The following is a 276,208-nucleotide window of genomic DNA, read 5'->3' on the forward strand; positions in this document are numbered from 1 at the left end:
AGCAACAGGACTCAGGAGATGGCTCAGTCAGCATCAATCGGGCTTAGAGCAAATCCCAGAATCCACACCTTAAAAAGAAAAAAAAAAGAAAGAAAAAAAGAAAAGAAAAGAAAAACACCTGTAATGCCACTGCTGGTGAGGTGGGGACAGATGGGTGTCCCCAGCGCTGGATGGCCAGCCAGCCTAACTCCAGGGCTGTGAGAAACCCTGCCTCAAACACAAACATACAAACAGCTGCCCCCATCCCCACCCCAAAATACAACATTGTGACTGGACCTGAGGTCACTCTTTGCCCACCATTCAGATGCTCACACGTGTGTGCACACACGCGAACCCACACACACAAATGAAAACATGACAGTGACTGTTGGAATCCTGGCTGGAGCCTGAAGCCAGATCTGTGTTTAGCAGCCTCGGTCCCAAGGAGACAGATATCAGAGATGTCTAGTCGCTAGCCTGGGGCCACACAGCAGTGACTTAGGGGTGTGGGTTTTGAAGTGAACCCTGAAGACAGTGGAAGGAAGAGGGGCTGGGAGAGGGGAAGCTGTATCCCAGATCCATTCCTACACCCTAACCTGGAGAAACTTAGGTAGGAAGCCTCCTTTATTGTTTCCTTTAGCTGTGTACACACAATCTTTGCCTGGGTCCTCACACCGAGGTTGTCGGAGTTCATTATCAATGTCCGTGCCAAAAGGCCACCGACCAAGGCAACTTAACAAAGAAAAAAGAAAGCATTAATTTGGGGCTCACGGTTCCAAAGGGTTAGGGTCCATGAACATCACGGCGGGGGCAGGGGGAGGGGCGTAGTGTGTCGGGCAGGCACGATGCTGGAGCAGCAGCTGAGAGCTCACGTCTTTATCCACACCCAAGAGGTGGAGAGCGCTAATCGGGACTAGGGTGGATTTTTGACACCTCAAAGCCCAGCCCCAGTGGCGCAGCTTCTCCAACAAGGCCACGCCCCCTGATCCTTCCCAAAAAGTCCCACCAACCGGATGCCAAACATTCAGACATGGGAGCCTATGGCGCCGTTCTCACTCAAACCACCACAGACCTGAGAACAATAACTGAATAAAATATTTACGTGCTATATGCCAGGAACTGGCCCATGTGCCTTACCTGTCTTTAAGTCCCTTGAAAGAGGCACGCACGGCCATTGTCTTCACTTTACAGATGAGTAAACAGAGATGTCAGGTGAGTCGCTCAAAGCCACACAGCTTTAGTGTAAGTAGCAGAGGTGAGATTCAAACCCAGACCATCCAATTCCAGACCTTTTGCTCTATTATTATTATTATTATTATTATTATTATTATTATTATATTGATATTATTACTATTATTTTATTTTATTTTTGGAGTCAGGGTCTTACTCTGTAGCCCAGGCTAGCCTTGAAGCCACTGCAATCCTCCTGCCTCTGTTTAAGCGAGCTGGAATTACAGGCATGGGCCATCGTATCCAGCCAAGGCCTATATTCAGCCTCTCTGAGATGAGGAAGGATCTCACGTGGCTCGGGTTGACCTCCAGCTCTCTAGTAGCTGGGGATGACCTTGAACTCCTGACCCTCTGAGATTACAGGCATGAGCTGCCACATGAGCCGGTTCTGCTGGGTGCCAAATCCAAGGTGCATGCTGGGCAAGTCCTCCGCCAAAAGACTCCCAGAACCCCCGATCCTGTTTTTTTTTTTTTTTTTTTTTTTTTGAGACAGGGTTTCTCTGTGTAATAGCTCTGGCTGTCCTGGAACTCTCTTTGTAGACCAGGTTGGCCTCTAACTCACAGACATCCACCTGCCTCTGCCTCCCAAGCGCTGAGATTAAAGGTGTGCACCACCACCACCCAGCTGATCCTGTTATTTTTTTATGTCACTGCCCATTTAATCAAACAGTTTCGCCTGCCCTCATTTCCCAGGCACAGAGACTGGGTCCCCAGCCAGGTCACACAGCCAAGATGTGCCACACCAGGCAACTTGGGCTCCTGACGTTTCCTTGCAAGGTGGGGGGTTCACAGAGAGGGGGAACTCCCTTGCTTCAAGCCTCAAAATCCGACTGACCGGAAGCGTCCGTCCGGCAGCTGGGCTCTTGAGTGTGAGACTTTGCATTCCCTTGGTTCCAGCGTCCCACAGGCCGCCACCATGCCGTTCGGCAACACCCACAACAAGTTCAAGCTGAACTACAAGCCGGCGGAGGAGTACCCCGACCTCAGCCAGCACAACAACCACATGGCCAAGGTGCTGACCCCCGACCTCTACAAAAAGCTTCGGGATAAGGAGACGCCCTCCGGCTTCACTCTGGATGATGTCATCCAGACTGGAGTGGACAACCCAGGTGAGCCCGCAGCGGGACAGACATACCAGAGGGCTAAAGGCCACTGGACAGACTGTCCCTGGCCTGCCAATCCCAGGAAGCCTTAGCTCCCTCCCGACTGCCTCCCCCTCCCTTCTCCTCTTCCCTTTTTTTCTTTCCCCTCCCTCTCTCTCATCTCTAGAATGATATCTAGGACCTCTTCCCTGAATGGAAGGCAGGGGCTCTACCACTGAGCCACACCCCCAGCCACTCCCTCGGGGATTCTAAGCAGGGACTCTACCACTGAGCCACGCCCCCAGCCCCTCACTGGGGGATTCTAGGCAGGGGCTCTACCACTGAGCCACACCCCCAGCCACTCCCTCGGGGATTCTAAGCAGGGACTCTACCACTGAGCCACACCCCCAGCACCTCACTGGGGGATTCTAGGCAGGGGCTCTACCACTGAGCCATACTCCTTACCCATAAGTGGGTCCTTCAAGCCTCTTGCCCGGATCCTCCGTGTGTTTCCTAACATTTTAGGCTAACATGCTACAATTTGGGGACTCCAAGAAGCCCTAACACCTCTGGACTCATTTACCTGGTCCCTGGCACAGCTCTTCTTCTTCTTCTTCTTCTTCTTCTTCTTCTTCTTCTTCTTCTTCTTCTCTTCTTCTTCTTCTTCTTCTTCTTCTTCTTCTTCTTTTTTAACCAAATTGGACACCTACATCCATCACAGACCCAAGCTTCAGATGCTGACCTCTGCTCTGTCCCTCAGGTCACCCCTTTATCATGACGGTGGGCTGTGTGGCGGGCGACGAGGAGTCCTACGTTGTCTTCAAGGACCTATTTGACCCCATCATCCAGGACCGCCATGGTGGCTACAAACCCACAGACAAGCATAAGACCGATCTCAACCACGAAAACCTGAAGGTCAGTGGCCCCAGGGCACGTGGCAGGGATGAGAGAGGGCAGAGAAACAGGCTAGGAGGAGAGATAGGGATACAAATCGAGACAGAAGGAGGGACAGAGGGAGAATACCGCAAGGAAGAATGGGACCTGAGGATCCCTAGGGCAGGTGGTGGCCAGTAAGGCACGGTGCGGCGCAGGAAGGAGCTCAGCGCTAACATAGGGGGGACCTGGAAGGATCTGGGGGTGTGTGTGTGAGGGGCTCTACGGAGGCTCTAAGCCGATCTAGGGCAGGCCCAGGAGTGGGGAGAGTGCCCGGGTACACGGGAGGGGGGGCCGGGGCGTGACACCCAGGAAGCTTGGGGGAGACCCTGGAGGTTCTGAGGCAGGACCCAGGAGGAAGTGTGGAGACCCTGGGGACCTGCCGTGAGACTTATGGAAGATCTGGAGTGAGACTGGGGACGGCCAGGCCTGCCTTCCCTGACTCAACTCCAGTGCTCCCCAGGGTGGAGACGACCTGGACCCCAACTACGTGCTGAGCAGCCGCGTGCGCACTGGCCGCAGCATCAAGGGCTACACGTTGCCCCCTCACTGCTCCCGCGGAGAGCGCCGCGCCGTGGAGAAGCTGTCCGTGGAGGGTGAGTTTCGCAACCGCTGCACCTGGTTCTGGTTCCGACGTCACTGGAGCCAGGAGAAGGATGGTTGCATTACCTGAGCTGGATGTTTGGGGGGGGGGGGGCATCTCGCACACTGAGGGAACCTGGGAAGTTCTGCACTCAGCTAACCCGGGGTCTTCACGCTCAGTGCTCACTCCTTCACTCATTGGCTCATGAAATTAGCAAACATTGCTCTGGCTGAGAGAGGAGCTGAGATTTCTCAGGATGGTCGAGGCAACACGGGAGAGAACTGTTCCTGTCAGTTGGGCTGGGCCTGGCACCCTCCACTTGTAATCCCAGTATTTAGAAGGCAGAGGAGAAAGACCACCACGAATTTGAAGGGCCAGCCTTTTATTCATAGTGAGACACTTTCTCAAAAAACAGGAAATAAAAACAGACAATTACAAATGTTTGTCGTAAGGGCAAGTTTCTTTTTCTTTGGTTTCATTGAGACAGAAACTCTTTGTATAGCCCTGGCTGGGCTTCTGTCTCAGCCTCCCAAACGCTGGGCTGGCACAAGGTGTAAACTCTATAGTGGGGAGTGGTTACTCTTTTATTGGCAGGGGATTGGGGTTTACTTTTGTTGTTGTTTGTTTATTTTGTTTGCAGCGTGGTCTTTCTACATTGCCCTGGCTGTTCTAGAAATTGTTATGTAGCTCATATGCTGGTCTCAAAATTAAAGAGATCCGGGGCTGGAGAGATGGCTCAGAGGTTAAGAGCACTGTCTGCTTTTCCAGAGGTCCTGAGTTCAATTCCCAGCAACCACATGGTGGCTCACAACCATCTGTAATGTGATCAGATGTCCTCCTCTGCCTGCAGACGTACATGCAGACAGAGCACTGTATACATAATAATACATAAATAAATCTTTTTTTTTTAAATTAAAGAGATCCGTCTGCGGTCTGGAGAGGTGGCTCAGAGGTTAAAGGCACTGACTGCTCCTCCAGAGGTCCTGAGTTCAATTCCCAGCAACCACATGGTGGCTCACAGCCATCTGTAATGTGATCTGATGCCCTCTTCTGGTGTGCAGGTGTACATGCAGGCAGAACACTGTATACATAAATAAATAAATAAATCTTAAAACAAAAACAAAAAAAAACTTGGAAAAAAAAAAAAAGAGATCCATCTGCCTCCGAGTCCTATAGTGAATCTTTTGTTTTGGGAGACAAAGTCTCTCTGTGTAGCCTTGGCTGTCCTGGACTCACTTTGTAGAGCAGGCTGGCCTCGAACTCACAGAGATCCACCTGCCTCTGCCTCCCAAGCGCTCGGATTAAAGGCGTGCGCCACCACGCCCGGCCTAGCATTTTTTTTTTTAATTAACCAGTCAACATTACATTAGGTTGAGCAAGGTTTACACTGCAAGCGCAGGTGTACATGAGATGGTACGCATCCCAAACCAAAACTTGGGGAGCAAAATAAGTAACAATCAAATCCAAAGCCTCAAACCTCCTTGATATCCAGGCCCAGGGGCGGCAAATCGGGGTCCTCCAGCCTCCACACCCCAGCTAAAGCGAGGCAGGCTGCTGACCGCTCTCTCTTGGCCCCTCAGCTCTCAACAGCCTGACAGGCGAGTTCAAGGGCAAATACTACCCTCTGAAGAGCATGACGGAGCAAGAACAGCAGCAGCTCATTGATGACCACTTCCTGTTTGACAAGCCCGTGTCTCCTCTCCTGCTGGCCTCAGGCATGGCCCGGGACTGGCCCGACGCCCGTGGCATCTGGTAAGTCTCTCTCTCTCTCTCTCTCTCTCTCTCTCTCTCTCTCTCTCTCTCTCTCTCTCCTGGCTCCTCTGGCTTCTCTCTGGCCACTCTGTCATACTTTTGAAAACTTGGGGGAGCTGGAGAGATGGCTCAGAGGTTAAGAGCACTGTCTGTTCTTCCAAATGTCTCGAGTTCAATTCCCAGCAACCACATGGTGGCTCATAACCATCTTCAATGAGGTCTGGTGCCCTCTTCTGGTGTGCAGGCAGATATTTGGGCAGAATACTGTATAAATAATAAATAAATAAATATTAAAAAAAAAAAAAAAAGAAAAAAGAAAACTTGGACCAAGGAAGTGTAGCGAATCCACGGTAGCCAGGCCTAGTGGCCATAGGGTGAGCAGGAGGCTTCAAGCACAGGGTCAGTTGGACTAAGGTGCGTTTGAGGCCAGCCTGACCTTCAAAATAAAAACTGAAAAAGGGAGCTGGAGTGGTGTGTGGCTCAGCGGTAAAGCACCTGCCTGGCATGCATAGGACCTGGGTTTAATCCCTAGTATGGCAAAGAAAAGAAAAAAAAAGAAAACAAAACAAAAACGTTTATACTCCCTGGATTCAAATCCCAGCTGGCGCGAGGTGTATGATCACACACCCCTGTAGTAGCTGCTACTCCAGAGGCCTGAGGCAGTGGGATCACTTGATGGCAAAAACTATGCCGTTCAATAAAGACTATTTTTAAAAACTCCGCTGTACAGCAAAATACAAATATGAAAATATAACAGCGACGACAACAATAACAAGAATAAAGCCAGGCTTGGTGGTGCATGCCTGAAATGGTCACACTGCACAGGTGCAAGCAGGATTACCAGTTCTAAGGACAGCCTGGGCTACATGCCAGGACTCCCTTTTGTGAATAAAAAATAATCGTAAATAAAATTGTTACGTTAAGGATAATTTCAAAGTTGTTTATATTTGTTTTATGTATGTTGGTGTTTGGCCGCGTGTTCGTCTCTATGAGGGCGTTGCATCCCCTGGGACAGCGGTCACAGACAGTTGTGAGCTGCCATATAGGTGCTGGGAATTGAACCCAGGTCGTCTGGAAGAGCAGTCCTTAACCACTGAGCCATCTCTCCACCCCCCCCCCCCCGCCCCCAGGGTAATTTCAATAAACTGATGATGGCTTGAAATCTCAGAATGTTGGGATGCAAAGCTTGTCATCAGAATGGATCAACAGGATTGGTGTGACCTGTGGTCGCAGGAGGGGCAGGGTACTGTGCCTCAGGTTGGCCTCGAACTCAGGATCTTCCTGCCTTAGTCTTCTGGGTGCTGAGCTTACGGGCTGATGAAGGTTTTCAGGGACCCGGACGCCTGAGAGTCCTCGTCCTCAGATCTGAAGTTTTGCAGACTTGCCCCCAGTGCCCAAAGGGAGGAACTGTCTTTGGACAAAGTCCGGGGCCACGGGGGCTCCTGCTGACTTCTAGGCCTTTGACTGCCCTTTCTTAGGCACAACGACAACAAAAGCTTCCTGGTGTGGGTGAACGAGGAGGACCACCTCCGTGTGATCTCCATGGAGAAGGGAGGCAATATGAAGGAGGTTTTCCGCCGCTTCTGCGTGGGCCTGCAGAAGGTGGGTGACTGGGTCCTGACGGCAACGCCCACAGTGTAAGCCACGCCCCTTCCCACACCCAGCCCCGCCCTTCCGAATCCATCACGCCCAGTTCCCAAGACTCCTCCCCCGCCTGTTTTTGTTTTGTTTTGTTTTGTTTTTCGAGACAGGGTTTCTCTGTGTAGTCCTGGCTGTCCTGGACTCGCTTTGTAGACCAGGCTGGCCTCGAACTCACAGCGATCCACCTGCCTCTGTCTCCTGAGTGCTGGGATTACAGGTGTGCGCCACCATGACCGGCCTCTCCCCTTCAACATTTACTACATTTACCAAACCCTCACTGATTTTTTTCCCCACCTACTTTCCAATCTCTGTCTCTTACACACACGCACACGCACACTCATACACCATATGCCTGCACACATATGCCCAGACACATGCGTGCACACACAGCAAACTCGCCCCTTTCTAATTCCACCCTTCCCACTCCCCAAGGACGTCCCAACCGCTCAGACGCCTCTTAACCCATCCTCACTTTCCGGTCCCAGCCCTAGCTAGCCTAAGCCCCACCTTTTCCGGACCCCACCTCGAATTCCCAAGCCTCCTGCTGCCCCCCCCTCCGAGCCCAGCCCCCTCCCCCCGCAGCCTGCATTCGATCTAAGCTCATCCCCACCCCCAGGGTCTGAAGACCGCCCCCATCTCTGGGCAGAATTCCTCCTGCTTGGTTCTCCACTCCCACCCCTGGGAACCCCCCACCGCAACCTATGTCCTTACACCTAGACCCTCAGAACCCACCTGGCAGGCTGCATTTACACCCCATCCCTGATGTCCTTCCCTCCCCTCCCCCCCTACCGCCCGTTGCAGATTGAGGAGATCTTCAAAAAGGCTGGTCACCCCTTCATGTGGAACGAGCACCTGGGCTACGTGCTCACTTGCCCCTCCAACCTGGGCACCGGGCTGCGCGGAGGTGTGCACGTGAAGCTGGCAAACCTGAGCAAGCACCCCAAGTTCGAGGAGATTCTCACCCGTCTTCGTCTGCAGAAGCGCGGCACAGGTGCGGCGCCCCCCCCCCCCCCCGTGCCCCGCCTCGCCCTGCCCCGCGGTGTCTGGGGAGGGCTCTTTACTGTGGAGGGGGCATCCCGGCAAGTTCTGGGGTCAAGACTACCTGACGTGCGTTTTGCTACATACATCTCTGATCCTCCACTGGAGCCTCAGGCTCTCCATCTGTAAATGGAATGTGGCAGCCACTCTTTTTTTTTTTGGTTTTTCGAGACATACATACATACATATATACATATAATTTATTTTTGGGATAGGGTTACTGTATGTACTCCTGGGTGTCCCAGAACTCGCTATCCAGGCCAGGCTGGCCTCAAAGTCACAGTGATCCGCCTGCCTCTGCCTCCCGAGTATATATATATATATATTTTTTTTTCTTTTAATTAAATTATTTATCTGTGTGAGAGGGCACTCCCATTCCAAGACACTTAAGTGGAGGTCAGAGGACAACTCTCAGAAGTCAGTTCTCTCCTTCCACCGCGTGGGTGCTGGGAATTGAACTTGGGTCATCAGGTTTGGATGGTTGAGCGGGGGTGGGGGGGTGGGGAACCTCACGCTAAAATCCAGGCATGTGGTGCGCAATACTGTGAGCCGGTGACTTTGTGAACAGCGAAGTCCCGGGGCATTCGCAGTTGGGCACATTCCCACCCCCGACCCACCCCACCCCACCCCCGCACCTCTGCTCTCTGCTCACGCCTCCGGGGTGGCCTCTGCTCCCGCGCAGGTGGCGTGGACACGGCCGCGGTGGGCGCCGTGTTCGACATCTCCAACGCCGATCGGCTGGGCTCGTCCGAGGTTGAACAGGTGCAGCTGGTGGTGGATGGCGTGAAGCTTATGGTGGAGATGGAGAAGAAGCTGGAAAAGGGCCAGGCCATCGACGACATGATCCCCGCGCAGAAGTAGGCACGGGTACCGGCCCCGCCAGCCCGCCGTGGGCATCTGGAGCCCCGCCCCCCGGAAGTCCAATCAATGGGCGACGTCCATTCTGGCCAATGAGAACCCGCCTCTCCGGAGCCCCGCCCACCAGCTGGAGCTCCGGCACCTGTGCGCTCCCGAGCGCTTCTGGAGCGCTTCCCTAGCCAAGCTTTAAATAAAAGTCTGTGGTGGCCTTAGCTTTGAGTGTGACAGCTACTGAGGGACGGGGGGCGGGGGTGGGGGTCCTTCTATTCTGCGTCTCACTTGGCGTCCTGTCTCTTCTGTCTTTCAGCTCACTCTAGATGCCAAGTTTTGGTTGATGCTGTTTTGAGACAGTCTCTCACGTAGCCCAGGCTGGCATCTTACTTTCACTTTGGCAGTTCTGGGATTATAGGCGGTTCACCACCATGCTTGGCTTCTGTGTGTATTTTAGGCATATATGCACGGGTATACATTAGGTACATAAATCTGTGCAGGCCAGAGGAGGAATTTGTTCCTTTGTTGCTCTCAACTCTTCTTTTTCTTTCTTTTCTTTTCTTTTTTTACTTAATATATTTTTTTGATGGTTTGGTTTTTTTGTTGTTGTTGTTGGTTTGGCTTGGTTGGTTTTTTGAGACAGTGTAACAGCTCTGGCTGTCCTGGAACTCGCTGTGTAGACCAGGCTGGCCTTGAACTCACAGAGATCCACCTGCCTCCCAAGTGCTGGGATTAAAGGCATGTGCCTCTTTTTCTTTTTAAAACAGGGTCTCACTATGTAACCCAGGCTGTCCTGGAATTCACTAAGTAGATCGGGCTGGTCTCGAACTCCCAGAGGCCCACCAGCCTGTGCCTACTGAGTGCCAGGTCTAAAGTGTGCACCACCACACCTGCCACCCACCTGTTTTGAGACAGGATCCCTTCACTGAACCTGATGCTCACTGTTCAGGATCAACCTGGTCACATGCTGGGGTCCCAGGCGCACTCAGCCATGCCTGGCATTTATTTGGATACTGATGACCCAAACTCGGGTTCTCTTGCTTGCACAGCAGGGCCTGTCTGTCACGCACTCAGCCACCTCCCTGGCCCTGGGTGAACCCAGGCTATCTCTGTGTACTTTAGGCTGGCCTCAAGTTTACTATGTGCCCCAGGCTGGCCTCAAACTTGCACTAACTTCCCACTTCCTCAGCCTCTTGAATCCTGGGATGACATGGAGACCCACCAAGCCCAGCTGAGCTGGCAGGCAGTGGAGGCGGCTGGCTCACCACCTGAAGAGTGCTCACTGCACTAGCTGGATGATGTGAGCCTGAGCCCAGAACCTGTGTCAAGGTGGGAAGAAAGAACCACCTGAGTGGGGATTTAGCTCAGTGGTAGAGCACATGCCTAGCAAGTGCAAGGCCCTGGGTTCCGTCCTCAGCTCTGAAAAAAAAAAAAAAAAAAAAAAAAAAAGGACCAAATTGTCTTGACAAAGGAGTACCTTACACAAATAATACATAAAGTGGAATAAGTTGAAATTTTGTCAGTTCCCATTTGTGGTAGGTGATCCTTCACAGTCAGGGTCTGATGTAGCCCTGGTTGGCCTCCAACTCACTATGTAGCCAAGAATAACATATATATATATATTTGTTTGTTTGTTTGTTTGTGTTTTGTTTTTTTTTGAGACAGGGTCTCTCTACACAGCCCTGGTTGTCCTGGAACTCACTATGTAGACCAGGCTGGCCTTGAACTCACGGAAATCAACCTGCCTCTGCCTCCCCGGTGCTGGGATTAAAGGCGTGCACCACCTTGGCTAGCTGACCTTGAGTTTCTTTCTAATCATTTGGTTTTCACCTCCTGAATCCTGGAGTTACAGCTGTGTGCCACGAGCCTGTGCTGGGGACCTAAACCAGGGCTTCTTGCGTGCCAGGCAAGCCTTCTGTCGGATGAGCTTGCTTCTTCTTCTCGTGCTCTCTCCGCCCAGCCACTCCTACCTTTCTCACTTGTCTTTGCCTAAGGAAGTCCTTAGGGTTGGGAATCTTTGCTCTCGGGAAAGAGCCAGAAGGGGTGCGGGAGGGCCTGTTTTTGAGACTGAGAGAAGTGCATAGAAAATACGGGAGGGGGTCTCACCCCCTTAGCCCCAGCAGTTAGGCGACAGATGCAGCTGGATCTTTGTGAGTTTGAGGCTAGCCTGGTCTACATAGTGAGTGCCCTATACCCACAACCCCAGAACTTGGAAGGTAGAGGCAGAAGAATTGGAAGTTCAAAGGCAGCCTCGGCTACAAAGGGAGTTTAGGGGTCAGGACTCCGTGAGATCCTGTCTGAAAACAAAAACTAGGCACCGTGGCAAACAAACCACAGACCTGGCTCAAAGCAAAATGGACAGCCCTTAGAGGTGGGTACAGTAGAGGCAACCTGTAACTCAGCTCTCAGGAGGCTGAGGCAGAAGGATTGCCAGAAGTCCACTAGTAGTCAAGGACAACAGCAAGACAAGGTTTTGTTTGTTTGTTTGTTTTGTTTTGTTTTTTTTTTTTGGAGACAGAGTCTCTCTGTGTAGCCTTGGCTGTCCTGGACTCTTTGTAGAGCAGGCTGGCCTCGAACTCACAGAGATCCATCTGCCTCTGCCTCCTGAGTGCTGGGGATTAAAGGCTTGAGCCACCACTCCCGGCGGCAAGACAAGGTCTTTTTTTTTTTTTTTTTTTTTTTTGGTTTTTCGAGACAGGGTTTCTCTGTGTAGCCTTGGCCATCCTGGACTCACTTTGTAGAGCAGGCTGGCTTTGAACTCACAGCGACCCACCTGCCTCTGCCTCCCGAGTGCTGGGATTAAAGGCGTGCGCCACCACACCCGGCAAGACAAGGTCTTAAAGATGGCTCAGCTGGGTCAGTCCTTGCTGACCCAGCAGAGGACATGTGTTCAGCCCAGCACTCACATCACAGCTCAGAGCTATGCTAACTCCACAGGACCCCAGCACCTTTGTCTGACCGCACCCGTGTGTGCATAGCACAAAAACAGACAAACCACCCAAAACAAAACAAAACAACCTTACACACAGTATACATAAACCTTCAAATAAGTAAATAAACCCATTAGAGATCAAGAAATTCATGTTTGTCCGGTGTGGTGGCGCACGCCTTTTAATCTCAGCACTTGGGAGGCAGAGGCAGGCGGATCGCTGTGAGTTCGAGGCCAGCCTGGTCTACAAAGTGAGACCAGGACAGTCAAGGCTACACAGAGAAACCCTGCCTAAAAAAAAAAAAAAAAAAAACAAACAATAAATAAGTTCATGGCCTGCCTTCAACTTAACCTGGGTCCAGGGCTGTCTCCAGATCACAGGGTGCTTGAGACAGAGGTGAGGTGACAAAGATGGCTTGCCAGACACTGGGCAATATCATCCTTGTTTGAAGACGTCACTGCCCCACTCCCAGCCATTAGTGAGGATGGTCTCGGAGAATTTAGTCTCTGCCAGTAATGTAGCTGCTTTGCCTCTCGAGCCCCTCAGTACCTACCCGCTGACCCATGACACCCCTTTCCCCACCACCCAGCACCCCATTTCCAGACTCTTACACCGTTGACAATGTCACTATGGCTCCCTACTGCTCTTGAGAGAATAAATACCCCAGCCAGCCCTGTTCTGCAATGCAGGTTCCATGAAGGTAAGGGCTGGGGCTGTCCCCAGTCTGCAAGTTCAAGGCCAGCCTGGGCTACCTAGTGAGATGAGCCTGGTGCTTTCAAGTGTCAAAAGCCAACAGATACTGCTTCGGCTCTATATCTGGACACTTAACAGGGCTTGCTTTAGAGCCCCAGGACAAACCCAAAGCCATCTATTGACCAATGGCAAGTTTCTATAAAAACATTTCTCAGGGCCTGGAGAGATGGCTCAGAGATTAAGGGCACTGACTGCTCCTCCAGAGGTCCTGAGTTCAATTCCCAGCAACCATATGGTGGCTCTCAACCATCTATAAGATCTGATGCCCTCTTCTGGCCTGCAGGTGTACATGCAGACGGAGCACTGTACATAATAAATACATCTTTAAAAACAAAACAACGGCCGGGCGCGGTGGCGCACACCTTTAGTCCCAGCACTCGGGAGGCGGAGGCAGGTGGATCGCTGTGAGTTCGAGGCCATCCTGGTCTATAAAGCGAGGCCAGGACAGCCAAGGCGAACACAGAGAGACCCTGTCTCAAAAAAACCAAAAAATAAACAAAACAAAACTGGGGGGGGGGGGGGAACGGGGCATTGTCCCATGAATCTCAAGCTGGCCTCAAACTCAAATGTTTTCCAGCATGGCCCTGATCCTGTCTCTACTTCCTGTGTGCTGGGATTACAGGCCAGAGACACGAGTGATTGTTTGCAAAATGAGGATGGCACCTGGGCCCCCACCAGGCAAGCACTGTACCCACTTTGCCACAGCCACAACCTGTGGTTTTTCTCTCTGAACCCTCCCTCCCACCCCAGGGTGCGGGTCACCGCCAGCCCTATCTATCCCATAGACGGATCTGTACGTCTCTCGTGTCCAGAACTGGGCCTGGCGTGGAGTCGGCACCAGTCATTGAGTGTTTATTGAATAACTGTATTACTGGAAGAGGAAGAGGTTCTGGGTCCAGTGTGGTACGGCCGAGGGGAGCGAGTGGCTAAGAGGGCCGCAGCCTCAGGGAGGAGGCCGGGCTCTGTTGTGCCCTCTTCCATAGTCATCCTGGACCCCCCTCCGCCCCCCTGCTCCCATTCTGCAGATGAGATAAACTGAGGCTCAGCAAGCAGAACCACAGGTTGGGGTCAAGTCCCCAGCTCCCTGGCTCCTTTTGCAGGCCAAGGGCAGGGGAAGGAAAACCCCAGGTCGGCCAGGGACGGGGGTTGGGGGTTGGGGGTTGGAGGGACTCTCCTAACTGTTTATTGAGTAACAGGCTGCAGGTGAGGAGCTGACAGAAGGGGGCGGGGCAATAACTTAAAAACCGGAAGTGACAGCAGCAGCTCCCCAAGAGACCTCTGCAGAGGGGACAGAAGTATATACAAGGATTTGTACAAAGTGCCCCGCGCCAGCCTGGGGCAGGAAGGAGGTTTGAGCGTAAGGAGGAGGGAGGGAAAGGTTTCTGCCTGTGACCCCCCCTCCCAGACTCCCTGCACCGCCCCCCCCCAAGTTCTGTCTCCAGTCATTATGCCTGGCAAGTCTCCCTGAACGGGAGAATTTCCTCAGTTTGCCTTCTCACTCCTGTCTCCACTCCAAAGTCTTCTCAGGCACCCTGCGGCAGAGCAACGTTTGTGTGTGTGGGCAGGTCCCACTAGAGCCCCAGGAGGGTGCCAGCTCCCCCTGATGAGCTCTCTTATCCTGTCTTGTAACCCCACACTGTCTCTGTCCACCAATCTAATCCGGGGAAACTGAAGTCACGATATGGGAACCCCCCCCCTTCTCTGTCCCCTTCCCCTCCTGGGGAAGTGAAAGAAATCAGAGAAAGAGGAAGGGACCCGGGCTGTGTTGGTGGCGGTGGCGGCGGCGGCGGTGATGGTGGCGGTGGCGGTGGCTCAGAGTTCGAGGTCGTTGGAGATGCGGGTGACGAGGGTGCGGAAGGCCAGGGCGGTGCCCGCCACACGGCGGAAGAGGACGCCCCTGAGGCCGGGCCGGGGCAGCTGGCACACCTCTACTTCAAAATGGGACAGGGGCTCGGGCCCGCCCGCACCCCCGTGCAGGCAGGCCAGCAGGAACGGCTGCGGCTGGCGGCACCTGCAGCGGGCTGCCGCCGTGGCCTGTCGCAGGGCAGCCATCAGGGCCTCAGGAGGACGCGAGCTGGTCAGCTTCACACTCCAGGGGAATCGGAGCAGCCGGGGGGCGGTTTCCGCTTTATCCCAAGGTAGATGGCAACTGAGGGAGGGGGTCAGCAGAGATCAGACAGGGCAGAGGAGGGGGGCACACAGCTCCACCCCACCAAGTGCACAGGGACGCAATAAGTACCACTGTAGATTGTGCTCCCGGCCTCCCTTGCAGCTCGACACGCCCCCCTCCCTTCCCCCCTCCGCAGCCCCTTGCATGCCTCCCACGCCCTGACTATGGTCAGAAAAAAACAGTGAGATTGTCGTCATCACAGGGACCACATCAGCACTAGCATGGGACAGAAGATAACTGGCTTCAAAGGGACTGGGCTGTAAAAATGGATTCAGATGACAGGGACCCTGTCACCCTAGCTGTGCCCCGTGACTTGGGCGAGGAGCCTGGGCTCTCTCTAGGGTTAACAGGGTCTCACGATGTGCACCAGCCTAATCTGGAACTCACAAAGATCTGCCTGCTTATGCCTCCCAAGTGCTGGGATTAAAGGAATGTGCCACCACGCCTGCCTACTATGTGGTCCAAGTTGGCCTTTGCTTCCCAAAAGAGGAAACAGCGTCCTTGGTGGCTCACAGGTGTCTTCTAGCAAAGCGTGATTGCCTCCTCTCTCGTGGGGTGAGCACATGACTAAAGCTGACCAGTCAGAGCTCCGAATTATTCTGGCCACAGGCATTGGTTTAGAGATGGACACGTGACCTACGCCCAGCCAATGAAACATCCTGAGAATTCCTAGGATGGGGGCTTCAAAACTGGCAGGGTGCCAAACTAAGCTGTGAAGCAAACTGTAACAGCTGCCTATGGGGGCTAGAGTGGAGGGTCTCTGGCAAGCTGGGTAAGCACTCACCACTGAGCCACGCCCCTAGCCCCTCCCTGGGGGATTCTAGGCCTGGGCTCTACCACTGAGCCACACCCCCAGCCCCTCCCTGGGGGATTCTAGGCTGGGGCTCTACCACTGAGCCACGCCCCCAGCCCCTCCCTGGGGGATTCTAGGCAGGGGCTCTAGCACTGAGCCACGCCCCTAGCCCCTCCCTGGGGGATTCTAGGCCGGGGCTCTACCACTGAGCCACGCCCCCAGCCCCTCCCTGGGGGATTCTAGGCAGGGGCTCTACCACTGAGCCACACCCCGGACCCTTTTTCTTCAACCTAAATTTTCAGATAGGAGTTTACTAATTTGCCCAAGCTCTTTGCCTTGAGCTCTTTGTAGCCTTGGTAGGCTTTGAAATTGCATTACTCCTGCCTCAGTCTCCAAGTTCCTGGGATGAGCAGACCTGTGTGATCAGAGCCACCTTGGATATGACCATTTCATTATGACACTGCGATATCTATTCAGGTTTTTTTGTTTGTTTGTTTTTTTAACAGAGGCTATGGGTTCTTTTGTCCTAGAATGGCAAGACCCAGTAGGTGTGGCCGAGAAAGAAAGGCTTTCAGAAGTATTTACAAGCTGGGTCTGTACAGACACGCTGAGCTATTCAACGCGTGGCTAGATTTGCCTACATACTGAGACAATGAGTAAGGCACTAGTATCGGAGGGAGGGACTCTGGGCTGCGGGTGGGACAAGGCTCAAATCACCGACAACTGTGGGACAGTGTGGATTGGCAGAAATCAGTCTTAGGAAACGTGGGAGGGTCCCGAAATATTCCAGCAAGTTAGCTTTGGCGTGTGATGGGTTTGGGGCCACAGAAAGTGTGTGCAGAGGCAGGCAGAGTGGGGACCTCACTCACCTTGTGACCTCAGGTCCCCCGATTCTCTCAGGTTCGTCTGCGACCCTAAGCAGGGAGGGGAAGGGACACAATGTAAGTCTGGACATAAGCCATCCCCTCCCCCTCCCCACTGCCACCAGACTCCAGGCAGCCCCGCGCCGTGGCTCGGCTCTCCCGCCTGCTGAACGCTGAGAGAGCAGCAGTCTGGATTTGATCCCTTCCATCCAAAGTGGGGTCCACATGGAAATGGTTAGTGCAGGTTGGAAGAGAAATACTGAAGGATTTGGAAGATGAAAAAGGGACAGGCAGACACAGCCACATAGAAAAAGGCACCCACACCCATACACTCAAGACACATACAGTGATACACAGGCGTTCAAATGACATCTCAGTGAGCTCTCAACTACTGAGCCACGCCCCCAGCCCCTCACTGGGGGATTCTAGGCAGGGGCTCTACCACCGAGCCACGCCCCCAACCCCTCACTGGGGGATTCTAGGCAGGGGCTCTACCACTGAGCCACGCCCCCAGCCCCTCACTGGGAGATTCTAGGCAGGGGCTCTACCACTGAGCCATGTCCTTCCCTTCCTCAGACACTCTGTCTGCTCTAATCTCTTGAAAATTTCAGACATGGTCTCCTTCTATATCCTGACTGGCCTTGAACTTGGGGATCCTCCTGCCTCAGCCTGAGATGGCAAGGCTTTTCCCATCAGCACGTTCACTAACTCATGGCCTATGTGTGTTACCTTGTGTCCTCTGTTAGCAGGTACGTCAGGGTAGGGATATTTTACCTTCGCTAGCCATGCTAGGCACGCAGTAGGTATCTGCGTGTAAGACTGAACGACAATAGATGTCTGAGTAACACACCCAGAAGCATTTTCCCCATGACCACACTTGAAAGTAGTTTCTTGGACCACTAGCTTCATGCTGCAGATGAACACACCACAGAAGCTTGCTCCAGGTCACTCACCTGATCTGATGTCTGCCCCATCCTTCTGCCAGCAACACTACATGCTTTTTGACACTCCACAGACCCTACATACAGACCGTGTACCCCACACGTCACACACACACACACACACACCCGTCAGCCATGCAGACAAGAGGTGGAGCCGTCGAGAGCAGAAGAGACTTACTGATCTTGGATCCCTGGGGCAGAGAGGCGCCCGAGACACAGCGGTTAGAGTTCTGCCGTTTAGAGGGATCGAGGGTAACCCTGCAGGGTGAGGAGGTGGAAGGGTGACAGGGGGTGCAGAGGTTCAAGAGGTCGGGCGCAGGAGGTGAAGCAGAGAAGACAGGTTAGGCCCCGCCCCTCCAGCCCGCCCTCACCCACACCCCACACCCGGCGCGGCTCACCTTCGGGTCAGTTTGGAGGTCAGCTTGGTGAAGAGGTTGGTGGTGGGGCGAGGCCGCCCGGAGGGCAGGGGTGCGGCCTCGTGGGCCAGCGTGGGTGAGGCTGGGGGTCCGTTCTGCACACCCCCGCCACTCCCGCCCCCTGCCCGCCGGTCTCGGACCTGGCCCCCGTGGAAGGTGCTACGGATGGTGGAGCCCCGAGCCAGGCGGCTCCTCTCACCCGAGGGGGGAGCCAGGCTGTGACTGGAGGGCGAGGCAGGGGGCACCCGTGAGGTACCGGAGCTGTGGACAGAGAAAGACAAGTCATGGTGGGGCCTAAAGGCTGTCTGGGCATTGGAGATCCTCGCATCATCTTACCCTCCAGATTCTTTCAACTACATTCTAACCAGATCTGACCCTGCATAGCTTCCGTGATGGATAACTTTCATAGTGACGTGGCTGTAACACTAGACCTCCAATGCGTACCCTCCCAGAGACCCTCAAGCCCAGCCCAGATCTCAAGAGGCCGGAACATCTCCCTTGGAATCCTCCTGCCCCTTCTCTCTTGCTATCCAAACCCTTAGGGCTAGGAGGTGTCATACACAGTGCCTTGCAGCCGAAGACTACATTTTCCAGCATGCATTGCTGAAGAAGTCACGTGGCTGGCCTCCAACCAATAGGTTGCCAGCAGCTGTATTTTTATGCCTTTTCTAGGCCATGCTGGCTGGGACCTCAGACCTGTGCAGCCAGTGTGGACACCAACAGGTCCTTGGTTTCTGTCTTAGAAATCAGAACCTCCGTCGTATTGAAACCATGGCCTTCTCGGCAGGTCAGCTTTCTTCCCTGACCAGATTTTTAGGTCACATCTCGGGCTCATTGCAAATAAGGATTCTGGAATTTTGGCTCCTTGACGCCCCTGGCTGTGCAACTTTAGGCAAGCTACTTAACTTCTCTGTGCCTCATTGTGTTTCAGGTCCATAAATGGTAGGATTAGGATCTACCCAGAATGCAGCTGGTAGTAATTAGCCAGTTGCTGGACACAGACCGGCAAGATAAGCCCCGTTATTATTTCGGTATTTTTGTTTGTTTGTTCGTTTTTTGTTGGTTTTTCGACACAGGGTTTACTTTGTTTTATTTATATTTTTAAGGGTTGTTTTTACTATTATTATTATTATTATTATTATTATTATTATTATTATTATTATTATTATTATTATTATTATTAATACAGTGTTCTGCCTGCAGGCCAGAAGAGGGCATCATATCACATTACAGATAGTTGTGAGCCACCATGCAGTTGCTGGGACTTGAACTCAGGACCTTTGGAAGAGCAGGCAGTACTCTTAACCTCTAAGCCATGTCTCAAGCTCACTTTGTTTGTTTTAATTTAGTAACTACCAAACAATCCTTGTCATTAAATGTCATCTACGGACTAAACCCCGGGTAAAGGACTATGGGACCTGGGAACAGTTAGTGCCACTTTAGAGAACACTGAAAGTGGGACATTTGTGCAATGGCCCCCGTTTACCCAGTGCTGAGCAGTCCCAGCTGATACCCACCAAATGGTGGCACTCACGACATTCATAGCTACATCCCAGAATGCTCTGGAAGCTGGCCAGTAATGCACCCAAAGCTTGGTTGGCAAGAGTTTTATGATGGAGACAATTCATGTCCCCGCCTCCTCCTTTGATTTTTCTTTCTTTCTTTTTAAAATAAATAAATAAATATTTATTTATTGTGTATAGAAAGTTCTGCATGCATGTACACCTGCAGGCCAGAAGAGGACACCAGATTTCCTTATAGATAGTTGTGAGCCACCATGGGGGTGCTGGGAATTGAACTCAGGACCTTGGAAGAGCAGACAGTGATTTTAACCTCTGAGCCATTTCTCCAGCCCTTTGTTTTGTTTTGGTTTGGTTTTTTCGAGTCAGGGTTTCTCTGTGTAGCCTTGACTGTCGTGGACTCTCTTTGTAGACCAGGCTGGCCTCGAACTCACAGAGATCCACCTGCCTCTGCCTCCCGAGTGCTGGGATTAAAGGCGTGCGCCACCACACCCAGCCCCCTCTTTCTTTTTATATTGAGACATAGGCCAGGTTAGCCTTAAACTCCTGGATCTCCTGCCTTCACCTTCCCAGCGCCAGGCTTACAGGGGTGGGGCATCTTCTGCTGTAGGCGGCAGATCCAAGGCTTTGCACATGTCAGGCAAGTGCTCTACTGACTTAGCCGCCTCCCCAGCACTTTTTTTTTTTCTTTCCAAGACAGGGTTTGTCTGTGTAGCCCTGGTTCCTGGAACTCACTTTGTAGATCAGGCTGACCTCAAACTCAGAGATCCTCCTGCCTCTGATTCCCGAGTGCTGGGATTAAAGGCACACGTCATCACCTCCTACCTCTTTTTTTTTTTTAAAACAGGGTTTCAAGTAGCTCAGGTTAGCCCTAAACTATCCACGTAACCAAGGATGGCCCTGAACTCTGGTCCTTCCTTCTCCACGCGAGGGGATCACTCACTGCCAATGCAATCGTCTCATTGGGTCACTGGGTCCCAGCTGAGAATCGCTTCTTACTCGGGCCACCCACCCCGGATGATGTAGGACGCCGGGTTTCTCTCTAGTTCTAAAATTGGATCGTTCAAAAACTCCACTTGGTTCCCAGGCTCGTGGGTGGAGGGATGGGGCAACCCGCCTCCTCGGCGCTGCTGTCTGGTTCCCCACACAGGAGCACCATCAGGAGAGGGATCTGCTCAGGACGGGGTACAGCGGCTGAGGCTGGGCATATCCACCCTGCCATGTGTGCCCTTCGATCAACTGTGTGTGTGTGTGCGCGTGTGTGCGCATGTGTGCGCGTGTGTGCGCGTGTGTGCGCGCGCACTCACTCACCCGCTCCCGGCGCTCCCCCTCATCCCGGCCCCTGCTTCACACACCTGTTTTCTTTGCCGTTTGACAACAAGGACGGGCGCTCAGCCCCTGGTCGCTCTGTGCACACGTAGGTGTTTCTGCGGGTCATCATGCTGGGGGGAAGGTTATTCTGTGGGAGACACACCAAGAGGGGACAAGAGGTAAGACGATGGCCCTCAGCCTCCCTCTGCCCTGTTGCATTCCGCAACAACTTTTTCTTTCAAAGATTTACTTTCATTATGTCACGTGTACAAGTGGTTTGCCTGCATGTATGCCTATGCGCTGGGTGTGTGCCTGGGCCCTAAATCAGCCAGAAGACGGTGTTGGATCCCCTAAGACTGAAGTTAGAGACAGCTGTTAGTCACCAGTAAGAATCGAACCCAGGTCCTCTGGAAGATCAGTTGGTGCTCTGAACTGCTTTCCAGCCTTACTTTTCTACTTTAAGTAAAAAAATTTGGGGGGGGGGGAGTGGGTTTCAAGACAGGGTCTCTCTGTATAGCCTTGGCTATCCTGGACTTGCTTTGTAGACCAGGCTGGCCTCGATCTCACAGCAATCCATTTGCCTCTGCCTCCCCGAACCCCCAAGCGCTAGGATTAAAGGTGTGCGCCACCATGCCCAGCTAAGTGATTTATTTGTTTATTTATTTTTTCAAGACACGGTCTCTCTGTGTTAGCCTTGGCTGTCCTGGACTCGCTTTGTAGACCAGCCTGGCCTCGAACTCACAGTGATCCACCTGCCTCCCAAGTGCTGGGATTAAAGGCGTGTGTCACTCTGCCTGGCTGTAACAGGCATTTAATGCATATACACCACATACAAATGACATTGCATTTCTATAGCATTTGCTCAGCCTTCTTTCCCTACTACTCCTGATCTCTCTCTCTCACACACACACACACACACACACACACACACACACACACACACACACAAAGTCCCACACCACAGAGATCATCCCCCAAGCCAGGCACAGTGCATGCCTATAATCTCAGCTCTCAGGTTCCTGAGTGGGAAATTTGGCTAGAGAAATCTGTTTCAGAAAAAGGAAATAGGGCTGGAGAGATGGCTCAGAGGTTAAGAGCACTGTCTGCTCTTCCAAAGGTCCTGAGTTCAATTCCCAGCAACCACATGGTGGCTCATAAGCATCTATAGTGAAATGTGGTGCCCCCTTCTGATGTGTAAGTGTACATGCAGGCAGAACACTGTTTGAGGCCAGCCTGGTCTACAAAGTGAGTCCAGGACAGCCAAGGCTACACAGAGAGACCCTGTCACAAAACAAAACAAAAAGCCTGTTATACAAATGAGTATCAGAGAGTCCCAGGGGCTGCTTTGGGCATGAGGATGGGAATTCAGCAGTCAGTTGGGCAGGGGTTGGGGGTGAGGAGCCCCATCCCTCCCCACCTGCCCCAGCCACTCACAGGGGTGCTAGTGCTGTCCTTCCGCCGCTCAGGGATCTCTGCCTTGTTGGGGTTGTGGGCGCTGCTGACCATGGGGCTGGACGGGGGCAAGCCTCGGCTCCCGCTCCCAGCCGCACTACAGCTAGCTTTCCGACCTGGCAGCCGCTCTTCTTTGAGGTCCGTCTCCCCCGTGCTGGTTGGGCTGCGCTTTGGGTGCAGAGGGGCAGGGGACGGGCCACCTGGTAGAGGGCGCAGTCAGTTAGAGCTGAGGTCACCAGAGACGTGAGTGGGGACCCTAGGGGGTCCCCCAGAACCTTAGGACACTTCACAGTATCTGCAGTTTCTCTCCAGGCCAGTCTGGTCTATACAGAGAGCGCCAGAAAAGCCAGGGCTACATAGTGAGTCTTAGTTTAGGGGAGAAAAAAAAAGGCCAGGCGTGGCGGCGCATGTTTAATCCCAGAACTCAGGAGGCAGAGGCAGGTAGACTCTGTGAGTTTGAGGCCAGACTGGATTACAAAGTGAGTCCAGGACAGCAAGGGCTACACAGAGAAACCCTGTCTCCAAAACCCAAAACCAAACCAAACCAAAAAAACAAAAACAAAAACCCCCCAAACAAACAAACAAAAAAGCAAAACAAAAGGCTGGGCGGTGGTGGTGTATGCCTTTAAACTCAGTACTCGGGAGGCAGAGGCAGGTGGATTGCTGTGAGTTTGAGGCCAGCTTGGTCTACAAAGCGTGGGCACCACACCCTTTCATGGCTCTGTGCTCCTGGCTGTCGATACAATGTGACCAGCTCCTGCAGCTGTGACTTCTGAGCCACGGCAGGTGGCCAAATGCACCTCCTCTTCTTCAAACTGCTCTCCTGAGAACATCTCAGCAAGGCAACAGAAAAGAAACTAAGTACCAGACTTTGGTGGAAAGCCACTGCCCGCATCAGGTAGGAGGGACAAGGCAGGCTGTCACCAGCCACATTGTACAAGCGGTCCTGTGTGCCTCGGGGTCCCGTGTGTCTAGAACCCTTGTTGCCTGTGAGGCAGGGTCTCCAGGTAGTCCAAGCTGTCCTGGTACTAAAAGAGTTGGCTCAGCGGACCCAGGTTCAATCCCTAGCACCCACGTGGCACCTAGCAAACCTCCCTGTGTGAGGCATTCCTCTAGAGCCAGGTGATGTGGCCCACCTGTCATCCCACCACCTGAAAGGCTGAGGCAGGAGGATGGTGAATTTGAGTCCAGCTTAGATTATCCAGTAAGATCTCAACTCCACCTCAAAATTTACTTCTCTGGCATCTGTAGTTACCCCCCGCTAGCTTCTGAGTGCCAATCACAGCGGGCTCTACTTGGTGGGGTTGGAGGTGGGGGGGGGGCGGATGGGAGGATGGGGTGGACAGGGGACGAGGGGAACTGGGGGTACTCACAGAAGTCGCTGTGCCGGCGCTGGCGGTGGTAGGTAGCGGAAGAGGCCCGCTGCCCTTTGTTGTGGCTGCTGCCTTTGCTAGAACTCGTCCCGTTGGTGGTGTCGCTGGGCGCCCGCACCCGTGCCAGGGCCAGCCCTGGGGCACCCCGGTCCCCACCCTCCTGCGAGAGAAAACATGCAAGGCACCTCAGCCCTCTTGTCCAAGCTGCCGGGCCCCCAAGTCCCCACCACCCCAGGCCTGAGGCCCCATGACCTCTGACCTCGGTCTTCCTGCCCAGCAGGAGGTAGGTGGCGGTCACCTCGTTGTACTTCTGGCTGGTCAAGGCCTCTTTGATTTCTTCCCGTGTGTAGCCCATACCCACCATCACCTCTGGGAGATGGACGGAGAGAAGAGTTAAGTGTCCCTCCCCAGGCTGTCCCTCCCCAGTAGGGTCCGTCCTTCTCCCCTCTGCCAGCGGCGTCCGAGTTTTCTTGGAAAAAATACTCCTTCACTACCTAATGGGACCAGTTTGCTAAACCCTGCCTGCTCTTACTCAGGGTAGGCGCGTGACCCGTTGCTCAAACCACAGAGACACATGGGGGAAGGTCAAGAAATGCACACCACTAAGTTTTGACAAATCTAAAAGTTCTATCCCCAAGGCCGTACTGACAGCATCAGATCTGTCATATGACAGGTGCTCTACCACTGAGCCACACCCCCAGCTCCTCACTGGGGGATTCTAGGCAGGGGCTCTACCACTGAGCCACGCCCCCAGCCCCTCCCTGGGGGATTCTAGGCAGGGGCTCTACCACTGAGCCAAGGCCACAGCCCCTCACTGGGGGATTCTAGGCAGGGGCTCTACCACTGAGCCACGCCCCCAGCCCCTCACTGGGGGATTCTAGGCAGGGACTCTACCACTGAGCCACGCCCCAGCCCCTCCCTGGGGGATTCTAGGCAGGGGCTCCACCACTGAGCCACACCCCCAGCTCCTCACTGGGGGATTCTAGGCAGGGGCTCTACCACTGAGCCACACCCCCAGCCCCTCCCTGGGGGATTCTAGGCAGGGGCTCTACCACTGAGCCACGCCCCCAGCCCCTCCCTGGGGGATTCTAGGCAGGGGCTCTACCACTGAGCCACGCCCCCAGCCCCTCCCTGGGGGATTCTAGGCAGGGGCTCTACCACGGAGCCACGCCCCCAGCCCCTCCCTGGGGGATTCTAGGCAGGGGCTCTACCACTGAGCCACGCCCCCAGCCCCTCCCTGGGGGATTCTAGGCAGGGGCTCTACCACTGAGCCACGGCCACAGCCCCTCACTGGGGGATTCTAGGCAGGGGCTCTACCACTGAGCCACGCCCCCAGCCCCTCCCTGGGGGATTCTAGGCAGGGGCTCTACCACTGAGCCACGCCCCCAGCCCCTCCCTGGGGGATTCTAGGCAGGGGCTCTACCACTGAGCCACGCCCCCAGCCCCTCACTGGGGGATTCTAGGCAGGGGCTCTGCCACTGAGCCACGGCCACAGCCTTAAAGTATTATTACTATTATAATGGTATTTTCTATCAGTTACAATCATGAAAGCTGACTATGTAGTCAGGTTCCTATGGTGGTCCATTTCATCAGCTGTGGAAAGGAAGGTTCTCAGATTTATTTTTGATTTTTTGTTTGTTTTATCCGGGATCTCAGGTGCTGCCCAGGCTTGCCTTGGAGTTGTTAGAGTTGATGATGACCCCCAAGTCCTTGAATTACAGGCACACTCAGCCATGCTGGGTTGACCTGCGGCTCACCTCTTAATTCTAATTATTTATTTATTTCTATGCGTATGAAATGCCATGCCTGTATGTTTATCTGTGAGCCACCCACACTGCATGTCTGGTGCTCTCAGGGGCTGGAAAAGAGCACTGGATCCCCTGGGATTAGAGTTATAAATAGTTGTGAGCCACCATGTGGGTGCTGAGAATCGAACCCGGGGCCTCTGGAAATGCTGCCAGGATTCCTTAATTACTGAGCCATCTCTCCAGTTCCTGTGATTTGTTTGTTAGTTAGTTAGTTTGTTTGTTTTTCGAGACAGGGTTTCCTCTGTGTAGCCCTGGCTGTCCAGGACTCCCTTTGTAGACCAGGCTGGCCTCGAACTCACAGAGATATCTGCCTGCTTCTGCCTTGGATTAAAGGCGTGCACTACCATACCTGGCTGCTGCTTTATTTGTTTTTTTGTTTTGTTTTGTTTTTACCTTCAAAGTCAAAACCACATTGTGACAGACATTTCCACAGCAGGCACTGGTGTGAGTGTATACGTTAGATCTCTGCCCTCCCCTAATACATAGAGTTCTGAGCTTGTCTGGGTGAGCACTGCCATTTCCTACACGAGAAACTAGAAACAGAGAGTGAGAAAAAGACTCGCGCAGGGTCGCACAGCTCGAACGCCGTGCAGGGACAAACAGTCCTCAAGCGCTCTCCCTAGCCCACCAGGAGCCTGAGGCAGCGGCTGCCAGCCTTGCGCCCCTGAGCCTGAGGCACCTGCTTCCCGGAGGACCCTCACCAATTCTCTTGGTGTCCCCGAAGTCCTCCTCTGGCTCCGTGTATGGCTTCAACTCCTCACCCTCATAACCAATGTTGATCCATTTGTCTTTCATGATTTGCTGCGGACAAGGGAGACAGGTGTTAGCCAGGAGAAGAGACTGGAAGCAGGATGTGGAAAGCTTCCCTTCTTCCAAGCGGGGCTCCCTGCCGAGCCTACCACTCGGAAACTGAGGGCTTGTCCAGGCCTAGCCAGCCGTTTCAACTCCCCCCGCAGCCCCCTCCCCCACCCCGCCAGAGCCTTCCCCACCACCCTCCTCCGCATCATCTGAGTCCCCTGTACCCTGTAATCATCCTAAGAGTTCATTAGCTTAATTACTGACATGGCAGGGACCGCCCAGGAGCCTCCACCTCCTCTTTGCTGTCTGTCTCCTCCTCCCTCTGGCCCCCCCCCAGAGCTGGGCCCAGCCCCAGCAGGCAGGCAGGCAGAAAGGGGCCACAGGGAGTGAGGGCTAACCTCTAGAGTACAGCGTTTTGCGGGGTTCAGCACCAGAAATCTCCGCAGAATGCTCTCGCAGTCTGTAGACATGTAGAAGGGGACTCGGTACTTTCCTCTGAGAACTCTCTCCCGCAGCTCCTGCAAGGACAGGGTAGGGCATGCTTGCCACTGCGGACAGGGCTCCCCCCACACCTCACCTCTGCAGACAGACAGGGCTCCCTGCTCCCCACGCCCACCTCACCTCACCTCTGCAGACAGACAGGGCTCCCCCCGCCCACCCCACCCCTCCACGTCCAGACCTTCTGGAAGTGCCCAATGATGCAAGTCCTAGCCCAAATACAATAAGGAAAACTTAGCTCCACCTTCTGTGAAATGGGCGCGCCCAGCACCTTTAAAGGCGTGTGCGCCACCCCCACATGGCAGAGACCACTCAGGAGCCTTTGAGACAAGGTCTCATGGAACAAGGCCTTGAATCTGCTGTGTGATCAGGGGCTGCCCTGTGTTTCTCCTTGAGAATGCTGGGATAGCTGTGGCCCAGCTGTGGTGCTCGTGGGTAGAATACAAGGCTTTGCATTTTCACAGGCAGTCAACTCAGCAAGGTCTGAAGACCTTTCTAATTTCTAGTTGTTTTTTTTTTTCCTGAGTTGTTTGTTTTTTTTTATTTTGTTTTCCTGTCTTGTTTTGTTTTCGAGACAAGGTTTCTCTGTATAGTCCTGGCTGTCCTGGAACTCACTCTGTAGACCATGCTGGCCTCGAACTCAGAGATCTGCCTGCCACTGCCACCAGGATTAAAGGTGTATGCAACCAGGCTCAGCTTAAAAGCAGCTTTTAAAAGTTATATGTATGTGTGTATGTACAAGTGTGTAGCTGTGCATGTGTGTGTAGTGCCCACAGAAGCCAGGAGAGGGCGCTAGACGCCCTGGAGCTGGAGTTACAGGAGATTGTGAGCCATCAGCTCTGGGCATCAAAACTGGGTGGGTCTCTGGGCCATCTCTCCAGCTCAAGTGGACACCTTTATGCCCTTGGACCCCCAGGTTAGAGACACAGGTACAAAGGCGGCCTTGCCTGAGGTAGTCACCAAGAACACGGCAGGGCTGTGAGGATGGCTCAGCAGTCAAGCAATTGGGTGAGGTCAGGGATTTGGATGCCTAAATGCTGGGTGGGCACAGCGGATTCTCTGACGCCAGCCTTGAGGACAGAGATGGGTCACCAAAGCAAGCCGGCCAGCAGGACCAGGCACATTGGTGAGCTCCGAGTGTGACTGAGAGACCTGACCTCACTGAGGAAGGTGTAAGGGTGACAGAAAAAGATGTCCCAACAGTACTCAGGCCTCCACACTCGTCCACATGCACAAAACGATACAGGCCTGGAGAAAGTGGCTCTGTGGCTGGTGGCGATTGGTGCTTTTGCAAAGGACTTAAGTTCAATTTTTGTTTTGTTGGGTTTTTTTTGTTTGTTTCTTTTTTGTTTTTGCTTTGAGACAGGGTCTCTCTGTGTAGCCTTGGCTGTCCTGGGCTCCCTTTGTGGACCAGGCTGGCCTCGAACTCACAGCGATCCGCCTGCCTCTGCCTCCGGAGTGCTGGGATTAAAGGCATGTGCCACCACTGCCTGGCTAGAAGACCTAAGTTCGGTTCCCAGCGCCCACAATCAAGCAGCTCACAATCTCCCTTCCATGACTCCAGTTCCAGGGGATCCAATGCCCTATCTGGCCCCTGTGAGCAGCCACATAAATGTGAGCAGCAAACACATACACATGAATAATTAGCCATGCACAAATACATGTAAGTGCAAACAGGAGGAAAAAAAAAAGAGCAGGACTGAATAGCAGACTCTAGCAGGACAGGGCACGCGACAGGGGACAAGGGCCTGAGGCAGCAGAGCTGTTAGCTTGAAGGTGTGGAAAGGCCTTAGCTTCATAGTGGAAGTTCACAAAAATAACTTCACGACACGGCCCATTTTCCCTGTGCTCCGGGATACCTCAAGTGCTTCAGCGAGCACGTGGGGCTGCTGCTGTGCAGAGGGCAGTATCAGGGTCTTTGATGAAAGGAAGGGTTGACTCAGGGTCAAAGGGGTCAGCCCTTCAGCCTGGGACAAAAAGGAAAAGGCACCTCCTGCTTCATTACATACTCCCCTGCGGTGGCCAATCCTCCATGGCTGAGGAATTCCTCCAGAAACTATCCACTGGGGGATGCAAGATCACCCAGACTGAGGGACACTCTGAAAAATAAGTGACCTGAAGCCATATCACTGAACTCCCCCAGTGAGGGGCTGGAGTGTGGCTCAGTAGTAGAGTCCCTGCCTAGAATCCCCCAGTGAGGGGCTGGGGGTGTGGCTCAGTGGTAGAGCCCCTGCCTAGAATCCCCCAGTGAGGGGCTGGGGGCGTGGCTCAGTGGTGTAGCCCCTGCCTAGAATCCCCCAGTGAGGGGCTGGGGGCATGGCTCAGTGGTAGAGCCCCTGTCTAGAATCCCCCAGTGAGGGGCTGGGGGCGTGGCTCAGTGGTAGAGCCCCTGCCTAGAATCCCCCAGTGAGGGGCTGGGGCCGTGGGTCAGTGGTGGAGCCCCTGCCTAGAATCCCCCAGTGAGGGGCTGGGGGCGTGGCTCAGTGGTAGAGCTCCTGCCTAGAACCCCCCAGTGAGGGGCTGGGGGCGTGGCTCAGTGGTAGAGCCCCTGCCTAGAATCCCCCAGTGAGGGGCTGGGGGTGTGGCTCAGTGGTAGAGCCCCTGCCTAGAATCCCCCAGTGAGGGGCTGGGGGCGTGGCTCAGTGAGCAGAGCTCACAATTTCTGAGACAAATGATGTCTAGGGTGGAGGCCTGCACTGTTTCAATGTTGTATTTCCTGTGTGTGACTAGCCACAGGAAAATGTCCCTAGTCTCAGGAGATAAGTACCCGCAGCCTTTTAGGGACCAAGGGACACAGTGTCTACAATGAACTGTCCAGCGGTCCATCAATAATGACAGAGCTACGTGCGTATGCGGTGACAGAGCCAGCTCTGCGGCTGGATGTCCGCCAGCGCGGCCACCCTGAGAAGTACTGGGTGTCTTTCTTCTGTCCCTGCAACTTCTCTGTGTACTGGCAATGTTTCAAAGCGAAAACTTCAAAGGAAAAAAACAACAGCAATCAAGGACATGACACACGGCCCACACTTCCTAGTGGCCCCCAGTTATCTGGTTCCGCGTGCCTCCCGAGCACTGGGCAGCGACCGATAAAGACGTTCTATTCTGCTCCTGGCTCCTTTTGTTTTCTGTCCGTACCCACCGCAGAAATGTCCAATAAATTCGGATGGAATCTGTCTATTTGTTTTGTGGGGCTGAGGGTGGAACCTAGCGCTTCCTGGACACTGAGCCACAGCCTGGGCTCCCTTTGGCTTTTCCTGAGACAGGGTGCCACTAAGATGCCCACGCTGGCCTTGAATTCACCATCCCCCTGCCACAGCCTCTTCGGTGCTGGAATAACAGTGTATAGAGTGGTGTCTCATTCTATATGGTGTTAAAACAAAACAATATATTTTTTTTCATTTTTCAAGACAGGGTTTCTCTGTGTAGCCTTGGCTGTTCTGGGCTTGCTTTGTAGACCAGGCTGGCCTTGAACTCATAGCAATCCGCCTGCCTCTACCTCCCGACTGCTGGGTATATGCCACCATGCCCGGCTAATTTTAGAATTTTTATTTTATCATTTTAAAAGAATACCTAAGAATGCTGCGGTATAACTCAGTGGTAGAGCCCCTGCCTAGAATCCCCCAGTGAGGGGCTAGGGGCGTGGCTTAGTGGTAGAGCCCCTGCCTAGAACCCCCCAGTGAGAGGCTGGGGGCGTGGCTCAGTGGTAGAGCCCCTGCCTAGAATCCCCCAGTGAGGGGCTGGGGGCGTGGCTTAGTAGTAGAGCCCCTGCCTAGAATCCCCCAGTGAGGGGCGGGGGGCGTGGCTCAGTGGTAGAGCCCCTGCCTAGAATCCCCCAGTGAGGGGCTACGGCTGTGGCTCAGTGGTAGAGCTCCTGCCTAGAATCCCCCAGTGAGGGGCGGGGGGCGTGGCTCAGTGGTAGAGCCCCTGCCTGGAATCCCCCAGTGAGGGGCGGGGGGCGTGGCTCAGTGGTAGAGCCCCTGCCTAGAATCCCCCAGTGAGGGGCGGGGGGCGTGGCTCAGTGGTAGAGCCCCTGCCTGGAATCCCCCAGTGAGGGGCTGGGGGCGTGGCTCAGTGGTAGAGCCCCTGCCTAGAATCCCCCAGTGAGGGGCGGGGGGCGTGGCTCAGTGGTAGAGCCCCTGCCTAGAATCCCCCAGTGAGGGGCTGGGGGTGTGGCTCAGTGGTAAAGCCCTGCCTAGAATCCCCCAGTGAGGGGATTACAAACATTGGATTTGAAAAGCCTTAAATGGGGCATGACCCAGAAGTTTCTAATGATTGCCCACCCACCCCCACCTGCTCCCCTAGTAGGCCAGAATTAGAACCCAAATTCACCAGCATTGAAGGTCACAGCTTGGGCCCCAACAGCCTGGCCACACTGCCTGGCCTCCAGGCAGCGGGCACCCCCTGCTCCTCATCTGACCATGTGACCTCAGGCCCACCTGAGCCTGCCCCGCCCTGTCCCTGGCACCTTGAGGTTGTGCCCATCGAAGGGCAGGGAGCCGCTGACTAGCGTGTACAGGATGACACCGAGGCTCCAGATGTCCACCTCTGGCCCGTCGTACTTCTTGCCCTGGAACAGCTCTGGGGCAGCGTACGGCGGGCTCCCGCAGAAGGTGTCCAGCTTCGAGCCCAGCGTGAACTCGTTGCTGAAGCCGAAGTCGGCGATTTTGATGTTGGCCTCGGCATCCAGCAGGAGGTTCTCAGCCTGAGAGGGGAAGAGAAGGGCCGGAGGGTGAAGACAGAGTCTTTCTGTGGAGCCAGGCAGAGGTCTAATTTACCATCCTGCCTCTGCCTCCCCTGCGCTGGGATTAAAGGGATGTGCCGCCAAACCCAGTTTATGTGGAGTTGGTAATAGAGGCACGGCTTTGTGCATGCTAGGCTAGCATTCTTCAGGGCGAGCTATGCCCGCAGCCTGGGAACATTCCCACCACCACCCACCCCCACCCCCACATCTGAGGTTCCACAGTTCAGCCTTGGGTATGTGGACCTGGGAAACCGCTTTGGTCAATTCCTGTCTCCTCCACTAGGTGGCGCACAACCTCCAGGTTAATTATCCCCATCAACTAAGCAGAAGATGCCTATCTAGGGACTACTGTGTGCCTCAGACAGAGCAAGAATCCAGAAGCTTCCACTGCCATTCCACAGCAGGCTTTATGTCACTGACCTCACTACATAGCCCAGGCTATCCTCCAACTCCATGGCAACCACCTCCTGAGTGCTGGATCACAGGCTTGTACCCCTGTGCCTGGCATGAGACTTCCTTTTTGAAAAGCTACCAGAGGCCGGGCAGTGGTGGCGCATGCCTTTTAATCTCAGCACTCGTGAGGCAGAGGCAGGTGGATTGCTGTGAGTTCGAGGCCAGCCTGGTCTACAAAGCGAGTCCAGGACAGCCAAAGCTACACAGAGAGACCCTGTCTAAAATAAATAAATAAATAAATAGGGGCTGGAGAGATGGCTCAGAGGTTAAGAGCACTGACTCTGTTCTTCCAGAGGTCCTGAGTTCAATTCTCAGCAACCACATGGTGGCTCACAACCATCTATAATGTGATCAAATGTGCACTGTATACATAATAAGTAAATCTTAATAAATAAATAAACAAAAACCAAAAATATATAAATAAATAGAAAATAAAGCACTTAATGCCCAGCACACAGTAGGCCCTCATGAAGGATAGCCAGACTGGCCTGTATGGAGCCCACCAGTCATAGACTTCTCTGACTGGGGGTCTGAGGCATGGACCCTCAAGACAAGCCAGGACCTGGCTTACAGAGTTTGGCTGCGGCAGGCAGCTGGGTTGGGCCCTAAGAGTCTCTTCCCACCCCCTGGTGCGGGGCCTGGGGCTCCCAAGACTCTCGAGTGAGCTGGGCATGAAGGCCAAGTTCTCACAGGTTCCCGAAGGTCGGAACGTCAGAGATGCGCCAACCCTCAAGGCCGGACACTGATACCTTATCTCATCCTTGTGTCCATCCTGGGGGCCATCCCAGGACACTCCCGTCCCACCGCTGTCCTCTCACCTCCCTCATGTCACAAAAGTCTGGGCAAGAACCCTGGGCGCTGGGTGAAGGCTGGGAAGGGGAAGCGGGGCTGGAGCACTGGGGGGTGGGGCTGGAGCACTGGGGGCGGGGCTGGAGCGCTGGTGTGCCTGGGGGGTCACCGTAGGAGGGACTTACCTTTAGATCCCGGTGTACAATGTTCTTCTGGTGACAGTAGTGCACGGCTGACACGATCTAAGTTAGAAAATAAGTGACACGTGACCCGGGACTCTTCCACAACCCTTGTGGCCCATGAAGCTACCACCCCGGCTGCTGTCCATGCCCAGGACCTACCTGGGCACAAGCTGAGGCCCTGGGGGTTCAGCCAGGTTCAGAGAGCATGGGACCCACGCCAACTTCAACACCCTGACAACTGGTATTCTCACAGGTAGAAAATACACACACACACACACACGCACACACACACACACGCACACGCCCATTGCTGCAGATCAAGACCTTGGGACTAGCCATGTTTGGGAACACCCAAAGTGTCCTTTGCTGGGAAATAGGTGCATGGGCCCAACTCACCAGGCCTACCGTCCTTACCCCCCAAAAGGTACGCCTGAAGGCGCTTACCCTGCACAAAGGCGGCCCTCACACCGGTACTAAATACAGTGGTGTCCACTCACAGGTCACACACCCTGAAATGCCTCTCACACCTGTGCATCTTCTCACTTCACACCTGCATCTGTTCTTCACACCTGCATGTCCACTCACCTCACACCTGAGTCTCACACTACATGTCCAGTGACCTCACACCTGGGCCTCACACCTGCATGTCCACTCACCTCACACCTGGGCCTCACACCTGCATGTCCACTCACCTCACACCTGGGCCTCACACCTGTCCTCACACCTGCATGCCCACTCAACTCACACCCAGGCCTCATACTGCATGTCCAGTCGCCTCACACCTGGGCCTCACACCTGCATGTCCAATCACCTGACATCTGGGCCTCACACCAGTGTGTCCTCTCACCTCCATATACACTCACCCACCAATGTCCACCCCCTGACTTGTGGCTCTCAGGGAATCTTCCACACCTGGCCATGGCCATGACATTCCCGATACCAAGCACAGACAGGTCCTGAACCTAGAAGCCCCTCCCCCATGCTGTTACCCCAATGTATACAGCTACCTCACACCTCCTTCAAGGAACCACATACCTTTCCTTGCATCTCTGAGTTTGTGTCTGAGTTTGTGTTATGTGCGTGTTTGTGCAAGCTCCCATGCATGTGAGTGCATGTGCACGTGCATGCGGGGGCCAGAGGTTGACACAGTGTGTTCCTCAATCACTCTCCACTTTATTTATTGGGGGAGGGCGCGTCTCTCAATGACCCCGGTTTGCCAATATAGCCACAGTGAGCCCAGTTGTCTCCTAAGTACGGGGCTGGGGGCTGGCCGCCACGCCCACACCACAGGTGTCAGGGACTAAGGTCTGGTACTCTGGTTTGCTCAGCAGCCACCTCCCCGGCCTCTCTTTATTTTGTGACAGTGTCTTGTGTAGCCGAGGCTAGCCTCAAGTTCTACACGGCTGAGGATGACGTTGAGCTTGCGATCCCCCTGCCTCCATCCCTCAGTGCTGGGGTTACCCACCCCAGCTTTGCCATGTATACTCTAGCACCTCCCCTCCACCTATGCCCCCAGGCCTCAGCATCCTCTCCTGCCCCCCCCCCCCGCCGCCATGTACCCGCATGTGCAGGGTAACCCTCTTATCCCTCACCCAGACCCTCTTCCCGGGGAGCCAGAGCACCCAGTCTCTCACCTGCCGAAACTTGGCTCGAGCCTCCTTCTCCTTCATGCGGCCGTGCGACACGAGGTAGTCAAACACTTCTCCTGTAGGGGGCAAGACGGCTGAGAGCTGAAGCCAGAGGGCATGCAGGTGTCGGGGAACACGTGAGGTCGGCATGGGGGTCTGGGGGTACGTGTGGGGTCGGCATGGGGGTCTGAGGGGTATGCGTGAGGTCTGCGTGGGGGTCTGGGGGTCCGCGTGGGGTCGGCGTGGGGGTCTGAGGGGTATGCGTGAGGTCGGCATGGGGGTCTGAGGGGTACGCGTGAGGTCTGCGTGGGGGTCTGGGGGTCCGCGTGGGGTCGGCGTGGGGGTCTGAGGGGTATGCATGAGGTCGGCATGGGGGTCTGAGGGGTATGCATGAGGTTGGCATGGGGGTCTGAGGGGTATGCGTGAGGTCGGCGTGGGGGTGTGAGGGGTACGCGTGAGGTCTGCGTGGGGGTCTGAGAGGGTATGTGTGAGAGCAGGGTGCATAGCAGGGAGCAATGTGAGGGAGCAGGGTGTGGAGATGTGGGAGCATGTGTGAGGACAGGGCGCGGGGCAGGGTCTCACCTGCGCTGGCATACTCCATCACCAGGTACAGCGTCTTTTCTGTCTCTATCACCTCAAAAAGCTTAACTGGGAGGGTGTGGGGAGGACAGGGAGTCAGGCGGGAGTGGAAGAGGCCGCCGTTCTCCACCCCGGCTCCACAGCCACCTGCCAATCACCACGTCCTCCACAACACTCAGTGGCTCCCGACTCATGGCCCGGGTCGGGGTGAGGGGGTTTCCACACCGCTCAGCCCTGCTTTCACTACACAAGAGTTTCTTTCATTCAGTTCCATGAGGCCTCCGGTGTGTACCCCCGTTGCTGAAAATCAGCAGTATTTACGCAGCCCGCCAGCTAGGCGGGGCTACACCGTATTCCCTTCAGTGGCCACCCTCTGTCTGGGTCACATGGACCCTGAATGTGACGTGTCACGTGGCTTGTCTTTTTTTTTTTTTTCCTTTTCTTTCTTGAGACAGGGTCTCTCTGTGTAGCCTTAGCTGTCCTGGACTCGCTTTGTAGACCAGGTTGGCCTCGAACTCACAGCGATCCACCTGCCTCTGCCTCCTGAGTGCTGGGATTAAAGGCGAGCGCCACCACTCCCGGCTACGTGCCTCTTCTTACGCAGTCATGGCCACCTCCATACAGATCCGAGCTCACACGCAGACCCTAGGTCACCCGCCCAGAGTCACACTGGAATGACAGCACTGCCGCTGACCCACCCTCCCTTCCCAAGGCTCCACCCAGGCTAGCTCCCGCCCTTTTCCTCACCGATGTTGGGGTGATTCAGTCCCTTCATGATGCGGACTTCTCTGAAGAGCTGGGCAAGGCCAGAAAGGAAGAACAGACAGTAGTGAGCGAGAGTGGTTTTGGGGATCCCTTTCTTCGCCAGGCTTGGTCAGGTCCCAGTTTTCACTGTGTTCCCATCCCGTTCCCCTCTTAGACGTCTCACCTTCTGCAGGCTACTGGGGTTCAGCTGGGTTTTATCAATGATCTTGATAGCGACCTAGAGGTGGAAGAAAGTGGGAAGGTCAAAATCCCCCAGCTCAGATCACACAGCAAGTTTCAGGGCAGCCTGGGCTATGTGGGACATACGAGACATCATCTGGCTGTCCTGGACTCGCTTTGTAGACCAGGCTGGCCTCGAACTCACAGCGATCCGCCTGCCTCTGCCTCCCTGAGTGCTGGGATCAAAGTCTATGACATCAACAATGTGGAGGCAAAAAAAAAAAAAAAAAAACAATGTGGAGGCAGAGACCAGCCTGCTCTACATGGCTGTCCCAGGCTATGAGGGACTAGAGAGGTTTTAAATAGTGACTGTGCTAGCTGAGGGCCCTGCAGAGCTCAGTTCCCAGCAGCCACCTCGCGGCTGGCAACAATCAGTAATTCCAGCTACAAGGTACCCAATGCCATCTTCGGGCCTCCTTGGCCCCTGCACAGATGTGCACACGTCTACCCACAGAAACACAGACACATAACTTCAAAAACTGAATCATACACCAGCTGTGGTGAAACACTTGAGAAGCAGAGGCAGGGGGATCTCTGTGAGTTCCAGGCGCCAGCCAGGGCTACATAGAGAGACCCTGCCTCAAAAGAGGGAAAAAGCCGGGTGGTGGTGGCGCACGCCTTTAATCCCAGCAGTCGAGAGGCAGAGGCAAGCAGATCGCTGTGAGTTCGAGGCCAGCCTGGTCTATAAAATGAGTCCAGGACAGCCAAGGCTACACAGAGAAACCCTGTCTCGGGGGTGGGGGGAGGGGGGGAAACAAACAAACAAAAGAGGGGAAAAAAAGCTAAAAATTTTAAATGAATATAATAAATCTTGAAGAAGGAGGAGGAGAAGAAAAGCAACCTCTGGAATGGAATTCGTGCCCCACATACGGGGAACAGCCTGTGCCGTTGCCAGATTCTCACACATGGATTTTTGAGAATTTTGTCATGCACTTTCCGTGCCAGTATTGACACGATCATATGGTTACTTTTCCTCTGTGCATGTGACAAAGCACAGGAATAAATTGTGGGACGGGAAAAAAACCTCCACGCTCCTGGGATAGGGTGGGTGCTGTCATCACTGGCTGGGGTTGAGCCCATCCTTAATATTGTGTTTGAGATGGGGGAGGGAAGGGGAAGGGAGGGAAGAGGAGGGGAGGGGAGGGGAGGGGCAAGGGAGTCAACACAGCAAGTAAAGGCCACAGCCGGACAGCCTGAGTTTGAGCCTTAGAACCCATGGGGTGGAAAAAAAAGAGAGAATCAGTTCTTGTGGGTTGTCTTCTGAACTCTACACATATGCACACTCCCAAAGTAAATAAATGGGAAAATTTTTTTTAAAAAGGCGGGGGGGCGGGGGGGAAGCGGTTTGATTTGAGCCTTGGTGCCCTAGCAAAACTCTATCTCAAAAAAGGGAAGGGTTTTAATTTGTATTTACACCGATGAGTAATACCAGCCTGCCGTTCTGTCTCTTAGGATTTGTTTTGCTTTGCTTTTTAAATGTGTAGACCACACTAACCTCTGAACTCACAGGGATCCTCCTGCCTCCGCCACCTAAGTGCTGGGATTAAAAGTGTACACCACACCGGGCGCACGCCTTTAATCCCAGCACTCGGGAGGTAGAGGCAGACGGATCGCTGTGAGTTCCAGTCCAGCCTGGTCTACAAAGGGAGTCCAGGCCAGCCAAGGCTACACAGAGAAACCCTGTCTCGAAAAAAACAAAACAAAACCAAAAACCTACAAAACTAAAAAACAAAACAAAACAAAAACAACAAACAAAAACAATAAACCAAGCATAAGGGTGCACATCTTTAATCCCAGAACTCACAAGGCAGAGGCAGGACGGTCTCTGGGTGTTCAAAGGCTAGCCTGGTCTACATGGCAAGTTCTAGGCTACCCAGGGTTAGATAGTAGACCCCGACTCAAAGAAAACAAAACCAGACAACAACAACCCCCCCAAGCAAACAGAATACCTTATATACATGTATGCAACTGTCAAATAACAAAATTGATCAGTAAAATATTTGAACGCAAAGCAACAACAACAAAAATAAATGGGCAGGCTTGGGCTAAGGTAAAATGCGTGCATTGTAAGCTGAGTTTGAATTCTCAGCTCCTGTGTTGAAAAAGCTGGACGTGGCCATGAGGGCACAGAAAGCCAGCGTTGGGGACACAGTGTGGGGCATGACAGAATGCGGGGAGCTTGCTGCTCGGCCAGCCCTGCTGAAGCCACAAGCTCCCAGTTTAGTGAGGGGACCCATCACAAGGCAAACAGGTGGACAGCAAAGCCACCTGATGTCCTGTTCTGGTCTTTCTCTCACATAGGCAGTAAACAAACAGCCAAATAATACAATAAAAATACACAAAACCCAAAGAGGAAGGCAGGCGGGGAGGGAACACCTGTGACTGCGGACATCCTCACAATTCAGTGAACCTGCTAACTGATTTTCTTTTCCTACTGGGGCTATTTTGGAAAAATCTGAGGAAGCAGGGCCTGGAGAGACGGCTCAGCACTTAAGAGCGCTTGCTGCTGGGTGTTTGGATCCCAGCACCACCTCACAATAGCCGGGCATGGTGGTACACACCTTTAATCCTAGGACTTGGGAGGCAGACGCAGGTGGATCACTGTGAGTTCAAGGCCAGCCTGATCTACAAAGCGATTCCAGGATGTCCTAGGCTACACAGAGAGACCCTGTCTTGAAAAACCAAAAAAAAAAAAAAAAAAAGGGTGGGTGGGTGGGGCGTGGCAGTGCATACCTTTATTCCCAGCACTCTGAAGGCTGAGGAAGGCGGACCTTGAGTTCACTGCCAGCCTGGTCTACAGAGCATTCCAGGACAGCCAGGGCTAAGCAGAGATACTATGTCTCAAAAACAAACCAAATGGGCTGGGTGTGGTGGGGCACACCTGTAATCCCAGTACTGCCAAGGCAGAGGCAGGTGGATCCCTGTGAGTTCCAGGCCAGCCTGATCTACAAAGCCAGTACAGGACAGTCAAGGCTACACAGAGAGACCATGTCTCAATAAAACAAAAAAACAAACAAACAAAAGAGAAAACAAAAACCCAAAAACAAATAAAATTAAAACAAAACCACCTTTAAATTCTGTGCAAGAAGGCCAACCAGGACCAGCCCTGACCTCACACTTTGCCTCTTAAACTCCCTGCCCCTGACACCCACCCGCGTCCCTCAGCCATGCCCCACTCACCTCCCGGCCTGTGAGGATATGCCGAGCCAGCTTGACTTTGGCAAAGTTGCCCTTCCCGATGGTCCTCAGCAGGCGGTAGTTGCCGACGTGGGGTTGTTCCTCGGGGCAGGAAGCAATGGAGTTCCGGCAACGGGCACCCAGGGAACGGCTGGACCAGGATGGCCCTTTGTCTGAAGACCGGCCACTGCCCAAGGTGCCATGCTATGTGGAGAGAAGCAAAGCACGTGAGCCATCCTAGTCCCTTCCCACTGCAGTGGCACCCGAGGGCCAAGGTGGCTCTCTGGAGCTCTGGCCGCTGCGCCCTCCTGTCCCTTTGCACTGGGTCCTCCCCATCTTATAAGAGGCCCCCAGCAGGGACTGCGGACTCGACTGTAGAAAGCATCACGCTCTGGGTCCCTTCCCAACACCACACCAACCAGGCACCATGCCACACACCTGAAGGACCATCCTCCACTCCACACTGAATTCCAGGCTAGCCTGGGCTACATAGCAAGATAGCTTCCTTTTGCTTTGTTAACACCGGCCCCTTTTGAAGCCCAGGTTGGCTTCGAACTGACTGGGTAGCTGAGGGCGGCCTTAACGCTCCATCCTCTTTTGCCGCCCCTTCAAATCGGCTGGGATGGAGACCACCACAGACCACCACAACGGGCTCCATGCGGCCCTGGCTCGAGAAGAGCCGAGCGCTGGGAAACCATTTTGGTGGTAGGTGAACGCTTGGTTCCCCGGCAGAAGGCTCAGGGCTCTGTTCCCAGCAGTGTACAAAACGGGTGGTGGGTGGGGTGGGGTGGTGGGATAGGGTGAGGAGGCTCTGAGACGGACTGCCAAGGTCTCAGAGGTGCTTGTCCGTCACCCCCTCCCTGCCCACCCCCTTCTCACTCCTGGTCTGCTGGCATCTTTACACCACGTTCTTCTAAACACTGCCGACCTCACCTCGACCCCCCAATCAGTGTTGACCTTCACCCCGATCCAACATCCCATCCGGCCAGCAAGAACCCCAATACCCTATTTCCTCTACCAATGCCCCTGGGCCAGCCCCAAGTCTGTTTTTCTTGAGGTAGGGTGGGAAAGGGTCCCATGTAGCCCAGGCTGGCCCTGAACTCCTGAGACTCCGGCCTCAGCCCCCCAAGGGCAGAGATTACAGGCCTGTGCCACCACGGCGAGCCTGTACCTGATTTAATTAGCCCTTCTCACCAGCCCAAGACTACAAAGGAAAGACAGCAACAGAGCTTGGAACGGCCACATCTCCGCGTGCTTCCGGCAGGGTCTTAGCTCATAGTCTGATGGGGAGGTGGGACACTGTCTCGTCATCACTGTTGCCCCAAATTCTCCCACACACAGTAGAACTCTTGATTTGGCCCCAACACCCCGCCCTGACCCTTCTGTCCACTTCTCAGGGAAACACTGTTTCATCGAGGCTGCCCTCCGCCACCCTGCCATCACCCACGCCGCCGACTCCTCGCTTCCTGCTGGCCCGGCCCGCCCCAGCCTCCCCAACTGGGTGACCTGCTCAGGCCCAGCTGCCCTGTCCTGATTGGGAACCTCCAGGGACTAGGCCTTTCTCTCTTGGCCAGAGCCTGAGAGCCAGACGGGAAAACAGGACACTGGGACAGAGATGAAGGGAAAAGTCCATAACAGCCAGGGAGCCGAGGCCTGGGCTGCCTGTGGCGTGGAAGCTCTGCCAGGCCGCTGCACAGCAAGCATGGACGGCGGGGTAAACTGAGGCCTGAAGCTGGGATCTGAACACAGCCATCTTTTACCAAAATGACAGTCCTTACAGATACTGCATTAGACTGACTCATATTTCTACACCTGTTTTTATCCTTTTTTGTTGTTGTTGTTGGTGGTACAGTTCTCATATACTAGAGAAGTGCTCCTGCACTGAGCCACGCCCCAGCCCCTCCCTGGGGGATTCTAGGCAGGGGCTCCTGCACTGAGCCACGCCCCAGCCCCTCACTGGGGGATTCTAGGCAGGGGCTCCTCCACTGAGCCACGCCCCCAGCCCCTCCCTGGGGGATTCTAGGCAGGGGCTCCTCCACTGAGCCACACCCCCAGCCCCTCACTGGGGGATTCTAGGCAGGGGCTCTACCACTGAGCCACGCCCCCAGCCCCTCACTGGGGGATTCTAGGCAGGGGCTCTACCACTGAGCCACGCCCCCAGCCCCTCACTGGGGGATTCTAGGCAGGGGCTCTACCACTGAGCCACGCCCCCAGCCCCTCACTGGGGGATTCTAGGCAGGGGCTCCTCCACTGAGCCACACCCCCAGCCCCTCACTGGGGGATTCTAGGCAGGGGCTCTACCACTGAGCCACACCCCCAGCCCCTCACTGGGGGATTCTAGCCAGGGGCTCTACCACTGAGCCACGCCCCCAGCCCCTCACTGAGGGATTCTAGGCAGGGGCTCCTCCACTGAGCCACACCCCCAGCCCCTCACTGGGGGATTCTAGGCAGGGGCTCTACCACTGAGCCACGCCCCCAGGCCCTCACTAGGGGATTCTAGGCAGGGGCTCTACCACTGAGCCACGCCCCCAGCCCCTCACTGGGGGATTCTAGGCAGGGTTCTACCACTGAGCCATGCCCCCAGCCCCTCACGGGGGATTCTAGGCAAGGACTCTACCACTGCATTACATTCCCAGTACCTGTCTCTTTTTGTATGTGTGCCTACCTATGGAGGTCAGAGGTCAGTTTTGGGCATCTTCCTCTAGTACCCTTCACCTTAGTTTTTGAAACATTCCCTCTTCGGTAAAGCTAGATACTGTCATCTCAGCTAGACCGGCTGGCCAGCAAGTACCGGGCATCTGCCCATCTCTATGTGCCCCACGCCCCCACCCAGTGCTGGGCTTACAGGCATGTTCCACCATGCCCAGCTTTTATGTGGGTGCTTGAATCTGAACTCGGATCCTCATATCCACACAGTAAGAATTTTACCCAGTGAGCCATATCCCCATCCCACCTACCTTCGTAGCCCTCATTTTAATTTTAATTTTGAGATAAGGTCTTGCAAATTTAAAATCCTCCTGCCTCGGTTTTCTCGGGTAGCTCACCGGCTTACTCCACCACGCCCGCCTGCTTCCCACGTGGCTTTTACTAAGAGGGTGATACCATCGGCCAGGTCCTGTACAAACAGGCTCCTCACCTACACTCGGTTCCCAAGCAAGCCCAGTGAGGGAGGCCCTGCACCCCCACAGTCCAGGGAGAAACAAAGGCTGGGGTGGACAGGGGCCAGCCATGTTCACACAGCTTCCTCACTAGAGGAAAAGAGATGATGCCCATCAGGCAATCCGATTTTAAAATTCAAGGCCTGCCTGAACAACAGAGTGAATTCAAGGCCAGCCTGGATAACTCAGAGGGATCCTGCTTCAGTGACAAGCGAAGGAAATGAGAAGAAATAGTTCAGCAGTAGAGCCCCTGCCTAGAATCCCCCAGTGAGGGGCTGGGGGCGTGGCTCAGTGGTAGAGCCCCTGCCTAGAATCCCCCAGTGAGGGGCTGGGGGCGTGGCTCAGTGGTAGAGCTGCTGCCTAGAATCCCCCAGTGAGGGGCTGGGGGCGTGGCTCAGTGGTAGAGCCCCTGCCTAGAATCCCCCAGTGAGGGGCTGGGGTGTGGCTCAGTGGTAGAGCCCCTGCCTAGAATCCCCCAGTGAGGGGCTGGGGGCGTGGCTCAGTGGTAGAGCCCCTGCCTAGAATCCCCCAGTGAGGGGCTGGGGGCGTGGCTCAGTGGTAGAGCCCCTGCCTAGAATCCCCCAGTGAGGGGCTGGGGGCGTGGCTCAGTGGTAGAGCCGCTGCCTAGAATCCCCCAGTGAGGGGCTGTGGGCGTGGCTCAGTGGTAGAGTCCCTGCCTAGAGTACCCCAGTGAGGGGCTGTGGGCGTGGCTCAGTGGTAGAGTCCCTGCCTAGAGTACCCCAGTGAGAGGCTGTGGGCATGGCTCAGTGGTAGAGTCCCTGCCTAGAGTCCCCCAGTGAGGGGCTGGGGGCGTGGCTCAGGGGTAGAGCCTCTGCCTATCATGTGCAAGATCCTGGCTTTGACCCTCAGAACAGTGCTACGGATGTGGTGGACAGAGCCCTGGTCTACACAGTACAGTCTCTAGCATGGCCAGTAGAAAGAAAAAGACAACACGAGGCCGATGGTTCTGATTTCTACCACTGTCCCTGTTCATGCCACTCATACCCCGACTCCTGTGAGTCCAGCCATGGTGAGCATCATCCAGCCCAGCCTCTCAGAGGTTCCCCCAAGGGAATACAGCAGGTGGATGAGAAGGCCTGGGACTCCAGCCTAGGCTTTGGGCTCCTGAGTGCTGATCTTCCCAGATGCCATCGGCTGCGCTCACAGTTCAGGGCCCCGGAAGGGGCAGGCAGGTGGTAGCGATGGAAGATAAGTTCCCTGCCAAGCTTAGAGCCTGGAGAAGACTCCCTGTTGGGTGTTGCCAGGGGCCTTCCTCAGACTCAGGAAGGCCCGCCACTGTAGTCTGTTTGGCTAAGGGACCCCCTACAAGGGGATAGCTGGGACAAGGGGGTGACGAAATCCCCAGGGGTTAGGGGCAGAAGCTAAAATTGGCTAGCACCACCAGCTGGCCCGGATCCCTCCTGGCCAACCGACAGGCCGGTGCCTGGACACCATGCCTGTTGCTAGGGAACGCAGAGAAGCTGGCCCCTGCTCTCTGCAGCTCTAGAACTTGGGGCATAAGAGTGTGACCTTCTGTGGCTATCGCCTCAGTCACCATGTAGCAGAGTTGGGGTCTGCAACCTCAGACTGCAGGAGACAATGTGACACTCCAGACAAGACTCCTCATAGGCTGGAGTCAGAGAACAAAACTACCTATCCCAGCCAGCCAGGCATAGTGGCGCACGCCTTCAATCCCAGCACTCGGGAAGGCAGGGGCAGGCGGATCGCTGTGAGTTCGAGGCCAGCCTGGTCTACAGAACGAATCCAGGACAGCCAGAGCTACACAGAGGAACCCTGTCTCAAAAAACTAAAAGAGAAAAAACAAAAAGCAAACAAAACAAAACAAAACAAAACAACAAAAAAAAAAAACCTACCCATCCCAGTATCCCCACTATGCGCTCCCCACTACGCACCAACCATTGCAGGGAAGAAGAAAACCTGCTAGAAATCCAACTACTATACAGATTTGGAAACCAAGGCTTAGAGAGGCGAGGTCACTGGCCCGAGGGTCACACGGCAGTGGGATGTGGGTCTGAATTTTTCTGAACGATTAAGGTAGGAATAATCCCAGCACGTGACCCGAGGAAGTTCCTGTGCAGGAGGTGCCACCGTCAACCCGCTTACAAGGAAACTGAGGCTGAAGCAGGCTCTGCGAGCTTGCCTGACAACGAATGACATCTGTATTTGAGAACGCCTTGCCTTCTGACTCAGATCCAACAGCCATGAGCGCCGCCTTCACCCACATGTCTCCGGTAATTCTTTGCGGGACTCAAGACGTTACCCCACCACCACCACCACCACACACACACACACACACACACACACGTTCCAAGGCAGGAATCAGGCTCAGAGCCTGAAGACACAGTGCAATCTGGCACCTGGAGGCAGCATTCGAACCCAAGACCGGAGGAACTGGGTACCTCCCTGGGATGACTGGGGAACCAAAGTGGGTGGGTCTGGTTGAAACCTCCTCCTACTTGAAACCTGGGCCAGCGCGGGAGAGGAGCAAATCTGCAATATGCCTTAAGAGACACAGATAAGGGCCTCTGGTTGTACCCGGGGAGGCGGAGGCAGGGCGGATCTCTATGAGACCAAGGCCAACCAGGTCTGCGTGGAGTGGCTGTCTCAAAACAAAAAGTGTGCGCCTGGCCTCTGGGGTGAAGGTGGTGAGAGGGTGGCCGCGGAAGATCCCACATCTTAGCCGGAATGCATCAATAAGCTGGTTTCTAAGACACCTGGAGAGCTGTCAGAATTATGGGAAATGCAGGAGTGGGGGCATCCTGCCTGGGGCTGCTGTGAGAAAAAGAAACCTCCTGGATGTTGGTGGGGTACAGCCCCGGAGTCCCTGGATCAAGGGTTCCGGGCTCAGTAAACTCCCCATAAGTCAAGGCTAAAGGGCCCAGGCCCTCCCGGGAGGTCAAAGAAAGGTTTGGGGAGGGCAGGAAGCAAAGGAGAGGGGCTTCTTCCAGGAAGCCTAACCTCTAGCAGGAAAAGGGAGCTCCAGTTAGCGGGAGGTGTGAGGAGGGGGGTTGAAGTGAGGCTGGGGCAGGCTCAGGAGGAGGTCAGAGTCAGCCTCGTCAGGGGCCTGGAACCCCAGCCTGGGATGGGAGCCCTCAGGTTGGAAACCAAGGCTTCCCGTAAAAGGGCCATAAGTGTCTGGGTCGCATCTGGAGGACCCCAGAGGCGCCAGTGATCCAAGGACAGGAGAGGCTGGTACAGCTGGGCCAGGCCGGGGAGTGCAGACACCTTGAACGAAGCGGGCAGGGCCCTGGGCCCAGGTGCCATTTGGCTTCCTGGGGGAGGCGGCTCGCGGGAGCCTCAGGCGGATCTGGGGACTGGCCAGGGGTGGCAGGAGGGGGGAGCCAGCACCCCGACTCTGCAGGAGGCAGGGAGGGCAGCAGGGCCAGGCTGAGTGTCGGGCCTTGCTGGAGAGGGAGCCAGGGCTGCGCCTCGGAGGAGCAGGGACTGTGCCATCCGGGAAGGGTCGAGCCCAGACTGCGGGCGAGCAGGGGGGGGGGGGGGGGTCAGACCGGGCAAGCCGGGGAAGGGAGGGGCTGCCGGCGGGCAGGGGAGGGGTCTTCCTGTAGGGAAGAGACCCGGCGGAAGCAAGCACTCTGCAGAGGGACAAGAGAAGGGTCCTAAGGCAGGGGCGCCCCTAGGGGTCGGGCTGGGCTGGGGCTGCGGGGAGGAGAGAGCAGAGAGGCCTCAAAGTCATGGGCTCTGGAGCCCGGAAAGGAGTCAAGACTGGCAGAGCCAGTGGCCCGGGAGGGGTCGAGGGGGTTCTGTGGCTGGACCAAGGTAGGGGTTCCCAAGGGGCTGGGCCCCACTCACCGTGTCCGAGTTCCGATCGTTGCCCGGGGCCAGCGCCGTCCTCGAAGACATCTTCTCTGGGGTCCCAGGAGGGAAGGGGACAGGGGTGGCCGGGTTGGGGGGGGTGGGGATCCCGGGGTCCCCTCTTTTCCCCTCCCCCCCCAGCCGACCTGGGGACGCGAGCTCAAAAGCTTGGGCGCCGTGGACGCCCGAGTCCTCGCTGAGCGAGGGCAGGACGGGGTGGGGGGGTTGGGGGGATGGGGAGGGGAGAAGACACCGAGGGTCCTAGTGGCCCCCTGCAAGGGAAACCCGGGGCGCCATCTGGGCGGCGGGCAGACAGGAGGGTGCACGGGCGGGGGCCGGGGAGGGGGCGCGGAGCCGGCCCGGGCGGCGGCGGAGGGAGGCGACCGAGGGGCCGGGGAGGAAGGGACGTCAGGGGGGGGGGGCGGGGGGGGAGGGGCTCGCGCAGACCCCGCCCCCTGCCGCCAGCTCTTAAAGGCACAGGCCTGGGCTGGCTCTGGGGTCCTGGGGGCGGAGGCAGGTCTGGGCGCGCCTGTGTTCAGCAAGTTCTCACAGGAGAACGGGAGTCACGGGCTGAGAGATGCTGCTGAGCAGGAGAGCCGAGGGAGATGTTGAGAGATGGGAGAGACACACAGACACAGGGACACACCACAGACACGAGGTGGGAAGTAGCAGAGTGACAAAGAGGGGCAGAGAAGCCAAGGACAGTGACACAAAAGGACGGAGGACAGAAAGGGGACAGAGAGAGGGAGAGAGATGGGGGGGCGGGGAGGGAAGAGAGAGAAAGAGAGAGAGACCCAGGCGTCAAAGTGGAGGAGGGAGGGAACGAAAGAGACAAAGAGGAACTCAAGGAGTTGAGATCTGCGGGGAAAAAAAGAATAAAGAATGACAGAGACAGAGAGAGACAAAGAGACAGAGAGAAAGACAAAGAGCCAGACAGCGAGTCTGGCTATGCGCCTGTCATCCCGAGACACGCAGGAGGTTGAGTTAAGTGGATTGCTGTGAGTTCGAGACCAGCCGTGAGTTCGAGACCAGCCAAGAGTACACAGCAAGCCTCTGGCTCAGAAAACAAGACAAAATTGAAGCCAGGCCCCTGGGTGAGGAGGATCAGGAGTTTAAGGTCGTCCTGAGCTTCAGGGGCAGAGGGTTAATGCCTGGCAGCGCTTTCTGGTCTCACTTTCCCAGCCGGTTCCATGAAGGGGAAGACGCCTTGCTTGCTTCCCCCTGGCTGGCTGGCAGCCCAAACAGGTGTTGGCTTGCAGGGGCAAACAGATCAGAGAGAGTGAGGGCTGTGCCTGAGGTCACAGGCCCCCCACTGCACCCCCTCCACCCGTGGGATGAAAGGAAGGGGGTTTTGCATAATCCTGGTCCAAAGCCAGGTGCCCCTAGGGTAGGTAGGTCTCCGTCTAGCTGTCTTTGAAAAGAAAACAAAAACAAACAAACAACAACAATTAAAAAAAAAAAAAAAAGAAAACCTCTAAGCCTCAGTTTTTCTTTGTGAAAAATTAGATGTAACAGCCCGGCATGGTGGGGCACGCCTTTAATCCCAGCCCTCCGGAGGCAGAGGCAGGTGGATCGATGTGAGTTCGAGGCCAGCCTGGTCTACAAAGTGAGTCCAGGACAGCCAAGGCTACACAGAGATACGCACATGGAGGCTCACAAACGTCTGTGACTCCAGTTCCAGGCACTCTGACGCCCTCTTCTGGCAACCCTCGGCATTGCACACATGTGGTGCACAGACAGACAGACACACAGACACACAGAGGCAGAACACCACATGAAATATATAAGCTATAAAAGCAAAGATCCATAACGACAGTTACATTTGAACAGCTGATTAATTTTTTTGGGGGGGGACGTGTGTGTGGAGGTGAGAGGACAAGTTCCGGAAGCCCCCACCTCCACCCCAGGATCAAACGTGGGTCTTCAGTCTTAAAGACAAGCATCTTCACCCGTCGCACCAGCCCTATGTATATATTGATTTTTGAGACTGGGCATCTTGTAACCCAAGCAGTTTTTGTGCCACTGAGGTTGTCCTTGATGCTCCTGCCTCCACCTCAGGGTGTGTTGAGGTGTGTGAGCACTGCACCCAGTTACCCAGTTTTAGCTCTGGGAGTTGTTAATTGTTCTTTTCTTTTGTTTTAACTGGAGAGGGAGAGAGAGGGAGAGAGAGAGAGAGAGAGAGAGAGAGAGAGAGAGAGAGAGAGAGAGAGAGAGTGAGTCTCTGCTATCACTCAGTCAGATCCCACATTTGGGGAAACTGAGGGGTCAGCAATCCCCGGAGATCCACCTTTGCCGTGGTGCTAACTTCCCTGTCAGGTAAGTATTGTTTGATTTTTAAGACAGGGTCTCCTTCTGTAGCCCAGGCGGACCTTGAACTTCAGGTCACCAAATCAAACTGCATACATAAATAAAACGCTGCGACCCAAGCATGGTAACACACACGTTAGGCATCCCAGCACTTGGGAGGCAGAAGTGTGCAGATCTCTGAGTTCGAGTCCAGCCTGGTATACACAGAGAGTTCCTGGGTAGCCTGTTCTCGAATAAATAAAAGTGGGGACTCGAGAACATTAAGGGAGGAGCTCTGCGTGGGTTTCTAAGAGCTTTGTGGCCACAGAGGGTTGTTCAGGGTAAGATGGTGTCCCTGAGGTGGAATGGGGTGCTGAGTACCCCCGTAAAGCCGTCCCTGGTCCAGCTCTGACAGATGCAGTACTCACATCCACCACGAGGGGGCAGAAGGTGGTCTCCCCATTCACTCAGGGTCTTTCTGTTCCGCTTTCCAATCCCTCCCAAATATGGGACGACTGAGGCTTAAGACGTGGATGAAGCTTGAAAAGGTTACACTTAGTAAAATGAGCTGGACACAAAAGGTCACGCCGTACAATTTTATTCTTACAAAATGTTCGGCGGTGGGGTGAGGTGAGTGGGTGGGGGGCACTCTGCCTAGAAACACAAGCCCTACCCTGCTTTCCCCAGACTTTGGTGGAGGCAGAGGGAGGCCTGCCAGGGCTCTCTTCAACGTGCTGGAGATGTCCTGGATTCAGATGCTGGCGCTTTCTGTTACAACCCTGTGAGTGCACCAGGACCCAGGAAATTGCAAGACATAAAAATGTGACTTTGGGGCGCAGCGGTTAAGAGCACAGGCTGCTCTTGCAGAGGACCGGGGGCTCAATTCTCAGTACCCATACTTGGGTGGATAACCGATTACCTGTAACTCCAGTTCCAGAGGAAATGACTCCTAGTTTATTTGGGCACTGCATGCGTGTGATGCACGGACATGCATACATGTAGTCACTCACACGCATAAAATAAATTATACTTAAAAAAAAAAAAAAGGCAGGCTGGGCGGTGGTGGCGCATGCCTTTAATCCCAGCACTCGGGAGGCAGAGGCAGGCGGATCGCTGTGAGTTCGAGGCCAGCCTGGTCTACAAAGTGAGTCCAGGATGGCCAAGGCTACACAGAGAAACCCTGTCTCGAAAAAAAAAAACAAAAAAACAAAAACAAAACAAAAAAAGAAACCCTGTCTCAAAAAAAAAAAAAAAGAAAAGAAAAGAAAAGAAAAAAGAAAAGAAAAAGAAACAAAACAAAACAATACAAAAGGTCAGATTGACCACATCGGAGTGGGAGAGATGGGAAATCTGTAAAGGAGACAGATATGGATTGGGAAACAGTACCACGGTTGAGCACGTGACCAGCGTGCTCAGGGCCCTGAGTTCAATTCCCCAGCGCCCATACACACATACAAAGAAGGGTAGGGATGGCGGCACATTCCTTCAATCCCAGCATTTAGGAGGCAGGATCTTTGTAAGCTTCAGGCAGGCTGGGCTACATAATAAGACAGATGCATTTGAGTACATCTGGCCCACAGCTGGACCAGAAGAGGAGTGATATAACCAGAGTTCAGAGGCTTTTAGGCATAGAGAATTACTTGTTTGTTTGTTTATTTTGGAGACAGAGTTTTTCTGTGTGGCTCTGGCTGTCCTGGAACTCTGTAGACCAGGCTGGCTTCGAACTCAGAGATCCTGCCCACCCCTGCCTGCTCCATCACCTCCTGACTTTTTTTGGGGGAGGGTTTCGAGACAGGGTTTCTCTGTGTAGCCTTGGCTGTCCTAAACTCACTTTGTAGACCAATCTGGCCTCGAACTCACAGCGATCCACCTGCCTCTGTCTCCCGAGTGCTGGGATTAAAGGCGTGTGCCACCATGCCCGGTCTCCTCCTGACATTTTTAAAGCCATGCTTGGGCCATCCCACTTGCTCCCCAGGCCCAGCCTTTGGGGCCAGTGGAATTTTCTTTGAGTCCTGTCCCCCTCTTGAGACCCTATCCACACTTCCATTACTCTGGAGTTTAGCTGCGGGCCCCTGTCCAGCTCAGAGAGTCTCCCCTGGGTACACAGGATGATGTTGTTACCTTGAGAGGCGTGAAAAGCAGGCAGGAGGGCGGGCAGATTCCGGCAAAGCTGGGAGGGGGGGGAGGAGGCCTGCAAGGGTGGGGACAGGGGCCTGTGGCCCTTGTCACAGCAGGGCCCAACCACAGCCTGGCCTAGAAGGGCAGACAGATAAGAGGACCTTCCAGCCCCTGGCCCCAGAGAGGGAGGGGCTTCCTGACAGGAAATTGTCCTCCTCCAAACCCCCGCCCCCCCCCCCAGATCCTAGCTCTCAGCAGTCCTGGCCCAAGTAGTCTGGGGACTGGACAGCAAGAGAGGACAGAGGGACAGTCCCGGACAGAAGACAGAAGGTGAGTGTCTAGGGGTAAAGAATGCGTGCCCCCAAGTTCTTTCCAGGAAGGAGAGGGGGGAATCATAAAAACCCAGAATCCTGAAGGCAGGAGGGCTGGGTGGGCAGAGGGCGGTTGAAGGCTGAGTCTGGTGGGTGCTGCGGGGAGAGGCAGAAAGACACAGAGCAGGGGAGGCCTGGAGGGCTCTGGGTTCCCAAGAGGAAGGACTTGTCGAGATCTGGGGGACCACTCTCAGAGGACGGGAGATGGGGATATTAGGTCTGATGCACTCTGGCACGCTGCTGCTGGAAGCACGTCGGGCATCCAGCGCTTGCTGCCTCCCTCCCGCGAGATGGCAAGACGAGGGTCCCGGCAACAGAAAGTCAGGCTGCAGGGGTTGGTTCACAAATGCAATTCCAGCACTAGGGAGGCTGAGGCAGGAGGCTGGCCAGTTTGAACAAACTTGGGTTACACATTGAGTCTCTGTCTGAATAAATAGATAGGTAGGGTAGGTACGTAGGTAACGGCTGTCCAGATGGCTCAGCAGGGAGAGGTGCTTGCTGCTCCTGAGGAAAAGGATATTTCATCCCCAAGACCCATAAGGCGGAAAGTGAGGACTCAGTGTTGCAAGTTTACACCTTACCTTCTCCACACACAGACCATGGCACTGTGCGCCCCTCACACAAAATTAATTAGCTAATTAATTAATTTTAATTAAAAAAGAAAAGCTGGGCGTGGTGGCGCACATCTTTAATCCTAGCACTCAGGAGGCAGAGGCAGGTGGGTCACTGTGAGTTCGAGGCCAGCCTGGTCCACAAAGGGAGTCCAGGACAGCCAAGGCTACATAGAGAAACCCTGTCTCAAAAAACCAAAAAAGAAAAAGAAGAAGAAGAAAAAAAAGAAAAGAGTGAGCCAGGAAGACTAGGATTCAGGCTGTCCCTACTGGTGATGGGATCAAGGTCTGCTATGTGGGTGTCAGTTCGAGTCAGGATTAGTTCCCGTTAGATGACCTTGGTGGGCGCTTAAAAAAACCAAAAAACCAAAACAAAAGGGTTTTTTCAGCCTGGCAGTGGTGGCGCAGCACACCGTTAACCCCAGCACTCAGGTGGTAAAGGAAGACGAATCTCTGAGTTTGAGGGCAGCCTCGTTTACAGAGTGAAGTCCAGGACAGCCAGCGCTACACAGAGAGAAGCCCTGTCTCCAACTACACCCCCACACACACACACACACCCGCCGCCCCGTGCGTGCGGGGTGGGGGTAAGGTGGAGAAAAGAAAAGAAAAAGAAAAAAGAAAGAGAAAAGAAAAGAACATTCCCACAGGGTCTTATGTACCCCGGGACGGCCGCAAACTGCTATATGCTCAAGGATGCTATTGATGCTTTGGTCCTCCCCTCCTTCTCCAGAGCAGCTGGATTATAGGCCTGTGCCACCCCACCCCACCCCCTCCCACCCCGTTGCCCAGTTGTGGGTTGGGAAGCTGGGGTTTCATGCAAGACAGACAAGCACTCTACCAACTGAGCTACATTCCCCAGCCTTGGCAGAGTGCCCAGTTGACCTCCCCGGAGTTGCCAGGATTAAAGACATGCTCGTAACTGTACCGGGTTTGCGGGTTTGTCTGTACGCAGGGTCTCACTAAACAAACCAGTCCTCAGAAATCTCAAAAGCATCTGGTCTTGTGGGGGCGTGGTGGCGCACGCCTTTAATTCCAGCACTCTGGAGGCAGAGGCAGGTGGATCGCTGTGAGTTCGAGGCCAGCCTGGTCTACAAAGTAAGTCCAGGACAGCCAAGGCTACACAGAGAAACCCTGTCTCGGAGGTTGGGGTGGGGAGGGAGAAAGCATCTGGTCGGTCCTCCCTCCCCAACCTCCCGGGCGGGCACTGGGATTACAGGAGGCTGTGGCACTGCACCCAGCTCCTTGCGAGGCGCGGCGGGGGTGGGGGGTTGGGTTTTGCTTATGGGGGCGTCAGGCTCTGTAACACGGGTCAGGGTTACTCAGGAGGGTTTGGGGAAAGGCTGGCAGCGAGGAAGAGGAGGAGGGGCCGGGAGAGGGAAGCGCTTGGTGGCCTAGACATCCTGCGGAGGCTGGGGGCTTGAACGAGGGAGGCTCGGAAGTGAGTCAGGGGCCTGGGCACCGGGAGGCAGCAGAGGGCGTTGGAGGGGGCAGGATGTGGGAGCCAGGTTGCAGAGGGAGGTGTCGGAGCCAGGAAGGGGAAAAAGGTGGGGCGGGGAGGAGTGTTGGGGGTAAGCGCTGCTGCCAGTTTGGGAGTGTGCTGGGAATATGTTGGGACTAGCTTGAGGAGTTACTGGAGGCAGGTTTGGGGGGGAGGGTGGTCAGACCCATTGGGTGAGCGGCAGATAAAGTCGGGGCATGCCTGGATTCCGTTGGAACCAGCAGTTACACAGAGGTCAGGGTACAATTTTCAGCACTCCGTTCACTCCTTCTATTCTATGGGTCCCACCCCACCCACGGCCCCCAAGGATCAAACTCAGGTTGTTAGGCTTGGTGGCAAATGCCCCTGACCACTGAGCCACCCCGCTGCCCTACCCACCCCACCTCCAGCCATTTTGCGGTGAGGCCTGCGGAGCCTTCCAGAAGAGAGAAGACTAATAAATAGGTGTGTGCGTGCATGGGGGTGTGTGCACCGTTTTTACACCACCGTGGGGGCTCCAAAGCAAGGCGTTGCTATGGAGACTGCCTCACTGGGGATAGGGACCACGGAGACTGGAGGGAGGTTTCTTGACAGCGGTGTGTCTAGAAACAGAGAGGCTAAGAGGCAGCCTTAGAGTCTGGAACGCAGGAAGACGCTCCCCGTCCTGTGAGAACCAACACTTTTACCCTCGGCCTCAGCCTCTCTCCAAGGCGTCCAGTCCTGTCCAGTCTTCCCTTCACGTACTTGCTCAGTTCAAAACTAGACCTATGGGTCTAGCCCACCAGGAGAAAAATCGGAATATTACGCAACCCTTAAAAATAAGTGAACCAAGCTGGTCTCGGGGCGCACACCTGTAATCCCAGCACTCAGGGAGGCAGAGGCAGGCGGATCGCTGTGAGTTCAAGGCCAGCCTGGGCTACGAAGTGAGTCCAGGACAGTCAAGGCTACACAGAGAAACCCTGCCTTGAGAGAGGAAAAAAACAGAGTGAACCAGAGAAGCTGCAGCTGCATCTTGGTTAAGGTCATGCGTTCATGACATAAGGAAATGAAAAAGCAAGCGCTAAATAGCAAGATATTTCTGTTTTTTGTTTTTGATTTTGATTTTTGGTTTTGGTTTTCCAAGACAGGCTTACTCTGTGTAGCCTTGGCTGTCTTGGACTCACTTTGTAGACCAGGCTGGCCTCAAACTTACCTCTGCCTCCCGAGTGCTGGGATTAAAGGCATGTACCACCACCGCCCAGCTTGTTTTTGGTTTTAATTAATTAATTTTCTTTCTTTTTTTAGTTTATCGAGACAAGGTTTCCTTGTGTAGCCTTGGCTGTCAAGGACTCCCTTAGTAGACCAGGCTGGCCTCGAACTCACAGTGATCTGCCTGCCTCTGCCTCCCTGAGTGCTGGGATTAAAGGCGTGCGCCACCACGCCCAGCGTTGTTGTTGTTTTAACCTTACGTGTATGCACACCACTCCCCTGTCTGGTACCCAAAGGGGCCAAAATAGGGGTGCTGGGTCTCCTCCTTTTCGATGGTTTGAGATGGTTGGGAGCTGTCATGAGGGTGTTGAGACTCGAACTCAGGTCCTCAGCCAGTACTCTTGCCCACTGAGCAGGCTCTGCAGCCTCCAGCTTTTGTTGTTTTGTGAGGCACCGTCTCGCTCTGCCTCCCAGGCTGTCCTGGCACTCACTCCAACATCTAGGCTGGCTTTGAACTCGGGGTGACGCTCTCACCTCGGCTTTCTGAGCTCTGAGGCTACACACGTGAGCTATCACACCAGAACATTAATTTTGTTTTTAATACTTTTCTAAATGTTCTGAGTTCCTTCCCCCCCCCCCCAATGCTGGGGTGGAACCCGGGGAGTCTGGCATGCCAGGAAAGAGCTCTTCCACTCAGCCACATTCCTTACTCTGGACGTATGCATTTTATTTATTTATTTTTTCTTTTCTTTTCCATTTTTTGAAACGGAGTCTATATAGGGAGTCCCTGGCTGGCTGGAACTCGCTATGTAGACCAGGGTAGCCTCAAGCTCACAGAGATCTGCCTCTGCCATCCTCCTTGACCTGAAGGGTGCATTTTACAAACAACCAAACGAACCAACCAACCAACAAACAAAGATAAACAGGGGTGGGGGTGGGGGTGAGGTTGGAGGGCTCTGAGAGGCCACAGCCAGTAGAGGCACTTGACACTAAGCGCTAAGCCTGCCGACCTGAGTTCAATCCCTGGGACCCACAATAGAAGGAGAGAACTGATGCCCTGCAGCCGTGGTGGCGCACGCCTTTAATCCCAGTACTCGGGAGGCAGAGGCAGTACTGTGAGTTCGAGGCCAGCCTGGTCTACAAAGCAACTCCAAGACAGCCAAGGCTACACAGAAACCCTGTCTCAAACAAACAAACAAAACCCAAAAAGTAGGAGGCGAGAACTGGTGATTACAATTGTCCTTTGACCTTCTTATAAGTGCTGTGGCATTCTAGTGACCCCCCCCACCCCCCCACCCCCCCCCCCCCCCCCCACACACACAGAGTACTGATAAAGCTAAAATGATGACACAACACTGAGATATATCTTAGTGGTGGAATGTGGGCCCAGCCTTCCCCAGGCTCCTGAATTCTATATGCACAATACTGAACAATCAGAATGTCTCCATAGCTCCCCAGTGCCCTTGGGAAACAATCCAAGTCCCTTGTCACAGACTTCAGGTCCCGTGTGGCCTGCTCCTCATGCCCTCCCCCACCCACAAGGAATGAACTGTCTGCCTCCTTCCTTCCTTTGCTTCCTGTTAGCACCCATTCCAGAGGGCCTGACCCCTGCTCTGAGTCAGGGACACTGGAAGGACCGACACGGGCCTGGCCCTGCCCTTGCCAGGCACTCAGTCCAGATGCAGACCTGTCCCCCAGACAGGGACAGTCACAGAGAGAACCTTAGGGAACCTCGGGGTTACAGGAGCCCCAAGAGTCAGGAGAGCTTCCTGGAGGAGGCAGCCTTGGGTCAGAGACTCAGAGAAAACAGACCCAGGAGACATATTAGCTCCAGTGAGCTGTATTGCCAACTGGCCCCTGGCCCTGAGCTTTGTATCACAGGCTCTGGGAAGCTATGGAGAAGGTTCGGGAGAGGAAGTGTCATGTTGGTGCTCCTGTGACGTCTTCAAAGCTGAGACACAAGAGTGAAGAATCTGACAGGGCATGGTGGCGCAATCCTGAAATCTGGGAAGTACAGGCAGGAGCATGGGAATTCAAGGCTAGCCTGGGCTACATAAGTCTGCCTCCAAACTTAAAATAAGTTCACAGCTGTAGTCACAGTCCGAGGCAGGAGGATCGCCTCAAGTTTGAGGTCATCCTAAGCTACATAAGGAGGCTCATGCCAGCCTGTACTGCAGGCTGAAAAACAAACAAACAAAAAACAGGAGTCTGGAGCCAGGTGTGTGATGGCACACGCCTTTAATCCCAGCACTAGGGAGTTCGAGGCAGGTGGATCTCAGTGAGTTCGAGGCCAGCCTGGTCTACACAGTGAGTTCCAGGACATCCAGAGCCATTACACAGAGAAAACCTGTTTTGAAAGACAAAACCAAAACCAAAACCAAACCAAACAAACAAAAAACAAAACAACAACAAAAACAGAGTATGGGGCAGAGCAGTGGTCATATGTTCCAACTGTGAGGGGTGTATAGGGAGGGACAAAGGACCACAGAGGGACGGGACTCAGTGCAGTGTGAACCCTGTGAGGGCAAGACTTGGTCTAACTTAGTTACAGCTGTATCCCCACTGCCTGCATAGAGCGGATCCCAGACCAAGTAAATTTCTTGCTTTTTGGCAGTGTTGAAAATCACACCCCGAGCCTTGCATGCTGGGCAGGGGCTCTACCACTGAGCCACGCCCCCAGCCCCTCACTGGGGGATTCTAGGCAGGGGCTCTACCACTGAGCCACGCCCTCAGCCCCTCACTGGGGGATTCTAGGCAGGGGCTCTACCACTGAGCCACGTCCCCCAGCCCCTCACTGGGGATTCTAGGCAGGGGCTCTACCACTGAGCCACACCCCTAGCCCCTCACTGGGGGATTCTAGGCAGGGGCTCTACCACTGAGTCACACCCCTAGCTCCTCACTGGGGGATTCTAGGCAGGGGCTCTACCACTGAGCCACGCCCCCAGCCCCTCACTGGGGGATTCTAGGCAGAGGCTCTACCACTGAGCCACGCCCCTAGCCCCTCACTGGGGGATTCTAGGCAGGGGCTCTACCACTGAGCCACGCCCCCAGCCCCTCACTGGGGGATTCTAGGCAGGGGCTCTACCACTGAGCCATGCCCCCAGCTCCTCACTGGGGGATTCTAGGCAGGGGCTCTACCACTGAGCCACGCCCCCAGCCCCTCACTGGGGGATTCTAGGCAGGGGCTCCACCACTGAGCCACGCCCCCAGCTCCTCACTGGGGGATTCTAGGCAGGGGCTCTACCACTGAGCCACGCCCCCAGCCCCTCACTGGGGGATTCTAGGCAGGGGCTCCACCACTGAGCCACGCCCCCAGCTCCTCACTGGGGGATTCTAGGCAGGGGCTCTACCACTGAGCCACGCCCCCAGCCCCTCACTGGGGGATTTTTGGCAGGGGCTCAACCACTGAGCCACGCCCCCAGCCCCTCACTGGGGGATTTTTGGCAGGGGCTCTACCACTGAGCCACGCCCCCAGCTCCTCACTGGGGGATTCTAGGCAGGGGCTCCACCACTGAGCCACGCCCCCAGTTCCTCACTGGGGGATTTTTGGCAGGGGCTCAACCACTGAGCCACGCCCCCAGCCCCTCACTGGGGGATTTTTGGCAGGGGCTCTACCACTGAGCCACGCCCCCAGCCCCTCACTGGGGGATTTTTGGCAGGGGCTCAACCACTGAGCCAAACCTCCATCTTTTTTTTTTCCTCCTTCATAGTCCTTGTTTGTTGTCTGTTTGTTTTGGGGTAGGGTTTTATCTAGTCTTACTGGCCTTCTGTAGGCCATGCTGTGAAACAGGTGTCTACTCCTGCCTCCACCTCCGCAGTATTGGGATTGCAGAGGTTTACTGGGACACCCAGCTCTGTCTTCATTGTTTTGAGATCCAGTGTCATCAGGCATCCCTGGCTTGCCTGAAACTCTTCAATTCTCCTGCCTTAGCCCCATATGCTGGAATTAAGGGTGTGCCAGGATGCCTGGTTTACAGCCTCTAATGTTTTTAAATGTGGAGACCTGTGCTTAGCACCTTTAAATCATAGTCCTTGGCAAATAGGGACATTGTCACCAACACCATTTTGGCCCACCATCACCATCATTTTTATTATTATTATTATTATTATTATTATTATTATTATTATTATTATTATTATTATTATTATTATTATTATTCCAGGTGCCAGCCTGTCAAAATGCCAATCCTAAAGAGCCTGGGAGTGGGAGACCCTAAGGTACCCCGGGCAGGAACTCTGCCCCTGCGGTCCTCTCGCAATCCTTTTGAAGATGTTCCAACGCTGGAAGAAGAGGCAGGGGAGCTGGGGACACTGCCCAATGGGACCTCGTGCCGCCGCCGGGCCACACTGGAGAAACTGGCCGGTCTGGCCCCCTTCCGGCTGGGCTGGACCTCGGGCCGGAGGGCAGGGAGCCCCGGGGACGGGCAAGGCCGCTCTTTCTTGGGCCGTGTGCTGGCACCGGGCCTACGGAGGAGCTCAGCAGATTTCGGCCTCCTGACCCGGTTTCAGGGGTTCCGAACCCATGGCGATGAGGAGTCAACGGGGGAAGCTGCTCGGAGGCTGGCCTTCCTGAAACTCGGGCGTGGGCCCAAGCCCCGGCGGGCATCCCTGGCGGAGAGGCTGGTACCTGCAGGTGAGGCGGCCCCTGAGCCCCCACCCAAAGTCCCGGAGCCCCCAAAGATGAAGGAACCACTGTCAGGTGAGTGGAAGACTTGTGATGCAGAGCGGGGCTGTGGGGGAGGGCTCACTGTTGTATTCATCAATCCTGGGGTCCCCCACCCCGTGTTTCTACTGAGTGTCATGAGTTGTAGAAAGAGGAAATGGAGTCCACAGAGTTTTCCTGTGACGGGGTCGGATGGGGTAGGGGGTGGAGGGGGGAGAGAGAGAGAGAGGAAGAAGAGAAGAGAAGGCGGGGGAGGGAGGGAAGGTCCACATTCCCCAATACACAGCAAACACACATATTCAGTGTAATATGCGCACGTCTTTGATCCCAGCAGAGGCAGAGGCAGGCAGATCTCTGTGAGTGAGTTCGAGGCCAACCTGGTCTACAGAGTGAGTTCCAGGACAGCCAGGGCTACACAGAGGAAACCCTGTCTCGAACTGACCAAAAGAAAAAAAAGAAAGAAAGAAATCACATAAACAAAGGAAGAGGGAGAGAGAAAAAAAAAAGAAAGGAAAGGGGCTAGTGCGCTGGGTTAGCTGATGACGATGATCTGGTAGAAGGAGAGATCTGGCTGTCCAGGTTGACTTCTGCCTCCCACATACGTGTCAGCAGCAACCACAGAGGCCATTGTCAACCTCTCGTGTCTTACAACAAAAGAAACCCCAGCTAGCATGACCCACAGTTCCTGAACTCAGAGCCGACCCGGGTCCTCCCTACCCTAGCCTCAAACAGCCTGGCCCTGAGCTCCGCCCCTCCCAGGCCCCGCCCCCGCCCCGCCCCCACCCCAGCCCTAGCTCAGGCTGAACAGCCTCATCCTGACCTCTTCTTCTCCGAATCTCATCTCCAGCCTGCACCTACACCTCAATGTCACGTCCAGGATGCTTTTCAAAAGCACCCACCCCTAGCCACTCGGCCCTAAGTCCCACAGCACCTGGGTTACTTCCTGTGGTCTCCTAGGTGCCTTGGACAGTAGAGACAGTTGGTGCCCGGGCTGTGCCCAACAGACAGCGTGCAGGGAACCCTTCCATGCCTCTTTCCAGCTCTGGCTGGCTGCTGGGAATCTGGGCGCCTTGAAATTGTAGACTTGTTATTCCAATCTTGCATCCTGGTGTGGGACTGTCTCATTCCCTGCACCCCCCCTCCGGGCTTCCCCCCCCCCCGTGTGTGTGTGTGTGTGTGTGTGTGTCACACAACTTGCAAGAGTCAATTCTGTCTCTCCACTGTGTGGATCCGGGGATCGAACTCAATTTGCCAGGGTTGGTGTCAAGCCATTTTCCCAACCCTTGATTTCTTTCTCCTCCTCTTCCTCCTCTTCCTCCTCCTTCTCCTCCTCCCCTCTTCTTTTCGACACGACAGTGTCTATCCTGGACTCACTTTGTAGACTAGGCTGATCTCGAACTCACAGAAATCTGTCTGCCTCTGCCTCCCTGAGTACTGGGATTAAAGGCATGGGCCACGGGTCACCCGGCCCTTTCTTTTTGCAGTACAAGGGAGTGAAACCATGTTTTTCTATCCTTTTGTAGTTGGGGCTTTTTTGTTTTATTGTTTCTATTTTATGGGCTTGCCTACATGCATGTATGCATGTGCACCCCGTGTGTGCAGTGCCCCCAGAGTGCAAAAGAGGGTATTGGATCCCCTGGAATTGAAGTTACCGTTGGTTGCGAGCCACCAAGTGGGTGCTGGGAACCGAACCTGAGTCTTCTGGAAGAGCAGCCAGTGCTTTTTCTTTGGGAGGGGGGGTTTGTGACAGGGTTTCTCTGTGTAGCCTTAGCTGTCCTAGACTCACTTTGTAGACCAGGCTGGCCTCGAACTCACAGCGATCCGCCTGCCTCTGCCTCCCGAGTGCTGGGATTAAAGGCGTGCGCCGCCACCGCCGCCGCCACCACCACCCGCAGCCAGTGCTCTTAACCCAAGTGATCTTCTGGCCCCTGTATGGCTTTGAGAAGGTCTTACTGTGTAATCCTGGCTGGCTTGGAGCTCACAGTGTGACTGATGCTGGCTTTCAACTCAAGGGCGATCCTCCTGCCTCTGCCTTCTGAGTCCTGGGACTACAAGTGTCCCTCTTGGCTCGTTTTGGTTTTTTTGTTTTTGTTTTTGTTTTTGTTTTTTTATTTTGAGACAGGGTCTCATTTTGAGATAGCCTTGAACTTAGGTTTCCTTCTGCCTCAGCCTCCCCAGTGGACAATATTATTATATATCTGCCCCCGTCTTGTTCAATCGACAAATCCCAATGCTAAGCTTACTCCGATGCTAAAAATGTTCCCCCATCTCACCGTGCTTTCCTCTGAGTTTCCCCCAAACTCCATTCTCCCTAGCCCTGTGCCAACCACCTCCACCCCCACCCCCTTAGTCTCAGCCCCACCCCCACTTCATGCTTCAGAGTCAGGGGTAGGGGGTGGGGGTGGGGGAACCTCTCGGCAGCCTCTTCTGTCCTCCGATGCCCTCCACATCCTGGAGAGAGGCTATTTCAGCCCTGTCTCCCTGGGGACTGGGAGGGCACTGCCGAGAGGTGAGGAGGGGGTGACTGGAGCCCCCGCCTTCTGGAAACGGATGGGCAGAAATAGCGCTGCGCAGGAAATAGCTTCTCTGCCAGGGAGGAAGCGGGTGGGGGGGGGAGGTGTTGAGGGTAACTCTTGGCCAACGGGACCCTCCTCCCTCTTGGCCTCCACTTAAGGCTTCTCTTTCCTGACTCCCATTCTGCAGTGAGTCCTCCCACTGTAGAGCAGTCTACATCAAAGACCCCATTTCTGCTCTGTTACTTACTCCCTGCACAGCCTGCCCCTTGGCCCCTGTCCTGCGGCCATCTCCAGCCTTTGCCTACCTGGCTCTGCGCACCCCTCTCTTACCCCCACAAGCAACACCCGACACCCTCCTCCGCATCCCAGCCCCTTCCTCCAACCCCAACATGTTTCCCTCTCTCTAAATTTCACACACCCCGAACACTCCTCCCTCCTGGCCACTTCTGTCCCCAGCCCCTTCCCCTAACTCTCTCATCTCCTGTTTCCGTCCTTATCAGAACTCCTGTCTGTGTAGCTCAGTCTAGGCTGGAGCTCAGAACCGTAGCCCAGGTACTCATGGCAATCCTCCTGCCTCAGCCTCCCAGTGCTAGGTTGTGACCACAGCACCCAGCTTTGCTGGGTCCCCCTCTTCTCACTCAGCATCTCTGTGGCCTCCTCCCCAAAGCTCCTGGCCCCAGTCCTCCCGAGCTCTACTGCCCCAACACCTTCCCTCACCTTGTTCCCTTCTGGGGTCTCACTGCTGACTTATTTATGTATTTGTTTATTATGTATACAGTGTTCTGCCTACATGTGTGCCTGCATACCAGAAGAAGGCACCAGATTTCATTATAGATGGTCATGAACCACCATGTGGTTGCTGGGAATTGAACTCAGGACCTCTGGAAGAGCAGACAGTGCTCTTAACCTCTGAGCCATCTCTCCAGCTCCTTTTTTCTTTTTCTTTTTTTAAGTTTATGTTTTGAAAAAGACATTTGTGTATCCAGAATGGCCTCAAACTTGCTCTGCAGCCAAGCTAGACCTTGAACTCTTTTGGTTTGGTTTGGTTTGGTTTTTGGTTTTTCGAGACAGGGTTTCTCTGTGTAGCCTTGGCTGACCTAGACTCACTCTGTAGACCAGGCTGGCCTCGAACTCACAGTGATCCTCCTGCCTCTGCCTCCCCCGTGTTGGGATTGCAGGCAGCCCCTCCCATTTTTTTCTGTCTGTCTGTCTCTGTTTCTCCCTCCCTCTCTCTGTCTCTGTCTGTCTGTCTATTTATCTGTGTGTCTGTGAGACACAGCACACATGTGAAATCAGAGGGAAACCCTGCAGGAATAAGTTCTACCACGTGGGTTCTGGGGATCGAACTTGGGTCCTTAAACTTGGCAGCATGCACTTTTGCCCACTGAATCATCTCACCTGTTTTTGTTTGTTTGTTGTTTTGGTGTGTGTGTGTGTGTGTGTGTGTGTGTGTGTGTGTGTGTGTGTGTGACACGTTCTCACTCTGAAGCCGAGGAGTGCAACTGCCGAATTTAAGGGCAAGTGTCACCAGGGTTGACACTTTTTGGGGAGGAGTAGTGGACCTGTCTCGAGCCTTTACACTTTCTCACTTCGGGTTCCCGCACACTTTCTCTCTCTCTACAGACACACACACACACACACACCCTTTGATGTTGAGGGTTACGGAGGACCTGCTCCCCACCCCTCCCACCCACCCGCTCTCTCCACTACAGTGCTGGAGATCCTGAGCCTGATCCAGAGGCGCGAGCTGGCGCGGGCGGACGAGCACATCCTGGAGCTGGAGGCGGAGGCGCCGGCGGAGGCCGAGGCGGGCGCGGGGCGGCGCGCGCGGGACGTGGCGCTGCTGTACGAGGCGCTGCAGCGCGAGCTCTGGGCGCTGGTGCGCGAGGCGCTGGCGGCCCCGGGGCCCGGCGTGGACGCGGTGGCGCAGCTGGGGCGCGTGTTGCTGCAGGAGGAGGCGGCGGACGCGCGGCGCGGCCCCGGGGCGGCCCGCAAGCTGCGCGCGCGCTGGGCCGAGGCGGTGGCGCGCGCGGCGCGGGAGCGGCTGGAGGAGGCGGCGGCGCCGGGCGCGCGCGGGGCGCTGGCCGGGCAGCTGGAGGCGCTGCGCGCGCGGCTGCTGGAGGACGTGGCCGCCGTGCGGGGCCGCCTGGCGCCCGCTTACCCAGCGGGGCTGCGCGCCGGCGCCGTCTACCTGCGCGGCTACCACGAGGCACTGGCCGAGTGGCTCGGGGCGGCCGCGCGCCGCAGGCTTCCGCTGGCCGATCGCTACGCGCTGCTGCACTGGCACCACCAGGTGTACCCTAGGTGAGCCTGGGGGCGCCCCGGGCCCCGCTTACCTTACCACTTCCCCCACTCCCAGACACCTTGTTTGAGGTATTGGATTTAGGGATAAGGTCTCGTGTAGTCCAGTCTGCCTTGAAGTTTTCGGAGACAGGGTCCCACTGTGTAGACAAGTCTGGCTTTGAACTACGATCCCATTGACTCTGCTGCTTGAGGGCCAGTATAAAAGCAAACACTGCCACGCCCAGCTTTCTTTCTTTCTTTTCCCCATTTTTGTTTATAAGCATGTGTTTCTGTGCATACGTATGTGCCCAGGCATGCGAGTGCTTGAAGAGACCAGAAAAAGGCACTTGATCCCCCCTGAGAGCTGGAGTTACAGCCAGGTGGAAGCTGCCCACTATGGATGCTGGGAACCTCTGCAAAAAAACAAAAAACAAAAAGCAAAACAAACAAAACAGCAAAGGCTCTTAACCACTGAGCCATCGCTCCAACTCCTCCCCCACCCCACCCCCAAATAATCAAGCCTCGGATACATTTCACTGGCTGCTGTACTGACACCTTGCAAAGCTGACCTTGAACCACTGACCCTACACTGCCTACCTCCTTTATTCTTTCATTCCGTTTCTTGTGATTAAAGCAAAACAAAACACGCTGACCAAAAGCAACTTAGGGGAAGAAAGGGTTTATTTCAGGACAGGTCACACAGTCCTCACTGCTCCTCACTGGAGGAAACCAGGGCAGGGACTTGAAGGCCCGCTGGCTAGCACACACAGCATGACCTCTGACAGCTGAGGGTTGCTGCTGGCCCCTCAGCCTACGCCTACAAAGCTACAAAGCTCAGGACCAGCGGCCTAGGGGATGGGACCACCCACAGTGGGCGGGGCCCTCCTAGGTCACTTAACAATCAAGACGCTCGCCCATAGACTGATCTGAGGAGTTTCTTAGTTGAGGAGTCACCTCTCTGGGTTCAGGACGTCCCTCGTGCTGCGATCACAGGTGTACACTACAACACTTGACTTAGGAGACAGGCCCTAGCGAATGTGGGACCATCTGTATGGTGTTGACCCTTACTGACTTTATCTCACTCCCGTCCACCCCTGCACCGGCTTTGTTGATTGTACCAGTCTCAGGCGCTTCAATACGGAGCCCTTCTTTATTCACCCAGTTCTAGAGTCTTCCAGCCTCTAAGTCTCCACGTGGACTATCCTTGTGGAGGACATGGAGGGAGGGATACAGGGCTAACTCCGCTAGGTTATGCATTATAACCTGAGGAAGGAAGAGGTCAGCCCCCTCCAAGTCACACATCAGAGAATGGAAGGTTGGAACAAAGTGGGGATTGCGGACCACGGCATAGTCACACTCATTTGCACTCTCAAGCAACTGAGAGGCAGAAGCAAGAGGATCATGAGTTCAAAGTGAGCCTGGGCTATATAGTGGGCTAGCCTGGGCTACACAGTCTCTTTGGGGGAAAATTTTTGTTTTGTTGCTTTTTGTTTTTTGAGACAGGGTCTCTCTGTGTAGCCTTAGCTATCCTGGACTCGCTTTGTAGACAAGGCTAGCCTCTAACTTTGTTTTGTTTTTTAAAAGGTCAGAATACTGTCATTAATAGAATAGGAAGGCAAAAGCTGGTAGCCTTTAGAAATCCTGTCGGTGAGGTCTCAGACTATCCATGGCAGGTAGAGGCTGGATATTGGCTCGGAAAGCTCTTGGAAGCGATAAGGCCTGGGCCAAAAATCAGAGGAAGATGGCATTTCTGAGCAGGAAGATCCCACAAGGGAAAATCTTGTGAGGGTGGGTGACGGGGGGGGGGGGATGGAGTGGGTGATGACATCACTGGGATCCCTTGAAAGGGGCGAGTGTGGAGCTGGGTTGGGAAGCCCCGCCCCCTGGGCTAGGTGAGACTAAGTTAGCCAGGTAAGGGCCGGGACTGGGGGAGAGGGGGCCTCTCCCTCCGCCAGGCAAAGCTGATCCTCGTCAGCTCATCAAGCCTGAACTTGACAGCTCCATCTTGCCCGGACACCATCCATCATGGCAACTAACTCAGAGTACCGGAGCCAAAGGGAAACATAATTCTAAACACTTCCTTTGAGGGATGCGAAAGGCTGGCCCGAGAGAGGAAGGGAGTGGCCCAGGGTCGCCAACACTGAGGGCTGTGGGGACACACGTGAAAGGGCAAAGCCCAGCCCCCACCTCTCACAGACCTCTCTGTCTCCTACTTCTTCCTCCCAGGGAGATCCTGGGCCTGGTAGATTTGGTTGCCTTGGAGAACGGGGAGCTGGGGCCCCTCCTGTCTGCTGGCACTCTGCGAGGTCTGGAAGATGAGTGTGTCACCGATGTGAAGGTACCTAGGACTTGGCCACTTGGGATGGGGAGGGACTCTGGAGAAAGAAGGAAGTCACGGTGGGCTTGGAAGGGAGTTCCCCCTGCTCACTCACTACTTTCATCTCTCCTTCCCTGTGACCTGAGTTGTCTAAAGGCATTGACACCAAATCCACGGCAGACCTTCCTTCCTTCCTTCATCTCTCTTCCTCCCTCCTACTCTACATCTTTTTTTTTTTTTTTTTAGAGACAGGGTTTCTCTGTGCAGCTCTGGCAGTCCTATGTAGACCAGGCTGGCCTTGAACTCACAGCGATCCACCTACCTCTGCCTCCCAAGTGCTGGGATCAAAGCTACCATGCCCTTTTTTGGTTTTTCGAGACAGAGTTTCTCCTTGTAGCTTTGACTGTCCTGGACCTGCTTAGTAGACCAGGCTGGCCTTGAACTCACAGAGATCCGCCTGCCTCTGCCTCCAGAGAGCTGGAATTAAAGGCGTGTGCCACCGCGCCTGGCCCGTAGGATTCTTTTTTTTTTTTTAATATTTTATTTAATTTTAATTTATGTGCATTGGTGTGAGGATGTCAGGTCTTGCAGTTACAGACAGTTGTGAACTGCCATCTGGTTGCTGGGAATTGAACCCGGGTATTTGGAACAGCAGACAGTGCTCTTAACCACTGAGCCATCTCTCCAGCCCCAGGATTCTATCTTAAACAAAACAAAAACAAGCAGTTAATGATGGGTCAGCTGGAACCACACATGTCAAGCTACTCTCACTTGTTGAACTGCAGACACTCTGCTGGACCAGAGAATCAGATGTGCAAACCACTAGAGTTCTTTTTGTGCCACTCAACCCATATAGTGTTGGGATGGAACAGGGGCATTTTGCAAAGGCTCTACCACTGAGCCACGCCCCAGCCCCTCACTGGGGATTCTAGGCAGGGGCTCTACCACTGAGCCACGCCCCAGCCCCTCACTGGGGATTCTAGGCAGGGGCTCTACCACTGAGCCACGCCCCAGCCCCTCACTGGGGATTCTAGGCAGGGGCTCTACCACTGAGCCACGCCCCCAGCCCCTCACTGGGGGATTCTAGGCAGGGGCTCTACCACTGAGCCACGCCCCCAGCCCCTCACTGGGGGATTCTAGGCAGGGCCTCTACCATTGAGCCACACCCCCAGCCCCTCACTGGGGGATTCTAGGCAGGGGCTCTACTACTGAGCCACACCCCCAGCCCCTCACTGGGGATTCTAGGCAGGGGCTCTACCACTGAGCCACGCCCCCAGCCCCTCCCTGGGGATTTTAGGCAGGGGCTCTACTACTGAACCACACTTTAACTTTTAACTTTTGGCTTGTTGTTGTTGAGGCAGGCTTTCTCTGTGTAGCCCTGGCTGTCCTGGAACTCACTCTGTAGAACAGGTTGGTCTCAAACTCAGAAATCTGCCTAGCTCTGTCTCCCAAGTGTTAGGGTTTTAGCATGAAGTCCTAGACTCCAAGACCAGGAAGATGGCTGGGATTTCTGGCCGGCTTCTGTTCCCAAGCGTCCTGTTGACCTTGGAGTGTGTGGGTTGAGCTCAGAACTTTATGGTGAGGCATCAAGGTGAGGATGGGTGGAAGGGAGAGCAAGGTCCCAGGCTGCCCCTGACTTCTGCTGGTTCAACCCCCCTGTTGCAGGCCCAGACCCGAGCAGCCCTTCTCCGCGTGCTGCAGGAAGACGAGGAACAGTGGGGCAGCATCGACTACCGGCCCAGCAACCTGGCGCAGGATGTTTGTGAGGTAGGTGGGAGAAGGGAATTGCCTGACGCCATGTGAGGGGAGGAAGGGGCACCGAACCCCATGATGTGTTTCTTTTTCTCCTCCTGGTCCACACAGCTGCTGGAAGAGCACACAGAGAGAGCACCCCACATCAGTCAGGAGTTCGGGGAGAGGATGGCGCACTGCTGTCTGGGAGGGCTGGCAGAGTTTCTGCAGAGGTAACAAGCAATGGGGTCTGAGGGAACTAGGCATTGGTTTCCGGTTCCCACTGAGCCGGTCAGGATGAAAGGCTGTTAAGAGTGTGTGCCAGAGGGCTTGAATTCAATCCCAGTACCCACGTGAGGTAGCTCACAACTGTCTGTAACTCCAGCTCCAGGGGGATCCGATGTCTATGGTCTCCCCAGGCACTGGCACCCATGGACACAGAGACACATGCATGTGCATAATTAAAAATAAGATGAATCTTTAAGGAGAAGAAAGTAAAGAAAGGCAACAAGAATCCTGGAGGCGTGGCTCAGCAGGGGGACATTTGCATAAAATCCCCTGGTGAGAGGCTGGGGCCATGGCTCAGTGGTAGAGCCCCTGCCTAGAATCCCCCAGTGAGGGGCTGGGGGCGTGGCTCAGTGGTGTAGCCCCTGCCTAGAATCCCCCAGTGAGGGGCTGGGGGCGTGGCTCAGTGGTAGAGCCCCTGCCTAGAATCCCCCAGTGAGGGGCTGGGAGCGTGGCTCAGTGGTAGAGCCCCTGCCTAGAATCCCCCAGTGAGGGGCTGGGGGCGTGGCTCAGTGGTAGAGCCCCTGCCTAGAATCCCCCAGTGAGGGGCTGGGGGCGTGGCTCAGTGGTAGAGCCCCTGCCTAGAATCCCCCAGTGGGGGGCTGGGGGCGTGGCTCAGTGGTAGAGCCCCTGCCTAGAATCCCCCAGTGGGGGGCTGGGGGCGTGGCTCAGTGGTGTAGCCCCTGCCTAGAATCCCCCAGGGAGGGGCTGGGGGCGTGGCTTAGTCCTAGAGGGGTTGCCTAACAGTCTTTGGCTTTATTCTCTAGCTCTTGGGGTGGGTGACAGCAAATAAGACGGGTCAGAGATGCTGGGGAGCAGGGTCTGTTTTGATTGACAGGCTCAGTGCCCATTGCCCCGTCTCCTGTCAGCTTTCAGCAGCGAGTGGAGCGATTCCACGATAACCCAGGGATCCGAGAGCTGCCGTCTGACACCTACATCAGCAGGACGATCTCGCTGGTCAACTGTGGGCCCCCCCTGAGGTGAGAACACCCATACGGACCGTGTGTGGGAGTCTTGGGTACCAGCTGAACTGAGGAAGTATGTTCCTGGGTGGGCACCATTGAGCTTGGTGCAGTAGGTTCGGGGGTCCGGGGGGCGGGGAGCACACATGGAACTTTAGGGGCATCGGATCTGGGGGACGGTGCGGGTGATGCCAGTGCCTGTCCAGGGTTTGGCACTCAGGCATTTACGGAGGCTATTGATGCGTTAGGGTTGGAGACATACAGAGGCTATACTCAATAAATGACTAATGAAATCGCTCATGAAGGGCCGAGCGCAGAAGCCCAGCAGCCATTGCGAAAGCCGGACATTGCGTCGCTAGGGTGGGGCATCAGAGTGCCGAGGCTCTTGTCTCAAAACATAAGGCTGGGTCTGGAGAGACGGCTCAGTGGTTAAAAGAACACTGGCTGTTCTGCCAAGGGACCAAGGTTCGATTCCCAGCACCCACCCACCCAGGCTCACGATTGTCTGTAGTTCCAGCTCCAAGGGATCTGACGCCCTCTTCCGGCCTCCAGAGGCGCCAGACACAAAGGTGGGCAGGGATATACATGCAGGCAAAACACCCATTCTCAAAAGAAAAAAGAATTTTTTTTGGAAATTTTTTTAATTTGGTTTTTTTTGAGACAGGGTTCCTCTGTGTAGCCCTGGGTGCCTGGTCTGTCTTTGTAGACCAGGCTGGCCTCGAACTCACAGAGATCCGCCTGCCTCTGCATCCTGAGTGCTGGGATTAAAGGCAGCATCACCAAGTCCAGCTTCCATTAAAAAAAAAATTTTTTTTTAAGCAATTGAAGAAGACACCTGATATCACCTGTGGCCCCCACATGTGAATGCAAATATATATATATATATATATATATATATATATATATATATATATATATATATATATTCCTGTGTATATATGTCATATATAAACATATGTACATAAAATATACACACATGTGTTATATAATATAGATATAACCTGCACATATATATGTTATATTATGTTTATATTGGTTTTCTTTTCTATTAGCTTGCTTTAAATTGCATTTAATATTTGGAACAGGGGCCAGGTGTGGTGGCGCACGCCTGTAATCCCAGCACTCAGGAGGCAGAGGCAGGTGGATGGCTGGCATTAAAGGCCCGTGTGCCACCACTGTCTGGCTACAGCTTCATTCTTTTTTTAAAAAATAATTTATGTAATTTTATTTTAGCGTGAGGGTGTCAGAGGCATTGGAATTAGGATTAGAGACCGTTGTGAGCTGCCATGTGGTGGCTGGGAATTGAACTCGGGTCCTTTGGAAGAGCAGACAGTGCTCTTAACCGCTGAGCCATCTCTCCGGCCCCACTCAAGCTAGTCTTCAAGTCACTCTGTAGGCCAGGCTGGCCTTGAACTGTGTGTACATGCCCTTGCGTCAGCCTCGTCAGTGACTGGAATCATAAACCTGCTAGCCCAGACCCAGCCGGTCCCAACAGGGGCCTTTGGGGGTGCTGGCAGGCCTTGCCTCTGACCCCCGTGGATCCTTGCAGGTCTCTGGCTGAGCGACTGGCCAGGGTGGGGCCCCCTGAAAGTGAACCGGCCCGAGAAGCTTCGGCCATCGCTCTGGACCGTGTGACCCGACTCTGCCATCGCGTCCTCTCGGAACTGTTGTTCCAGGAACTACAGGTGAGTGAATCAGGGGACTAGGGTGGGGCTGTGCCAGGGGATGTTGGCAACACTTCCCACACCCCGCAGTTCCTTCTAACCCGTGATTCAGTGTTCGGGGAAGCGGGGAGGGCTGGGGTTGATGGCCCTGTTGGAACTGATTGAGAGGGGAGGGGGGTATAGGAAGGAAGAGGGGGGAAGATGTGGCTGAGTGGGGTGGACAAAGCTGCCCGTGTGAGCTGGGCCTATGTAGTGTGTTCCCCGCCAAGGTCCCACAAATTCAGGCCTCTTTATGTCCCAGAGCCTCTTGAAATATTGTGAGCAAGCCGGGCGGTGGTGGTGCACACCTTTAATCCCAGCACTCGGGAGGCAGAGGCAGGCGGATCGCTGTGAGTTTGAGGCCAGCTTGGTCTACAAAGTGAGGCCAGGACAGCCAAGGGTACACAGAGAAACCCTGTCTCAAAAAAAAAAACAAAAACAACAGCAACAAAAAGGAATACTGTGAGGAAGTGAGTAGTGAGATGGGTAAGATGCTATGTAGACATCAGGGAGGCAAAAGCCATTCAGTAGATGGTACAAGCAGAATCGGCACGCCAGAATTCAGCCCAGACTCAGAGCCCTGGCAGAAAGAGCCAGAAGCCTTGCATGGCCCCCAGGCCCACTAGCGGGCTCTGCTGAAACCTCACATCCTCGGGCTTCTGAGCCTCCATTTCCCTGCACCAGCACGCCTGCTCCTTAACGCTTTCCTGCCCCCAGGTCCCAGGCCTCTCAGTTTCCTCTGCTTGGGTGCTTTCTCTCAGATAGCCCTGCGCCTCCCACTCCTCCCTTCTTTCAAACCTTAACTCAGACATCTCAGTTTTACGAAGAAGTTCTGACACTTAAAACAGCACCTAGAGCCCGGCGTGGTGGCGCACGCCTTTAATCCCAGCACTCAGGAGGCAGAGGCTGGTGGATCGCTGTGAGTTCGAGGCCAGCCTGGTCTACAGAGTGAGTCCAAGACAGCCAGGGCTACCCACAGAGAAATCCTGTCTCGAAAAAAATATAAAATAAAACTAGTACCTTGGTGGGCTGCAGAGATGGCCCAGCGGTTGGGAGCACTGACTGTTCTTCCAGAGGACCCAGGTTCAATTCCCAGCACCCACATGGCAGCTCACAACTGTCTGTAACTCCAAAAATCTGACACCCGTAGACATACAATGCACATAAAATAAAAATAAATAAATTAAAAAAAAAATACTAGTACCTTGGCTGCATGCCCGGCTGGCAGAGCACATGTATAACCGCAGCCTTCAAGAGGCCAGGCTAGTCTACATAGTCCAGGTCAGCCAGAGCTACAGAGACAGCTACTCTCTCGAAAATAATAAATAAATAAATAAATAAATAAATAAATAAATAAATAACCAAGATAGATAGTGACTTGTCTAGGAAGGCTGAGGCAGGAGGATCCCCTGAGCCTGGGAGTTCAGAGTCAACATGCCCAGTATAGTTCTACCCTCATCTGTTGCTGTATAGGAAGGAAGAGGAAGGAGGAGGAGCCCTGGAGTATGCCAGTGCTGTTGGTTTCTCACCCAGAACACTTACTGCAGCAGCATATGCCAGAGCTTTGCTTTCCTGCCCCTTTAAGGAGCTGGGGACCAAGCTCAGGGCTTTCCACACTAGGCAGGGGCTCTACCACTGAGCCACGCCCCCAGCCCCTCACTGGGGGATTCTAGGCAGGGGCTCTACCACTGAGCCACGCCCCCAGCCCCTCACTGGGGGATTCTAGGCAGGGGCTCTGCCACTGAGCCACGGCCACAGCCCCTCACTGGGGGATTCTAGGCAGGGGCTCTACCACTGAGCCACACCCCAGCCCCTCACTGGGGGATTCTAGGCAGGGGCTCTACCACTGAGCCACGCCCCCAGCCCCTCACTGGGGGATTCTAGGCAGGGGCTCTACCACTGAGCCACGCCCCCAGCCCCTCACTAGGGGATTCTAGGCAGGGGCTCTACCACTGAGCCACACCCCCAGCCCCTCACTGGGGATTCTAGGCAGGGGCTCTACCACTGAGCCACATCTCCAATTCATTCTCACTGAATCCCTGTCTCACTATGTTGCTCAGGCTGCCTTGGAACTTAGAAATTTACCTGCCTCTGCTTCCTCAGGGGGAAAATAAAGGAGTGCACCCCGATGCAAGGCCTGATTCCATTTTTGGATTCGTGGGCTTGAGGTGGGGTCAGGGACAGGGTCTCTCTATGTAGCCCTGGCGAGTCTCACCCTTCCCAAAGCCAGGATTCCAGCCCAGAGAAGTCTGTGGCCTTCATCCTTACTTACATTGTATATTTTGAGATACAAGATTAGAGGCACAGGAAGGTCTGAGAAAGCTGGTAGATAAGGGAGGAAGGGAAGGAGAGCGTTTGGGAGATAAGACTGGCATGGGATCACGGAGGAGGGACGGCAGAAAGGGAGTCAGACAGCCCACGCGCGTACTCAGCCTGTACAGTTGCAGAGCTGTGCTCCAGTACTGGCGACTGTGTGTGTGTGTGTGTATGTGTTTATGTATGTGTGTTTGTGTATGGATGGGTATGTATGTAGTTGTATGTATTTGCATGTTGTGTGTATTTGTGTATTGTGTGTGTACATATATGTGTATGTATGTGTGTGTATACGTGTGTGTGTGTGTGTGTGTGTGCATAAATTCTGGCATATGCCAGGCAGGGTGGGAACTTGACGCTCTCCCTCCCCTATTTATTACGTACCATGGGCCCCTTGTGTTGCCAAGGGAAAGCTGACCCTCCTCACACCCCGAGCGGCCTGTTTGCTCCAGCCCTGCTCTTCAGGCCAGCCTTATCCCTATAACCTCCATCATGCACCAGCCTGGGCTTTCGGGTCGCAGAGCTCCCAGAACACACTTACTGAAGGCCAGGCTTGGCCTAATTGTGTGTTGTCACTTTCGTCAAAGTCCCAGTGAGCTCATTTCCAGAGTCTGGAGACTTGAGACGCTGGAGCAGGAGGGCCCTAAGATGGAGACTAGCCTGGGCTGCACAATGAGACCCTGGCGCAACATAAAACATGTAACCTGGCGTGGCGGCACAGGTCCCTAATCCCAGCCCTTGGGAGGCAGAGGCAGCCGGATCGCTGTGAGTTCGAGGCCAGCCTGGTCTAGAAAGTGAGTCCAAGACAGCCAAGGCTACACAGAGAACACCCCCCCCCCCCAAAATACATAGAAATTGGCTATGGTGTTATCTGCCTATGATCCTAGCCCTCAGGAAGTGGAGGCAGGAAAATCAGAAACCCAAGATCACCTCTACTACATAAGAGTTGGTGGTTAGCCTGAGGTAGGTGAGATTCTGATCACAAAAAAGGACTAGGATAAACCGCAGTGCTGGAGCAACTGAATTAGAAATGATGATGAAGCCAGGGAGTGGTGGCACACGCCTTTAATCCCAGCGCTCGGGAGGCAGAGGCAGGCGGATCACTGTGAGTTCGAGGCCAGCCTGGTCTACAAAGTGAGTCCAGGATAGTCAAGGCTACACAGAGAGACCCTGTCTCAAAAAAAAAAAAAAAAAAAAAAAAAAAAAAAAAAAAAAGAAAAAGAAAAGAAAAGAAAAGAAAAGAAAAAAAGAAGAAGAAGAAGATGTTGATGAAGCTGGATTGGTGGCCCACGCCTTTCACCCCAGTGCTCAGGAGGCAGAGGCAGGTGGATCTCTGAGTTCGAGGCCAGCCTGGTCTACACAGAGAATTCTAGGACAGCCAGGGCTCCACAGAGAAACCCAAAACTATGATGGCGATGATGAAGATGATGAACAAAGCTCTGAAAGTCCTAGTCGGTTTTGCAGGACGATGCCCAGCTTTTGTTCTTTTGAAATAGGGTGTCACTATGTCTGGAACTCGCTTTGTAGACCAGGCTGGCCTTGAACTCACAGCGATCCACCTGCCTTCCCCTCCCGAGTGCTGGGATTAAAAGGCGTGCACCACCACGCCCCGCTATGGGTCTCCTGTTTTCATTTTGCACTGAGACCGGAAAACAATCCATTGATCTCTGCCCTGGTTCTCACAAGCTCACGGCTGTCTGAATTCTGCACCTTTGAGGGAGTTTTAACCCTCCTCTTCAGTTCACCTTCCTAACATCCCCCCAGTCCTCTAAACCAGTGGATTTTTTCCTTCAGAAAACCTTTTTTTTTTTTTTTTTTTTTTTTTTTGGTTTTTCGAGACAGGGTTTCTCTATGTAGCCTTGGCCATCCTGGACTCGCTTTGTAGACCAGGCTGGCCTCGAACTCACAGCGATCCGCCTGCCTCTGCCTCCCGAGTGCTGGGATTAAAGGCGTGCACCACCAAGCCCGGCTCAGAAAACCTTTTTTGTTTTTGTTTTGCTTTTGTTTTTATTTTTGTTTTGTTTTTAAGACAGAGTTTCTCACTTGGTAGACCAGGCTGGCTTCGAACTCACAGAGATTCACCTGCCTTTGCCGCCCCCCCGCCCCCCGCGGAGTGCTGGGATTAAAGGCGTGCCCCACCCTGCCTTTAAGTAAAGTGCCCCCAGCCCATGGTGGTGGTGCACTCCTGAAATCCCAGGATTTGCAGGCAGAGGCCCAGAGATTTAAGAATTCAAGGCCAGCCTGTCCCGCCCGCAATCAAAAGGGAGGGGAAGAAAAGTTCTCCTAAGAGAAGTGTGGGAGGGTAGAGGGGGGAGGGTAGAGGGGCGAGGCTGACATCCTCCCCTCCACACTGTCCTACCCAGCCGCACTTCAACAAGCTGATGCGAAGAAGGTGGCTGAACAGCTCCGAGGCTCTGGATGGAGTCGTGGGCACGCTCGGCGCACAGGCCCTGGCCCTGCGCAGGATGCAGGACGAGCCTTACCAGGTGCGCTGGCGGGGACAGAGATGCCCCCCCCCCCCCAATGCTCTCCTCCTGGGGAAGGGAGAGCCTACGAAGTGGGGTGTCGGTTTTCTGGGACCAGGTAGCTGGCTCCTCATCTTGAGCCTGCAAGAGGGAGGCGTGCCCCTGAGCGGGGCCAGGCTGGGGCCTCTGCAAGGAAGACTTTGGGAAAGCCTGGGCTAAGCCTTGGGTGGGGCACGGTTTAGGGACAGTGGTGTGTGTCCGATCTGATTAAGGTTAAGGTAGGATGAGGGGACCTGTAAAGGGTCTGGTTGTAGAGAAACTGGGCAGTATGTGAGAAAATGAAGGTTCACGTTGGAGGGGCGGGGTCAGGAGTGTCCCGTCTGGGTGGACATAGCGTGGAACGGGGTCTCCCCCACCCCCGTGAGCCTGATGGATGGGAGCGGTAGGGACCTTATCCTGGCCTCCCACTGTGCCCAGGTGCTGGTGGCTGAGCTGCACCGGCGGGCGCTGGTTGAGTATGTGCGGCCACTGCTCCGCGGGCGCCTGCGTTGCCGATCTGCGAGGACTCGCAGTCGCGTGGCCGGGAGGCTCCGCGAGGACGCGGCGCAGCTGCAGCGGCTGTTTCGGCGTCTGGTGAGTGCGAGGCTGGGCTGGGAAAGCCGGGGAGGGGGGGGTTGGCAGGTGGATGGGGGGGCGTAAGGGCTGCGGGAGGGGGCAGGGGGCACGGGGCGGGGGCGGGGGGCGCTTGGTTTGGCTGGCTGGACAGGGAAGGCAATTGAACCTGCGTGTGATGGTGCACACCTGCCACCAGGGTCGAGAGCCCTGGCTGCTCTTGCAGAAAACTCCCCGCGCACCCCACCCCTACATGGCAGCTCATTGCCGGCTGTAACTTAACCAACACTGGCTTCTGGCTTCTGGGGCCCCGTGCATCCACACAGAGAAAAGACCCATACATTTAAAATAATAATTTTTGTTTGGTGGTTTTGTTTTTTTTTTGTTTTGTTTTTGGATGTAGGGTGTTTCTGTGTAGCCTTGGCTGTCCTGGACCAGACTGACCTCGAACTCACAGAGATCTGCCTACCTCTGCTGGGATTAAAGGCATGGGCCACCATTGCCTGGATGGTTTAGTGGTGTTTTTTTGTCTTGTTTTGTTTTGTTTTGTTTTGTTTTGTTTAAGACACGGTTTCTCCGTGTTAGCCTTGGCCTGGCCTGACTATTTTTAAAGAGAAAAAAATACCCTAGGTATGGTAATCCTGCAGTCACAGCACTGAGAAGGATGAGGCAGGAAAATCATGATTCAGAGGCCAGCCTAGTCTACATATTTGAGTTCCAGGCCAGCCAAAGCTAGGGAGTGAGACCTTGCATCCAAAAAATTAAAACAAAGAATCTCCGAATCCAAGATCGCCAAATCCAAGAACTTCAAGTCCCAAATCTTATTCTTGACAGTTGTCAGGGCCGAGCGTGAACTCCCCAGCTGCTCCTAGCGGGATTCATCGCCTGTGTCCTTGGGATTTCCCCCCACCCCTATTTATTGAAACATTTTCAAGATAACTGCTGTGGATTTGCAGGCAGCCCTAGGAGAGCGCACAGGCAGTCCTTCCAGCCTTGTTAGCCATGGTTTTCTGCATGGTGACGCTTTGCACTTTTTTCTTTTGGTGGCAGTGCCGAGGATGGGACCCAGTGCCTTCCTCACACATGCTGGCCCTCAGCCCCCACTTGGAATAGCTCTATCTTACACTTCCCTGCCCCTTGAGGAATTGACCAACCCAAGGCCTCAGTTTACCAAGTGTATGCGCCCGACCTCTTGTTTCTTTCGATAGCCTCTAGATACCTAGAGTTGGCATTTGTGTTTGTTAGGTTTTGTCTATATGTTTGGTTTTTGGTTTGGGTTTCTAGAGCTCAAGATGGCTGAACCCTAGCCACCCCCGCTTCCAACTCCCAATGCTGGGACTATTGGTATATGCCACCAAATATGGATGGAATAGGTTATGTTTGTTTGTTTGTTTTGAGACAGAGTTTCTCTGTGTAGCCCTTGGCTGTCCTGAAACTCACTCTGTAGACCAGGCTGGCCTCGAACTCACAGAGATCTGCCTGCCTCTGCCTCCTCCCCAGTGCTGGAATTAAAGGCGGGCGCCACCACCGCGCCCCCGGTTTGCCAGCCTGCAGGTTTTAAATCCTGTTACCCAAGCCTGGATTATCTGCATAAACTCAGATTAGATTATATAACACGGGTTCTCCGTCATATAAGCAAGGGCTATAGCTAACCCCTCACCACTCTGCTTTCTGAGCCCTTAACACTTGGGAAAGAGTAGAGAGCCCTAGGCAGGAGCAGGCTCAGCACGGAGGCGGAACTGGGGTGGTGGGTGCATTGGGTGACCCCGAAGCTCTTGTCCCCACAGGAGTCCCAGGCTTCATGGCTCGACCAGGTGGTGCCACATTTGGCCGAGATCCTGCAGTTGGAGGACACCCCAAGCATCCAGGTGGAGGTCGGCGTGCTCGTGCGCGACTACCCAGACATCAGGTGAGGCGCAGGCAGGCCCGGGTCTCCTTGGCATCCGTCCCAGCGTTTCCTGGCTTGCGCCAAGGCAGGGTGGCGGCGAGCGTGTCTGACTGCTGTTTCCTGCTGGGACCAGGGCATTCTTAATACGATTTCCCTCCTGCCGCCCGCCGCCACCGCCACCAGGGCTCGCAAACAAACAAGCGGCCACAGGAAGCCCGGGGCAAGGGGGGGGGGGGTGGGGGGGCGCAGGCCGCCTGGCGGCAGGAAGGGCTGGCCCTGCAGGGAACCGCCGGGGACACGGGGACACACACGGGCATGTGGGCGCACACTCAGGGGACAGCAGCGGGCACGTCGGGATTTAGGTGGGCCACCTCCTTTTGTTGAGATCTTCCCGGAGTCTCACCCTCTTTGTCCGCTGCCCAGGGATGGCAATACCCCATGTGACCTGATTATGGGAATTACAACTTCATGATACAGTTTGACAATAAACAACTGCAGCCCGGCGGTGGTGGCGCACGCCTTTAGTCCCAGCACTGGGAAGGCAGAGGCAGGCAGATCGCTGTGAGTTCGAGTCCAGCCTGGTCTACAAAGGGAGTCCAGGACAGCCAGGACTGCACAGAGAAACCTTGTCTGGAAAAATAAAAGAAAACAAAAGCCAGGTGTGATGGCTCATGCCGCCCCCCCAAAAAAAGTCTTAAATGCTTAAATGACAGATAGAGAAGTGAGGGGCTGCGGGGCTCAGTGGTAGAGCCCTCACCTGGTATACATACACAAGGCAATGAGTCCCATCTACAGCACCACAAGGGGACTGTAAAATTGGTCAAAGTAAGGTGGTGGTTGTTATTATGATTATTATTTAGCAATGAAAAATAGGGCCTGGAGAGATGGCTCAGAGGTCAAGGGCACTGACTGCTCTTCCGAAGGTCCTGAGTTCAATTCCCAGCAACCACATGGTGGCTCACAACCATCTGTAATGAGATCTGGTGCCCTCTCTGGTGTGTTGCTGTACATGCAAACAGAACACTGTATACGTAATAATAAATAAATCTTTTTTTTTTTTTTAAAAAAAGAGTCACACGGGAGGCAGAGGCAGGTGGACTGCTGTGACGTAAGGGGAACTGATTCACCTAAGATGTTCTCTTAGGCAGCCTTTAATCTCAGCACTCGGGAGGCAGAGGCAGGCGGATCGCTGTGAGTTCGAGGCCAGCCTGGTGTATAAAGTGAGTCTAGGACAGCCAAGGCTACACAGAGAAACCCTGTCTCAAAAAACCAAAAAAAGAAAGGAAAAGAAAAAGAAATAACCTGCAGAATGCAGGAACTCCATCTTTCTCAAGTGACATAGTTAGAATGTGGAAAGCCAGGACCAGCAGACTGATTTCACACTCAGGACAGGCCACGGCCACCTATGAGTGACGGAAGGCGGGTCTAATGAAGTAGCAATGGGAGGCGTGGCTTCCTGGCACTGTGGTGCTGTGGGGGTGAGGTGGGAGCCCGTCTAAATTCCAGGCTTGACAGCTTGGGGTGATGGGAGAGGATTCTGCCCCAGAGGTCTATGGGGTTTCAAGGGCTCCAAGCATCCCGTGTGTGTGTGTGTGTGTGTGTGTGTGTGTGTGCGCGCGCGCGCGCGCGTGTGTTCTGAAGTTGAAGCAGAGCTTCAATCTAAGGCTGAATTCAGGTACAGTTGAATGGTCCCATGTTAAGATGCTAAGCTGGGCTTAGAGCTGGGCTATGGGCTGTGATGATGGTGATTTGGTTTTTTGAGACAGAGTTTCTCTTCTTTGAGCCCTGGCTTTCCTGGAACTCACTCTGTAGACCAGGCTGGCCTCGAACTCACTGAGATCCACCTGTCCCTGCCATCCAAGTGCTGGGATTAAAGTCATGCGCCATCCCGCTCAGCATCTTTATTATTATTGTTGTTGTTGTTATTATTATTACTATTATTGTGTCAGGTAGGAGCACACATGCCACAGTGCACATGTGGAAGTCACTGACACTTTGCAAGGGGCCAGTTCATTTCTCCCACCATGTAGGTCTGGGGGATTGAATCCAGGGGGGCCCTCAAGTTTGGTGGCAAGTGCCTTGAAACATCTTGCCAGCCAGCCCTGGTTTGGGGTTTGTTTGTGTAGCCTTGGCTGTCCTGGACTCACCTTGTTGACTAGGCTGGTGATGAACTCACAGCAATCCGCCTGCCTCTGCCTCCCAAGCGCTGGGATGTTTGTTTGTTTTGAGGCAGCCCCAGTTGGCTTCCCAATGTGCGGCAATCCTCCTGCCTCAGGGCTAGGATGAGGGATGAGGGGTGTGATCCGGTCACACCAGGTTGGGAGGTTTGTTTGGAATCAGGTAAGTGAAGTTTCTAGCAGCCTGGATCTAGGATGAGGGCTTCTAGAGTTAATGGGCTTCCAGCACGAGGTGCCTCGTTTGGGGGGAGTGTCAGGAGTGACAGGTGAGTGTTCTGGAGGACGAAAGCTCCAGGATGATGCATGTGTGAAGAGACAGTGAGGTGAGGGTTGGGGGGGGGAGGTGGGGGTCAGTGGTGGGAAGCTTCCAAGCCTGGCCTGCAGAGATAGAGGGCTAGGATTTAACGACGGGGTGACGCTCTTAGGCTGAGTGAGGACAAATGAAGCCACCGGGAGGAAAGTGACCAGGAAACTAAAGTGTTTGCTGAGGTGTCCAGCAAGTGCAAGTGCATCTGGAGACAAATCCTGTGTGTAAAACTCCCTACTCAGGAGACTGAGACAAGAAAATCAGAAGCCCATGCCAAGCCCAGGCAATTTAGTGAGACACTGTCTGAACATAAAACCTAAAAAAAAAAGGGGAGGGGGGTCGGGTGGCTAGACGCACAGTTTAGCAGTAAAGCACCTGCCTAAATTCCCCAGTATGGGGCTGGGGCGTGGCTCAGTGGTAGAGCCCCTGCCTAGAATCCCCCAGTGAGGGGCTGGGGTGTGGCTCAGTGGTAGAGCCCCTGCCTAGAATCCCCCAGTGAGGGGCTAGGGGTGTGGCTCAGTGGTAGAGCCCCTGCCTAGAATCCCCCAGTGAGGGGCTGGGGTGTGGCTCAGTGGTAGAGCCCCTGCCTAGAACCTCCTAGGTGTGAGGTTCTTTTGTTTGGTTGATTGTTTGTTTGTTTTGTTTTGTTGTTTTTTGAGACAGGGTTTCTCTGTGTAGCCTTGGCTGTCCTGGACTCACTTTGTAGACCAGGCTGGCCTCGAACTCACAGTGATCCGCTTGCCTCTGCCTCCTGAGTGCAGGTGTGAGATTCTTGCTTCAGTCTCCATTGCTGTAAAAAATTCTATTAAAAAGGAGACCGCTGTGGGGAATTAGGGTGAAGACTGAAAGCTAAATTAATGAGGATTAGAGACGTTGAACAAAAAGATTCTATTACTGGGCTTGCAGGTGAGGATTCTGGAAGATTCTACATGGAAATTTTGGGAATGTCTGCAGGAGATTGGGACAAGATGACACAAGGAAATGTGACAAAGAGTTCGAGAGTTCAAGCGGGGGTGGGGGTGAGGGGGGGTGCGGACTGATGGGCTGGGTACCTGTCTGGGTCTCAGGACTCTCAAGTACCTCTGTGTTTCTTTCCCACCAGGCGGAAGCATGTGGCAGCCCTCCTTGACATCAGAGGTCTTCGCAACCCCGCTGCCCGTCAGGAGATCCTGGCGGTGGCTCGGGACCTGGAGCTATCTGAAGGTGGTGCCCTGTCACCCCCTCGAGATCGGGCCTTTTTTGCCGACATCCCTGTGCCCCGTTCATCTTTCTGCCTCGGCCTCCCTCTGTTTTGGGGACGCCTCCCTGTGTCCCGGCTGGCTAGGCCCAGTCTGGCTTGTCTGCCCCTGCGGCCTCGTCCTCCATCGACGCCAGTTAGAAGCAGAGCAGAGCGCTGAGGTTCCCGGGGCGCCCCGGGTTGCTGCTGAGGCACCCTCCTTCCTTCCACATGACTCCCTCCCTGAGCCACAGAGCTCTGGGATGGCAGGTCCCCTAGATATCCCACCCAGCCAGTAGCATCCCCTTCGGAAGGGAAACTGAGGCCAGAACCATGGAAGAGTTAGTTCCCCCTAGGCTGCCGGAGTCATTCCTAGCACCCTCCCTTCCCCCATGGCCCAACATGGCTGGTGGGGAGCCTTCTGGAAGGCTCTTACAGAAATATCTCAGCCCCGCCTTTTCTCCCCCAACCTCAAGGTCTGGCCCCAGTCCAAGATTTTAAGAAACGGTAGACACTTAGAATAAAGAGGTTTCTATTTAACACTAGGAAGGGCTGAGTCCCAAGTGTAGGAGAGGGAAGACAGGGCCCGGGGCCAAGCACTCCTTGCACACACCCAAGGCCACCAGGGCTGGGGTCCAACTCCAAGGGAAAACAGCGAACATCGACAGAAGCACAGAAGGCCAGACACTATGTAGTTGATACCGTGTGGTTCAGAGGCCAGCGCTTTCTTGACCACTCTGAGCCAGACGCCACTATTTTATCTATCCCAGCGGCTGAGGAGGTTCTCGGTCCTGCTGTTGCCACCTTGGCAGGGCCCACCCCCACCCCGCCCCCATCCATGCTTAGCTGGGGAAACCTTGTCCAGAGAGGAAGGAGCTTGGGGTGGGGGACTGGGGGGACAGGGTTGGGCTGGCGGCATCCAGGGCGCCTGCCTCGGTTGATGCAGGCAAAGTCTCAGGGGTGGGAAAAATTCCAGCCTCTCAAGCTGGAGCCTAGCCGGATCCGAGTCCCCACAGAGTCCTTGAGGTCACCTCCCGCCTGACCTCTGCCCCTCCGGCCTCAGCTGGACAGCTCCGTGATGGATGCTTCCTGGCCTGGGCTGTGTTTTATTTTATTTTATTTTATTTTTTCCCCTAAGAAGTCAGAAAGAGGAGGCAGCCAGGGGTCAGCCCCTGGGGCCAGGGTTGGAACCTCACGCGAGTCTGGACATTGGCAACAAGAGGGGAGCTGTAGACTCTGGGGCCCCCATGCTGTGTGTCTGCAGAGGGAAAGCTGTGCGTCTCTGGGCTCTGCTTCCTGTCTCTCCTGGGAAATTGCTTAACTTCTCTCTGCCCAGGCCTCTGGTAAAGAGGCCCAAAGGATGTTGCTCCTCCTTCCTCGACCTTCTGAAAGTGACACCTCAATGTCGTTGAGGTACAGGAGAAGGGAACTGACTGGGAACTCTGCTGTGTTGGTAGGCACTTGCACAATTACACACGTATTTAATCTCAGTGTGGTCATCCTTTGTCTTTTTTTTTTTTTTGCCTTGCAATCTCATTCAAACTCGGCTTTCTATCTCATCATTCAAATGTGGTTTTCTCAGGGCTGGAGAGATGGCTCAGCGGTTAAGGGCACCACTGTCCGCTCTTCTGGAGGTCCTGAGTTCAATTCCCAGCTACCACATGGTGGCTCACAACCATATACAATGAGATCTGATTCCCTCTTCAGATGTGCGTGAAAACAGAGCCCCCGTAGACATAAAATAAAAAAAAGTTTTAAAAAGGAGCTTTCTCCTCAGGCTCGCCACAGCAGGGGGTGTGGTTCCCAGCAGTCAGGTGCGGAGGCAGAAAATACAGAAGCGTATTAAGGCCAGGCTGGACTCCACCTCAAGACTCCATCCGACAGAAAAAGGGTGTGTGTGGAATCAGTGAGATGGCTTAACAAACCGAGTGGGATCCCAGGACCCACGTGGTGGAGAAAACGGAGCCCTAAGTGTCCTGACCTCCTACACACACACACACACACACACACACACACACACACACACACCATGTAATAACAAGTACAATGTAGATTGCCACTGCACTTTTTGATTAAGATTTTACTATGTAGGCCAGGCTGGCCTTGAACTCACAGATCCGCCAGCCTCTGCCTCCTCAGTGCTGGGATTAAAGGCGTGTGCTGCCACGCCCGGCTTCTATCACTTATATTTACAGTCAGACTCCTGTCTCCAAGACCAACCATACTGTTTTGTTTGTCCAGATTGGGGATCTCAGGTAGCTTTGGCTGGATTTGAACTCACTCTGTGGATGAGGACGACCTTGAACTTCTGATTCTCCTGCCTCAGGCTCAAATTACTGGCGTGTGTCAATATCCCTGGTGTATTAGACAAGTAAGCGCTCTGTCTCCTGAGCCAAGACCCCAGCCCTAGAATATGATTTCTTTCTGGAGACAGGGTCTCTGTGTAGCCCTGGTTGTCCTGGAAGTCTGCGTAAACTAGGCTGGCCTCGAACTCACAGAGCTCTGCCTCCCAAGTGGGTATTAAAGTTGGTGGTGGGGTATCTCCACCTCTGTCACCACCACCACCATATCCGGCTACAGACAAGATCTTGCTATGTAGCCTAAGCTAGCTTAACTCTTAATTCTCTTGCTGCAGGCTCCTGCCACGTACTGGGATTATGGGCACGCCCCACCTTCCTTTTAGAGATCTTTATGTGGTCTTGGTTGGCTTGAAACTCTGCAGCCATTGTCTGCTATGTCCAGCTTTGTATGGCACCCGGCACACTCCACTCAAAGTTGAAACTACCTAACTGTCCAATAACTGACACATGGGTAAATAAAATGGGGCATATACTTGTGCCAGGCAGTGCCATTTGCCAATAAAGAGACATGACAAGCCAGCGGTAGGCATAGTGGCACGTGTTTAACTAACTTGGGCCAGGCGGTGTTGGCGCACACCTTTAATCCCAGCACTCGGGAGGCAGAGGCAGATGGATCCCTGTGAGTTTGAGGCCAGCCTGGTCTATAAAGTGAGTTCAGGACAGCCAAGGCTACACAGAGAAACCCTGTCTCGAAAAACAAAACAAAACAAAAAAGTCCAACTTGGAATGCTCAGTAAGAGAATTATGGGTTGGGGGCCGACCTGGTCTGCATAATGAGTTCTGAGTCAGCCTGGGCTACAAAGTAAGTTCAGGACAGGCAGGGCTACACAAAGAGACCCTGTTTCCAAAAAACAAAACAAAACAAAAAAACCCTGTTCTATGAAGCCAAGCAGTGCTGGCGCACGCCTTTAATTGCAGCACTAGGCAGAGGCAGGTGGATCTCCCTGAGTTCAAGGCCAGCCTGGTCTACAGAGTAAGTTCCTGGACAGCCAGAGCTACACAGAGAAACCCTGCCTCAAAACAAAACAAACAACAAAAACCTGCTAAATGATAAATAAATCTTTAAAGAGAGACAGAGAGACTAGAACCAGATGCAATTCAGATTAGCTTTGAAAATATCTCCCTAGGGCTGGAGAGATGGCTCAGAGGTTAAGCGCACTGACTGCTCTTCCTGAAGTCCTGAGTTCAATTCCCAGCAACCACATGGTGGTTCCCAACCATCTATAATGTGATCTGATGCCCTCATCTGGCCTGCAGGTGTACCTGCAGACAGCACTGTATACATAATAATAAATAAATCTTTACAAAAAAAAAAGAAAATATCACCCTAACAGAGGTGAACTGGTGATGCCAAATACAGAGCAAGTTTTGGCTCCGATGGGCCTGACCAATGCTGGTAAAATAAATGGAGGACGGAAGACACTGACTTCTCTCTCAGCTTTCCTCTCTGACTGGATTTGGAGCCACAATTGTTCACTCCATCAACAAACTGGAGCCAGGATCCAAAGACAGCTGCGGCCAGATGTCTTGTCATGCTAGAGGCTGCGATGGGAGAGTTTGGATTTGAAAGCTAGTCCTATCTCAAAGAAGCAAGTCAAAGATGTAATTTAGTGGCTACACCTTTACCTGAAATGTCCCAGTGAGGGGCTGGGGGCGTGGCTCAGTGGTAGAGCCCCTGCCTAAATCCCCCAGTGAGGGGCTGGGGGCGTGGTTCAGTGGTAGAGCCCCTGCCTAGAATCCCCCAGTGAGGGGCTGGCGGCGTGGCTCAGTGGTAGAGCCCCTGCCTAGAATCCCCCAGTGAGGGGCTAGGGTGTGGCTCAGTGGTAGAGCCCCTGCCTAGGACACCCCAATGAGGGGCTGGGGTGTGGCTCAGTGGTAGAGCCCCTGCCTAGAATCCCCCAGTGAGGGGCTGGGGGCGTGGCTCAGTGGTAGAGCCCCTGCCAAGAATCCCCCAGTGAGGGGCTGGGGGCGTGGCTCAGTGGTAGAGCCCCTGCCTAGAATCCCCCAGTGAGGGGCTGGGGGCGTGGCTCAGTGGTAGAGCCCCTGCCTAGAGTCCCCCAGTGAGGGGCTGGGGGCGTGGCTCAGTGGTAGAGCCCCTGCCTAGAATCCCCCAGTGAGGGGCTGGGGGCGTGGCTCAGTGGAGGAGCCCCTGCCTAGAATCCCCCAGTGAGGGGCTGGGGGCATGGCTCAGTGGTAGAGCCCCTGCCTAGAATCCCCCAGTGAGGGGCTGGGGGCGTGGCTCAGTGGTAGAGCCCCTGCCTAGAATCCCCCAGTGAGGGGCTGGGGTGTGGCTCCGTGGTAAAGCACTTGGCTGACATCATGGTTGTTGGAGGAATCTCAAGACACCAAGGGGCAAGTGGTAGAGTGGGGTCTGAGGTGGCCGTAAGGGGAATAAAGCCTGCAGACCGGGGCCTGGCGAAGGCACTTGCGTTAATGTCTTACAACCACAGTTTGAACCTCAGACTTCACCAAACAGGCGGTAACCCTTACCGGCTGTCCTCCAGCCTTCCTTCCGTGCCTTCTTTCGGGGCATCTAACAAGGCAAACTTCTTCCATAGCTTGGGCAGACACAAAACACCACTGCATCTGGGTTTGATGACGGCTGGCCTTCCCTTGCAGAGGAAACGTAAGGGGAGCCCTCCCTCCCCCCCCCCCCCCCGAGTGTCCAGCAGCCCCTGCCAGCCAGTTGTGTGCAATTCTGCTCTAAATGCTGTGGCCTTGAGGAGTGGTACATGCCTAGAAAGGACTGGGGGGCTAGGGGGGCTACGTCTACACAGCCCTGAGGGCCTCTCCATTCCTGCGGGGTAGAGGGTGGAGGGGCGGGGCAGCCCTCCCAGCGTAGCTACTGCACGTAGCCCCCTCACCCAGGCTCTGTAAGGAAGCCTAATAAAATTTCTGGCTCCCCAGGTAAACTTTGGGAAAATGTGCCCTCAGTTTATCACCGGGAGGGAGGAGGTAGACACTGCTTACGACTTCCTCATGGAAGAAATTTTAGAAACCTGTGCGCTTGCACTAAATAAACAAACAAATAAATACATTTCCTCCCAAAAAAGATTGGAAGCGACCTCTGTGTTCTGACCTAAAGTGTTCTGTAAACTTCCTATCTATGTGGAGGTGGCTACGTCACTGTTCAGAACCCTAAGGACACTCCCCGGTGTTTGCCCACTGTGCCCTGGAGCACCCACGAGGAGGGAGGGGTATACTGTCTTTCAGGTAAGTGGAGGTCTGTTTGGACTTAGAGTCTTTGGCGGTCTGTACTCAGCTGAAGCTGGCCTTGAACTTCTGATCCTCCTGCCTCCACCTTCCAAGTATGAGGAGCATAGGCCTGTACCTCAACGCCTGGTTTTTGTTTTGTTATTTTAGTTATCTATTTATTATGGATTGTGTGCAAATGGCTAAGGTCAGAGACAATTTCCTGGAGCGGGTTCACCCCTTTCATCTCCTGGGTCCCAGGAATCAAACTTTGAGCATCAGGTCTGGGGCATCTTTATCCACTGAGGAATCTCCACCCCCATCCCCCCACCCTCCACCCCTGCCCACTGAGCCATCTCACCCCAAGTGCCCTGGTCTTATTTTCTTTATCATTTCGTTTTATATAATTTATTTTCTTTCTTTTTCTCTCTCTTTTTAAAAAAAAACTTCCTTTTTGACCTCTGGGCTATTTACTTTCCAAATACTTGTGGGGTTTTGAAACATCCTCTCAATTTTGATTTCCGCTAGGGTCAGAGAAGATACTTTGCAATATTGCAATATTATAAACAGTGTCTAGCTGCAGCTTGCTTTTTTATTCATTTTTTTCTCAGCCGCCCAACCTTGCCCTTACATATCTGTGTCACTTTTTTTTTTGTAAATGTGTGTAGTATGGGTGCCAAACAGACCTCTGCTTACAGACCTGAAAGGTGGTATACCCCACCTTCTGCTTGTGTGCTACAGGGCGTGGTGCCGCATGCCTTTAATTAACCCCAGCACTCGGGAGGCAGAGGCAGGCAGATCGTTGTGAGTTCAAGGCCAGCCTGGTCTACAGAGTGAGTTCCAGGACAGCCAGGGATACACAGAGAAACCCTGTCTCGAAAAACCAAAAAAAAAAAAAAAAAAAAAAAAAAAGGGTTGGTTCCTTATTGTGTAAAATCTAGGGACCCAGCTCAGGTGTGGTGTGTTGAAGGCACCTTTACTTACAGAACCATCTGGAGACCCAATCAATTCATTAATTAGTTAATTAATTAATTTTTTCAAAGACAGAGACAAAATAGGATATCCAGACATACCGAAGGTTCAGGAACATATCTGCAGCAACCGCCTGTGGATGACAGGAAGGGCCTGGGGCGGGAGGAAGAGGTGCCAGATGGAAATGTGGGAGCCCAAGACACGACAGCAATGTGGATAAACACAAGCTGGCTCTTCAGTCTTAGAGTTACTTATGTTCCTTTTGGACCAAGTTAACTATTACTGGGTCTGGGTTATCTCACTCAGGATGATCATTTCTAGTTCCATCCATTTGCCTGCAAGTTTCAGGATTTCCTGGCTTTTAATAGCTGAGTAGTATTCCATAGTGTAAATGTAGCATTGTTTCTTCAAAGCCTGGCAGCACGCTGAGGAAGGGGAAGCAGGCTGTCTGGACGAGACCTGATAGGCTGTGGTGGGGGAGGAGGTCCCCTTCTGTCACAGGTCTAAGGGAGGGGAGTAGGGCAGAAGAAGGGGAGGAGGGGTAGAGGAAGATACAAGTGGGATAAAAATCGGGATGTAATCAGAATAATTTTCAAAAAAAATGTTTAGGCCAGGCATGGTGGCGCACACCTTTAATCACAGCACTTGGGAGGCAGAGGCAGGTGGGTCTCTGTGAGTTTGAGGCCAGCCTGGTCTACAAAGAGAGTCCAGAACAGCCAAGGCTACAAGAGAAACCCTGTCTCGAAAAACAAACAATAAATAAAGAAATGTTTTTAAAAATTATTTACTGAGAAACACGCACCCAGTGTGGTGGTGCCAGCCTATTACTCTGACATTCCAGGGCAGAGGCAGGGTAAAGAGGGGGACGTGCATCAGGGAGATGTGCATCAGGGAGATGCGAATCAGGGAGAAGTGCATCAGGGAGATATGCACCAGGGAGATGTGCACCAGGGAGATGCGCATCAGAGAGATGTGCATCAGGGAAGCACAGAGCCTGAGCAGGGAGACCGTGGCCTCAGTGTCCTGAGGGTCCCATGCCTTGTGTGAGTCTGTGCTGTGTCCCCTGCGGGTCATCTTTGATCAGTCATAGGTAGAGACTATTCATTCCAAAGGAGTGTCTAGAATGTCAGAGTCAAGGGTGCTAAGTGGGGAATCACAAGTGTGAGGACCAGAGTGCAAATCGTCAGGGAGCTCAGGTAAAGCCAGGCTCGGGGAATCTACAAGAAGCACTCCTTTGGTGAGACAGGAGGCAGAGGCAGGAGAATTCCTGGGGACTTGTGGCTCAGCTAACCTGGTGCGGGCAGCAATGAACCAAAGACCCCTGCCTCAAACAAGGTAGAAATTAAGGACCAACACCCAAGGTTGACCTCTGACCTCTACACAGGCACTGTGGTGCACCAGTGCCTGCACATACACAGGTGGACACGATTTTATACACACACACACACACAGAGATGCGCATACGCACAGACACATACATAACACACACATAAACACATGTACCCACACAAACATACAGACACACAGTAAAAAAATTTTTTTTAATAGACAGGGTTTTCTAGTTGCCTCCAGCTGTTGCCCTCAGCGTACTCACTGAACAATTTAAAAAATACACATCCTCTTGGGGCTGGAAAGATGGCTCAGCAGTTAAGAGCACTGGCTGCACTTCCAGAGGACACAGGTTCGAGTCCCAGCACCCACAGAGCCACTCACAACCATCTGTAATTCCAGGCTCAGGGGATCCGACGTCCTTTTCTGGCCTCCTCAGGCACCAGGCATGTACACGGAACACATACATATGCAAAATACCCACACAAATAACATTTTTTTAAAAATAAAATAAAATAAAGCTGGGCGTGGTTGTGCCACCTTTAATCCCATCACTCAGAGGCAGGGGCAAAGTGCTCTGAGTTTGAGGCCAGCCTGGTTTACACAGTGAGTTCCAAGACAACCAGAGCTAACGCAGAGAACCCCTGTCTCAAAAAAACCAAATATTTATGTATGTGTTTGTGCATGCGTGCATGTATGTATGTATGTACGCATGTGTGCATTATGTTATGTATATAAATTAGATGTAGGGCTGGAGGGCTGGCTCAGAGGTTAAGAGCACTGACTGCTCTTTCAGGTCCTGAGTTCAATTCCCAGCAACCACATGGTGGCTCCCAACCATCTATAGTGCGATCTGGTGCCCTCTTCTGGCCTCTGGGTGTACATGCAGGCAGAGCAGCCCAGGGTGGTGGAACAGGAAGTGAAGGACGAGGAACTCAAGTCTATCCCCAGAGAGCTTCTTGCCAGCTTGGAATATAGGAGACCCTGCCCTCACCCACTCAAAAAAAAAATTTTTTTTTTCAGATCATCCATACGCTCCTGGAGGCAGTACTGTCCGCCATTCCAGGTAAGTACATTTTTTTTTTTCTTTTTGGTTTTTCGAGACAAGGTCTCTCTGTGTAGCCTTGGCTGTCCTGGACTCGCTTTGTAGACCAGGCTGGCCTCAAACTCACAGCGATCCACCTGCCTCTGCCTCCCAAGCGCTGGGATTAAAGGAGTGCGCCACCACCGCTCGGCTTCAGGTTAGTAATTCTTGACAAATTAGAACCAGATGACTATGAAGGGTTGTGGCGGTGGCCGCTCACTGAGGACAGCGGTTTGTTACCGTGTGTCTTCTCGGGATTTCCGACAGAGGGCGGCAGAGAGCCAGGGAGCGGCCCAGACAGCTGGGCGCAGTCTGCCCTTTAAGGTTAGTATTACCCGATACCGTTGAGCAACCAGGCCTTGGAATCTACCGACGCGCCTACAGTGTTCACTGTGCAAGCGAGGAAGGCCGGGTCACTGCAGCCTTCTGGGGAAAATCGACTCAGAGACACCACGCACAGGAGGGAATTGGCATGGGCTGCCACCTACACAGTCGGGGACACCCGGTGCGCACACAGATCTCAGGCATTTGTGCTTCTGCTCCTGAGAAGGGATAAGGAGGCGGGCTCAGGCCCTCGGCCCCACCCCGTCCGGTTCTCCCCTAGCCCAGGCTTGACCCTAGCACCAGTTACAGGTGCTGCCCATGGGCTGGTTCACCTCCAAGTTGTACCCACCCTGGTCCAGCCCCAAACTCACTTTGTAGACCAGGCTGGCCTCGAACTCACAGCGATCCACCTGCCTCTGCCTCCTGAGTGCTGGGATCAAAGGCTTACGCCACCACTGCCCAGCTCTCACCTCTGTTCTTAACCAACTGAGCACTCTAGTTTTTGCCTCCAGCCTTGTCCAGGACTGCCAAGAGGGGTGATCCCCAGGGTTCCAGCCCAGCCAGGCCAGCTGAGATCCTGAGTGCTAGGCTTGGTGAGACTGTCCCAAGTAATAATACTAACAACCAATAATAATGCCGATATGCAGACAGAGGATGACGTTGCTATGTCAACCTCAAATTCTTTCCCAGGAGACTAATCAATGCCTGCCCCTCTCCTCTGGTCCCAGTGACAGACTGAGACACCATCCCACCAAAAAACCTTTTTTTATGTGCATTGTATGTCTACGGGTGTCTACGGGAGTTACAGACAGTTGTGAGCTGCCATGTGGGTGCTGGGAATTGAACCCGGGTCCTCTGGAAGAACAGTCAGTACTCCCAACCGCTGAGCCATCTCTCCAGCCCATCATCCCACCAAAGTTTACTCAAGGGATGCAGAGAGTTTATTAGGCTTAGTTACAGAGCAAGAGGGGAGGGGTTATGAGCAAGGCCAGCCCCCACTGGAAGGTCTGCACACACACACACACACACACACACACACACACACACACACACACGCTCGCACACATGCAGTAGGGATGACGGCTTCCCCATGGCTGCGTGCATGGAGCCCCCTCCCTGGTCCTCTCAGCGTGTATGCATCTGTCTATTCCCTGACACAGGTGGTGCTAGGGCAGAGCTACAGATAACTGCTTGGGAGGCTGGACACAGGTGCAGTGGCACGGCCTTTTTTATTTATTTATTTTTATTTTTAGGTTTTTCGAGACAGGGTTTCTCTGTGTAGCCTTGGCTGTCCTGGACTCGCTTTGTAGACCAGGCTGGCCTCGAACTCACAGCGATCCGCCTGCCTCTGCCTCCCGAGTGCTGGGATTAAAGGTGTCCATCACCACCACCCGGCGGCCCGGCCTCCTTATCCCCTCCTTCTGCAAGGGAAGTCAAAGGTCAGCAAGCCCAGCTGTGCTGCTCTTTTGCCGGCAGTCACAGCAGAGCTTCCAGAGGGGACAGGGCCTGAAGGACAGCCTTGTGTATCATCTCTGCTGTATACAGGCCCTTGCAAGCTGAGCATATCTCCAGGCAGGCACAGGAACACCTGCACACACCCAGGCACACCTGCATATAGCACACATACTAAGGGAGAGAAGCAAGATACCCCATGTTGCCGGGCGTGGTGGCACACGCCTTTAATCCCAGCACTCGGGAGGCAGAGGCAGGTGGATCGCTGTGAGTTCGAGGCCAGCCTGGTCTACAAAGTGAGTCCGGGACAGCCAAGGCTAACACAGAGAGAACCCTGTCTCGAAAAAAAAAAAAAAAAAAAAAAAAAAAAAAAGATACTCCATGTTAACCTTTAACCTCCACATGTACACCCATGGGCAAGTGCGCGTGTGTATTTGTGTGTAAGTGTGTGCGCGCATACACACACACAACTTTTTTTGTTTTGTTTTGTTTGTTTTTCGAGACGGTTTCTCTGTGTAGCCTTCCACCACGCCCGGCTCAAGAGACAGAGATAACTAAGAATGTTCTAGCTTCTTTGTTCCTTTCGGAGCGGGGTGGTACTAGGAATTGAACCCAGGGCTGCCCGCACTCTCAGCGCACACAATAGCACCGAGCCGGTCTTACCCACCATGTAAGGCCTTCCATGTAAGGCCAGGGGATCCTCACTGACACGGAGACAAAGGGGGTGGACGTGAACAGGATCAAGAGATTAAAAAAAGCCATACAAGCACAAAGAAACTGCTATCCCCGGTGCCCACAGGGGTCACAAATCCGAGTCCTTTTAGCATCCAGAAACCTACTCAGTGAGTGGGTCCTAGGTTTGTATTTGTGGAGTCGTCGTCTTACAGCGACCAGAACACCAGGGGGCGCTGCCCCACACCCAAGCGCCTGATGGGTGTCAGTCAGAGTTAGGGTTACAACCCAGGCCTACCTCGGTTCGCACGTGGCCACAGTGGTCTGTGGTGTGTGTAGGAGGAAGGTCTCCTTGGGTCAGGCGTGCTCATCATTTGGGGAACGACTTGAGGGAGGCCCCACGCCCCAGCCTAGACCCAGGGAGGTTCCTCCAAAGCAAGCGGACTCCAGCCTAACCTAAGAGTAAAGATGGATTTAGGAAACAGAGTGAAGGGGTGGGAAGCTAAGCTAGATGTCCATTAAATCTGCACCGAGTCTTGGGGGGGCGGGGGAAATCCCAGAATTGTGCTAAGAACACAACGGGGCCAAACCAACGAAGATGCCAGGACTCGGGCTCCTTGTGGCCACAAACCAAACTCTACCGCGCACCGGAGGGGGTGGTGATCCAGGATCAAAGACAGAGTCCGAGGCCACAAGGGGCCAGGAATGACCAGCAGCAAGTGGCAGAGCGTCAGCTTAGGCTCTCGGTCCTGGGTCCGGATTGGGCTCCACGCCTGGCACCCCTCGTATGTCCGGCAGCAGGCGACAGCCAGCCACGATGTCCAGGCGCTCGGCGAGCGCGCAGAGGTCCCCGCGCGCCAGGCGCACGCTGTGGGCGGCAGCCAGCCCCGTGGCCTGGGCAGCCGCCAGCCTCCCCGCCAGGGTGGCCACGTCGCGGCACGCACGGCGGTACACGCCGCTCACCGCGGCCGCCACGTCGTGGTCCAGGCGCGTCTGGCTGTCGGCTAGCCGGAGCTGCAGCAGCGAGCGCGCAGGCGCTACGGCAGGGGCCTCCTCCGAGCCCCAGGTCTCCACCGCGTCGCGCTGCACCACGAGCGGAGGCAGGTCTCCCGGCGCGGCCGTGGGCTCCGGCTCGGGCTCGGAGTCGGTCTCCGCCGCCTCCCCGGCTACACGCAACCCCGTGGGGCGGCCTCGCGTCGGGCCCGAGGGACCCAGGTATAGCTCCTCCTCCTCCGACGAGGATGCAGACAGCTCCGAGTCGGTCTCCGCCGCCTCCCCCGGCACCACCGTCCCCGGCCTCCGCCGTCGACCCCGGATCGACGCCATGGCGCGGGAGCTGGAGAAGAGGAGGGCGCGGAGACGTGAGCTGCGGAGCGCTCGTCCCTCCAACCGCCACCCCCAGCCAGTCCCGGCTCGGCCTCGGTTTCCTCTTGTACACAAGGATCGGAATCCTGCATCTGAAGTTTCATGCGCGCGCGCGTGTGTGTGTGTGTGTGTGTGCGCGCGCACGCCGGGGAAACCAAGGACCGGCCCAAACAAAGCCTTGGGGACTAGGTCCCGCGACATGGCTCCTGCCGTGGGCGAGGCGCCTGCAGCCAAGCCTGACGCCATGAGTTCGACCCCCCGGGGACCCATACGGTGGAGGGAGCTGACTGAGGCCGGCGGAGCTGCCGCCTGACTTGTACGCGCGTGCTGTGGAAGCTCGCTCACGCACGCACGCACGCACGTACGCGCACAGTGGAGTAAACGTAAAGCCACGATAACGCCTTTAATCCCCAGCACGGGAGGCCGAGGCAGGCGGATCTCTTGTGAGTTCGAGGCCAGCCTGGGTTACCACAGCCCCAGGCCATCCAGAGCTACACTGAGACCCTGTCTCAAAAATAAATACCGACAATAATAAAATAGTTTTTTTTAGAAAAGACCTGTAACCAAGAGTTTCCAGAGTCCACCAGCACAGGCCACATTCTCCACCGCCCTCCAGGCCCGCTAACAGGGTGCACACGCACCAGGGCGGACACAGAACGGACGACCCACCCGCCCCCCCGTCCCGCCCGGAGACGACATTAACGGGAGCCCCCCCCGCCCCCCGTCCCCCGACACCACAGTCCCGGAAGGCCCTACCAGGTCTGCGAAGCGCCGAGCCCGAGGGATCCGCAGCCTGGCGGAAGTGAAGCGTTTGCTCTGAGTAGGGTCACGTGATCCTGGGCCCGGCCAATAATAAGGCGGCTAGGCAAGCTGCTTCCGTGTTGTGGGTATATTTATCTATTTATTAATTTATTTAGGAAATTTCTATGGGACGCACGGTTTTTTGTTTTTGTTTTGTTTTTGTTTTTTTAACTTGGACCGTCACACGAACCAGAGACTCAGCCAATGGGGACGTCCGAAGACCCGGAAACGGCGAGGGAAGCGAAGTAAGGGCGGAAGACGCTCACGTGTGCGGCCAATGAATGGGCTCTGTGGACCCGCCCCCTTGTTTCCCTGTCTTCACTCTCAGCGGGGGAGGCGGGGCTATGTCAGAGCACCAATCAGATCGGGCCTGCCTTCCCGGCTGACCAATAGGAGCCCGAAGCGATGGCTGGGCGTGAGGGGCGCGCGGCGGTGCATGGCGGACGCGGTGCTGTTCGAGTTTCTGCACACCGAGATGGTGGCGGAGCTGTGGGCCCCGGACCCGGACCCTGGCTCAGTGGTGAGCGGCACGCCGTGGCCTCGGGGGTGACTTCTCCGTGGAGAGAAGTTGGGGTGCGATCGAGTCTTCCTGGCCGGTCATTGCTGAGGCGGTGCAAGATGACTCGGGGCAGGGCCTGGTGAGCCTTGGGTAATTACGGTAATTAGCTGCTATTGTGCAAGTCCACATTTTAATCTCCCTATCCTTCCGTTTCCTCCTTAGAAAATGCACCCTAACCGTACCCCATCTCTGTCCCCGCTGTCTGTGTGCCTCATGTGAGCCTGGGATAAAGTCTATGCTAATGGCGCTACACCCCAGCACACAGTGGGCTTTTTGGTATGCATTTGCCCCTATAGAGAGTAAAGACCCCACCCGGTGCTGTGGAGGGCTTGCGCTGCGATCACCGAAGTATTGCAGTCCATAATAGTTCCTACCACTGTCTTGGGGTTCGCACTCCCACGGTCTTCCACCCCATGCCAGGAAGGTCAGCCTGACCCTTTCATCCGGGCCATGAAGAGGCTTCTTTGGTGGGGTGGGGGTGTTCTGTGTCACCTTGACTCTCAATAAAGGGTTTGAAATAGCTTTCTGTGCGTCCACCGAGGTGTGAGCTTGCGGGGGTGGGGGTGGGGTGATCCTCGTAAGTCCATCTGCAGCCACGGACTGTTGCTGTAACTGGGGTCCCACCGCTGAGATAGCAGAGTTGGTGGGAGAGTGTGGCCTGAGCATCAGGTCTCAGGAAGTTCCCTGTCTTTATAAGCTACATGGCGGCTGTCATGGCTTCCTTCTTATCCTTGTGTGTGGGAGTGCAAGAGCTGCTGTAGAGACTGCTCTGCCCCCCCCCATCTTCTTTCGTCCTTGAGCACCCGTCACCCCCCACGTGTGCCGTTCCTTGAAGCAGCTCTTCACTGTCTAGCCTAGAGTCTGGTTCCTGATGATCCTCCTGCCTCCGCTGGGAAAGTGCTGGGATTACAGGCGTGCAGGCACCAAACTAAATCTCCACACTCTGTTCTTATTCCTTCTCTGACTTGTGAAATGCGCCTCTGGATGGAACTTGGGCCCTCCTGTGTCTGGTTTGCATGCTGTGCCTCCAGTTGTTGTATGGTCAGCGTCTTGCACGTCAGAGGGCTACAACCCATGGAGTCAATGTCTCTCACGTCATACACTTTTCTAGCCGCAAACACATGGTCCTCCTGCCTACACTTCCCAAGTGCTGGGATTGGAGGCAGAGATTTTTTTTTCTTAATTAATTAATTATTTTTATAGTATTTTTCCCGCATGTGTGCTTGCACTCCAGAAGAGGGCACCAGATCTCATTATAGATGGTTGTGAGCCACCATGTGGTTGCTGGGAATTGAACTCAGGACCTCTTAACCTCTTAACCTCTGAGCCATCTCTCCAGCCCTGAGATTTTTTTTTTTCTTAATTACATCTGTAATGATTATTTACAAACATTTTTTTAAAACTTCCTAAACAGTGTGGTATAACTATGTAGCAATTACATTGTATTAGCATTATAATCATCTGGAGAGGACTAGGGTGTGGCACAGTGATGGAGCCCCTGCCTAGAATCCCCCAGTGAGGGGCTGGGGGCGTGGCTCAGTGGTAGAGTCCCTGCCTAGAATCCCCCAGTGAGGGGCTGGGGGCGTGGCTCAGTGGTAGAGCCCCTGCCTAGAATCCCCCAGGGAGGGGCTGGGGGTGTGGCTCAGTGGTAGAGCCCCTGCCTAGAATCCCCCAGTGAGGGGCTGGGGGTGTGACTCAGTGGTAGAGCCCTGCCTAGAATCCCCCAGTGAGGGGCTGGGGGCATGGCTCAGTGGTAGAGCCCCTGCCTAGAATCCCCCAGTGAGGGGCTGAGTTCTGCCCTCAGCACAACAAAACAAAGCAAGGTCTGTGGGAAGGTGTGTGTGGACTATATGCAAACACTATTTCATAAAAGGGACTTTCGCCATTTTTATCTCTGGAGGTCAAGTGCTTTGTTCTCAGCACAGCACCTAAGTCAAAGGACTTGTCTTGGTTTTCAGGACTGAGGCTCTGGATGAAAGTCCTTGTTTTGGAAGCTGCCCAGGCTTCCAAAGACTCAGTTCCTCACCTCCAGAATCTGTCCACGCTTAGGGGCCTGCCTGACCCAAGTGCTCTTTGCTTTATACCGAGTGCCGTTTGTGCCGACACCGATCTTACTTGTCTCATCAGTCTTTATGTATTACCTCCTGTTCTTTCCAGCCATGATCTTGTGGCCAGCACTGTCAGACTGCCCAGGCTCTGGTCTGTTCATAGGGGCAGTAGAGTTCCAGCTTTGTCTCCTCCGGGAGAATAAAAGACTCGAAATATGGAAGAGCCTGTGGAGGCTGTGGGAAGGCTGTGGTAGGAGCTTCTCCCTCTGTCTTTCCTGGCCCCGGCCCCCCGCATTCTGTTGCCCCCTGACTCCTGACCCCGCCACTCTGAGTCTTTTCAGTTCCGCAGATACTTAATTAGCCCCCACTCAGGGACAGGCAAGAGGAGTCAGGGCGCAAGAGCAGCTGTGTCTCTGTCACCATCACTGTGAGTAGGTAGTGCCTTGAGCTTCGTTTCACGGGGAGGCCACCCAGGCCACCGTATCTAGGTCACACATCCAGGATGTCCATCCATCCCAGGGCGTGTGAAGTCTGGAGAAGGAGACCCTGAGCTTGCTGGCGACCCTTCGGGGCCCCTCTGTGCCTTTGGCTGGGCTGGTGGGACTGCCGTGCATCTGGGACCAGGGTGTCTCGGGGCTCCTTCTGGGGACCCATCACCCCCAGAGAGTTGGACTTTTTGTCACAGTAGGGAATCCTGACTGGGACACAGATGTGACCCAGTAGCCACCAGGGTCCCCAGGCTCGCTGACCACCGGGGCCACCTCTTTTACCGGCTTCTCCTCCAGCTAACGGCTTCCTTCACATTGGCCAGGGGCTGTCACCTCCCTTGGTGGACACAGAGACCCTGTGCCGGGTGTCACAGTAAGACTTAAGTTGATTTGTGGCTTGAATTGCCCCCAGGATCCCAAAGGACGGCTACCAGGGCTACCTTCCTTTTACGAGACGCAGACACTCAGTGTCACCCCATCTTCCTGACCCCCTCTTCATGCAGGAAGTGTTGGGGTGTATCTCAACACAGGCAATCAGAGTACCAGATAATACCAGCACAAGGGCGAGTGATGCAACAGGGATCTCCTGTGTGCCACCCTGCAGTTTTGGGGGGCCCTACCACGCCAGCATCTGTCTTCTGCCCTTCCCTCCTAGGGTGTGTTGGAGGAAGTCAGCAGAGCACCCCACCATCTTCCTAGGGGAAACCATATTATCTCTGCCTGTTTGGGTGAGGCCTGGCTCCTCAGGAGTGGTTTTTTGGTTGGTTGGTTGGATTTTCAGAGACCCCTTGTTGGTTTTGAAATGGACTCACCCTGTAGTCCAGGCTAGCCTCAAATGCACAGTTACCTGCTCCGCCTCCTGGGTGCTGAGATTAAACATGTGCACCACCGCACCTGGCCAGAGGACAGCTTCTGGTGGTCACTCTCTCCTACCATGTGAGACCCCAGACTCAGGTCTTCAGGCTTGGCAGCACGCACCTTTGCCACTGAGACATTTTGCTGGCTCGCTTCATGTTGGTTTGTTTTTGTTTTGTTTTGTTTTGTTTTGTTTTTTGAGACAAGGGTTTCTCTGTTTCTTTCTCTGTGCTTGGCCTTCTTTGAGACAAGGTCTCACTTTTTGGCTCAGGGTAGCCTGACACTAATGTCCATGCTCCTGCCTCAGCCTCCCTAGTGCTTGGATCACAGCCATGTTGCTCACAACAGTTAAATCAACTAGTACTTTTTCTATATGTACCTGATTTTTGTTTTTTTTCTAGACAGTGTTTCTCTATGTAGCCCTGGCTGTCCTGAACTCCCTTTGTAGACCAGGCTAGCCCCGAACTCACAGTGATCCACCTGCCTCTGCCTCTGAGTGCTGGAATTAAAGGGCTGCGCCACCACGTCCGGATGCTTTTTGTGTGTGTGTGTGACAAGATCTCTCTACTACGAAGCTCTAGCAATCCTGGAACTCACTGTGAAGACCAGGCTGGCTTTAAACTCACATTGATCCACCTGTCTCTACCTCCTGGAGTGCATGGATTAAAGGCCAGCGCTACCACACCTACCTTTTTTGGTAGGGAGGACAGGGGGATTGAGACAGGGTCTCGTATGTAGCCCCAGCTGGCCTCTGCCTCTGATCCTTCCTCCTCAGCGCCCCCCCTCACCCCACCCCTACCAATGCTGGGATCATAGGCTTGCACCACCGTGCCTGACACCATCTTGGTTTGAAAGGCAGGTGGCCTTCACCCAGGCCCCACTGCACCGCCGAGCTGACTTTTTTGTTTGAATGTGGTGGGACTGGGATGGGATCCTCAGGCGTACTAGGTGGGTACCTTAAGACTGAACTGCACCCCCAACCCTTCTTTGTAACTGTGTGAGACTGTGTTTTTGTAACTAACCCAAGTGGTTGCAGGGCTGCAGTGGGCCTGGGCAGCTTTTTAACCCTTCAGAGCCTGTTTCCACCCAGGAAGTGCAGCCTGCCTTAGCTCCTGCCCCCCACAATGAAGACAAAAAGCATTCCACTGGCGCGGGGATTGTGGGTGGGGGGTGGCCCACGCCTTTAATCCCTGCCCCCCACAATGAAGACAAAAAGCATTCCACTGGCGCGGGGATTGTGGGTGGGGGGTGGCCCACGCCTTTAATCCCAGCACTCGGGAGGCAGAGGCAGGCCGATCTCTATGAGTTCGAGGCCAGCCTGGTCTATAAAACGAACGACTCCAGGACAGCCAAGGCTACACAGAGAAACCCTCAAAAAAAAAGTTAAAAAAAAAATAAAAGGCATTTCCCTGCGCCCCTGCCTCCTCCCTTCTCTGGTTGGGTGTTGGTGGCCACTGTTGGCCTAGGGAACTTGTCAGCTAAGCCCCCAACCTCACAGGGACAACACGGGTGGGGGAGGGGACAGACAAGAGGGCTGGGCTCAGGGACTCAACCTGGGCAGGAGACCAGTGATAGAAGGATCTGGAAACAGCCTTCCTAGCCAAGGGAAGAGGGAACTGGGCAAGGACCCTGTAGCTTCCTGAGACTCCGTTTCTCGGCCTTCTAGGGAAAGAAGAAAAGCCTGTCGGTCCTGGAGGGCCTGGGCTTCCGCGTGGGCCAGGCTCTGGCTGAGAGGTGAGAGCTGGCCCCACCTGCCTTCCTCCCCTGCCTGGGAGGGTGGGCAGACCCGAAGCCGGGGTTCCTGCTGGTAAGACCTAGGGTGGGGAAGGTTTCACGGGCCCACGCATGTACCTGGTGGGCCTGGCTTCGTTCCATGCCCTCATGCAGGCTGCCCCGAGAGACGCTGGCCTTTAGGGAGGAGCTGGATGCCCTCAAGTTCCTGTGCAAAGACCTGTGGGCAGCCATGTTCCAAAAGCACATGAACGGACTCCGCACCAACCACCAGGTGCGTGTGTGGGCTGGCCCAGCCCGGCACCTGCCTTCCAGGCTGGGGGCAACGGGGAAAACCCCACAAGGGAACGTCACAGCATCACATCGGGCACACTGGGGACTTAGAAAGCAAGGACCCTAGGCGGCCATTACCGTCTGTCCCTTCTCCGCGGAGCCCCTGAGAGAAGCCAGGGCTGCCGTGGGGTGGCAGGGGCTGTTCTTTCAACGTCAGCCTGCCTCTCAGGAGCAAGCCTCACACGGGGCCGCTAGTGGCCTTGACATGACGATTCTTGTCCCGGGCTCGTGGTAGTCTCTATTGAACACCCACGCTGCGCCCATTCCCCGCCACCACTTAAAGGGCCGGGGCTCCCGCATCTCCCATCACCCCTGACAGGCAGGGACTGCTTCCTAAGAGGTCACGTGGCCCCTAGGAGAGCCCACACACTCCTGGGTGCCCAGGGCCTCCGTGCCTCCAAAGGATTGGATGCTGGGTTTGTGAGGGTGTTGGGAGGGTCTTTTGTTTCTTCTAGCAGCGCCCAGCCCCCGCGGTCTTTTCTGTTGCCAGGGGACCTATGTGTTACAGGACAACAGTTTCCCCCTCCTTGTCACCATGGGCTCAGGAGCGCAGTATCTAGAGGAAGCCCCCAAGGTATTGAGGGAAGGACCGGACATGCCCATCTGCCCACCCCCTGCTAGGTCTCTCCTGGGGCTGGGGCCTGTCCTCCCCTCTCCCCACAGTGGTCTGTGTGTGTGTCCCCCTCCCCATCCCAGTTCCTGGCCTTCACCTGCGGCCTTCTGTGTGGTGCCCTCCATACGCTGGGCCTCCAGAGCCTGGTCACCGCCTCCGTGGCTTCCCTGCCCGCCTGTAAGTCACTGGGGAGAGGGTGTTTTGCGTCCCCCTAAAGGCTGTTGGGACTTCCCCATCCTTGGTCCCCCATCAGTGTTGGGAAGGGGCCATCTGGCATGGCATTTGAAGCCCAGAAACAGGTACAGTGAGCGGATCCACGTTCCCAGCCTGCGTCCCTGGGGGCACCTCTAAGAGAAGCTGGGACAGACCCCGGTGGGACTGTTAAGATGCCCTGGCCAGGTTTCTGACGGCTCTGAAGAGTGAACTTTCACCACCCATCTGCTATGATCTTGACCCCACAGGGCATAGCTGAGCCTAAGATGTCACACACACACCCCACCATAGACAGCTGCCACCCCTGCCTGCCACTGTGGGGGCCTGGGCTGGGCTGAAATGACCAGGACATGTCAGGAGCTCAGGCCAACCCTCCTGCCTCCTACACGTTCTGCCACCTGCCCCTGGGCTCCCCTATGGTCTGGGATGTGGGCCAGTTGGGTGGGGCGGTGCCCTGTGACCCACACACTGCCAGGGCCACCCAGGCTGCTGGTGCAGAGCAGGGTGAACAGCTAGCCTGTTCACCAGCTTTCCGTCCTGGCTCTTCCGTTCCAGGTAAATTCCAGGTCATAATCCAGAAGTCCTGAGGACCGCGGAGGGGGCGCCTTGCCCTGACCCGACCTCAACGTCGGGAGACCGTGCAGCTGGGACACACACACACACACACACACACACACACACACACACACACACACACACACCCCGCGTCTGAGTGCTTACCTTATGGGGGAGGGGCCTTGAAGCTGGAGCTCACAGGCCCCGCCCCCCAGGAAGTCATGACCTCAGGATGGGAATGGAGGGACATTAGGGCATCACACAGATGGCAAATGTTCAATAAAGGTTCTTCATGTGGAAACAGATCTGTGCAGTGACTTATCACACACACCCCAACCCCGCACCCACCCCCACCTGTGAGCCCTGGGGACACCTGGCCCAGCTCATGGGCTCTGCCAGCCAACAAGTCCGGGTCTGCCCTCGGCCCAGCAGGACATAGTGAGTGCAGCCTCACCCTGCCACCTCGGTCTGGTCCCGTGTAGACTCTGCCGCGACGGCAAGCACCCAGACCAAGGGGGATTCTGTGCGCATGCGCGCTGCATCCAGGCCGCTGCAAGCACAGTAAGCCCAGTTAACTACTGAGCCATCCCTCCAAATCCCCCGCCCCTAAGACAAGGCTTCTCAGCGTGAGACAGACGGCTCAGGAGCTGAAAGCGCTTGTTGGTGTTACTGAGAACCCAGCACCCACCTAGTGGCTCACTATAGCTCTGTAACTCCAGTTCCAGAGGCTCTGATGCCGTGTTCTGACCTCCCACAAATGCAAGCAAAATCCTCATACGCATAAAATGACCTAGGAAGACAAGATCTCCTTACGCAGCTCTGGCCTTGAGCTCGGGTGGTCCTCCTGCCTCAGCCTCCCGAGTGCTGACTGATTTGTGCCACCAGGTTCAGCTGGGTCCCTGTGGGTGGGGCATCCAGCTTTGTGGAGTGTGGTTCAGATGCTGTGGCGGTCCCTGGCCAGCCCTTCCCAATTCCCTACAAACAAACTCTTTGTTCCCCAATTTGCCTAGTGACCCCCCCCCCATGCCGCCTGGTCCCCTCCGCCCCTCCCAGGACCCACCCTCCTGGGATCTCTGCTCCGTTTTTTGCTGCACAGGCTAGCTTGCACCCCACTTCTTGATACACCCCTGCCTCCCAGGTGGACCAGGGAACCCTCCCCCAAAGAAGGAGAAAAGAAACTTCACAGTGGGAGGAAGGTGGCTTGGCCCTGACAGCAGGAAGCAACCCCCCCTCACCCCCAACCTTGTTTTGAGGAAAGAATTCCACAGTATAGTGTACCCCTTTGCCCAGCACTACCCTGGCCCTAGTAGGCACAGGGTAGAACCCCCAGAAGTGACTGCCTCCTACTCTGTGTAGTCTGGGGCTTTGCGTCTCTGGGCCTCAGTTTTCTCCTGTGTGGAGCGGGCCTTTCCACAGTTCTGTGATAAAGGTTGCAGGTGGGCCGGGCGGTGGTGGAGCATGCCTTTTAATCCCAGCACTTGGGAGGCAAAGGCAGGTGGATCACTGTGAGTTCGAGGCCAGCCTGGTCTACAAAGCGAGTCTAGGCCAGCCAAGGCTACACAGAGAAACCCTGTCTCAAAAAAAAAAAAAAAAAAGATTACAGGTGGCCAGGTGTGCTATTGCCGGGGTCCTGCACACGGCATCCAGAGCCTGGTAAATGGGTCAGCTGGTGCTGTACCGAAGGGCCAGGCCCCAGGCTGGGCAGACTCATCCGTTTGACAGCCTCAAAAAGCAGGTGCCAACCTGGCCCATTCATCAATGAGGAAGCAGAGGCCCAGAGAGATGAAGTCACTGACCCACAGTCACACAACTGGGCCACGGAGGACCTAGCTGAGGCACTGTCTGTCTGGAGTTCTTTCTGCCTCCTCCTTTCCAGAAGAGGTGCCCAGAAGACTGCTGTGACTCTCCACCCCCTCCTGGGTTCATCCTGTCAGGGGCACCCAGTCCTAGAGAGCAGCAGGCCAGGCGCCTGCCTGAAGGGCGGGGACACACGCAGGAGAACCGGCCGAGCGGGCGCCACTGGGCTCCAGCCAGGCCTGCGCGGGGGCCACGGGCAGGGAGCTGGGGCCGCGGGGGCCACCACCAGGTAGGTACTGGGAACCGAGGCTGGGGACGGGGGGGGGGGGGGGGGGTGGGGGGATGGCGCGGTGGCAGGCGGGACCACCGGCCTGGCCGCTAAGCCTAATCACCCAGATTCTCATCCTCCTCGTCATCGTCATGGGCCAGATAGTATCTTTCCCAGCTCCACTTGGACTCCTATTCTGAACCCTCTAAACTCGCTGCGCCCCCCCCCTTGAGGCTTTCTGTGTCTCCGCAGAAGGCCACCGGGCTCGCCTTCCCAGCCCCCCCACCCCCAGACCTCCCTTCTCTCCGTGGCCTTGTTTAGTTCCCCACATTTGTTTGTTTATGCATTTGCTTAAACGAAGAAGGTCTCACTGGCCTCAAGACTCACAGAAATGCCCCTGCCTCTGTCTCCTGAGTACTGGCATTAAAGGCGTGCTGGCCACCATGCCGGGCACTTCCCTTACTCTTAGATTTCAGTCTAGCTCTGTTTGGTGGCTTCTCTGGCCAGGAAGCATCAGTCTCCTCTAGCGCTACCCGCCCCCACCCCCCAACCTCTGTACTCCCCACCTGGCCCCACAGTAACACCCCTCCTCCATCACCTGGCCACTGTCTTTCATTCACGTGGCCATGTGAACGTCTCCATTCCAGTGACCCAGGGAAGGCCTCCCCCTCCCCATCTAGACCCTGTCTTTTGCCGGTCCAAGGTCACAGGGGGTCACCTCAGAACAGGCCGGGGACCCCCAACAAACTGAACCCTGACCTTACCACCTAGGAACGGGCCTCGGACGTCACGGCCCGCCATGCAGAAAAACTACACCGCCCACTTCACCAAGAGTGCCCGGCCCCCGAACGAACGATATTTTTGGGATCCTGAATTGGGGCACCAAAAAGGTAAGTGTTCATTTTTGAGGGAATGCGTTGTGGCGTGTGTGTGTGTGTGTGTGTGTGTGTGTGTGTGTGTGTGTGTGTGTGCGCGCGCACGCGCGTGCTGAATGTATGTACAACAGAAGAAAAGCCAGAAAAGCCACACAAGAGCCAATGTAGCACACGCCTGTAGTCTCAGCATTTTCTGGGCTGAGGTAGGAGGATTGTTGCAAGTTCCAGGCAAGCCTGGGCTACAGCGTGTAAAACTGGTCTTACTGAAACCGGCTAAGACGGGGTCTCACTCTATAGCCCAGGCTAGCCTTGACCTCCTAGGCTCAAACACTCCTCCTGCCTAGGCCTCCCACAAATCTGATACCACAGGTGTGCCCCACCATGCTTGCCTCCCGTGAAGTCCAAACCTAGAGTGTTCACTATGGGTGGAAACAGGGGAGGGAGTTCCTTCTGAAAATCTCCATGCTGGGGGGGAGGGTAGTGGTGGGGGGAGGGGAGAGTCAGCTTCCAGAAGGAGCCATATGGTGGGAGGTGGGAAGGTAAAAGGAGAGACCCCTATTGAATATGTCTGAGACAGTGGCTTGGGGCTCCCACAGTGACCAAGGGGAGCCGGGAGGGGGCGGTGAAGACTGTCACAGACTCTTCCGGAGTCTGGCAGCTCAGGGTCCACCTGCCTTCTTAACCCCTGGCCTGTCCCCTTCTCCATGGCCACCACGTATTACTCTTGCCACTTCCGACCAGCCAGGTTAGCTCCTAGCAGATCTCAACCATCCTCACCCTGAGACTTTGAGGAGGGGACATCCTCCCCTCCCCCACCCAGGAATGCAGGAAATTGGTCTCAGGATTTGGGGTGGCAAGATGCACAAACAGCTGTCCTCTCTCTGTCCTCCCTGGACAGCACAGACCCTGTGTCCTGTCCCTGCCCTGCCCTCCCCCAGTGTCCTTCTGCCTCCCTCACTCTTGGGGCTTCTGGGGCTCCCATGGATGCTCCAGTGTGGCCTCACAGAACAGCACAGCCTGGTTTAAGCCAGTGTCCCCAGGGGGACCGGGACTCAGTCCCAGTCAACCCCACTTCCTTCCTTCCAGGATGCTGTCGTCAGTGGTACCAGGACCAGGTGGCCACTCGTGCCCATGGGCCCTGTCAGCTGTCCCCACAGGCTCACTGGCAGCAGGCCTACTGCAGCCACAGGGGTTGCAGCAGCTGTCGCCGGTGTCCCCAACCCTTCATTGTGCAGCGACAGCGGCGGCAGCAGCAGCAGCAGCAGCAACAGCAGCAGCGACAACCCTCACCCCTCCCTCCCAGCCCCCTGAGGCAGCGGCTCTGCCCAGTTCGCGGGGCCCAGAAGGGCCCACCCGCGATCGCCGCTGCCCACACGGGACCAGCCAGCGCCGCCCCCCAGCCCGCCACCTCCTCACCCACCGCAGTAGCAGTCGAGGCCAGCCACGGCCCAGCCCTGCCCTCTGCAGCCGGCGCCCTCCTGGAGCCCAGCGAGCCCACCGAGGCGCGGCCCCTGCCTGCGCCCGCCGCCTGCGGCTCCTTCACCGCCTACGGCGCCGGTGCTCAGCCCAGGCCTTCCTTTTGGGGCCGCGTTGTTCCCTACCTGCCTTGCTTCTGCCTGAGCCTTCTGCTCCCTGGCTGGCGCCTTGGGCCTGTCCTCACTCCACACACACTCCGGTCCCTGTCATATCCCAATCCCTGGGTCTCTGCCTCGACTATTGGGGGGCTCTGACTTCCGGGCCAGGCCTGTGCTCCGCGCCTCTACCCTGTGCCTTTGCTGGTGCCCTGCCTCTGCTTTCGCTCTTCTTAGCCCTCCCTCCACTGGCTCACCAGGCCAGGGAGGACAAGGGACAAGGGGTGATGAGGATCTGAGGCAGCTTGTTGGCCAGCACTGGTTGCGGGGAGGAGGGGGGCACGGGGGAGGGGACACAGGTCAAGAGTGGAAGTTAAAGAAGAGATAGAGAGCGGGTTGGGGAACGGAGAGCACTTGCGGATGGAGGGGGCCGATTTGGTCACCTGTCTCCATAGGGAGACAGCTTAGAGAGAAGTTATAGGATTGCTAGGTGACAATCATTTTAAAGACAAATAAGACAGGTAGGGAAGGGGACCCTGGCCTTGAAATGGGACCATCACACCAGGACCTATATTAGGGTACCATCCCCGCCCCCGCCCCCAGATCCAAGCTCGGAATCACAGGCTCTGGGGTGGGCTGCTTCAGAGACAGCGAAGGAGAGACAAGCTTGCATAAGCTTGGGGTGCCCCTCAGAAAAAGGGGGCCAGGAAGCTGGCAGCTGCAGAGTCCAGCAGAGGGAGAGAGGAAGGGAGGGAGGGAGGGAGGGAGGGAGGGGCTGGCAGCCTGACCCAGGCTCAGGGGTGGGGGTGGCAAAGGTGGGGACACACAGCTGTTTCAGAACCCAACCCGAGCAACAGGTAGTGAGGACTCACAGAAAGGTTGGGCATGGCCGGTGGGGCCGACCTGTCCATTTCACACTCAGGAAAAAAAAAGGCTTAGTAAAGTGAGATCACCCATTGATTAGGCATGGCTGGGGATGAGGCCCGCCCAGGCCAGTGTCACCTCAGCTCACCTTTATCCTAAGCTTCCTCCTGGCTTGGTTACCATGTGCAGCCACAGCCACAGCCGGCAGCCCACCACATCCCACGCGTCTGGCCCAACTTCCATGATTGGACCCTACCTTTTGGATATCCCAATTCTAGGTCCAAAAGCAAATCTCAGGGGACAGGGTGCCCACCTCTCCCACAGAGGAAACATTAGGGTGCTTATGTCTGAGGCTCTCTGGGACAGGGAACTTGAATCCTGAGTGGCCACTGGATAGAGGGGCATTGACCAATGACTGAGACAGCCTCTTTACTCTCCGTGTGCCCTAGTGTCTTGTCACAAGAAGAGACAAGTGGCTCACAGGTTTCACAGATCCTAAATCCCTGGTAGGAACTGAGCGGAACTAGGGAGCGTGTGGGGCTTCTAAGGGTGTGAGGGTGACATAGCTGCTGAGGACCTCCTGCCCCCAAGAAAGGCCCGTGGGATTTTCCCATGAGAGCCACAGGCATGTAGAGGGCTGAGCAGGCCTAGGGATAGCCAGATTCCACAAGCCGCTGGGCCGGGGCTGGGGACAGTGTAGGGCCAGAGCCCAGAAGGGGCAGAGATGTCCCTTTTCCATCCAGGGGTTTGACCTGAATCACCTCGGGGAATTCAGGAAGGAGTTTGCTGGTGGCAGGGCAGGGCTGGAGGCGTGTGGAGAGCACGCAGGAGGAGGGAGGGTGGCACCCGACCGACCTCGTTGACTCAGTTTCCCTTTCCCACCCCTAGACATCCTGACGGAGGATGATGTCTACTGCAGCTGTCTGGCTAAAACTCTGTGTCACGTGCCTGTCCCCGTGACCGTGGGTTTCTACGCCCCCTTTGGCTGCCGTCTTCACCTGATGCTGGACAAAATCATGAGTGAGTATCTGTGGGCGGCAGGGGGGGAGGGGAACAGGATCATGGTGTCAGGTGCCTGCCCTGTTCTCCAAGTCATGCCCCCTCACTCCCTGTCACGTCCATCCCCACCAAAATCCACCCTGAAAGAGCCTCCCCGAAATACACACACTGGTTGGACACAGCGGGCAGCCTAGGCGGCACTCAGTCACGCCTGGAGGTCAGCCCCTGCTGACTGTTTGTTTCTGCCCCGTGTTGTTACAAGGGTGCAGTGAGAGAAAAGATCAGGGAATAAGAGAAGGATGCTCCAGAGTTCCAGCCCTGGGCTCGGTCATGGGCGAGGTGACACTGGCCTCACATCCTGTTCCAGAGCACTCACTCATCATCCATTGTTCAGATGCCAGCACCTCCTTGGTGTCTGGTGGGGCGGGGGGGGGGTGGGGGGGTCATGCAGGAATGACCAGGACAATAGCCAGGGGTCCTCCCTAGGACACACGCATCCGTCCTCAGGAACACCAAGAGTGGGGCAGACAGCCAGAGAAAGATGCAGGCTGTACCTGCTGCCTTGCCCATTCTCTCCCACGTTTCACTCATTCATTCATTCATATCTCCGTTCATTCATCTTGTATCCGGGCATTTCATTCATTCATTCATTCATTCATCTGTCCATTCATCTTCCCGTACTTAGGTTTTTCATTCATTTGTTCATCCATACAGCCATAATATTATGTTACATTTCATCTGCTCATCTATCCGTTTATATTCTTGTACGCGGGCATTTTATTAATTTATTTATCCGTCCATCCATTCCCCAAGTGGTCAAATCTTAAGGGAGTTATGTCTTCCTTGTGACATCCAACCTGCCTTACCTTCTTGCCTGGGCCTGGCTCTACCTCCCTCTCATCCTCTCTCCAGGGAGGTCCCTACTTCCGTCCTCGACCTCCAGGCCTCCCTCTTCCTCCTACGTGCACCACTGACATCTTCCCTCCCTTCTCCCAGCGTTGATGCAGCAGGAGGCCGCGCAGCGCGAGAGCGAGGAGCTGCAGCGCGTGCAGTGGCGGCCTCGGAGCGTGCGCGGCTGGGGCGTCCCGCAGCTGCTGTGGTACCTGGTGTTTCTGCAGCCGATGATCACCGAACTGCACCTGCGTCGCAGGAACGTGCGCTTCCTCTTCATCCGCTTCAGCGCCTGGCAGTACGCGGGCACGGACAAGCTGTGGGCGGGGCTGGTGACCACCCTGTGCGAGGGCATCCGCCACCACTACGGCGCGCTGCCTTTCAGCGTGTACTCGGTGCTGGGCAACAAGCCCGGTGGCCCGCGCGAAGGCCACTGCCTACGCGAGTGGCATTGCCGACGCCGCGTGTGCCTGGCGCTGCTGGCGCTGCTGGCCGCGCTGTGCCTGGGCGTGGGGCTGCTGTACCTGTCACTGGGAGGCCACGCGCCGGGCCACGCGGGTCGTGGCATGCTCAAGGCGCTGGGCGGCGCGGCCACCACGTTGTCGGGCTCCGGGCTGCTCATGGCCGTGTACTCCGTGGGCAAACACCTGTTCGTGAGCCAGCGCAAGAAGATCGAGCGCCTGGTGTCGCGTGAGAAGTTCGGCAGCCAGCTGGGCTTCATGTGCGAGGTGAAGAAGGAGGTGGAGCTGCTCACAGACTTCCTATGCTTCCTGGAGATCTATCAGCGACGCCGGCTGCGCGTGGTCCTCGAGGTCACCGGGCTGGACACGTGCTACCCGGAGCGCGTGGTGGGAGTCCTGAACGCCATCAACACCCTGCTGTCCGACAGCCACGCGCCCTTCATCTTCATCCTGGTGGTGGATCCCAGCATCCTGGCCGCGTGCCTGGAGAGCGCGGGCAACATGAAGGGCACGGCGGACAACGGCTACCTGTTCCTCAACCGCACGGTCACGCTGCCCTTCTCGGTGCCGGTCATGGGCCGTCGCACCAAGTTACAGTTCCTGCATGACGCGGTGCGCAGCCGCGACGACCTGCTTTTCCGAGAGCTGACGTTCAAGCTGCAGTCGCAGAGCCTCGGGGGCTCAGGCTCAGGCTCGGGAGAGGGGACGCAGCTGCTGGCGGTGGAGACGCAGGCGGACGCGGAGCGCACGCAGGGCCAAGTGGACGCGGAGGCGGCGCGGCGCATCCAAGAGGCGCTGAGCTGTCTGCACGACGAGCGCGACTGCCTGTATGAGTATGTGCCCGACAACGTGGTGTCCATGAGACGCATCGTCAACACGGTGCCCATCACGGTGCGCCTGTTGCAACAGCAGCAGCACCAGCAGCCCGACCGCGTGGGACCCACGCCGCGCCACGCAGTGGCTTGGGTCGTGCTCGCCAACCAGTGGCCTTGTCGCCTCAGCTGGGTGCTGCAATGCCTAGAGGACAGGCAGCAGGCGGGGGGCGCGCCCGAGGGCCGCGCGCGTCTCTGGGACGTCTTCTGCGATAACAGTAGTGAACTGCACACCATGACCAAGGCCTTACAGAACGTACTGGACCTGGATGGCGACCCCGAGCTCTTTGAGCGCTTTCTGGGCACTGATTTCCCCTTCACCGTGGCGGAGGCGCAGAGTTTGCTGCGCTGCACTGTCAACCTGGACCATTCCATTCGCCGCCGCATGGGCCTCATCCGGGCAGTCAGCGCGCTCAAGCCTCCCACCCCGCCCAAGTCCCCATCCCGGGAGGATCCCAAGGCTAGTCCCAAAGAAGGGGCATCCCAGGAGGGCCATGGATCAGGACATAGTAGAGAGGCGCATCATCCCCGGGACCGGACCCACGGGGGCAAGCCAAGGCAGGCGACCCAAGTCCTTTAATTTCAGGGGTATAAAAGCTGCTTGGGTGTGGGATGAACACCAGCCACAGGTGACAGCAACATCCCGCTTGCCCTGATGAAGATGTAAGGGCAGGGCTGAGCTCAAGAACAATAAAGTATGGGATGGTCACACACCCTGATGGCTTTGGAAGCCAAAGCGTGGCAGGTGGTGGCTTCCTGGAGTTGGCAGCTGCCACGCCGGTGTATGAGTGAGCAGAGGAGGATCAGTGAGGAACATGGGACTCAATGAAGCAATAAAGGAAGCTGTGGAAAGCTGGGGCTGCCTTTCATGTCCTGGATTTCAGGCTCGGTGAGGATGCCACCTGCCCCCACCCACTTCCTCCTCAGAGAGGCAGGCCCTAGACTGCATCCTGGCAACTCAAGTTGGCATCCCAGGTAGTAGGCGGCTTGCAGGGGTGGTGGGTGAGGCTGCGGGGGCAGGGGAGATGAAGGGCAGACGCTGAGTTGACTCAGGTGAAGGGGAGCAGCACCCAGGCCTCAGGGGATCCCAGGCCTTTGTCCCCACACCCTAGCCTGCCCTCTGTGGGCAGGGCAGAAGCTGACAATTCCCAGGGCGGTGCCTGTGACCTCACCAGGTGGCTCCACCCCTCAGCATGTTTGTTAATTAGGTCTGGGCCGGATGGGTGTGGGTGGTACCGCCTTCCCCAGATAGGCAGGTAACTGTCTGTTGAGGTCAGTCCAGGGTCACTTGCTCCGGCTGGTTACAGACTATGAAGCCATGTCACCAGCAGGGTAGTTGAGGAACAAGGATTGGGACATAAAGTGAATGCAGTCAGGGCAAAGCCAGGCAGGACAACGTGAACTGTGTGTGACTGGGCCCTTCCTGCTAGCATGGTCAGACACCAAGCAGTGGGTCCCCAGTGGTTACATTTGCAGCCACACACTTAGGCTGGGGTCCCTCACCCACGGTAGTGTGGTGGGAAAGGAGCTACAGAGCTCAGCACTGTTACAAAGACACCTGAGATCAAGAGGATGGTGTTTTGTGGTACTGCAGATTTAATGAGAACCTCAGTGGGGGGATTCTAGGCAGGGGCTCTACCACTGAGCCACACTCCCAGCCCCTCACTGGGGGATTCTAGGCAGGGGCTCTACCACTGAGCCACACCCCCAGCCCCTCACTGGGGGATTCTAGGCAGGGGCTCTACCACTGAGCCACACCCCCAGCCTCTCAATGGGGGATTCTAGGCAGGGGCTTCTACCACTGAACCACACCCCAGCCCCTCATTTGGGGAGTCTATGCAGAGGCTCTATTGCTGAGTTATACTCCTGACTGAACCACTGACTTCTGAGCCAGGACCCTGAGGACTACGAGGACAGTACCCTTCACCCCAGGAACCATGAGCTCTACAAAGTCACCCACTCTCTGGCTATGTGGTCCACTGGTTGGCTTTTCATTCCTTAGGCCTCAGGTGTAAGCCAGTCTATCCCTGACTGCCTTGGCCTCTCACAGTTGTTTACTAGCTGAGTGAAAAGAGGCCAGGGGATCCCTGTAGTTGTCAGGAAGTGTCTGTCTGCCTTGCTGTGTCTAAGGCTCATGTTAGGAGTGTCACAGTGCTGGGTATGTGGCTCACACCGTTCATCTCAGCACTCCAGGAGGAGGAGGGGGAGAGGGAGGGGGAAGAGGAGGAGGGGAAGGAGGGGTGGGCAAAGGGGAAGAGGAAACAAAAATATTTTAAAAGCTGGCTCCACAGTCAGTCCGCCAATAAAGGCATATTCTGCCAAGCCTGGCCACCAGAATCAGACCCCAGTGGAAAGAGAACCGGCTCCCACAAGTTGTCCTCTGGCCTCCACATTTGTACACAGAAAACAGTGAGCCATGGGAATGGTACACAGGGGCAGTCAGGAACATTTGCTGCCCTTGCAGAGGACCCATCTTTGGTCCCCAAAACCCATATCCCAAGATCCCACCTGCCTCTGCCTGTTAATTTCAGCTCCAAGGAACCCTATACCCTCTTTTGGCCCCTGTGGTCACTGCTCTCACATGCAACCCCCGCCCCCCATGTACATGTATTAAAAGTAAGATCCGGAGCTAGGCCTGGTGGCATATACCTTCAATCCCAGCACTTGAGAGGCAGAAGCAGGAGGATCTCTGTGAGTTCGAGGCCAGCCTGGTCTACAAAGTGAGTCCTGACAGCCAAGACTACACAGAGAAACCCTGTCTCCAAAAACCAATAAATAAATAAATAAGATTAGGGGTTCCTGTTGGATCTCTACATTATTGGTGAGTGGCAAGCATTATTTCAAGACCCAAATGCCTGAAGCCGTCCATATGGAACCAAGTCCTCCAACCAGGGTGAGAGTATCTTCCACCCAGATCCGAAAGACAGGAGTCAGGGATCAGGGTCAGAGCCTCTGAGATGGCTGAAAGGATGGCCCAGTGGCTACGAGCACTTACTGCTCTTGCAGGGAATCTGACCCAACACAATTCCAGGGGATCTGACAGCGTCTCTGAGCCTCTATGGACATATGTGCTGGCAAACACTCATACATATTAAACAATAAATCTTTAAACATTGGAAGGCAGAGGCAGGAGGATGTCTGAGTTCAAGGCCAGTCTGGTCTCCTTAATGAGTTTCAGAATAACCACGATCCTGGGCGTGGTGGCCCACGCCTGTAAGCCCAGCACTCGGGAGGCAGAGGCAGGCAAATCTTCCTGAGTTTGAGGCCAGCCTGGTCTACAAAGTGAGGTCCAGTACAGTCAGGGCTGCACTGAGAAGCCCTATCTTGAACACCCAAGAACACAATACCCAAACCAACAAAGCCAGAATGACCAGGACTGCAAAGAGAGACCCTGTGACAAAACAAAAAAGCCCCTCAAACCCCCCAAGCTCCCTGTAGTGCTGTGAGGGTCTGTTGCCCCTGTCTGTTTCTGAGAGGAAATCTCACTTGTAGAGGCAGGAGACACAAGAGTGCCTGTGCCCCCTGAGGCCAGGTTGATGCCTTGCCTGTACCTTAGAAATCATTTTTATTTCAATTAATTAATTTTTGTTTTGTTTTGTTTTTCAAGATAAGAGTTTCTCAGTGTAGCAGAGGCCTGGCTGTCCTGGACTCACTTTGTAGACCAGGCTGGCCTCAAACTCAGAGATCCACCTGCCTCTGCCTCCAAAGTGCTGGGGTTAAAGGCGTGAGCCACCACCGCCCGGTTTATTTTTTATTTTTCTATACAGGGTTTCTCTGTGTAGCCTTGGCTGTTCTGGACTTGCTTTGTACACCAGGCTGGCTTTGAACTCACAGCGATCCACCTGCCTCTGCCTCCTGAATGCTGGGATTAAAGGCGTGCGCCACCACACCCAGCACACCTTGGAAATCTCTTTTTTTTTTTTTTTTTTTTTTTAAACACCTTGGAAATCTTGAAATGCTCCATTTCACTCAGATAGCAAGCTGTTGCCTACCCACCAAGGTCCTGAGCACATGCTAGCCAGGAAGCCTTGGTGAGGTCTCTGCAGGCCAGATGACCTTCGTATCTGGATTCCTGGGGGACCTTTTGGGGTGTCAGCCAAGAATCCAGCTTGGGCCTCCACCAGTCCCTCAGCAAGTCCAGCAAGATGGCTCAGTGAGTACACGTGCCTGTGCCCAAGCCTGACAACCTGGTGTGATCTGCTTCCAGCAAGTTGCCACATTTGTCAGGCCACATGAATCCCAACCCCACAAAAATCATCAAATAAATGTAATTTAAAAATCTAAAGTGAGTCCATTTTACGCTCCCCCACATAGAAAGAGGGGAAAAAAGGGGTGGGGGAGCTACGGGGTAAAGACGCTCGGAGCCTGACTTGACTGTAACCTAGGAGGCTTCCCTGAGAACCCATTCCTACAAGTTGACCTTTGACCTCCACACACCAACACCCCCCCAACTCCTCTCTCAATAAATATGCAGGAGAGTCTCTGAATTTCAGGAGAGCCAAGGCCATGTAGAAAGATTATGTCTCACCCATGTGGTGGCGCACACCTTTAATCCCAGTTTTTGGGAGGCAAAGGCAGGTGGATCTCTTGTGTTTGAGGCCAGCCTGGTTGGGCTGGAGAGATGGCTCAGCTGTTAAAGGCTAGGCTCATAACCAAAAATATAAGCCTGGTCTACATAATGAGTTCTAGGGCAGCCATGGCTAAAACAATGAAACCCTGTCACAAACAAACAAACAAACATCATGTCTCAAAAAATGAAAACAAAAATAATAAAAGTATTTTAAAACAATTTTACAGCACCTGGGAGGTGACGGCTCGATGTTTAATCCCAGCACTTGGGAGAGAGGCATGTGGATTTCTGATTTTGAGGCCAGCCTGGTCGACAAAGTGAATCCAGGAGAGTCAAGGCTACCCAGAGAAACCAAAACAAAGATGGACAAGTGGCTGAGTTTTTGGCGGGAAGACACATGGGGCCAGATGATCACCTCTACCTCCAGCCTGCAATCCCAGGGCCCTGGAAACCAGTGAGCTCCACAGAGCTGGCACGTCTGCTCTGAAAGGCTGAGGCCACAGTGACAACGGCTAGTGGCTGTCTGTGGCTGCTGAGGGGTGTTGTCTCCTGCGTATGGAGGTTCTGAGAATGAGAGAACTCTCCCGGCCAGTGGCTTGTCATTCCAATCCCGTTGCCCCATCTGTGGCCACGTCCACATTTGTTGTTGTTGTGGTTTGAGACAGGGTCTCTCTGTGTAGCCTTGGCTGTCCTGGACTCGCTTTGTAGACCAGGCTGGCCTCGAACTCACAGCGATCCACCTGCCTCTGCCTCCCGAGTGCTGGGATTAAAGGCGTGCGCCACCACGCCCGGCTTTATTCATTTATTTTGGTAAGAGGCAGGATTTCGCTGTTTCCCAGCCTGGCCTGGAGTTCCTGGGCTCCAGTAAGCCTTGTTTTTGGCCCCAGTAGCTGGGACTACAGGTATATGTGTGCGCATGTGAGTGTGTATGTGTGCAGTTTTTGGGGGGTTGGGAGAGGTGCTGAGGGTGGCACTGGGGCATGCTTCTAAGTACTGTACCACTGAGCCATGGCCCCTGGTCCCTTTATAAGTACTCTTGTCACACTGGCTTGGGCCAACCCGAGACTCATTTTCACACCATCATCTTGGTGAAGTATACTTTCCAACAGGGTCACACGGACGCTGAGCTCTGGGGACGCTGAGCTCCGGGAACATAGGACCTCGGCATCTTTCTGAGGTGGACATCCGACCCGCAGCAGTCGGAAAGGATTGATTCCTCAGGCCATGTTAAGATCTGTGCCAGAGAGCCAGGCGTGGTGGCGCACACCTTTAATCCCAGCACTCAGGAGGCAGAGGCAGGCGGATTGCTGTGAGTTCGAGGCCAGCCTGGTCTACTAAGTGAGTCCAGGACAGCCAAGACTACACAGAGAAACCCTGTCTCGAAAAAAAAAAAAAAAAAAAAAAGTCTGTGCCAGGACCCACACAGGCTGACAGAGGGTACATCTGGGCCAGAGCTGCTGAGACTTAATACACTGACTACAGCCCCTGAGGTGGTTGGGGACGATCAGGACTCCCACCAGGCAGAAAGACCCAGGATGCCTCAGCCTTGCCCAGAAGGGGCTGGTAGCAGAGTGGCCTGGTGGTCCTCCTTCCAATGCCCTCCCACATGGCCCCCAAAGAAAGGATGCAGCTTGGGGCTCAGGGTGGCTATACTGGTACCAGATTATACACCCTGGTGGATGCAACAGGTGGTAATTTCGTTGGCACTGGCTACTGTGTGTGACTTCCCCAAGCCACGCTTCCAAACAAGTGTCTAGTGTGACCTGAGGTAGACAGCTTAGCAAATTAAAAAGATATATAAAAAAATTTTTTTTTTGTTTTTTTTTTTGGAGACAGGGTTTCTCTGTGTAGCCTTGGCCATCCTGGACTCACTTTGTAGACCAAGCTGGCCTCGAACTCACAGCGATCCGCCTGCCTCTGCCTCCCGAGTGCTGGGATTAAAGGCGTGCGCCACCACGCCCGGCTTAAAAAAAATTTTTTAAAGCTTGCTGTACAAGCCGGAAGACCCAAGTTCAAATCCCAGCTCCCATGTAAAAGCCAGCCAGTATAACATCAGTAATCCCAGTGTTCATGAAGAGACTGGAGCAGAGACAGGAGACGCTCCATAAATTCATGGGCCAGCTAGCCTAGTGTAAGAGATCCTAGCTTGCTGAAAGGTGGTGACACACACCGTTAATCCCAGCACTTGGGAGGTAGAGGCTGGTAGATCTCTGTGAGTTTGAGGCCAGCCTGGTGTACGGAGTGAGTTCTAGGCAGCCAAGGCTACACAGAGAAACCCTGACTGGGGGTGGGGGTGGGGGGTGGGGTAGGATATCCTAGCTCAAGCCAGGCAGGGTTCAGCTCGGCGCTGTGTACACGCCTGTAATTCTAGCACTCAGGGAAGCAGAAGCAGGTGGATCTCTGAGTTCAAGGCTAGCCTTGTCTACAAAGTGAGTTCAGGACATCTAGGGCTACACAGAGAAACCCTGTCTTGAAAAAAAAAAAAAAAAAACCAAACCAAACCAAACAAAACAAAAGAACAAACGGGGTCAGCCTGGACCTGTCATCTCAGCCCTCAGCCAGCCTTGCCCCAGCACCTTCTTTCTTCCACCCCCCTGTCCCGCCAGTCCCCCACCCCACGAAACAGAGGCAGATGGTGAACCCAGCTCCCATTTATTAGAAAAGGTGTGACAGCTGCACCAACAGGAGTGGCCCAGCCCCCGCCCACCCTCACCACATCCATCCACCCACCGCCCACTGCTGTAGTGCCTGCCAGGGCGCAGCCTCAGTGGCCTGGGCAGCAGGGTCCCAGAGCCCCACTGCTGCATGCCCAGCTCCCTGATAGATTTTATTGCACTTAAGAAAAGAAAGCTCTGTTCCTTCTCACTGGCCCCACCCGACAGGCGCTGGCAAACACCACCACCATGCTCACCAGCTAGGTCCTGAGGGGGCCAGGGGCCGTTCTACATCTGCCCTGACTGCTATCCCTCCCAGGACAGGCTGGTCACTGGACCCTCTAGGACCAGAGCAGCCTTGTGGGTGGTGACCCTGGAGAGCTCCTTGCATCCTCTTCCTCTGGTCCACCCCAGCCCCAACCTGGGGAGTGGCAGACACAAGTCCGGGAAGCCACTCCCAGCCCCGTGCCCCTTGTGGCTGTAGTGTTGCTGTAGCGAGGCCTGGGATACCCCGCCTGGCTTCTTGGGGGGACTAGGCAGGAGTCAGCAGATCCTGGGGGATGGCTTCAGCTCATCACAAACTGGCCGGAACAAAAGAACTAGGGGAACAGAGGTGAGGAGTGGTCAGAGCAGGGCTCCTAGCTCTTCCTCCCCAGCCCCCACACCTGGCACCTACTTACAGTGTCACAGTGTGTCCCGTGGGGCCTCCTGACTGGCCTCTAGGAGGAGTTCCTCCAGCTTGCTGGCACCCTGGGGGCGGTGCAGTGCTGTAGGCAGTAGGGGGCAGCTCCCTTAGAGGCAGGTTGGGGTACAGCCTTGCCCCTCCAGACCACACAGTCCCCACCCCAGGGGGAAATCTGGGGCCCAGGGTGGGAACCCAAGACCAAATCCTCTTTCCTATCCCTTTATGGGCCACTCTGAGGAGCGGGAGGCTGGGGCCCACCAGAGGTGCTTCCTTGATGGCCTACCCCTGGCTCCCACTCTTCTTACCGTGTTCCAGGCTGCAGCTGCCCCCCTTAGCCTCCAGCCCTGGGGGTGGCTCTGGGGGCAGCGCGAGGGCAAACTCGGGCTTCAGGCCATTGGGCAGCGGCTGCCCTGCCTGAGGTGGCTCTGGCTGGGGCTGAGCCTCGGGTGACTCTGGGTCCCGGATGTCCATGGTCTGAGATGGTGGCGAGGCAGGGGGGGAAGGTGGAGAGGGGGGAGGAGAGGAGACAAAGGTGGGAGGAACAGGGGGCTCTGGCCTCTCAGGTGGACTCTCCACCCGTGTGACCACAAACACCTTGTGGCCTCGGCCTGGGCTGGAGACAGAAATACGTTGCTCAGTGGGGGAGGAGGGGCTGCCTGGGGGGCTCTTGTCCCCAGGTCCTAGGGAGTCCGTGGAGGGCACGAGGGCAGGGCAGGGGGCTGAGGAGCTCCGGTCAGCGCCGCCCTCGTCCCTCTGCTGGTCCTGTTGGTCCACCTCCTCATCTTCTTCCTGCTCCTCCCTGTCAGAGTCTGAGTCCGAGTCTGAGTCAGGGCCAGGCCCGGGGCTAGGGCCCCCATTTTGCGCCCCCATGGCCGGCAAGTCCCCAGGCTCCTCCAGGGGCTGGGGTGCAGTGACGGTGATCTCGGGCATGGAGGCTGACAGCTGCAGCTGCTGCTTCTCCTCGCGCTCTCGCACCAGCACGAAGTTGCGCTTGCAGCCATTCTGGATCTCAGCCAGCAGTGCCTTCTGCGTCTCGATGAAGCTCTTCACCTGTAGGACCCGGCCTGGCTAGGGCTCTGTGTGGCCTCTTCCCTCCTCGTCCCACCCTGGCCTCCCTGTCCTCCCACCTGCCCTGCCTGAGACAGCACTGGTACAAAGCAAGCGCCCTCACCGCCTCCTTCTTGGGCTCTCGGTCGAGGTCCAGGCGAAGCAGGGAGTGGTTCACCTTGAGGGCCAAGGACAGTGCCATGAGCCCGCCTGTCTTGATCTCGTTCTCCCGGAGGTCCAGTCTCAGGAGGCGGGGGCTCTCGGCGATGAACTCTGCCACGGCCACCGCGCCTGGGAGGGGGACCGCAGGGGCTGGCCAAGGGCCCCACGCCTGGCCACCGGCTGGCCGCCCTGCCGAGCCCCACTGGCCCCTGCGCGCATGGCCCGCATCCTACCCTCGCATGTGAGCTTGGTTGAGGCCAGGCCGAGGCGCAGCACACTCCGGTTGCTGATGAGCCCATTCTTGAGGTTGCGCACACCCTCGTTCCCAATGGGGTTGTGGCCCAGGTTCAGTGTCTCCAGACTCTGTGTATGCGGCTGGAAGGGAGAGGGAAGGTGAAGAGGGAGCCATGTGTGTCACAAACGTGTGTCAGGACAGGAGCCGAGGCGTAAGCCCTGTCTCCTCTCCTCTTGCCTCTCAGCACAGTGCTGCCACAGGCCCAGACACTCAAATGCCTCCCATGTTGAATCTCCCCCACTGCCTACTCCCCAGCAGAGCGCAGGTGGCCCCCACCCCCACAGCCTGGCTCCCTGCCCTCGCCCGGCCTGTCTCTGAATGGCTTTGAGGACCCTGAAGACAGGCTTCTGGGAGAGGACCTGCGCACTGGGCACTAAGTGCCCCTCCCATCAAAGTGTACCTGCTGGAATTTCTTTATATATTATGTGATAGTAAGAAGACTAAAAACTTACTGATTCCACCATATTAACCTTTTAGGACAACATAATCCAAGTGTGCAAAGCACTGTCCTACATAGTCTTATTACAAAAAGGCAATTAAAAAAACAGAGACCAGCTGGGCAGTGGTGGTGCACACCTCTAATTCCAGCACTCCAGAGGAAGAGGCAGGCAAACGTCTGAGTTCAAGGCCAGCCTGTTCTATAAAGCAAGTCCAGGTCAACCAAGGTTACACAAGGAAACTGTGCCTCAAAAAAACAAAACCAAAAACAAAACAACAACAAAACCAAAAACAAAACAAAGAAAAGAAAAAAAGCCGGGCGTGGTGGTGCATGCCTTTACTCCCAGCACTCGGGAGGCAGAGGCAGGCGGATCTCTGTGAGTTCGAGGCCAGCCTGGTCTACAAAGCAAGTCCAGGACAGCCAAGGCTACACAGAGAAACCCAGTCTCAAAAAGAAAAAAAAAGAAAAAAAAAAGAAAGAAAGAAAGAAAGAAGGAAATAAAAAAGAAAAGGAAAAAAGAAAGAAAAGAAAAAAAGAAACAGGCAGAACACCTGAAAATCCCAGTTGGATTTTCCTATGAAATATTTGTACATGGTGGGAGGAGAAAACTGACTCCTACAAGCTATCTTCCACATGTAAGCATGCACACAAAAATAAATGTAATTAAACAAAACAAAACAAAGCGTGCTGGGGCCAGGCAGGATGGGGCCAATGACCAAGTCCCCTGACTCACCAGCGCCATGCCCAGGAAGGCCATGCCTGTGTGCGTGAGCTGGTTGTTCCACAGCACCAGGGTCACGAGGCCCTTCCTCTGCTCCTTGAGCCCCTCGCAGATGTAGGCCAGACCTGGAAGAGGCAGGTGGTCAGTGCCTGGCCTTCAGGGCTGCCACTGTCACCTGTCCCCCATGCCAGCTGCAACCCTGGGAGGACAGTATTGGGCGACGCCACACGTGTCCAGCATTCCCCGCTCCCCCCACGGCATGGGGCTGGGGACAGTGTGGACAGGAGCAGGAGGCGGCGCACCCGAGTCAAGCACGTGGTTGTTGCGCAGGTCAAGAATCTGCAGGGAGCAGTTGAACTTGAGCAAGTTGCCCAGCTGGGCCGAGTCCTGCAGGCCGTTGAGCTTGTTGTCCGCCAAGTACAGTTCCCGTAGGTTCATGTTCATCTTCAGAGCTGTGGCTGGGGAGTGGGTAGGAGTGACGGCCAGCTCCTGTCACGGGTCACTGCCAGCAGCAGCCTCACGGACACAGACTTACCCAGCAGCATGAGGGGCCGCCCGGACAGGCTGGCATTTTCTAAGTGCAGCACTGCCAGGCTGCTGCGGATGCGTAGGGCTCGAGCCACAAAGGGCGCCGAGTGGTCCAGCAGGGGTGTGTTGCGGGCATCTAGGTACTGTAGGCAGCTTGTCTGCGGGGGACAAGGCAGGCACGGGTCATCCTACAGGCCCCCTCCTCCCCGCCCCAGCCTTTGCACTGATGAGTAAACCGGCCACTTTCCAAGGGCCATGCGAGGGAGGAGTGACAGAGGGATGGGCCAGGGGAAGGCTCCTCTCCACACTGGTTCCTACCAGCCTGTGGGGTACCCACCTTGCGCATCATGTGGGCTGCGGCCTGCCAGCCCCGGGTGCCGATGTGCTTGTTGGAAGAGATGTTGAGGTGGGTGGCCGACTCGTAGTACTCAATCATGTCAAAGAGGGCTGAGGCTCCCTGGAGACAGGAACACGTGGGCTCGGCCTCACATCAGGTGGCCAAGGGAAACACATGGGCCGTGCCATAGGAGGGGCTCTGGGCAGGGAGCAGCCACAGAGTGGCAGGAATGGCCTGTATGACCTGAGAGGGTGGAGCTCTTTTCCAAGCTATGCTCAAGAACACTCAGCCCTCAGAAGCTGCAATTCCCAGATGCCTGTCAGCCTCGCCCCTCACCCAGCTCCCCAGGCCTCTCCTTCAGGGTTTCTAGCCCACCCTCGTCACATCAGACATCCGTGTCTGTCTTCCTGAGGCCCTGCCCTCTCCCCAGCCAAGGCACAAGAGGGCCCAAGAGCCTGGTGGCAGCGGGCACTCACATCTTCATCCAAGTTGGTCTGCTCCAGGTCCACGACCTTGAACTGCAGTCTCTTGAAGACCTCCTCTAGAGCCTCACAGGTCTTGTAGTCCAGCTTCTCCCCTGGGGAGGCGCAGGCATCTTGATGTGGACAGGCCACACCACCACCACCAGTCTGTGTCTCCTGCAGAAGCCACCGCTCCCTTGGCCACCCTGCTATCCCTGGGGACACACACCTTTTAGGTCCAGGCAGTTGATGCGCTGTTCGAGGTCCGTGAACTCCTAGGAGAGCAGGGTGTGGTGGTCAAGGGAGGGAAGGTACTGCAGAATGGGGGTGTCTGACAGTGGGGCGGCAAGGCTCAAGGGCTCTGCCATGTGCTGCAGAGAAATGGCATCCAGGACGGCACTGGGCAGGGCCCAAAGGGCAGACAGCTGATGGCTCCAGGCTCCAGCTGATGGAGCAGGCTGATAGCCACACTGTGCTCAGGTGTTTTTGCAGCCCCTTCCCGTGGGGCCACCTAACCCGCACGCATGGCAGCTTCCTGTCTCTGGGCTTCAGTGTCACTCAAGGGTTGAGCGTTGTGACAAAGCCACAGGACAGAGGCTAGGGCCGGCTTGACAACATAGTTGGCCGGTAAGGTGCAGGTCTACTCAGCCCTCAGCCCTGCTTCACAGGCCACAGGAGAGGTCTCATTCCCTGGAGTGGTAAGGCCACACTTTGTCAGCTCTGGAGAAAACACTCAGCAGGGGAGCACACCAAGCACAAGGCCTAAGGCAATGCAAGGGCCCCATGTAGAAGCAGGCAAGGGCTGACTACAGGAAAGCCGGGGGCTACAGGTAGAGTGTGCCTGCACTCACACTAACTCAGACATCTCTTGGTGCCTGCACCCCTGAGCCAGCAGCCCCCCCTTCTATGAATGTTTCCACAGGGGCCTCCTGGGATGTGAGGGAAAGGAGAGAAATGAAAGTCAATTTTGCTTTGCATGTCTGTCTATTTATTTGTTTATTTTTCTTTTCTTTTCTTTTTTTTTTGGTTTTTCGAGACAGGGTCTCTCTGTGTAGCCTTGGCCATCCTGGACTCACTTTGTAGACCAGGCTGGCCTCGAACTCACAGCGATTCGCCTGCCTCTGCCTCCCGAGTGCTGGGATTAAAGGTGTGCGCCACCACGCCCGGCTGCTATTTGTTTATTTTTCAAGACAGGGTTTCTCTGTGTAGCCTTGGCTGTCCTAGACTTACTTTGTAGACCAGGCTGGTCTTGAACTCCCAGTGATCCGCCTCCTCTGCCTTTGCCTCCTGAGTGCTGGGATTAAAGGCATGCACCACCACACCCGGCTTGCATGTCTGTATTTAAACCTTTATTTCAAGTGTCTGAATGTGTGTGCGCCACACGCATCAGAGCACATGTAAAACATTTAGTCCTCAGCTGTGCGCACTCAAGGAGGCAGAGGCAAGTGGACCTCTCTGAGTTTGAGGCCAGCCTGGTCCAGGTCAGCCAGGGCTACACAGAGAAACCCTGTCCTCTCCTGCTAAGGAGCATGTGGGTTCCGCTGTTGACACTCAGGCAGTCAGGCTGGACAACAAGCACCTTTCCCGCTGAGCCACCTTGCCAGCTCTTGCCAAGTTTTTGGTTTTGGCAACAGGGTCTCATAGGGCTCAGGCTGGCCTCAGACCAATTATGCAGCTGATAATGACCCTGAACTCCATCCTCCTGCCTCCGCACTCACAGTGCTGGTGTGTGTTCCTGAGCAGCAGGGGGTGCACAGCACTTCTCAAGTGCAGACTTGGGTTTTTCTGCTTTGTTCTGGTTGAGTTGGGCCTCGGGGCCCAGGCGCATAACTCACACTGTAGGAATGAATTTTGGAGTTCAGACTTACAGGAATTGACAAGATGGCTTTTTTCTGAGCATAGAAATTCTTTGGGGCTAACAGACTTGCTAGTTATCAGTTTATGTCACAGCTCAATGCAGGATCTCTGCAGCTGTCCTTACACATGTCCTGGCTTTGGGGCAGGATGGGCAGGCCCAGGGCTGTGCTCCTTGCACACACTCCCATGCACGCACACACGCACTTGCATTGCACAACCACTCTCGGTGCGCATCCCCATCCCCCATACCTGCAGCTGCCTGAGGAGCTTGGGGATCTGCCGGCAGTTCAGCTTCTGGCAGGCCTGCCTGTAGGCAGTGATCACCTCATCCACGGTCACGTTCTGGGCTGTGGGCAAAGGAGCAGGCTCAGACTCCACAGCCACGGCTTGCTGCCTTGCAAGGCCCTCCCTCCCTCCCTCCCGCAGCATGACAGAGCTCCAGGTCACGGGCACTACACAGTCCTCTACAAGTAGCTGGGGCCCTCAGGCAGACAAGGAAACATACGCAGCTCCAGACTTACAAGGCCCCTCCCCACTACCTGGGAGCCGCAGCTGACTTGGCCCTCACTGCAGCACAGTCACACAGGCGGGCGATTGAGGCAGCCATCACACCACACCTCACACTGCAGCCAGGGGCCGGGAACGGCGAGTGTGCCCTGTGCTGCCAGCTAGCTCTCTCTCCCCTACACAGTCCAGGGCTCAGTCCATGAAACCGTGCTGTCCACACTCAGAGTGCACCTTCTGTCCTACCTCAAGCAACAGCCAAGAACACCCCCACCCGTGCCCACAGCCCCACTTGATCTAGGCACTCCCTCAGGAAAACCCCCTTTCTCAAATTAACTCACGTACTGATTAGTTTGGCATCAAGCCCAAAGACTTGAGTTGGATCCCTGGACTCACATGGACACTGGGGCCAGCTCTCCCTACTGTCGTCTCCCTCCACATACGTGCTGTGGTACAGGTGCGATCCCCCAAAACAACGGAAATATACAATATACATTTTTTTGATTTGGTTGGGTTTTCAAGGCAGGGTTTCTCTGTGTAGCCTTGGCTGACCTGGAACTCGCGCTATAGACCAGGCTGGCCTTGAACTCACAGAGATCCACCTGCCTCTGCCTCCCCAGTGCTGGAATTAAAGGCATGTGACACCATGCCTGCCTTTAAAAGGTTACTATCTTTGAGACAGTCTCCTTAGGACTCCCCCGGTATCCCCCCTAACTCCAGCCTGGCTTGAAATGGCTGCCCATCGTGCCCTCTGCCTCTGAAATGCGAGAATCACACGTACATGCGGCTGTATCCTGCTCGTTTTAACTTGATGGAAGAATGAATGTTTACTTCGACCCCATGAAAGACAGCTTGGAGAGATCAAGAATCTTGAGGTAGAATGCACAGCTGGTATACAGCACAGCCAGGGTTTGCATCCTTCTACACTCCTGAAACACAGCTCGTGAGTAGCCATGCCCCCTGGTTGACAGGGCCACGCCCAGACCTTCCCTGGGAGTCCTAACAGAATGGGCCCTGCTGTCCCACTCACAGATGAACCCCTGGCCGACCAAAGCTGGCTCCTGTGATGTATCTGTGCACTTGTCTATTCAAATGTGGATTTCCATGCCTAAGGAGATCTGATCACAGGCTTCCATATTGTTCTCCATCACCTTCTGACAGGCAGGAGAGGAAGGCGGGACACCCAGGCCCAGGGAGAGGGTCTCAGGTAGGGATCAGAGACAGAGAGCTGCCATCAGACATGGATGAAGAAGCAGGTGCCAGAGTGAGACGAAGGTCGCAGGTAATGGGCCACGCAGTGGGAACTAACCAGAGTTGCCGGGTTGGAACAAGCTGATTTGCCCAGCTATATGCCTGAAGCTTACAATGCACATAAAGGTCTCCAGGTCATCATTCAGAGCAAGAGTGGGCACAGAAAAACCTACAGTTACATTTGGCACCCACTGGGTCTCGAACCCATGACCCTGAGATTAAGAGTCCACTCCACCTGGAATCAGGTGTGACCAGACCTAGAACATCATCAGTGCGGTTAAAGGAGAAACTGGTGAGCGGCCAATCATCGTGTACCTGCATTTATTTAAAGATGAGGAAGAGTGGGGCAGAGGCAGAGAGCGAGCTTAGTAGTCAAGAGAACTTGCTGTTCTTGCAGGGGACCTGGCTTGGTCACCACAGGTAGCCATAACAGTCTGCAACTCCAGCTCCAGAGGATCTGACTTCCTATTCTGGCCCCCAAGGGTACGTACACAAATATGGTGTTCATATATGCACTCAGACACATACACATAGAATAAATGAATCCATGTGGGTGTGTTGCACACCTCTAACCCGGAACTAGGGAGGGAGAGGCAGGTGGCTCTCTGAGTTCAAGGCCAGTGTGGTCTAGAGTGAGTGTCAGGATAGAGAGGGCTCCGCAGCGAAACTGTCTCAAAAACCAAACCAAACCAACAAATATTGAGGGAAAGGCGACTATGGATATAAGTCGGCAGAGTCCTTGCTGTGATGAGACATTCTGCACGAGAGAGTAGGAGCGACACAGCGGCTTGGACAGCCAGTTGAAGGAGGCACAGTGAAGCAGGCTCGTGGTGAGGCGGCTCTGTGGGGCACAGCTCAGACGGGTCCATGCAACTCAAGCTCAACCTTCTGCGTCTCATGGACGGCAGGCTCTCGGGGAGGAAAGGGAGGAGGTGTGTCTGTGTCCCAAAGAGGCCTGCGCAGGAGTGGACCCATCGAAGCGACAACTTAGACTGAAAGCCACATTCTGATCACTGTCCTGCCAAGACTGGACAAATGGCCCCAGAGATCTCTCTGAAAGAGTCACCCAGACTCAGGGATCAAGTGACACGAGGTAACCAAAGAAGAAGCTGGCTTTCTGTCAGCAGGGACACAGCTGGAGAGAGACAGTGGCAGTGACTTCTCAGTCTTCAGAACTCACTCATGTGTGTTTTCCCCCTCCTTTTAAGACAGGAGCTCCTTAGAAATCCCTGGCCCTGAACTCGCGACTCTTGTGCTTGGTCCCCACACATGAGGAGTCCATGCATGGCTAAGGACTTTCCACAGGCAGCTTCAGCCAGCCAGTTCTCTGACAGATCCACGGTATAGACACACTTCCGTCTTATACAGGGATGGAGGTGGGTGGGTGGGAGCACAAGCCCATTCACCCAGGGAAGGGCCACTAGGAACACCTGCGTTCCTTAAGAGGACACTGTGGCATGGCTGGGGAGCAGGGCCTCAGCAGTGGGGCCTGCCTCTCCCCAGGGACAGGCTGTGGTGGCTCTCACAAAGAGACAGTGAGAAATCTGATGCCAAGCATCAGGTGACAGGTGGCCAGGAGACCGGCCTCACGTGTGCATGCAGGTGCAAAGGTGTGGACGGAATGCAGGGCTGGCCTGGCAGCAGGGGGCAGCAGCGCTGAGTCATCTCCAGCAGCTGGTAGCTGGTAGGGAATGCTGTCGGGGTGCGCACAGCCCTGGCCCAGCGCTGGTCACTAACCGCACCCTAACTTCACGCTGTCCTCCCTGGTCCCTGCTGCCCACCATGGACAAGGGGACCTGGAGGGCCAGGCTCAGAGAGTGCAGTCTCACCTGGGAGGTCCCAGCTAGGGCCTGGCTGGGGTTTAATGAGCCCCTAGGTGATCTATGGGTGCCACCCTGAGAGCCCCCCCACTTGGCAACGCAGACACTGTCGCTATTATGGAACAAAGAGGAAAAGGCCAGCTGGCACAGGAGAGCAGCAGGTCCCGCAGGCGCCTGCCCTTGGGCTCAGGGCTGGCTGCTCCTTCATTCAGCAGGCACCAACCCCCGGCCCTGTGGGGACACAGAGGACAACACAGCAGCTGGACCGGTCCTAGGAAATGTGTGTGGCAGGGGTGAGTGGGACAGACCACCGCAGAGGGAGGCAACATGGAAGGCCTTGGTGGAGAGGCGGCACTGACGGGGAGCAGGGCAGAGCAGCTGTGCTCAGGAGAGGAGACCCAACTCTGTCCCCCACGGCAGGCTGTTGGGGTTGGCAATCAGAAGCATCTGGGGGGGTTTGCTCTGAAGTGATGGGCGTCACCTCATGTGACCCTAGATTTTGGTGGCTACCAGTGTGAGTGGCCTGAGGCATGGCTGGGGAGCTGCCATGGTAGACCCCCCACCCCCAGGCACACCACAGAGGCCACCAGCTCCAAGAGGCCCTCCTCCCGAGCAGTGGCCCCTGGTGGGATCCAGGAGAGAGATGGAAAGCCCAGGTCTTCAGGCTCAGCTGCACCAAGGCAGGCCCTACAGGACACTGCTGCTTGCGTGACAACGGTGGCTGCTGCAGGTCAACAGTGTGCATGAGCACACCCCGGCCAGGCTGTCTCGAGAGCTTCCTCTGCTAACTTGGCTCAACTCCTCAAACACTTTCCTCAAGTGAGGCTCTCACTCCTGCTTCAGAGGAGAAACATGCGGCAAAAGAGTTTTATGCTCAAATAAAAACTTTGTTTACAAACTCCAGCAAATGGATCCAGCTGTAGTTTGCTGAGCTCTGGAAGGACACGCAGGCGCTGCTTTAGGAGACCGGGCTGGACCAGCTGAAGGGCGGCAGGGGAAAGACTTTGCCTAGTTTCTCTTTACTTTTTACTCAGTGTCAGGTCCCAAAGAAAGCTGGGACAAGCCTCACTCAGTGCCTGGGGCTCTCCCTCACCCCACCCCTACCCTGGCCCCTCCCTTCCTCCACCTTCAGATTCCTGTATAGCCCAGACATTTTGGCTATGCACTCCCTTGGCTCCCGGTCTCCTCTCTCCTCTTCCTCCCCATGCCCTGGTCTAGTCCCCTGGCCATGTCCAGTCTGAACTCTTCTAGGTGCCCTTGCCATTCTCTCCCTCATACCTACAATAAACCTTCTCCTCACCCACACGTGGGAGCAGCATGTCTCCATTTTCATTCATACAGCCCTAGCTATCGTCCTGAAATACCTGGGCGATCGACCTCAGCCTCCCATGTCAGAGACCACAGGCGAGTGAGCCCCCGCGTGCCTGCCTAGCGTCTCAGCGCAGAGGCTTGTGCGGGGCTTAGACATTTACTCAGACTGGCTCACACCTGGGAGGCTGGTGCAGGACAGCCTGAAACCACGGCCAGCCTAAGGTACAGAGGGAGGGACGCCGTGATGACTAAAGTTGTGTTTTAAATTTAAATTACTGTGCTTAAGAGGCCTAGATCTAAAACAAAAACCACTTCTAGCCTGTGAGCCCCACTTGCCTAAAGACAGACAGCCTCCAGGAATCCTGGGATTGTTGTTCATTTAAGATAACAAGCCATGTGTTGTTGCTCCTGTAAAAAGGCTTGGTTGTCCCAATTGCACAAGATGTGCGTGTTCACACATGGGCAGAAGCACATCAGGATGTGCGCCCCCACTGCACGAACACAGGAACTACAGAGCCTGAGGGCTTTGCCTGTATAAGCATCTGATTAATGTAATTTGGTGCCATTTTCTGGGACTCCCAGGTATAAACCTAGTCAGTGCCCATCATCCTGGCCAGTATAAAATAAAGTTTGCTTCAAATTTGGTTAAAAAAATTGTAGTGGTGGTCTAATTCTCAGCTGGTGAGATTAACAACTTCACATCAAAAAATTGTGAACAGAAAGGGCAAACTTGTGTGCCCAGCGTGGAGCTGCTGCTCTCAAGAGGCCGAGCTCTGGGCAGAGCATCTGAAGTGAGAACATGGGGTACGTGCTCTGGGGCAGGGAAGAGTGTGGGGTGCGGTGGGCACCTCGCTCAGTGAGGCCAAGGTTCCTCAGCAAGCCTGGCTCCACACCCCTCAGGGCAGAAGGACAGAAGAACAAGAGGAAGCTGCTCTCTGAGCTGCAGCCCTCAACAGGACAGCGTCCCGCTCAGCTGGGTCCAGGCCTCAAACAGCCTTGCTGAGACTGGGTTTGCCTTTCCTGTGAGGCCAGGGATGCCAGGCTGGCTGTCAGCGGCTCCCGGTGGAAGAGAGCTTCCTTCTCTCACACGCTGGGGCTGAGTTTATAGGGACCTGGTAAGGTCCATTCCTGGAACCCTGAGGACACGGGGAGTGGAGCAGTGTGGAGGGCTGCTGTGACCAGGATGGGACAGCATCCTGAGTGGGAAGGCTAGCCCCACCCCAGCCTTCTAACGAGTCTCTTCAATACTGACTGTCCAGTGTTTTCTTTAACCAGGTAGCCAAGAACCTGCTGCTGGCCTTGAACTCCTAATCCTCTGTCTCCACACATGGCCAGTCGTGGTGACAAGTCCCCTGCACATGGACTAACACCCCAAAATGAGGTGTGGCCCCAGCTGGGGAGGAGCTTCACGTCCTCTACCTGTGCACCCGGCCTCCTTCCTGCCCTCTGTGCTGCGTCCTCAGCAGACCTGGCACTCAGGCCTCAGCTCCCACAGCACCTCCCTTTGGGGGTTTTACCGCCTGGACACACATCTCCAGCCTGTAAAGGTCTGACTGTGGCTCACTTGGGTCCTAGGGCAGAGCTGAGTGTGTGAGTGTGGTCATGAGAAACAGTTAAAAGCTTCTGAACACGCATTAACCACACTTGTAAGGCACGAGTGTGCAGCAGCGCGTGCCTGAGCGGTCTCCGGTGGCTTTACGCAGCCCCAGCCCTGAGCACACATGCGCACCCGGCTCCGCAGGCTGCCACATCATGTGCATGGCACGGTCTCTGCCTGAAACGCCTCAGCTCATGGCGGCGTTTATGTGTGCGCTGCAGTGCTTTTACTGAGCACACGGGCCTCCTGCTCCTACAGAAACAGGGCACTGCAGTGTGGTAATAGGCTAACATTTCCCAACTGTCCCCTGGCAGCAGGGATGGCGTGAAATGGCTGTGATGTACTGTGCTAAACAGCATACTTATCCCGCTAGTATACAAATGTTAGTATTTTTGTTTACATTTATTTCCTGTGTGTGCAGGCATGCAGAGGTTAGAGGTCAACTGTAAGCGCTGTTTCTCTTCCTTTCACCGTGTAGGTCTGGAGAACCAAACTCAAGCCAACAGGCTTGGCAGCAAATAACTCCCTCTGAACCATCTTGTGCGCCCTGGTTTAGTTTTTAGAGTTATTTAAAATAATTTAGGAGTTAGAGAGACGGCTCAGTGGCTAAGAGCATTTGCTGCTCTTTCAGAGGCCGGGGATTCAGTTCTCAGGCCACAGCTGCGTATAACTCCAGCTCCGGGGATGCAATGCCCCCATCTGGCCTCCTTAAGCACCCCACTGCATGTAGCAAACCCTCAGACACAGACACCGAAGTTAAAATAAATCTTGCTTTTTCTGAGTGGTCATCATGCTGTGTTGGGGCACAACAGTCCTTGCACCACAGAGCACTAGGGACCCAGGACTATTCACCATGCAAAAGGCTGGGTGAGGGTTTTGTTAATGACCTGGTGACCTCTGGCAGCTGTGAAGGCAGACCTCACCCACCTCTTGCTATAGAGGCAGATCTCAACCGGATTTCCTCTACAGACACAGCCTCACGGTCACAGGTCCTTCTGTGTAGTCATCACACCATTGCCTGGAAACTTTCCCTCAAATTGGGGGCAGGGGAGTGGCTTATTTTGTTTTGTTTTTGTTCTCTGAGAAAAGGTTTCTCTGTGTAGCCCTGGCTGTCCTAGACTTGTTTTGCCTACAAGGCTGCCTGCCTCTGAGAGTGCCGGGATCAAAGGCGTGCGGCACCACGCCCTGCTTTGTAGTGTGTTTTAAATATGCTGACAATGAACCTCCTGGCTTCAGACTCCCCAAGTCTGACCCAGGCTGACAAAGTCCACTTGAATGGAGCTGTCACTCTCACCTCTTTGCAGTTTGCTTCCCTGCCTGGACACCTCAAGGCCCCCTCAGGGGTGCACATGAATGTCTACCAACAATGCTGAGAGGGCACACCCCAAAGTCAGCTGTGGCTCCTACCAGAGAGGAGGAGCTTACAGTCACACCATGCTGCTCACCGGTGGATTAAACAGTGTGGAGTGACCTAGCCCAGCACACACTGGCTCCCTCCAACCTTCCGCTCAGACTGTGGGGCGGCGGCTGCTCCTCCCCCACATCCCTGCCGGTCACACCTCCCTTTCTGAGACACTGAGATGGGGACAGGATTGTTGTGGCCACTCTTGTACCTTTAGCACAAGACTTGGCACAGACCTTGAATCTAGTGGATCAATGACAAAGGTCACCGTGGGATGCCGCTGACTTAAAGCTTTCTGCTAAAGCACACAGGCTCTTCTCAATGGCCCGCAGGAAGGGGCTCCCAGAAGGGATGTGTGCACCTGAGGACACTGAGCTGGGAGGTCAGCCTGGCAGAGAAGGCGGGCAGCTGGCTTCCTCTACTCATGACAGGCAGGTGTGTATGGCCTAAGACAACAGCAGAGACAGAGGAGCGAGGTGGAGTCCAATAGCAAGGTGCGGACCACTCTCATTTCCCTCACAGCCCCGATGGCCAGGAGACCCCAACTGTTGCAGGCCCTGCCTTGTATCTCATGCTTAGGTCTCCATATCCAGAAACCAACCAATGACACACAGAGAGACTTCTAGAAGCAGTGAGTGAGCCAACTCAGGGAGAGTGGTAGCAAAGGGTAGTGCTTTGCAAACAGCAGCAGTCGTTATCACAGGCCGAGGCCAGACACCTTGGTGAGCAGGTGGTGGAGGAGCAGAGCAAACACAGCTCCCAGCAGGGAGGCTCACTGCACCTGTCCCAGCCCAGCTGCAACTCGGAAACACGGCTTGCACACCTACTGTTTATTCTTCAATATTTACCCAGGGCTGGGTAGCTGATGAAGCTCAGGGGAAGACCCGGGGTTAGGCAAAGTGGTGAACACCAGGGGAGGGTGTGGCAGGACAAAATAATACCCCAAGGGAGGCAGCGGGTGGGGCTTGGGGTCCAAGTGTAAGGGAGAGGCTGCAGGCAGAGCAGGTGTGGCTTGTCCTCTTAGACCTGGCATTGGGTGGGGCTGAGGAACTATTTCTCGGTTTGTCCACGAGCAACACCGGTACTGGTAAAGCTCTGTACACAGGCCCTGGAGGGCTCCATTGCCCACAGGGGCAGGGCAGGCCTGCCTGAGTCTTCCAGATTCAATGCCATCTTCTGGTCTTCTTGGGCACCAGGCATATGGATGGTACACAAGCGTATATGCAAGCAAGCACACACACAAACACACACACTCAGAGAGAGAGAGAACACCAACCTTTCCTCATCTGTACAATGGGGCAACAACCTTACACAGTCTACACCTGTGGATGCCTAGAACATGATACTTGAGTCCTAAGCTGCACAGCTCACACCTATGTCCCTGCAGAGGGCTGGGGAGGCAACTCAGTCAGCAGAAACCGCTTGCTAGACAAGCGTGAGGCCCTGAACTCAACCCCTGACTCAGTAAAAGAGGCTGGGGGCGGGCTGGGATAAAGGGCTTGGCTCACAGGTGTTAGGACCAGAATTCGGATCCTGGCACTTGCATGAAGAGCTGTGCAGGTGTGATGGTTACTTGTAATCCCATACTCAGGAGACGGAGATCCCTGGGGCCGGCTGGCACTGGACTAGCTGGAGTTGGTGAGACTGACTCAGGGAGTCAACCTCGGGCTCCACACGCACACACGCACACCACACAAGCATGGAAACCTAAAACGCTGGGTATGGTAGCGTGGCTTTGCCATCCCAGTGCTGGGGAGGCAGACACGCAGACTGTAGGGCTCACTGGCGTCCAACCAAGCCTACTTGTCAAGTTTCAGGCCAATGCAAGACCCTGTCTCAAAAAAAGGTGGCCCTCTCCTGAGGATGCATTCTGACCCCTGACCTCCAGTCCCTGGCACCATTCATCTACAGGCCCATGGCAGCTCCTGAAGCCCTGACTGCTCCTACAGAGTTCTATGCACGACGCTGGCTCTGTCCCCTTCTGTCAGGGGTGCAAAGCAACTGTCACCCCCTCTTTAAAGCACTAGCTGGGCCAGACCTTGAGCCTCTGTGGCCTGGGCCTCTCACTTCTGCAATGGAAGTTTTGGTCTTCAAACACTCAGTTCTGTTAGGTGAACACGTTTTTGTTTTAATCCCAGGTGCGGGGGGGCTGATTCAGACTGTCCACAGCAGCTGACTGTTTGCCTCATGTGGTCTTTGGGAGGAGCTCTTCGCCAGCTGCACACAGTTTAATTCTGGGGACCCTGGAGAGGGGATAAATCCAAGAAGGAGGCTGCTGCTCCCCCATTGCTGTTGAGGCAGCTTGCCGAGAAAGGAAGATTGGACTTGCCCCAAGGACGCTGATGACGCTAACCAGCAGGAAGAAGCTAAGGAGAACCCTGCCCTTTCCCCGCTAACCTTTCTCTCCTACCTGGTGTTGGGGTGTGGAAGAGACTGGGGTGAAGAAGGAAGGTAGAGGCATAAGGAACCCAATAAAACCCATCTAAAAAGATGTGCAGCACACTTCTCTAAGCAGCAGCTCTGAGCAGGGTAAGGGAGTGTGTAGTGGACAGTGACCCATCACGCCTGGGCTCCAGACACTGTCCGCTCCCTCTGCCAGAGGCCAGCATGGGCAGCAAAGCGCTCACAGCTCTAGGACAGGGCTGAGCTTGAGGCTTCCGTTCTGACCCACATTCAACTCCAGTGAGAAGTGGAACCCACACCTCCTCCCCGAATCCACACCTCACCAGGACACGTACAGCAGCTATGGGGCGATGCTGGAGTGTCTACAGACGTCCCCCAGTCAGTGATGGGCCTCAGTGCAGCCTGGGAGAGCCAGGACGCCAGAGGGCAATGGCTGGGCCTCTCACAGATGCTCAGGGCAGCACAGGGCAGGTGTCCTGCTAAAGAAAAGTCGGGTGGGACGGAGGAGGCACAGAATGGTGGCAAAGGAGCCCCTTGTGCTGGGGTCACGTTCCAGCTGAGAGTCAAGAATTTCACACAACACAGGAGGCACAGGCCAGCTCAAAGGGTAAAGGCGCTCACCAGCCGAGCCTGACAACTGGAGTTCAATCCCCAGGACTAGTATAAAGGTGGAACGAAAGCGCGGCCTCCACAACGCTGCCCTCTGCCCTTTCCCTGCGGACCACAATGTGCGCTCCATAACATACTACAGCGCCCACACGCTGTGCTAGCAGGACTGTAAACGCTACAAAGAAAACAAGTCACCGCTGCCTGTGCAGAACTCATCTTTCTTTACACAGTGCTGCGTTTTTGTTTTGTTTTGTTTTTCGAGACAGAGTTTCTGTGTGTAGCCCTGGCTGTCCTGGACTCACAAGAGATTTGCCTGCCTCTGCCTCCTGAGTACTGGGATTACAGGTGTGTGCCAATAGTGCTATTTTCAATAAGCATGTGAGAGCAGCAAGGAACCTGTGTGTATGACTCTACTCCTTCACAGCTACAACCCTGCAATTTCAGGGCTCCCTTTACAGTGGCCATGTCTCCCTCCCTGCTGCAGTTTTCATGACCTTGGGTTTACCTTAGCAGCCTAGGAGCCTACCCAATGCACCCCAGGAGCCATGCCATTAGCTCATCACCAAAAAAAAGCAAGGAGAAATGGAGGCCCTTTAGAGATCCTTTCTCTGCGTACCCTTGGAATGATCTGTCCTGGAACTCTGTACACCAGGCTGACCTTGAACTCAGAGCTCTGCCTGCCTGTGCCTCCCAAGACCCTTTCAACCCACCAAACATATGAATGGCTACTGCTAATTCTTTTTTTTTAAAGACATTTTCCGCCCCCCCAACAGGGTTTCTCTGTATTAGCCTTGGGTGTCCTGGACTTGCTTTGTTTTTTTGTTTTTTTGTTTGTTTTTTGTTTTTTAAAGATTTATTTATTATGTATACAGTGCTCTGCCTGCATTATACCTGCAGGCCAGAAGAGGGCATCAGATCACTGATGGTTGTGAGCCATCGTGCTTGCTGGGACTTGAACTCAGGACCTCTGGAGGAGCAGTCAGTGCTCTTAACCCCTGAGCCATCTCTCCAGCCCTGGACTTGCTTTGTAAATCAAGCTGGCCTCGAACTCACAGTGATCTGCCTGCCTCTGCCTCCTAAGTGCTAGAATTAAAGGCCTGTGTCACCAAGCCTGGCATAAAACTTACTTTCTTTTTTTAATTCTGTGGCCCTGTGTGGTGGTGTATGTTTTTAATCCCAGCAATCAGAAGGCAGAGGCGGTCAAATCTCTGAATTCAAGACCAGCCTGGTGGTTTACAAATCAAATCCAGGACAGCCAGGACTGTATTACACAGAGAAACCCTGTTTTGAAAAACAAAACAACAACAAAAAAATTCTGCGTCCCTCTTTGTTGGTACGTGGATCCCACATGACTGCAGGTGCCTTAAGAGGGCAGCGGCTTCAGGCGCCTCCTCCTCCCCGCAGGTGGTGGTTAAACTGCTTAGAAGCCCATTAGCGTGGTGCTGGAAACTGAGCATAGGGCCTCTGGAAGTGGAGAATGTGTTTTTAACCATTGGACCATCTCTCCAGTTCATGTTAAAACACTTAAAAGTTTTGCCAGGCCATGGTGGAGCATGCCTTTAATCTTAGAGGCACCAACAAAATAAAATTTATGGTATGAGTTTATGTGCCCCACAAACGTCAGAAGAATGTGCCAGATCCACATATAGAACTGGAGTTACAGGCGGCTGTGAGCTGATCCTGTGAGTGCTGGAATCAAACCCAGGTCCTGCTGGAAAAGCAGCCAGTGCTCTTAACTGCTGAGCCATCTTTCCAGTCCCTAAATGGTCCTCCTCAGTAATCTGGGTCACTCCCTGTTTCCTGTAACTTTCCCAAAGCGGCAGGGACTAAGCCTGAGGCCTGTGTTTGCTAGGCAAGTGCCCATCACCAAGCTATATCCCCAGTCCATTTGTTTTTCAAAACAGGTCTCACTATGTAGCCCTGGCTGGCTGTAACTCAGATCCACCAGCCTCTGCCCCAGTGCTGGGGTCAAAGGCATGCACACCACATCCACCCCAGTCCATTTGTACACTAGGTTTAGAGACAGGGTCTGGCTGAGGTACTCAGGCTGGCCTGGAACTCAACTCTATAGGCCAGAGAGGTGCTAGACTTGTGATCTTCTTGTCCCTGCCTCCCGAGCAGCTGGACCTCAGGCCTGTGCCACCAGCCCTGCTCATATTGTTGCAGGCTTTGTAATGTGTGTGTGACTCATGCTGTCCCTCAAGTCATTCAGTAATGAATTAGTGAGTACTTGTGTCCTTTAGTTCCTAAACAAGTTTCTCAAGGGCTGCTGGTGTCAACTGGTTAGGGGCTGAGGCAGGAGGATTGCAGAGAGCTTAAGTCCAACCTGGACTACAGAGTGAGCCTCTGACCCCAAAAGCCAAAACCACACACCTTCCAGAAGACACCAAAATTCAAGTAGCATTCACTGAGCCAGTGAAGACAGCAGCACGAAGGCAGCATCACTCTGCTGCCCTGATGACCAGCCTCAGCCCTCAGGGTCTCTGTCCAGAAACAAATGCTCCCACCTGACACCTGGTAAAGTCATCTACTAACTGGCTCAAAACCCACCTAGGAGGGGCACGAAGACGGAAGGACAGCCAGCAGCCAACGGGAACGGCAAGTCAGAAACAAGTGAGCAGGTCACACAGTCCATGATGAATTTTATTTTATTTTTTCCATGATAGATTTTTAAGTGTGCTTTTTTGCTTTATCTTTTGAGAGCGGGGTAAAGCTCTGTAAACCATAGCAATCCTTCTGCCTCAGCCTCCTGAGTGTTGGAATTACAGGCGTGCACGACCATGCCTGGCTGAGTCCTGAGTTTTGTTTTGAGCCGATCTCATATAGCCCAGGCTAGCCTTGCTTGCTCCTTCTGTCCCCCTGGTCCCAGATGTTGGCGTCACGGACAGAGGCTACTATGCTTGAGCTTTCGGTCATACTTTTTAACAGATGAGAAGACAAGGTTGGCCTGGTGGCTCACGCTGTGAGTTCGAGGCCAGCCTGGTCTACAAAGCAAGTCCAGGACAGCCAAGGCTACACAGAGAAACCTTGTCTTGAATAAACAAATAAAAATAAAAACGGGAAGAGCACATGAGAAGGTGGTTTTGAACTTTCCTACAATAGACCAGCAGTCACACCTGCATCTCTGGGAGGAACAACACCCACCTCACAAAAGCCTGGCACCCAGAACATAAGCACATGTATCCATATCTCCGACAAAAAGACAACATAGTTTATAATTGGGCAAAGAGGCAAAGGCCATTTCTTCACAAAAGATAACCAAGTGTTCAAAAACCATGAGCCATCAGAAAATGCAAATCAAAACCACAGTGAGCACAAGAGCCATGGCACACACCTGCAATCTCAGCCCTCTGCAGGCGGAGGCAGAGGATCCACTTAGGAAAGCCAACGTTCCTATAACAGAGTTTGTTTGATTTTTGTTTTTGAGACAGGGTTTCTCTGTGTAGCCCTGGCTGTCCTGAACTTGCTTTGTAGACCAGGCTGGCCTTGAACTCACAGAGATCCGCCTGCCTCCCCAGTGGTGGGATTAAAGGTGTGCGCCTGGCTACAAGAGACTCTTAATACAGCACCAGGGAGGCAGCCTGGGCTTCACACAGAGAAACTGTCTGTGGGGGGGGGGGGGAACACACCAAAAAACAAACAAACAAAACAAAAAAAGACTTACTAGAACAGGACATAACACAGTGAGATGCCTTTCATGCCCCAGGGCAGAATCACAATCAGAAGTGTGCTGCCAGCGTAAGGCCACAGGGCAGGTATGGAAGGCTCTGTAGCCATTCATTCCTCAAGCAGTTCTACGGCTGCCTTTTTGCCCCCAAGTCCACTCCTGGGGAGTTGAAAACTCACCTCCTTAGTGGAGGAACAGGCTCTGACCTCAGCTCTGGCCCTGTTTGGGCAGGATATTAGCATATGGATCCCCACAGGGTGTGGTCAGGCCCAGGAGGAATGTACTGCTCACTCACTAAGGTGAAGGGGAGGTGCAGGGAGAGGGGGTTACAGGACAGGGCTGAAGGTGAAGAGGCTTCTATCCTACAGGCGGGCAGGGGGAGCTGCACCTGTGTCCTACAGGAGGGAGGGGGAGCTGCACCTGTGTCCTACAGAAGGGCGGGGGGAGCTGCACCTGTGTCCTACAGGAGGGCGGGGGGAGCTGCACCTGTGTCCTACAGAGGGCGGGGAGCTGCACCTGTGTCCTACAGGAGGGCGGGGGGAGCTGCACCTGTGTCCTACAGGAGGGCGGGGGGAGCTGCACCTGTGTCCTACAGGAGGGCGGGGGGAGCTGCAGCTGTGTCCTACAGGAGGGCGGGGGGAGCTGCACCTGTGTCCTACAGGAGGGCAGGGGGAGCTGCAGCTGTGTCCTACAGGAGGGCGGGGGGAGCTGCACCTGTGTCCTACAGGAGGGCGGGGGGAGCTGCACCTGTGTCCTACAGGAGGGCGGGGGGAGCTGCACCTGTGTCCTACAGGAGGGCGGGGGGAGCTGCAGCTGTGTCCTACAGGAGGGCAGGGGGAGCTGCACCTGTGTCCTACAGGAGGGCGGGGGGAGCTGCAGCTGTGTCCTACAGGAGGGCAGGGGGAGCTGCACCTGTGTCCTACAGGAGGGCGGGGGGAGCTGCACCTGTGTCCTACAGGAGGGCAGGGGGAGCTGCACCTGTGTCCTACAGGAGGGCAGGGGGAGCTGCACCTGTGTCCTACAGGAGGGCAGGGGGAGCTGCACCTGTGTCCTACAGGAGGGCGGGGGAGCTGCACCTGTGTCCTACAGGAGGGCAGGGGGAGCTGCACCTGTATTCTACAGATGAGACAATGGTTGAGTTTGCAGAACCTCCTCCCAGAGAAAGGGCTGGAACCACGCACAGTAGTAAAGGGCCTTGAACATACCTTGTTGCGGTGGGCCAGCACCCTAGCAATATAGAGCAGATGACCTGTGTCCTGGCACCTCAGTTCTGAGCTGCATTTCCAGCAGAGAGGTAGGACCAGAGGGAGGCTGGGGGCGCACCTTCTGTGGGACAGGGGCAAGCTTTTCTTGACCCATGCTGCTGTCCCTGGGGCCACTGAGACCAGCACCATGCACCACTTCCTTCCCCCACTGCCCTATCAAGTTCTGGCTGAAGGCACGCGTGGTGCCCTGTGGTACGGACTTTGGAAAAGCAGTAGTACCAGAAAAAATGTCCTCTGGCCTCCTGACATGTGTCAGGCAGGGGAGAGCATCAGCAGATCTACACAGAGCTGCCATGGGAGCCCTCAGAGGCCAGAGCCAGCTGCGCACACAGGGCTATCAATCCAGCCAGAGGCCCGCGGGCCACTCCTGCGTAGTCAAGCCTTAAAAGGAAGCTGGTGGTACAGGGCGAGGGGAGCTCAGCAGCAGCCAGGGAGCAAGGCAGGAACGGGGCCTCCAGACCTCTGGGCTTTGGTATGGGGTGCAAGTGTGATCTGAAGTGCAGGGAAGGTAACAGGCTGCTTTTCAAGACCTCCAGGGCCGGGGTGAATGACGGCTGGGAGCACTCAGGATGGTGGGGGGCCAAAACACTGACAGGACAAAGATATCAAGCCCCAGTTCCAGAGGCACACCCCGAACCCCAAAAGTTGGAAGGCTAAGGCAAGAGGATCTTGAGTCCCAGGCCAGCTGGGTTATAAAGTTAGACTGTCTCAAAACTAATAGAAGGGCCAAGCAAGTATGGTGATAAAGCCTGTAATCCCAGCACTCAGGAGGCAGAGGCAGGCAGATCTCTGTGAGTTCGAGGCCAGCATGGCGTGCAAACTGAGTCCAGAACAGCCAAGGCTACACAGAAAAATCTTGAAAACCCAAAAAAGAAAGAAAAAAAAAAAGCGTGTAATCCCATCACTTGAGGTGTGGACCAGAGGATTGATTGGGCGTTCAAGGTCATCCTCAAGCTACTTATTAAAGTCTGGAGCCACCCAGGACACATGAAGCCTTACCTTAAATACAGACAAATACACACATGAAGGACCAAATGTGCTCATACACTTACGATCCCAGCAGGAAGCCTGCTCAAAGTTTGAGGCCAGCCTGGGATATAGTGATACCCAGTGTGAAAAACACTAAATAAACATACAGAAATGGGAGAGCGGAGGGAGTGGGGGGCTGATCACCCTGCCCCCAGCCCTGTTCTGATCCTAAGTGCTCCAAGGTGCCCACAGACACACTCTGTCCCAAGTCCTTCAGTTTCCCCAAGCGCTCAGGCCTGTGGCTCCTCCAAGGAGCCAGAGGAACAGGATGGTGTCCCCCCTGCAGCTTCAGGCCTAGTGGGGGAAATGGACCCGAACAAACTGGTGACCAGGGAGTGAGGCCAGGGCTCTGTCTGGAGACTCAGAGAAGGTGGTGCATCTGGGCCGACTGGGGAAGGTGAATAAGGGACCAGAAAGGGAAGAATCAGCAGGGGCACCTCAGTGGGGTGGGGTGGGGATGGGGCGGGGCATCTGTGTGGGCTTCCTCCTGGAGCACCAGCCCTGAGACCTGACGGCCACTGGCACCCCAGCTGAGTCCATACCCCTCTTCCTGCTACTGTGAAGGTGACCTAAGTCAGTAAGACAGGCAAGACTTGGTAAGGTGGAGTCTATGAGAGCTCTGAGTGTCCTCCTTGCTCCCCGTCACCACCAGCACCACCACCTTCACACGCCACCTGGTTTGGGAGGCTTGCTCTCATCTTCTGCAGCACCACCCTTCCCTAGCCCCTCCCTTCTCTCTGAGGAACAGGCCCCAGTGGTACTTTGCAAAGCAAAGGGATGGCGGCCCAGACAGCGCCTTGTAACTACAAGGCTGACAGCTACAGGGAAGGAGGGTGGCTGTGAAATGACCATGAGTCCTGAATCTCAACCTGCAGCTTGCAGGGGGGCCACCCACCGAAGCCGAGGGAGGCCGGCCTGCTGGGATCACTAGCCTGCAGGCTCCTGCTGGGAAGGGAGAGGGTGCTGAGCCAGTCACATGAGCACAGCTAGCAGACACTTCCCAACTGCCGCCCCCAGTTCAGGAACAGTTCCTGCAGCTGCCTGGAGAAAGGGAAGGGAAGTGGAGACAACGTGTGAGGCTGACTGTGCACCACCATCATCCAGCTCTGCCAGGATGGAGGACAGGTGCTACGAAGGGCTACAATCTCCGAGGAACCTGGCCTTCAAGCAGCTTTCCCAATGTGGAGAAGAGCACCGCAGCACGGTGGGCCACCCCACAGAAGGGCGCCGCAGCACGGTGGGCTGCATGCATGCTTCCCTTTGCCCAAAGTCAAAACAATCTGACGGGAAACTGAGCAGACATTCTGCCAATCAGGGGAGCAGAGGCATTGGAGTTCCTATCCGAGGCCGTGCATCCTGGGGCGCGGAGGAGCTGACATCACCTGCAGGCAGACTTCTCCTGACCACAAGTCACCTGCTGTCTTCACAGCAAGAGGAGGCAGAGACGGTCACTGCACTCTAAGGAGTCACACATGCTTAGCCTGCATAGCATACATGTTTGTTATAGAGCCATGTCGTCCTCAGCCCACAATCAAATCAGCTCCTGAGGGAAATAAGCTACCATGCCACGGCCACCAGGCAGAGGGTGGTCACTGGGTCCCGTGCTGCCTCTGGTGCTACTGACACTTTTCAGATGCAGAACGAGGCTCACCTCAAACTCCGTATTTTCCTGCCAGGGACCCTTGACCCAGAACTGCTCTAGAGTAAGAAACTTCCTGGATTGAATAAGTGACAAGATATCAATATTACCCAGGATTCTAAGTGACTTGAGGAGACTGTGGAGTTGCCTGAAGAGGTAATGTGGTCTCTAAAAGCAAAAAGCCCCCACGGGCTTGGGAGGGCTGGGCTGGATGGAGATCAAGAATGAACTAATGGAGTGATGGGAAGGCCACAGAGAGCCTGGGAGTGAGCGTGGGTGGGCACCAGGCACCTCACAGGTGTAACAGCTCACCAGCCATGGCTCAGATCAAGGCCAATTGTTGCCTGAGGAGGCACTTACCTAGCTTGCAGGAGGCCCTGGGCTCTATAAAAAATAAAATACCAGGAATGGTGGCTCCTGCACACAGCGCTGGAGGATGAAGCCGAAGGGTGGCAGTGTGTCTGCGCTCAGCCTGAGCTACAGAGTGAGTGCCACACCAGCCTGGGCTACGGTGTGCAGCCCTGCCTCTAATGTGACCATTGCCTCATGGGCAGATGTGATCGTGCACCTTTAATCCCAGCACTGAAAAGACAGAGGCAGCAGGATCTCTGAGTTTGAGGCCTTCCTGGTCTACATACAGTTCCAGGCCAGCCATCCAGCCAACCATAGAGAGGCCTCTTAAAAAAATAATTTATGCTGGGCGGTAGTGGTGCACGCCTTTATTCCCAGTACTTGGGAGGTGATCTCTGAGTCTGAGGCCAGCCTGGTGTACACAGCGACTTCCAGGACAGCCAGGGCGACACAGAGAAACCCTGTTTTGAAAAACAGAACAAAGCTGGGTGTGGTGGCGCACGCCTTTAATCCCAGCACTCGGGAGGCAGAGGCAGGTGAATCTCTGTGAGTTCTAGGCCAGCCTGGTCTACAAAACGAGTCCAGGACAGTCAGGGCTACACAGAGAAACCCTGTCTTGAAAAACCAAAAAAAAAAAAAAAAAAAAAAGAAAAACAGAACAAAGCTGGGCGTGGTGGCGCATGCCTTTAATCCCAACACTAAGGAGGCAGAGGCAGGCGGATCGCTGTGAGTTCAAGGCCAGCCTGGTCTACAAAGCGAGTCCAGGACAGCCAAGGCTACACAGAGAAACCCTGTCTCAAAAAAACAAAAAACAAAAAAGAAAAAAAGAAAAATAGAACAAAAGTCTACACATACACATGTATGTATATACACACACATCAACACGAACTCCCCACAGCCCATCTCCCATCTCCTCAGGTGCTTCTGCAGCCTTGCTCAGCTTCACCTGTGACCTCCCTGGCTTTTTTCTGTCCTGCACCTGTCTGTCTAGCTGATTCTGACATTAGTCCCCCACACACCTGTCACTGCTCTATATGAGGCTGACCCCTAGCACTTATCAGACATCCCTGACGGACCCCAACCTCTCCCCGTGGGCCTCAGCACCCAGCCTAAGTGCTTACTGGTCACTCTGGGATCTTCTGCCATATTCTCCCTGGTGACTTAGCAACTAAATGAACCAGGTAGGAATGACTGTTGCTGTCACCTGTGCAGCAAGGCTATGCAGCAGTATTACAAAAGTGTGTCCCACAGGCCAAGGGTGGGGACAAGCAGCTGGCAGAGGACAGAGGAGCAGCCCAACCCTCTTGGGACTTTGAAGCTGTCCAGGAGCCAACTTCCTCCTGCATGGCAAAGGTCAAGGCCCTTTACTGTCTCTTACTCCTGCTGCTGGCCTGCAAGACCATGACTGCCACCTCAGAGTGTCACAGCTGACTGGCCTAAGTGCACTTGCCTTGGGCCCTGCAGATAGTACAAGAACAGCAAGTACAGGCTCTAGGAGCAGGCCACCTGGGTCTTCCTGGCAAGTGTGTGACAAAGGCAGATAAGTCACTTCACCTCTGCCTCTAGTCCTCCCAGCCAGATGCAGGCCATGGGGGGTATGGGGATGAGGGGGTGGGTAAGGGGTGGGGGGGAACTGAAGAAAGGTTAGTATATGTGGGCACTTGGTCATGGAGAGTAGGGGCCTGTGTACACTGAGGTCACCCAGAAAACACACTGCAGCCCTGGCACCATGCTCTACTGCAAAAAGTTGTGGTCATCACCTAAGTTCTTGTGGTCACCTGTGTCAGACATGCCAGCACTCCCCTCTCTGTGCACCTGCATGCAAGCAAAGGTCACCCTGCAGCACAGAAGAGCCAAGCTAGAGGTCAGGACAGCTGGGAAGGTCTTTCCCAAACCAAGTCCTGGAGGCCTGCAGCAGGCCCAACCCAGGCCCGTGGCTCCCAGATCTTAATCCTCTTGGAGCCATGCCCCGGGGCACTATCTGCTCAGGGACTGTGCCCAGTGCCAGCTCTGAGGGTTTCAGTGGGGCTCAGGAGCGTTGCCAACACATGCCTGGCACCTTGGAAGAGCCCCATCCTGGCACAAACTGGATTAACTGCCCTAGAGCTTCCTCCCAGAGGCCACCACAGGGCATCAGGTCTAAACCCTCACCCCCTTCCCACATTAGTCCTCAGAACCAGCCTGGAATTAAAGCAGGGACCTATCTCCCCTTTGAAGTGGGGGCAGCACAGAAACACAAATCAAGACCACCTGGGTCCGTGGGCCAGAGAGCGGCAGCTGGCCTAAAGTCTTCAGCTGGCTTGTGGCAGGCCCACTCTGTTCCCAGTCTGGGACCTGGTACTCTGACAACCTGTCATGTTGGTGGCCCCACACCCTCCACTTAGTTTACTCAGAGGCTGGACAATTTGCCCACAGACAGGGCTGGGCCTGGAGGAGTGAGCCTGAGCGAGAGTGGGGGGGGGGGGTCACTGGCAAGCACTGGGGAAGTGCTGCGAGGCATACTGGGGGGGGGGGGGGAGTGACAGCAGCAGATGCGGACTGTGCTCCCCACTGGACCCCACCATCACCACAGCTGCACTCTATGCAGACAGACAGAGGCCATGGCCCTGCCCTGCCCTACTCGCTGTGTTGTTGTCGCAGCCCTCCTAGAGCTAAGAGATGTGCTTTTTCTACCTGTCAAACCAGTTTCTGGAGTAAAGAGCAGAGCAGTGCCACTGAGGACAAACAGTATGGCTGTCCTCAGCATGGCTGCTGCCCCCACCAGCCTCTCCCCTGATCCCAGGTGGCCAGGGATGGTCACATGTTGGAATGACACAAGAAATCTCCTGGTGGGCAGCCCCAGGACTCTGAGTGAGAGCTGGCCATCTGCCACTGGCAGGCTGCAGGGTGGGGAACAGCAGGGCAGGCAGTATCATCAGTGTCATGTGCTTGGATCACAAGTCCCTCTCTCCCACAGCCTGCCCTGCAAAGCCCAGAAGCTAGCAGTGCCTGCCGAGGCCAGCTGAGCGCTTTCTTGCGGTTTAGTCTGAAAAGGTTCTTGGTTCCTGGAAAGAACTAGGGCCAAGGGAGGGCTGGCCAGCTCCCTCTCCAGCACCCGCACGCCCAGTGTGCCTCTTCCACTCACGACTTCTACCACCTCCCTAGTCCCCAAGTCTCACTTTCCGCCAGCACACCTGCCTCCAGCTCCCAAGCCATGGCCGTCCCATCCTCCCAGACACCCTGGTCAAGTGCAGGGGCCCCCCAAACTTCCCCCTCAGGCCACTCACACTGCTACAGGGCTCCAGGTGGGGCTGAGGAAATTGGGACTGAAAAGGCCAGGGTCAGCTCCCACTCCTGTTGGGGCCACCAAGGAGAGGACAGATAACAGAACACCATTGGCTCTGGTTTGACAAGGAAACAGATGGCCCCTCAGAGCAGCTCACTTCAAGGGGCCCCCAACGCCAGGGCCCTGCAAGGCCTAGGGGTGGCACCTAGAGCTCTAGACACCCCAACCAGCACCTCCCCCCAGAATGAGGCTGAGTGAAGGCTGGTGCCGCAGGCCCCTTCAGAGTGCTCTTTACTTCAGCACGCCCAGCCAGCCAGCCCTTCCACCTGCTTCCCTGACAGGAATGGATTTGAGACAACAGGGTCCCTCAATTCAGACCCTGCAATGACTGTCACTTGGGGCACTGCGTGGGGTCATTACTCTTCCACGAGGCCCATATACCTCCATGTTGTACAGGTCTCACAGACCAACTGTCACAACCACCTGCTGCCCTCGATGCAGGCTGGACCATCCTTCAGAGACCCCTGTCTCTCAAGCAGGGCTCTCACCACCTTCTGAGCCCGTCCAGCTTCTAATCCCCGACAGAGGCCCCAGGCCATGGGCACTCCTGCTGCCCTCCTGGGCAAATGTCCCTGTCCAAACTGGCCACCTTCACGTTCACTCCTATGGCGGCCAAGTCTTCAAGCTCACTGGCGGCCCGCAGTCATGGCCGGCTCTCTGTCCTCTCCTTTAAACGGTGAGTCCTGTGTAGTCCCTGCTGTGACTCTGGACAGCTGGGGGAATGACAGTCTCCTCAGCCTGGGAGGAGACTGTCACCCTTACCTGCACCTGTCACCCTAACCAGTAGCAATCCAATTAGCCGCTCTACTGGACAGGAATTTACAAGAGCTGTCTTGTTTAGTGCCTACAACTGAGGAATTAGCACCTCCATTTGCAGACAAAAACCAAAAAACAAACATGGAGGCAGGTGGGGGGAGTGGGGTAGGGGGTAGGGGAGGGAGGGACGAACAGCTTTCTCAACAGCCAACTCTTGCAGGGCATGGTGGGTCCTGCCTGTCATCCTAGAGCTTGGAGACAGGGGCTGATGCAGGAGGACTGTCGTGCATTTGAGGCCAGCCTGGATTACACAGAGGTCTCCAGGACAGCCTGGGCTACCAAATTCAATCCCAACTCAAAATAAATAAATAAATAAACAAATAAACAAATAAATAGACTGCAGAAGGCTATAAGTGCATGTGTGGTTGTGTGTGTGTGTGTGTGTGTGTGTGTGTGTGTGTGTGTGTGTGTGAGACAGTGCTTGCCTAGCAGTAAGGAAGCCCTGGGCTCCACCCCCCACCCTGCATAAAAAGAGTGTTAGCATACACCTGTGATCCCAACATTCAGGAGAAGGGGCAGGAAGGTCTAAAGTGCAAGCCACCCTTAGCTATACATAGTCTATGTTTCGTGACAGCTTCAAAAAGCTTAGATTTAATTTGGAAAATAATAAAAGGCTTGGCCCCTTCAGGAAAACCATAGGTCAGAAACTTGGTCCAGAACTACATCCAACTCTCCAAGTGCCCTCACTTCCAAACCTCCATCTGACCCTCCTCCTGGAAGGTTCTCACAGTCCGCTGTGGCCCTATCCACAGAGCAAGCTGCCTTCATAATCACCACAGACTCAGGAGGGCTCCACCTCACCAGGCACTGTTCACATGTGACTTCACATAGTCTCTAGTGGACCCTGGCTATTGCTCCTGCCCCTCACTTTGAGGCGGAGGGGTGGTGGTGGGGTGTCTGAGGTTCAGGGGGCGGGTATCTGAGGTTCAGAGGGGGGATCTGAGGTTCAGGGGGGGGCTAGGTAACTTCTCTGCAGTTGCCAAAGAAAGTACATGGAAAAGTCAGAATCTGATCCAGATAGCCTGCTGGCTTGCCTTTTTCTTTCTTTATAAGCAAACAAGATTTCCCCACAAAGCTCAAGCCCACCGTGCATGCCCACTCCACCATCCAGCCTTGGCCTGTAGGCACTGACCGCAGCTGCATACAGCCACACCACATTTCTTATGGCCACCCTGCTCCACCTCGCCCCGTCCTACTCTGACCCCTCCACACTGGACACCAGGCTGCTGCCAGGGCCCAGTTGACTCTTCCTGTCCTCGGTACCAGTTCCCAGAAGTTCAGAACCCAAAGCAGACCACCCAGCCCCTGGCTGGCTCCCCAAGCCGAGTCTAAATTAACCTTGGTCTCTTTGCTAATTACTAGCCAAACTGGCATTTATGGCAGGCTCCCAGTGTATCATTTCCTGCAACCAAGCCCCCCCCAAAACCCCCCACATACATCAAAGCCACCGCTGCCCACAGCCTGGCAGTAGTGTCTGTCTGTGCTTCTACAGAACATGGCCAGTGGGCGCCCTGGATTCACAGGCCCTACCCAAGCAAAACACAATTCGGCACAGAAACGGAATTGACCTGTGCCCACCTTCCCTCCCCCCCCCCCCCCCCCCCGCAAACCTTTCGCCCTGGTGGCCATTGAAGCCAACGCACTCCTCCAAAGGCCCTACCAGTTCCACCACCCACCCAAGCTTCTCCAACCGGCGCGGGTCTATAGATCTTTCCATCTACCCAAAACACAAGCCACCTGACTTTTGCCTTCTGTTGACCAGAAACGCCTGAGTGGGTAACATCCCCCAAGTCCTCCCCCCGTGGGAAAGGGAGACTCCACGTTCTCCTAATGCTGAACTTGAACGTCTCCACCCAGCCCGGGTTTATAGGCGGTCCTCCCTCCAGCCAGAAGAGCAATGGACACAGGCCACCCTTTGCTTCGAGGTTTGCAGACACGCAGCACCACTCCCGCCACCCCGTGGACCCGGACAATTACCTTTTTCTCCCCCACCGTGGACAGGTTCTCCCTCTCCCTGGGCGAACCGGGAACTCAAACTCCCAGACAAGGTGGAGGGTTTGTGTAGCGCCTTTCCAACTCTCCCGCCAACCCCTCTCCGCCTCCAGCTCTAACCTAGACCCCGCTGTCTCCTGAAGTCGCCAACGGGTGCCATCGACGGCGCGCCAACCTGCGTGCGGCTCTACGCCGGCGAGGTCCCCACCCGGCCCCTCGGCTCGGCCCCCGCGACCCTCGCCGCCGCAGCTACCGTGTCTCCAGGGGTCTTTGGGCTCCACAGCTCCGGACACGATGTCCTCGTCCGACGGGAACGTGACGCGCTTGGCTGCAGCCTTGAGGCGCCCGTCGGCCGGTGGCGAAGCCGCCGCGCTGGGAGACTCGGCTTCGGTGGGGGCCTCCTCGGAGTCGGCGTCCGCGTCGGCGTCCGCGCCCGGCCCGGGCGGAGCCTCCTGCGGCGGGATCTCCATCGCCGCCGCCGCCGCCGCCTCCTCCTCCTCCTCACGGGGGCCCCGGGGACATGCCCCGGGCCCCGGACTCGTCTCTCCGGGTCCGCCCGCCGTTCCGGGGCATCGGCTTCGCCGCCGCCTCAAGCGCCGCCTCCGTCCGCTCCGTTCGTCGTCTTCGTCGCCGCTGGGAGCCCCAACGCGCCTCCGCCGAGCTCCACGGGTACCTGCTCGTCCGCAGCCACACTTTCGCTACAGGCCGAGGCGTCCGCCACGTACCGAGAAAAGCCTAACGCCGACTCAACCTTTTGTTCTGAGAGAGTCGTCTCGAGGGTGACACGGAGACGTGAACAAAGAGCAGCAGCATCCACGGGAAAGAGAAACGTGAGCGACGAATCTGCAGAGCCAGAACTGCAGAACACAGGGGCGGGGCCAGACGAACGCCGTCTCCCCGGGCAGCACGCATGCGCGAGTCTCAGCCGCCCCGCGGGGGGCCCCCCCCCCCCCGCCGCCCTCAGCCCAGCTGTCAACACTCAGGTTCCCGCACATTCGTCACGAGCCCAAGTAATTCGGGAATGAATTCGCTAGAAACCGTGTCACCGGAGCCCGTGAAAGGGCTGTCAGCAGTTAAAGCCATCTGAGTTCGATACCAGAGACTCACGTAAAGGTGGAAGGAGAGACTCGCCTCCACACGATTTCCCAGCACCTTGGGAGGCAGAGGCAGGCGGATCGCTGTGAGTTCGAGGCCAGCCTGGTCTACAAAGCGAGTCCAGGGCAGCCAAGGCTACACAGAGAGACCTTGTCTCGAAAAAGCATTAAAAAAAAAAAAAAAATTGTCCTCTGATCTCCATACACGCACCCACAAGAGGTAATGAGAAATTTAAAATATAAATTGAGAATCAGAGACATTAATTTAAAAAAAAAAAAAAAAAAAAAACTACCTGCCGGGCATGGTAGTGACACGCCTGTAATCCTAGCCTTGGAGAGGGTGAAGCAGGAGGTTGCGAGTTCGAGGCCAGGCCGGATTACATAGGGAGCCTCAGACCAACAACAGACACTATAGAGCGAGACCCCGGCGGGGTTAGGGCAGGAGCGGGGAGCCGGGCAACGGGATGGACAAGCCCGAGAGCCCGGCTCAATGTTGGATGAGTTCGTCCAAGTGACAGATGAGACCTCTGTCCACTTGAGAGTCTCTAGCTTTCCATTTGCAGACTTTAGCTCCACCGTGTCTCATGACACGTCAAATGCAAATTGCAATATTAAAACGGACGAGTGGGGGGGGGTATTCATGAACGCGACTGGGGGGCGCGGGGAGAGGGGGGACGCATTCCAAAGGAGAGAGATGAATCAGCGGACCCAAACCTGAGCTAGCGCAAACCACGCCTCCAAGGGGATCGCTTCCATAGCTCAGGATTCGTTCCAGCACTTTCGCTCCGCCTTCTTAGCCCATCTCCGACCTGCCGGTGGCGCAAGAGACTGAAACCATAAAAGGAGACTTGGGGAGGGGCCAGCGCGCCGTTGCCAAGACGACTGGAGCGCCGGGCAGGGGCTGGAGCGAGGCGGCGGCGGTGTGCAGTATGGCAGCTGTTAACTCCTTCCCTGGTCACAGTTGCGGCTAACTGTACTCGGGAGACTAAGAAGCACCAAAAGCTCCTTATAATTAATGCAAGTCTTCGCTCACAGTTTGAACTTGAACTAAAAGGCATTTTCACTGGTTTTTGTTTGTTGACAGGTTCTCAGGATACCCAGGCTTGCTAACATAGGCACGACTGGCCTCAACCCCGGTCTCCTGCCTCTGCCCCCCGCGCCCCGCTGGGACTGCAGGCGTGCGCCACCACCGCCCGGCTGGGAACTGCTTCTCAATAACCTTCTACCCAGAGATTTCTAGTGACAAGGCTCTGAAACAGGTGACATAGACTGCCCCCCTAGGAGGTTGGAGCACACTGAGGAAGGGTCAAAGTTCACGCTAAGCACCAATCTGCGGCGTTTACTCCTAGGCACTGTCACAGAGTGTGAACACCATCACCACCCCTCAGTCTCCTGCCTTGGGGAAAAGAAAAAAAAAATCTGCTGGTGGTTGCAGAGGCCCCCTTCACCCAGAAGGAGCCTAGGATGCACAACCTTGTAGCCTTCCTAGTACAAGGCCATCCTTGTCCACCTCAAAATAAACTGAAGGGCCAACCCCTTGATGTGCAGGGAATGTCAGCCGTTTTGGGAGGACACCAGGAGCAGTGTTTTATCTGGCCTCCGCATCATCATGGCTTTTAACCTGATACAACAACCCTACTAACTTTTGAATACTACTACTGCAGGGGGTGGAAAGACAGCTGGGCAGTTAAGAACACTTGCTACTCTGTTCCAGAGGATCTGAATTCTGTGCCCTTGTCTACGAGCTCACAAGCACCTGGAGCCCTGGCTCCTGCTAACTGAACACCCTCTTGTGACCTCTTGTGCATAGCACCTACATTAAAAACAATTAAAACAAAACCACGTTAAATGTGGCACCATCCTCCATGGGATACAACTAAAAAGATAAACAGAAAGGCCAAGTATGGTGGCCTCACCTGCAGCCTGCACTCGGCTAAGGCAGGCGGATCATGAATTCCAAGACAGCCTGGGCTACATGGCCAGATCCTGTCTTTTTAAATGGACTGGGGTGGAGCTGGGCATGGTGGCGCACTCCTCTAATCCCAGCACTGGGGAGGCAGAGCCAGGCCGATCGCTGTGAGTTTGAGGCCAGCCTGGTCTACAAAGTGAGTCCAGGACAGCCAAGGCTACACAGAGAAACACTGTCTCAAAGGAAGGGGGGAAAAAAAAGAATCCTGGGCCATGGCAGCCCCAATTAAAAAAAAGAGAGAGAGAGAGACTCGGGTGGGCTGGAGAGATGGCTCACCAGTTAAGAGCACAGGCTGCTCTTGCAGTGGACCCAGGCCTAACTCCTAGTGCCCACAAGGTGGCTGACATCTCTAACTAGGTTCGTCGGACCTGGCGCCCTCTTCTGGCCTCAGCCAACACTGCATGTAAGTAGTACACAAGACATCTATGTAGGCACAATACCCACAAACAAAATATTAAGAATGTAAAAAAGCAAGCTAGAGCCAGAGTTCCTTGAATGATGGTTTCTTTGGCAGGAGGGGAAATAGAGAAACTGCATCAGAGGCTCAGTTTTGTAACCTCTTCAGTGCCTCCTGTCTCCAGCACCCCAGCTACTGTCTTGGAACCTCCCTCCACACCCCAGCCTTAGGACCTTATTTCTGTAAAGTTCAGTTTTGTGAGGCAGAACATTGCTTTCTTTTTCTTTCTTTTTTTTTTTTTTTTTTTTTTTTTGAGAGAGAACAGTACTTTCACCAAGAAAGATCTAGAATGTCTGAGGTTGCATAGGCTGGCCTTGAATTTACGGTCTTCCCACCTTAGCCTCTTGAGGGCCAGGGATTATCAGCAAGCAGCCCCAGGTTTGGAGTTCCTGAGTTCAAAGCCAGAGTTCCCTGGAGTTTGTTTTGGAAACCCAGGAGGGCACGGAGAGCTGTATGGCGTGGGCCACTGCAGCAATCCTGCAAGGCACGCCCAGGCAGGCTTCACAGCTGGAAGGTGTAGGAGATGATGTCGCTGCATCGAAGCAGGGCCTCAGCCTGCACGCCAATGGGCGTCTGCAGCTGGGACACATAGAAGTTGGCTACATCCAGGTCCGTGGCCCCAAACTGAGCGGTTACATGCACACCCTCGTGCAGTGTAAAGCTCACAGGGTGCCCCACCATGGCTAGGAGGCTGCGGAGGTAGCGCTCCCGGAGAGAGGCCCGGGCCTGCTGTTGCTGTGACTCTGGGGGATCTTGAATACAACCTCCTCCGACTTCTGGCCTCAGTAGGGTCCTTCGTCCGTCGGGGGCAAAGCCTCGGCTGAAGCCATCGGGGCCCCGAGGGAGGCGGAGCACCGGCACGGGCACAGGGATGGTCAGCTGGCTCTGCATGGCTCAGGCTCTGGGAAGAAGATGGAAGGGTTAAAGCCACACACAGCTCCAGGAGGGAAGGGCCCACTGTGCATCACCCGCACCAGTCCTCCCAGCTCCACCACAGGGAATTAGGTCAGTAGGCTGCTGTTACATGGTTTTGGAGACAGGGTCTTCCCATGTGGCTCAGGCTGACTGCGAGCACACAGGCACCCTAATGTGAGGTGCAGTACACGTATTGACACCATATGCAGCTCCTCTGCCTTTGCTGTTGCTTTTCCTTGTGAGAGGGTCCCTAGCCCAGCTGGGCCCTGAACCCTGTGTAGCCTAGGAGGACCCTCCTACCTCCCTCTGGCAGGCTTGCTTCACCACATTCTGTCGATGGAAACCAGGGTTCTCTACTGACTGCATTCCCAGCCCCTTTTGTGTCTTTTTTTTTTTTTTTTTTGGTTTTTTCGGGACAGGGTTTCTCTGTGTAGCCTTGGCCATCCTGGACTCACTTTGTAGAACAGGCTGGCCTCGAACTCACAGCGATCCGCCTGCCTCTGCCTCCCGAGTGCTGGGATTAAAGGCGTGTGCCACCACGCCCGGCTTCGTGTCTACTTTTACCATAGCTTTATTATAGCTCTGGCCAAGTAACCGCCAGAATAGCCCAGTCCCTCCCGAATCCAGCCTCACTCAGCCAGCCAGCCAGCCAGGTCCCAAAAGAAGACAGCCTGGGCTTCGGGAGACCCTGTCCAGGAACAGCTTAGAGTTTGCAGTATCTTGGGTGTTTTGTTTTGGATGCAGTTTTGTGAGTGTGTCATGATACAGATATGACAGTAAAGGTCGGAGGACAACTTGTAGGAGTCAGTTTTCTCCTCCAGTGCAGTACCAGGGACAGGACCACACGAAGGTTGTCATCTGGGGGTGAACACCTTTACACTGAGCCATCTTGCCTAACCTTTTGGAGGGATAAGAAGGACACAGGAGGGCTGGAGAGTTGGCTCAGTGGTTAAGAGCACTGTCTGCTCTTCCAAAGGACCTGGGTTCGATTCCCAGCACTCACATGGCAGCTCACAACTGTCTGTAACTCCAAGATCTGATACCCTCACGCCAATGCACATAAATTAAAATTAAAAAAAAAAAAAAAGGACACAGGAGGGCCTGGAGAGATGGCTCAGTGGTTAAGAGCACTGGCTGCTCTTCCAAAAGTCCTGAGTTCGATTTCCAGCAACCACATGGTGGCTCACAGCCATCTGTAATGAGATCTGGTGCCCTCTTCTGGCGTGCAGGCACACATGTGAGCAGAATACTGGATAAATAATAAATAAATTTTTACAGCCCAGCAGCAGGCCTTGGTACTTGCTGCTGAGTCTGACAACCAGAGTTTAGTCCCTGAACCCACATAGTTGAAGGAGCGAACAGAGTCCAAAACTTGTCCTCCTGACCTCCAGGTACACACTGTGACATGCACCCACACTCACAGGTAAAAAACCAAAACAGACAGACATCTAAAGCCCCAGCGTGACCCCAGCTGAGGACCTCTCCCTCGCCACGGCAGTTATATGAGCATTGCCGCCCTCTGGCCTCCTCTCCCCCCCTCTCTGCCCATGGACTACTCCTAGTACTCCTGAGTGGGCCAAAGGCAGCCTGCCATAGGATACTTGCATTTACTGCCTTTCCCTGGAGACACGGGAGATGCCAAGTTCACTTTCCTCCCTCCCCTCACTGATCCATCATCATTTTTTCTTTCTTTCTTTTTTTTTTTTTTTTTTGAGACAGGGTTTCTCTTTGTGGCCCTGGCTGTCCTGGACTCATTTTGTAGACCAGGCTGGCTTCGAACTCACAGAGTCTCTGCCTCCCTAGTGCTGGGATTAAAGGCGTGCGCCACCACGACAGCTCCATTTTCATCTCTTTTTGTGGTTTCAAAGCACTATAGCCCACATTGACCTCAAGCTCACTGTGCAGCCCTGGCTAGCCTTGAACTGCTCACTCTCCTCCTGCCACCTCCCCACCACTGGGATATTAGGATATTTTACACAGTGCTGAAAGTCAAATCCAAGACCCCTCACTTGCCAGGCCAGCACCAGACCACAGCTGGGTGGGAGGTGCTGCATGATTTTAATCCTAGTACTCGAGAGGCAGACGCAGGGAGATCCTGGAGTCCATGCCAGCCTGACCTACAGACTGAGGCCCAGGACATCTAGGGCCACACAGACAAACCCTGTCTCTGAAAACGAAAAAGAAGTAAGCAATACAGAAGGAAAACAGGAACTGTCCACGCTGTCGTATAAAACACCCGCCTCCCCATGAGGTCATGCTAAGGTGCTCCGGCTGGTCTTCAACTCCTGGAGTCATGTGATCCTTCTCCCTTAGGCCGCAGCCCGCCAGCCCCTTGTCCCATCTGTCCTCTGCAGCAGTGTGCTCCTGACGGGGTGTTTCTCCAGCCCAGGAGTCACAGGCTAGGACTGTGTGCCTCACCAACTCTGGCTCCCACTGGCCTCTTGACACAATCAAAAGAGTCAGCAATGAGGGGGCTGGAGATGTGGCTCAGCCACCAAGGGCACTTGAGAAAGTAGGTTCGATTCCCAGCTCCTACATGGTGGCTCACAACCATCACTAATTCCAGCTCCAGGGGGCCCAATGCCCTCTTCTGAACTCCTTGGGCACCAGGCACTCACATGATACACAAACATACACGCATGCAAGACACCTATACACATTAAAAATCTTACTAAAGAAAAGTGGGGGTTCAGAAGCCGGACTGGAGTGCAGTTCATCTACATCTGGGAGATGGTCTCCTAGCCTGCAGGACGCCCTGGCTGTGAACTCCAGCACTACACAAAACTGGCTGTGGGAGCAGACACCTGTAAGCCCAGGCAGGAGGATCAGAAATTGGAGGTCATTCTTGGCTTCGTAGACGGTTTGAGGCCAGCTTGAGCTACATGAGACCCTGAATCAAAATAGGCAGGGAGGCGGATCGCTGTGAGTTCGAGGCCAGCCTGGTCTACAATGCCAGTCTAGGACAGCCAGGGCTACACAGAGAAACCCTGTCTTGAAAAAACAAAACAGAAAGAGAGCAAAGAGACGACTCAGAGGGTCTGGATGCTGCCAGGCCTGATAGCCTGAGTTAGATAGGTCAGACCCCACGGTGAAAGGAGAGAGCCAACTCCTTAATATCACATAAATAAATAAATAAATGTAGTTTTAAAAATCCCTGAGTTCCAGACTGCAGCCAGAGTTGCATAGGGAAACCCTGTCTCAGGAGGGGGGAAAGGGAGGAAGAAGAGGAGGAGGAGGCTCGGCACACATAAGTGTGTGGGTTTATTTGGGGTAGATGTGACTGCAGCACGTTGCCTTGCAGCCTAGGCTGGTTTCCACTTGGTGATCCTCCTGCCTCCGTATACAGAAAGCTGGGATTCCAGGAGAGCTCTGGAATTCCATGGGAGTACACCTCACCTAGCTTTGTCTTTATTCTGTAAAGATCTGGGCTTTTGCCCTGCATGATGGCGCATACCTTTCTAAGCCAGTGAGTGCTCGAAGAACCACCTTAAATCTCCAGCCAGAGTTAGATGGAGGACCAGTGGGTGAGCCTTGGTTACTACAACAGGAAAAAACTAACATCAGAATGGGATGTGGGGGTACATGCCTAGAACCCTGACAGGCTATAGAGGTTGAGGCAAAGACTTACAAATGCTAGGCTAGCCGGGGGTGTGGTGGCGCACGCCTTTAATCCCAGCACTCGGGAGGCAGAGGCAGGCGGATCGCTGTGAGTTCGAGGCCAGCCTGGTCTACAAAGTGAGTCCAGGATGGCCAAGGCTACACAGAGAAACCCTGTCTCGAAAAAAACAAAACAAATGCTAGGCTAGCCTGAGTTATACAATGAGGCTCATTTGCTGGAGCAGACATGAGGCTAGATATCACTGTGCTGGGTCCAGGCTGGCATGTGCCAGAGGAAGGCAGCCAACTGGAGCTGCAGCCGTGGGGCAGTTACTGGAGCAGGTGTTTCCTCCTGGCCTTTCCTGGCAACACAGCTGGGCCCTGAATGTTCTGGAGACAAGGTGGGAACATTTATGAAAACAAAAAACTGACTTAAGAGCTGAAAGTAGGGGCTGGAGAGATGGCTCAGTGGTTAAGAGCACTGGCTGTTCTTGGAGAGGTTCTGAGTTCAATTCCCAGCACCCACATGGTGACTCACAACCATCTATAATGAGATCTGGTGCCCTCTTCTGGCCTGCAGGTCTACATGAAGACAGGGCACTCATACATAAAATAAATATATAAATCTTAAAAAAAACAAAAAAAGCTGAAAAATGGCTCAATTGGTGACCAGTGCTTGCCTAACATATAGGGGGCCTAGCATTTCATCCCTAGTACCATTTAAACAGGGGTGGGGTGTACACGCCTTTAATCCCAGCACTGGGGAGGCAGAGTCCAGGACAGCCAGGGCTACACAGAGAAACTCTGTCTCAAAAACCAAACCAAATAAAAACAAAACAAACAAAAAAACAGGGCATGGGCCAAGCCTCGTGGTGCACACCCTTAATCTCAGGGCTCAGGAAGCAGAGGCAGGTGGATCACTGAGTTCAAGGCCAGCCCGATCTACAAAGTAAGTCCAGGGCAGCCAAGGCTACACAACAGAGAGACCCTGTCTTAAAAAAAGAAAGAGAGAGAGAGAGAGAAAGACAAAGAAAGACAGACAGACAAAAAACAGGGTGTGGAGATACACCACACTCAGGTGAAGATGAAAAATTTAAGGATATTCTTGGCTACAGATCAATTTAGAGGCCAGCTTGGGCTGCAAAACCCCCTGTGTCAAACACAAAACTATTATGTTCCCCTCTTTGGGAGGAAAAGCTAGGCAGTGGTACGAGCCTTTAATTTCAGCACTAGAGAGGCAGAGGCAGGTGGATTTCTGAGTTTAAGGTCACTCTGAACTACAGTATGAGTTCTAGGACAGCCAAGGCTATACAGAGAAACCCTGTCCCAAACACACACACACACACACACACACACACACACACACACACACACAGGATTTGATAACAACCAGGAAAAGTATGTCCTAGAAATTAATTACCTATATTCTTGTTTGGCCTGACCTTAGAGCCTTTGATCCAGAGACCACGGATCCCCTGCCCAGAGGTTATAGCCCAAACCTATCCATCCCAATCCCTGGCGGAGTGGCAACACTTCACAGGGCCCTTCCTTCTTCCCCCACCCCTGCTGCCTCACTAAAAAACATTAGATTATATTCCTTTCCTTTGTTTGTTTGTTTTGTTTGTTGTTGTTTTCCAACACAAAGTTTCTGTGTGTAGCCTTGGCTGTCCTGAAACTCCACCCGTAGACCAGACTAGCCTGGAACTCAAAGATCCTCCTGCCTCTGCCTCTCCAGTGCTGGCATTGAAGGCGTGCGCCACCACTGGCCAGCTCGATTAAACTCCTAAAGCTAGCCACCAAGGTCTATGCTCTTATTTGGACATTTCTTCCTCCTGAGGTTGACCACTAAGGTCCAGCTTTCAAAGTATTGAAGTCCACCAGGCTTTCAATCCACGCCTTTAATCCCAGCACTCGAGGAGGCAGAGGCAGGTGGATCGCTGTGAGTTCAAGGCCAGCCTGGTCTACAGAGCAAGTCTTGGACAGCCAAGGCTACACAGAGAAACCCTGTCTCGGAAAAACAAAAACAAACAAACAAAAAGTATTGAAGTCCAGCAATCAAAAGCTTCTTTGGCTCACCTAATTAAAATTAAATACCACAACAGACCACAAGGTTTCCCCCTTGTGCCTTTATAAACTGCCATGGCCTATGGGTCACATCTGTCCCTTCTGTCCAGAGGCAGTCCTTTGTCCTGTAGGACAAACACTCCTTCCCCTTCCCCCTTGTTTTCTATCTCTTGTTTTTGTCTTTTATTCCCTGCCCTCTGGGGCAAATAAATCTCCTTTATGCTGAGCCTTGGTCTTGGGATTCCTGAGCAGATACTTTTCCTTTCAGCCTTTACTACAGGGAGAGCTCTCCAGCAGCCTGAATTATATTGTGGGGAGGAGTTGTTGGGGGGAGGGGGGAGAGCCCGGGAGGCCAGAGAGGTAGAGCTCAATTGAAAAAGTACTTGTACAGCAAACAGGAAACAGGGTCCCATCGCCAGTTTAGCATAAACTGTGTGTGGTGGTGCAGGCCTGTCATCCCAGCCCTTGGCAGGCGAAGGCAGGGCAGAAAATTCAAAGTTATCCAGGGCCACACAGGGAGTTCAAGGCCAGCCTGGGGCTACTGTTCTGCCCGGGGGTGGGGGCTAGGGAGGAGAGGAAAAGAAAGTCAAAGGGAAATGATCCATTTGGAGGGCATTACGGGAAGTCTACCTTGCACTACGGAGATACGTAATTGGCCGGGCTTCCAGGCTAGCCGACAAAGCCTAGCGTAATTAACCAGGTTTTGTCCATACTCACCATAAGGTAACTATCCACTCCTCCCCGCCCCGCCAGGCAAATTCCCTAAATGAGGCCACTTCAGAGAGTGAGCAGCCCGAGGGCAGCAGGATCTGTTGCCGCCTTTGCTCCCACGGGCAGGTCAGTTTCCTTCAAATTCCTCCCAGTCGCCCAGCGTCCTCCCTCCCTTTCAAATGCTAAGTGTGTCCTCCCGCCCCGAGGCAACCACCTCCCACCCCACCCCACCCCCGCCCGTCCTCAGAGCTCCATCCTCCTCCTCCTCCTCCTCCTCCTCCTCCAGGTCGTCCCTTCCCCATCCCATCGCGTGTGGCCGACAGGGCGGACAGCCCACGGTCCCCGCGAACTCACCCAGGCCTGTCGCTGCAGGCGCTGCACTTCCGCCCGCGCCGCCGTGCAGGTCCCGGCAGGCACGGAGCCCCGACCGCCTGGGTTCCGCCCGCGCGGTCGCCGCATGGGTCCGGGTGGGCACCGAATCCCAGGAGCCTAGGTTCCGGCCGCGCCGCCGCTTCCCCCACGTGTTCGCTGGCCGCTCCTGGGTCGCTGGACCCGCGCTGGTCTGTCTTTGCCAGCCTGCGAGTTAGGAACGTCTATGATGCCCACATCAGGGAGCACGAAAATGAGGTTCAGAAAAGTGGGCATGGTTGCTCCCAGGCTGGGATTCCCCTGCGCTCTCTGGGGAGGTGAGGCAGGAGGACTGTCAAAGTTCAAAGCCTGACAACTTGAGCTGCAGAGTAAATAAAGCTCTGCCTGAAAAAGGGAAACTAAAGGAATGAAGAGAGGGAGGGAAAGAAAGAAAGGGGGAGTAAGGAAAGGAGAAACAAATAGTGGCTCACACCCGTAATCTTGGTTTTTCGAGACAGGGTCTCTCTGTGTAGCCTTGGCTGTCTTGGACTCACTTTGTAGACCAGGCTGGCCTCGAACTCTCAGCGATCCACCTGCCTCTGCCTCCCGCGTACTGGGATTAAAGGCCTGCGCCACCACGCCTGTCCCTCAATCTAGTCTTAAAAAAAAAAAAAAGACTATGAGCTTTATTTAGGAACCAGATACTCCAACCTTGCTCTCTCAAAACCTGCATTCTCTTTCAGTTTGGAGAACAAAATAGGCTACAAATGAGAGAATAAATAAACCAAGATCTTTCAGCAGGACTGGGGACATGGCTTAGTTTGGCTTGCCTAGCATGAGACCCTGGGTTCCAATCTTAACACAAGAGAAGAAAAAAAAAAAAAAAAAAGGTTAACATGATGCTAATAGCTAATGAAGGCAAAGTGAGAGGCTCTGGGGTTGAAGGCTAGCCCTGCCACCAAAGACAAACGGTGAAGGATGAGGCTGGGCATACAGCTCAGTGCTAGAGGACATGGCCTCGCAAGGCTGTGTCTTCTGGTCCCCTACGTTCCCTGCCCCAAGGAAAGAATAAGGCCAATGGGTACAGTAATAGTGAAATCGGAGGGTCTTAAAATTCAGTGATCATGTCAGGCTTGTTCAGAGGGAGAATTGGTGTGAATTTGGGGCCAGCCTGGGAGATAAGGGAATGAGGGAGGGAAGGAAGGAAGGAAGGGAAGGAAGACGCCAGGCAAGATGGTGCACGCCTTTTATCCCAACACTCAGGAGGCAGAGGCAGGCGGATCTCTGGGTTTGAGGCCAGCCTGGTCTACAGAGCTAGTCTAGGACAGCCAAGGCTACACAGGGAAACCCAGTCTCAAAAAACCAAAAGAGAGGTGAGGACAGGTGGTGGCGGTGGCGCACGCCTTTAATCCCAGCACTGGGGAGGCAGAGGCAGGCGGATCGCTGTGAGTTTGGGGCCAGCTCAGAGTACAAAACAGTCCAGGAAAGCCAGGGCTACAGAGAAACACTGTCTCTGTCTCAAAAAAATAAAACAAAAACAAAAACAAAAAAGAGAGAGAGACGAGCCGGGCGTGGTGGCGCATGCCTTTAATCCCAGCACTCCGGAGGCACAGGCAGGCGATCGCTGTGAGTTCAAGGCCAGCCTGGTCTACAAAGTGAGTCCAGGATAGCCAAGGCTACACAGAGAAACCCTGTCTGGGGAAAAAAAAAAGAGAGAGAGAGAGAGAGACAGACAGAGGCAGAGTCCCTATACTTCTCCAAAAAAATAAAATAAAAATAAAGGAAGAAAGACTGGTAAGGGGGTTAAAGAGCTTGCTGACAAAACTAAGGACATGGGTTCAACCCCCCTAGACTCACATGGTGGTAAGAGAGACCTAACTCCAGAAAATTCTCCTCTGTCCCCCCCACCCGCATGCTTATGCGAACATACACACACAATAAATAAATGCAATAATTTTAAAAAGATATATTAATAAACAAATTGATTGGATGATTTTAAAAAGTACATTTAAACTGCCGCCTACGCTGGGTGTGGTGGTGCACGCCTTTAATCCCAGCACTCAGGAGGCAGAGGCAGGCTGATCTCTTGAGTTCAAGGCCAGCCTGGTCTACAGTTCCAGGACAGCTAGAGGCTACTCAAGAGAAACCCTATCTCAAAACAAACAAACAAACAAACAAACAAAAGCCACTTTTGGTGGCTCGCTCAGTCCAGCCTCTCCTCTTTCTTTAAGAGCCTTGAGGAAACTAAGGCTGTGGGGAATTGGGAACAGATGGAGAGTCATCTGGAGTAATTTGCAAGGCCTTCAACAGGGTGTGGCTACTTTAGATAGGCTGACCAAGCAGGCCCTGGGCCCTCAGGAGGACAATTGAGTCCATCCCTGAATAACAATATGAGGAACTCCAGAACTCAGCCTAGGAATTCACCCAGCTGCCTGAGGACACCTGGGGCAGGACCAACGTGGCCCTAACCTAAGGGGGAGTTCAGGGTTGGGTGGGTGGAGGACATTCACCAGTTCTTCCACTGTGATGTGGTAGGGTGCCAGGAGGAAAAAGAGAACTCATGAAAGGCTGAGGGTGGAGCAGGGTGTAGATGCCACCTCAAACCGTGCAGGAGAGAGAATTCTTATCAGAGGAAGTGCAGGGGGCCCCACAGGGAGACAGAGAGGACTGCTGGCCATTCGGTTTTTTTTTTAATGGGTAGCCTGGGATTAAGTAGAAAACTGAGGTATATATGACTATATGTCTGTTTTGCCTCAAACCTCTCCAAGCCTCTTTACCAGGAAAACCAACAAGCCGCAGAGTAGCCCAAAGACCCTCTGGGTGGGTATGCGCCCCACCCCATGGCTTCTCCCTCCCCCTGACCCCGTCTTGTTAGTCCAGAATGCCACAAGGTCCAGTGTTCATGGCTCTTCTTGGTTCCCTTACAAACCTCAAGTCTTTTTTATTTTTATTTTTTCCCTTACAAACCTCAAGTCTTTTTTATTTTTATTTTTTTTTTTGGCTTGGAAGTCATTGTGTAGGCTGGGTTGATCAGAACTCTGGGGCAATCCTTCTGCCTCTTAATCCCAGAGTGGAGTACTAGGATTACAGTGTGTACCACCAAAAGCCAGCTTTAAAAACAAAACATGGCAGGGCGTGGTGGCACATGCCTTTAATCCCAGCACTCTGGGAGGCAGAGGCAGGCGGATCGATCTGAATTCGAGGCCAGCCTGGTCTACAAAGGGAGTCCAGGACAGCCAAGGCTACACAGAGAAACTCTGTCTTGAAAAACCAAATAAATAAATAAATAAATAAATAAAAACAAAGCAAAATCATTTATTTATTTTTTATTTATGTATTTATTGCAGAGGCTCATGTAGCCTAAGCTAGTCCCATACCCTCTAAGTAGCTGACTGAAACTGGCTTCCACATTCCACAGACTGAGATTGCCCATTGGCAACGGCCAGCCTGCCTTCTGGGGTCGCCTACTGCCTTGTTTGCTCAGTCCTTGTGTGCGTGGGGGAGGGGGGCGACACGGACCAGAAGCTCTTTTCTGGGGTAACCTTGCTCCCTTCCCAGCTTGATTCTGCCCTCCAAGGCACTTGTCAACACAAAGCGTATTCTATATACTGTGAAACAGCCCCAGCTGGCCTTGGATTTATGGTTCCCCGGCTCCTGAGTAGCGGAGGGTACCAATAAGCACGGGAGTAGCGGTGAAGGTGGGAATCCTTTTGGTTTGGTTTTGAGGCAGGCTTTCTCTGTGTAGCCATGGCTGTCCTGGACACACTTTGTAGACCAGGCTGGCCTCGAACTCAGAGATCTGCCTGCTTCGACTTCCCTAGAATTACAGGCGTGCTGGGATCACAGGCGTGAGCCCGTTGCGCCCTGCTATTGGGGGGGGGGGGCGCGGTGTCCGTGTTTTAGATTAATCTTTTATTTATTTATTTATATTTTGGTTGGTTTTGTTTTTCGAAACACGTTTCTTTTCGTAGCTCTGGCTGTCCTGAAACTCGCTTTATAGACCAGGCTAGCGTTCGAATGCACGGAGAATCCGCCAGCCTCTTCCTCCGCAGTGCTGGGATTAAAAAGGTGTGCGCGCCACCGCGCCAGGTTTTCCAGTCATCTTATGTGGTGTCCCACTCCCTCTCACTGCCACCCCCATTCCCATCAGCAAAAGTCTGGCATGTAGCCCAGGTGGGTAGGGAGAGTGCTTGCTTACAGTTCCAGAAGCTCTGGGTTCGATGCCCAGCACCACCTAAAATAGGTGTAAGTGATGGACCCTGTAAAACCAGCGCTGGAGAGGTGGACCCAAGATCAAAAGGTCCAGTACACAGCCAATTCGGGCTTAAAAGACGAAAGAAAGAGAGAGAGAGAGAGAGAGAGAGAGAGAGAGAGAGAGAGAGAGAGAGAGAGAGAAAAGAAAAAGGTTTAAAAAGTGAATGGAATGTTCTTAGTACGGCTTCCAGTCTAGTCAGGGATGTCCACCTCTTTTGGCTTGGAGCGTGAGGCGCGGCATCGCGAGCCTCGGGTGTCACCAGCCGTAGAGTGAGTGGGGTTTGGGAACCGCGCTTTCCTCCCTCCCCGGTGAAACCGATTTCCCACCCCCTGGCAGAAGGAGGGTACAGTCTGAGCGCGGGTCCCGGGGCAGCGGGCTGGGCCCGGGAAGGTCGAGTTTGACCGTAGCGACTGGCCCCTCAAGGACCCGCCCCCACTGGGCGGAGCCAGGCAGGACCAGCACGTGTAAAAAGTTCGGCGCGGGTCGCCGCAGGCCACTCACCTGAGCGTCCGGCCGCCGCGCGGGTTACCTGGACCTCCTGCACCCTCCGCCCCATGTCCCGCCGCAAGGCAGGCCGCGTGCCACGCCGAGTAGACCCGGAGCCCGACGACGAAGACATGGAGACGCCCGACCTCGTCATTGATGTGCAGCCGGAGCACGACGCGGGGACCGTGGCGCTGGGGCCCTGGTCTCCGAGGGACTTATCCATGCGGGGGCTCGTCGGTGCGGAGCGTCGCCTCGACACCGCCCCGCGCCCCCTCGGCGAGCACAGCACGTGTGCCCCGCGGATGCCGCTGACCTCTAAGCCTTCCGGTGAGTCCCCAGCCTTGGCCCCCTACGCGCATTGGGACCTTCGGGTGGGTGGTTCCCTGTCCCTGGGACCCGACCCGCCTGGCGTCCTCAGCCGTCGCCCCCGCGTGCACCGGGGCCCTCTCTGGCCGGTGTCTCTCTGCCTCGGGATCGGCCTGGTGTCCCCCAGTCGTCGCTCCTAAGTGCACCCGGACTCTGGTGGGTACTTCTCCCCTGGGGATGACTCCGGGGACCCGCCTGGCCTCTCCAGCCCTCGCCTCTGACCTCTGGGTTTCCCCTCTCCACCTTGGAGCCCTTCACCCGGAGCCGGGCCCCACCCCACCGCTCACCACCCGCTTCCTCCCTGCAGACCGCCAGCCCTGGACCAACAAGCACCCAGATCTGTTGACCTGCGGGCGCTGCCTACAGACCTTCCCATTAGAGGCCATTGTAGCATTCATGGATCACAAAAAACTGGGCTGTCAGCTCCTCCAGGGCTCGGGCCCCATTTCTGGTAAGTTAAGTTGGGGTACACTGCCCCTCTCTGATCCAGGGTTGGGCTTCCTGCTCTGCGGAGAGGGGGACTAAGGTGGACAGATGGGGCACGGACCATTACTTCCCTTTTCTCCTTGCTCCCCCCCTTAGGGTAGAACCAAGGCGTGGCCTAGGCTTGCCTGTCCTAGGGCAGGGAGTAGAGGTGGGGCGGGGGCTGGGCAGCGGAGGGAGGCCACCCACAAGGTGTGGCCAGCCCCAGAAGACTGGCCCGGGGTTTTGCCATACACCCCTAATTTAAGTTTCACTTCTCCTTCCCCTTGGACAGAAATAACTGGCCAGGTGGCTGGACCAGGGTTGGCAGTAGAAGGGCCCTGAAGGAGGATGGGACAGTGGCGGGTGGGAGGCCCGCAGGAATGGAAGTTACCACACTTAACTGTCTGAGGTTCGACAGTTCAGAGCCAGGGATAGGTTTCTTCTGGTTCGTTCCCTTGCTGGGATCTCCCAGCTGAGTGCTGGGAAGCCCCTGGGCTGGACGCTGGAGGAGGAGGAGGGATCTCTGTGTGGTGCTTGGTCCGAGCTCTTGTTGCCTGTGAGATTTAGGGACTTGACCTGAACTTGAGTTTCCAGCCCCCTGCTCATCTGGTGCCCAGGTGGAACTTGGGAAATGGAATTATATTCAGGGCAGGGCCAGAGAGGGTCTGTAATCCAATCAGCTTTAGCTGAGGGGGGCGGGGAGCAGCTGCGATGGGATCACCTGAGTAGCAGCCCGCCCGCCCGCCGGCGCTGACTGGTGGGCACTTGGTGTGGGAGGGTCACGGCAGGGTTTAACATTTTAAACAGGGGTCTCGCTCTAGCCTAGGCAGCTGTGAGTGGGTACCTCTCTTGATGTTTGGGTTTTGTTTGGTTTTGGTTTTTGTTTTTTGAGACAGGGTTTCTCTTGTAAATCCCTGGCTGGCCTGGACTCATTTGTAGGCCAGACTGTCCTTGAACTCAAAAATCTGCCTGTCTCCGCCTCCAGAGTGCTGGGATTAAAGGCGTGCGCCACAACTGCCCGCTTTTTCTTTTTTCTTTTTCTGTTTTTTTTTTTTGGGGGGGGGGGTTGGGTTTTTTTGTTTTGTTTTGTTTTGAGACAGGGTCTCTACATAACCCTGACTGGCCTCCAGTTTATTTATTTTTTTAAAAAATGTTTTTATTTTAAGTTTAACTTATGTGCATTGGTGTGAGGGTGTCAGATCTTAGAGTTACAGACAGTTGTGAGCTGCCATGTGGTTGCTGGGAATTGAACCCGGGTCCTTTGGAAGAGCAGGCAGTGCTCTTAACCACTGAGCCAACTCTTCCGCCCCTGGCCTCCAGTTTAAACAGAGACCTGCCGCTTCTGCCTCCCACGTGCTGTTTGTTTGTTTGTTTTGTTTTCCGAGACAGGTTTTCTCTGTAGCCTTGGCTGTCCTGGACTCATTTTGTGGACCAGGCTGGCCTCGAGTTCACAGCGATCCGCCTGCCTCTGCCTCCAAGTGCTGGGCCCAGTGCTGGGTTTAGAGCCAGCCACCACTCCTGGTTTAGCTGTGGGTATTTTGTTGTTGTTGTTGTTTTCTCGAGACAGGGTTTCTCTGTGTGGCCTTGGCCGTCCTGGACTCACTTTGTAGACCAGGCTGGCCTCGAACTCACAGCGATCCGCCTGCCTCTGCCTCCCGAGTGCTGGGATTAAAGGTGTGCGCCAACCACGCCTGGCTGCTGTGGGTATTTTTGATATCTGGGACTCAGCTAGTGTTGATTGAGGGCTTACAGGAACCAAGGCTCCAGCTGTTCTCTATTTGAGGTCACAACCCTGGAAGGGACCCCCTCGCCCCAGATTCCCAGCATTCAGAACTCTCTAGCAGCGTAGGAAACTGAGGCATGAGGGGATAGCTAGGAAGGCCTCGACTTCAAGTCTCTGCTTTGGCCTTGGTCTGCGGTATCGTAAAGGACATACTGAAATTTGGCTGAAGTCAAGCTGGTTCAGGAAAAATGTCAAATTCAAGATCCAAACACTAGCCCACCTCTCCAGTAAGTGGTGCCTCTCCGCTAGGCCCCAGCTGAGTGCCTAGGTGACCTCCCTCCGATAAGGAACTGAAGGTCCTCTTTACCACCTAGGAGCTTCCCTGAGGATAGCATCTGTCTCCTGCTGGTCTGGTGCTGTTAACCCCTACAGTGATTCCCCGCCCCTTCCTCTTCCAGAATCCAAGGAGCTGAATGTCCTGAGCTGCTTCCGATGTGGCAGGCAGTTCACCGGTGCTTGGAAGTTGCTGCGCCATGTCCAGTGGGACCACGGACTATACATCTACCAGACGGATTTGGAGACCCCCGAGGCTCCGTTGCTGGGCCTGGCTGAGGTTGCTGCGGCTATGTCAGCAGTTGCAGTGGTGGAGCCGGTTAAGGACAAGCCCCTCCCAGTGAGCAGTGCTGCCCGGAAGAGCCCCACCTGCCCGGTGTGCAAGAAGACCCTCAGCTCTTTAAGCAACCTCAAGGTCCACATGCGCTCCCACACTGGTGAGCGACCCTACGCCTGTGACCAGTGCTCCTATGCCTGCACTCAGAGCAGCAAGCTCAACAGACACAAGAAGACCCACCGGCAGCCAACAGCTAGGAGTCCCTGTACCCCTGACAGCAGCAGGGGGGTCTCCCCGGCAGCTCCTCCTGAACCGGCTGCCCATGCAGCTGCTCCAGCTAGCACACATCCATGCCAGACCGTGGAGAAGGCTGGAGCTGCGGCCACAGCGGGGGCCCAGGAACCTGGGGCTCCTGGTGGTGGGGCCCAAGCAGGTCTGGATGACATAGGCTGGGGAGCCATTACCAAAGTAGAGAGGACTGACTCTGTGAAGAGCGAGAACACGACACCCAGGAAGGCGAGCAAGAGCCGCGGGGCCGGGGGCAGCTGTGAGTTCTGTGGGAAGCACTTCACCAACAGCAGCAACCTGACAGTGCACCGGCGCTCACACACTGGCGAGCGGCCCTACGCCTGTAACCAGTGTCCTTATGCCTGCGCCCAGAGCAGCAAGCTCAACCGCCATCGCCGCACACATGGTCTAGGTCCGGGCAGCACCCTCTATAAGTGCCCCCACTGCTGTGTGCCCTTTGGCCTACAGGCCACACTGGACAAGCACCTGCGGCAGAAGCACCCCACGATGGCCTGAGCAGTTTTGTACAGTTCTGCTGTCACCTTCCCATTGTGTGAATAAACCATCCTCTATTTATTCGTGTGTCTGAACTCTGGCTTTCTTGGGGTGTCTGGGGTGGGAGGCTCCCCCTCCATAGTATGGACGGCTGGACAGACCGGTTTGGAGTGGGGGTGAGCGCCCTGGGCACTGGAGGACTGGCACAGAAAGCCGTGCTCCCGGTTCTTGGTGTGGGTGAGGCCAGGGGCCAGGCACGGGCAGGAAGAGGCCTGGACCTGTCACTGGAGGCCCCTGGGCACAGTCCAGTCCTAGCCCGTCATCCACTGGCCCTGTCCACACATGCCACTGTCTGGGCCCTGCACCACACCCTGCAGGCTACAGCACCTGCAGCGGCCCTCAGCGGCACCTAACCTGGAAGTCTTACATCATTTTACATCAATCAGGACAGCAGGCAGTGAAGGGCATTAAATAATGTTAGCTTTTATTTCACTACAGAAAACCAGCAGCAGCAGCAGCAGCCCCCACAGTCCTCTGCCTAGTGCCTGTAATGGGGGCTGCGGGACCTGGACCTCGAGCGCCTGCAGAGAAGGGAAGGCTGTGAGGGTGGGATGCGGGGAGCTCCCTCCCATGCACACAGGCATCAACACGCCTGGAGACTGGGCTGCAGAGGGAGGAACATCTTCCCTAGGGAACAAGTCAGGCCCCACCAAATGAAGGGGTATGGGGCTGGGGGGTAGGGGGAGAAAAACACGGGGAACTTCCAGGAGGGGCACCCTTGGTGGCTTGGTAGCCTCACCTTCGGGAAGAACTGTACTCTCGACCTGAAAAGAAAAGGAGGGAGATGGCAGCCAGCCCCTGCTGGGCCATCTTGGAGCCCAAGGTTCACCCTAGCCACCTCTGTGCCAGGATCAAGCCCCTCTCCCATGTGCTTAGCAGGGAAGAGACCATCTGGTCTCCGTCTCAAGAGATTTACTTTGTTTTACAGAGACCAAGGTCTTACTATGTAGCTCTGGCTAGACTCAAACTGTCTATGTACACCAGGCTGGCCTCGAACTCAGAGATCCTCCCAGCTCTGCCTCCTCAGACATGCACCACAACATCTGGCTATCTAGGAATTGGCCCCTCTAAAACACACACACACACACATGGTTTTTCTGTGTAGCCTTGGCTGTCCTCGACTCACTCTGTAGACCAGGCTGGCCTCAGAACTCACAGAGGTCCACCTGTCTCTACCTCTTGAGTGCTGGGACTGAAGGCGTGCGCTACCACTGCCCAGCTTGTCTAGGACTTTTAAAAATAGTACGATGGAGTCTCCCTGTGTAATCAATCTAGGCTGCACCCAAATACCAATCAAGTGATCCTTCTGCCTCAGACTCCACAGAAACCTGGCTGGCCCCCACCTCTGGAGTGCTGGGATCACAGCGGTAAGCTCAACCCAGCTTCGTTCTAATGGTCCCAGGCAGCAGCCTGGCTCTCCTGAGTGCACTGCAGGAAGGGTGGAGAGGTACTCACTGTAGCGTGGGGAGGGTGAGCGGCTCTGGCGACTGTACTGGCGTTCCCACTCTTCCCTCTCCTTCTCCCGTCGCTCTCGCTCCCTGCAGGGGGAGAGGGGAGGCAACCAACAGGGAGAGGTGAGCACCTGCGGGCTGTACAACACCTCTACCTGAACCAGGCCAGGCCTAGCATGCTAAGAGGGTCTCCCCACAGCCAGGACTGGGACAACAATCCTCTTCAGCGAACAGCAGAGCAAACTGAGGCTCAGGCAGGAATGGGGCGACAGCGGGTGAGGTGAGGTGCCAGTCAGCACCAGAAGCAAATATGACCAGCGAACATGAACCAAGCCCCCAGGGCCTCTTCTTGGGATCTGTCTTTGAGAGGGTTGTTTGTGTAGCTGGGATTGGCCTTGAACTCATGTCCTCCTGTGTGCTGGGATTACAGGCAGGAAACACTCAGGTGACACTAGCATCTGGAGCTCAACAAGTGTGCCATACACAGTGCCATGCCAGGACGACCCAAGTCCCATCCCCAGGCACTACGCTAGGAGAGGCCTGCTACCTGCAAGTTGTCCTCAGACCTACACACACACACACACACACACACACACACACACACACACACACACACACACGCACTGGCTGCCTTCCTCTCTCCCTCCGCCCTCCTTCCCTCGCCCTCGAATACTAAGACAGGCATGGCGGTCCATGCCTGTAATCCCAGTACTTGGGAATGAAGCAGGAGGCTTATATGAATTCAAACATAGTCTGGGCCAGGCGTGGTGGCGCACACCTTTAATCCCAGCACTCAGGGAGGCAGGCAGGTGGATCACTGTGAGTTCAAGGCCAGCCTGGTCTACATAGTGAGTCCAGGACAGCCAAGGTTATAAAAGAGAAACTCTGTCTCGAAAAACCAAAAAACAAGAAAAAAGAAAAGAACATACACATATATACATATATATTTTTAAAAATGACAAAGCAGGGGCTGGAGAGGTGGCTCAGCAGATAAGAGCACTGTCTGCTCTTCCAGAGGCCCTAAATTCAATCCCCAGCAACCACATGGTGGCTCACAACCATCTATAACGTGATCTAATGCTCACTGTATACATAATAAATAAATCTTAAAAAACAAAAACAAAAACGACAAAGCAGGAGCAGCCGGCGTGGGCAACTGGGCAGCAGTGGTCCCACAGGCCAGCCGGTCAGCACGGCTTACCATACATACAGATGGCCATTCCCACCACTGCTGCACAGAGGAAGGCACCCCAGCTCAGAGAGAGCAGAATGTTTGCTGCTCCCACTAGGGCACAAAGCAGAAAGAAGTGACAGGTAAAGGCCCCATCCCTGGTAGCTCCCCTATTACCAATTTGCAGTGCAACAACCCAGGTTCTGCCCAAGGGTCCTGGGCAGCCTGAGGTCTCCAGGCACTCATCCAATCTGCCTAGTGTGGCAGCACTGAGGGGCTGGCCCATTCCCAGCACTCCAAGATGAAAAGTTCCCACCCCAGAGCCACTTCCTCAGAGCTTAAGACAGCTGAATTAAGCCCCAAGCCTGTCATCTAGGCCCAGTGCTTTGACAGTGCCCAACATACAGCAGAAGAAAATAAAGAAGAGAAAAAGGAAAGGCCCATGGCCCTAAGAGACCCACCACGGGTGGGTGTCACTTCAGCACTTTGTTGTTGTTGTTGTTGTTGTTGTTTTTTGGGTTTTTGAGACAGTGTTTCTCTGTGCAACAGCCCTGGCTGTCCTGGTCGGTTGCCAGACATGGGGAGGCCAGGGAGTTTGGGGATACTGTTCAGACATGACATCAGAAGATGAGGGGCCTAGGGGATCTGGGGAAGAGGCTGCCAAAACAAGAGGACAGCAATGGCAGAGAGCTCCAGCAGCAAGAGTCTGGGTGTACCACAGGTCGGGGCCTTACTTCATTCGGATCTTTCGGGCCATGGCTCGAAGTTCATCCTCTCGCTCCTGCAGCAGAAACAGCTGTGAGGGGTGGCCCCGCCCCCTGGCCTGGCCCCGCCCCATCCCACCTGAGCGCCCCGCCCCCTGGCCTGGCCCCGCCCCCTGGCCTGGCCTGACCTGGCGCTCATGCTCCTGCTGTATCATCTTCTCCTGAGCGGCCTTCTTGTCCGCCTTGACTGTGGGGGAAGGGTGTGAGGCTGAGGGCTGTCCTCACGGGCCCCATGCCGCCCTGGCCCTCAGGCCGGCTCCGAGATCACCCCGCTCTACACCCCCCACAGCACGGGCTGGGCAGGACTTACACTGGCGGTTCAGAGCCTTCTGCATCCGCAGCTTCAGCCTCTCCTGTGGGGTCAGCTTGGGCTGCGGGAGAAGGGACGGGACAGGCGTGGGTGCCCAGAGCTCGCCCAGTCCACCTCAGCCAAGACCATGGGACTTGGGGGCCACCTGGAGCCCCGTGGGAGGCAGGGATGGGACGTAAGTGTGCCTGGGTAGCCCTTCCCCGGTCCCTGGGCTGGCTCTCCCCTCCCCCTGGGCCCCCTGCAGGCCCACCGGGCCCAGCTCTGGACACTGCTGCTGACGGGAATTAGACGGGCGAGTTCCAAATTCTTACTGACTTTGGCAGCTCCTGTCTCTTTACCAGCGGCAGCTTCGGCCCTGGGTGGGAGGAAATGTCAATGTTACTGTTTCTTACCAAAGGCCTCAGGAGCTCCAGACCCCGCAGGGCCTAGGCAGGACCACAACCCTCTGCGATGGCCTACTGGGCCAAAGCCATGATGGCACTGACCCTCCACGGCAGTGCACCCCGCATGGTAGCCAGGGCAGTGTGACACTCCCTTCCAAATGCACACACAGGGGCTCCCTCAGCTCCAGCCAGGTCCCTACTCACTTTTTCAGCTTCTCGCCCACAGCAGGGGACGCTGCCGGCCTGGTCAGCTTCTCCCTTGGGGGCGATGGTGAGTGACTGTGGCTCTGGCTGTGGCTGCGGCTGCGGCTTCTGCTCCGGCTCTGGCTTCGGCTTCCACTACGGGTCAGACTGCGGCTTCGGGAAGGGCTCAGGGACCAGCTGCTGCGGCTACGGCTGCTACTATGGTGCCTGGGGCCCCGGGCGCCCCGCTTATAGCGGTCACCTGAACGGGAGCGGCTCCTAGGCATAGCAGAGGAGGAGAAGGGCTGTAAGGCTCTGGGGACCTAAAGGAAGTTACCCCAATTGCCTCCTTGCCGGGGATAAACATTCCTCTCACACTTCCCTCCAAACGCCCCAGCTGCTCCCTGGACACATTCTAGAACCGAGCCAGCACCCCTAACCACGAGTATGCTGGGCACACTTTTCTCACTTTGCTCCATACCTGCGGTGCCCCCAACTCCACAGTTCGCAGCACCAATCCAGCAGCTCGGGCAGCTTGCACTGACCCAGAGCTTTGATCACCCTCAGGGGGGCACTCAATCTGTGATAGGCCCATTTCCCTCCCCAGCCTTTCCCCTGTGGCTGTGCTACCGGGAAGACCCAGAAGGCAGTCTCCAAGCCCCTAATGGGTCTCCCTGAACTGACTAGTACTTGTCATCAGTACCAAGTGTGTACCCAGTACACAGTACCGAGCTACCAGGAAACATGCACTCTCAGAGCAATAGGAAGGTGAGGGAGCAAGCAATGGCTGACAACCCTTAGCAGGATTGCTGGCCTGTTGTTGCTCCAGCTCCCACAGGCAGACACCAAGAGACTGGTAGTGACACTGACGGCACATGCCCAGGGCCATGGTCTACTCTGAACACTTATGCTGTGTCTGTTCTACAGAGGAAGAAACCCAGCTGGGTCACCAAGCCTAGCCCTGTGCACACTCTGCACAGTTTCCCCCACCAAGTCTAAAAACAGCCACGCACCGCTGCTGCTTCGGCGCTTTCCCCCACCAAGCCTAAAAAAGCCACGGCAGAGCCTCCTCTGTTGCCTGGGAACGGGCTCTTCTACAAAGGTGCCGTCCACAAGGTTCCCAGGTCCAGCACACTGGGAAGTCCAGGCCGAAGGCCCGCACCATACTTTGGGCACTTGCCCGTCCTGCTTCCCAAGAGAAGAGCCGCTGGCCGGAGCACAGACCTGCTCCTGCGGCGGGGCGCGTAGCCGCCACGCCGGGCTGGCGAGCGCGAGTAGCGGTGTCCGTCGCGGGAACCGCCGTCTGAGTGCCGCCGCCCGCGGCTGCGGGAGCGCGAGTAGCGCCGGGAGCGGGAGCGCGAGCGGGACCAGGAGCGCGAGCGGGAGCGCGCGTGGCGACCAGAGCGGTAATAGCCACGGCGAGAACGCGAGCTGGAGCGCGAACTGGAGCGGGAGCTGGAGGTCCTGGAGGCGGAGGACGAGGAGGAGCGGCGGCTGCGGGAGCACACAGCCCGTCAGCGCCACCCCTGGCGGGCCCGTCCCTCCTCCCAGGATTCGGCTAGGGCGGCGCGCTACCGACCGGGCACTGGCATTACGGCCTGGAGTGGGGCCGCCCGGCTGGGGAGGCGCGGGGGGCTTCCCCGGGGTGGCCCCCGATGCAGCGGCCGCCGCGGCGGCAGCAGCTGCCTCCTCGTCACTACCGCCGAAGCTGGTGATGAAAGTGATCTTCTCCTCACGGCCTGGGCTCGGGGAGCGAGAGCGGGAGCGGGACTCGGAGCTGGATTCCGAAGGTGACCTAGAGGGAAAAGAGAGGCTGCACTCAAGAGGCCCAGCTGCACCAAGGAGCGAGCGCCCTAGTGGGCTGTGTGAGTTCAAGGCCAGTTGGTATACATCTATAGCGAGGTATAGACCAGCCAGAGCTACATAGAGAGACCTTGTCTCAAAAATTAACAAGTCTGCAGCTGGTGTGGTGACTTAGTCGGTAAAGGCCCTTGTCCCCAAGCCTGACAACCTCAAATCAATCCCATAATCTATACCCGTACAAATAAATGTAATTTTTCTTTCTTTCTTTCCTTTTTTTTTTTTTTTTTTTTTTTTTAAGATTTTCGAGACAGGGTTTCTCTGTGTAGCCTTGGCTGTCCTGGACTCGCTTTGTAGACCAGGCTGGCCTCGAACTCACAGTGATCCGCCTACCTCTGCCTCCCGAGTGCTAGGATTACAGGTGTATGCTACCATGCCCAGCCTTCTTTTTCTTTTACTTAAATATTTTTTATTTTTTACACATATATATTTATATTATTACACATATATAATAAACTACCTACAGCAAGAAGAACCATGACACAATCAGGAACTATATAAATGTGACATTCTTAGTGTTTTGACAATAAGTGTAATTTTTTCAAAAAAGAAATAAGGCCCGGGTGGGGGCAGGGTAGTCTTAGCACCGGGAAGGCTGAGGCCTGAGTTTGACACCAGCTTGGTGTATATAAAGCTCCAGGACAGTCAGGGTTACATAATAAAGTCCCTGTCTCAACAAATAAACAAATATGAGAAAAGAAAATGGTTGGCTGCGTGTGCCAGCGAGAGTGAAGGGTGGGTGTAGCCCCGAGAAGGCCTTGCCTATGCAAGAGGCCTGGAGTACCAGCCTAAAACAGCAGCAAAGGCACTGAAAATACTGGGGTCTTCCTGTTTAACCTGAAGATTAAGTCCTCAGCTATTATGTGCGGTTTAATTCCATCCCATAAAACTGGGCCTAGTGGAACTCCCTTTTGAGCAGAGCAGCCAAACGAAAGGCCCCTGGCCCACCGGCCTCACCTCTTGGCCAAAAGAGACCTGCCAGAGGGAGAGAAGGTAGACTGGATGTCCCTCTACCACCCAACACCCGTGGGCCCCACCCTGGGGCCCCGCCACTGCCTGGCATTTCTCACTAACTGGAGGCGTGTGTTAGAGGCGCACAGTCTCCGTGTCCCCTTTATGCCATATTTGGCTGCATCACAAGCCTATACATTAACAAGAATACAAGGAGATTCTGAATTTTAAAAAATGGAAAAAGCCGGGCGTGGTGGCGCACGCCTTTAATCCCAGCACTCGGGAGGCAGAGGCAGGCGAATCGCTGTGAGTTCGAGGCCAGCCTGGTCTACAAAGTGAGTCCAGGATGGCCAAGGCTACACAGAGAGACCCTGTCTCGAAAAACCAAAAAAAAAAAAAATAAAATAAAAAAAAATAAAAAATGGAAAAACCAAACTGATATCGATCCAACCCCCAACCACAGACTTTAGGATGCTATCTGCGACAGAAGTGACCCAACAGGTCAGCCACTGGGCACTGACACTTACCGCTTATAGGGGTCATAGGTGGGGCTGTCGCGGCGGGCATAGCTATGGAGACAACAGGAGGGACAGGGAGCTGAGACTGGGCTGCTGTGAACTTGGGCCTACCCCGCCCAGCCCCCACTGCTGCAGACTGTGCACCCCATCTCATGGTGTGGACCCCACATCTGTCTCCCCATCACAGCATAAGGCTTTGAGCAACCACAACCAGAGCGATGCTGGTGTGAAAACATCAGTGTGCCTAACTTAGCGACTCATCTCAAATCCACTTATTCACTCTTCATTGGGAGGTGCAGGCCCAGAGAGGGCGAGCGACTTGCCCAGGGTCACACTGTTCATTAGGGAAGGTGCCGAGACCCCAGCTCAGCCATGTGACCTGCACCTAGCAGTTTTGGTTAATACACTGACAGAGCCACTAAACTAAAAGCAGTGACCATGAGAATCAGGGCTACCCAGCCCTAAGCTACTTAAACTTTGGAGCCACGTTCAATCCCTCCCCTTCGTCAGAGACTGCAGCCTCTCCTCATAGGCTACTGCTCTACCCAGCCCTCTCTCAAGGCTTCCATGCGGGAAGTGGCCCGGGCCCCACTCCTCGCAGGTGAGGGGCCCGCTCTGCAGAGGAGGAGACTCTGTCTAGGAGAAAGGAGTCATTGATCTGGACACTGAGCAGCACAAGCGGACTGTGCCTGGGGCCCTGAGTTCTGGCCACAATTCCTCCCGCCATCTCTAGCAGCCTGCTAGCCACTCCCCATCCAAGAGTGCGCTGCGCTGTCCAGCAGGGTGACGGCTCGGGTGGCAGAGGAAAGCGTCTGCATGCCTCCAAGGCTCTAGTAACTGTTGTTCCAAGTCCATCATTAGAACAAGTCTTCCCTGAAGCCAAGGCCAGGCTTCACTCCTGAGCCCCTGGCTGCCCAGGGGAGAAATCTTACCTGGGAGGGCTGATCTTCCGGCCCCTTAACCGCTTCTCCCGGAATTCTCTTCGCTGTCGCCGGGATCGACGGCCCTAGATGAGGAGGGCCCAGATGGTGAGGAGTATCCCCCCCCCCCAGACACACCTTTGCCCCCTGCACCTGACCCCGACCTCACCGAGTACATGGCTTTCTCCTCTTCCAGGGCCTTGGCGTGTTTGATGGCCTCTGCCTCCTCCTTGTCTTTCCGTAGCATCCTGCAGAGGGAGTGAGAGTCAGTGTGAAGGGCACAGGTCAGCATGAGCTAAGCCCTGGTAAAGGCAGCAAAGACAGCAGGGACCTGCTGCTGCTGCTCCATGGTTCTTTTTTTTGTTTGTTTGTTTTTGTTTTTGTTTTTCAAGACAAGGTCTCTCTATGTAGCCTTGACTGTCCTGGACTCACTTTGTAGACTAGGCTGGTCTAGAACTCACAGGGATCCTCCTGCCTCTGCCTTCCTGAGTGCTGGGATTAAAGGCGTGCGCCACCAGGCCCAACCCATGATTCTTGCTAACTCTGTCCTCCTTTCTCCCTGAGTCAGGGCACTGCTGTTACAGGCTGGATGCTCTTGAACTCACCAGGGAGTCCTCTTAGCTAAGGGATGTGCAGGCATACACTGCTCTGCCCTTTCCTTTGATGGGGTCTTGTTCTGTAGCTCGGGCTGGCCTGGAACTTACTACCCAGGCTGGCTTTGAACTCATGACCTTCTTGCCTCAGCCTCTAGACTGCAGAATCATGGGTGTGTGCCATTACACCAAATTTCTTTAAGATATTCAATAGACTTTATTGAGCACCTAAAAAAACAGTTTTGAATTATTTTTATGTGTGTGGGTGTTTTGCCTGTGAGTACCTCTGCGCATTGTGTGTGTGCCTGGTGCTCCTGGAGGTCAGAAGACGGTGCTGGATCCCCTGGGACTGGCTGAGTGGCATCCAGCTTAGGCTACCTCTGTGCTAGTTTAAGAGCTCAGAGTTGGCACTCAAGGCTGGAGAGATGGCTCAGAGGTTAAGAGTATCTCCTGCTCTTCCAGAGGCCCTGAGCTCAGGTCCCAGCACCCACATCTGACAGCTCACAACTGCCTGCAACTCCAGCTCCAGGGGATCCCACCCCCTCTTCTGGTCTCTACAAATACCAGGCTTGCATATGATGCACAGAGCTAATCACACATACACATAAAATTCAAAACAAACCAAAGCAAACACCTGGGTGTGGCTACTCTGTGCCTCTCACTGCAGAGAGGACGGCTGTTGGGGCTTCCAGCCAGCAGCCTAGCGCCACGTTCAGTGACAGAGCCCATCTGGAGGCGCCTCAGGGGAACAAGGGGACAGAGCAGTAACCCTAATGTCGTCCTCTGGGATCTGCACATGCACGGGCAATGCACCAGTGTGAGTGTGTGTGCACACATATAGTACACACATAAAATGTTTAAAATAGGATTCTCTTTAAAATAATTTCTTTTCAGCGGGTGGTGAAAGGTAGCAGCACACACTTTTAATCCCAAAGGACGGAAGCACCGCAGCAGAGGTCATGGCCCCTTTGGCAAACCTCTATCTCCAAAAATATTTACATTACAATTCACAGCAGCAGCAAAGTTACAATTATGGAGTAGCAGCAGAGACGATTTTATGGCTGGAGGCCACCACAGGCTGAGAACTGTATGAAGGGGTGCAGCACTGGGAAGAGCCACCGTGCTGGGGCGTTCTGGGTTCAGACTTGGGCACAGGCCTGGTTCTGATCCCTAGTTCTGCACAAAGTCAGTTTCTGGTCGGCTGGCACCACTGAGGAACAGGAGCTCAGCATGGTTACATGAAGGAGCCAATGCACAAAGCTGACCACTAGAGGGCACTGTCCGCCAGGAGCCAATGCACAAAGCTGACCACTAGAGGGCACTGTCCGCCAGGAGCCAATGCACAAAGCTGACCACTAGAGGGCACTGTCCGCCAGGAGCCAATGCACAAAGCTGACCACTAGAGGGCACTGTCCGCAAGGAACTAGTGGCGCCCAGCTCTGGGGCCACAAAGTCATAGCTCACAGGCGGAGAAGGCCAGCCTTTGTAATCAGGGGTGTGACACACAAGACAGGGCAAGGCCAGAGTCTGGTGTGTCAGCCAGCAATCTCACCTGACAAAGTCCCCATCGGCCATGCCGTAGGTGGTGGCCTGCTTATTGAGATCGGCCACCTGTTCCTGATTCAGCTCATCCACGTCCACCTCCACGTCTACACCAAGAGAAAAGCTGTCAGGGACCCAAGCCCCAGGAGAAGACAGAGGTGGGGAGCACCCTAAGTCAGGGCAGGTCTGCCAGGTGGTGCACTTTCAGGGAGGCCTAAGCTGGGGCTTGGCCAGCTCAGCACACTGCACAGCAGGGACCGACTGCACAGCAGGGACCGGCGGGGTGGGTAGATAAGTCTATGAATGGAGTGCAGGGAAGAGAAGTGGAAGGAGACGGAGGTGGGGTGGGCGGAGGTGGGGTGGGCGTCGGAGCAGCATATAGACGGAGAGTGGTGAACATGGGGGATGACTGACAGAGGCTGGAGGGTGAGGGGCAGCTCTAGGAGAGGTCAGGATTGGTTTCCCAGAGCAAAGGAAGGCCGGCCCCAGGCGGGAGAGGAAGAGCCGCTCCCAGGTGGCAGAGTCTTGTAGAGGAACTGAGCAGGGAGGGGACAGGGACAGGGAAGTTGCAGGAGGCTGAGGCCCTGGAACTGAGGCAGGGGGAAGGCCTTGTAAGCACGGGTACCCCACAGAAGGCAAGGGACGAGACACAGAACCGATGCCCAGGGACTGCAGGTGGGGAGGGCAGAGAGGGGACCCCACCGATGTCGGGGATGACCTCATCTTCATCCGAGTTGCTCTCCTCCTCTGCTGGTGACTCCTCCTCCTCCGGCTTCTCGGCTACCTTCTCCACCTCGGCCACGGTGCTGTCTTCATAGGTGTAGCCAATGGAAGCCTTCTTCTCTGCCAGCCTGGGACAGAGCCATGAGCCAGGGGTACCCAGCAGCAACAGGGACACAGGCCCACAGTGGGCCCCGAGTCCTCAGTAACATGTGCCCACCTAAGCTGTTCCGCTCTAGCCCACCTGCTTATGGCCTGCTCCTTCCCATTCCTGGGCCCACACAAGGCCTCCTCCTCCAACAAGTCTCCCTCGTTCATCTCCAGCTCATGACAGGGGACAGCCTGCCTGCCAGGCCGGAAGTCCCATGATGCAGATCCCAGAGTCATCTTGGGCACAATGTGCCCAGCTCTGCTTTCAGGGGCCACACTGAGAGGCTGCTGTTGCCGTCAGCTGTCAATATACCTTGCCTCCTCCCAGCACCCTTACCCTGACGCCAAGCCTAGTTAAGTGGGTGGTCCCAGATCTAAGCAGGGCTCTTAGGACTACAGCGTCCAGCCAGGCTGGCAGTGCTGGGCAGAGCGACATCAGTGTCTATGGGCTCCAAGCTCACTGCAAGCAGACACCAGGACAAGTGCACGACACCGCATTACCCTCGTTCCTTGAAGCTCCTGACTTAAGGCTGACTCTAAGGACCTGCCTTCCCTCGGCCCTCCCCACAGGCCTCACACTCAGGCAGCTTCCCCACAGGGCTTACACCTCCCACTCTGTATGGTGGGAGTGACAAGGTTGGGCAGAGCCTGTCCACCATTGCTGCCTCCTCCTCTCCACCTATATGGAGAAGGAGGGGCCAGACCGCACCCCATCACCCAACTCACTTCTTCTTCTCATCCTCGCTGGGTCTCTGCAGGCCTCCATACAGTTCATCAATGTAGATCTGATACAAGCACTGTTCCTCCGAGACTGGCAACAAGAGGCCAGAGGTCAGCAGGGCCAGGCACATGCAGGAGGAGTGGGCACAAAGATGCAGGAGGGAACGGGAGGGGGGCAGCCAAGGCAGGGTCACCCATTTCAAATCACTCTTCTGTCTAGGACCCAAGTGACTACAATACACAACATCAGCCAGATGATCCACTCGCCCTGTGATCTCGCTTCAGTGAAGTTAACTGCTGACCCGTCCCTCAGTTCCCTCCTCTGTACAATGGGATCCCTGACAAAGTGGGTCCTTGGGATTAGGGGCCACCACTGCTGACACTGGGCCTCTCTGGCCTCCAGAACCCTAAGTGTTGGGTATCATCTGGGCCTCACTGGCTGCTGTGCCATGCAGTCCTGTGGGTTGGTTTGTATTCATGGGGTAAGTGCTGCTGATGCTCTGCTACACCCCAGCACCCACTGCAGGGGCTTCCCAGGGGACTGAGCCGGCCCTGGTCTCCTTTCAGCCCACTTGGGGCTCGGGTGAGTCCTTCCCCTTCCTGCTACAGGCATAGCGTAGCTCTCCTTTCTTTTTAAAAGGTGCAGGTGGGGAGGGTACTGAAGATTATTAAAGCCTCGTGCATGCCACACATGCTCTCCCACGGAACCCCACCCCAGCCCTCTTTTTGAGGCAGGGTCTCACAGAGTTGTTCAGGTTGCCCAGGCAAGCCATGAACTTGCGATCCCCCCACCTCAGCCTGTGTGCTTCTGCTTTTCTGTCTGCGGTATCAAGTGTACGCGCTAGGACACAGCATGGCCCTTCCCTGGCTGTGACAGACACCTGACTGCTGTCCTCTCCCATAGCTCCCTGTCCTGTCTTCAGTGCTTGTACCCCAGGGCCTCTGTGTACCCTATTTCAGGGACAAGCACCTCATCCTGGCCCAGCAGAAAGCTGGCGAGCCATCTCCTATGCCACCTAGGTTTCTTCTTAAACTGCTCATGTGACTGTGTGGAAGCTCCCAGCCCAGAAGAGCACAAGACGGAGCGCTTGTAGCCCTGACTGGAGGACTAAGGGAAGCTCTGAGGTTCCAGCTCTGAGGAATCATAAGGCCTGGCTGACAGCAACAATGACAGCACCATGGTGACAAATGATAAACTGCTTGACTCTAAGGCTTCACTGGCTCCTAGAATGTAATGGCAACCTCTGATTTTTTTTTTTTTAAGATTTATTTATTTATTATTTATACAATGTCCTGCCTGCACACCTGCACACCAGAAGAGGACACCAGATCTCATTATAGATGGTTATGAGCCACCATGTGGTTGCTGGGAATTGAACTCAGGACCTTTGGAAGAGCAGATGGTGCTCTTAACCTCTGAGCCACCTCTCCAGCCTAGCAACCTCTGATTTGAAACACATAAAAGCATCTTAGAATCACAGGAGTCTGGGATTAGCGAGCTCAAGTGCAGGGCCGCCTGTGTCAGCTTGGGCAAGGCTCAAAGACACAGTGCCTACATTCTGATGCGGACCCCTGCACCCACCTGACACTTCACAAGGAGGAAGGTGAGGCCTGCCAGGAGAGGGGTTTGTGTGGGGATGGCCCTGGCTAGGACTCCCACCAGGGAGCTTTCCATGCTCGGGCAGAGGCAGGGAAGGCCTCACTTCCACAGACACCTGTGAGTCCTGTCTGTAAGATGAGGAGTAGAGCTGGGCACGATGGTCCTCGCCTACAGACACAACACTGGGGAGGGTGGGCCAGGGGATCCCGAGGTTCAGGCCAGCCTGGCTATAGAGTAAGACCACATCTCCAACATGAAAATAGAAAAATAATCCAAGTTCTAATGGTGCAGCTGAGTAGCAGAGCGCTTCCCTAGCCCCTGTGTGTGGCCCTGGATCATCCCCAGCTCACAAAACACACAAGGGCAAAGGGAAACTACTAAGTGCTCTCTCCTGTAGAAGCTGTGCGGGGTCACACGTAGGGTTTTGTTTGTTTTTGTTTTTTGGAGACAGGGTTTCTCTGTGTAGCCTTGGCTGTCCTGGACTTGCTTTGTAGACCAGGCTGGCCTCGAACTCACAGTGATCTGCCTGCCTCTGCCTCCCAAGTGCTGAGATTAAAGGCCGTGCCCCACCACGCCCATCAGGTTTTGTTTGTTTTGTGTGCGATGCTAGAGACGGAACCAGCCTGTCTGGGTACGCATATCACGTGCATGTGTGTGCAGGTCAGAAGTGGGTTCTCGTGAGCAAACTCAAGTTGCCAGGCTTTCAGGGCAGGTACTCCAAACCTCTGAGCCAGGGCCCCAGCCACATGCAAGTGTGTCCTGAAGACCTGACAGGGAAGCAAGCCTGCCCGAGAAGATCTGACCTTCTGGGGAAGCCAGGACCCTTGCCTCTCATTCACAAAAGGGAACAGTGAAGGCCAGACTTGGCATGTCCAGGGAGCTCAACTGTCAGGCTCTGCTCACAAGGAAGAGGTTCTTCCTGTGACCCTGAACCATCAAGCAGAGGGAAGGGGTGGGAGGTGGCCTGGGCGAGACTGCCAAGACTCTAGCTCTAAGAGAGCCCTGTGCCAGTTTCCTGGATGAAGGCCTGGAAGGGGGGAGGGTACACAGACTGGGACGGAACCAAGGGCGACCAGCAACAAGTACCTGGGTGAGCCTGGTCTAGGTCGTCCGGCCTCAGGCCCCCACGCCCCACGCCCTGCCCCGCCACTCACTGCCGGCGAAGTCGTTCTGCACCAGGCCACGGTACCGCTCGTAGTTACATTTCCGCTCGTCTGACTCCTGCTCTGGGGAGCTTGGGGAGGGAGAAGGATTAAAAGGAAGGTGAGGTGAGACCCAGCCATTAGAAAAGGGAGGGCTTCAGGCTAGGAGGGAGCGGGCAAGGTGGAGGGCACGCTGGGGCAGCCCAGCCTCGGAGGACACTTACATGGTGGTGAGCAGTGGGGGGGTGTAGTCGGGGATGTGGTCTAAATGTGCTCGAACATCAAAGCGGTCAATCATGTTGTTAGTGTCCCCCTGCCAGGGCATCCTGAGATGGGGGACAGGCAGACAGGGAGATCTCAGAGAATCCAAGCACCCCATCCTCACCATTTCAAGCCCCTCTGACACCCACTGTCACCTCACTCTCACCTCCAGCACTCAGGCACCTATGCTGCACCCCTAAACTACACCTGGAATCCGAGGCCCAACAAATCATCCATCTGCCAGCACACAAGCTAGGACAGCACTTCTCAGAGCCAGGCAAATAGCAAGGAACTCAAGCCAGGCTGAAGGCCACGAAAGGACCCACGTCACCCTGAAACAGGGCTCTCTGGCATCTGCCCGCTGCCACCTGTCTGTGAGCGTCAGTCAGCCCTACGTCCTCCCGGACTGTGACCCTCTGCATAACCTCTCTGACAGCCAGTCGCCCGTGCCTGGGCTTCCAGGCCTGACAGTACAAATCTGTCCTTACCGGAGCCTCTACTGCAGACTCTAGAGTACCCCCAAGTCCCCTCTGACACTACGCTGTCCCCCAACAGTCTTACATGTTCACAGGGCTCTCAGCAGCCAGGGCAACGGCAGAATCCAGGTGAACCTTGCAGGCACGGCCATGCACCTGCAGGAACTGGGCGGGGTCTTTTTTCTGCAGGGATGGACAGGTCAGAGGTCACCAAGGAGCCAAGGCAAGGCCCACCACGCCTCTGCACGTAGGCCTGGTGGTCCGCTGACCTATGGGTCACATCCCTGGGCCACACCTCACAGGGAGCTGACACACACAGCACCAGCAGCTTCACTGCCCTCAGGGCTGAGGAATGGTACTCCAGGGCTGGGCCAGGAGTGCTGAACTCTGCTCTAGCTGAGGCACCCTGCCAGCCAGGCCTATCTGTCCCTGCTCCTAGGGCACTAAGGCAGGAGGATTACAAATTAAAGACCTACCAAAGCTCCAGACATGCTCTGTCTAAAGTATTACCTCTAACTCTTTACCACCATCCCTGGCCATCTGCAAGGCAAGTTTTGGTTTCTTTATCAACTGTTATGCAAACATGGTTTTGAGTTGGGGGGGGTGCTGAGGTGGGTGTTGCACGCCTTTAATCTCAGCACACAGGAAGCAAAGGCTGTGAGTTCAAGGACAGCCTAGGCTACAAAGTGAGTCCAGAACAGCCATGGCTACACAGAGAAACCCTGTCTTGAAATAAAAACAAAAACTATGTTTTTGCTTTAATCCCAAGTGTGGGATATTGGGCTGCTTTAGTTTGTCCATAGCTGGTAATGCCTTGTGTGGGACATGGTCTTTGCCAGCTGCTGTTAGTTTAAGTCTGAGGACTCTGGGAGAGTATGAATGCCTTAACCTGGTGGCGGTGGCGCACGCGTTTAATCCCAGCACTTGGGAGGCAGAGGCAGGCAGATCTCTGCGAGTTTAAGGCCAGCTTGGTCTACAAAGGGAGTTCCAGGACAGCCAAGGCTACACAAAGAGAAACCATGTCTCACAAAAAAGAAAGAAAAACCAAACCAAACCAAACAAATGCCAAAGCTCAGAGAGGGGGAGAGGCTTTAATGAGAGGGAAAGAGAAAGGCAGCTGCTGGTTCTGCAGGACAGCGGGGTATCCTGACTACTGAGACTGGTATTTTCCAAAAGACCCTGATGACCCTACACAGGCAGAACTAGGTCTAAAGCAGTCTACGGCCCTAGTGCCTTCTAACCTTCTTTCTCTCCTACCTTGGGTTGGGGTGCTGGGAGGGAGGTAGAGGCTTAAGGAACCCCAAATAAAATAGTTAAAAAGTAGCTCCCGCCAGGCGTGGTGGCACATGCCTTTAATCCCAGCACTCGGGAGGCACAGGCAGGCGGATCGCTGTGAGTTCGAGGCCAGCCTGGTCTACAAAGTGAGTCCAGGACAGCCAAGGCTACAAGAGAAACCCTGTCTCGGAGGGGGAAAAAAAAGTAGCTCCCACAGCCATCCCCCTGGGGCAGGAAGATCACAAGTAAGAGCAGAGGCGCATCCCAGGCCCTGGGGGACACGGGGCAGGAAAGGCCCCACTCCAAATGCAGCAGGATGGCGGAACCGACAACAGGTACAGGCACGGCACCAAGAGACTCAGTCCTACACAGGGTAAGCCAGGCTGAGGCTGTAACCATGGGACAGAGCTGCTGCCTGTCACGCAGGAGGCCCCAGCCCCACCAGCAGCACTGAAAAAAACACACAGCAAATAAAACGCTTGAGAAAGACATATCGTATGGTCCAGCAATTCCACTTCTAGGAACAGACCCTTTTTGTTTATTTGTTTGTTTTGTTTCGTTTTTAGAGACAGGGTTTCTCTGTGTAGCCTTGGCTGTCCTAGACTCACTTTGTAGACCAGGCTGGCCTGGAAATCAGAGATCCGCCTGCCTCTGCCTCCCGAGTGCTGGGATTAAAGGCGAGCGCCACCACGCCCGGCTAGGAACAGACCTTACACATGCTTATGTTCACGCTAGCACATCTCACAGGAGCCAAAACATGCCAACCATTCAATGGACGACTTGCATGAAGTGGAACAGCATGCTGTCTACTGCCATGTGCACGAGCCTTGAACACGTAACGCTAGACGAAAGACGTCCGCTGCAAAACACTGCATCAAGTAATGCCACTCACGTGACATGGACACAACAGGCAGACGGAGAGTCTCTGAGTAGCTCCCAGAGCTGAAGGTAAGGGACGATGGGGACGGAGGGAGGGCTCATGAGTATGCACTTGCTATCTATGTTAATGAAAACCTCCCATGGGCTTGTGGTGACAGCGGAGACTTACTGAGAGGCACTGACTGGCAGCACTATTTGTGCAGTGTTGGGGACCGAACCCTGGGATTTGAGCACGCTAGGCAAGCGCCTTACCACTAAGTCGCAGTGCAGCAATGAATCCTAACTTTTAATGGCTGAATGGTGCAGTACGGCAGTCACAGCTCAATACCATTGTTAACAGAGAGCACCCATGTAAGAAGACAAGCACATCAGTACATGCCTGTAATCCCATCACTGGGCAAGCGGAGACAGGTGGATCCTGGCCATTTGCTGGCCAGAGTCAGGGAGAAATCCTAGGTCAGAAAAGTCATATGAAGCCAGGCGGTAGCGGCATGTGCTTTTTTTTGGGGCGGGGGTGCGTTTCGAGACAGGGTCTCTCTGTGTAGCTTTGGCTGTCCTGGACTCCCTTTGTAGACCAGGCTGGCCTGGAACTCACAGCGATCTGCCTGCCTCTGCCTCCAGAGTGCTGGGATTAAAGATGTGCGCCACCACACCTAACCCATGGTTTGTTTTTTTGAGAGGCAGGGTTTCTCTATGTAGCCCAGGCTGTCCTGTAACTTACTCTGTAGACCAGGCTGGCCTCAAACTCAAGAGATCCATCTTCTTCTGAGTCTTGAGTGCGGGATTAAAGGTATGAGACATCACTGGCCAGCTTTGACACAAATAACTTTTAAAATAATCAAAAGACCAGGTGTGGAGGCGCACACATTTAATCCCAGCACTCGGGAGGCAGAGGCAGGCGGATCGCTGTGAGGCCAGCCTGATCTACAAAGTGAGTCTAGGATAGCCAAGGCTACACAGAGAAACCCTGAATAATAATAATAATAATGATGATGATGATGATGATGATGATGTAAATAAAACAAGACAGCCAAAGTCTTCGAAATTCTTCCTATTGTAGGTCTCTTCCTGTTTCACACACATTTTAGGACAAGTCAGAAGCAGTTATACCAGGGAGAGCCACAGGGGGCGCTCTGTGTTGCCCCATACATCCTGAGCTGGCTCCCACAGTTCTGTAGTCTCAGAGCATCCCCTGGCTGGGTCCTGCTGTCTTCCCTGGGGCACATGGCTACTCTGCTCTTAGCAATGCTTTCCTTGTCCCTCCTCTCCCCAGAGCCTCAGCGTGACTTCCCTCTGTTCCCCTGCTGCAGGCATACGGGCCTCTGTGCTATCACTCCCAGGGCTCCAGCCTCCATGCTGTGGTCCCCTCTGAGCAAGGCTGTGCGCTCTTATTTCACATTTCCTCCTGGAGGGTCCCCAAGCAAGCCACGTGAACACCTTACAGGGGCCATGTGTTTTCTTCAGGGCCGCGACCAGCACCTGCTATTCTAGCTCAGCTGGCTGCTTCCCCACCAGCCTCCCACAAGAACATGAAGCAGGATGTCCTTCCTGGATGGGGATCTGTTTCGCTCACTGCGATGTCTGTCCCCAGGGCCTGGGTCCCCAGACGGACTCTCAGGGCCTGTAAATCAGGCAGGAGAAGAGAAGACTGAGCTCTTAGGAAAAGCTACAGCCTCCTGTGCTCACACAGGAGACCGCGGTGCTCACGCCCTTGCCATCCCAGCTCAGCATCACTGTCGGTCCCCTCCCTCCACTGCTCCCAGCAGGGGGTGGACCCACAGCTGGCACCCTGCTCATCTGACTGCTGGACACTGGGCTGCAGAAGGCCTGTCCAAGATGACAAGGTGCCGCTGGTGGCTGTGGAGCAAACCCTTGGCCTGCCCTGCACTTGCCTGCCTCCAGCAAGCCTCAGGCCAATACTCTAGGGACACCAGGTGCAGCACGGAGTGCGGCAAGCGTGTAAGAGCTCCTGCAGGGATCTGCCTCCCACAAATGACAGGCACAGAGCCCAAGTCAGTGTCCCCAGGCATGCCCGGGGGCTCTGAGCTAAGCGCTGCCCCACTCAAACTCTGAAACCCTGGAAGAACCCATTTCCCACACGAGGAAACTGAGGTAAAGCCACAGGCTCACATTTGGAATCACACCAGCACCAAGCAGAACTAGTCTGACCCCAGATGGCCTCAACTCTTTTCTAGCCTTTGCTCATTTTTGCCCACTTTAGGATAATTGTTATTGTGATTTAAAAAAAAAAAAAAGTACCTAACAGAGAAGCTACGCTCAACTATTTTCACTTTAACTTTTTTGCTGTGTTGGGGATTAAACACCCATAGTAAGCAGTGCTCTCCTGTGGACTGGCGCCTCAGCTCAGCCCTGAAGGGCTTAAGTGCAGTGTAGAAGCACCAACTAACACACACCTCTCTGTGTGAGCTATGCTGCCATCTCTACAGTGGCCTCATCTTGCAAAGCACAGACTCTGCCCGCTAAAGAACCTCCTCTCTCTCACCACCAGCACTCTCCACAAGTGTTTACCTACATCTCCCGGCACGCAGAATCAAGCTACAAGCTACACGACACCAGACTGTTTTCTTGCTTTTCGGTTTCCCCTTGCGGACAGGGTCTCACCATGTAACTTACTGTGTCCTGGAACTCTGGCTCCAGAGTGTGGTACTGTTTCTTGTCTTTGCATCTGTGTTCCATACCGGGTGTGAGGATAAACAGCCTTCCAGTGTACATACACAGTCACATCTTCTTCCTTTCCCCTTCCCACATGTGTGAGTGTTTGCATGGTGTGAACACACATGTGGGTGCACATGAACATGGAGGCTTAGGGTACATGTCGGGAGTTGTCCTCCATCACCTTGTTCATTGAGGCCCAGTCTCTCACTCAAAAATCAAAGCTGCCTGACATGGTGGATCTGACTAGCCAGCTGCCCTGGGGATCCCGTCTCTGCCTTTCTGAGGCTGAACCACAGGCCAGTCGCCACGCCCACCTGGCATTTCGTGGGTTCTGGGGATCCGAACTCTGGTCCTCATGCTTGCAGACCAAGTCCTTTAACCACTGAGACAAGGCCCAGCCCATAGTCTCTTTATTCATTCATCCATCACAGCTACTTTCTTCTAACTATTGTGAGCAAGTTCATCTCAGCTCCACCCGCAGCATTAGGGGCAAACAAGCCACTCTTACCTACCAGGCTCCCCCTGGGCTCGGGTGGGGAGGAGACTGTGTGGGTGTGCTCCGGTCACTCACTGCCTCCCTTACCTCCTCAGCACATACAAGCAGATGGCCAGTCCCCACAGTTCAAGCTCCACCCTCTTACGGCTCACAGCTCATTGTAGGGGGCAGCGCTGCCCTCCACAGTGACTACCTTTTTATACACAGGGGAGCGCTGAGTCCAGGGAATGCCTGGCCAGCTGGGCCTTCCAGGAGACTTACTCCCATCTGTGGATCAACAGGGGACTCTTATTTTTTTCTTTTTTTCGTTGAGACAGTCTTATTATGTAGCCCTGGCTGTCCTGAAACTTGCTATAAAGATCAGGCTGGCCTCAAACTCACAGAGATTTCCCTGCTTCTGGCTCTCTTTAAAGCAAGGACCAAAAGTGTGCATCACCACGTCCTGTAGATTGCATGTCTTTATCCAACAACTTGACTGACTAGAGAAGAGGCGCACACTTGGGATCCCAGCAGGAATGTGAGCTGGAGGGTTGCCTGGGCTACACAGTGAACTCTAGGCCAGCCTGAACAAATTAGCAAGATTCAATCTTTATTAAAAAAAAAAAAAAAAAAGAACGAAGTGAAAAGAAAACGAGGGAAAATAAAAAAAAAAAAAAGAAAGTTGATGAGAACAGGAACAACTGACAGAAAAGCCATAAAACCTGAAGGAAGCAGCCACCAAGAACGGTCAGCCATCAGGGAGCGCACAGCCAGCCACTCCAGAACAAGCTCGGTCAAGCAGCCTCAGCCCACCCTAGGCTCCTCGCCCCACCCCAGCAGTGGCCCAGTCATCTCTCAAAGCCAGGCTCCACACATCTGGATGCGGGTCACACTCCTGGCTCAGACACTGGTTGCTTGTATGGGCCGCACCACAAAGAGCTCCACAGACACTTGCTGTCAAGCTCTTCCTGTCACCCAGGGAGGGACTGTTCCTCATCACTGCCCTGGACAAAAGCTCAGGAGGCTCCCTGCCAACTGGGACGCGAGCCTCAACACCCCCCTCCAGGCTCCCTGTGTCATCCATGTCGGTCTGAATCCAAATTCCACTCTACCCAGCAATAACAGGGGTTGTGTATTTTTCTTGTCTCTGTATGTACAGGGATGGTGCTGGCTAGGCAAGCACTCCCCACTGAGCCACATCTCAGCACGGCGAGTTAACCACGCCCTCCTGAGCAGCAGTTACACAAACCAGGACACACAGCTGTGTAGCCATCTCCGCCCTGCTCAGACACCCCTTCCATCAGAAAGCTGAAGCCACTTAAAAGGCTCTGAAGCTTACGACTAGACACGAGTTACAAAGCTGCTGCCACGATGACACGGCTGCTGAGCAGGGCCACAGACCGGGAACACTGGTAGAGCCACCTGTACCAGCGGCAGGAAGCTCAAGGGAAGTGGCTTCTGTGAGCCAGCACCCATGCTGGGCCGGGCCTTCTGGGAGGCACATTCCTCGGTCCTCCATGCTCTGTACAGAACTCCAAATACACTCCAAAGCACTAGATCTGACTTTCAAGGAACTCTCTCTGGGATCTTGCCTCGCTTTACCGACAGGGAAGTCACCCCAGGAAAGCCCACGAAACACCCAAAAGGCAAAGGCACGTGAGGGAGCTGCAACCAGGTGTTCCCCACTGGGAGGCCACTGTCTCCACTGGCCCACTTCAGTGGTCACCTCACACATCTGGCCAAGCCCTGCTGGAAAGGAATCTACACGTGTCTGCTTCCTTGAGGCTGAGTGGGCCCGTGGGACTTTCAGGTCAGCAGGACATGGGGAAACACCCAGACATTCCCTCAAGGAGCATCAGAACCTCTGCCCACCTTCGCTTATCTCCTCTCTGCTACGTTAAACCAAGACACACACGGAAGCTGCAGCTTTCTCCAGCGCTCCCTCAGACCCCAAGACAAGAAATCTCTACAGATAAGAGACAAACCTCTGCAGAATGTGGTGGTGCGCACACGCCTGTAATCCCAGCACTCAGGGAGGCAGAAGCAGGCAGATCTCTGTGAGTTTGACGCCAGTATGGTCCACAAAACAGACAGTTAAGGCCACACAGTGAAGCCCTGTCTGGAAAAACCAAAACCACAACAACCACAACAAAACCAGACAAGCTTTTGTCATGTTGTTCATACTTCACCGCTCTGCTAAGCCACATCAAGTACGCACACTGCGCCACTCTGCACGGAGAAGGAAACACAGGCAACAGAGGAATAGCCAGGAGGATAACGTGAACAAGGGAGGCAGACAGTGAAATGGCATGATTCCAGAGGACAGGTAAAAATCAAACCAAGCGGTACAGTGGCAAACTGCTTGCCTAGATCTTCCAAACCAGTGGGGGCTTATGAGCGTGGCTCAGTGGTAGAGCCCCTGCCTAGAATCCCCCAATAAGGGGCTGGGGGCGTGGCTCAGTGGTAGAGCCCCTGCCTAGAATCCCCCAGTGAGGGGCTGGGGTGTGGCTCAGTGATAGAGCCCCTGCCTAGAATCCCCCAGTGAGGGGCTGGGGGCGTGGCTCAGTGGTAGAGCCCCTGCCTAGAATCCCCCAGTGAGGGGCTGGGGGCGTGGCTCAGTGGTAGAGCCCCTGCCTAGAATCCCCCAGTGAGGGGCTGGGGGTGTGGCTCAGTGGTAGAGCCCCTGCCTAGAATCCCCCAGTGAGGGGCTGGGGGTGTGGCTCAGTGGTAGAGCCCCTGCCTAGAATCCCCCAATAAGGGGCTGGGGGCGTGGCTCAGTGGTAGAGCCCCTGCCTAGAATCCCCCAGTGAGGGGCTGGGGGCGTGGCTCAGTGGTAGAGCCCCTGCCTAGAATCCCCCAATAAGGGGCTGGGGGCGTGGCTCAGTGGTAGAGCCCCTGCCTAGAATCCCCCAGTGAGGGGCTGGGGGCATGGCTCAGTGGTAGGGCATTTCCCTGGCAGAAGCCCTTCCCTGGCTTCCATTCTCAGCACCAGGTAAGTAAAATCCAAACCATGCAGGGCCCTGAAAGCTATGGTGAAGAGCCTGGCCTTCTCCCAGAGACACTCAGGAGCTGTAAGATTCCGAGCAAGGGAAGAACGGGCCCAGTTTTCCGCTTTGGAAGGACCTCTCTAGTCTGCTGAATCATTTCGGGGACAAGACTGAAGGCAAGGGGAACAGAGAGGTCGGGCAGCAGCACTATAGTAGACAGAATGTCTACAGGAATGTCATCTAAAAGAACAGAGCCAGGTAAGCAACTGTCAGTTCATGTTGGGGGGTCCCAAAAACAAGCAAGTTAGACTAGTAAGGCACTGCAGACCAATGCTGTATCTGTTGCAGCAGATATGGAAAATGCCAACAAAGATGCCCAAGAAAGCCAGTGAGAAGGCAGCAGAGGCCACAAGGAGTTTCTGGCCAACGAATGCAGTTCATTCGTTTTTCTCCAAAAGCAATGGAGAGGACTGGTCAGACACCAGCATTACTGCTGGATGCCAAGCTCAGCCTCAAGAACAACTGAGCTGTTCTGGGCACTGGGCACACACTGAGGAGGGGCACTGGGAATGCCGCAGAGGTAAAGTCTTACTTCTGGAATGTTCCGAGAGCTGCAGAATCTTAAGTCTTTGACACCAGTTTTGCACCAGGGCTGCAACCAGACACAGTAGGATGACACAGGCAGCAGCCCTCAAGCTCTCCCCAGCCGCTAGGCTGCAGAAATGACTATTTTCTGAGCACAGGAAAACACACGTAAACCCAGCGCTTGGGAGGCACGGGCAGGAAGATTATGAGTCTGAGGTCAGCCCGAGTTACGTAACAAGATTGTCCCAAAGGGAGACGGGGTAAGGGGCAGCTCAGGCGATAGGAAGCTTGCACAAAGCCCAAACTTCTATCTCCAACACCACCGAAAGTGGTCACAGGGGAAAGAAAGAAGAAGAAGAAAAAAAAAGAGAAAGCCAGGCATGGTGGCGCACGCCTTTAATCCCAGCACTCGGGAGGCAGAGACAGGCGGATCGATGTGAGTTTGAGGCCATCCTGGTCTACAAAGTGAGCCCAGGACAGGCAGGGCTACACAGAGAAACCCTATCTCGAAAAACCAAAATAAATAAATAGTGAGAAAGATTCTGAGGAAACAGAGCTCCTGCTCTGACAGACCTCCAAGCCCAGGGCCCGTCCCTCGGGCACCCTCCCAGCCTAGGCTGAAGTCTGGCCGCCACTCACAATCTTCTCATAGTACTCCCGGCGCCGCTCCGCCCTCTTCTTGTAGTCCACCATCATGCCTCGAAGTTTCCGCTCATGTTTCCGAGCCTCGTGCCACATCGTGGTGAGGGCTCTACCTAAGGGATGAGGGGCACCAGACGTGTCAAGCGGACTGATGGACACACGGCAGAGTTACAGTCCGCTCTAACAGGTTGGGTGCTGAGCCTGATGCTAAACCCCAAAGAACCCCTTGGCTTCCAGGGAACAGAAGCTCCGCTGCAGACATGGAGGCTATGTGCACAAAAGGATTCCCTAACAGCCACATTGCTCTAGCTCAGGCCCTCTGAGAAGGCCCTCGGGTGACCCAGGTGAGACCCTCTCCTGGGAAAGGAATTATCCTAGGTTCTGTATGCTAAAGTCCATATGAAAAGACTACGGAGTAGGTGGCCCTTAGAAGGAGGATGGAGAACTGTCTTGAGTTCAAGGCCAGCCTTGGCTACACTGTCCAGCGTAGCCTACATACGACACTCTGCTTTAATTTAATTAAAAAAAAAAAATTGGCTTGGGGTGGTGGTGCATGCCGTTAATCTCAGCATTGGGAAGGCAGAGGCAGGTGGATGTCTGGGTTTGAGGTGAGTGAGTTCCAGGCTGGCCAAGGCTACACAGTGAGATGTTGTCTGTTTAAAAATTTATTTATGGTGCTGGAGAGTGGCTCAGAGGTTAAGAGCACTGCCTGCTCTTCCAGAGGTCCTGAGTTCAATTCCCAGCAACCACATGGTGGCTCCCAACCATCTATAATGTCATCTAATGCCCTCTTCTGGCATGCGTTAATATGTGTATGCATTAATAAATAAATCTTTTTTAAAAATCTTTTTTTTTTTTTTTTTAATGGAACGAAAGGGGTGTCTGAAACTGATCCTGAGCTGCCAGGGCTGGGCTCACAGGGAGAACCCCAAAGATCCCTCTGCAGGAGTCATGCATGGGGGAGGTGGGAGGGCTGCAGCAGAGTTGCAATATGAGGCTAGTGGAGGGAGGGCAACGGCCCAGCAGAGAGACCAGGTGAAGGGCGTGGACAGAGGATGAAGATGCTCAGGTCGCTGAGGTGTAAAAGGGGGGCTTTGAGTCGGGCCAGGCATGCAGGGGAAAACGGAAAAGGAGCAGTGGGTGTGAGGCAGGGGCGGAGCTGCGTCTGGAGACCCGGGTCCCCGCCGAGCCCCAAAGCGCGGACTCAGGCCCGAGAAGGGGTGAGGGGAGCGCCGCCTGAGGCCTGTCGGGACGGAAGCAGGTGGAGCCGCCCTCGGGGCCCAGCGGACACCCACAGCTATCCCGGGAGCGCCTCGGGCAAAGATGAGACCCGGCTGCCACCGCCCGGAGGACCGGAGGTCGGGGGTCGGACGCCTGCACTCACCGGCTGGTCGCCGCCTCCCACTGCTGGGCTCGTGCGCGCGCTCACGACCCCGCACCGGAAACGGAAGTCAGAGGTTACGCAAAGGAGAGAGGCCGCGCCGCACGGAAGGTGCTTCCGCGGCCGAGAGGGAGGGACCTGGGAAGTGGGCGTGGGCCGGGTGGTGGGAGTGGTCTCGTGCGTGATTGGTTCGATTTGTGGGCGGAGCCTGTTACGGTGCAACAGTCTGGGACGATGGCCTAGAAGTGCAAGCATTCCAAACACGGTGTTTGTTGTTTTTAGAGATTTATTGATTTTAGAGGCTGGGGAGATGCTCAGACCAGGGAGTACGTACCGATGTAGTCCCATGGGACCCAGTGTACCCATGCAGAGAAAACAGCCATACGCGTAAAATGCAAAAACAGATGTCTTTTTTTGTTTTGTTTGTTTTTCTTTTTTTTTTTTTTTAAAGAAGGAGCTTTTAGCTCTTTTTTTTTTTTTTTTAAGATTTATTATTATTATGTATACACAGCTCTGCTAGTACATACACTTGCAGGCCAGAAGAGGGCATCAGATCACATTATAGACGGTTGTAAGCCACTGTGTGGTTGCTGGGAACTGAACTCAGGACCTCTGGAAGAGCAGTCAGTGCTCTTAACCTCTGAGCCATCTCTCCAGCCCACTTGTTTGTTTTTCAAGACAGGGTTTTTCTGTGTAGCCTTGGCTGTCCTGGACTCACTTTGTAGACCAGGCTGGCCTCGAACTCACAGCGATCTGCCTGCCTCTGCCTCCTGAGTGCTGGGATTAAAGGCGTGCGCCACCACGCCCAGCCAAAAAAGTCTTTTTTTTTTTTAGATGTTTATTTACTTAAAAAAAAAAAAGATTTATTTATTTGTTATGTATACAATGCTCTGTGTGCATGTACACCTGCAGACCAGAAGAGGGCACCAGATCTCATTATAGATGGTTGGGAGCCACCATGTGGCTGCTGGGAATTAAACTCAGGACCTTTGGAAGAACAGACAGTGCTCTTAACCTCTGAGCCATCTTTCCAGCCCCTTATTCTTGGTTTTTTTCAGACAGAGTTTCTCGTGTAGTCCTGGATTTCCTAGAACTCTTTTTGTAGACTAGGCTGGCCTTGGACTCACAGAGATCCTTCTGCCTCCCCAGTGCTGGGATTAAAGGCGTGCGCCACCACCCCGACTAAAGGATTTATTTATGTGCACACTTGAGTGTATGTAGATAGATGCCCTTGGGAGCCAGAGGTGAGTGTCAGATACATTTTGAATTAGTTGGGGTTCTCTAGAGCAACAGAATAAATATATATGGAATTAATTGAAATTATTTACAGGCAGCTGGGCATAGTGGCACACATTTACTCCCAGCACTCAGAAGGCAGAGGCAGGCAGATTGCTGGGAGTTCGAGGCCAGCCTGGTCTACAAAGGAGTCAAAAAAACCAAGAAACAAAAACAAAACAAAACAAAAACCTTACAGGCTGTGGTCCAGCTAATCCAACAATGGCAGGCTACATACAGACAGTCTGAGAACCCAAGTAGTTGCTCAGTCTGCGAGGCTGGGGTGTCTCAGGTGGTCTTTGGTATACCCTGCAGTCCTGGAGAATGTCCTTGCTAGCAAAGCAAGGAGAAGCAGGCAAAAAGCAAAGGCTTGCTTCCTCCACTTCCTTAGACAGGCTTCTAGCAGAAAGCCGTGGCCCGGATTAGCTCTGGATTAAAGGTGTGTCTACCTGCCTCAAGATCCAGATTAGAAGCGGCTCTTCCTATGTCAAATCAAGCAAGAAACCCCTCACAGGTGTGCCCTCCATGTGGGGTTTTTAGTCCCAGAAGCAGTCAAGTTGAAAACCACCACGCATTGTGAGCAGCTGTGTGGGTGCTGGGATGGAACCTGGGTCCTCGGCAAGAACAGCGATAGTTCCTAACCACTGCGCCCTCTGGCCAGCCCCTCAACCGCAGTTCACCTTCTTCCACATCTAGCATTTTCCAGGAAAAGAAGAGAAGAGAGATCTCCAAGGCTCGAAAAACTATATATATTTTTTTAAATTGGGAAAACTGCACAAACAACCTACCACCTCCATCTTCAGGATGAGGGAAGAGGGCTGGGCTCTGTTCCCTCCTCCCTTATGTACAATCTCTCAGAATCTGTCCTGACAAGGGGCCCCGCCTATGGGAGCCCCCTTTTCCTCTTCGGCCTCAGCATTCTCTTCCGTAAAACAGGCTCCTCGAGGAGAATCGGTGCTCTCTCTCTCTCTCTCTCTCTCTCCCCCCTGGCTTCTTGCCACCACTGCGGCTGTCCGATTCCAGATGAGGAAGCCGGAAGACTGATCATGGCCGGCCTCAGGGATGAGGTGCTGCCTCAGGGATGAGGTGCTGCGCCACACTCTTCCCCCAGTGCCTCCTCTGTCACCTCAGAGGCTACGTGGCTTCAGGCCCAGGGGATAGGAGGCCACCCCCAAAGGCTGTCTCACGGTACTGGTTGGGGAACATGTTGCTGCCCACGAGGCTGGCAGTGCCAACGTCCCCAGGGCCCGGGGCTGCAAAGGAGTCCACCGTCAGGGGCTCCGGGCCAGGAGATTCCACAACCGTGACCCCTGCACACCCGCTCCCCACCACAGCGCTGGCAAGCGGTGGTGCTGGCGGCAACAGGTCCAACATGGTGAAAAGCGTAGGGGCAGAAGGGTCGTAGGCAAAGCCATCGTCCAAGAGGTCATGACCCCCAGGAGGCTCCAGCCCGGGAAGGGATACGGTCCCAGGGAAGAAGTCAGGGTCTACCGGCTGCAGCGCTGATGGCGGGAGGAACAGGCCTAGTGAGCAGAAAAGAAGGTGTGAATTCAGGGTCACCTCTGGCAGTAACTAACTTGGACTCCATTGTGCTAAATGTACTCTATCTCAGGCCTTTAACCTAACCTGAGAAGGAAGTACCACCACTCTCTTCAGAGTGTGTGTGTGTGCGCACGCGTGCGTGTGCGTGCGTGTACGCATGATGTGAGTGGGCATACAGTGCGTGGCAGGAGGTCAGAGTTCAACTGTGGCATCACTTTGCTCCTGACTACCTTTATATGGCGATAGACAGTCCAAGCTTGCATGGCAAATGCCTGTATCCAACGAGTCATCACAGTAGACCCACTAGACCGTGTTTGGGTTTTTTGTTTTTTTGTTTTTCCTTTTTCTTTTGGTTTTTTTCAAGACAGGGTTTCGATGTATAGTCCTGGCTGTCCTGGACTCGCTTTGTAGACCAGGCTGGCCTCGAAATCACAGTAATCCTCCTGTCTCTGCCTCCCGAGTCTGGGATTAAAGGCTAAAGGCATGCCCAGAGGGTCCATATTCGTTAATGTGTTTGCCTTTGTGTACAATGGATATATTGTAATGAATGTAGGTTTCCCAAGATCTTATCTTAATTTAAGGGGGGGGGCTGGAAGGATGGCTCAGTGGTTAAGAACACTTGCTGCTCTTGCAGAGGACCAGGCTTAGGATCCTAGTCCCCACTTCTAGCAGCTCAAATACGCCTGTAGCTCCAGATCCTGGGGATCTGATGCCCTCTTCTGGCCACCAGGGGCAACTGCACACCTGTAGCATACACTCTCACAGGCCTGCATACGCATACACATACGTGCAATGAAGTGAAAATAAAGGCAGGATCTCAGGCCACCCAGACCACTCATTGGATGCAAGTTCAAACCTGGAACCCACGTGGGCAAAGAATAAAACCGACTCCTGTTAGGTTGTCCTCTGATCTCCTGGTGAAATACATGTGCAGTATATATGCACCCAGACACATGCAAATAAATACATGTAAAAAAGAAACCCTTAAAAACAAGATACGGTCTCGGGTCTGGAGAGATGGCTCAGAGGTTAAGAGCACTGGCTTCTTCTTCCAGAGGTCCTGAGTTCAATTCCAAGCAACCACAGGGTGGCTCACAACCATCTATACTGTGATCTGATGCCATCTTCTGGCCTGCAGGTGTACATGCAGGCAGAAAAAAAAAAAACCAAAAAACAAAAAACCTAACAACAACCACCACCACCAAACAACCCAAAACCTGTCTAAAACAAAAACAAGATATGGTCTCTTGTAGCCCAGGCTAGCCTCAAATGTGCTAAATAGCCGAGGGTGACTTTGCCCGGCTTTTTTTTTGAGACAGGGTTTCTCTGTGCTATCTTGACTGTCCTGAACTTGCTTTGTAGACCAGGCTGGCCTCGAACTCACAGTGATCCGCCTGCCTCTACCCCGCAAGTGCTGGGATTAAAGGGGTGCGCTACCACACCCGGCTCCATCTCATTTTATAGGTATTACGGTTGTGGCACTGTACGTGTCCATGCAGTGTCCTTGGAAGCCAGAAGATGGCGGCAGATTCGGTGAAGCTGTAGTTACAAGAGGTAGTGAGACACCGAAAGTGGGTGCTGGGAACACACTTTGGTTCTCTACGAGTGCAGTAGCTGTTCTTTTTAACTGCAGAACCATCTCTAGCCATCAATTTTCATTCTTTTCCTCTCACCCCACCCCTCACCCGGTTCCCTGGTGCAAGTTACTGCTCCTGTCTCAGCCTCCAAGTGCTGCGATTGCAGGCACAGAGAAAGTGCTAGTAACGGGTGACTTTCTGTCCGGGAATCCCGTGGGACCCCTCTTTAGAGTGCAACCTACTGGGCCGCCAAAGGTGTTTGGAGGCCCCTAGGGTGACTTTGAACTCTGGATTTTCTTGCCTCCAGCTCCCAAGCACTGCCACATCTGATTTGTTTACAGGGTGCTGCGGATCAAAGCCAAGGCTTTGCAGTCGGTTGCCTCTCCCAACAGAGCAATAGAGGAATGATAATTCAGAACATGGCAGTTCTGGCAAGAGATCACAGCCAAAGACCTTCTAGGTCTGTGTGATCGGCTGGAATGCAAGTGCTCCTTTCATCGAGGAGACAGAGGCAAACAGCTCTGAGTTCAAGGCCAGCCCGGTAAACAGCGTAAAGAAAAGCTTAGGTCCAGGCATGGTGATAACACGCCTTTAATCCCAAACTAAGATAAAGTGAGTTTATAGAAGGGAGCACCCATGTTTGAAAGTCGTGTCTAATTGAGTGGCAGAGACGGTGAGAGATCAGAGGAAAGGGAAGCTACTTAAGGGGCAATACAGAGAGGAGAGGAGGCAGGTTGCAGAAAGAGAGAGAGAACTCAGCTGAAGACAGAGTGAGCCAGAGGATGGGAGGAGCCAGGAGATTAGAGCAGATTGCTGATTTAGTCTGAGACCAAGCAGAGCCATTCTAGGCCAAGAGAGAGGCCAGATTGAATATGTCAGCTCAGAGAGGAGTTTGAGCCACAACAGCCGAGTTGAACCAGCCAGTCTGGATCTGAGCAATAACCAGAAAGGGTGAATTTAAGCAGGACAGCGGTGCAACACGCCTTTAATCCCAGCTTTCTGGGAGGCAGAGGCAGGTGGATCTCTGTGAGTTTGAGGCCAGCCTGGTCTACAAAGCAAGTCCAGGACAGCCAAGGCTACACAGCTAGGCTACCCTGTCTTTAACAAACAAACAACATAGATAAACAAATAAGCAAATAAATAAAACATGTAGTTAGCATTCCTAGGCTGGTTTCTAACCATCACACCGCAGCCTTCAGTGACTTTGCCCTCAGGAATGAGGGCGGGGCCACCAGACTTGGGAAGCTGAGGGAGTTTGGTGGTTGCTAGGGACCGAGTCACCAGTCACCGTGCAATGGATACCAGGTGCCTCAGAAGAAGCAGAGAGGGGCCATGGTACAGCAGATCTCAGAGTGGGATGGCTCTGGTTTCAAGCTCTGAGTGACCGGCAATGGTCTGAGAGTTGGGTTCTCTGAGCAAGCTGACATAGTGGAAAGAAAGTCTTTTCTTCCATCGTTTTCTCCTCTGTGTGTCGGGGGAGGGGTGGTCAGAACAGGCCAGCAGGTGGCTGTGCTGGGAAAAAGCTCTGAGCCAGATTCCATCTTTGTGCCACCTGTTGTCAGGGATACACACACACACACACACACACACACACACACACACACACACACACCCCACTGCTCCTCACACAGCTGTCCTGCATTTCTGCCCAGCTGCAGATCCCCTACACTGTGACCTCAGGCAGTCAGGACACTTGACCTCTCTGAACCTCTGGTTTTTTAATGCTATGAAGAGCACAGCACGGAAACTCCCTCATGAAGGTGTATGAACTAAGGAGTAAGCGTGAACATGGCTTAGGGGGCCTGTAAAAAGCAATGGAGCTGGGCAAGGTGGAACAAACCTTTAATCCCATTACTCGGGAGACAGAGGCAGGTGGATCGCTGTGAGTTCAAGGCCAGCCTGGTCTACAAAGTCCAGGACAGCCAGGGCTACACAGAGAGACCCTGCTTGAAAATTAAAAAAAAAAAATTGATTCAGGACTGGGGCTATAGCTCAGTTGGGGAGAGTGTTTCTCTAACATGCATGAAGTCCTGAGTTCAATTCCCAGGACTGCATGAACCCAGAGCGACAATGCAAGCCCATAACCCAAGCCCTTGGGAGGTAGAGGAGAAAGGTCAGAAGTTCAAGGCCAGTCCTCTACTATTAGCCTGGGTGACAGACTTTTAAAGTAAAATAAAATAACCGAGTTGGCCCCAGTGGTTCATAACCTCTTATGCCAGCATTTGGGAGCCTGAGATAGGATTATTGACACACTGGCTTAATAGAAAAAACAAAATTAGGACTAGATGGGGTGGTAGCCACCATGAACCCCAGCACTCAAGAGGCGGAGGCAGGGGCTGGGTGTGGTGATCCACACCTTTAATCTCGGCACTTGGAAGGCAGAGACAGGTGGATCTCTGTGAGTTCAAGGTCAGCCTGGTCTACAAAATGAGTCTAGAACAGCCAGGGCTACATAGAGAAACCCTGTCTCAAAAAAAGCAAAAAAATAAAATAAAATAAAATAAAATAAATATATATATATATGAAAAACTCAGGCATGGGTTTCCTTTGGGCTCACCCAGGGAGGAAGAGACTACAGACACCACACTCACCTGAGCTGTGGCCAGGCAGGAAGTGGTCGAAGAAAACTGGCTTCTTTTTCCGTCGTTTGCTTTCAATCCCGTGTGGGTCTGGAGGAAGGTTAAGATGAAGGTTCCTTATCCCAACAGTCCACCCACCCCAAGCAGGTCACCCATCCCCTCCAAGGGACATGGGGATGGGGGTCGTCAGGGATGGAGGGACACACCGGAGTTGCTGAGCTCTCCAAGGACGTCAGGCAGTCCCCGCTTCCGCTTCTTGTCCACACCATAGCTGTCTGTTCAGGAGAGAGGGGCATCACAGTCATGCATCAGTCAGTCGCTATGTAGACGAGGACAGCTGGTCACAGAGGTCGCTGTGACAGTCACAGAGGTTGCTATGACAATCACAGAGGTCACTATGACAGTCACAGGTCATTATGACAGTCACAGGTCACTATGACAGTCGGCCGCAGAGGTTGCTATGACAGCCGTTCACAGAGGTTACTATGACAGTCACAGAGGTCACTATGACAGTCACAGGTCACTATGACAGCCACAGAGGTCACTATGACAGTCGTTCACAGGTCACCATGACAGTTGGCCACAGAGGTTGCTATGATAGGTGTTCACAGAGGTCACTATGACAGTCACAGAGGTCGCTATGACAGTCACAGAGGTTGCTATGACAGTCACAGAGGTCGCTATGACAGTTGTTCACAGGTCACTATGACAGTCACAGAGGTCACTATGACAGTCGTTCACAGGTCACCATGACAGTCGGCCACAGAGGTTGCTATGACAGGTGTTCACAGAGGTCACTATGACAGTCACAGAGGTCGCTATGACAGTCACAGAGGTTGCTATGACAGTTACAGGTCACTATGATAGTCACAGGTCACTATGAAAGTCAGCCACAGAGGTCGCTATGACAGCCACAGAGGTCGCTATGACAGTCACAGGTCACTATGACAGTTGGTCACAGAGGTTGCTATGACAGTCACAGAGGTCGCTATGACAGTCACAGAGGTTGCTATGACAGTCACAGAGGTCGCTATGACAATCACAGAGGTCGCTATGACAGTCACAGGTCACTATGACAGTCGGCCGCAGAGGTTGCTATGACAGTCGGCCGCAGAGGTTGCTATGACAGTCGTTCACAGACGTCGCTATGACAGTCACAGGTCACTATGACAGTTGGTCACAGAGGTCGCTATGACAGTCACAGAGGTCGCTATGACAGTCACAGAGGTTGCTATGACAGTCACAGAGGTCGCTATGACAATCACAGAGGTCGCTATGACAGTCACAGGTCACTATGACAGTCGGCCGCAGAGGTTGCTATGACAGTCGTTCACAGACGTCGCTATGACAGTCACAGGTCACTATGACAGTTGGTCACAGAGGTTGCTATGAGAGTCACAGAGGTCACTATGACAGTCAAAGAGGTTGCTATGACAGTCAGTCACAGAGGTCGCTATGACAGTAAGTCACAGAGGTTGCTATGACAAGTCAGTCACAGAGGCTACTATAAAGGTGCGGGACTTGGTCTTCACCAACTTACGCAAGTAGATTTCTATATCCTAAGTAGGATGAAAGCTCCACACAGTTCTCTCGGGACCCTGCCTCAGGACTGTGCACTGCCTAGTCCACTTGCTTTCACCTTCTCTCTCTCCCTCTCCCTCTGCACAGCTATATGTGGAGACGAAGTGCCAATCTTGGTTATCACTCCTCATTTGTCATCTGACTTTTTGTTATTGTTATGTTCCTTTGTCCTGAGAGAGAGTTGTTCAGTAGCCTGTGGTTTGCTGGCCAGCCTGGGACTTGCTGGTTAGACTAGGCTAGCCAAAAAGTCTCAGGGATCCATCTGCCTCCCTCCACCTTCCCAGTGCTAGTGACATGCCACCCTGCTTGGCTTTCTCCGGGGGGCGGGGCCGGAGGAGAGGGGTGCTGGGATTTGAACTCAGGTCCTCATGTTTGCAAGGCAAGCACTTTACTCTCTGAGCTACTGCCCCGGGCCTGCTTTCTCGTCTCATTCTTCCTCATACCTACTTCCAAGGCCACAGACCTGGTCTCCAGGGTAGGGGGGGGGGGGGGGGGGGGGGGTGGGAGCTATGAGTGGTTACCATGATCCCGAGGCAGGTACGTGAAGGGCAGCGGCTCGCTGCACACCCCATCTGTGAGGCGCTGCAAAAAGACGTTGACAGTCACAGGCTCCGAGATCTCCAGGTCCTCGTAGGGTGGCGTCTTGAACACAATGGCAATCTGCCGGTGGACATCCGCTTGGGAGAAGTCGGCTCGGCCTTCCCAGGAAGCTGTGCTGAACACCACGGATATGTCCTCTGGTAGGGGGAGGTCGGGGTAAGGAGACAGCTAAGCCGAGGGAATGGGATGGGCCACCGAGTCCCTGCTCACTCAGTCTCCCCGCACCAAACCAGTATTTCAAATAATAAAACCACCCAGGGAGGCCGGGCGCAGTGGTGCACCCCTTTAATACCAGCACTCAGAAGGTACAGGCAGGAGAATCTTGACGGTTTGAAGGCAGCCTGAGTTTCAGGGCAGCCAGGGGTACGCAATGAATCTCTGTCTAAACCAAACCAAACAAACAAACAAACCAGCCCCCCAGGGTACCTACACAAAAGCAAGTAACACAGGTTGCGCCTTATAAGGCAGCAGTTGGGAAACTGAGGCAGATTGTGACTTCAAAAGTAAATCTGGATGGCTAAATGAGACTGTATCTCGAAATATATGGTATCTGCTGGGCGTGGTGGGAGGCAGAGGCAGGCGGATCTTTGTAAGTTCCAGGCCAGCGTGGTCTATAGAGCAAGTCTAGGACAGCCAAGCCAAGGCTATACAGAGAGACCTTGTCTCAAAAAACGAAAAATAATTAGTGTAAAAGATCTGGGGATATAGTTCAGTGGTACAGAGCTTGTCTTAAATCTACCAGAAGTGCTGGGCATGGTGGCGCACGCCTTTAATCCCAGCACTCAGGAGGCAGAGGCTGGTGGATTGATGTGAGTTAAAGGCCAGCCTGGTCTACAAAGTGAGTCCAGGACAGCCAAGGCAACACAGAGAGACCCTGACTCGAAAAATCAAAAATAATAAAAATAAAAATAATAATAAATAAAATCTACCAGAAGCAGGAAGGTGTTGGTGCACGCCTTTAAAACCAGCATTCAGAGGCGGAGGCAGGTGGATCTCTATGACCGTGAGGCCAGCCTGGTCTACAAGAGAGTTCTAGGAGAGCCAAGGCTACACAGAGAAACCCTGTCTCAAAAAACAAAAATGAAGAAACAACAACAAAAAACCAAAACCAAAATCAAACAACCCAACAACAAAAGAAGAAAAATGTGAAAGAAAGACAGGAAATAACACAGCTGGAGTAGGGAGGGGACTCTTGCTTTGTCCCTAGAGGAGTGGTCCTGAATGGAAGGTGGTTTGTTATTTTTGGTGGCTGGTTTTTCAGTTTTTGTTTTCATGCCTATTTGAGGTAGAGAGTGTACTGGATTCAATTTGTAGACCAGGCTGGCCTCGAACTCACAGAGATCCACCTGCCTCTGCCTCCCAAGTGCTGGGATTAAAGGTGTGTGCCACCACACCCAGCCCAAGGAAGAGACATTTTAAAACAAGCAAACGAGATGAAGAGGACCTATCTCCCATCTTATTTGCTTTCTTTCCCCTATTATGATGGCTACGATAAGGCAAGAGGTTTCCTGTTTTACATTTTTATTCTTATTGTTTTATTTATTTTGTGTGTGGGGGTATTTTTGTTTGCATGTATGTCTGTGTACCAGGTGCATTCAGTGCTTGAGGGTGTTGGATCCCCTCAGCCTAGAGTTATAGACAGCTGAGAGCTGCTTTGTGGGTGCTGGTAACCAAGCCCCTAGTCTTCTGAAAGAGCAGCCAGTGTTCTTAATAGCTGAGCCTTCTCTCTAGTCTCTTGTTTTTGTTTTTATTGAGAGTATCTGGAATTATGGGATGTGGTAGGTGTTCCAGCACTGAGCAGCACACATCCTGAATCCCTCACTATAGCATTTTAAGCAGGTGCTCTTCTGCCAAGCCACGCCCCCAGCCCCTCACTGGGGGATTCTAGGCAGGGGCTCTACCACTGAGCCACGCCCACAGCCCCTCACTGGGGGATTCTAGACAAGGGCTCTACCACTGAGCCACGCCCCCAGCCCCTCACTGAGGGATTGTAGGCAGGGGCTCTACCACTGAGCCACACCCCCAGCCCCTCACTGGGGGATTCTAGGCAGGGGCTCTACCACTGAGCCACGCCCCCAGCCCCTCACTGGGGGATTCTAGGCAGGGGCTCTACCACTGAGCCACACCCCCAGCCCCTCACTGGGGGATTCTAGGCAGGGGCTCTACCACTGAGCCATGCCCACAGCCCCTCACTGAGGGATTGTAGGCAGGGGCTCTACCACTGAGCCACGTCCCCAGCCCCTCACTGAGGGATTGTAGGCAGGGGCTCTACCACCGAGCCATGCCCACAGCCCCTCACTGGGGGATTGTAGGCAGGGGCTCTACCACTGAGCCACACCCCCAGCCCCTCACTGGAGGATTCTAGGCAGGGGCTCTACCACTGAGCCACACTCCCAGCCCCTCACTGGGGGATTCTAGGCAGGGGCTCTACCACTGAGCCATGCCCACAGCCCCTCACTGGGGGATTCTAGGCAGGTGCTCTCCTGCCAAGCTACACCCCCAGCTTCTCTTAAAGCATCTGTGCAATTGCATTTCCAGCATGGTGGCAGTACCCTGAAAAAGCACTGCATGGTCCTGGTCAGCTCACAGGCTTCTATACCTGGCAGACACAAGCTAACTCACTAAACCACTACCTGGATCTGCCTGCTTTTGCAGCTGGGGCCCTGACTGCCTTCCAGAGTGCTGACCTGATTAACCAGCACCCTACCTCTGCCTCCATACTGTACGAGGCCTACGGACCCCCTCACCTTTTTGCACCTTGTCGCACAGCAAGTACAGCTCCTCACCACCCGTGCAAGGTCCACTCTCCTTGTTGATTCGGCAAATCCGCAGCTCTGATGTGTTGGTTGACTCTAAGAAGTGCATAGGGAAAATCAAAAATTCATGCTTCACACCACAGCGCTTGCTGATGTGTGAGAGAGACAGAAGAGTAAAGACACCCCATCTGGGTGGAACACAGGATGCTCAGGCAGAAGGGCACAATGTGCAACGGCTGGAATTCCACTCTGAAGTCTGCTTATTGGCTATCCAAAATGGAGACCCTCGACTCATGGAGACTTGGTATGTCCAGGGTAAAATAAGGTCCCCAAATGAGGGTTTACAACCTGAAATAATGTGTTTGGGTTTTTTGTGTTTGTTTGTTTGTTCCATCCAGTAGAAGTGATGGAACTCAGGATCTTGACCTGGCTAGATAAGAAAACTACCACTGAGCCACGCCCCCAGCCCCTCATTGGGGGATTCTCGGCAGGGGCTCTACCACTGAGCCACGCCCCCAGCCCCTCACTGGGGGATTCTAGGCAGGGGCTCCACCACTGAGCCACACCTTAGCCCTCATTTTTTATTACCTGAATTAAGCTTGATCAGTCGCCCAAGGTGGCCTTGAATTTACCATCCTCCTGCCTGAGCCTCCCAAGTGGTTAGGGTTACAAGCATGTGTCACCACGTGTTTGTGCCACCTGACGTGAAGTCTTGTAGTACACAATTGTCCAGTCCTACCAGCGGCCCGTGTCCTTCTTTGTTGACATCTGTCAACGCTGGGCAGCAGCCCACCTCAGCCATGAGCCCTCCTATGGCCTAGACACGGCCAACCAGAGCATCCCCTCCCTATGGCCACTGTTGATTGGTTAGAGGAGCAAGTGACCAAACTCCCACCAATGAGAGGGTATGCAGAGGCTCTGAGCAAAACTGTATAGTGTCAGGTATTGTACTGTACACCTGCAATACTGCTGCTGAGGAGGTGGAGGCAGGAGGATTGCTAATCTGCTCAGCTAAATAGTGAGATCTTGTCTTAAAATATTAAACAAAGGCTGGGCGTGGTGGTGCACGCCTTTAATCCCAGCACTCGGGAGGCAGAGGCAGGCGGATCTGTGTGAGTTCAAGGCCAGCCTGGTCTACAAAGGGAGTCCAAGACAGTCAAGGCTGAGCCGGGCGTGGTGGCCCACGCCTTTAATCCCAGCACTCGGGAGGCAGAGGCAGGTGGATCACTGTGAGTTCGAGGCCAGCCTGGTCTACAAAGTGAGTCCAGGACAGCCAAGGCTACATAGAGAAACCCTGTCTCAAAAAAAAAAAAAAAAAATTTAAAAAAAAAAAAAAAAAAAAGACAGTCAAGGCTACATAGAGAGACCCTGTTTTGAAAAATTAAACAAAAAACAAAACAAAACAAAACAAAAATTAAACAAAGGCTGGGCAGTGGTGGCACACACCTTTAATCCCAGCACTCGAGAGGCAGAGGCAGGTGAATCGCTGTGAATTCGAAGCCAGCCTGGTCTACAAAGCCAGTCCTGGAAAGCCAAGGCTACACAGAGAGACCTTGTCTTGAAAAACAAAAAAACAAACAAAACAAACAAGTAAGTGCGGGGCTGGGGATGGAGCTCAAGCGCTTTCCTAACACGCACAGAACTCTAGGTTCAATCCCTAGGCCCAGTAACCGGGTCATGCTGGTTCAGGCTGGTCATCACAGCTTTCAGGAGGAGGAGGAGGAGGCAGAGACCAGGAGTTCAAGGTCATCGCCAGCTACATAGACAATTAAGGACAGCTATGAGGTACATGAAACCCTGTTTCAAAATGAACTATCAAGCCAGGTATGGTGGCACATAGCTTTAATCCCAGCACTCGGGAGGCAGAGGCAGGTGGATCGCTGTGAGTTCGAGGCCAGCCTGGTCTACAAAGCGAGTCCAGGACAGCCAAGGCTACACAGAGAAACCCTGTCTCAAAAACCAGGAGAGAGAGAGAAACAGAGAGAGAGAGAGAGAGAGAGAGAGAGAGAGAGAAACAGACAGACAGACAGACAGACAGGGAGAATAGCTATAAACAGACAAAGTGCAGACTTGTACAAGCATCCCTGATGACACTGCCCATCCCAGGCCTTGAATGACAAGTGGTATCTGGAGCTACAGCCCTCATCATGGCCCATTAGGGAAAGAGAGGGAACTGAAGGAGTGCAGACCCAGCGCCCCTAACCACGGGCACCAAACCACTACGCAAATGCAGCAAAACAAACTAACAAAAAGCCCTGCTCAGCCACGCCACCGTTTGCTCTCTGATGCCTGAGAAGAGTTAGTCCCAGGGACATGGCCCCCCTTGACTCACTCTTGTCGTAGACGGGCTCAGAGAGGACGGGGTCCAGGCGGCGGAACTGTCCTTGCTGGTCGCGGTAGGAGGCCTGGAAGCAGATCCTGACAACGTTCATATCCACCTCCTGATGGTTCTTCAGGGAGCCAGCTGGGAGAGGGACAAAGGGACAAAGGGACAAAGGGAGGCAGGGTGATGAAGGGAAAGCCGGCCAAGGCGGGGTGGTGCATGCCTGTCCTCCTAGCACTGGGCAGGTGGAAGCCAGAAGATCCAGCGTGCAAAGTTATCCTCAGCTACACAGTAAGTTCAAGGGTAGCCTGGTCTACGTGGAGACCTTGGGCTCAAAAACAAAAATGAAAAACGCAATAAAGGGGCCAGTGAGATGGCTCAGCGGGTAAAAAAACCGCTTGCTGCGAAGCCTGCGACTCGGACCTCACTCCCCGGAGCCCACGTGACAGAGGGAGAAAGCCGACTCCCCGCTTTCTCCTCTGACCTCCACCAGCATGTCCACACCATGAACAACCCATAGGCGCACACACAAATTAAATATATGTAATAGTCTTTAATTTTTTTTAAGACTTATTTATTATGTATACAATGTTTTGCTTGCATGTACACCTGCCGGCCAGAAGAGGGCACCAGATCTCATTATAGATGGTTGTGAACCACCATGTGGTTGCGGGGAATTGAACTCAGGACCTCTGGAAGAGCAGTCAGTGCTCCTAACCGCGGAGCCATCTCTCCAGCCCCAATTTATTTATATTTTTTTTTTAAAGAGAAAAGAAGCTGGGCAAGAGTGGTGGCGCACACCTTTAATCCCAGCACTCTGGAGGCAAAGGCAGAGGCTGTGAGTTCGAGGCCAGCCTGGTCTACAAAGAGTCAGTCCGGGAAAGCCAGGGCTCTGTGTAACACAGAAACTCTGTCTTGAAAACAAAAATACAAAAAAAAAAACAAAAAACAACAAAAAAAAAAACAAACACAAAAAAAACCCAAACCAAAAAAAAAAAAAAAGAAAGAAAGAAAAGAAAAGGAAAGCGAAAGGGGAGAAGAGAGGGAGGAAGGAAGGAAAGGGAAGAAAAGAAAACCAGGGAACAGGGAGAGCTGGCAAGACACTCACCATTGTAGGGATCGATTCCCAGCTGAATCTTCCGCTCAATCGCAGCTTCGATTTCCTTCTTCCGAACACACTGGATGCCCAGGTTGTTAAAGCTGAGTGGGAGACAGGAGAGGCTGTGAGGGGCAGCATTCTCTGGACACTACAGATAGCGACACCAATGCTGCAGGCACAAGGCACAGAGAAGCCTGGAGAGAGCCGGGACTTAAACTTCTCAGAGGCCACCATGCAGAAATGCGAGCCAGGCTCCTTCATATCAAAGAAGGTGCAAAGAGGGGCAGGGGTGGAGTAGGGTTGGGGTGCTGGAGAGATGGCTCAGTGGTTAAGAGCACCCTTCCGAGGTCCTGAGTTCTATTCCCAGCAACCACATGGTGGCTCCCAACCATCTATAATGAGATCTGGCGCCCTCTTCTGGCCTCCAGGTGTACATGCAGGCAGAGCACTGTATATGTAATTGATAGATAAATAAACCTTTAAAAAACAAAAAAAGGTGCAAAGGAAGCCTGGATTCTCTGCACTTGGGAAAGTGAAGGGCCGGGGAGGGCATCCTGAATTGGAGGCTAGCCTGTGGTACACAGAAAGGCACTTGCTCCAAAAAATAACTAATTAAAAACCTCCATAAATGGCTTTGGTAGTGCTCTTAGCTCTGAGGAGGCAGAGGCAGGAGGACAAGAAGCTCAAAGTCAGGGATGCACCCTTTAACCTCAATCCTGGGGAGGCAGAGGCAGGAAGATCTCTGTTACAGGTAGCAAGTTTCAGGCCAGCATGGGCTACACAGCAAGACTGTCAAAAGGGAAAAACAAAACTGAAGGTCATCCTCAACTACAATGGTGAATTTTTTTTTTTCCGAGACAGGGTCTCTCTGTGTAGCCTTGGCTGTCCTGGACTCCCAGGCTGGCCTCGAATTCACAGTGATCTGCCTGACTCTGCCTCCGGAGTGCTGGGATTAAAGATGTGTGCCACCACTGCCTGGCTTCTAGCCTGATTCTTTTTTTTGTTTGGTTTTTCTTTTTTTTTTTTTATAAATATTTTATTTAATTTATTTTAGCGTGAGGGTGTCAGATCCATTGGAACCGGAATTACAGACAGTTGTGAGCTGCCATGTGGGTGCTGGGAATTGAACTCAGGACCTCTGGAAGAGCAGACAGTGCTCTTAACCTCTGAGCCATCTCTCCAGCCCCTTTGGTTTTTCAAGACAGGGTTTCTCTGTGTAACCATGGCTGTCCTGGACTTGCTTTGTAGACCAGGCTGGCCTCAAACTCACAGTGTTCCACTTGCCTCTGCCTCCCGAGTGCTGGCATTAAAGACGTGTACCACCTCTCTGAGCCACAATAGTGAATTTGAGCTATATGAGTCCTTGTCTCAAACAAACAAACAAAAACAAAACTGGGGTTGATTAGATGGCTCAGCAGGCTAAGGTCTTTGCCAGTCAACCTAACTATCTGAGGTTAGCCCTCAGCAACCACACAGAGCGAGAGAACTGAGTCCCTCAGATCCGGAGTCCAGTAGCAGCTCTGAGAGCAGCTGTGTGTCTGTGTTCCATCCCCTCTCGGACCTTCTGTCTCCTCTTAGATAAACAGAACGGGTATGGACTGCATCTGGTGGTGCCTGCTTATGGAGACTGAGACAGAGGATCTCCAGTTAGAGTCTTTTGTTTTGTTTTGTTTTTTGCTTTTGGAGGCAGAGTTTCTCTCAGTAGCCCTGTCTATCCTGGACTCAATCTGTAGACCAGGCTGGCCTCGAACTCACAAAGATCCACCTGCCTCTGCCTCCCGAGCACTGAGATTAAAGGTGTGCGCCACCATGCCCGGCTCCAGTTAGTTTTTTTCTACAAGTTAGTTTTGACAACACATGGCAAGACCATGTGTCAAAAGGCAAAACAGTAAGCCAAAAGTGGAACAAGACATGTGTGTGTGTGTGTGTGTGTGTGTGTGGCAGGTTTTCAGACCCAAGCAGGGCACACTACTGTATCCACACCTCACTTTCCCCATCCACCCAAGATGAGCAAGAGGGAGGGTCAGGCTAAGATGTCTGTGTCCGAGGCCCTGTGCTCATCAGTTTGCCTTTGGAACCTCCAAGCCCAGAGGCGAGAAGCTGGGGTCAGAGGTCAGGGCTTGGAGTCAGGGTCTGGTACCTGTGCCGGGGGCTGACGTGAGGCCGCATCCGCACCCTGCAGACACCGTCAGTGCAGTCTTTCCCCACGAGGCTGTGTGGGTGTACCCGGTGTGGCCAGTCCTTCCACACGAGGCACGCCGTTACCTCCACCTCCCGCAGCCCGCCACAGTCTCGAAGCTGCAGGAAGACAAGGGCTTGTTGGGATTTTGTGGGTCCCAGTCCCCAGCCAGATTTCCCTGGGGCTCCCTTGTTGCTGCCCCCACCTCTTCTTTTGGTTAAGATCATTCTCCTGGCCGCATGTGGTGGCGCATACCTTTAACCCCAGCACTCGGGAGGCAGAGGCAGGTGGATCGCTACGAGTTCAAGGCCAGCCTGGTCTACAAAGTGAGTCCAGCACTCAGGGAGGCAGAGGCAGATGGATCACTGTGAGTTCGAAGTCAGCCTGGTCCACAAGGCACGTCCAGGACAGCCAAGGCCACACAGAGAAACCCTATCTCAAAAGAACTAAAAAAAGAAAAAAGAAACTCTGTTTTGAAATTAATTAATTAAGTCAGAAGGCCGAGGTGTAGCTCAGTGGTAGAGCCCCTGCCTAGAATCCCCCAGTGAGGGGCTGGGGGTGTGGCTCAGTGGTAGAGCCCCTACCTAACAAATAAAAAAGCTTAGGTTCAATGCCCATTACTGGGGAGAAAAATGCAGCAGTAAAACTGATTTCTTATTCAGCAGCCATAGGTGATGGAGGAGACAAAACTAAGCCCAGTAGACCGCCCTGATGCGGTTCTCCATTTTCCTGTGCATCCATGTCTGGGACCTGCTAGCCTCAGAGTCCCTGAGAGCAACCCTGAATTGCAAAGACCTAGTCTGCGACATATATACTTCACGGAGATGTTAGAGTGAGTGCTTCCCTCTAGCGGTGAAATGGGACGTTGCAGGTAACTTTGCTTGCATGTCTTTGGGAGCCAGATGTTAGGAACAGCATCCTATATCATATGATCCGTCGCCATGTTTTTGTTTGTTGAGACAGGGTTTCTCTGTGCAGCCTTGGCTCTCTTGGACTCACTTTGTAGACCAGGCTGGCCTCGAACTCACAGAGATCCACCTGCCTCTGCCTCCCTGAGTGCTGGGATTAAAGGCGTGCGCCACCACCACCAGGCCTCCATCGCTGCAGTTTTTTTTTTTTTTTTTTTTTTGGTTTTTTCGAGACAGAAGGTTTCTCTGTGTAGCCTTGGCCATCCTGGACTCACTTTGTAGACCAGGCTGGCCTCGAACTCACAGCGATCCGCCTGCCTCTGCCTCCCGAGTGCTGGGATTAAAGGCGTGCGCCACCATGCCCGGCCATCGCTGCAGTTTTAAAGAAAAGGCTGCACTCTGTAATCCAGGCCGGCCCCCACAGTCTCCGTAAGAGCTGGGGGTTTGTAAGTGTGACCCACCACCCCAGCAGCTTTTGAGGTTTGGGGACGGAAGCGCTGGGATCCTATGTCCAGGCGCAACGGCGAGGCGGGGAGCAGCGGTAGGACACGCACCTCGATGGCGGGCAGCGTCTTGCTGGCTTCGGTGCTGCTCTCCCCGAGGATGCTGCCGGCCGAGCGGCCCTCGCACTCGTAGCGGAAGCGCATACCGCGCTGCTTGGGCTGCTCCGTGATGACCAGGTGCGGCCGTGGGCCCGGGCCGGGTGACACAAGCCTACCCAGCGTGCAGCTCCAGGGCGGCGGCGTGGCGGGAGGCGGGGGTGCAGCTGGCCCCAGGGTGACGCTGCTCAGCGGGGTGGGCCCGCGGGGCACCAGGCGCGGCATCTCGCCCAGCTGAGCCCCGTCCAGCCCGAACCCTTTCTCTTTAATGTATTCGTCGATGATTTCTGCGGGACAAGCAGAAGGGTGAGGCTGAGGGAGGGCAGGGGTGAGGCCCCTTCCTGCCTTCTCACACCTTACCTACCCTTCAGGTTTTGGGTTTTGTTTTGTTTTGGGTTTTGGGTGAGTGGAGGTTGTTGGTGTTTGTTTTTGTTTTCCTGAGATAGGGTCTCATTGTGTAGCTGTGGCCGGCCTCGAACTTGCTATGTAGACTAGGCACACACAGGAAGATCCATCCTGTTCTGCTGGGATAAGCAATATACCTGCACTTCACCCTTAGTTTTTGCTTGTTTGGTTTGTTTGGGGGGTTTACGGTTGTTGTTGCTTCTGGTTTTTGTTTTTGTTTTTCGAGACAGGGTTTCTCTGTGTAACAGCCCTGGCTGTCCTGGACTTCCTTTGTAGGCCAGGCTGGCCTGGAACTCAAGAGATGTGCCTGCCTCTGCCACCCGGGTGCTAGGATTAAAGGCTTGTGCCACCACCGCGCGGCTTGTTGTTTTGTTTTGAGACAGGGCTTCTCTGTGTAGCTCAGGCTGTCCTGGAGTTCACTCTGTAGAACAGGCTGGTCTTGAACTTACATTTTCCTGCCTTTGCCTCCCAGAGTGCTGGGATCAAAGATGTGAGCTACCACCTGGCTCATCCTTGATTTTCGTAAAGGTTTTGTTTTTTTGGTTTTTTTCTTCTCTTTGTGTGTGTGTGTGTGTGTGTGTGTGTGTGTGTGTGTGTGTGTGTGTGTGTGCGCGCGTGTGCATGTGTGTTGCATGCATACCTATCTGTGCACCACTAGGTAGGGCCAGTGCCCTCAGAAGCCAGAAGAGGGCAGCAGAACCCTTAAAACTGTAGCTGAGAGTCTGTAAGTGCTGAGCCATCTTTCCAACCCTCTGAAGATTTTTAAAATAATGCATATGCGTGTGTCCTTCAGACGGCCTCAGATTCCTGGAGCTGGAGTTACGGGTGGTTTTGAGTCTCTCAACGTGAGTGCTGGCAACCACACTAGGGTTCTCTGCAATAGCAAGTGCTCTTAGCCACTGAGCCGGCTGCCCAGCCCCTCCCTCTCGGGTTTCTGAAACAGGTTCTCCCTGTGTAGCTAAGGCTGTTCTCCAACACAAAATCCTCCTGCCTCTGTCTCTCTAGGGCTGGGATTATAGACACGTGCCACCAGGAGGAACTCCAGACAGCACGTCCACCCCTGTGCCTCTATTTCAAAACCATATTTACTTCCTCGCTAGGCTCCTTCTCCCACTGCTCCCCCCCCCCGCCCCGCTCCATCCCACCATCTCCCAATTGGACGAAGGCAGTGGCCAACTCGCCTCGGGTCCTGCCTCTTGTCCCTTGTATTTGTTCATTTCATGCACCCAAAGGGAGTTTATTAGTACCAACCCATCCCTCTTTTGCCTTGAAGCCACCCATGGCCCCCAATTCCCTGCTAGTAAAGTCCAACAGTGTCCCCACATAAAACTTGCTTCAAATGTGGATACAGTTCACTAGTAGAATCTGCCTTACAATCGGCCAGTGAGGGGCTAGGGGTCGTGACTCAGTGGTAGAGCCCCTGCCTAGAATCCCCCAGTGAGGGGCTGGGGGCGTGACTCAGTGGTAGAGCCCCTGTGTAGAATCCCCCAGTGAGGGGCTGGGGGCGTGGCTCAGTGGTAGAGCCCCTGCCTAGAATCCCCCAGTGAGGGGCTGGGGGCGTGACTCAGTGATAGAGCCCCTGCCTAGAATCCCCCAGTAAGGGGCTGGGGGCGTGGCTCAGTGGCAGAGCCCCTGCCTAGAATCCCCCAGTGAGGGGCTGGGGGTGTGGCTCAGTGGAAATACATTGCCTACCTGGGGGAATGAATTTGAGCCTTCCCTGGCCTACATGGTAATATCTTGCCTCAGATAAACAAGCAGAGGGCTGTAGCTCAATTGGCCCAGGATGCACAGGCATGAAGCCCTGGTCCTGCCTCAGCATTGCACCCAATCCCAGCCCCAGGGAGGCGGAGGGAGGAGGAGCATCCTCCATTAGACAGCTTTTGGTTGGTTGGTTAGTTTTGGTTTTAGGAGACAGGGTTTCTCTGTTTAGCCTTGGGCTGTCCTGGACTCACTTTGTAGACCAGGCTGGCCTCGAACTCACAGAGATCCACCTGCCTCCGCCTCCCAAGTGCTGGGATTAAAGGGGTGCGCCACCACGCCCAGCTATCTCTCTCTCTCTTTTTCTGCGCCCCTTTCCCTCTTTTATTTCTGAGACAAGAATTCCCATTGTAGCCAAGGGTAGCCTAAACCTCACTATGTATCTCAGACTGGACTCAAATTCATCCTCTCTGTCTTTCTTTCTGGTTATTTTGGGTTTTTTTTTCTTCTTCTTCTTCTTTGGTTTTTGTTTTGTTGACAGGGTTTTGCTGTACATCCCTGGCTGTCCTGGACTCGCTCTGTAGACCAGGCTGACCTCAAACTCAAATTCTGCCTGCCTCTGCCTCCCGAGTGCTGGGGTTAAAGGTGTGTGTAAGCCACTGCGGACACCACCACCTGGCTCAAATTCTCTTTGCCCCTGCTGTGAGCCCCTTGTGAGTGCTGAGATGGAGGTGTGCCTGGCTGTGTCTTCCCAGGCACCTCCCTCACCTTCCTACCCTCACATTTCTTTCTTTCTTTCTTTTTGTTTTGTTTTTTGTTTTTCGAGACAGGGTTTCTCTGTGTAGCCTTAGCTGTCCTGGACTCTCTTTGTAGACCAGGCTGGCCTCGAACTCACAGCGATCCACCTGCCTCTGCCTCCCTAGTGCTGGGATTAAAGGCGTGCGCCACCACCGCCTGGCCACATTTTCTTTCTCATTCTCTGTTCTTTTGTCTGCTGATTCCCCAGGCCACACTGTTAGCTCCTGCTAGTTAGTTAGTTTTGTTCGAAGCAGGATTCCCAGTGGGCCTGGCACTGGGCCTCGTACATGGAGGATCCATGCCATCCGCAAGTGAGCACTGGCTACAGAGAGTGGAAACACAGACACCTGCTGAGTGCCTGGCCCTTGGGAGAATGACCTTGCTCTCAGGTCTTCAATAGCCCTGGCATCACCCCAGGAGGGCCTGCTCCCACCACATGAGGAAGGCCTGTCCCAGCTCTACCAACCTCCGGACCCTCAGCCCCGCCCCCCACCGTTGCCTTCACGTACTCACCCAATTCATCTGTGGAAGGAAGAGAAAAGAAAGGTGAAGGTCAGACACCGTCAGACTTGACTTCTAACACAGACTGCCCCCACCCCTGTCCCCAGGGTGGACTCGCTGGACCTTCCACCCCGAGCCTCCTTTACCCCTTTCCAGGCTAATCTTTCAGCTCTTAATGTTGGGGGCCCAGCACCAAGGTATCCCCAAAAGGAACTCAAAAGCCCCCGGCCCCCCCTACCCCCCAGTAAAACCCTTAGACCAGAGATGATAGTGTTGCCAGGAATTTGTGGAAAAGCAACAAGGTGGAGAAGGGGGGACTGTGGGGGGTGCTGTAGGGGGCAGCAGGGGGGGCTGGGGACCTGGGGGAGGGGCGGAACTGATGGACAGAAGCATCTCTATAATTTTTGCTAGTGAGCCTAGCCTTTAACGGCCGAGCCATCTCTCCAGCCCCACAAGTAGTCCTAAATACACTGTGTACAGGTTCCATCAAGTCCACCCTGGGCCTGAAGGAACCATCAAACCCAGGGCGCTGTCTACTTTGCACCCTAGCCCAGCTCCCAAAATCTCAGGCTCGCCCCTACTTCGCAGAATGGGTCGGGTGGGGGTGGGAGGGAGAGGGTAGCCACCCATGCTAGGTCCCCAGTGAGGACCTGTCACCTCCCCCAGGAAAAACCAACGACGATGACGACAATGACTTAACCGAAACCAACCTCCCATCCTTCCCCAGGGGAAGCCAACAGGCCCAGAAGTCACACAGCAGGGACGGGTCACGGAACCAACCAACCGTCCCACCTAGAGTTACTGTGAAGGCTTCTGGCTGGGGACTGATCACCTCGCAGCTGGTCCTATAGCTCGGTATCAGCCGGATCTCTCCTCCCCCGCCCTTCCGCTTTCGCCTTTCTCCACACTCCAGGAGTGGCTCCCGAACAGCCAGAACTTTGCCCTTTGAGGAGGCAGTTTCCATGTACCACTTATCTCATTTGATCTGTGAGATCAGCAGATGCCAACGCCCTTCCAGTGAAGATGGGGAGTTGGGGGGGCATAGTGAGGCTTGGGGAGTAGAGAGGACCTGACAGGACCAACTTCAAACCTCTGGGAAACCCTTCTCAGATATCTGTGGTGGACGAACCCGGAGACGCAAAGACGAATTTGAACTTGCAGGTGGTGTGACTGCAATCCCAGCGCTGACAGGCTGAGGAGGAAGGATTGCCACTAGTTTGAGGCTAGCCTGGGCTACATAGTGAGCTACCAAGGGAAAGCTTATCTCAACCAAACCAAACCCAAACTCAAGACATTCTGCTTGGGGTGGGGTGGGGGCGGAGGAAGGGGGGAAATGGGGGGAGGCGGGGGGAAGGAGGCCAGGTCCTTGATAGACTTTTGGGAGCCGGGCACAGAGGCACGCCACTGTCATCCTACGGCTCGGGGTAGTGCTGCAGGAGGACTGCAGCTCTTCCAGGCTAGCCTGGGTTAACTTAGAAACATACTTATCTATTACCATCAGATAGACAAAACTACCAGGCGTGGTGGCGCACACCTTTAATCCCAGCACTCCGGAGGCAGAGAGAGGTGGGTTGCTGTGAATTCGAGGCCAGCCTGGTCTACAAAGGGAGTTCAGGACAGCCAAGGCTACATAGAGAAACTCTGTCTTGAAAAACAAAAAAAAAGGGGGGGGGGCTGGAGAGATGGCTCTGTGGTTAAGAGCACTGGCTGCTCTTCCAGAGGTCCTGAGTTCAATTCCCAGCATCCCCATGGTGGCTCACAACCATCTATAATGTGATCTAATGTGCACTATATGCATAATAAATAAATCTTAAAAAAAAAAAAAAAACCACCAAAAAAACAAACAAAACCACTTCCAGGCTGGGCATGGGCACAGGGTTCAGAAGTTCGGGGCTTGCCTGTCATATATGAGGCTCAGCAGTGACATATATGACACTGCTAACCGTGAGTACTAAAGCATAGGGACCATCCTGCCACGTCTCCACTGGACCCAGAGCTCTGCCTGTGTCTGGCTCACCACCCCACTCCCAACCCTACTAGTGAATATCATTGACCCCCACGACCTCTTCATAGCCCCCATTACCTTTATACTGCCACCTTTCATTGTCTATAGCCTTCCTCCCTCTTCTGGCTAGAGAGCCCTGCAAGGCCAGGGCCAGGACTATCTGGGTCACTGCCCCAGTCCCCAGAAATGACCAGCACCGAACGGGTTATAGAACTGGGACTCAACAAACAGTCACTGAGCAGCTAATGTCACCTCAGGGCTGTGTCTCAGGCCACGCCCGTCTCAGCTCCTCGGTCCTGTCCTGAGCCAGCATTTAGCTCACACCCAGCTCCAAAGCCATCCCTACCACCACCCCACACCGTGCCCACACCAGGATTTCTGGTGTCCGCCCTGAGAGAAGTCCAGGCCTAGCCGAACACTAAGGCTACTGAGTGCTCACACCGATAAGATCCACTTCTGTCTTCCGAAGCTCAGGAAGTAAATTTTTTTGTTGGCTTTTTGTTGTTGTTGTTGTTTTGAGACAGGGTTTCTCTGTGTAGCCTTGGCTGTCCTGGACTCACTTTGTAGACCAGGCTGGCCTCGAACTCACAGCGATCCGCCTGCCTCTGCCTCCCAAGTGCTGGGATTAAAGGCGTGCGCCACCACCACCCGGCTATCAGGAAGTAAATTATGTCTTTGAATTTTTTTTTTTCCTGGTCTGGTTTGTTTGCTTGTTTGAATAGGGCCTCATTGTGTAAAGAGAGTGACTTCAAACTTTAGATCTTCCCGCCTCAGCCTCCCAAGTATGGGACTGCAGGCAACCAGCGCCATGCTTGGCTTGAGGGACCCGTTAAAATAGTCATCTCTGAGCACAGCATCCCCTGGGGAGTTCCTTCAGATGAAACTCTAAGAATTTGTCTGAAATTTACTGACTCAGAAATTCTAAAAGTTAGCCGGGCGTGGTGGCGCACGCCTTTAATCCCAGCACTTGGGAGGCAGAGGCAGGCGGATCGCTGTGAGTTCGAGGCCAGCCTGGTCTACAAAGTGAGTCCAGGATGGCCAAGGCTACACAGAGAAACCCTGTCTCGAAAAACCAAAAAAAAAAAAAAAAAAAAAAAAAAAAAAAAAAGAAATTCTAAAAGTTGAAGCCAGGCCTGGTGGCACACGCCTGTAATCCCAGCACTCGGGGAAGACACAGGCAGGCAGCTCTCTGTGAGTTCGAGGCCAGCCTGGTCTACAGAGAGAATCCATCCAGGACAGGCAGGGCTACAGAGAAACCCTGTCTTGAAAAGTCAAAAACAAAAACAATTAACAACAAAAAAGAAATTCTAAAAGTTGTACCTTACAATGTTTGTACTTTTCTGTGTACTTATTTTGCCATACTCATGGTGTGTGGTGGTTTGAAGGAAAATGGCCCCCACTGGCTCACAGAGAGTGGCGCTATTAGGAGGCGTGGCCTTGTTGGCGTAGGTGTGGCCTTGGAGGAAGCATGTCACTGGGTGTGGGCTTTTGAGGATTCAGATGCTTTTTTTTTTTTTTTTTTGGTTTTTCGAGACAAGGTTTCTCTGTGTAGCCTTGGCCATCCTGGACTAACTTTGTAGACCGGGCTGGCCTCGAACTCACAGCTATCCGCCTGCCTCTGCCTCCCGCGTACCGGGATTAAAGGCGTGCGCCACCACCGCCCGGCTGATGATTCAGATGCTTAAGCGAGGCCCAGTGTCACTCTCTCTTCCTGCTGCCTGCCAGTCTGGACACAGAAATCTCAGCTACTTCTCTCATGTCATGTCTGCCTGCCACGCTTAAATCTCTGGATTATAAATCAGCTCCAATTGGGCTGGAGAGATGGCTCAGAGGTTAAGAGCACTGACTGCTCTTCCAGAGGTCCTGAGTTCAATTCCCAGCAGCCACAGGGTGGCTCACAACCATCTATAATGGGATCCGATGCCCTCTTCTGGCCTGCAGGTGTATGTGTAAACAGAGCACTATACACATAATAATAAAAAATAAATAAATCTTTTTTAAAAATCAGCCCCAATAAAATGTTTTTTCTTTATAAGAGTTGCTGTGGTGGTGCTGGAGAGATGGTTCAGCACTTAAGAGCACTGGTCGTCCTTCCAAAGGACCTGGGTTCAAATCCCAGCAACCACATGGCTGTAATTCACAACTGTCTGTAATTCCAGCTTCAGGGGATTTGACACCCCTCATACAGGCATACATAGAGCCAGAACACCAGTGTAAATAATTTTTTAAAAGATTTATTTATTTATTATATATAGAATGCTCTGCCTGCATGTACATCTGCAGGCCAGAAGAGGGCATCGGATCACATCATAGATGGTTGTGAGCCACCATGTGGTTGCTGGGAATTGAACTCAGGACCTCTGGAAGGGCAGTCAGTGCCCTTAACCGCTGAGCCATCTCTCCAGCCCCCGTAAATAAAATTTTAAAATGAAAAAAAAAAAAAAAAAGAGTTGCTATGGTACACTGGGTGGCGGTAGCTGTGCAAGCCTTTGATCCCAGCACTCACAGACAGACAGATTTCTGAGTCTGAGGCCAGCTGGTCCACATGAGTTCTGGGACAGCCAAGGTGTGGTAGTGTAACTGTAATTGCCTTCACAGGCCCATAAGGAGTGGCACTCACTATTAGGAAGTGTGGCCTTATTGCAGTAGGTGTGGCCTTGCTGGAGGAAGTGTGTCACTGTGGGGGCGGGCTTTGAGGTCTCATATGCTCAAGCTATGCCCAGTGTAAGACACAGACTCCTTCTGCTACTTCAGATCTGGATGTAGGGCTGGAGAGACGGCTCAGAGGGTAAGAGCACTGACTGCTCTTCCAGAGGTCCTGAGTTCAATTCCCAGCAACCACATGGTGGCTCCCAACCATCTATAATGAGATCTGATGCCCTCTTCTGGCCTGCAGGTGTACATGCAGGCACACCACTGTATACATAATAATAAATAAACACATCTTTCAAACAGATCTGGATGTAGAACTCCCAGCTCCTCCTCCAGCACCATGTCTGCCTGCACGCCACCATGCTTCCCGCCAGGATGAGAATAGACCAAACTTCTCAAACTGTAAGCCAGCCCAAGAGAAATGTTTTCCTTTGTAAACATTCCCGAGGCCGCAGTGTCTCTTCACAGCAATAAGAACGTTAACTAAGACAGAAGGGAAGCCGGGCCGTGTGCATGCTAAGCAAATGCTTTACCACTGTACCACACCACCAGCGCTTGAGGCTGTGTGTTTATTTAGGTCGCTTTGAGAGCGTCTCTTATGCTGCCTAGTACAGTGTTCTGAATGACAAGGGCTCCCCTAGATTCAGATGTTTGAATGCTTGGTCCTCGGTTGGTGGAGCCATTTGGGAAGGTTAATTAAGTGTGGCTTTGTTGGAGGAGGTGTTGTCAGTGGGCGTGGACTCTGAGATTTCTTTTTTTCCTTCTTTTTCTTTTTTTGGTTTCTTTTTTTTAGACAGGGTCTTGGCTGTCCTAGACTCGCTTTGTAGACCAGGCTGCCCTCGAACTCACAGCGATCCGCCTACCTCTGCCTCCCAAGTGCTGGGATTAAAGGCGTGCGCCACCACGCCCAGCAACTCTGAGATTTCAAAAGCTCATGCCTTTTTTCCTTTCTCTTTCTTTTGGTCTTTCAGGACAAGGATTCTCTCTGTCACCCTGGCTGTAGGGTGGACACACTTTGTAGACCAGCCTGGCCTCGAACTCACAGCAATCCACCTGCCTCTGTGTCCCCAAGTCCTGGGATTAAAGGCCTGCGCCACCATGCGCAGCAAAGATTTATTTATTTATCTATTATGTTTATGTATGTGTGTACATAGTATCCTTCTGCCTGCCGGCCAGAAGAGGGCGCCAGACCTCATTACAGATGGTAGTGAGCCACCATGTGGTTGCTGGGAATTGAAGTCAGGACCTATGGAAGAGCAGCCAGCAGAAATGCTCTTAACCTCTGAGCCATCTCCCCAGCACCCCCATCTCCTTGCTCATGCCATTCTCAGTCTCCCCTCCATTCCTCTCTCCCTTGTGCTTGGAGAGAAGAATGTGAGCTCTCAGCTGCTGTTCCAAGCCCCTGCCTGTCTGCCGCCATTCTCCCTGCTATGACAGCCATGGACTCACCCTCTGAAACCCTAAGCCCCAATAAACCCTGACTTCTGAAGTTCCCTTGGCCATGGTGTTTTGTCACAGCAATAGGATAGCAACCAAGACACTCAGATAGGCCTTGGACTTGATATGTTCCTGAGGATGACCTTGAACTCCCAATCTTCCTGCTCTCAGATCCCAGGTACTGGAATTATAGGTCTGGACCAATAGTACCCATTTTATACAGAGCTGGGGAATCAAACCCAGGGCCTCATGCACGCTAGACAAGCTCTCTCCCAACTGAACTACATCTTCTGTCCATCTTGTTTGCGGATTGTTTGTTTATCCTTGTTCTGTGTTTTGACACAGGGTGTCACTCTCACCCAGGCTGGCCTTAAACTCACTATATAGTTTTTTGCTTTTTTTTTTTTTTTTTTTTGGTTTTCCGAGACAAGGTTTCTCTGTGTAACCTTGGCTGTCCTGGACTCGCTTTGTAGACCAGGCTGGCCTCAACTCACAGAGATCTGCCTGCCTCTGCCTGCCTCTGCCTGGCAAGTGCTGGGATTAAAGGCGTGCGCCACCATTGCCTGCCTCCTACCCCCCCACCCCGCCCTTTAAAACAAGGCTTCTAGTAACTTGAATGCACATGTCTCAGAACTTATAGCTGTCTAATAACAATTATTATTACTCTTTCTCATGACTATGCCACTAACCATTACGACTAACTGGAATGCTCCCTGGGTAGTTTGTTTTGCCTGCATGTACACTTGCCCGCCAGAAGAGGGCATCAGACCACATTACAGATGGTTCTGAGCCACCATGTGGTTTCTGGGATTTGAACTCAGGACCTCTCGAAGAGCAGTCACAGTGCTCTTAACTTTTTTTTTGGTTTTTCGAGACAGGGTTTCTCTGTGTAGCCTTGACTGTCCTGGACTCGCTTTGTAGACCAGGCTGGCCTCGAACTCACAGCGATCCACCTGCCTCTGCCTCCCGAGTGCTGGGATTAAAGACGTGCGCCACCACGCCCGGCCTAAATGTTTTTTTGTTTTCTTTTTTTGGTTTTTCGAGACAGGGTTTCTCTGTGTAGCCTTGGCCGTCCTGGACTCACTTTGTAGACCAGGCTGGCCTTGAACTCACAGCGATCCACCTGCTTCTGCCTCCCGAGTGCTGGGATTAAAGGCATGCGCCACCACGCCCGGCTCGGGTGCTCTTAACTTTTGAGCCATCTCTCCAGCCCTGCCTGGGCAGTTTGTAAGCATCAACTCATCCAGCTTTTTCCATCCCCACAAAGGAACAAATAGGTACGGCATCCATCATATACAGATGAGGAAAACTGAGGTGGTTTTCGGGAAAGTCACGTTTGGATTCACGCAGTGAGGGGTGGTAACATAATGTCGGAACTTCAGTTCCAAGGTCCAAGATAACGGATCGTGGGGGACATCTGAACGGGATCCACTTAGGGGATCAGCAAATGGAACTATACACGTTTCTAACCTTCCCTCTCCACAAGGGCCCCTCCTATCCCATTCCCTAAAAGCAGGCGGGCAGGGACTGTGGAGGGCAGCTCACCTGTGCTCCTGGAGACCGTCAGGGAAAGCGAAGAGAGGTCACTGGAACCTGTGAGAGGGAGATCTGATCACCATAATGTGGGGCAGGGCAGGTAGAGGACCAGAGACCGCCTGACTGTCCTTTGAATAAGGCCCCTCCTCCTTAACAGAGCTCACTTGAGGTTAGGTTTCTCTTTTGTAACTCTTGACCAAGTTCTGCCTTTTCGTTTCTGCCATTGACCTGGCCACTCACCACCCGCTACTTTCCCCATGAACATGGGACATGGAGGACTCCTGATACCTCAGGAAAACCCCATCTCCTTTCTACCTTCTGGGCCAGGTCCAAGCCCTAATACTTTGTCACTGGAGAACCCTCCTCCCCAGATGCTTGCCGACCTTTTCAATCCCAGAGTCTGGCCCCGCCCCCTTCCTTAGTTAAACCCCGCCCACTCCCTGAGCCACACATACACACACCCCGCTCTGGGAGCCTGACCCCGCCCTTATTTTTTAATCAAGCACCGCCCCCTCGAAGTCAGGCCCCGCCCCTCCCCTAATCGGGCAGCTGGGCTCCACCTCTTTTATTTGCCTTTAGGCCTTGCGGAGGGGCGGGGGCATAGTCAGGAGAGTAGTTTAGAGCCACTCCCTTGAATTCCTTACTCTTTAGGGCAGCCTCACTCTCTCCAGAAGCCAGAAGAAGCTGCCTCTCCGAGTTTGCCCCGCCCCTATGCCTGTCAGGCCCCGCCCCGCCCCTCGCTCGCCCAACGCCGGGCCCCGCCCCCTTCTCTGCCTCAGGGTCAGGCCCCGCCCCCTTCTCACTCCCTAGCGGGACGCCTAGCCCGTACCTCCGGCAGGAGACCCTTCCCCGTCCCGTCCCCTGCCTCCTCCGCTCTCACGCAGCGTCCCCGCTACCCTCGTACCGTCCGCACCGAAGCACGCGCGAGTCCTGCAGGAACCCGCAGGTGACTCCGAGCGGCCCCGAACAACCCCCGGCCCGAGCCCCGCCCGAGACGTTCCACTCCGCTTACCCAAGGCCCCCAGCTCGGGCGCGGACGGTCTAGCAGCGCGGCGACTCGGCATGGCCCGGCCGGCCCCGTAGGGACCGACAGCCCGAAGGCCAGCTCAGGGCGAAGCGCGCACGAGGGCGAGCCGGGCGGCAGGACGGGCCCGGTCGGCTGGAGCGATCACCGGCCCCGGCGAGCGGCGCAAGGCTACGGCCGAAGGCCGGGCTGGACGCAAGGCGCCCGGGGCTGCGGGGGGCGCCGGGCCAGGCGGGCGGCGGGCGGGGGCGGGGCGGCGGAATTCCCCGGCGCCGCCGGCCCGCGCGCCCATTGGCTCGCGCCCCTCCGTGACGTCACGCCAAAGGGAATGGGAAAACCCCCGCTGGTCACGTGAATGCGGGGGCGGGGCCGGCCGGGAAGAGAAGGTTTGGCACTGCGCAGGGACCGGGTGCGCGTCGCTGCCCATTGCACTGGCCGCCTGCCGGGGTCCACTTGGCGCCCTGCCCACAGAACGAGCCGAGGAACGGGCACCCCTTGCTCCCCCACTAGGACTTGAATCTGCTGTTTTTCGGGCTGGAAAGGGATGTCAGGAGCAGAAACTTAGCCCCCACTGCTGATAATATTTTTTAACATATATTTGATGTAGGATCTCATCTAGCCCAGACTGACGACCTTCAGCCTCCGCCTCCCGAGTGCCGGGACGGCAGGCATGCACCACCACCTGGTTTCTGCAGTACTGAGAATTGAACCCAGGCTTTCATGCATGTTAGGCAAGCACCGAGCTACAGCCCCAAGCTGACACCTTCTGTAAAAATCTGTGTGTTCCATTTCACTTCTCTCCGTGCATGTGTCATCAGCGATGGTGCAAAATACGCATAACTGAGCACCTGCTGTATGCTGCACACATACAGGAGACAGGAGGACTGTGATGGAAGCTAGGGCACAGCATTCCTGAAACCAGGCCCCACTTCTTGCTCCCAAGGAGTCAGAAAACTGCAGAGGTGAATGGAGGTGGCACTGGTAACTGTTGGTACACGGCAAAGCAGTGAGCATCATTGAACCCATGACACTGAACCCATGACAATCCTCCTGCATCAGTCTTCCGAATGCTAGGATCACAGGCACCTACCATCATGCCCAGCTAAGAGCCAACTTTCTTGCAATGAACACAATGAACACATCAGGCTCCGGCTTTAAGAACCACATGCTTCTAATCCTCACCTGCGCCATCGCACATAAACAGCCGGGGACCATAAATAATTAAAAGGGTGGTTGTTCTAACAAAGCATAATTTGATGAATATGGACACGGGAATAAACATCACCTAACTTTCCTATTAAACAACATATTCTTTTTTTTCTTTCTTTCTTTTTTTTTTTTTTTTTTTTTTTTTTTTTTTTTTGGTTTTTCGAGACCAGAGTTTTCTTTGTGTAGCCCTGGCTGTCCCTAACTCGCTTTGTAGACCAGGCTGGCCTCGAACTCACAGCGAACCGCCCTGCCTCTGCCTCCCGAGTGCTAGGATTAAAGGCGTGCGCCACCACGCCCGGCTAAACAACATATTCTTATTCTTTTCGCACCAGACGGATAATGTGACTGTAGTAGGTAAGTTTAGGAGTGGGTGTCTCTCATCGTATACGCTGCATCATTAGGCTTACCAGCCACACCAATCAGTGTTTTCCTTTAGGTTTTGCCCACTGTAGGGCTGAGGATGTTGCTGGCAATAGAATGCTTGTCTAACATGTATGAGGTTGTATCCTCAGCAGCACACACACATTGTAGCTGCCACGATGTGCCTGTACTGGAGAGGCAGAGGCAGGAGATCACTGACAAGTAATGAGTCCCACTACACAGCGGGACCTTGTCTCAATACAAACAAAACGAGGGGGGAAGGAGAAAAAAAAAGAGGGCTGGGGGCGTGGCTCAGTGGTAGAGCCCCTGCCTAGAATCCCCCAGTGAGGGGCTGGGGGCGTGGCTCAGCGGTAGAGCCCCTGCCTAGAATCCCCCAGTGAAGGGCTGGGGGCGTGGCTCAGCGGTAGAGCCCCTGCCTAGAATCCCCCAGTGAGGGGCTGGGATGTGACTCAGTGGAGGAGCCCCTGCCTAGAATCCCCCAGTGAGGGGTTGGGGTGTGGCTCAGTGGTAGAACCCCTGCCTAGAATCTCCTAGTGCATGACTCCTAGCATGCAAGAAAACCTGGGTTGACTGTGCAACATCAGAAAAGCAAGTGGCAACCTGGGCATGGTGGTTCACACCAGTCCTGGATCTGAGACAGGAGGACTGTGAATTCAAGAGCAAATCTGAGAGCCAGACATGATGGCTGACACCAGTAACTTCAACACTGGAAAGGCTGAGGCAGGAGAATTGCCATGAGTGCTAGGGTAGTTTGGACTACTTATAGCAAGACTGGCCTCAAAAGAGAAGCAATCTCATAAGAGACCTTGTATTTTTAAGGTCCAAAATCAGATTTCCTGTGTTCAAGTCCTAGATTTACAGGAACCCAGGCAACTGACTTCACCACTCTGGACTTGAATTTCAGTAAGGAGATGATATAGCTGACTCTTGCCATAGTTCTATGCCCCTGCACCATTCAAACTACTAAATACTGGTCAGGTGACATAGACCAGGCTAGCCTCTGCCTCATGAGTGCTGTGATTAAAGGTATGCTCCCCCATACCTGGCTCCCCTGGCCTGGTTGGAAATTTTCTGAGTTTCTCATCAGGAGGCACAAATAAACAACATCACAAACTTCAAAGGGATGTTGTGAATTTAAGTATGTGACCTCATAGTGTAGCAGTGCTGGACACTACCAAAATTAGGGACAATACAAAGTCCATGCCAGTGAGGATGACACTGAACTCCATCTCCCAGTGCCAGGATTACAGGTGGGTGCCACCATGCCAAGTCTTTCTGTAGCCAGGCTAGCCCAAAACGTCAAATCCTCCTGCCTTGGCCTTTCAAGTACAAGGAGGACATATGGCCACTGTTCCCAATAGTGCCTAGGGTTCCAGACAGGCTGTGAGGGCCACAGGGCTGTCATGGGATGACGTTGGTCCCTACTGTGTGCAGAACTGTCCTGTATTTTGCCCAGAGGAGGGATTTGGGAAGCATCTATTGACAGAACACTGTAGACTCATCCACCAGTACCCCAATAAGGGCTCTGGATATGTCCAGAGGTCTGTGAAAGCAAATGGCAGCAAAGAAGCTAGGACAAGGTGGCCCGTGAGAACACCACACGTTTTCACAATTCTTGGTCCAGTGAAGAACAGTCTCCGTGTCCTGATGTACCACTGGCCAGAGCCTCAGGACTCGGGAGATGAGAGGTGTCCCAGAAGAAACACCGACTACATCCTGTGGGTACGTGGGTCCTGGGAAGGGAGAGCTGGGAGACTGCACCTAGAGGTGAGCCTGTGGCAGGACATGAGATAAAGGCTGTGGGGACAAGCAGAAGCCCCCCAAGATCACCAGTTAGGAGCCTACTGAAGACAGTGGGGGCCACAGCAGGTGGAGGAGCCCAGCGAGGAGAGTGGCGATGACACCTACCCCTACCCTGAGAGAGACCTCCCTGCGTGACTCAGCAGGGTGAGCCTGAAGGAACCCTTGGATGGTCCTATGTCCAGTATCTCCTTGCAGCATGGACACCTCTACAGAGTAAGTGTGGGAAGGTAGCCCACGGCTGTCACTCGTCTAGTGGGTAAGCAGACCCTGCTCCTCTACTGACAGCTCAGCTGGGTCCTGGAGGCCAACACTGCTTATTGACACTGCAGTGGCCCAGGTGAGCGTGCAAAGGCCCATTCCTGTTCTTGCACTGAGGCGTGTTGGGCTGGACCTGTCCCTCTTGGGGGTGTCCAGCTGTGATAGTATCTAGTGTTCTAAGTCCTGTCTGGTGGCATGCAGCTCAACACAGGGACACTGGGTGCTTCTAGCCAGCAACCTCATGGGAGTCTGAAGATGAAATTGTTTTGGGAGTCCCCTCATGGCCAGTACCATGTGTTTGGGTATGTGTGCCTTGGTGTGTGCAGAGGTCAGACAACACTAGTTACTTCCCTCCTGCCTGTGTGTGTGCTCGATCCATCAGGTTGTGTGGCCTTGAGGCACAACAACAGTGCAAATCCGCGGAGACTCCACCATCTCTCTGAGACAGGAAGGTAGCTCCGACTCACAGGCGTGCTCTGCCACTGGTCTATGCAGCACAGGGTTAACCCAAAGCACTGCTTGTGCTAGGTAAGCAGCGTTAAATGCTGGGCGACAACCCCAGACCCCATTCCCTGTCATCCACCACCTTCAGGTCTCCCACAGACTGAGCCAGCTGCGCGCTCTAGGCAAGGAAGGCAGAGGAGGTGCGGTGGTTGAGCTTAAGTTAAACACCCATATGAATTTATTAAATCCAGACTGTGTTAAAGGGTGGTGGTCTGGGAGCAGGTGGTCAGGGGATGAGGGACAAGATGATGGAGGACCGCAGGTATCCCACAGAGGAGCCCCGGCCCCTTCCCCGCCTGGCCCACCCTCGGCGCCATACTGGCTTCACCATGATTCCCGATGGTGCTGGGCTGGCAGGGCGAGATGTCTGCAAACACACAGGACAGACGGATAGACATGACGACGGACGGTGCCTCCACACACATACAGCCAGACCCGGCCTGCCTGGCCCCACCTCACACATTGGGCCCTGGCCCTAAGGGGCCTCCTGCCGCCCCGGCCCACTCTGTCCAGGAAGAGGGCGACAGGGAGAGGAGGTGGAGGGCCGGGGAGGCGGACGGTGGTCACCAGGAGCAGAGAAGGAGGACCCAAGTGGCTAATCCTTTTTCTTGTCCTCTGCTGGCTTTAGAGGGGCTTCCTGGAGTTGGCTGGCAGTGCAGGCCCCAGGAGTGGCATTTGGGACTGTGGAGGCATCCTCTCCAGTGACAGGTGTGCTGGGTGCAGGCGTGAGAGCCCCTGCTGTGGTCGATGCCTGGGCCCTGGAAGCCTCTGCTGAGACGTCCTCTCCACTCATGCCGAACTCGTTCACTCGGGTGGGGTCGACGCGGTAGATCCACCGTTGGTAGAGGTAGATGAAGAAAACCACATCTGGGGAAAGGGGCTGTGTGAGGGAGATGGCCTGGCCACTGCCTCCCTCCCCCATGCCCCCGTGTCCCCTGGGCCTCACCGTCCCGCAGGCATCCAATCCGATACATGACAGGCATCTTGATGACAAAGGCGAACAAGTCATCAATGAAGGTGTTGAGGGCCTTGTAGGTGAGCATCCGCCACGGCAAGTGGGCCACAGACTTGAGCTTGTAGTTGATGAAGAGCTGGGGTGTCATGGTGATGAAGCCTGCGGGAAGGCAATAGACACATGACCGGCCGGCCGGCTCACTGTTCCTCGGGCACAGCCCACCCTCGGCCTCTGCATTCTCTTTGCTAGTTTTGTTTTGTTTTGTTGAGGCTATAGCCCAGGATGGCCCCGACCTCAGAGATCCTACCTCAGCTTCCCAATCTCAAGAGTTCCCGGACCTTTGTGCTGTCCCTCGGGGTCACCTCTGGGGACTGTCTCGGCATCCTTTCCTTAGAGTGGCTCCTAAACCCATCTAAGTGCCCCTTTATTATTTGCTAGTCACTGTGAGTGCCTGGCTTCTCTTTGCACTTTGGGGTCCCCATGACGCAGGAATTCCTCTCTGCAGACCCAAGGCCTTCTGAGGGCTCCCTATGCCATGCCTCCCACACTGGCTGGGCTGCTCCGCCTCTACTACTGGCCGGGGAGCCCCAGGACAGGGCCTGGCTGCCATGCTCACAGAAACACGAGAGCGTGGACCTGAGCGGCTCCGTTGGCCTGGGCCCTGCAGGCGGGGGGAGGAGGAGGAGGAGGAGGCGGGCTTGCTCACCAAAGGTCAGCAGGAAGCCGTACAGCATGCCGAGCACCCACGAGTACCAGCCCTTGTGCTCCAGGTACAGAAGGCTGTAGACAGCATAGCAGCCCAGCAGCGGGAAGAGGATCCATGACAGGTACCGGAACGCCATCTGTGTGCAGGAGGTCACAGAACGCGCTGGGGCCGGCTCTACAGGCCTGGCTCAGTGGCCCTGCTCCTCGTCCCTATGCACCCACACCTGGTCCAGCAGGCTGGGCCAGGGGAATTTCCAGGTGGCTCTGGGAACTCTGGACTAGGCCAGAAGTAGATGTAGCAGGCGGGGAACACAGGGTGTGATATGGGCCTGGCAGTGATGTCAGCAGAACCAAGGGCTCAGCCTGTCTCTCGAGTGTGGGTGCTTGGAGACCACCTCAGGGCCATCAGGGTCACTCACATCATCATATACTTTGGTTGAAGACTCAATGTACGTGGACTTGTCTTTGAAGGTTGGGCAGGGGAAGATTCCTGCCACTCTGTGCTCCCGGTCCAGCTGTAACCGGGAAGGAGGTCAAGGTCAGCTGGGACCTGGCTTTTGCCACTCCCTAGCCAGAAACGGCCCCTGCCCTTCCTCACTCTTCCCGGTTCCCCTGCCCTAAAGTGACCCAAAAAATCCCCTGCTGTAAAAATCCCCTAGGTCCTGGGAGCCAGGCAGGCGTCGGGAAACCCCCAGAGAGCACGGCAGGGCCTGGCGGGCCGGCGACCCCTCCCCACCCTGCAGGTCCCACAGCACCATGGCACCGGACTCACCCGGACATCCATGACCTTGGTAATCTTCCAGAGGTCGATGAGGACCCCAATGAAGACGCTGACCTGCACCACGAAGTTGGTCTCGTTGTCCAGGATGTAAAGGAGAACCACAAAGGACTGGAAAACGCCAAAGAAGACGGAGCGCACCGACAGCCCCTCCAGGGACTGACGGCTGTTCCAGAATTGAATGTCTGCAGAGGACGTGGGCACAGGCAGTCAGCAGCCTCCCCTGGGCTGCACTCTGGCCCAACAAAAGCAGAACGCACATGGGACCTTTTCCACGGTCACATGGGACAGGAACACCAGTTCCTTGGGTTGGTCCTTTAAGTGCTAGTGAGGACAGTCAGGTGCTAAGGGCACCGGTTAGCTGTGACCCTGGGGCCATACGGCCTTGCATGACAGAACCTGGGCAGACACCGGTCAGTCTCACACAACGCCACCCTAATTCCCCTGGTCAGGGAGAGCCAAGATGTGTACTTGGGACCTTTTCTTCTGGTCTCCCACTCAAACTGTGAGCTACCCTTGGGGCAGACGGCCTGGTTTCTGGCCTCCCTGGGCCCTGGCTTAGAGCGGTCAGGATGGAGCACAAGCACACGGGGCCCCTGGCACTGCGACCCAGGAGCATGGACCCTGGCCCACACACCCAAACCTGGGGCTTAGCACACCCCACTCACAAGGTCATTCATCCCCCAAAACGGTGGGGAAGGGTCTGGAGACAGGACTCTGGAGGCCAAGTGGACAGAATCCTTTCTTGGATCAGGGGGCACCTGGCACAGGGGGCAAAGCTGAGCTCATGCCTGCTGTTGTGCACGTGCGTACTAATCTCTGGCTATGCTGCGTTTTTGTTGTTTGTGTTTGTTTTGCGGTGCTGGGTCTGTCCCCAGCTGTCTCACACAAGCTAGGCCAGCTCTCCGTGGAAGGCCTTCCAGGAGGCCACACTGGAGGACTGCTCAAGTCTGCCCACTATATTCCACTGTGCAGTGTCACCGTGATAGAGGTGCCCAGTACTCCTGCCAATTCTGGGAGCTTCAGAGTACCTCCCAAACCCCCACACTATGGGCCACAGGCCTAGAAGCTGTCAGCAGTTGGAGTGACTGCTGTACAGAGCTGTGCAGTTGCAGGCCCGCAGCTTCTGCCTCCTCACCTGGAGTTGAACACAGTGATAGACTGTTTGAGAACTGGGGAGCTGCATGCTGGGCTGATGGGCGGGGTGCTGGGAGCAGCCCCGGGGCTTCCCTTTCTCTGGGCTGTGGAGATCCCCACCCTGCTTCCTGGTGGTGTCACCTTGGCCTTGGCCCAGGCAGCAGACCCAGCCCCTCCTTCAGCTCTGTGCCTGGTGGGGTCACTGTCGCTGCCCAGTCCATGAGGCCTCTCGAGTGCAGTGAGACCCCAGGCAGGGAGGAAGCAGGGAGTAGATGCTTTCCGCTGCCGGTTGCCTCAATGTCCCGGGTCCCCATGCCTACCGTTTTTGAAAGCCAGGAACTCAAAGACACTGTGGACGATGGAGACGATGATGGTGAGTGCCAGCAGGTATGGGCTGGTCTCCAGCAGGGCGACCTGGGGACAGGAGCCTGTGAGCACTGCCCGTCCCGCTGTGGCACTTCACTTCCAAGAGCCACTCCCCACATGCCCCTTGGAATTCCAGGTAGGACCTGGTAAGACCTCTATAGCCCTGCTTGAGGACCACTAGAGACAGCGGTAAGGCAGGTGGGGGGTGAGCTAACACAGGAGACAGGGAACAGGGAACAGGGAAGGAATGGAGCTCAACTGTGACCCAACCCAGACAAGTCCGCCTGGCTTCAGAGCACACAGACGACAAGACAGGAAGGCACTTAAAGACATGGGGACAAAGTAGAGGACTCAAGTCAGGGAGCCAGGGAAGGTCCTGACAACAGGCACAAATCTGGGGCCCAGGTTCCCAGGGTTAGATGGGGCTGGGGACTCATTTCCTGCCCACTGCTCGGAACGGGGAGCTAGGCAGTTGTGAAACCAGGTCTGGGGGAGCATTGGGTGGGATTCCCCACTTCCCCTTGGCCCGTGGCCAAGCCGCACACCTTCACTGAATCCTGCTCCTCGTCCGATTGCTCATACAGCTCATCACCTAAGAAGTTCCAGGGTGACTTGGTACTCTGTGCAGCATAGAGTTGCCAGCGCCATAGTGACAATGGGCAGAAAGAGACTCGCAGCGGGAGGCTGGCCAGGCTCTCGTTAATGGGGTAGTAGTCCTTCTGCAGGTTCCAGTAGTCGTTGAAGTAGATGATGGGGTAGTAGTCGCCACTCACAGCGTCAAACTTCACATCTGTGGGCACACGGGCACACGGCCACCGCTTAGCCTGGCCGAGACACCACACAGCATCTCTGGACTGTGCCGTGAGGAGCACAAGGGTCCCTGGACCTCAACGGGAATGATGCAGGGGCAAAGGGACTGGCCCTGAATGAAGGCCCCTGAAGCTTGTCTCCAGCACAGCTTACAGGGTGGTCATGTGCCCCCAGCTCTATAGAGAACAGTGAGGAACTAGCTGTGAGCTGATACTCAGGGACAGAGGCAAGAGAGGCTAGGAGATGTGTAACTGGAAGGGTCTCTCAAACACAGGGCTGAGGAAGACAAGGCCGCAGGCCTTGCTGAGCTTTCAGCTGGCTTACATTGGTCCAGTGGGGGTGGCACGCTGCCCTTCACCCATGGTGTGTGGTCGTCCACGATGTTGATGGTGATGTTGGGGTGCCAGTGCGAGATCACTTCCACAGGGCCATAGTCCTCGGCCCTCTGTGGGGAGATGAAAAATAAGCAGTAGAGCCGGGCGTGGTGGCGCACGCCTTTAATCCCAGCACTCGGGAGGCAGAGGCAGGCGGATCGCTGTGAGTTCAAAGCCAGCCTGGTCTACAAAGTGAGTCCAGGATGGCCAAGGCTACACAGAGAAACCCTGTCTCGAAAAACCAAAAAAAAAAAAAAAAAAAGAAAAATAAGCAGTAGGTCTCAGACAGGCAGTGGCCCTATACAAACCCCTGCTCATGCCCTCCCGTGACAACTGGGGCAGAACAACAACCGCCGCAGCCACGGCTGGTGCCTTCACCTGCTAAGCCTGACACCTTCCACCTCCTCACCTGAAAGCAGGGAAGAGGCTCATGGAGGCAGAGGCAAGCTGATCGCAGGCAGGACAAACCCAGCCCAGAGAAAGCACCTTGGTATCCCCTCATAGGGTGGCCCTAACTCACTGAGACCATGGCTCCTGCTCAAAACCACAGAGAAGGAAGCCCATGTGCCATCACAGACACGCCCCAGGTTGTTCCACGCTAGCGTCTCCAGCGCATGCTCTGTGCCAGCTGCATGGTGTCGGTCCAGCCTCTCCGCCCCTTCTGACCCAGGCTGCCTGGACTGTGATTTTCCTGCTGCAGTGGCTGCTTCCCTCATCTCCCCCCAGGGAATGGCACAGAGGTGGCAGCCACCTGGCCTGAGCAAAGCCTGTGCGCCCCTAGGTGGCGCCAGGAGCCCGGCAGCGCTGTCTCTGCTCACCTTGACCATTTCCGGGTCTGCCTCCGTCTCCCCCGTCAGGAGGTTCTTGGTCTTCTGAAAGCGCCGGCGCTTGTACTTGTTAATCACTGCAGGCAGAGGGGTGGGTGAGAGGGGTGGGTGAGAGGGGTGGGTGAGGCCGTGGACGCTTCCAAGCCTGAACGCCAGGGCGCTGTCCCACGGCACCCATGTCCTGGCCTTTGCTCGTGATGACATCACTCGGGAAGCCTCGACCACCCCTAAATTCCAGGACACATCACCCCGCCTTTACAGAGAAGTGCCACTTATAGAGTAACCCAGGCCAAAAGCGACATCCATCTGCCTGAACCCCACATCAGGCCGCTGTTCCCTTCCTCAAGACCTCTTTCCTGTGCGGCTGTGGCCACTCTGTTGTTCTGAAACAAACAGCGCCTCACTATGTAACCTAGGCTGGCAAGCTTGAGGCAGCCCTCTTGCCTCAGATAGGACTATAGGCATGAGTCACTGCAGTGGCTCTAACCGCTCCAAGGAGGCCAACGCAGTGCCTCTCCTGGACAGTTTAACTCCATCACTACACAGGCCCACCTGCCTGCTGCTTCACCCATGGGCTCAGCAACAGTGCACCGAGTACATGGCCACATATGGAGAGTCGGAGTCATAGGACAGTTCCAGAGAAGGTCTGGGCCAGCAACGTGAGAAGCCAACATGAGAACCCTGACGCTGTGAATCCCCAGCCACAAGTGAACTCACTTCCCCTTGCTAAGGTCAGGCTGGGCAGGGTTCCCACCACCTTGCCGGAGACAAGAGCAAAAGGCCGACCACACCCTCCCAACTTGGATGCCACTAGCTCTTACTCACGTAGAGAAGGAAACTGCCTGCCTCGCTGGACCTAGTGGTGCAAACCAGTAGTCCCAGGTAGTTCATGGCTTAGGCAAAGGATCAAAGTAAATTCAAGGCCAGGCCGAGCAGCCTAGTGAAACCCTCTTAAAGTAAAACAGCAGGTGGAGAGATGGCTTATGGGTGAAAGCACAGGGTATAAAAACACTTAAACACACAAAATAAAATAATCTAGCAAAATAAAAGTAGCTGGGTGTCATGGCACATGCCTTAGAGGCAGAGGCAGGAAGATCTCCGAGTTCGGGGCAGCCTGGTAAGTTACAGGACAGCCAGGAAAACAGAGACCTTTTTCAAAAAACAGCAAAAAAAAAAAAAAAAAAAAAAAAAAAAAAAAAAAAAAAAAAAAACCAAAAAAAAAAAACCTTTTTAAAAAAGATTTATTTATTCATTATGTATACAGTGCTCTGTCTGCATGTACACCTGCAGGCCAGAAGAGGGCACCAGATCTCATTATAGATGGCTGTGAGCCACCATGTGGTTGCTGGGAATTGAACTCAGGACCTCTGGAAGAGCAGACAGTGCTCTCAACCTCTGAGCCATTTCTCTAGCCCTGTCCCAAAATGTTAAACAATGATAAAATGGGCTTAGGATTGTCAGTGGTAGAGCCGCTGCCTAGACTCCCTGAGTGAGGGGCTGGGGGTGTGGATGAAGGCACAGCACTTGTCTAGTGTATGAGCAGCCCTGGTTTCCAGCCTCAAGAGGCAGCTGCCGAGCTGCCCCACTCCCTCCCTACTAGGAACCGGTGCTGGCCAATGCAAGGGCTCTGGGCTGAGATCCTAGCTCTTGTCTCCTACAAGTTAGGGATGCTGGGGAGTTAATGGCACTTCCCTGGAGCTCAGAGACTACCATGGAGAATGAGGACGAAGCCCACACTTCTTCATGGCACCAGCATCACCCCATCATGTTTCCACGAGCTATTTGGAAACTAGGCCCCATGTCCAGCCGCAGTAGCAAGCACTTCTCAGAGAACAAACTCAGGAGTACAAGAGGCAGGCAGAGCCAATGAAAGCAGGACGAGGATGGGAACATGGACATGGGACACACACATAGCGTGCGCACGCACACACACACACATACACACACACATGGCCCACGGACGATATAGCACACATACAAAAACACATGGCACACACACACACACGGTGCGCGCGCACACACACACAGCACACACACCAACACACACAGACACATGGCACACACACACATACACGCGTACACACTGACAGATACACACACACACACACACACACACAGGCTTACAACTATTCACAGCTCCAGCTCAGAGGATCTGATGCTCTCTGACCCCCACAGGCACCAGGCACATACATGGTGCGCACACACACTGACAGACAGATGCACACACCTGCAGATACACACACACACCCGCAGATACACACACACACACACAGAGACACACAAGTGCACATGCACACACACTGACAGATATACACACCACACACACTGATAGACACACACACACACACACACACACACTGGCTTACAGCTAACTATTCACAGCTCCAGCTCGGAGGATCTGATGCCCTCTGACCCGCAGGCACCAGGCATGTACATGGGGCACACACATGCACGCAGGCCTAACACTTACACACATTAAAAAATGTTAAATCTAAAAAGAGAAGGATTCTAATAGGACATGTCCCTTGTCCCACAGGAGCAGAGAAGCCCTGCCCTGGAAGCCAAGCTTTTAGAGCGGCTCCAGCCACATGGGGTCCCAGGGCTGGCACAACTGGGCACAACACATAATGCACGCCGACACTTGCCCCCCAACACAAGTAAAGTGCCATATTTGTTCTTTTCCACCAACTCGATGTTGAATTCAGTGTTATTACATTGCTCTGCTGTTCTCTTGGTGTGGTCTGTGTGCTGGTGTGAGGGGTGTGTAGGTTGTGGGCACGTGGAGGCCCGAGAACGGCGAGAACGGCACCACTTGCTTTTGGTATCAAGGCAAGGCCTCTTCCTTGAACTAGGGCTTGCCGGGCAGCCTTGGCAGCTGACACGGATGTGGGGACACAGACTCTAGCCCTGACTTTAACCACTGAGCCGTGTCTCTGGCTACTGACTTTGTTTTTGAGATGCAGCCCTGAGTGTGAGCACCACCCTCCCACCTCAGCCTCTGACGCTCTGGGATAAGGTCCGCGCTAGCAGACACGGCTCACGGCCTCTCTGGAAGTTACTATTATTTACCAGGTGGCTTATTTGCTTCCCTACTAAACCTTCTGCAGCAGGAAGCGACAGGCACCCATGCCGTGGACAGCGCTGCCCCAGATCTTAATCACTGGCCTTTGGTGACCATCTGGTCTTCCTCTATCCTCTGACACCGGAATCACAAGGGTACACCACCACAGCTGTGTGCTGCATACAGCGTGCTGAGCAAGCACTCTGCCAACTGAGCCCCACCTGCTCTTCCAAACCCACCGCTCTGTATCCAACTCTGACCAGCTCCTTCCCTCCACACCAGCCAAGCTTTGTGGCCACCGTTTCACTCAGCCACTCTGAGCGCCACCTGCTCTCTTATCTGTTTGCTTTTATTGAGGCCTCTCACTTAGACACCCAGCCTGGCTTGACACTTGCAGCCCTGCCTCAGCCTCAGCCCCTCAGCCCCCCAGCTACGACTCCCGGCTTCATCATACCCCCATTCTCCCGCTCTCGCCAGCAGTTTCCTGGGTGTCCCAGGGCTAGCAAGAGATGAGTGGGGCCAGTGCCTGCCTCATCAAGCCCAGGCCCCAACCACAGGGCTCCTGCTTGCTCTCCGGGATCTGAGACTCTGTGTGTCACACTGCAGTCAGGTTCCACTGGGATCAGAAGGGAAGCAACTCACTCCGGGACATGTGGACAGTGGCGAGCCGGCGGTACAGGGCCTTCTGCCGGGGGTCCGGGTGGAAGCCGCTCTTGGTAAAGTAGACGTGGATGTAGATGGAGCCGTTCTGCTGCACGCTCTGCAAGAGAAGGCGGCTGGGAGTGAGGGACACAACGACAAGGCTGCCCAGCACCTGCCTACGTAGCTTCCACTTCCGCCTCTATTTCCTGAAGACTCAGGGCACAGGGGGCAGCTGACTGGCTCTGCACAAATGCTGGAGCAAGACAGACTGAAGATTAGGTCCCATTGCAGCAGACAGTGACAGGCTGTCCTGGGACGAAGGCCATCCCATCCATCACTGCAGCGAGGCTACCCAGAGCAGCCGGCCGAGGAGCTTGCCCCTGGCCAGTCCTGCTCTAACATGTCACGAAGCACACCTCGCACTAGTGGGTTAGCAGTAACAGCACTTCTGCCCCGCAGCACAACAGGATCGTGATGTTCCTGTGCTCATGAGGCTCTGGGCTCACACCCAAGGGTTACAGACAGGCTGCAGGGCCCAAGGTCTCTGGAAGCCAGCTGTGGCAGCGCAGGCCTCTAATCCCGGCTGAGGCAGGAGGTTTGAAAATTTGAGGCAAGCCTGGGCCACAAAGGAAGATCCTATTATGATAAAACAAAAGAGGAAGTAAGCAGCCTGGGAGCCCACGGCCCTCTTTCCCACCTCCACTGCCCTCTGACCACAGCCTTCCTCACTCCGACCTTCCCAGGAGGAAGCCGAGGCTGTGGAGGGAAAAATGAAGGGGAAGGAAAGGAGGCTCTGGGTAGAGTCTGCTGTCTGACTGTGTGTGTGGGGGGGGGGGGGGGAAGCTTGGCCCACACTGGGTCCTGCCCTCCAAGTCCACTGGGTACTTCCTGGGAAGTGAGACCTGTGTCCCCAAGACCGGGCCCCCATTCTTTTTGGAACCTCATGGGCCTGAGCTTGATTGTATGGCCATAGTATCACCAAAGTCACGGCGGTGTCTGCTCAGTTCCAGCCACTCAGTGGTGGGGCATCTCTTCCCCCCATTCCCAAAGCCTGCTGGGCACAAAGGACAAGAGCTCAGCCAGACCAAGTACGCACTGGCTGCAGCTGCAGCTCTAGGCACAGGCCTGTAGTTTCAGTCACTCAGGAACAGTGAAATTAAACAGTGAGTTCTGCCTGGTCACTCAGTGAGCCCCTATCTACATGTTAAGTAAAAAAAAAGGGCTCCTGTAATCCAAGAAGTTGAAGGATTCAAAACCACCTGCTGCTATACAGTAAGACTAGCCTGAACTACATGAGACTATCTCCAAAAAAAAAAAAAAAAAGAAAAGAAAAAAAAAAAAAAAAGAAAAGCTGCCGGGCGTGGTGGCGCACGCCTTTAATCCCAGCACTCGGGAGGCAGAGGCAGGCAAATCGCTGTGAGTTCAAGGCCAGCCTAGTCTACAAAGCAAGTCCAGGACAGCCAAGGCTAACACAGAGAGACCTTGTCTGGAAAAACTAAAAAAAAAAAAAAAAAAAAAAAAAAAAAGAAAAGAAAAGAAAGAAAGAGAGAAAGAAAAGAAAAGAAAAGCTGAGTATGGTAGCTCAATCTCAGCACTTGGGAGGCAGAGGCAAGAGGATGGCTATGAGATCGAGGCCAATATGAGCTACAAAACCAGTCTAGGACAGCCACGGCTACACAGAAAAATCCTGCCTTGAAAAACTAAAATAAAATCTGAGGCAGAGGCAAGTGGATTGCTGTGAGTTCGAGGCCAGCCTGGTCTACAAAGTGAGTCCAGGACAGCCAAGGCTACACAGAGAAACCCTGCCTCGAAAAACCAAAAAAAAAAAAAAAAAAAAAAAAAAAAATAATAATAATAATAATAATAATAATAATAATATAAAATAAAATAAAATCCAAGGCGGGGGCTCAGTTGTTCAGTACTTATGTAGCATGCAGGATAGATGCTTTAAGTTCAACTGCTAACAACAACAGCAGCAGCACTGCTGAGTGTTTATGCATGCCCACCCAGTCCTCTGCTGGACAGTGATGGGGATACAGACATTGCAAAGACCAGCCTTACCCTCCTAGATTTCAAGGACTTGTGAGAAAGCTGCGCCCAGACAGAGCACCCACCCTGGACTATGGAAGCCAGCAGACTGTGCGAACTGAGAACATACTTAAACAAGCTGAGGAGCTTCCTGGAGGAAGCAGGGAGTGAAGTGACTCTCAGTGGCCGCTGACCTTGAAAAGCCACCAAGCCGCTGCTCACCCCAGCTTCATCTATCACACAGGCGGCATGAGGCAGTAACAGTTGCACAGGGCAATCATAGCTGCTTTTTGTTTCAAGACAGGGCTTCCCAAAATCCACAGCCTGCTCTCCAAGCCATAGCCCTTGTGCCTCAGCTGTGCAAGTCCTGGACACAGGGCAGCACTGCCACACCCCGCTGCTACACCTCTCACTTTTATGGCATGCAGAGGTCTGCACACATCAGTCTGGTTTGGGTTCTGCGCAGCAAAGCCCTGTCACTGCTTATCTGTGTAACTTTGCTTTTGTTTCTGTTTTCTGTTTTTTCCAGACAGGGCTTCTCTGTGCAACAGCTGATCTGTGCAACTCTGAACCTAAGCCGTCGGGCATCACTGTGCTGAGCAGGCCCATCAGGGAGGATGGTTGACTGGCTAAAGTTGGGGATTACACCACGCTAACGGTGGCTGTGACGACCCAGGTTAAGACAGGGGAGCAGAGGATTGTGGGAAGGACCTACCTGTGGAATGTCAAGCTCTGCAAAGTGCTCATAGCAGCCATCTGAATTCTCCCCACTGGTCCAGTCGCCGTACACCAGGTCATGCTGCTCCCAGAAGAGTGCCGAGGTGGCATTGAAGTCTGTGAAGTGCTCGTGCTCCGAGATGTACACATGCAGGTTCTGTGGGGAGCAAGGGGGGTGGGGCGAGCAGCCACATGTTAACGAGAACATGTTATTTGTGGAAAGTGACTGAGAGAAACTGGTAAACCCAACCTTTGCTTTTGCCATATGCCGGCTCCCCCTGAACTGTCACGCTAAGGAGCACCCCCTGCCAATAATGAACCTAAGGATTGGGGCTGGAGAGATGGCTCAGAGGTTAAGAGCACTGTCTGTTCTTCCAAAGGTCCTGAGTTCAATTCCCAGCAACCACATGGTGGCTCACAGCCATCTATAATGAGATCTGGTGCCCTCTTCTGGCAGGCAGGTACACATGTAAGCAGAATATGTATAAATGATAAATAAATAAGTATTTTTTAAAAAATGAACCTAAGGACAAGGAAGCAGGACCACCACAGATGGCCTCCCAGTTAGAGCTACAGAGACCTGGGGAAGGAAGTCAAGCGCCTGGACCCTAGAAGGGGAGGCGAGCATGGGACACCCTCTCCTGCTCCGCCAAGGCGCCTACCTACTATCCCCATCCCAAGGAGCCACTATTCAGTAGTGGCCTGGTAACAGGCTGGAAACCACAGCAACAGAGCCAAGGCGAGCACGGACCTGGGAGAGGCTGAGGAGGAGGGGTCTGGTGGCTGTGCCAGTCACCCTGTCACCCACAACCACAAAGGCCAAACATGTTTCTGAAAGAAAACCCCCGGGCACCCTGTTGCAATAGGTGCACAACAGCCAGAAAGACTGCCACATGAGCTCCCGAGAGTCCTGTTTCCTCAGTGTCCCTTGGGTGGCACGAGTCTCCTGCACTGACAGGTTAGAGCATTTGGGTCTCACATGTCCACAGAGCTGGCAGCAGCCAGGAACTGCTCTACCCTGCCTGTCCTCATCACATCCTGTCCCAGCCCCTCAAGTTGCTTCCCACCAAGCGTTACCATTAGAGTGTCTTTAGGGAACAGGTTGCGGCTGGCGACACGTGGCGCCCCTCCGGGCCCTGACTGGTCCTGAGGGGACGGCCCTCGGCGAAACCAGCTGCTGATGGCCCAAATGATGAAGATCCTGAGGAAGGAAGGAGGGCAGGTAAGACCTACACCCTGTGCTGGAGTCCAGTGCATCAGCCTCCAAAGCAGCCCCTGCTCTCTGAGGTCTGAGGCAGCTGAGCAAGCACCGGTGAAGACTCTTGCAAAGCAGAGACTCAAAAAGCCCTATGCAAGTGGGCTGTCACCCACACAGGGCCACCCCCTTGACCCCTCCAGGACCTCATGGGCCACAGGGCTCAGTCACTCAAGCTCAGAGCTGGGAGATCTAGAGCAGTCAGACACCCCAGTCCCTGGAGGCCTAATGGAGATCCAAAACACTCTAGACTCTTCCCACCACACTGCAAGAAAGCTCAGTGCACGACTCTCCAGGTTCAGCTGCAGAATAAAGAAGCTGGCAGTGACGGGCTAGCCTTTCCAGTCGCAGGAAGCTGGCGGTGACGGGCTAGCCTTTCTAGCCGCAGAAAGCCGTGTTTTCGTAGCGCTTTTCGTGGTACTAGAGAGCAAAGGGAGGCTTCTCACATGCCAGGCAAGCGCTCTTCCATGGAGCCACGCGCCCAGCCCTTCCCTGGTGAGTTCTGGACTTTAGCACTTAACCATCTGCGACCCACCTCCCCCCAAGACAGGGTCTCTCTGGGTAGCCCTGGCTGTCCTGGAACTCACTCTATAGACCAGGCTGGCCTCACACTCAGAAATCCACCTGCCTCTACCTCCCCAACACTGGGATTAAAGGCGTGCGCCACTAGGTGAGCCAGGGTTTTAGTAAGTTGTTGGAGCTGGCCTTGAACTTGAGATTTCCTCACCGTGGATCACCTAGCTGGGGTAACTTCCTGAGCCTCACTTTCCCAGGCAAGAAGGATTCATGAAGCTACTTATCATGTGGAGTGCACACCTGTGATTCTAACACTGAGACATGGAGACAAAAGGAAGAGGAGCTAAAAGCCATCCTTGGCTCCACAGTGAGCTCAGAGCCAGCCAGACCCATGTGAGATCCTGTCTCCAAAACAACCAAAACCCCAACAAATAAAATAAAACCGCAAACAACAAAGCAAAACAGGGGTCAGATAGATGGTTGAGGAACTGCCACAGAGTAGTCTATGGCTCAGTCTGTGGAGGACTGTCTTCATTATTAACTGATACAGGAGGGCCCACTGGGAGGGGTACCATGCCTAGGCTGGTGGAACTGAGCTGTGTAAGAAAGCTATGACTAAGCCGGCGTGGTGTGGCGGATGCCTGTAATCCCAGCACTCGGGAGGCAGAGGCAGGAGGCCAGCCTGGTCTACAAAGAGTCTAGGTTAGCCAAGGCCACACAGAGACACCCTGTCTTGAAAAAACAAAAAAAGAAATAAAGAACTTACGGATAATATATACAAGGCTCGAAGTTCCACTCTAGTACCATACACAAACCATCTATCTTCTCTCTCTCCTTTTCGTCTCACACACACACACTCACTCACACACTCACTCACACTCACTCACTGTATTCTGTATGTGCAGTAACCCTGACACACAAGGCTACAGGGGTCAGCCCAGCTGCGCCAGCCTGAGCAACGCTATCACACCATCTTCTGGAAAAGAACCTGGATTTTTCTTTCTTTCTTTCTTATTTTTTTTGTTTGTTTGTTTGTTTGTTTGTTTGTTTTCCAGACAGGGTTTCTCTGTGTAGCCTTGGCTGTCCTGGACTCACTTTGTAGACCAGGCTGGCCTCGAACTCACAGAGATCCGCCTGCCTCTGCCTCCCGAGTGCTGGGATTAAAGGCGTGCGCCACCACGCCCGGTTCAAGAACCTGGATTTTGAGTTGGGCTGACTGGCCAGCAAATGCCAAACAATCCTCCTGTCTCTGCCTCCCACTAGGGATGGGAACTAAGGTTCTTATGCAGGCACAATGAGCAATGGCCCAGGCCCTTGTAGGCCTTTGGGGCAGAGTGTCACTGCAAGCGAGGTTAGCCTGGAACTTACCGTCCTCCGCTTCAGCCTCCCCACAGCTAAGGCTGTAAGTGTACTGCCAGCACCCACTCTTGGGCAAGGCTCTGGTTTTTTGAGACAGGGTTATTTCGTGCGGCCCTGGCCATCCTGGACTCGCTTTGTAGACCAGGCTGGCCATGAATTCACAGCGATCCACCTGCCTCTGCCTCCCGAGTGCTGGGATTACAGGCATGAGTCACCACGCCCGGCTTCTGGCAAGACTCTACCTTTTGTGACCTTTGAAGTGGGGTGTGAAGAGCATCCACCTTCACCGAATTGTTACGGCATTAGCAGACCAGAGCCTGGCCCCACCCCGTGCTAGCTTTTTATTTCATCAAGGGCAATGTACAGCTCTCAGGGTGGAGCTCAGTGACAGAGCGCTGCCCAGGCATGGCAAGGCCGCACGTTTCAAACCCATCACCACAAAATACAGAAACAGAAAACCAGAAAGCACACACGGAGTGGAAAAGTACTGAGACTGATGGCGGGGTGGGCTGGTGCCTCCTGGCTGGGGCTCATTAGGGCAGGACTTGCCTCTGCCTGTTGAAGCCAAGGAGCCCTGGGGTCTGGGGTCTCAGGGGCTGCAGCCCAGCTGAGCCATCTGCTCCCCAATGCACACAGCTGACAGAGGTCTGGAACAGTGCTCTCGGGGGACCCTGCTGCCTCCCACTTTGGTAAATACTCCAAGGGAGAATGTCAGAACAGCACTGCCCCGCTCAGAGGCGGGCCTGTCCCCATGTGTGAGACAAGACAGGCTGGTCCTAGCCCCTACATCACCTTAGGAATCCTCTGAGAGGACCTGTGGGACAAAGAAAAGCCCTTCCTGTGCATCGAGGCCTGCAGAAAGACAGTATTACCTGAGGAAAGCCAGCATGGTGGCTCACGCCTGTGATTCCTGCACTGAGAAGCAGGAGGGCTGCCTCAAGCTCCAGGCCTGACGGGACTACTGAGCAAGACAACTGTTTCAAAAAAAAAAAAAAAAGGAAAGAAAAGAAAAACTTGCTTCAAAAGGAAAATAAAAATATGCATTAAACCGGGTGTGGTGGCGCATGCCTTTAATCCCAGCACTGGGAGGCAGAGGCAGGCGGATTGCTGTGAGTTCGAGGCCAGCCTGGTTTACAAAGTGAGTCCAGGATGGCCAAGGCTACACAGAGAAACCCTGTCTCGAAAAACCAAAAAAAAAAAAAAAAAAAGCATTAAATTCTCTATCCCATTCCAAATAGCATTTTTGGGGGTGGGGTGGGGAGTTTGAGACAGAGTTTGTCTGTGTAGCCCTGGCTGTCCTGGAACTTGCTCTGTAGACCAGGCTGGCCTCGAACTCAGAGACCTGCCTCTGCCTCTAGAGTGCTGGGATTACAAGTGTGCTTCACCACCACATGGGCACTCTAAATAGCTATTTTTACAGAAATCTTATAAACAAATGCTCATAACTATTAATTCCAGCATTCAGGAGGCAGACACAGGAGGATCACCAAAATAGCTGGAGTACAGTAAGTTTAACGCCAGTCAGGGACACGTAAGTCACCATCTCAACAAAACATACACACATCACACACATACAAAACACGGGCAGGGTAGTTCACAGGGTAGCGCACTAACTCAGCACAGCTGAGGCCCTGTACTCAATCCTCAGCACTGTCAAGCTCCGCTCCAGGAAACATCAGTGCAGGTGAAAGGTCCGTTGAGTTTGTGGACATCATCCCACAACAGACGGCCACTGTCACATAATTTGATGGGGTAGGGTGGGGACAGCTTTGTGTATCACTTAACTATCCCAGAATCCTGGTACTCATTTGTAAATCTGGCACTGAAGAGCTGGAGAGATGGCTCCGTAGTTCAGAGCACTGGCTGCTCTTCCAGAGAAGCTAGGTTCAATTCCCAGCACCCACAGGGTAGCTTGTGGCTGTCTGTAATCCCAGGGGACTGACATATCATGCAGACATAAATAAAAGTAATTAAAAAAACAAAAAATGGCTGGGTATAGTGGCTCACGCCTTTAATCCCAGCACTGGGGAAGCAGAGACAGGAGGATCGCTGTGAGTTCCAGGCCAGCCTGGTCTACAAAGCGAGTCCAGAACAGCCAAGGCTACACAGAGAAACCCTGTCTGGGAAAAAAAAAGTTTGAGGCCAGCCTGGTCTACAGAGCAAGCTCCAGGACCCCATCTTTAAAAAAATCTGGCATTTAAGAGGTGAGGCAGGAGGCTGTCTTCCTAGGGTCAGAGTACCCGCAACTGCGTCAGGCATGTGTGTGTGCAGCTGTACCTGTCCTGCAACTTACTATGTAGACCAGGCTGGCTTCCAACGCAGAGATCTGCTTGCCTCTGCCTCCCGAATGCTGGCACTAAAGTCGTGCGCCACCACGCCCGGCCCAAGTCTCATCTTAAGACCTCCAATCTTGGGGTTGGAGACATGGATCCGTGGTTAGCAACAGTTGTTCGCCTCCCTGAAGATGGGGTCTGACTCCTGGCACCCACATGGGGGCACACAGCTCTCCACTAGACTTCCTTTTCTGACTTCCAAGGCCCCCAGGCACACACAGGGAGCAAACACACATACAGGACAAATAAACACTTCTACACATAAAACCATCTTAATAAATTCATAAAAAATTAGTTGAGTTCCAACTAACCAGACGTACATTCTTGCAAGCACAGGCCTGGAGAGGCTAAGGTAGGAGGGCCACAGCAAATTCAAGGTCAGCCTGGACTGCCTGGGGAGACACTGCCTCAGAAAAGCAAACAAGTGCCTTTAATTCTAGCACCCAGGAGCAAGAGGCAGGTGGATCTGTGAGTTCCAGGCCAGGCAGTTATACGGTGAGGCCTTGTTTCATTAGGTAAATAAATAAAACTAAAATTCAATGCCAGGGCTTGTGTAGTAAAGTCTTACTACGCAGCCTGGTGACCATGTAAAAGTAAGAGAAAGCCAATGCCATAAAGCTGTCCCTGACCTCCACGGCAGCACACGCCGGACCCTTGACCTCACATACAAACAGCAAATATAATTTTAAAAAACTCTATGCCTAGCATATTTGGGGCCCTTTATTTCACCCACAGCAACAACACACACACACACACACACACACACACACACACACACACACACACACACACACACGACTTCAGATGAGCAGCCACCCACACCCACCTGATGTCTGCTGCCACTAGTTAAGGGAGGAAGTGAGCCTGCCGGGGCTGGGTGAGAGGCCCTCAGAAGGAAGCATCCCTCAGCACCAACCTGCAGATTCCCAGATGTGCAGCTAATGAAAAGCACTGGGAGGGCGCGCTGCTGGCTCTGAGGAAATGACGGGAGGAACCGCATGGGCTGCCTGTCCTGCACTGTCAACAAAAGCTGAGCCAGATGTGATGGCACAGGTCTGTGACCCAGCACTCAGGGAGGTTCCAAGTTACATACCAAGACATTGTCTCAATTTAAAAATGAGGGGGCCGGAGCCGGACGTGGTGGCGCACGCCTTTAATCCCAGCACTCGGGAGGCAGAGGCAGGCAGATCGCTGTGAGTTCGAGGCCAGCCTGGTCTACAAAATGAGTCCAGGATGGCCAAGGCTACACAGAGAAACCCTGTCTCGGAAAAACCAAAAAAAGAAAAAAAGAGGGGGGGCGGAGGGTGGAGTGGGGGTGGGTCGGGGAGGGGGTGGCGCACACCTTTAATCCCAGCACTCGGGAGGCAGAAGCAGCAGACCTTTGTGAGTTCAAGGCCAGCCTGGTCTACAAAACGAGTCTAGGACAGCCAAGGCTACACAGAGAAACCCTGTTTTGAACGGGGGGGGGGGGGGGGGGGGGGGTGGGGGATGACGTAGGGTGTGGAGGGGGTGGGGGCAGAGGGGATGGAAGGACGATGAACAAGGAAGCCTAAGAAGCCCGGCATGTGGCTCAGCTGACAGAGTGCTCACCTAGCACATGGAGCCCTGGGTTTGCTCCCCAGCACTGGGGGATAAGAGAGCACAGTGGGGGGCTGGAGAAATGGCTCAGAGGTTAAGAGCACTGGCTGTTCTTCCAGAGGCTCTGAGTTCAATTCCCAGCAACCACATGGTGGCTCACAACCATCTGTAATAGGATCCGATGCCCTCTTCTGGTGTGCATGAAGACAGTGTACTCATCTTATACATAATTTTAAAAAACATTTAAAAATAAAAAATAAAAAAAAGAGAGCACAGCGGGGCGTAAATAGAATCAAAATAGATTATACGCAAGTATGAAAATGTCATGGGAAACCACTATTATGTGTAATTTATATATGCCAATAAAAACTTTAACCCCAACACTTAGGAAGCTGAGGCAGGGGGATCTCTAAGAGTATGAGGCCAGCCTGGTCTACATAGTGAGTTCCAGGCTTGCCTTCAAAAAAAAATTTTTTTTTTTTTTGGTTTTTTGAGACAGGGTTTCCCTGTGTAGCCTTGGCTGTCCTGGACTCACTTTGTACACCAGGCTGGCCTCGAACTCAGAGATCCACCTGCCTCTGCCGCCCGAGTGCTGGGATTAAAGCTGTGTGCCATCACGCCCAGCTAAATAGTTAAATCTTAAAAGGGAGCATTAAGATGCTTTAGAGATGCTAACAACTGAGCTCACTCCCAGGACCAACAGGACCTGAGAGAAGAGCCGTCTCCAAGTTCCCTCTGACTCCCGCATGCACCACAGGACATATGCACACACACAATCAAGAAACATAATTTTATAAAATTTTTGGTTTTTTGAGACAGAGTTTCCCTGTGTTAACACCCCTGGCTGTTCTGGAACTCGCTATGTAGACCAGATTGATCTCAAATAGACCCAGCTGCCTCTGCCTCCCAAATGCTGGCATTAAAGGCATGCACTACCAAAACAGGCAAGTTTTTGTTGTTATTGTTTTGGGGTTTTTGTTTGTTGTTTTATTTTTTGACTCAGGGTTTCTCTGTGTAGCTAGTCCTGGACTCACTCTATAGACCAGGGTGGCCTCGAACTCAGAGATCAGCCTGCCACCGCCTCCCCGAGGTGGATCCACTGAATGTGCATCAGCCGAATGAGTTTTTTTGTTTTTGTTTTTTTGGCTTTTCAAGACAGGGTTTCTCTCTGTAGCCCTGGCTGTCCTGGACTTGCTTTGTAGACCAGGCTGACCTCGAACTCACAGCCATCCACCTGCCTCTGCCTCCTGAGTGCTGGGTCAGACAAGTTTTTTTAAAAACTGAAAAAAGGGTCCCAAGGAATGGCCAGCCAGAAGGGCACTTCCCAGCACGGTGAAGGACCCGAGTTTGATACTGGAACCTACATGGCAGAAAGCACAGACACACTCACTAGGTGTTCTCCTGCCTCCACAAAGGCTATGGCATTTACATGTGCACACACAACACATGCTCCCACACAGCGAGTGAGAGAATGAATGACAACACACACACAAAAAAACAAAACAAAAAGGAAGTCTGAGCCAGGCGTGGTGGCGCACACCTTTAATCCCAGCACTCGGGAGGCTGAGGCAGATGGATCGCTGAGTTCGAGGAAGTCTAAGAGATGGAGCAGGAGGGGGCAGGGAGCAGTAAGGGAAAGGCTCATGGCTGAGCGGCCTAGGGCACAAATGGCAGGAATGGCACCCAGGCCTGAGGGCTGAACAGCAAGGAGTTCTCTGTCACAGCCTCACACCTGGAAGCCACAGGCAGGCAGCTCTGTCCCTCACCAGAATGAGCCTGGAGGCTTCAGTGGGGGTCATGCAGCCTTGTCTTTTTTTGCAGTGCTGCGGAGAGAACCCAGGACCTCGCGCATGCTGGGTAGGTTCTCTAGAGCTCAGGCGCGCCCACTGCACCCCATGCCTTCATAAACAGCAGCCATGCCTGTCACACACACCTCCCTCCCTCTGCTGGTAGATTCTCACGGGATCCCCAGGATGAACTCAGCACAGGACTTCCACGTGACGTGGCAACTGAGGCATGAGAATTGAAGAAGGGGCGAGGAGGGTGGTGCGGCTGGCAGAGCGCTTGCTTTGGCTTGCATGACGCTCAGAACGGCACTCCCAGTACCACATGTGGCATACAGGTATGGCGGCACATGCTTATAACTGCCATATAAGAAAGCTGTAACAGCTGGGCGTGGTGGCGCACGCCTTTAATCCCAGCACTCCAGAGGCAGAGGCAGGCGGATCGCTGTGAGTTCGAGGCCAGCCTGGTCTACAAAGTGAGTCCAGGAGAGCCAAGGCTACATAGAGAAACCCTGTCTCGAAAAACAAAAAAACAAAACAAAACAAAACAAAAAAAAAAAAAAACAAAAGAAAAAAGAAAAGCTGTAACTTCAGATCCAGCCAATGGACAGCTCCTTCCCCACCATGGTGGGGAGAGCAGGGACTGCCTCTGACATGAACTCTAGCGCCTCCAAACTCGTCGCTTCCCCTTGGTGGGGAGGCCTGGCGGCACCCAGAGGGAGGGGAAGCAGGCTGTGCAGATGAGACCTGATGGGATCATATGGTGGGGGAGGTGGTCCCCCTCTGTCAGAGGTCTAGGGGAGGAGACAGAACGGAAGAGGGAGGGAGGGGACGGGAAGACACAAGTGAGAGGATAACAATCGGAATGTAATCTGAACAAATTATAATAAATTAAAAAAAAAAAAGAAATCAGCTGTGAGTTCAAGGCCAGCCTGGTCTACAAAGTGAGTCCAGGACAGCCAGGGCTACACAGAGAAACCCTGTCTCTAAAAACAAAAAAAGAAAAAGAAAAAGAAAAAAAAGGCAAAACTAAAAGCAGCTAAACAAGGTGGTATGTGCCTTTAATGAGATGCTGTGAAGGGTTGGGTTCCTATGTATCAGCCGCGCTCCCTGGCTCCCCTCAAACTTCTGTTAGTCAGTTCTCTATTTCGGACAAAATGCTCCTCAAGTCTGTAAACATTAAATACATGTGCCTGACCTGGTACCTCGCACCTCACCCAGGAGGCTGAGGCAGGAGGGTAGCCATGATTGAAAACTGGACTAGAGAGCGAGACCCTGTTTAAACAACAACTCCCCGCGTTTACACCAAGTATAAATTTGTACTGTGGTTCGTCCCTGAGTAAGCTGGGGTTGCAGTGAGGGCCCTGGAGGCAGGAGGACCACCACAACCGAGTCCAGGCCAGCAGGGCTCCATACTGAGACCTATGACACCTATTTATGCCGTTGTCAGCATAAGGCCCATTCACAGAGCAGTGCCGACGGAGGACACGTGTGTCCTGCACTCAGGATGCCGTGGCACCGGTGCTTGAGGATGTTCTCGGCAGGAACACGGTGCACTGTGTTGCAACGGGCACAGAGAGCTCCTAAGTTTAGGGGGAATCTACGAAGGCAGACCCTCTATCCGCTTCTGTACAGCTTCTCCCCCTCCAGGGCTGGTGGGACTCCATTTCCCAGGATACAGAGCGCCTTCTCAGCCAGACCTTGAACTTCTGGCCTGTCACCTCAGCATTTCGGAAGCTGAGGCAGGAGGATCAAGGTTCAAGGACTTGGGCCAGGAAGATGGCTCAGAGGGTAAAGTGTGTGCTGTGAAGCTTGACCAGCTGAGTTTATCCCTAGGACCCTCATGGTAAAAGAGCTGACTCCCCAAGTTGTCCTCTGACCTCCACATATGCGCCTTGTCGTGTACACACCTTCCTACACCCCATAAAATCAGTAAGTCAACATAGTAAAAAGCTCAAGGCCGGGGCTGGAGAGATGGCTGAGGGTTCAATTCCCAGCACCCATATGGTGGCTCACTACCGTACAACTCCAGTTCCAGAGACTCTGACACCCTCACATAGACACACATGCAGGCAAAACACCAATGCACAGCAATGAATGAATGAATGAATGAATGAATGAACAGCTTACACAGCAAGCTGATTCCAACCTAGCAGCTTAGTGGGAACCTGTCTTGAAGTAAGGGGCTTGAGGTGTAGCTCAAAAAGGACGCCTTTAATCCCAGCGCTCAGGAGGCAGAAGCAGGTGGGTCTCTGTGAGTTCAAGGCCAGCCTGGTCTACAAAGAGAGTCTAGGACAGCCAGGGCTACTAACAGAAAAACCCTGTCTCCCTCATCCAAAAAAAAAAATCCATTTTAGGCTGAGCGCTGTCCAGGAGGGCTGGGGTAGAGGGTTAGCAACCAGCATTCAAGAAGGTGGCTGCTGGGGTGAGACTGTGAGAGGCTCTGGCTTATCCCCAAGGTCCTGCTCTAGGCATACAGGCCTCTGTGGGCAGCTCTCACCTATGCAGCGTGTGCTATCCCTGGTCACCACTCCCTCTCCCCAGAGCGGGAGCCCCGAGCCCACCTGCTCACCTGAACAGCACGCCTTTGATGACCTGCCAGGCGTTGGGGGCTGGCTGGGGTGGGGGGTTCTGAGGCTGGGTCTCGGCCGGCGTGTCCCTCCCAATGCTGCCATTGCTGGTCACCTGCGGGGAGAACAGAGAGCATAGGGTGAGGGGGTGCTCTGAGTTTTAGTGGCTGAGCACACAGGGGCTTTGCCAATCTTCAGGGAAGGCACAAGCAGGAGTGCCCAGGCAGGAGGGCTCAAGAGGAAACGGTTCCCCCATGGTACCTGTGCTGGGGGACAGTCCTGAGCTGCCATCCAGTCCACGGGGACCTGTCTATCAGCACCAACCCACAGTGGGCAGCAGTGAGAAGTAGGTGCTCAGAGGGAACCTGTGGCCAGGCCTGGCACTCAAGGGCTGAGAGTTAAATCACAGTACACTGGGGCAGGGAGCCAGCAGCTAAGGGACAGCTGAGTGCTGTCTGTAGAGGGCTGTCCCAGGGCTCTGCAGCTGGCATTAGGAGAGGTGGCTACCATGGAAGGCTGGGACTGATCACAAGGTCCTTCCCTGACCATGAGGGCCCCGAGGCCCCGCTCTCCAGCTCTCCAGCTCTCCAGCGGCAGTCCAGCATGGAGACAGACGGGTCAGAACCTCGCTCACCACTGTGAGCTGGTATACAAACATGCACCCCGTGCACCCTGCCTGGTACCAGGCTCTGAATCACTGCACTCTGCAACTCAGCAAACAAAGGCTCAGAGAAGCTAAGACACTCGGCTGAATTACTCAGGAGCAAGACACCAAGGACAAAGGATCAGGTGGGGTTCCCATGGTAAGAATCCTCTTCTACCAGGCAGAGCGGCACGTGCCTACAATCTCTGCACCTGAGAGGGGAAAGCTGGAGGACCAAGGTTCAAAGCCAACCCAGGCTGTCGCAAAACAGCAGAGACACTGACAGCTAGGTGAGAGAGAGTCCAGGGCAGGGTCATTTTGGAAGCTTCTCTTTAGACACTGCTGGGTCCCTAGTCCTGTGCTAGTCTGCCCTAGCAGCTGTCCCATCCCATTAGCCTTCAAAAGCTAGGACCTGAGGGCTGCAGTAGTAAGCTCAGTAGGTCAGAGCACGGGCTGCTCTTCCTGAGTTCAGTTCCCAGCACCCACACGGTGGCTGCCAAACACCCGGAACTCCAGTTCCAAGGGATCCAATACCCATTTCTGACCTCCACAGGCTCTAGGCACGAAAGCAGCACACACACACAGATGGAGGCAAAACCCTCATACGCATAAAGCAAAATAAATCAGCCTTTGTGGTTGTTGTTGTTGTTTTTCGAGAAAAGGTTTCTCTGTGTAGCCCTGACTGTCCTGGACTCCCTTTGTAGGCCAGGCTGGCCTCGAACTCACAGCGATCCACCTGCCTCTGCCTTCCGAGTGCTGGGATTAAACGTGTGCGCCACCATGCCTGGCATAAATTAGCCTTTTTAAAAAAGGGGTCTGCACTACCGTGGCCATGGCGGAGAATCAGCACCGGATCCACACTTGTGAAGTCAGCACACACACGACCTCCCTGTTCCTGGCCCATCCACACCCACTACCCCCAGGCTCCACTGCCCAGTCCTCCCCACCAGGGCCCTGTACTTCAGCCCCCAACATCTTTTCTCATCACCTCACTGTAGGGAACAGAGCAACCTTGGAGCAGGGCAGGTGTCACTTGCTTCCTCTTGTCCCAATACCAGCAAGGGGAGGGCCCTGTGGCCTCAGCTGCAGTCCTTCCCCCATGGTTCTGGCCTGAGACACATTAGGCATGTCACTCCTTCTACCCTGATGACAGACTTTTAAAATACCGGTACAGGGAGGCGGGCGTGGTGCCACACAACCTTAATCCCAGTACTCAGGAGACAGAGGCAGGCAGATCTCTGAGTTCGAGGCCAGTCTGGTCTACAGGAGTCCAGGACAGCCAGAGCTCTGTGTAACAGATAGAGAGAGATAGAGAGATAGAGAGATAGAGATAGAGAGAGAGAGAGAGAGAGAGAGAGAGAGAGAGAGAGAGAGAGAGAGAGAGAGAAATGAACTGGAGAGATGGCTCAGAGGTTAAAAGCACTGTCTGTTCTTCCAGAGGTCCTGAGTTCAATTCCCACAACCACATGGTGGCTCACAGCCATCTATACTGGAATCTGATGCCCTCTTCTGGCCTGCAGGTGTATGTGCAGATGGAGCAGTCATACATAAATAAAATCTTTTGAGTGAGTGAGTGAAGAGAGAAAGAAAATATTGGTACAGGGTGAACAGAAATGTTCTCCTCGGGCTGGAGAGATGGCTCAGGGGTTAAGAGCACTGTCTGATCTTCCAAAGGTCCTGAGTTCAATTCCCAGCAACCACATAGTGGCTCACAACCATTTATAATGAGGTCTGGTGCCCTCTTCTGGCATGCAGACATACATGCAAACAGAACACTGTACACACAATAAATAAATATTTAAAAAAAAAAAAAAAAAGAAATGTTCTCCTCTGAGATGGGTGTGGTGGTGCACGCCTTTAGTCCCAGCGCTCGGGAGGCAGAGGCAGGCGGATCGCTGTGAGTTCAAGGCCAGCCTCGTCTAAAAAGCGAGTCCAGGACAGCCAAGGCTACACAGAGAAACCCTGTGCCAAAAAACTCCCTCTCCTCCACGGCTTCTCAGGACTGTTCTACATACCTACTGTGCGCCGGGCCCTGAGTTAGGTGGCAGCCACTAAGCTCAGGAACTTGATGGTCCAGGCTGCAGCATTAAGAGGAAACACCCCGCAGAACAGCACAGTAAAGAAGCCACGCACAGGGCACACAGGAGGGCGAGGGGAGAGAATAAGACCAAAAGGACCGGGGGACCCACCGACCGAGCAACGGGGGCCGACCCACGCCGCGACCACCAGCCGACCACCAGCCACCAGCAGCCGACCAGCCACCAACCAGCGACCGACCAGCAGCCGACCAGCGCCGACACGACCACCGCAGCCGACCACCAGCCGACCACCAGCCGACCAGCGACCGACCAGCAGCCGACCACCAGCCGACCAGCGACCGACCAGCAGCCGACCAGCAGCCGACCCCACCGGACCAGCGACCAACAGCAGCCGACCACCAGTCCGACCAGCGACCAACCACCAGCCGACCAGCGACCAACCAGCAGCCGACCAGGACCAACCCAGCCGGATCCATCGACAACCAGCAGCCGACCACCAGCGACCAGCGACCAACCACCAGCCGACCAGACCAACCACCAGCCCCAGCGACCAACCAGCCGCCACCACCAGCCGACCAGGACCGACCAGCAGCCGACAGCGCCGACCACCAGCCGACCAGCGACCAACCAGCAGCCGACCAGCAGCCGACCAGCGACCAACCAGGCAGCCGACCAGCAGCCGCCCACAGCCGACCAGCGACCAAACCGCAGCCGACCCCAGCCGACCAGCGACCAACCACCTAGCGATCCGCAGCCGCCCAGCGACCAACCAGCTCCGACCAGCGCCGACCAGCGACCAACCAGCAGCCGACCACCAGCCGACCAGCGACCAACCACCAGCCGACCAGCGACCAACCAGCAGCCGACCAGCGACCAACCAGCAGCGACAGCGACCATAAACCAGCAGCCGACCAGCGACCAACCACCAGCCGACCAGCGACCAACCACCAGCCGACCAGCGACCAACCACCAGCCGACCAGCGACCAACCAGCAGCCGACCAGCGACCAACCACCGCCGACCAGCGACCAACCACCAGCCGACAGCGACCGACCAGCAGCCGACCAGCGACCAACCACCCGCCGACCAGCGACCAACCAGCAGCCGACCAGCGACCAACCACCAGCCGACCAGCGACCAACCAGCAGCCGACCGCGACCAACCAGCAGCCGCCCAGCGACCAACCACCAGCCGACCACGACCAACCGCAGCCGACCAGCAGCCGACCAGCGACCAACCAGCAGCCGACCAGCGACCGACCAGCAGCCTGACCAGCGACCAACCAGCAGCCGACCAGCAGCCGATCCAGCGACCAACCAGCTAGCCGACCAGACGACAGCAGCCGACCAGCGACCAACCAGCAGCCGACCAGCGACCGACCAGGCAGCCGACCAGCGACCAACAGCAGCCGACCAGCAGCCGACCAGCGACCAACCAGCAGCCGAGCCAGCGACCGACCAGCAGCCGACCAGCGACCAACAGCGCCCGACCAGCGACCAACCAGCAGCCGACCAGCGACCAACCAGCAGCCCGACCAGCGACCGACCAGCAGCCGACCAGCGACCAACCAGCAGCCGACCAGCGACCAACCAGCAGCCGACCAGCACCGACCAGCGACCAACCAGCAGCCGACCAGCGACCAACCAGCAGCCGACCAGCGACCGACCCAGCAGCCGACCAGCGACCAACCCAGCAGCCGCCAGGACCGACCAAGCGCCGCCCAGCGACCAACCAGCACGACAGCGACCAGCAGCCGACCAGCGACCAACCAGCAGCGACCAGCGACCAACCACCAGCCGACCAGCGCCAACCACCAGCCGCCCAGCGAGCAACCAGCAGCCGACCACCAGCCGCCCAGCGACCAACCACAGCCGACCAGCGACCACCATCAGCCGACCAGAGCCGACCAGCGACCAACCAGCAGCCGACCAGCGACCGACCAGCAGCCGACCAGCGACCAACCAGCAGCCGACCAGCGACCACCAGCAGCCGACCAGCGACCAACCAGCAGCCGACCAGCGACCGACCAGCAGCCGACCAGCGACCAACCAGGCAGCCTACCAGCGACCAACCAGCAGCCGACCAGCAGCCGACCAGCGACCAACCCAGCAGCCGACCAGCGACCCCCAGCAGCCGACCAGCGACCAACCAGCCAGCCGACCAGCGACCAACCAGCAGCCGACCAGCGACCGACCACAGCCGACCAGCGACAAACCAGCAGCCGACCAGCGACCGACCAGAGCCGACCAGCGACCGACCAGCAGCCGACCAGCGACCAACCAGCCGACCGCAGCCGACCAGCGACCAACCAGCAGCCGACCAGCGACCGACAGCAGCCGACCAGCGACCAACAGCGCCGACCACGGACCAACCATCAGCCGACCAGCGACCAACCAGCAGCCGACCAGCGACCAAACCACCAGCCGACCAGCGACCAACCCCCGCCGACCAGCGACCAACCACCAGCCGACCACCAGCCGACCAGCGACCGACCAGCAGCCGACACCAGCCGACCAGCGACCAACCACGCAGCCGACCAGCGACCAAACCAGCAGCCGACCAGCGACCAACCACTCAGCCGACCAGCGACCATACCAGCAGCCGACCACCAGCCGACCAGCAGCCGACCAGCGACCAACCACCAGCCGACCAGCGACCAACCAGCAGCCGACCACCAGCCGACCAGCGACCAACCACCAGCCGACCAGCTGACCAACCACCAGCCGACCAGCGACCAACCAGCAGCCGACCAGCGACCACCAGCAGCCGACCAGCGACCGACCAGCAGCCGATCCCAGCGACCAACCAGCAGCGACCAGCGACCAACCAGCAGGCCTGACCAGCGACAACCCCCTCCGACCAGCGACCAACCGCAGCCGACCAGCAGCCGACCAGCGACCAACCAGCAGCCGACCAGGACCGACCAGCAGCCGACCAGCGACCAACCAGCAGCCGACCAGCGACCAACCACCAGCCGACCAGCGACCAACCACCAGCCGACCAGCGACCAACCAGGCCCGACCAGCAGGCCGAGCAGCGACCAACCAGCAGCGACCAGCGACCACTCCACCCAGCCGACAGCGACCAACCAGCAGCCGACCAGCAGCCGACCCAGCGACCAACCAGCAGCCGACCAGCGACCAACCACCAGCCGACCAGCGACCAACCCCATCCGACCAGCGACCACCCAGCAGCCGACCAGCGACCGACCAGCAGCGACCAGCGACCAACCAGCAGCCGACCAGACCAACCACCAGCCGACAGCGACCAACCACCAGCCGACCAGCGACCAACCAGCAGCCGACCAGACCAACCAGCAGCCGACCAGCACCAACCAGCAGCCGACCAGCGACCAACCAGCAGCCGACCAGCGACCAACCAGCAGCCGACCAGCGACCGACTCACCAGCCGACCAGGCGACCAACCACCAGCCGACCAGCGACCAACCAGCAGCCGACCAGCGACCACCAGCAGCCGACCAGCGACCAACCAGCAGCCGACCACCAGCCGACCAGCGACCAACCACCAGCCGACCAGCGACCAACCAGCAGCCGACCAGCGACCAACCACCAGCCGACCAGCGACCAACCAGCAGCCGACAGCGACCAACCAGCAGCCGACCAGCGACCGACCACCAGCCGACAGCGACCGACCCCACCGACCAGCGACCACCCCTCAGCGAGCCGCGACCGACCACCAGCGACCAGCGACCGACCACCAGCCGACCAGCGACCAACCACAGCCGACCAGCGACCAACCAGCAGCCGACCACCAGCGACCAGCGACCAACCAGCAGCCGACCAGCCGACCAGCGACCAACCAGCGCCACCAGCGACCAACCACCAGCCGACCAGCGACCAACCCAGCAGCCGACCACCAGCCGACCAGCGACCAACACCAGCCGACCAGCGACCAACCAGCAGCGACCAGCGACCAACCAGCAGCCGACCAGCGACCAACCACCAGCCGCCAGCGACCAACCACCAGCCGACAGCGACCAACCAGCAGCCGACCAGCGGACCAACCAGCAGCCGACCAGCGACCAACCACCAGCCGACCAGCGCCAACCAGCAGCCGACCAGCGACCAACCAGCAGCCGACCAGGACCACCAAGCCGACCAGCAGCCGACCAGCGACAACCAGCAGCCGACCAGCGACCAACCAGCAGCCGACAGCGACCAACCAGCCGACCAGCGACCAACCAGCAGCCGACCAGCAGCCGACCAGGCGACCGACCAGCAGCCGACCAGCGACCGACCAGCAGCCGACCAGCGACCGCCTAGAGACCGACCAGCAGCGACCACCAGCCGACCAGCGACCAACCAGCAGCCGACCAGCGACCAACCAGCAGCCGACCAGGACCAACCACCAGCCGACCAGCGACCAACCACCAGCCGACCAGCGACCAACCAGCAGCCGACCAGCGACAACCAGCAGCCTACCAGCGACCCAACCACAGCCGACCAGCGACCAACCAGCAGCCGACCAGCGGACCAACCAGCAGCCGACCAGCGACCAACCAGCAGCCGACCAGCGACCGCCCCAGCAGACCAGCGACCAACCAGCAGCCGACCAGCGGACCAACCACCAGCCGACCAGCGACCAACAGCAGCCACCAGGCGACCAACCAGCAGCGACCAGCGACCAACCAGCAGCCGACCACCAGCCGACCAGCGACCACCACCAGCGACCAGCGACCCAACCAGCAGCCGACCAGGACCAACCACCAGCCGACCAGCGACCAACCAGCAGCCGACCAGCGACCAACCAGCAGCCGACCAGCGACCGACCACCAGCGACCAGCGACCGCCGACCACCAGCTCGACCAGCGACCAACCAGCAGCGACCAGCGACCGACCACCAGCCGACCAGCGACCGACCACAGCCGACCAGCGACCAACCACCAGCCGACCAGCGACCAACCAGCAGCCGACCACCAGCCGACCAGCGCCCAACCAGCAGCCGACCACCAGCCGACCAGCGACCAACCAGCAGCCGACCGCACCAACCACCAGCCGACCAGCGACCAACCAGCGCCGACCACCAGCCGACCAGCGACCAACCACCAGCCCAGCGACCAACCAGCAGCCGACCAGCGACCAACCAGCAGCCGACCAGCGACCAACACAGCCGACCAGCGACCAACCACCAGCCGACCACGACCAACCAGCAGCCGACCAGCGACCAACCAGCCTACCATCGACCAACCACCATCCGACCAGCGACCAACCAGCAGCCGACCATCTACCACCATCAGCCTACCATCTACCACCACAGCCCCATCTACCTACCAGCATCTACCCACCAACCATCATCCGACCAGCGACCAACCCATCCTACCATCGACCAACCAGCATCACCGCTACCACCACATCCTACCATCATCCTACCATCTACCAACCATCATCCTACCATCTACCAACCATCATCCTACCATCTACCTACCATCTACCAACCATCTACCTACCATCATCCTACCATCTACCAACCACCATCCTACCATCTACCTACCACCATCCTACCATCTACCAACCACCATCCTACCATCTACCAACCACCATCCTACCATCATCCTACCATCTACCAACCATCATCCTACCATCTACCTACCTAATTTTGTTTGTTTGTTTGTTTTCAAGACAGCATTTCTCTGTGTAGCCTTAGCTGTCCTGGAACTCCCTCTGTAGACCAGGCTGGCCTCGAACTCACAGAGATCCACCTGCCTCTGCCTCCCGAGTGCTGGGACTACAGGCGTGCGCCCCATCACGCCCGGCTCTGCTTTTTTTTAAGGTAAACATCCAGGCCGTGTCCCAGTCACTGCCCAGCCCTTCCTGTGGCACACTCAATGTTCTTCCTAAAGTAAGGACATAAGATAAATAGAAATATGTTCTGGAGAAATAAACAAGTGACAGCCGCCAGGACAAAAAGCAGAATCCACCCAGACTGGGCTGACACCTCAGTGAGGCTCTCAGGCTGGGACAGAGAACATGCAGGAAAAGGTGTTTTAGTGGTGGGGGAAGGTATGAGGGCCAGCAGGCCTGTCCAGGTACAAGGTCCCTACTCTGAGGCAGCTGAGGTCTGTAGGTCCAGAGTCAGGAACAGAGGCGGGCATCAGGGCTGGTCTGAAGCCTGGCTGCTTCCAGGTCTCCCCCCCCCCCCGGCCCCCCGCCCCGCCCCCAGTGACGGGCAATCCAGCGGCGGAAGCCTCCCACAGACAAGCAGAGCAAACCCGTGAGGGCTGCCTCACAGCCAGGAGCACGGCCAGTCAGAAAGCCCCTCCCAGGGCTGCTGAGGTGTGAGGACACTGGGGCTACATGAGGGTGTGTGCCGGCGGGGGGGAGGGGGCACAGCTCAGTACTCCCAGAATTCAGGATACACCACACCCAGGGTCCCTTCCTCAGTACTGGGGGACAAGATAGGGTCCTGAGTCAGGAGAGAGGAAAACCTATGGACGCTCACAACTATCTGTAGCCCAGCTGCAGGCGTCTGATGCCCACTCTGCCCACATGTACCAGGCATGCGTGTGATGCACACCACACGTTTGGGCAAATACTCATATGTAAGAAATGAAGGAAACAAACACTTGTCTTTTTCCTCTTAATGTTTCTTTTATTGGGAGTCAGGGCATAAGCCCCAGCATGTGTGGGGGTCAGGGGAGAATTTGTGGGAGTTGGTTCTGTACTTTTGCCAGGTGGGTTCCTGGGATCAAGTCAGGTGTTCAGCACTAGGGATGTGCACCTTTGCCCACTGCCCCATCTCACTGGGCCCTAAACCGTTTTCATGTACGAATGGGCAAGAGTAACAAGTGCCCTTTGAGGAATATTTTTAGGTGTATGTTTTCCCTACACGTAGTCTGTGCACCATGGGCAAGCCCAGTGTCTGAAGAGGCCGTGTGCGGTCATCCGAGCCTCAGGAACTGACTGGAGTCACAGAGGATTACAAACCACCGCGTGAGTACTGGGAATCAAATCTGGAAGAGCAGCTGGCGCTAACTGCTAAGCTATCCAAAGATTCTACCTGTCTGTCTGTCTGTGTATCTATCTACCATGTATCTATCATGTATGTACGTATGTATGTATGTATCTATCTACTTACTTACCTACCTACCTACATCTTGTTTGAGTTTTGTTTGTTTTTCAGACAGGGTCTACAGAGCCCTGACTGTCCTGGAACTCACAGAGATCCTCCTGTCTCTGCCTATCAAATGCTAGGATTAAAGGCGTGTGCCACCGCTGCCCAGCCTTTTTAGTTAGTTTTAATTGTGTGCAGGCACACAGTGAATGCATTAGAGTGCAGGTGCCTCTGGAGGCCAGAAGAGGTTGCTGAGCCCGAGCTGGAGTGATGGGCGGTTACTTGTGAGCTGCCCAGTGTGGGTGACAGGGACTGAACTACTGTCTCCTGCAAGGGCAGTACAGCCTCCTAATGGCTGAGCCAGCTCTCCAGCCCCTGGGGGCAAAAAAAAAAAAAAAAAAAAAAAAATGTTTAGGAGCTGATGTGATAGCCTGGTCCTGCAGTCCCAGCATTCAAGAGACAGACAGGGCAGATCTCCATGGGTTTAGCACCAACCTGACTACATGTCAGATCCCTGCAGCTGGGGTGTGCACCACACACATGCCTGGTACAAGCGGGCAGAGTAGGCATCAGACAGACCCTGTCTCAAAGAAGTAAATACTAAATACGAAACAACAAAAAAAATATCATTCAAAGCCGGGCGTGGTGGCGCACGCCTTTAATCCCAGCACTCGGGAGGCAGAGGCAGGCGGATCGCTGTGAGTTCAAAGCCAGCCTGGTCTACAAAGTGAGTCCAGGATGGCCAAGGCTACACAGAGAAACCCTGTCTCAAAAAAACCAAACAAAAAAAAAAAAACAAAAAAAATATCATTCTTTTGCCTCTGTATGGTGCACGTGTACGCTCCATCATGTGTGCAGAGTTCGGAGAACAACTCCACATAGTTTTACCTCAACCAGGGACCAAACTCAGGTTGTCAGGCTCCTGTGGCTGGTTCATCTCAGCAGCCTCCCCGGCCCGTGTCTTCAGTGGCATCTGAGGCAGGTGTGGCGGTGCACACCTGTGATACCAACTGGCTGGTGGCGCACGCCTGTAATCCCAACACTTGGGAGGCAGAGGCAGCTGGATCTCTGTGAGTTCAAGGTCAGCCTGGTTACAGAGTGAGTTCCAGAGCATGAGAGCTATATAAGAGACCCTGTCTCGACACACACACACACACACACACACACACACACACACACCGATGAACAGGACTAGAGAGAGGAGTGAGCAGTTATGAGCATTGCTGCTCCTGCAGAGGACCAGAGTTTGGCTCCCAGCAAACACACAATGGCTCAAAACTGTCTATAGCCGGTTCCAGGAGATGTGACCGCTGCAGGCATCAGGCAAACATGTGACACACATGCACACATGTATGCAAAATACTCATACACATAAAATAAATCAAAAAAGCAAAACAGCAGCTTCTTCCCAGACTGCTTCCTGTCACATCCTCCTAAGCAATACAACAGCTGCTTCCCCGAAAGGATGGGAGGTGGGGCACGCAGGTGACATGCAAACGGTACTCCACAGGAGGGACTTGGGCATCTGAGATTTTGAAAGTGACGAAGGGAATCCTGAAACCAGTCCCCAGGAACAAATCTGCCAATGCTGAACCGTGGACTCGCATTACAGAGTGCACCAAGAGCGACTGCATTCTGCACTGGCACCACACAATGTGAAGGTGTTTAAGTTAAACCCCAACACCGAGGTAAGCCTCCTGCGGCTCCCCTGCTTCAGAGTCAAGGCCAAGTCCTCACCAGAGCCTGGCACGCCATACCTCCCCACTCCACTGTTCTCTCTCTACCCTGTCACCCATTTGGTTTGGCCACAATGCTTACCCCACCTAATGCCCCTCCTCACACCAGATGTCTTCTACCTCAGGGCCTTTGCACAGGCGAGTCCCATTACATCCACGGTCTTTCCTTTACATGGCTGTGGCTCCCTCCTTTTCCTCCTTCAGGCCTCCTCTGCGATGTCTTCCCCAGGACCCTATCAGAATGGCAGCTCTTCCACCTCCCCACCACTCACTCCTTACACACGCCAGCTAGGTATCTGTCCAAGTCTCTGCCATCTACGGTCAGGCATATTTTTGTTCCGTGCCCCCATCCACGCTTCCCCACCTCCTACTGGGCACAGGAGGCCCAAGAATGCAGAGCCTGTTCTACCCACCACATGTATCCGCTGAGGGGATGAGCGGCTGGGCTACCCTAAAGAGGAGCAGCCAGTGTGACACAGGTGAGGGACAGCAGGCCAGGGAGGGCAGCAGAGAACGCAAGTGCAGTAGGGAGGCCAGCTCAGCTCCTGCCTGCTCTGGGCTCTGTTTGCTTGAGCGCGAAGACCACCCCCTCCAGGAACATCCAGCAGCCTGGCAGGCAGCTATGGCCACTTACAGGGCCACATCCTCAAGAACTGTTCAGCTCTACCACAGCCACCTCAGACTCTATGTCAGCCTGGCCTCTGGGTCAACACTCATTCACTGCTGGGGAGGCGAGTCAGTGTAGAACACCTGCCAGAGATGGGCTGGGGTGAAGCTCTGTGTGGAGGGCTTGCTAGGGGTGCAGGAATCCCGGGTGTGACTGCCTATACAATTAATAAAACAGAGGAAAAACATACTTCCCCCTATAGCTGGGTGTGGCGGAGCCTGCCTGTGATGCCAGCACTGAGGGAGGCAGAGGCAGGAGGGTCTCTGTGAGTTCGAGGCCAGCCTGGTCTACAAAGAAAGTCCAGGACAGTCAAGGCTACACAGAGAAATCCTGTCTCAAAAAACAAAACAAAACAAAACAAAAACAAAAACAAAAAAGAAAAGAAAACAATTAGAGGCTGGGCATACAGTGCACGCCTTTAATCCCAGTACTCTGAGAGGCAGAGGCAGGTGGATCTCTGAGTTCCAAGACTATACAGTAAAACCCTGTCTTGAAAAACAAAACAAAACCGGAACCAAACGAAGGAAAAAAGTTTAAGCCTGGGTTATAATGGGCACACCTGTAATTTCGGCACTTGGAGAGACAGAGGCAGGGAGAACACTATGAGTTCCAGACCAGCCAGGGCTACACAGTAAGACTGTCTCAATAAATAAATAGATAAATAGATAAATACATAGATAAAAAGAAAAGAAGAAGAAAGAAAGAAAGTCTAGTCTAGTATGAAGAAAACAGTTCGTGCCAGGTCTTGATGTGCTTAAAAAAAAAAAAAAAGTGTGTACTTTATCCTAAAGGCCAAAGGAAGAGCATTAAAACTTGTCAAGCATGAGCTAGATTAGTGGTGCCATGTGGCTGTCATGCCAGCACTTAGGACGCTAAAGCAGAGGGGCCCCTATGAGGCTGAACCTCACAGAACAGAGACGGGAACCAGAGAGGCTCCACATGTGTCTGGGAAAGTCTTGGTCTCTCATGCCACCCACACACAATCCTCAACAGAAATTTAAAAGAGCTAGGAGCACACTGATGAGGGCAACGGATCAGAAGAAGTCCCAGCACACCCAGCCAGTGTAGTCATTCCAGCACGGACAGACCCAACAATCTCCTGAGCTGCCTGCACCCCAGGTCTGATTGGAAATGCCAGAAAGACAGAGTCCAGATATGTGGGTTCTACCTCACCTCCGGAGCCTGGTCTCTTTTCCCAAGTGAGTGCACCTACCCCGGCTTAGAGATCCTGCAGGCCCCTAATCCTGACTTCTGTCACTCCCCTGTCTGTTTACAATACAGTCTCCTCTTGCATTCCCCTGACTGCAGGGACATGGTTTAGGGCCATCTTCACAGCCCACGGGGCTGACCCTCCCACCCAATTCCTCCCTTAACCACTGGGGCAATAAAGACCCAGAGAGAGAAAAACTCGTCCAAGGTCACATCCACTCAGCTTCATGCACCCCCTGCTCCCAGTCGGTACTGCTCACCCCTGAGCTGCCTCCTACAAGTCAGTGACATCCCAGTGGGTGGGTCGACAGCACCTTGCTGTCACTCCATCAATTTCCCCCAGAAGCCTGCACGGTGTGCCAGAGTGAACTGGTGTGCTCTGAGGTCTCAGTTTAATTTGGGTGCTAAAGGGTTTCGAAGGCAGGCACATCGGGACCAATTTCTCCACCTGCCATGGCTAAAAGCGCCACGTCAGTCCATGGAGCGGATTTCAAAGTTAACCTGGGTGACCTTCTACAAGCATCTTCGGCTTGCTGTCCCTCGGACCCTCGTCTGTAAAATGGGTCTGGCGGCCTCCGCAGCCCATGCCCTTTACCCACCATAATAACCGTATTTCCCCGGAGCTAGAAAACTCCCAATTTTAAGCAACCACTGCTCCGTGTCTCAGGCACTGCGGAGCAGACCTGGAACACCAGATCTCTCTAGGAATTGGTACTGGAACCTGGAGTCGCACAGTCGAGAACCTGGGGCGCCTAAGTCACCTCCCCTTCCCTGCCACACTCTGTCCTCAGCTCGAGCAGAGAGTCTGCGGGACGGACGGCGCGAGCCTGCAGCCAACCCTGTGCGCGCAACAGGACGGGGTTCCCGCCACCGTCCGGCCTCCTGGGCAGCCGGGCGCCGCCTGGGCCCAATAGTCAAGGTCCCTGTGGGGCACGGAGCCCCCCCGGTGCACACGATTCCTCCAAAAAGGACAGGACACTGCGGGCGGGAGTGCTCCCCCCACTCCGCTGCGGAAGGGCCCCCCTCAGGCACCTCTCGGCCTCCGTACCTGACCAGAGCTGCCTCCCCCGGCCGCCACCACGGCGCTGCCGGCCCCGTCCGCCTCCTGCGCCGCCGCCATCTTCCCGCTCCGGGTCCCCGCCCCCGCCGCCAGCCCCGCCCCGTCCCCGACGGCGCCAGCTCGATCGCGCGAGATTTCACACTCGGCCCGCCCCCCCTCGTCCCCCCCGGCCAGGCTACCAAGTCCGAACGGGACGCCTCTAGCCACGCCCTTTTAGGAAGCCCGACCCGGCCACCGTACTCCACTTCCGCCCTTTTCCACCGCAAAGCTGTTTGTTTTCAATGTAGCCGGAAGCGGCTTCTCCGAGTGCTTGAACTTTCTAGTCTAAAAATGCTCTTTTTCAGAGGTTCTATTATGTTTTTTTTCGAGACAGGGTTCTCTGCAGAGGTTCTATTTTTTTTGTTTTGTTTTTTTTTTTTGAGACAGGGTTTCTCTGTGTAGCCTTGGCTGTCCTGGACCCGCTTTGTAGACCAGGCTGGCCTCGAACTCACAGCGATCCACCTGCCTCTGGTTCTTTTTTTTTTTTTTTTTTTTTTTTTTTTTTACGCTCCGCCAAGTCGGCAGGTTCTCTCGGACTGTATGGTCGTTCCGAGCAATTCTGCTCCCATTTCGGCTCGCCGTCTCTTCGCCGGGTTTTACAGTAGCTGGTTCCTGAGCTTTTCGGCCACCGTAGCGATTCGCGGCAACGCGCTGGAGCCACGCCCCCTCTTGAGCGGAAGGCCCCTCTCCGGTCCGCGCCGGGGTCGGACTCACCGCGGTGGTCATTGCCCTGTGCGTTTCGCTTCTGATGGCGTTTTTCTTTTTCTTTTTCTTTTTTTTTGGTTTTTCGAGACAGGGTCTCTCTGTGTAGCCTTGGCTGTCCTGGACTCGCTTTGTAGACCAGGCTGGCCTCGAACTCACAGCGATCCGCCTGCCTCTGCCTCCCAAGTGCTGGGATTAAAGGCGTGCGCCACCACACCCGGCCCCTGATGGCGTTTTTCTTGCTCCATCATCGGTCCCCACTGAGGCTGTCGTCTCTCTCGGTGCATTCAAAGGCCGTGTTTCACCGTTCTTACGGACGCCACAGCTGGAAATGGGAAAGTCTCTGGAAAGGATTGTTAGACCGTAAATCAAGGACTGCGTGTGTGTCGGGCGCTCGCCTTTAGTCCCAGCACTAGGGAGGCAGAAGCAAGTCGATCTTTTGAGGTCAAGGCCAACCTGGGCTGCATAAAACTACACCCTGTTTCAATCAGTAGTTGTGACCTGCCCAACGGGAGGGCTGGCCCTCTGGAAACAACTCCTCTTATATGGCCCCACCAAATCATCCTTAAAAAAAAAAAAAAAATTAGAGCCCGGCGTGGTGGCGCACGCCTTTAATCCCAGCACTCGGGAGGCAGAGGCAGGCGGATCGCTGTGAGTTCGAGGCCAGCCTGGTCTACAAAGTGAGTCCAGGACGGCCAAGGCTACACAGAGAAACCCTGTCTCGAAAAACCAAAAAAAAAAAAAAAAAAAAATTAGATTCATTATTTTATCTACGGATGTGCACCATCTCTACGCCTAGTGCCCTTGAAGGCCAGAAGAGGGCGCCAGGTCCCTGGAACTGGAGTGGCCATGCAGCTGCTGCTTATGGAACTCAGGTGCTCTGGAAGGCGCCCTGAGCCATCTATGTAAGACCAAGTCAAACATCTTTAACATAAGGGCCTGGAGAGATGGCTCAGCGGCCGAGAGCACTGACTTTTCTTCCAGAGGACCCATTCCAAGCGCCCACATGGCAGCTCACAATGGCCTATAACTCCAGTACCAGGAAGCCAACACTCTCACACAGACAGACACGCAGGCAAAACTGGTAGTGCGTAGTTTTTGTTCTGTTTTCTTTAGGGTTCCTTAATGCCTCTACCTTTCTTCCAACACCCCAACACCAGGTAGGGAAGAAAGAAGGTTCGTGGGGAGGGGTTCTCATTCTCCTTAGCTACTTCCTGCTAATAAGGGTCATTGGGTTCCTTAGGGCAAGTCCAGTCTTCGTTTCAAGAAATCTCTTCCAAGAAGAGACTTGATACCCTGTGATCATCTACAGGGGGAGGAGGTCCCCCTCAGTCACAGTCATAGGGGAGGGGAATAGGGTGAAAGTGGGAGGGAGGAATGGGAGGATAGAAGGGATGGGATAACAATTGAGATGTAATATGAATGAATTAACAAATAAATAAATTTATTTTTAAAAAAAAGATGTCTCTTGCCGGGCGGTGGTGGCGCACGCCTTTAATCCCAGAAATCGGGAGGCAGAGGCAGGTGGATCCCTGTGAGTTCGAGGCCAGCCTGGTCTACAGTGCGAGTCCAGGACAGCCAAGGTTACACAGAGAAACCCTGTCTCGAAAAAACAAAACAAAACAAAATAATAACAATAAAAGAGATCGCCAACTTCTTCTCAAACTGCATCATCAGCACCAAGGGAGCAGAGGGGAACGGAGCATCAGCAACCTTCTTCATTGGAGCCCCACACCCTCCCCTCAGCTCTGGCATTTATCTCCTCTCCAGAGTCCTCAGAACTGAACTATTTGCAGCTGGTAAAGGGCGCCTCCCAGAGACCACATGAGGCAAATAGCTGCTGTGGACAGTCTGAATCAGCCCATATCCCACAACTGGGATTAAAATAAAAACATGTTTCTATAATATAACTGAGTTTTTAAAGACACCAAATCTTTCCACTACACAAAACACCAATACACATAAAATAAAGATAAATAAGCCGGGTGTGGTGGTGCACACCTTTAATCCCAGCACTCGGGAGGCAGAGGCAGGTGAATTGCAGTGAGTTCGAGGCCAGCCTGGTCTACAGAGTGAGTTCCAGGACAGCCAAGGCTACACAGAGAAACCCTGTCTTGAAAAACCAAACAAACAAACAGGCTTTTCAAATGCCTTAAATCCCAGCACTCTGAAGGCAGAAGTAGGCGGATCTCTGAGTTCGAGGCTAGCCTGGTCTACTGAGTGAGTTCCAGGACAGCCAGGACTACAAAGAAACCCTGTCTGTCGGGGCGGTGGTGGCGCAAGCCTTTAGTCCCAGCACTTGGGAGACAGAGGCAGGTGGACCACTGTGAGTTCGAGGCCAGCCTGGTCTACAGTGCGAGTCCAGGACACCCAAGGTTACACAGAGACACCTTGTCTCAAAAAAACAAAAAAAGGCCAGAGAGATGGCTCAGTGGTTAAGAGCGCTGCCTGCTCTTCCAGAGGTCCTGAGTTCAATTCCCAGCAAGCACATGGTGGCTCACAACCATCTATAATGTAATCTGTTTTTGTTTTTTTTTGGGGGGGGGGGTTGAGACAGGGTCTCTGTGTAGCCCTGGCTGTCTTAGACTCGCTTTGTAGACCAGGCTGACCTCGAACTCACTGCGATCCGCCTGCCTCTGCCTCCCGAGTGCTGGGATTAAAGGCGTGCGCCACCATACCCGGCCCCTTATAATGTAATCTGATATCCTCTTCTGCAGATAAAGCACTCATATGCAATAAATAAATCTTTAAAAAAATAAAATAAAATAAACCAAATGAAAAGAAAAGAAAGAAAGAAAGAAAAGAAACCCTGTCTGGAAAAACCAACAACACAACAACAACCCCCAAAATAAACAAACCAACCCCAACAAGCACAAAGCAAAACAAAACAAAAACCATCCAGGCTGTTGTTGTTGAAACAAGTTTTCACTATGTAATGGAAGCTGGCCAGGAATTGTCAACACGCTGAGATTCCAGGTCTACTTGTGTGTGCCTCCACTCAGGGCCAGTTCAGTGCCTCACAGAACCAACCGACTCACTCTCCCCACCATTAGGGGGCACCCAACACCATCAGGCAAGAACTGTGCTTTCAGATTATTAGGGAGGGGAGACATCTTCTAAATCTGCAGGAGCCAGAGTCTCAAGGGCCAGAGTCCAAAGAGGAGAAATCCGGGGTTCAGATCACTCACTCCCTCCTTAAGAGAGGCAGAATATGGGCACCTGGACTGTGTGGTCCTAAATGGAGGTGTTTGGGGATCTGAGAAAGAAAAGGGGGGTGGCACCAGAATCTGGAGAGGTTGGGGGGGTGGCAACAGAACCTGGGGGGGGGGGGGGGGATGGCACCAGAACTGGCTGGAAGCAGAGCTGGCGTGGGCAATGGTTCCCTTTGGCTTGAGTCTGTGGGAAACACTGGACAGAGAGAGAATTGTTCCCCCTACCCCACCCCCACCCTCCCTCCCCTTCCCAGGCACTCCTAGAGTTTGGCAGGCTCAGTTCTTCCCAGGCCCTGGGGACTTGGGACACTTCCCACCGCCCCCCTCCTTCTCAGTTCTTGCTTTCTACTGGATTCACAGCTGCTCAGCCTCAGGACCTGGGAAAATTGCCCCAGGAGTATTGAAAGACGGGCTGCAAATTATTGCCAAACAGATTAGGAAAATCCAGGCCAAGGGTCCTCTGCGGGACCAACAGCGCCACCTATGGGACACAGGAGTGAGGAGCGCAGACCTATCCTCCGTCCTCACAGGAGGGTGAGGCAGGAGGACATGGGCAGGCTGCCTGTGAAACCCTCTCTTGGATTGAAAAAAAAAAAAGAGAGAACAGGGCATGGTGGTGCACACCTTTAATCCCAGCACTCGGGAGGCAGACGCAGGGGGATCGCCAGGGTTACAGAGAAACCCTGTCTGGAAAAACCCAAAAACAAAACAACAACAGCAAAAACAAATGAAACATGTGACAAAGTTATAGTAGTCAAAATGGTTTCAACTGTTGCTCTTTTTTTTTGGCAGTTTCTCTGTGTAGCCCTGGCTGTCCTGGACTCGCTTTGTAGACCAGGCTGGCCTCAAAATCAGAGATCTGCCAGCCTCTGCCTCTCAAGTGCTGGGATTACAGGCATGCAGCACCACGGCTCCAGACATGGGGTTTTTCTGTTTTGTCCCACCGGTCCTGGAATTTGATCCCAAAACAAAAAACAAAAAAAGAACCAGAAAACACATAATTCAGCTCCGAGCTGGGTTGCACCTGATCCCCCAAGTGCCAGGTCTCAGGCTGTGTGATCTCTGGTGCTTTTATTCTCTCACTGTCTTTTAAGCAGAAAAGGGCGCCAAAACCACCCATGGCTTAACTTCTTTTGTTCTCCCCAATGGGCCAGATTGGTTGCTACGTAATGCTGTCTCTGGTGGGCAGGAAGGAACCTGGCCATAAAACTGGGTCTCTTATCAACTCTATCTCCGGTGGGTGGGACCCTTTGGGTCAGTCTATAGACAATGCTATCTCTGGTGGGGGCTGCTTTTTGCAGCTGGCCAGCTTATCTCCTGTAAGCCTGTTCCTTAACCTTTGTCCCAGTTACCCTGAAATCTAATTTTAGTTCTTCTGGTATCTCATAGACCAAGCTAGCTTCCAACACACAGAGATCTGCCTGCCTCTGCCTTCCAGATACTGGGATTACACATGTGTGCCACCATGCCCAATATCATTGGTCTCTGTCAAGAGGCCAAATGAAAACATGACTGGCTTTTTCTCTGCTGTGTCCTGTTCCCAAAACTAGCAAGGTTTTTGGTAAAAACACATATGAGGTTAAAATGTTGGAATTGTCCAAGAGCCCAGGTTTCAGTGTGTGTCCTCCTGGGCCCCTGGCAATTTTAGCCTCAAATTCCTAACTTTGGCAGAGCTTTGTGAGTGCCAACCAGCCTTTCCTCTGCACCAGGCGCTTGTTTGGCACAGCATACATGTGGAGGCCAGAGGACAACTTTGTGAAATGGGTCTCCCCTCCCACCGTTTTGTGGGTTCTAGAGATAGATTGCCTGTGCTCACTGAGCCACTGAACCACCCCAGTTTTTGTTGGGTTTTGGAACAAGGTCTCACACAGCCCAGGCTGGTTTCAAAAATCACTAAGCAATTGAGAATGATCTTGAATTCCTGATTTTCCTGACTCCACCTGTGTATTTCAGAGGGGTTTTAAAAGATTATATTGGGCCGGGTGATGGTGGTGCACGCCTTTAATCCCAGCACTTGGGAGGCAAAGGCAGGTGGATTGCTGTGAGTTCAAGGCCAGCCCGGTCTACAAAGTGAGTCCAGGACAGCCAAGGCTACACAGAGAAACCCTGTCTCAAGAAAAAAATATATTATTTTTAAATTGTATGTGTGCTATTTGTATGTTTGTTTTGAAACAGATCTTACTCTGCCACCCAGGATGGACTCAAAAATACTGTGTTTTAGAAAATAAAGTAAAAGCCGGGCGTGGTGGCGCACGCCTTTAATCCCAGCACTCCAGAGGCAGAG

The 276,208-nt window shown here is 54.5% G+C and overlaps 12 protein-coding genes across 20 annotated transcripts in view; 5 read left to right on the plus strand and 7 right to left on the minus strand.

Annotated features, from left to right (window-relative positions):
• The window catches only part of Ckm (creatine kinase, M-type), a 10,662-nt gene extending 1,401 nt beyond the window's left edge, over window positions 1-9,261 (plus strand). Inside the window, exons 2-8 of the mRNA XM_051162527.1 lie at window positions 2,107-2,318; window positions 3,052-3,206; window positions 3,688-3,820; window positions 5,388-5,559; window positions 7,038-7,161; window positions 8,002-8,191; window positions 8,921-9,261. Of these exons, the coding sequence (XP_051018484.1) occupies window positions 2,126-2,318; window positions 3,052-3,206; window positions 3,688-3,820; window positions 5,388-5,559; window positions 7,038-7,161; window positions 8,002-8,191; window positions 8,921-9,099 (1,146 nt within the window). The 5' untranslated portion in view covers window positions 2,107-2,125 and the 3' untranslated portion in view covers window positions 9,100-9,261. The remainder of the gene's footprint in view (window positions 1-2,106; window positions 2,319-3,051; window positions 3,207-3,687; window positions 3,821-5,387; window positions 5,560-7,037; window positions 7,162-8,001; window positions 8,192-8,920) is intronic.
• A 5,285-nt stretch (window positions 9,262-14,546) lies between these two features.
• Window positions 14,547-46,452, minus strand: Mark4 (microtubule affinity regulating kinase 4). Of its 2 annotated transcripts, XM_051162529.1 has the most exons (18): window positions 46,233-46,451; window positions 39,247-39,447; window positions 36,011-36,064; window positions 35,830-35,878; window positions 35,086-35,151; window positions 34,510-34,580; window positions 32,879-32,935; window positions 31,176-31,412; window positions 26,614-26,733; window positions 26,119-26,218; window positions 23,869-23,978; window positions 23,610-23,769; window positions 22,219-22,436; window positions 20,829-20,932; window positions 17,936-18,214; window positions 17,716-17,795; window positions 16,603-16,647; window positions 14,709-14,919 (listed from the first exon to the last, which is right to left on the minus strand). In XM_051162529.1, the coding sequence occupies exons 1-18, from the start codon at window positions 46,281-46,283 to the stop codon at window positions 14,855-14,857; spliced, it is 2,067 nt and encodes a 688-aa protein (XP_051018486.1). In that variant the 5' UTR covers window positions 46,284-46,451; the 3' UTR covers window positions 14,709-14,854. The 2 variants fall into 2 exon arrangements, with proteins under 2 accessions (XP_051018485.1, XP_051018486.1); XM_051162528.1 differs by lacking the exon at window positions 17,716-17,795 and having other exon boundaries at window positions 14,547-14,919; window positions 46,233-46,452.
• A 4,293-nt stretch (window positions 46,453-50,745) lies between these two features.
• On the plus strand, window positions 50,746-82,414 carry Exoc3l2 (exocyst complex component 3 like 2). Its single transcript, XM_051162530.1, has 12 exons — window positions 50,746-50,969; window positions 58,450-58,985; window positions 63,178-63,769; window positions 65,975-66,086; window positions 67,731-67,832; window positions 67,929-68,029; window positions 68,951-69,061; window positions 70,593-70,728; window positions 75,423-75,545; window positions 76,002-76,157; window positions 77,924-78,045; window positions 81,611-82,414. The coding sequence occupies exons 2-12, from the start codon at window positions 58,466-58,468 to the stop codon at window positions 81,903-81,905; spliced, it is 2,370 nt and encodes a 789-aa protein (XP_051018487.1). The 5' UTR covers window positions 50,746-50,969; window positions 58,450-58,465; the 3' UTR covers window positions 81,906-82,414.
• An 11,295-nt stretch (window positions 82,415-93,709) lies between these two features.
• Bloc1s3 (biogenesis of lysosomal organelles complex 1 subunit 3) lies at window positions 93,710-95,337 on the minus strand. Its single transcript, XM_051161914.1, has 2 exons — window positions 95,231-95,337; window positions 93,710-94,445 (listed from the first exon to the last, which is right to left on the minus strand). Exon 2 carries the CDS (start codon window positions 94,433-94,435, stop codon window positions 93,845-93,847), a length of 591 nt encoding a protein of 196 aa, XP_051017871.1. The 5' UTR covers window positions 94,436-94,445; window positions 95,231-95,337; the 3' UTR covers window positions 93,710-93,844.
• Window positions 95,338-95,656: 319 nt separating this feature from the next.
• Trappc6a (trafficking protein particle complex subunit 6A) lies at window positions 95,657-102,742 on the plus strand. Its single transcript, XM_051162531.1, has 5 exons — window positions 95,657-95,795; window positions 100,892-100,959; window positions 101,113-101,230; window positions 101,780-101,863; window positions 102,671-102,742. The coding sequence occupies exons 1-5, from the start codon at window positions 95,712-95,714 to the stop codon at window positions 102,686-102,688; spliced, it is 372 nt and encodes a 123-aa protein (XP_051018488.1). The 5' UTR covers window positions 95,657-95,711; the 3' UTR covers window positions 102,689-102,742.
• A 1,699-nt stretch (window positions 102,743-104,441) lies between these two features.
• On the plus strand, window positions 104,442-112,168 carry Nkpd1 (NTPase KAP family P-loop domain containing 1). 2 transcript variants are annotated; one of them, XM_051162532.1, is made up of 5 exons: window positions 104,442-104,756; window positions 105,507-105,625; window positions 106,697-107,167; window positions 108,934-109,065; window positions 110,041-112,168. In XM_051162532.1, exons 2-5 carry the CDS (start codon window positions 105,535-105,537, stop codon window positions 111,846-111,848), a joined length of 2,502 nt encoding a protein of 833 aa, XP_051018489.1. In that variant the 5' UTR covers window positions 104,442-104,756; window positions 105,507-105,534; the 3' UTR covers window positions 111,849-112,168. The 2 variants fall into 2 exon arrangements, with proteins under 2 accessions (XP_051018489.1, XP_051018490.1); XM_051162533.1 differs by lacking the exon at window positions 106,697-107,167.
• A 6,377-nt stretch (window positions 112,169-118,545) lies between these two features.
• On the minus strand, window positions 118,546-150,483 carry Ppp1r37 (protein phosphatase 1 regulatory subunit 37). Its single transcript, XM_051162534.1, has 13 exons — window positions 150,259-150,483; window positions 125,274-125,371; window positions 123,397-123,442; window positions 123,183-123,283; window positions 122,707-122,826; window positions 122,377-122,527; window positions 122,144-122,299; window positions 121,854-121,966; window positions 120,620-120,761; window positions 120,349-120,515; window positions 119,483-120,227; window positions 119,173-119,259; window positions 118,546-119,091 (listed from the first exon to the last, which is right to left on the minus strand). The coding sequence occupies exons 1-12, from the start codon at window positions 150,473-150,475 to the stop codon at window positions 119,177-119,179; spliced, it is 2,139 nt and encodes a 712-aa protein (XP_051018491.1). The 5' UTR covers window positions 150,476-150,483; the 3' UTR covers window positions 118,546-119,091; window positions 119,173-119,176.
• A 3,543-nt stretch (window positions 150,484-154,026) lies between these two features.
• Gemin7 (gem nuclear organelle associated protein 7) lies at window positions 154,027-161,261 on the minus strand. Its single transcript, XM_051161915.1, has 2 exons — window positions 161,167-161,261; window positions 154,027-154,426 (listed from the first exon to the last, which is right to left on the minus strand). The coding sequence occupies exon 2, from the start codon at window positions 154,414-154,416 to the stop codon at window positions 154,027-154,029; it is 390 nt and encodes a 129-aa protein (XP_051017872.1). The 5' UTR covers window positions 154,417-154,426; window positions 161,167-161,261.
• A 4,338-nt stretch (window positions 161,262-165,599) lies between these two features.
• On the plus strand, window positions 165,600-169,915 carry Znf296 (zinc finger protein 296). Its single transcript, XM_051162540.1, has 3 exons — window positions 165,600-166,228; window positions 166,575-166,718; window positions 168,914-169,915. Exons 1-3 carry the CDS (start codon window positions 165,970-165,972, stop codon window positions 169,867-169,869), a joined length of 1,359 nt encoding a protein of 452 aa, XP_051018497.1. The 5' UTR covers window positions 165,600-165,969; the 3' UTR covers window positions 169,870-169,915.
• A 372-nt stretch (window positions 169,916-170,287) lies between these two features.
• Window positions 170,288-195,256, minus strand: Clasrp (CLK4 associating serine/arginine rich protein). 7 transcript variants are annotated; one of them, XM_051162537.1, is made up of 20 exons: window positions 195,140-195,252; window positions 185,709-185,806; window positions 185,111-185,212; window positions 184,899-184,978; window positions 182,151-182,235; window positions 181,257-181,405; window positions 180,565-180,661; window positions 178,589-178,667; window positions 178,432-178,505; window positions 177,509-177,550; window positions 175,750-175,965; window positions 175,395-175,664; window positions 174,192-174,449; window positions 173,920-173,959; window positions 173,605-173,665; window positions 173,423-173,481; window positions 173,265-173,311; window positions 171,364-171,446; window positions 170,648-170,672; window positions 170,288-170,429 (listed from the first exon to the last, which is right to left on the minus strand). In XM_051162537.1, exons 1-20 carry the CDS (start codon window positions 195,236-195,238, stop codon window positions 170,387-170,389), a joined length of 2,007 nt encoding a protein of 668 aa, XP_051018494.1. In that variant the 5' UTR covers window positions 195,239-195,252; the 3' UTR covers window positions 170,288-170,386. The 7 variants fall into 7 exon arrangements, 4 of the variants coding, with proteins under 4 accessions (XP_051018494.1, XP_051018492.1, XP_051018496.1 ...); XM_051162535.1 differs by having other exon boundaries at window positions 171,364-171,468; window positions 173,263-173,311; XM_051162539.1 differs by lacking the exon at window positions 185,709-185,806 and having other exon boundaries at window positions 171,364-171,468; window positions 173,263-173,311; window positions 195,140-195,256.
• A 3,617-nt stretch (window positions 195,257-198,873) lies between these two features.
• On the minus strand, window positions 198,874-227,746 carry Relb (RELB proto-oncogene, NF-kB subunit). The gene is made up of 12 exons (XM_051162541.1): window positions 227,586-227,746; window positions 226,583-226,630; window positions 218,952-218,964; window positions 215,497-215,828; window positions 213,996-214,153; window positions 211,865-211,956; window positions 210,766-210,897; window positions 208,425-208,529; window positions 205,599-205,814; window positions 203,703-203,771; window positions 203,509-203,586; window positions 198,874-199,321 (listed from the first exon to the last, which is right to left on the minus strand). The coding sequence occupies exons 3-12, from the start codon at window positions 218,962-218,964 to the stop codon at window positions 198,933-198,935; spliced, it is 1,584 nt and encodes a 527-aa protein (XP_051018498.1). The 5' UTR covers window positions 226,583-226,630; window positions 227,586-227,746; the 3' UTR covers window positions 198,874-198,932.
• Window positions 227,747-231,876: 4,130 nt separating this feature from the next.
• Window positions 231,877-270,047, minus strand: Clptm1 (CLPTM1 regulator of GABA type A receptor forward trafficking). Its single transcript, XM_051162542.1, has 14 exons — window positions 269,960-270,047; window positions 255,550-255,662; window positions 245,230-245,353; window positions 244,151-244,309; window positions 241,408-241,525; window positions 237,696-237,781; window positions 236,828-236,948; window positions 236,239-236,483; window positions 235,648-235,741; window positions 234,185-234,375; window positions 233,832-233,927; window positions 233,414-233,549; window positions 232,699-232,866; window positions 231,877-232,619 (listed from the first exon to the last, which is right to left on the minus strand). The coding sequence occupies exons 1-14, from the start codon at window positions 270,029-270,031 to the stop codon at window positions 232,348-232,350; spliced, it is 1,995 nt and encodes a 664-aa protein (XP_051018499.1). The 5' UTR covers window positions 270,032-270,047; the 3' UTR covers window positions 231,877-232,347.
• Between the last annotated feature and the right edge of the window lie 6,161 nt (window positions 270,048-276,208).

This window comes from Acomys russatus, chromosome 19 (assembly GCF_903995435.1).
Source record: "Acomys russatus chromosome 19, mAcoRus1.1, whole genome shotgun sequence".
NCBI lineage: Eukaryota > Metazoa > Chordata > Mammalia > Rodentia > Muridae > Acomys > Acomys russatus.

Excerpts from the sequence above, each read along its gene's own strand:
- Mark4 (XM_051162528.1), bottom strand. The coding sequence starts at position 46,283 with ATGTCTTCGAGGACGGCGCTGGCCCCGGGCAACGATCGGAACTCGGAC. Across the intron at positions 26,219-26,613 it reads CAAAACGCTGTACTCTAGAG|CAAATCATGAAAGACAAATG; the intron begins GTTAGCCCTCAC and ends CCTTGTCCGCAG. Across the intron at positions 16,648-17,935 it reads ACCTCCAAACTGACCCGAAG|GGTCGCAGACGAACCTGAGA; the intron begins GTGAGCCGCGCC and ends CTCCCTGCTTAG.
- Exoc3l2 (XM_051162530.1), top strand. The coding sequence starts at position 58,466 with ATGCCAATCCTAAAGAGCCTGGGAGTGGGAGACCCTAAGGTACCCCGG. Across the intron at positions 58,986-63,177 it reads GATGAAGGAACCACTGTCAG|TGCTGGAGATCCTGAGCCTG; the intron begins GTGAGTGGAAGA and ends TCTCCACTACAG. Across the intron at positions 63,770-65,974 it reads CACCACCAGGTGTACCCTAG|GGAGATCCTGGGCCTGGTAG; the intron begins GTGAGCCTGGGG and ends TCTTCCTCCCAG.
- Bloc1s3 (XM_051161914.1), bottom strand. The coding sequence starts at position 94,435 with ATGGCGTCGATCCGGGGTCGACGGCGGAGGCCGGGGACGGTGGTGCCG.
- Trappc6a (XM_051162531.1), top strand. The coding sequence starts at position 95,712 with ATGGCGGACGCGGTGCTGTTCGAGTTTCTGCACACCGAGATGGTGGCG. Across the intron at positions 95,796-100,891 it reads ACCCGGACCCTGGCTCAGTG|GGAAAGAAGAAAAGCCTGTC; the intron begins GTGAGCGGCACG and ends TCGGCCTTCTAG. Across the intron at positions 101,231-101,779 it reads GACTCCGCACCAACCACCAG|GGGACCTATGTGTTACAGGA; the intron begins GTGCGTGTGTGG and ends TTCTGTTGCCAG.
- Nkpd1 (XM_051162532.1), top strand. The coding sequence starts at position 105,535 with ATGCAGAAAAACTACACCGCCCACTTCACCAAGAGTGCCCGGCCCCCG. Across the intron at positions 105,626-106,696 it reads TGAATTGGGGCACCAAAAAG|GATGCTGTCGTCAGTGGTAC; the intron begins GTAAGTGTTCAT and ends CCTTCCTTCCAG. Across the intron at positions 107,168-108,933 it reads CTTCACCGCCTACGGCGCCG|ACATCCTGACGGAGGATGAT; the intron begins GTGCTCAGCCCA and ends TCCCACCCCTAG.
- Ppp1r37 (XM_051162534.1), bottom strand. The coding sequence starts at position 150,475 with ATGGAGATCCCGCCGCAGGAGGCTCCGCCCGGGCCGGGCGCGGACGCC. Across the intron at positions 120,516-120,619 it reads AACCAAGCTCACATGCGAGG|GCGCGGTGGCCGTGGCAGAG; the intron begins GTAGGATGCGGG and ends TCCCCCTCCCAG. Across the intron at positions 119,260-119,482 it reads CAGCTGCAGCCTGGAACACG|CACTGCACCGCCCCCAGGGT; the intron begins GTAAGAAGAGTG and ends TACTGCCTACAG.
- Gemin7 (XM_051161915.1), bottom strand. The coding sequence starts at position 154,416 with ATGCAGAGCCAGCTGACCATCCCTGTGCCCGTGCCGGTGCTCCGCCTC.
- Znf296 (XM_051162540.1), top strand. The coding sequence starts at position 165,970 with ATGTCCCGCCGCAAGGCAGGCCGCGTGCCACGCCGAGTAGACCCGGAG. Across the intron at positions 166,229-166,574 it reads GCTGACCTCTAAGCCTTCCG|ACCGCCAGCCCTGGACCAAC; the intron begins GTGAGTCCCCAG and ends TCCTCCCTGCAG. Across the intron at positions 166,719-168,913 it reads GGGCTCGGGCCCCATTTCTG|AATCCAAGGAGCTGAATGTC; the intron begins GTAAGTTAAGTT and ends TTCCTCTTCCAG.
- Clasrp (XM_051162535.1), bottom strand. The coding sequence starts at position 195,238 with ATGTGGCACGAGGCTCGGAAACATGAGCGGAAACTTCGAGGCATGATG. Across the intron at positions 181,406-182,150 it reads AGCGAGGATGAGAAGAAGAA|GCTGGCAGAGAAGAAGGCTT; the intron begins GTGAGTTGGGTG and ends GCTCTGTCCCAG. Across the intron at positions 175,966-177,508 it reads ACCTATGACCCCTATAAGCG|GTCACCTTCGGAATCCAGCT; the intron begins GTAAGTGTCAGT and ends TTTTCCCTCTAG.
- Relb (XM_051162541.1), bottom strand. Across the intron at positions 210,898-211,864 it reads GGGAATCGATCCCTACAATG|CTGGCTCCCTGAAGAACCAT; the intron begins GTGAGTGTCTTG and ends TCCCTCTCCCAG. Across the intron at positions 199,322-203,508 it reads CCTGCCTGGCCACAGCTCAG|GCCTGTTCCTCCCGCCATCA; the intron begins GTGAGTGTGGTG and ends TCTGCTCACTAG.
- Clptm1 (XM_051162542.1), bottom strand. The coding sequence starts at position 270,031 with ATGGCGGCGGCGCAGGAGGCGGACGGGGCCGGCAGCGCCGTGGTGGCG. Across the intron at positions 245,354-255,549 it reads ATCAAAGGCGTGCTGTTCAG|GATCTTCATCATTTGGGCCA; the intron begins GTGAGCAGGTGG and ends TTCCTTCCTCAG. Across the intron at positions 232,620-232,698 it reads GATTGGATGCCTGCGGGACG|ATGTGGTTTTCTTCATCTAC; the intron begins GTGAGGCCCAGG and ends CCCTTTCCCCAG.